The 283,846-nt window shown below is 43.0% G+C and overlaps 4 protein-coding genes, 1 non-coding gene and 3 pseudogenes across 5 annotated transcripts; 4 read left to right on the top strand and 4 right to left on the bottom strand.

The window, feature by feature from the left end:
• Positions 1 to 1,041: 1,041 nt before the first annotated feature.
• Positions 1,042 to 52,065, bottom strand: CHP1 (calcineurin like EF-hand protein 1). Its single transcript, XM_075530906.1, has 7 exons — positions 51,850 to 52,065; positions 41,151 to 41,223; positions 25,461 to 25,541; positions 18,346 to 18,473; positions 7,056 to 7,117; positions 3,146 to 3,268; positions 1,042 to 3,000 (listed from the first exon to the last, which is right to left on the bottom strand). Exons 1-7 carry the CDS (start codon positions 51,914 to 51,916, stop codon positions 2,947 to 2,949), a joined length of 588 nt encoding a protein of 195 aa, XP_075387021.1. The 5' UTR covers positions 51,917 to 52,065; the 3' UTR covers positions 1,042 to 2,946.
• LOC142427071 (small nucleolar RNA SNORA62/SNORA6 family) lies at positions 8,067 to 8,213 on the bottom strand. Its single transcript, XR_012779902.1, has one exon. It is a non-coding gene; the product is annotated as a small nucleolar RNA SNORA62/SNORA6 family (small nucleolar RNA).
• LOC142426099 (large ribosomal subunit protein uL6 pseudogene) lies at positions 9,805 to 11,449 on the top strand (annotated as a pseudogene).
• Positions 52,066 to 52,615: 550 nt separating the features above from the next.
• On the top strand, positions 52,616 to 83,140 carry EXD1 (exonuclease 3'-5' domain containing 1). Its single transcript, XM_075532290.1, is given in 12 exon segments — positions 52,616 to 52,757; positions 55,158 to 55,428; positions 59,137 to 59,205; positions 61,758 to 61,812; positions 62,106 to 62,230; positions 64,096 to 64,154; positions 64,947 to 65,033; positions 68,599 to 68,703; positions 68,841 to 68,921; positions 73,203 to 73,346; positions 74,261 to 74,452; positions 82,307 to 83,140. Coding segments are annotated over 11 exon segments (1,884 nt in total). The 5' UTR covers positions 52,616 to 52,757; positions 55,158 to 55,295.
• A 15,459-nt stretch (positions 83,141 to 98,599) lies between these two features.
• On the bottom strand, positions 98,600 to 99,245 carry LOC142426726 (high mobility group protein B2 pseudogene; annotated as a pseudogene).
• A 23,527-nt stretch (positions 99,246 to 122,772) lies between these two features.
• LOC142425406 (large ribosomal subunit protein eL32-like) lies at positions 122,773 to 123,257 on the top strand. Its single transcript, XM_075530631.1, has one exon. The coding sequence runs from the start codon at positions 122,788 to 122,790 to the stop codon at positions 123,193 to 123,195; it is 408 nt and encodes a 135-aa protein (XP_075386746.1). The 5' UTR covers positions 122,773 to 122,787; the 3' UTR covers positions 123,196 to 123,257.
• Positions 123,258 to 146,085: 22,828 nt separating this feature from the next.
• Positions 146,086 to 279,414, top strand: INO80 (INO80 complex ATPase subunit). The gene is made up of 36 exons (XM_075530736.1): positions 146,086 to 146,598; positions 176,517 to 176,702; positions 176,931 to 177,100; positions 177,186 to 177,253; positions 179,897 to 180,088; positions 182,699 to 182,819; positions 184,153 to 184,367; positions 186,547 to 186,600; positions 188,115 to 188,318; positions 191,777 to 191,972; positions 193,010 to 193,077; positions 193,896 to 194,105; positions 194,583 to 194,663; positions 195,538 to 195,633; positions 206,236 to 206,295; positions 206,729 to 206,871; positions 208,037 to 208,121; positions 208,714 to 208,831; positions 209,960 to 210,045; positions 211,200 to 211,367; positions 211,588 to 211,721; positions 212,801 to 212,868; positions 213,548 to 213,641; positions 214,350 to 214,521; positions 224,751 to 224,891; positions 229,672 to 229,897; positions 233,887 to 234,014; positions 243,042 to 243,136; positions 261,650 to 261,722; positions 269,369 to 269,527; positions 270,125 to 270,227; positions 271,142 to 271,230; positions 274,653 to 274,808; positions 275,044 to 275,203; positions 275,669 to 275,884; positions 277,976 to 279,414. Exons 2-36 carry the CDS (start codon positions 176,560 to 176,562, stop codon positions 278,191 to 278,193), a joined length of 4,710 nt encoding a protein of 1,569 aa, XP_075386851.1. The 5' UTR covers positions 146,086 to 146,598; positions 176,517 to 176,559; the 3' UTR covers positions 278,194 to 279,414.
• Positions 151,418 to 152,348, bottom strand: LOC142425592 (gem-associated protein 8 pseudogene; annotated as a pseudogene).
• Positions 279,415 to 283,846: the final 4,432 nt, after the last annotated feature.

Here is a 283,846-nt window from a genome sequence, read left to right as displayed (position 1 = left end):
GGGTACTTATTTTTTAAAGCCCTGTTGAGAGAGGGATATTGGGCTAACTCCTTTTCACAGTACCTTTTGTGGCTGGACACTATTACACAAACAATGGGGGTTAATTCCCAGGGAAGTTTACAATCATCATCACTGAGAATGTCCGTTACAGGTTTGCCAGAATAACACGTATCTTAGTATAGCATACAGGGGATTGATGTAGCCAAATCATGTTTCTCTGCCTACCAATAGTTCAACAGTCTTGTTCCAGCTGTCTTCTGCTTCCTCAGACACCATGCAGTTTCCGACTTAAGTTCTCAGGTTACACGTGCATCTGAGGTAGAGCCCAGTTCACTCAGTGGCGTTTCCACATCAGATTTCACAGATGTGGTCTCTGGAGCATGCTGTGTGCCTTAAAGATCCAGGACTCAGTGTCCCAGCATTCCATGGCACTTGGCTCAGGTCCCCAGGATGCATCCAGAAGCCAGGGCCAATGTGACCATTTGGTGCATGTCACCAAAACACTCCCTCCCTTGTGTATCCAAAAGCATTTTAGATAATTGTTCCCCCCCAACTGGATGCTGGTGCTCCCTTTGTGTACCTACCAGCATTTGACCCACAGAGTGAGAGAGCGAAGCACCTTTGGGAGAGGCTTACAATCCATGAGCATGGCTGAAAATCTGCCTGACTGAAGAACTGTATCCTGAGTTATTTCTCATCCGGAACTGAAACCTGTCACTGCCCAAGGAAACCTTACAGTCATGAGCAGTTAAGAGCTCTGTGCGCCCATTAAAATGAATTCTGCTCTCCTATAGCGCAGTATAGACCGTGCCCAGGAGAAAGATGACTGGTGTTGGATGGGTGAAAGGTCGGGATGTGGAGGCATGCCCGACCTTTGCCTCTTTTGCATCATCTCTGGGCTGTTGACCTTGCTTCTCCTTCCCCTTGTGGGGTCAGAGGTGGCCAGACTCCTCCGCCATGCCATCTTTTTAGGGAGACAGTGCGATTTCAAAATCAATGAAAGGAATTGAGGTGTCGAGAAAATAGGTTGAGTTGAACAAGTTATTTTTGTTTTAACCACAAGTATTTATTAATGAATTGAATACAATTTTAATGGAACAATAAGGCACAACTGTGGATTAAAATAGTTTGCTATACAGCCAGAGGGGCGGGGGGGGGGCGTGTCACGATCTCTCAGTAATGAAATATGTGCATCAAGAAAAGTCCTTGTCTGACAGACCAGCACGGGCTCCTTCTTCTCATTTATCCAGTTCCTATGTGACATCACCTGGCCAGACCGTTACCTCATGAAGAACTCATCATTTGTTTATGCTCGAGTCACACAGCCTGACTCCCTAGCGCCCCCCCCCCCCCCCAGGTCTTTGCAGTGGTATTCTTCAGTAATTCTCTCCCTAAAGCTGACTGGTGTGCACATCTTAGATCACCTTCCACAGCAAGGAGACAAGCAAGCAATGGCTCAGGGAAAGCCAGCCAAGGGTAGCTAGATAGGTGAATGGACTTATGCAGACAGATGCAGGATGGCAAGAGCCCTATTCCAAGAGGTGTCGACAAAGCGGACTCTGGCAGAGAAGTTGCTGTCTTGCGTAGGGGCCTGTAAAGCCGCCCTCAGCTGCGTTATCAGCGCCGGCCCCATGTTTCCGAGGGTTCTAGTGGTCCGCATGGGGAGCGAGGGAGCCAATGCCACCAGGCAGCTGACGTTAACAACACGTCCAATGCTCTGACCTGTCCTAGGAGCTGACTGTGGCTTCCAGCATCACCGCTTTCCAAGCGTAAAATTCTGAGAAGTTTGTGCAAAACATCAAGACATCGAGGACCAGCTTTACATCTCTTAGACTGGGATAAGTTAGGCACTTCCTTAACATGAATCTTTCTACTTGGAAATTTGAAGTGAAAAACATTCCAGTGCACAAGACACTGAGGCATCAACCCTGCTGCAGAGGTGTGAATACAGGAAGCTTTATAGGGCGTCCGAGGTACCTTGAAAGAGCCATGAGAAAGTCCCCAAGCATCTTGCCACGAACAGCCATTCTGGGGGTGACTGTGGCCCAAACTAAGCAGAAGGTGCAGGCAGGTGGCATATTCTGAAGTCAACACTGCACTAACAAGAGGAGTCCTGGCAATATGTATGCTGAGGATCAGCGACCAGAGGTAGGGTGACCTGAGCACAGCCACTTGGAAGACGGGGCTCTATACCTCTCAGCAAAGGCCACCAGCTTTCAGGAAGAACACGCCCGTCTAGCAGCTCTTTGATGCCCAGCCGAGCGGAGTGCGGGGGGCCATCAGATGGGTCCCATTCTTCAGACAGATATGCTGGTTACTGACAAGTTCCTGGAGAGGTGAGGTCCCAGAGACCCATTTATAAGGAAAGGTAGCTAAAAACTGCCAGGCCACTGAACTACCCTGCCAAGTCAGAGAGTATTTAACAGGTAGAGCGTGAGGTGCCACGTGAACAGAAGGCTTCTGAGGCTTCATAAAAAGCAAGAAGACCGACAGAGCAGGTAAATGGTATGACGGTGACAGAAAAGTAAAAAACAAAGGGCATTTTTTGAAAGAGGAGGAGGAAGGTGCATGCCAGAGCTTAGCTGGAAGGCAGGCAGCATGGCTACCGTCGAAGAACTTTGCTGGCTGGTACTTGGCACGACTCTTCCTCCCATTTTCTCAGACTGGACACACGTGGCATCAGCAGAACATGGGAAGATGCTATTTCTGAATGGAGAACCGATGAACGGATGCTGAAAACAGCCAGGCTGGGACTGTATCACTCTGTAATGCCTTGTCTAACACCAAAGGCAGGTTTAGGTTGATGGGAAGTATCTGGGGGGCATGCAGCAGTAGTACTCTGGGAGAAGGGGAATGATGGGAAGGAGGTGGGGCTGGTGGATGGAAGGATCTCTCAAGTTCCAGTTCTTAAATACTAGAAAGATGGGACAATTTGGTCTCAGTCCTTTAGTGAAGAAATCGGATGCTCATTTTCTGTTCTACGTCCACTTTTTCCAAAACCTGGGGAAGAAAATCCAGTTACAGTTGGGAAGATCACAGTAGTGGATCTCACTCCCAGTCTTAGCCGCCGCCCTCCTTTTGGACTGCCCTCCCTCCCCAACCCTCTTTCCTTATGTGGAGCAGAAGTTAACTTGTTCTGCCTGACCTTGACAAATTCTGTGAAAGATATGGCGCTGTCCCCATCCTGATCGGCCTCCTGGATGGTCCTGTCTGCGATGCTGCCCAGCTGCTCATCTGAAATGTTCACCCCAACCATCATGCGAAGCACCTGCAGGATCAAGAGCCAGGAATTACATAGTCCATTCTCCCCCTTTTTCTTTGATGTCTAAACATGTAACCACTGAACAGTTATCTATTTTTTTGTCTCGACCATGACTTGGGCAAAAATCTCTCATGAGGTTTCTGGTTAGGAAAGCATCGTTTCACGGGGGCGGGGGGAGTCCCTCCTTCATATGTGTGTGTGGGGGAGCAGGGAGACAAGGGGAAGAAAAACAAAGGGGACATGGGAAAGAACACAGAAGTCTGCTTCCCAGACCTCTAGGGCTGCGTACCAGCCTGAACAGCCTCTCATCTTGCTGTGATGAGAGACTTCTTGTTACATGTGAAAAGAGAGCTCCTTATTTACGTCACTTTGGCGGGGGCTTTCTGGAATCCTACCTAATGCAGTCCTGTCAGATGTGGTGCATTAAACCTGCATTTCCTAAAAGTATGGTCTGCCTCAAAAGGATCCTTAATATGCTACACTCTAATCCCCTTCTTAGGAAAGTAACCAATCTCCTTCAAAGAGCTCCGAGAATGGCAACAAAGAGAATTTCACATTGTTTCCTCAAATGGATTCTGAACTTGATCAAGAGACCTCCCGGCCCCACCCCAATCTTGCTGCCTTTTTCCTGTTTGTTTTCCGGAGTGTGGACATGCTTTGAAGATTGTTACATTGAGAAAACATGTGATCCGAGTGATGGGGCTCCCAGATAATAGGAAGGGGGGGGGGTGGGCAGGCTACTTTTCTGACACCTCACATCACAGTCAGCTACCTGTTTTCAAAAGGTAAAGAGCAGGAGCTTTTCTACCGGAAGAAAAGGCCTTCTCACCCACCTATGGAACAGTTTGGTTTCTGTCCACGTCTAATCTTTCTCGCTGTGGTCATTTTGATCCCGTACAGGCACTTCTCAAAGCGAATATACTACTCATCGAGGCTGCTTTCTAGCTCAGCCAAACTACCACCTGGGTTTAAGATGGCTTCAGATGAGTTTTGGGGGGCTTAGATTTTAAAGATGATTTCTGCGAACTAGTTTCAGGGGCTCATTCCCTCCCTATGGCTCCAGAAAGTTTCAAGTCCATGAGAACCTGCAATCTGTCTTCCTTCTGATCGGCATTCTTCTACGAAGTCATTGATAAAAACACATGGTGAGGACAATTGGGGACCAGCTCTTCTGGTTTCAGGACAAAGGAGGCAGTTGTTCTCCACAGAAACTAGGCACACATTCCACATCCTCCTCCAGGAGAACAGAGACCAGTTGCTGTGCCGTGGAAGTCTGTTAGGAGCCTGTAAGATCCCAGCCAATCCACATGCAGTAAGAGGTAGAACACAAGCACCCAAAGTACAAAGGACATCACCAGCCAATGAACTGAGATATCCCATAAACCAGAGCATGAAACCTCTGAACCAAGGTGGAGTTTGTTGTTTAGCAACAAAAACCCAGCTGTTTTGTTGTTGTGATATATTTATCAGGTAGCTTTTATCAATTCAAATTTTTACACACGTACAACTGAGTGATAGCCATTACAATACTTGGTTGTTCTGCCCTGGCCTTGATCCAAGCAATTCTTCATAATGGTTAACCTTTCATCTTCCCCTACCATGGTAACCATCTAATAAAATTTGGTCAATAAACATTTGCCTTTCTTATCTTCATGAAATAATTTTTTTAAAAGAAAAATTACAGGATTCTCTGAAAAGGAAAAATAAATCTTGATTTGCATTAAAACTGTTTTTTTTAAATCCTTGGAAAGTAAAGGTTTTCTTCAAGAGGTAAAAAATGTACACAAGAATATACAAAAATAAAATTAAAAGATGATTTTCAGGTTAAAAATGTACATAAGAAAAGTTCATTAAAAAAAGAAATTAAGAAAAGTTCATTCAAAGGCCCAACTTTAGTGAAAGTATTAAGTCCCCAAGTGGCTGGCCCGCCATCTTCCCTAGCTGTGGGAAACCGGACAATCGGTCCTCCGTCAGCAGCTCCGTCAGGTTGGCTTCTGAGGGGCTTCTTTTTAGAATGACAGGACTCGATTGTGCCTGTGTGTGCAGCTGTGGGGGCTGGGCTATGATGGCTTAAAGATGACCTCCAGTTTGTTGGCAAGGACATGAGGGCCCAGGGGTGACCTGACCCTAACCCCAACCACCAGTCATAGTGTGAATCTCTATCCTCTTGAATTCTCCCTGTCCAGGTGACCACCTCTTGTTGTTCTAGCCTGAAGTTTACTAGTAACCAGGCCTTTTACTGTTGCTTTGTTACCATCTGAATGTGAGGATGTTCATCTCACCAAACCCCCTGCTGCCAAGCTGATTCTGACTCACCTCAATCCTACAGGAGAAAGCAGAACTGCTTCTGGGGTTTCCAAGCCTGGCCACCTGTACAGCAGTAGTCTGTCTCATCTTTTCCAGAAGAGTGGCTGGTGGGCTTGAACAGCCAACATCATGGTTAGCAGACCAATACTTAAGCCACGATATCACCAGGAATCCACGAGAGTTTTTGTATATCCTGTTTATCAGTTAAAGAAAGCTTCCTTTCTTTCTGATTTTCTAAGACTTCTTTTTGAATCATGTGGAGATGATGAATTTCAACGAGTGTTTTTTCTATGGAAAAGACCATTTACTTTTTCTTTAAAAAATCTAGTAATTGGTGAAATACACAGATTTTCTAATGTTAAACCAACCTTGAAGTGCTTGCATGAACCCACCTTGACTATGACATAGTGTGGTGAAATGAAATTGCTGAAATGTGGCTCTTCTACCCATTTATCCATTACTCCCATACACATTCTCTAAGCCACAGAGTAAAGCACACATATACACGAAGAAAAATGATCTGCGGGTAGTTTTATTTTCCCTCCCATCAAGGAATGTAGGAACATTTTGGGTGGCTCTTAAATAGGACCAAGCAATCCTCAACTTGGAAGACTTCTCAAGATAGTGAAGGAGTTTAAATTAACTTCAGGGTGAGTGGAAACCACCATACGTCTTAGGTAGGCCATAAAATAGAGAATTCCCCACATTCCTGGCTGTGGTAGTCTAGGGTCTTCCACGTGTCTTGTCACAGGCATCAAGTTGAAGCCGACTCATGGCAACCCTACAGGACAGGGTAGAAGTGCCCCTGTGGATTTCTGAGACTGTAACTCGTTATGGGAGTAGAAAGCCTCGTCTTTCTCTCCAAGAGTAGCTGGTGGCTTTAAGCTGTTGGCCGTGTGGTTACCACCACACTACTTACCACTACACCACTGGGGCTCCTCTCAGACATATGTTTTTTTAAAAACATTTGTAAAAAGAGACACTTTTCTCAAACCTTTAGAAAGAGTTGGAAGGAGGAGAAAAGCAGGCCAGAGTGATTTAGTATGATGACCCACCAGTCACAGGCAGTAGTGGGCCAGTTGTCCCAGGGAGAAACAGCAAGGTCAGTGTCACCAGCACTTCGGCAGGCCCTTGGCTCTGACATCAAGCTCAAGGACAAAATAAACAGCAGTCCTTTCTTAAGTGTCCCCAGTTTCTTGGTTGTCCATAGATGGTTTAGAAATAACTAAACAATTTGATCTAAACTATATTCTTGCTTTCATCATTAGCACCTAAGAGACAGTTAGCTATTTCTTAAATAATGACATTTTCTATCTGTGAGAAGTCAGGAAGCCATTTCCAGTTTCCAAGTCATCTCTCTGTGCTACGCATGGACAGGCCTCTTCCTTAACACTAGAGAGAGGGTTAAAGGCTCTTTCTGCAGGCGTGAAGAAGCAGGCTGGGCCCAAACACAAGTTACCACACGGCCAGGAGCACTCCTACATACCTGTAACAGCTCGTCCCGGGAAATCTTGTCATCTTTATCCAAATCATAAAGTCGAAAGGCAACTGGTAGGGAAAAACAAGGGTTAGAGAAAAATTTAGTAGTGCTTTGCGCCTTCTAGGGGAACTAAATGCAGAAAGAACATTAGGCAGAAAATTGATAGCTAATTAGTAAAATTTCCAAAAACAACTGCCATTCCTTGTAAGTCCCTCAGGACATTTTACTGTTCATGAAAAGGAGATGCATCACATATTGGATGGCATTTACAATTTAATGAAATAGGGCATTCTTCCAGATTAAAAAAAAAAGACTTGATAAAAAGAGAAAGCTAGACACAGCAAAAACGCAGCCTTTTTGTGCACACCCCTTTCAAGACACGAAGGCCTCCAATGTGCTAGCCAACACACGAGCACAGGTCAAGCTGTGTGACTTTGGAGTCCACACTCAGCTGGTGAATTCTGTAGCTAAGACCTGTGTTCGAATAAATGCTTATATGGCTCCTGAAAGAACTCCAGGAGAGCAATAGGGAATCCGTTCTGATGCCTGGAGCTTAGGGATTTCGTTCATGGAGCTTGCTCTTAGGAGGTTTCCACATCCTCTGATTCAGAAAAATCAGGGATCTTTCATGCCTTGCAGCTTCTGCAGTGCACTGTTGATGAGGATTTGCCCGGCCTTCCAGGTGGAGAGTTCTCTGAGCCATTTGTACATTCATCGCTCAGTAGGGTGCCAGTTTGCAAACATGCCATGCCCTCAATGTGAATGACACACGCCATTAACTTGGCAGCTCCGTGAGACCTCATGGCTTTCTCTGAGTCCTTTAGGAGACGGGAGGGACTTTGGTGCCTTGGGCAGGTGGGGCAGCAAGGCTGGAAAAATTGTTTAAATTATGTGACCGTTATTTCTACAAAGAAAGGGTCATAAATGTGTTTTGGAGACTTTTTCCTGTTTTAATAAACTGCTACAAATCAGGGTAAAAAAAAGAGAAAGTGAAATGTCCTTTTTTTTTTTTTTAATACATGTGGCAGCGAGTACTATCAAACACCAGTCATGGAGGCAAGCTCTACTGCTGTTAGTGAAAATCCTGCCTGGTAATGTAGCACACTTCCAATACTCAGAAGTTCACTGGCCAAGACTGGTCTCCACCCTGAGGAAATATCCTTTTCTTATGCTAGAGTCAAAAACAAAGACAAAAATACAACTTAAGATTCTCCCGAGGTTAGGCCACCTCCCAAAGTCTAGTGAATCCAGTGGGTATCATTCAGCGAGAACCAACAAAAGGAGCCATCCAGGTCACCTGCCAACCAAACATAGAGCATCACTCTGGAAATATGGCCTCTGCAAAGTCATGCCACCTGGGGAGTCCCGAGGCAGCAGAAAACTTCAGTTTCCAACAAAACTGTCAATAAGTGGAAGGTTTTGTGGTCTTACCATCTTCTCTCTAAGAGATGAGCTCTTTATAAACTAGAGTATGTGAGAACACTGCTGTATCTTCTAGAGAGTGGAGTCAAAGGAATAAACATTATTTCGACGTTATCCGTAAGGTCTGCAGTGGCTAAGTCCTCCAATGTGCACCTGCTCTTCTTCCTTCTTAGTCTGTTCTTGGTCTGGAAGCCCTACTGAAACCTGCTCACTCTGGGTGACCCGGCTGGCATGTGAACCGCCAATGACATCGCTTCCAGCATCACACCCACACGCAAGCCTTGGAAGAAGTAAAACCAGAATGCTCCGTAGAAGCAAGGATGTTAAGACTTCATCTCACGGGCTTTGGACAGGTTGTCAGGAGAACCAGTTCCTACAGAAGGCTCGAGCTTGGTAAAGTGGCAGGGCAGCAATGAAGAGGAAGGCCCTAGGAAAGATGGATTGCTACGATGAGCTAAAGCTCAAGAACACTTGTGACAATGGTGCGGGGCTGGAGAGTGTTTCATTCAGTGGTGCATAGGGTGGATATGAGCCAGAAGCAACGGAAGGGCTCATTAACAATAAAAAAGCATTGTTTAGACCACACACACACACACACACACACACACACACACACACACACACACACACACACACACTAGTATACCAGGGGGTACTCTGCACAAAATGGGAACAAGCTCTGCTGGGCGGAGCTTTCATAGTGCACTTCCACCCCCACCCCAGGTGAGCATCAATTAACTCATTCTGAGTTAGTGCACCCAGTGGCATCACCTGGGAAGGTTCTCTCTGGTCACAGTGAATTTTTTTTGTAAAAGCAGTTTCACTACAAACTCGTTTTTTGTGATTGCCAATTTAAGACAATGTAGCTGTGAAATTTTGTGTCCTTCTTGGGAAAAATGCTGCACAACTGTTGTGATGTTGAACACAGCTTACAAGGTCAATGCTATGGGACAACTAAAGTGTATAAGTTATCTTCTTGTTTCAGAAAAGGTGAAATGTCAATCGATGACCAACAAACCTCGGCTATCAACTTCCCAGACAGATGAAAATGTTGACAAAATTTGTGCACTTGTGTGTGAAGACTGATGAGGTATCATGGAAGAGATGGGGGCGTGATCTGGACTATCTTGGAGCTTGATTCAGCAAATATTAATGGATTTGGGAATGAGAAAGGTTGCTCTGACAGTTCCCCTCAGGTTCTCACTGACCGGGAAAAAGTGTGTAACGTGGAAATATGCCATGCTTTGAAAGAACAGCTTCGAAGCCACCCAGAATGTTTTCCCGAGGTCATTACCAGTGACTACACAGTGCTATCCTGTCGACCCCAAAAGCAATGACCCCGAAAGCATCGAGCCAGTGGAAGGTGCCACTGTCACCTCACCCCGAAAAGCTCATCAAGTTAAATCAAAGATCAAGACGATGCTCATTTGTTTTTTTACATGTAGGGGATAGTGCATTTGGAGCTCGTTCCACCGGGTCAGCCTGTTAATCGAGCTTTCTATTTAGAGGTTCTGTATAGATTGTGTAAAGTGTGTGACAAAAAAGGTCTGATTTGTGGCAGATGGGGGACGGGTTTTGTCACCATGAAAATGCACCTGCTGTGCCAGTTTTTTCGCTAGAAAACAGCATGCCTCTCTTGCCCCACATACTTTGCTCACCTGACCTTGCTCCATGTGACATCTTTTTGTTTCTGGGAATGCAGAGGGACATGAAAGGTTAGTGATTTGATGGGGTAGGGCATTCCAGGTAGGGCTATTACTATGCACAAAGGCATGAGAACCTGACAAAAGATCTAGAAGGTCAAAGAGCTCCACCTGCTCAGCTCCTCCCTAAAGGGAAAGTCCAATAGAGACTAGAGTGAACATTTTGGAAAAATCTAATTCACTCCTGGCAGCAGGATGTGGGAGAGGGAGAGTAACTGGTAAAAGCTAACTGTCTCTGGTATCTGTGTGTTTTCTTTAATTTGGTTAGTTAAGTACCTCTCTTTACCAAATTTGAGAATTTAGATGTTCAGAGAGTTTGCATTTCAAGGAAAAAGAGGTAAAGGTCATTAATATTACTAAAGGGTTCCTGGCAGAATTTCATTCTGTCGGATATCGGGTGCTACCAGGTGGCATCAACTAAAGAGCACTTCACCACGGCCAGACAGGAGTACGTGTTTAACACACTGCCAAAATAAACTCCAACACTTTCTCATACTGTGCACTGCTGGGTTTCGGAAACATCATCAACATGTCTTATCTACCATGCAATCTTTAGGATAATTATAGGGTAGAAATCTGTTTCCAAATAACCCATAATTGGTGGTTTCTGAATATTGAAACTAGAGTAAAGTTACATTTCTTTTAGTCAGAAAATTGCAAATGTAAGAACTGCTCAATCTTGAAATTCCAGAGAGATCACCTGGCAGGCCTGCTTAGAAGAAACCTCAGCTCTTTGCCACATTTACTGCGACCAGCCTGTCGACATTCCAGAGAATGTGGGTATTTCCCTGAAGGGGCGCATGGTCATCTTGAAGGGCCCCAGAGGAACCCTGCGGAGGGACCTCAGTCACTTCAGCTTAGAACTCAGCCTCCTTGGGAAAAAGAAGAAGAAGCTTCGAGTTGACAAATGGTGGGGAATATGAAGGAACTGGCTGCAGTCCGCACGATCTGTGGTCATGTACAGAACATGCTCAAGGGTGTGACGCGGGGCTTCCGATACACGATGCGGTCTGTGTGTGCCCACTTCCCCAGCAACGTGGGTATTCAGGAGAATGGGTCTCTTGTTGACATCCGTAACTTCTTGGGTGAAAAATCCATCCGGAGGGTTCGCATGAGGACAGGTGTTGCCTGTTCCGTTTCTCAAGCCCAGAAAGATGAGTTAATTCTTGAAGGAAACGACACTGAGCTTGTATCAAATTCAGCTGCTTTAATTCAGCAAGCCACACAGTGAAAAACAAGGATCTCCGAAAGTTTTGGATGGTATCTTGTTTCTGAAAAAGGAACACTTCAGCAGGGTGATGAGTAGCTCTAGGAGGTGTCCAGCGACAGTCTAGGTGACTCCTTTAGACTTGTCTGTGACGCTGTGCTCCAATCCAATAAAGTTTAATACACAGACCCACTACGTGCACACTGACTACATTCTTCAAACTGTACGACCAGCATTCACTCCCCTTTTCTGAATTGTTCCTCCTCCACTGACATAGACTCATTGTTCCCTAAGGTTCCGAGCCGATCTTCTGAGTTACTGTTACCAAACTGACTCCATATTGTCAGATCTTAAAAGAGCAACATACTCAAGGCAGACTTTTTTTTTTTTTAGCATTTTCCAATACTTAATGTTTTTCAAAAGTAAATATGTATTTATCTACACATATATGTGATAGTGGTTTTACTTTAACTTTGCTTAATCATTTTATTGGGGCTCTTACAGATATTGTAACAATCCATAAATCAATTATATCAAGCAAACTTGTATACATGTTGCCACCATTTTCATAAACATTTTCTCTTTGAGCCTTTTGATATCAGTTCCTCTTTATTCTCTCCCTTCCCTACCTTACCACCCTCGTGAATCCTTATTATACATATACATACATATACATATTTTTCATATCTTACACTGATGTATTCCTTCACCCACATTTCTGTTATATGTTCCCATTGGGGGGGGTCATCATCCAACATTGCTATCAGTTCCTCCTGCCATTCTTTTTTTTTAATCACTTTATTGGGGGCTCGTACAACTCTTATCACAATTCATACATACATCCATTGTGGCAAGCACATTTGTACATTTGTTGCCATCATCATTCTCAAAACATTTGCTTTCTCCTTGAGCCCTTGGAATCAGCTCCTTATTTTTCCCCCTCCCTGCATGCCACCCCCTCCCTCATGAAAGTGATAATTCATAAATTATTATTTTGTCATATCTTACACTATCCGATGTCTCCCTTCACTCACTTTTCTGTTGTCCATCCTCTAGGGAGGGGGTTCTATGTAGATCCTAGTAATCGGTTCCCCCTTTCTAACCCACCTTTCCTCCACCCTCCAGTATTGCCACTCTCACCACTGGTCCTGAAGGGACCATCTGTCCTGGATTCCCTGTGTTTCTGGTTCCTATCTGTACCAGTGTGCATCTTCTGGTCTAGCCAGATTTGTAAGGTAGAATTGGGATCATGATATGGGCGGGGTGGGGAAGCATTTAAGAACTAGAGGAAAGTTGTATGTTTCATTGTTGCTACCCTGCACCCTGGCTGGCTCATCTCCACCCAAGACCCTTCTGTAAGGGTCCAGTAAGGCAGACATTTTTTTCTTTTTGAAACATTTTATTATTAATTGGGAGTTAATACATACATCATCCCATAGTTCTTTGTTTAAAATTCTTCTCGTTCCCCCCTCCACCTGAACCCTTGATAATTTATAAATAATTATTATTTTATCGTATCTTACACCATCTGGAGTCTCCCTCACCCAGTTCTCTGCTGTCCGTCCTCCAGCGAGGAGGTTACATGTAGACCTTGTCATCTGTTTCCCCTTTCTCCCTCACCCTCCCGATATCACCACTCTCACCACTGATCCTGAGGGGTTCATCTGTCCTGGATTCCCTGTATTTCCAGTTCCTATCTGTGCCAGTGTACATCTTCCGGTTTAGCCAGTTATATAAGGTAAAATTGGGATCATGATAGTGGGAGGGAGGAAGCATTTAAGAACTAGAGGAAAATTGTATGTTTCATCATTGCTACACTGCACTCTGACTGGCTCGTCACCTCCCCACAGCCCTTCTACAAGGGGATGTCCAATTTCCCCCAGATGGGCCCTGAGTCCCCACTCTGCACTAGCACTGTTTCACAATGCTATGATTTTTTTTTTTTGATCTTTGATGCCTGATACCTGATCTCTTCAACTCCTTGTCATCTCACAGGCTGGTGTGCATTTTACATGTGGGCTTTGTTGTTTCTCAGTTAGATGGCCCCTTGTTTATCTTCCAGCCTATGGGATCCCAGATTCTATGTATTTTGATAACTGGGCACTATCAACTTTCTTCACTGCATTTGCCTATGTACCTGCTTTGTCTTAAGCGTTCATGTCTGGGTAGGCTCGTGTGCTTTTTACGTGTGGGCTTTGTTGTTTCTTAGCTAGATGGCCACCTGATTGTCTTCAAGACTTTAAGACCCCTGATGCTATATAGCATCATTTGATAGCCGGGCACCATCAGCTTTGTTCACAGCTTTTGTTTATGCACCCACTTTGTCCTCAGTGATCGAGTCGGGACAGGCCAGTGTGCTTCTTCCATGTGGGTTTTGCTGTCTCTCAGCTAGATGGCTGCTTGTTTATCTTCAGGTCTTTAAGACTTCAGGTGTTATATCTTTTGGTAGCTGGGTACTATCAGCTTTCTCCACCACATTTGCTTGTGCACCCATTGTCATCAGTGATCGTGCCAGGCAGGTGAGCATCTCAAATTGCCGAATTGTTAAAACAAAATGTTCTTGTGTTGAGGGAGTACTTGAGCAGGGGCCCACTGTCCATCTGTTTCCTTAATACTAAACCTATAAATATATGTACATAGATCTATTAACCCGAATTATATCAATATATTTACATCTTTATATACCTGTATTTAAATCTCTATGACTACCCTTTGCCTCCTGGTTCTTTCCTCTGTTTCTTTGTACTTTCCTCTTATCCCACTATCATGTTCTGCCTTCATTTGGGTTTTAGGAATTGTTCTCAGTTACATTGCCCTTGATCCAGCGCCAGGGCAGACATTTTTAACTAGCTAAGCTAAACTATTTGGCCCATGTGATAGTTTATTATGCCAGCCTGGCCAATAAACACAGGTGGGATTAATTGAAGGGTGGAGAGATACATGGCTCCATGAGCCTCACCTTTCTTGTCTCTCACTCTTTAATCATTGGACCAGCGGCTTGCCTTCCTTGTTCTGTGCCTCAATTTAAAGGGTACACTACCTGTGGGACGCCTAGCCTGTGGACTTTGTGGCTGTAAGTTGAGGTTCCTTTGAGCCCACACGATTGGAATGTACATCTCTGGAGCTGGGGACTGACAGTTGGTAACAGTTGGTGACCTGCCTTGCTGTTTGCTGCCTGTGTATACATTACCCAGCTCTCTCTACAGAGGAGGAACTAGTGGCCCTCAAGACTTATAATTTGTTATTTAACTGTTTATTTATTGTATTATATATCTACCTATCTGTATATAATTTAACGGTTCATTTCTTGTGTTATATATCTATCTTTATATATATAATTACTAGCAATCTGGTTTTGTCTCTCTACTGAACCCTGTCTAACACAGCCTACTATTCCTTATGGCCCACATCATATGGTACTACCCTGTTTCCCCGAAACAAAAACAGTATCTTATATTAATTTTTGCTCCCAAAGATGCGCTCGGTCTTATTTTCAGGAGATGTCTTATTTTTCCATGAAGAAGAATACGGTACACATTTATTGTTGAACAACAAAAAAGGAAATATATGGCCTGAATACGGTATGGTAGTAGTTGTCATCACAAACCAGCATAATCAGAAAACTGTGAATCTTACATTACCAAGAATTTCTTGTTACTCCTACCCTGCACGACTCACTATCTAATTGTGAGTCAGCCAGCTTGTCCAGGCGGCAGCAGGGCTCTCTGATTAAAAGAGACCTTGCACTTCTGTCTGCTCCAGCTGCGCTGCGGTCAACAGCGAGCTGCTCCAGAGCCCAGAGTTACAGTAGCTTCGGGGGGCCTTATTATTGGGGAGGTCTTATTTTCAGGGGGATGCCATATATTTCAGTGAGAGGCAAAACTGTAAGCAGGTTTTATTTATGGGGGATGTCCTACTTTCAGGGAAACACGGTACTTAAGAAGACTTCAAGGAATATTTCTGATTTAATCTTTAAAGATTATGTGAGGGCAATTGTGGGAAACTAACACTGAGGGAAATATGACAGGAACTACAGTCCCTAACTTAGAATAGAGGGAATCTGGAAAGCTAGTGTTCCACCACAGGAAAGTCACCACTTTGGTAAGTTAAAGTCCAAGTACATTACCCTGCTTTAGATATTATTCTCACAGACTCTCCCCCCCAACAGCTATGTTGTCTTAAAGTGAGCACATGGTTGATTCTGTCTCCCTATAGAAGCAGACATTCTTGTTGTCTCCTCTCACCGCAGAGCCCATCCCCCCCCAATGCCTCCCCCCAATGCAGGTATTGGATTTCCTCACCTGTGAGCTCAGGGACTTTACTGTGGTTACCACCCACCTTCTGATGTATGTACTACTGAATATGTAACTACTGAACATACTGAGATCATGGCTGTCCTGGAGGTGAGCATGTACCATAAAATGTGTCTGACTCCTTTATTTTACTTTCTCTCCTATCTTCTATGACTTTGCTATGATCTTTATATATTATCGCTGTACAGATGCACCTACAGACCCTGCAGTTGTTAGAGACTGGTTTCCTCTGACAGGCACGAGCTCTGGGGTTCACCCAGCCAGCATGGCTCCAAAAGGTCGAGAGTCCAGGAGAATCTGAAGTTCCGTTCCGTTGTGGTAGCAATTGTACATTACTGCTTGATGTGACTGAACCATGGAACTATATGCTATCTGAATTAGCTCCCAATATAATGGTTTTAGAGGGGAAAAAATAGACAAATCCATCTTTCTCTCAAATGTGCCTCTCTGTCTTTGATCCCTCCTCTGAGCTCCTGATCTTGACAATGAGACAGTAACAGATAGTAGGTAAGTCACTGGTGCTGCTGAATGCTGGTCTGACAACTAATTACTGTGTAAACATGAACAAGTTATTTCACTTTTCTGTGCCTTGGCTGTTTTACTGCAACATGGCAATACCAGAATCCATCTCAGAGGGTTGTGAGATATCGCCGAGTTAGCACAGGAGAGGCACTTGGAACCATGGCAGGCAGTAAGTGCGCACTCAGTGCTGGTTACGATCCCCTGCCTGCTCTCACACGGCTCACGCCTTTCTGATAATGCTTCATTCCCACTGGATCTCAGAGCAGGTCAAGAACTCATCGCTACCCAAATGTCTTTACACTAATTATTTCATAACACGGTTTTTCTTGGCTATTCACCCAAGTTCCACTTCACCAATACTCTTCAACATTCAAACGAAATCTCTTTAGATATATTTATTATGGCCCACATCATATGGGATATTAAAAAACAAACAAACCCCCAAACTTAATGCCATTTAAAAGGAACATTAGAATAGGGAAAAAATTTGAAAATTCTGCCAGCATCCTGACCCTATGGGGACATGGGCTTGGCCATCCCAAACCAACACAAGCGTGTGGCCCCATTTGGAAACAGGATCTCTGCGGATATAAGTAAAGATTGACATAAGATCCTACCGGCTTAGGGTGGACCCTAAATCCAATGAGAGCATCTTAGAGACCAAAAAGCACACACACTCATAGGGAAGACAGGGTCCTGAACAGAGACGGTGATGAATTATACTGCCACAAACCAAAGGGCACCGTGGGCCACTAGAAGCTCAAGATGCAAGGAAGAAACTTCTCTGAGACTGTCTAGAGCAGTGGTTCTCAACCTTCCCAATGCCGCGACCCTTTCATATAGTTCCCCATGTTGTGGTGACCCCCCAACCATAAAATTATTTTGTTGCTACTTTATAACAGTAATTTTGCTACTGTGATGAATCAGGCGACCCCTGTGAAAGGGTCGTTCGACCCCAAAGGGGTCATGACCCCCAGGCTGAGAACTGCTGGACAAGAGGGAGCAGGACCTCACTTAAAGCTGGTCATGCAGGAAAACAATTTACACGGTGAAGATACTTCAGTTCAACAGAAGGAAGGAAAAACTGTGTTTACAGAGATGCTCATATGTGGGTCATATGTGGGTCAAGTTGCAACCCCTGGAAGTGTTTAAGCACAAAGAAACTCTTGAGGAACAGGGCCCGTGGGCAAAGGACTCCATGACCGTGGGAAGGCAAGCTGTTGTTCCTTCTCTACAACCACTACCGATGGTTGCCATTTCATCGTCAACAAACCACTGCACTAACAGTCCCTGACAGCCTGAGGCCAACAGAAATCAGACATTTCTTTTAGTCTCACGCTGCCATTTACTGGGCACTCTCAAGGCAAGAGATTGGAACCAAAGCCCAAGGACCTCCAACATCATACACGTGGGATAGTACTCATTTGCTCCTCAGGCACTGTCATTTCATGTTAGTATTTACAGATATCATCACTGCCTCAGCTCCATGCTCTATTTTGTTATATGAACCATAAATCTGTGTGAATATTCTAATTGTATTTCAGTAGCGTAGGCTTCCGTCATAATCCTGTGTATTGTATTTTACAGATAAAAACACTCTGAGAAGGGGTCTATGACGTTCACCACATTCCTAAAGGAGTTCATGACTTGCAAAAACAGGAAGTAGGCTGTGGGGAAAAATTCCGCTAACATACTGGTGTCTCGTTTTGATGGCCTTTAAAGTTTTTTCTAGTCCTGGGATTGGAAAAGCAAGCATATTTTCATACAGCATTTTAACCCAAAAAGTACAGCCAAACAAAATCCACAAACCCACTGTTCCTAGCGATTCTTACAGGGCAGAGTAGACTGACCGAGAGGGTTTCCATGGCGGTAATCTTCAAGGAAGGCAACTGCCACATCTTTCTCCTGCAGAGCAGCTGACCACCTGGTTAGCAGCCAAGCAGTAACCACTCAGTTACCAGCATGCTATTACGGATGCAACTGTTTTCCGGTGTGCCCCTCATTGGATTCCCTCCCTTTACAACTATGCTATCATAAATGTTTGTTCAATGAATGATTGAGTGCATAAGTAAATTATTGGTCAGAAATGAAAAGCAAATATTTCCATTAAGAAGAATTTCATTCCTTACAATGCAGTTTGTTGCTTCGGCTGTTGAGAGGTTCTGGTCCGTTCACGTCTTTGCTCTTCTCGTTATCCTCAATGGGTCGGAAATGAGCCAGAGTTCTCATGAATCCACGGAAGTTTACCTGGTCCTCTCTGGTTAGGAAATACAACAGACAGAAAACTCTTATCAATCAGGGCATACCAACCAGGAAGATCCAAGCCCAAACCAAATTCACTGCCATCGAGTCAATGCCGACTAATAACACCCTATCGTCCAGGACAAAAGAGCCCCTGTGAGCTCAAGTGGAAATGCCTGTCTGCCCGCCCAGTGGCAGCAGCCTGACTGATAACCACTATGCTCCAGGGCTACCTCACTTCTTAGAAATTCACTATATTGGCAACAGCTTTAACCACATCAGCAGAAAGTCCATTTATCAAGGTCTTTTTCCATGTGTCTGGTCCTGTGAGCCTCATCAGAAACCCTGTGGAGCAAAGGTGAGGTGCTAGGCTGCTGAGCAAAGGGAGGCGTTTGAGTCCACCGCTGCTTCATGGGGAAACAATGTGGCAGTGTGCTCCACAAACAGATGGATGTTCTTGCACACCTTAAGGAGCGGTGCTACCCTGTCCTATGGCGTCACTGTGAGTCAGAATCAACTCGACAACAATGAGTTTTAGGAACTCGTGTAGTTTCCAAACCCAAAGCCAATGCTACTGAGTCAATTCTAACTCAGAGCAGGCCTACAGAACAGAGAAGAGTGCCAGGCTTTCTGCATGGGCTGCCAATGAGTCAATTCTGACTTACACAGACCCAACAATCAGGGTCTCTGAGGTTTTTAATCATTTTATTGGGGACTCGTACAATTCTTATCACAATCCAGACATACATACATCCACTGTGTCAAGAACATATGTACATTTGTTGCCATCATCATTCTCAAAAGATTTGCGTTCTACTTGAGCCCTTAATATCTGCTGCTCATTTTCCCCCACCTCCTTCCCCGCTCCCCCCTACCTCATGAACCCTTCATCATTCATTCATAAATTCTTATTTTAAGCACTCCCTCAATGTATGAATACTTTCTTCTATTAAATTGGCACTCTATGATGCTCACCCTCCCGATACAACTGCTGAAGCCAAAGTGGGTGAACAAGTAAATGTGGTGAAGAAGCTGATGGTGCCCAGCTATCAAAAGAGATAGCGTCTGTGGTCTTAAAGGCTTGAAGGTGAACAAGCGGCCATCTAGCTCAGAAGCAACAAAGCCCACATGGAAGAAGCACATCAGCCTGTGCGATCACGAGGTGTGGAAGGGATCAGGTATAAGGCATCATCCAAAAAAAAAAAATACCATAGTGAATGAAGGGGGAAGTGCAGAGTGGAGACCCAAAGCCCATTTGTCGGCCACTGGTGATCCCCTCACAGAGGGGTTTAGGGGAGGAGATGAGTCAGTCAGGGTGCTGCGATGTAGCACTGATGAAGAATACAGCTTTCCCCCAGATCCTGATGCTTCCTCCCCCCAACTACCATGATCCGAATTCTACCTTGCAGGACTGGATAGAGCAGAGATTGTACACTGGTGCATATGGGAGCTGGAGGCACAGGGAATCCAGGGTGGATGATACCTTCAGGACCAGGGGTTTGAGAGGCGATACTGGGAGAGTAGAGGGTGAGTGGGTTAGAAAGGGGGAACCAATTACAAGGATCCATATGTGACCTCCTCCCTGGGGGATGGACAACAGAGAAGAGGGTGAAGGGAGACGCCGGATAGGGCAAGATATGACAAAATAATAATCTATAAATTATCAAGGGCTCATGAGGGAGGGGGGCGTGGGGAGGGAGGGGGAAAAAAAGGACCTGATACAAAGGGCTTAAGTGGAGAGCAAATGCTTTGAAAATTATTAGGGCAAAGAATGTACAAATGTGCTTTATACAATTGATGTATGTATATGTATGGATTGTGGTAAGAGTTGTATGAGCTCCTAATAAAATGTTAAAAAAGAAACTACCAAAAAATACATATATTTATATATATATTATTATTTTGTCATATATTACACTGTCTGACATCTCTCCCCGCTTTCTTCTCTGCTGTCCCTCCCCAGGGAGGAGGCTATATGTAGATTCTTGTAATCAGTTCCCTTTTCTATCCCACATTCTCTCCACCCTCTAGGCATCGCCACTCTCACCACTGGTCGTGAAGGAATCATCTGTCCTGGATTCCCTGTGTTTCCAGTTGCTATCTGTGCCTGTGTACATCCTCTGATCTAGCCAGATTTGTAAGGTAGAATTAGGATCATGATAGTTTGGGAGGGGTGTGGGGAGGGAGTAGTTAAGAACTAGAGGAAAGTTATATGTTTCATCGTTGCTACCCTGCACCCTGCCTGGTTCATCTCCTCCCCACAACTCTTCAGTAAGGGGTGTCTGGTTGGCTACCCTTGGGCTTTGAGTCTCCACTCTGCACTCACCCATATTTTCAATGATAGGATTTTTTTGTTCCTTGATGCTTGATACCTGATCCCTTCGACAGCTCGTGGTCACACAGGCTGGTGTGTTTCTTCCATGTGGGCTTTGTTGTTTCTGAGCTAGATGGCCGCTTGTTTATCTTTCGAGGCTATAAATCTTTATGGAACAGAAAGCCTCATCTTTCTCACAGAACAACCTTGCAGTCAGCAGCCTAACCCACAACTCACTATGCCACCAAGGCGCCTTGAATGAAGGCATGCGGTATGCCCAGCACAGTGGCTAACCACAGGATCAGAGGTTCCCGTCCACCCAGAGCACTTTGGAAGAAAGGCCTGGTGATCTACTGAAAAACTGGCCATTGAAAACCTTGGGGCACAATTCTATTATGACACAGGGACAGAGATACCAGGAACCACAGTTGACTCAGAGCAACAGGGACTGAGCAGGACAGAAAAAGATCTTCAGTTAAACCCCACCTCATCGCAACCTTGTCAGACCATGATTCTTACTCCCATCCCACAAATGATCACACAGACTGAGAGAAGTAACAGGGCTGACCAGAGTCAATTCCTGATTGAGTTTACTTTCATCTCTTTGCCCCAAAAAGGATTTGTGGAAGCCCTAAGATGACACTACCAAGAGAGCCGCGACTCAAGTTCACTGTTTCTGACTCTGCAGACTTCTCAACCACCTCTCCGGTCTCCTTGGCAGTGAACACACACACACATATACTTATATAGTGATATTTTATAGTTATGTAGTAGACTTATTGTGGAATAGTTGGTATCAAATAAAATCGAGTTATAAAAGTAATTTAAAAAATTAAAAAGTAAAAAAAAATAAAAAAAATTAAAAAGTAGGAAGAAAAAGACCACCTCTAGCGCTCCCAATCAGAACCACTTAAATTGAATGAAAAATCTTCTTCCTCTTCTTCCAAAAAGAATCCTCTTCACTATATGTTTTTAAAATGCACTATGTGACATAATTTGTTGTTGCTTTAAGGTGGCCAGGGCAGTTCTACTCTGTCCTATGGGGTCACCATGAGAAGGAATCAACTGGAGGGCAGTGAGGTTTTCTTTGGTGTGCTCCATGGAACAGACGGTGTGCCCATGGAATATACAGGGTACCCCATGGAACAGACGGGGTGCCCATGGACTAGACGGGCTGCCCCATGGACTAGATGGTGTGCCCATGGAATAGACGGTGTGCCCATGGAATAGACGGTGTACCCCATGGAATAGACGGTGTGCCCATGGAATAGACGGTGTGCCCCATGGAATAGACGGTGTGCCCCATGGACTAGATGGTGTGCCCATGGAATAGATGGTGTGCCCATGGACTAGACGGGCTGCCCCATGGACTAGACGGTGTGCCCCATGGACTAGACGGTGTGCCCCATGGAATAGACGGTGTGCCCATGGAATAGACGGTGTACCCCATGGAATAGACGGTGTGCCCATGGAATAGACGGTGTGCCCCATGGAATAGATGGGGTGCCCCATGGAATAGACGGTGTGCTCCATGGAATAGACGGTGTGCCCATGGAATAGACAGGGTGCCCATGGAATAGACGGTATGCCCCATTGAATAGACGGTGTGCCCCATGGAATAGATGGTGTGCCCATGGAATAGACAGGGTGCCCATGGAATAGACGGTATGCCCCATGGAATAGACGGTGTGCCCCATGGAACAGACGGTGTGCCCATGGAATATACAGGGTACCCCATGGAATAGACGGGGTGCCCATAGAATAGACGGGCTGCCCCATGGACTAGACGGTGTGCCCCATGGACTAGACAGTGTGCCCCATGGAATAGACGGTGTGCCCATGGAATAGACGGTGTACCCCATGGAATAGACGGTGTGCCCATGGAATAGACGGTGTGCCCCATGGAATAGACGGTGTGCTCCATGGAATAGATGGTGTGCCCATGGAATAGACAGGGTGCCCATGGAATAGACGGTGTGCCCATGGAATAGATTCTAGGTAGAAATGCAGTTATTAAATGGTAAGTGGACACTTTCGCAAGGTAAGCTTGAAGACCAGATCATGAGCTCATTGTACTCAAAAGAATGACCTTTCTTCTTCAAGGTAGTTCTATTACTAAAGGTGCAGTTCCTGGACAAAAGTATGCGTAAGAGCAGAGGAACCAAGTAATATGGAAAGAGATTTCCATCATACTCCAGAACCAGTAGACTAATTGGTACATAAATCAAGAGAATAATGCCTCTGGATAAATGGGAACTAAATTCCACCTGTAAATAGTGCCGACAGAAACAAAGCCCCAGAAGCAAAGTATGCAAATTGTATTAGCTCAAGTCGCTGAGGTGCAGCTTGGTTAAGACTTAGCAGTGTGGACCTCTGCTACGTCAGGTACATACCTGTGCGGTTCCCTTAGTCGTCATCAGTGGAAAGAACAGCCAGGAGACAGTCAAGTCAGAAACGACGTGGTTTAACTTTACAACACCGCTTTCCAAATATGCAAGCTACTTCAGTAATTATGGCGCCTAAATCCAAACTCACTTCCAGCGAGTCGATTGTGACCCTTGAGGACACAGAAGAACTGCTCCTGTGAGCTTCTGAGACTCTCTTAGCCTTCTTTGGACTGTCACTCTTTACAGGAGTAGAAAGTCTCATCTTTCTCCAGAGGAGTAGCCAGGATGGTGGCTTTGAACTGCTGACCTTGTGGTTAGCAACCCAACGCATAATCCTTTACACTGTCAGGGCTTCGTAAGGGTGACTAAGCAATCCTGGGTGTGTGTGTGTGTGGGGGGGCGGGGTGGCAAGTGATACGACTGGATTTTCAGAAGGATTGGACACAAAGTGGAGTGATGAAAGTTCTCTCTGAACATGTTTCCTGTTAGCTCTGCAAGGGTTGAAGAGAGGAACACACGAAGCTGAAGAAAGCAGCGAGAAGGCACAGCTGACAAACACACCCCAGTTCAGAGAGCAGGGCGGGGTGGGGGGAGGGACTGAGGGAGACCGCCCAAGGACCAGCAGACCCTACACTAAACCTGTCTGCACAGTAAATTCACCCTCTCCCTTTCACTTTCTGACCCTCAAATGTACTGAAACCCAACTTCATCTCGGCTTGCTGTTCCTTTGCCCTCGGTGCAGCTGCGAGTCTCCTCCCCAAGGCATTTTATGTGACGACAAGGACATACCTTTTTGCACTAAAGTCCTCGAGACGCAACAGACCAATTCACATGGAGCAAGGCAGTGATTATTGAGGAGACTTCGTGAAACAAGGTTTATTTACTCAAATCAATAAACATTTACTCAATACTTTCTTATGAGGAAGGCAGTGAGTTAGACAATGAGGCAAAGTCAAAGCCTACTGTTTTGTATCACATAAACCCAAATGAAGGCATAATCTGTTCTGAAAAGGGTTGGTAGGTGTGGTAGGGAGAACTACTCTCGAAAACCCAAGCAGTCCACGGCCATCTGGTAAATTCTGACTCGGGGTTTCCAAGACTGTAAGTCTTTTATCAGTGAAATGACAAAGTGAAATACAAATAATAGATTGGAAAAAAATAGATAATAATAGACTTAATAAAGTACTGCCTGAATGTTAATTTAATGATGTTGATAATTATCCTATGGGTAATAAAAGAATATTCAATTTCTGGAAATACATACTGATATGTTTAGGGATAAAAAGCCACAGTTAAACAACTTACCCTTATATAGTTCAGAAAAAAAATTATAAGAATAAAATTACAGATAAACACACACATGGAACAATATGTGTATAATGTATGTAAATATGGATTTAGACACAGAGAGGGGAAATGTGTGTGCCATTTATATGGGCACTGCACTAGCCAACACATCAGTGAGTTGTATCACACGTGGCCAGTGAGCTCCTGAAACGTGGCCAGTCTGAACTGATATGTGGAAGTCAAAAGACTTCATACAAAAAATAAAACGGAAAGTATCCCAATAATTTAAAAGTAGTAGTTATATATTGAAATGTTTTGGATATACTAGATGAAATAAACTACCATTATACTTGTGCATGAGCTGAGTTTTCCAGCATGTTTTTAGGCAGTTTTTGTGGTAAAATTAGGGTCAGCTAATACTCTAGTACACACAGTACATATGGTCAAAGTGCACTGAACCCATTACTTAAAGTTCGTAATATGGCTATTAAGAAATGCATAATTACACGTGTAATTATCTTTTATACATATACACAAATTGTCTAGCCAGAGCTTGCATTATATGCTCACTGGGTAGTTAAGAGAAACGGAGGAAAAGCACTGTGTGTAGGCAAAAATAATTCAACACATGAGGTAAATGTTAAGATGTAGCAATAAAACATTAGATGCATTTAAGTAAAGATTTACAGATGTTCTTTCTACTCTTTTATTTCAGCGATTTTTCGCTGTTTGACATAATTTCTAAATGAAAGTCTGCAAAAGCCCATTTTTACATCAAATATAAATATGATTGGGCAGAATTTTGAAAATGGGCTGACATGCTGATTTCATATTGAAAACAGAGACGAGGGTAAAATAAATAGGTATTTCAGATACGACAACATCAGAGATGTCCGGATCATGAAGTGGCAATAAGGGTCTGGGATGATATAAGCAATATCCTTACAAAAGTTGAGCAATTAATTCAGGCTGAGACAACCCCAGGAAGGAAGCACAGGAAGGGCCAAGAACTCACCCCTCTGGAAAGAAGGCATTGATGATCCGGTCCCCCAGTGGGTTGATGGCAAGTTCTGGAATTCGCTGGAAATCTTCCCGGCTGCCAAGTCAAGGAGAGAATCACTTGGAGTTAATAGTGACCGAGGGTCCTCTGCATGAACGCCTTTGGTCTGGAACAGGATATGACTTAGCCAGATCATTACCTCCTGGAGTCTACTCCTGTGGCAAATTAAACCAAAGAACTGCAAAGAGAAGCACTTCTACAGCCAACAAGTATTTCTGGAACCAGCTCGGGAGTGGAGAAAGCCAGATTTGACTATGTCACATTTCAGTAACTGCAGCACACAGATTACGTCAACAGACCAGCTAACCAGCAACTCGAAGTCATCCCTGCAACTGATCCTGTGACTGTTACCACTTTATACTTCGTTATTATGCGGAGCATATACAGCAAATGGAAACTATCAGACCGTAATTTAAAATTAGAGGCAAAAGTCCAGGGAAGTCACCATACCCTGCCTTCTTATCTTTGTGGGGCAAATCTTGCCTATTTGGTCTCAGTTAGTTGGCTCTTCCAAGGAGCACATTCTTGACGGTGTTATCATTTAGTTTACAGGCCTGTATTCTGTGACTGAGAGGCGGCCTCCGGTTCCAAATGAGAAAGTTCTATTAGCAAGAGTCTTAAGGCTTCCTCCAGTCTCTTTCAGGTTAGAAAGCCTGGTCCTTCCTACACATTTTTTTTTTAATGACACCACCTGCCGTTGTATCCAAGTTCCCCTCTTCTTCATACAATGTGACCCCACCTGCCCCTATGCCTTGTTTATTCCAGATTATAAAAACCTCCCATTGGAAGCACTCAGGGTCTTGGGAGAATCAGGCTCTGGCCACCCCCTGACCACTGGCTAATAAAAGCTTACTAACTTTAATTAAAGCTGTATGTAGGTTAATTGATCTCGTTCCAGCACAACAGTGATGTCTTGTGTGTTGCTTGGATATTGGAAGCTATGTCACTGGTATTTCAAGTGCCAGCAGCGTTGCCCACAGTGAATAGAATTCAATGGAGCTTCCAGACTAAGAACAGATTACGAAGAAAGACTCAGCTCCCCACTTCGGAGGAAGAAGCCCCTGAACATGGTATGCATCGTCTTCAAAGCATTTTCAAATACTGCCCTTTCTACAATTTTTCATTTGAATTTTGCTCTACATTTTCAATCCATTCTAACTGGGACCGACTACTGTGACCTGGTCAGCGGGGACGCAGTGGTCGCTGGGCACCCTTGAGTTCTGTCTCAGGTTAGAAGCGGCTATGGTGTTTGGAGGAGCCCAGTGCTAGTGGTTATGTGTTGTCTGCTGCCCATCCGTAAGGCAGGCATGTTAAAAACCACCAGCTGCTCAGCAGGAGGAAGATGGGCTTTACAATTCCTGAAATTCGGAAACGCGCAGGGGCATTTTATCTGCCCTAGGAGGTCACTAGGAGTCGGCAAGGCCTCGATGGCAATGAGGTTTGAGTATGGTTCTTGTGGGCCACTGGACCTGGGGACTCACTGCTTCTGCCTCTTCAGTTTTCTTTATCTCTCTTTGCCCGGGCGACAAGAGACCAATAGTTGCTTCTTAAGGTCACTCACAACTTTTAAGACTCTGCATGCTACTCATCAGACGAAAACAAACGAACAAAACATCATGACACGGACTCATCACCATGGAGTGGATACTGACTCCAGCTCTCCTAAGGCCCGGGCAGCACTGCCCCTGCAGGTTTCCAAGGCTAGCTCATTACAGGGGTAGAAAGCCCCATCTTTCGCCAGCAGACGGGCTAACTGTTTTGAACCGCGGCTCTTACTGTTAGGAGCCCATTGTGTCACACCCACCTAAGCAAGGCTCCTCTTACTCATCATACCAGGCGTACGAAACTACCTTTATGAACGTCTTGCCAATTGACCTAGCTGTCCCCCAAGACGACGGGCCTTAGTCTCCAAGTCCAGTTGATCTCCATACTTTCTCCCGCTGAGTCTGGCTTGCTTTCTCCATCCTTTCTACAGGTTACAGTGTAGATGTATTCAACGCTCCAGCAGGACAGGGCAGTGACCCCCTCATGACGTGGGGATTATGCTGGTGAACATCGCTGACAGTTACCATTCGTTACATACACATCGCGTTACTCATCTAGTGCTGCTATGACAGAAATGCCCTAAATGGACTGTTTTCACAAACAGAAATGCATCAGGACAGAAGTTTAGGGCGGCATGCTTGGGCAATGGTTCTCAACCTGTGGGTTGTGACCCCTTTGGGGGGGGGGGTCGAATGACCCTCTCACAGGGGTCACCCGATTCATCACAGTAGCAAAAAGACAGTGATGAAGTAGCAATGAAAATAATGTTATGGTTGGGGGGTCACCGCCACATGAGGGTCTGTATGAAAGGGTCGCGGCAGGAGGAAGCTGGAGAACCGCTGCTCCAGGGAAAGGCTTTCTTCCTGGGCGAAGGGCCTTGTGTCCTTTCAACACCTGCAGCCCGACAGGCCTTGTCTCGGTGTCTGTCTCCCCTGGGTCTCAGAGCAGGGACCCCAGGTTGGAAAGAGGTGCTCCACTCAGGGCTCTTTCATTGGTGCTACTGGGGTCCCTCTCTCTTAGCTTATCCCCATCTTTTTATTGCTTATAAGATGAAAGGTGATCCAGCCCACAGCCAGAGAAACTCCTCTTACTGGATGTGACCTGAATGAAGGCGTGGTGCCCCATCCTAATCCTGCCTGTTTACCCTAAGGAACATAACCTAAGCTTCATTAACATAACCAAATCATGCCTCATTCACTCACACACACCAGATTAATAACCCATTACAAATAGAGGATAATTACATTAGATCATGCCATGATGGGAGATTACATAATCGCTAAATCACATCTATGGTAGTTATATAATCTGGTGTCAATTTTAGACTATTAAGAGTAAAGGGGTGGAGTTTAGCCTGTCAATTAGGTTGCAGCTTGATGACCTCATTTGGAGGCTTGAAGGAGATAAATAGCTCACTGGCGGCCAGACTAATACTCTGCTTCATATTCCTATTGACAAGCCACATGGAACTTGCTGATGGAGCTAGAACCCTGGTGCTGGAGGAGCCACGTGGAGACCCTGCCAGTGCTGAGATGCTTCCACCACCACTGGATCCACAAGACTTTACACCCACTGGCCTGTGATCTTCCTGCATTCGGCGTCATTGCATGTGTTGTGTGAGTCTGAAGAGAAACTTCTAGACTGGTATCAGACACAGGGACTAATATTGGACTTATGGACTTGATCTGAACTGGGCTGGGATGTTTCTCAATATGCAATTACTCTTTTATATAAAAAGCTCTTTCTGATACACACGAGTGTCTCTGGATTTGTTTCGCTAGTCAACAAGTATTAACAGAATGATTTAACCTAGAACATACAGTTGTCCACATCATATCCAGTCAGTGTTTTTTAAATATCAGTGTCATAAATGACAAAGAAAGACAGAAAAACTGTTCTAGATCAAAGGAGATTAAAAGACATATAATTAAATTTAATACATGATCCTGGGCTGGATTATGGACTAGAAAAAGTCATTGCTATAGAGAACATTTGTGGGCCGACAGATTAAATTAGAGTATGGACTGCACATTTTATAGTAGTACTGTTTCAAAACATTTAATTTCTTGAGTTATTAAAATCTTTTATGTTAATAGAATGTCCTTATTTTAGGAAATGCAAGCCAATATAGAGACAAATGGTTTGAAACAATACAAAGCACATGAGTATGAGCACGTGCACATTATAGAAAGAATTCTTCGTCCCATTCTTATAACTTTTGTGTACGTTGGGAAGTATTTCCAGATAAAAAGTTTAAAAAGAATATGAACTTGAACAATTGACCCCTGCCTTCAAGGAGTGTGCTCACAGAGAGATAAGACACTCTCCCGCCGTACAGTGAAGGCTATCGCCGAGAGATGGTCTTGGGATGGTTCCTTGTGTGCGGAGCTCTTTGTCCACACGCTGCTCTTCTGTGGTTAATATTCACTCAGTGCTTCTCTAGTTCAAGGCCATCTCAACGACACCCAGGTATAAACTGACCTAATGTACTGAGCACAAAGCTCTGGCAAGATAACTGCATTCTAATCTTACTTAATTAGGTAGGACAGTTTTTATCATGAGTGAATGAGCCAAAAGAAGTCATGTAGAAGATAAATGGATGACAAAAGAAAATTACTTCTAGTTATTTAATTCAACAAATATGTGCTAAGCTCTTATATAATTTGTTTTAAAATACAAAGTCCACATTGTCAAAATGTAGTGCCTCTTAATTGTTAACAAACAAAAACTACAACCCCTTTTAAATGAGGCCTGAAGCTGATTTCCATTGCATGGCCACATACCTCAGTTTAATGTCTAACAAACGTAAGTGACCTTAGTGGAGAACAGGCACAGTTTAATGTGTGGTCTAGTATTAAGTGGCCCCCCTGCACAGTCTCGGCTTAACTCCTTCAGTCCCAGGAAGGAGTTAGTCTTTGCCGATGTGAACATGGAACTACACCAGCGTGGTTCTCAACGTGCCTAATGCTGCGACCCTTTAAAATACTTCCTCATGTGGTGGTGAGCCCCCCCCAACCATAAAATTATTTTCATTGCTACTTCATAACTGTCATTTTGCTATTGCTTATGAATCAGGCAACCCCTGTGAAAGGTTTGTTTGGCCCCCAAAGGGGTCACGACCCAAAGTTGAGAACTGCTGATCTAAAGCCTGTTGTGTGATGCTATTTAATTCTGCTCCTAGGAATTTAGACTGTATATACAACACAGTAGTCATTAAAGAATGCTGTGGAAGTATTAAAATTAAAACAAGTGCAGAAAAATAAACTTTTAAAGACATTCCCAAGGAGGAGAGGCTTTCTAGATATTCACAGGAGGCTCTGAGGAACTACGGAACTCATCACAGTATCAGTAAGACATTCCTTAACTCTCTAAACCCCTCCTTGAACTCACTGGGCACTGCTTCTATTGTAGAAATCCTGTAGTTGCTGCCTCAGATGATTTATACATACCGAAAAGATGAACATCTCTCAACAGGACACATCCACTGGAGCACACACTCAAGAAAGAAAACAAAGCTTTCTAGCGAGTGGTCCACTGGAGGCAAACCCTCTGGTACAGCACATCAACACTGAGACAGCCATTCCCACTAACAGAACTTTGTTATTCCGACAACCGTCTTCTTCTCGTTGAAAGCAGGCACTCTCCTAGTTGCCTGTTTCAGATGGGCTTCTTTATGAGGCTGCATTGACTTTTGGTCGAGAGTGGCAAACTGGAACACACACAATCCAATCACAGCACCTTTTACACGCTCTACACAGGCACAGAACTCTCGACAGACACGTCTGCCCCGGGAGTATCCGTGAGTGCACTAGCAAAGGAGAGGTTTTTGAGAAGTGTGAAAGTCAGAAAGGACAAGCAGGAGCAGAGGGTGCAGGTGAAGGCTGTTGCCAAGGGGGGTGCCTTTCTGCCCTGCGTCTCAGAGAGGCACACCACGCAGGCTTGCCAGCTAAGGAAAGGAAACCGTAGTCAGTGTAATTAATTAAGGGTTTTTTTTTATGGAATGGACCAGTTGCCCTAATGCTTCCACCGGCCACTCCCAGAATATAAACCATTTGATGCCGGGGTTAAAAATGGAGAGCTGCTATGGACAGAAAGGGGAAGAATTTGCCTGCGAAAGGCTTCGAATCGGTCATATGCTCCCTTCCTAAGGGAAGGTTACCAACTACTGGGCATATATACTTCCATCCTGAGAGCTGTGGAGAAACCAATCACAAATGGACCCCAGTCAGCTTTCTTCAACTTGTTTCAAAAATATGGATGGACTGCGAAGACTCACCAGACATGTGAATAAATTAATAGCACAAAGAGATGAACAGAAATAACAATAATTCCAGGGAATGTATGGATGTGCTTTATACAATTGATGTATGTATATGTATGGATTGTGGTAAGAGTTGTATGAGTCCCTAATAAAATGTAAAAGAAGAAAAGAGAAAAAAATGATTAGGGCAAAGACTGTACAGATGTGCTTTATACAATTGATGTATGTATATGTATGAACTGTGAAAAGAATTGTATGAGCCCCAATAAATTGTTAAAAAAAAATATTTTAAAAAAAAGAAAAGAAAAGAAATAACAATAATTCAGAGAACTGAGGGCTCTGAAACACTGATGAGTAATCCTATAGCCAGTTGAAAAGTTTTCACTCCTGTAAAACAAAACCAAATTATTTTGACAGAGCAGAGGTGAGAAAAAATGAAGTTCTTGGAAATTAAAAATATTATGGCCTGAAAATATTGATCCAAAAGGACTGAAAAAATAGAACAAACAGAAATGCCATAAAGAATAAAGAAAGGACAATGGACAGTGTAAGACATGACAAAATAGTAATAACTGATCAATTATCAAGGGCTTACGGGGGGCGGGGCAGGAGGGAGGGGAAAAAGTGAGGAGCTGATACCAAGGGCTCAAGTAGAAAGCAAATGTTTTGAGAATGATGAGGGCAACACAATGGATCTATGTACGGATTGTGATAAGAGTTGTATGAGCCCCCAATAAAATGATCTAGAAATAAATATATAAATAAAGTTTTTTTTAAAGAAGGGAGGAAATAATAAATGTAGTAACATAAAAAACCTCACCAATTAAAGGATTTTTTTTAGACGATGAAGATTCATTTAGTGCTGAGCAGGAACAATGAAAAATAGACATGTTTCCAGAGAGAAACACATTTATGAAATTTCAGAACACCAAGAGAAGATACCTGAGACTTTCAGAGAGAAAACAAGAGCATCTGAAAGAATAAGAAGCAGGTTGGGATCATGCTTTCACTCATGAAAACTCTTTGTCATGAATGGTACCACTGTCCACTATCTGTAGAGGAGGCGTGTTTCAGGATGCTAAAATCCCCTGTTCTCTGGGGAAAATGAACTTCAAAACTGGTCTCTGAATCAGCACTCTGTGTTTAAGCAGATAAATAAATGGCTGTCCTACTCTGGCCACTCTCCTTAAGAGATAATTTCTTTTTCTTTCTCTTCAAGGACAAGTAACAACACAACCAACAACGCTTATGACCAATAACTTCACTGCAGTTGAACCCTGTAACTGACTTGGCAGCAACAAACAACAAATGTGCCCGCAGTTAACGTCATTAAATATCCACGAAGCGTTTCAGCACAGTATTATCTCACATTATCTCAGGAGGTTGTTCAATGTAGGGGATCCTTTTAAAGTTAAATTTCATCCAAGTGCAACGTACATATGAAAAGGGTACAAAAGCATAATGAACTTTTACTGAGTGAGACTGTAACTTGCCCCCAGAAACCCTCTTTGTGGTCCTCCTACCTGCTCCTTTACCTCAAAGGTAATCAATCACCATTCTGATTTCTAACACCTCAGACTCGATTGGATCAGAAGATAGTTAAACAAGCAAAATCTGGCTCTTATCTTCACCTGACCCATAAAGGACTCCACTGCCTTTTCTGACCGACCAATTCAAACAGCAATGGCTGAAACAATTCACCTCAAATATTACCATCTGAAGGAAGTGAGGAGTGTGAGGCTATAGTACATATTTATATTCTATGCAATATCAGTTGGAAGACATGGTCTATGCGAAAGAAATCCTACAGGTAAACAGCAAGTCAATTGGGCAAATACAGTTTACACAACAGTATTTTTGAATCTTGAGGATTCATAATTTATCCAGCTTATTAAAACTGTGTTGCAATTCAGTATTAAAGGAGCCTTTCTTAACTTTTTGCACAAATTACTTAGTCAATAAACTTTGTTCTTCTTTAAACAAACAAAAAACCTTTTGATAGATTAAGAATGAAACTGGTATTCCAAAAAACATACATTGGGGTGAATCTCAGACACTTCACCAAGACTCCATTTTCCCCAAAGCTTTCCAGTTCTGCTGTCGGTCCTCCTGGGTCTAAGAAGGCCATGGACAGCAGCTGATAGGCATCTTGGAAGAGAATGTGAAATAAAAGTATTTCTTCCAACAACCACTAGGTCCCTCATCAGAAGATGAACCCTGTGTGGAGGCCACTTGTATTCAGAAGTTGAACCCCCTGATAGGTTCTGGTTCTAGAAAAGTCCAGACCGGCCTGGAGCAGAGTTTAACAATAAAGGCTGCAGAGGGCTGAACTGTCAAATTGCTACAGAAGAATGCAAGTTCTCACCAGGTAACCTAGGAGCTTAGGTGGTTCAGTGGCCAAATCTTCGCTTCCATATGGGAAACCGTTCCATTCCTGGCCACGGAATTTTATGTTAACATTGGAAAACAAATCCAATAGTCTAAAGGGGGAGACACTTAGTGTGCTACTATGAGGCTGAACAGGTTTCGACAGAGCTTCCAGAGAAAGACACACACAAACTAGCAAGAAAGACCTGGTGATCTTCTGCAAGTCATCCAGTGAGATCCCTCCAGCTGACAATGGTCCAGTCTGCTGCCAAGCACAGCAGGGCAGTGTTTCCTTTCATCGAGCATGGGGTCACCATGAGTGGATGGTCTATTCAATGGCAGAAGGTCAGGCAGAGGCAGCACAGATGGTGAGAAGTACCAGATTGTGAGCGGACCTGACGAAGTGGGTTACATAAAGTAACGGTGGTTTGCGCGATGGGTGGTAATTTCTTCCAGAACTCAAGGTGACCTGGGACTTTCCTCAGGTTTCACTCTACATTATGATCGAAATAAAATGTGCTGTTAAACCCAGGGCTAAAATAGATAGATAGATAGATAGATAGATAGATAGATAGATAGATAGATAGATAGATAGATAGATAGATAGACAGATAAAACAGGGCTTTATAAAGCTGAGTTAGAAAGTCCGTTAGAGCCAGGTGACTATGAAATAAAAATTAATCCATCACTTCCTACTAGCACCTCCTCCAAGAATATTCAAAAATCAGTACAGAGATCAGTGCACTAAACGAATAGCTTCCAAACCAACATTTACTAGCTTTGCACAGGATGTGAAGTGAGGCTGAAGGGCTGAGTCGATCTTACCTGTCTATTAAGTGGTAGGGTAACCCTGCAACTGATTGGCCAGCTGAAAGGAAATGCTCCCGTGGCAGAAGCTTTCCCATCGCTTTCCAGCAAACCGTGGGATTCACCACCATCATCACCATCACCACCACCACCACCACCACCACCCACACACACACATACACACACACAATCACCTACTTTCCACAAAGGAGAAAAGTGCTGAAACTGAATGTGAATTTTATATATTTACTTAGTGATTAAATCCAATTTATCAGGAAGATTTAATTCCAACTTCAAACGAAGTATTAAACTATTCAAGGGGAATGGGAAAAATCAAGATTTTTAGTCTGGTTATTTTTCAAGTAAAAATTCATACAGTTTGAAAAGTCCTGACTGTGGTTTTGCACGTGATAGACATTTTGCAGTCTCTGACTGCCATGGCTGTGCGGGATAGTCTGGGTCAAGGCCAGCTCTGGGTGACTGCCTTTAACAAATAGGACCCTGTGGATTTACCAGCCTTCTCGAGCTCTTCTGTCGCAGAGGTATGTCCAAAGGCTTAGAATCAGTATCTTTTCTCCCTTATGCTATAGTCCACACCTGGGAAGGTAGCCTTTCAAAGAGGCCCTAAAGCACTTCATGCCAGCCACCAAAGACAAAACAATGTCACCACAAGTCAGTCAAACAAACCTGAGGGGCAGCAACAGTAACAGGTTACTGGGAGCTGGGGTGGAAGGTAGTGGGAAAGAACTGCTTCAGTTGACTCTGGTAAGACTATTGGACATACTCTCTCCCAGAGTTGCTTAATCTCAGTACCGCAGGCATTTAGGAGCGGCTAACTGTCTCTAATGTGTAGGAGAGGTGGGATGTCTTAAGCACTGTCTGTTACTTAGTATAATCCTGCCATCTACCCTCTAGGTGCCAATAGCTTCCCAAGGGTGGCCATCAAAAAAGGCCCCCAGGCATTGCTAAATGGCCCCCAGGTGGCAAATGCCCAACAGGATAAATGAAGTCTTCGACACCTGCCACAGTATGTATGCAGCTGGAAGACATTATGCTAAGTTAAAGATGTCAATCACGAAAGAACAAAGATTGTATGACTTCACCTATATAAAAAGATAACAAATCAAATGTGTAGAGAACAAAGTTTATTACTGGTCAGTAGGTGTGGGAGGGAGGAGGTATGGGGGATTAACAAGGATGAAAGTAACACATTGATTAAGAATAAGCTTGCAGGCCAAATTATTGTAATTGCTGTCAATAAGCTGTACACCTGTGATAAGCTGAATCGACCAAAGTTGTGTTAGATATATTTACAACATTAACAACAACCAGAAAGTAGCTTTGTGTGTGTGTGTGTGTGTGTGTGATAAACTTCATTGGATTTGTTTCTTGATTTGGATGGTTAGGGTAATGATTTCATAGGAAATCTCAGGCAATTGGTCTAATGACATATTTAGTGTGCCATTCTATATCGTAGTCCCATGTGTAGTGTCTGGGGTCTTAAAAGTTGCAAGTGGCTGTACAAGAGACAATTGGTCTTGATTCACATAGAACAACAGAGGAAGAAGGAGAGTCAAGAGGAGGCGGAGGATATAGAATGTGTGACTAATTACTCCATGAGCAACTGGCTCCTCTGCTATGAGGCCAGAACTGAACAAAATTACTGAACATTGTGATCAGAGTTCATAGATCAATTCTGATCAAAGGGGAAAACATACAAGACACAATTTCAAATTCTGATAGAATCCAGGCTTTCTGGAGCCATGGAGGATGGGTGAAACTATTACTTTGAGATAATCATTAAACCTTAATCCATTAACCTTGGATTCAGACTTTTTAACCAAATAATAGTTCAGTTTATCTAATAAAATACATCTTCTTGAGCATGAGGCTTGTAAAAGAACGCTATGGGGTCAAGATGACTTCAATAACTTGAAAGACTCGATAGCCTTATGGGGCAGTGAAGTGAATGGGGGAGGAACCAATCAGGAAAGGAGGGTAGGGATGATTCGTGAACTCTTAAGAATTTAATCAATGTCACTACAATTGTTAGCTCTGTGTGCCAATTTGGCTGAGCCAAAGCTCACAGTGGTTTGTTTAGTGGGTAAGATGGAGTCATCTCCCATGATGAGAGCTGCTGTAAGCAAGCAAAATAATGGAAAGAACGTTTCTTTTGAGACGTGGTCTGCTCCCAATATATGTGAATAGTCTGGAGAAGATTGTTACTTTTAGGTGGGTGTGTCTCTTCCGTTTGGCTTGTCATCTCATCTCTGGTTCTTGGACTTGACCCAGTGACCTGTCATATTGCCTGCCAACCTTAGGAGTCATCCATCTGCAGTCTACCAGTGTACCTGCCAACCTCAGATTCATTTATCACAGCAGCCTCTCATCTGACTTGCTGACTGTGGGTTCATTAGCCTCTACAGCTATGTGAGCCAAAAGGAAGCAGTCTGACATCTGACCCACAGTCTTACAAATTATCAGCTTCTACAACTGTGTGAGCTATTTCTTTGGGATAATTCTTTCTGCGTGTATATACTGTAATAGGTAGGTTTATTGTGCCAATCTACTCAATAAGAATATGTGGGATTAATAAGGGCACAGTTTGATTGGAGGGCAAAGAGATAAATGGCTCAGGGAGCCCTACCCCCCTCTCTCTTACTTTCTGGTAATCAGACCAGTAGGTGGCTGCCTTCGCTAGTTCTCTGCCACAACTTGAGAGCTACACTACCTGTGGGACACCCAACCGGTGGATTGTGTCCCTAGACCTTGAGGTTCCTTCGAGACTTGCTTCGCCATGCTGCTGGTGTACACATCCCTTGAGCTTGGGACTGTGGTAACCTGTCATCTGGTTGATTTTGGTAACCCCACCCCCCCTGCTGTTGGTTCCCTCTGGCTGGACTACTGCATTGCTCTACAGAAGACTTCGCTGTCTGCTTCCTTGACATTGGACCAAGCAGCCCTTATGAGTTGAAGGACTTCCAGTCTATTACCTATTTCACAGAAGTGTGTGGAACTGAGCCCTCTGAACCACTGTGTGGACTAATTAGCTGTTATACTCCTTTGTGCTGTATATATATAAAACCCTAAGTGTCCTGGTTTTATTTCTCTAGAGAACCTTGTCTAACACATACACATACGAGCTTTATTGGTTTTACTTCTCTAGAAAACCCAGCCTAAGACAGTCACTAAATGGTACAAGTTCTGGCCTATGTTGTGCTGTTTACATGTTCAACAACAACAAAAGAAATAAGTGTCCAAAGGCTTAGGAATGATACTCTGAGATTATGAACTGGGTTAAGAAATAAGAGGAGCCTAACTACGTGGACAGCTGCCCCTCCATCCAGAAGAGTTTATTTTAGGGGACAGCACTGAATCTGCAGTTCTGGGAGGGATGCATGTCTGATCAGAGTACACCGAAGCAAATGAAGGGGGAGGAAGAGGGAGTGGAGCATATCCAGGCCCGCCAAGCCTTGAGGACGATATTCCCGCTCAGAGCAGCCAATCCACAGAGAACACATGGCGGGCTCCACTATGAAACTCGACATCCTTCAATAAGCCAAAGCCCTACAGGCGACAACACTGGAGACACAGTGTGGAAATTCTGCCCAATCTGATCCCACCACATTGAGGCAGAACACTAACGGCATGGAACAGAACAGCAAGGGGAGCAGAGCAATGAAGTCCCCAGGGAATACCAAAAATAGACGTTGGGGCCAGGGTTTGGCACCTCAACAGACTGGTCTGGAAAACACTCCTGAAGGCCAACACACAGTCCTTGAACGAACTACAAGCTTTTCTTTCTGGTTGCTGTGATTTGTTTTGTGGTGGTTTTTTTTGGTCATTGGCTTGTTGTTTTGTTTTATTTTGTTGATTGGCTTTGCTCTGTCATGTTTTTGTGAATGTTATTATTTCTGCAGGTCTGTCTAAATAAGATAGGCTGGATGAACAATCTGGAGGAAAAAACAACGGGACAGACAGTTGTGGGGGGGGGGGAAGAAAAGGGGGAGGTGGGAGGAAAAGTAGTGGTGTTAACAAACCCAGGAACAAGGGAATAACAAGTGATCCAAATCGGGAGGGTGTAGGAGGCCTGGTAGGGGGTGATCAAGGATAATGAAACCAAGAGGAATGACCGAAACCCTAATGAAGGCTGAACATGACAGTGGGATAAGAGGAAAGTCAAAGGAAACAGAGGAAAGAACTAGGAGGTAAAGGGCATTTAAAAAGGTCTAAATAAAGGCATGTACATATGCATACATATTTATATATGATGATGGGGAAATAGATCTATGTGCATATATGTATAGATTTAATATTAAGGTAGCAGATGGACATTGGGCCTCCACTCAAGTTCTCCCTCAATGCAAGAACATTTTGTTCTATTAAACTGTCATTCCATGATGCTTCCACACACGATTGCTGAAGACAAAGTGGGTACATAAGAAAATGTGGTAAAGAAAGCTGATGGTACCCAGCTATCAAAAGATATAGCGTCTAGGGTCTTAAAGGCAAACAAGTGGCCATCTAGCTCAGAAGCAACAAAGCCCACACAGAAGAAGCACACCAGCCTACATGATCACAAGGTACTGAAGGGGTCAGTTATCAGGAATTAAAGAACAAAATATCATATCATTGTGTGTTCACACCCTGATACGACCAATGAAGACAAATGGGTGCATTAGCAAATGTGGCAAAGAAAGCTGATGGTGCTCAGCTATCAAAAGATACAGCATCTGGGGTCTTAAAGGCCTGAAGGTAAACAAGCAGCCATCTAGCTCAGAAGCAACAAGGCCCACATGGAAGAAGCACACCAGTCTGTACGATCATGAGGTGTCAAAGGGATCAGGTATCAGGTATCATCAGAACAAAAAATCCTATCATTGTGAATGAGGGAGAGTGTGGAGTGGAGACCAAAAAGCCATCTTTAGGCAACTGGACATCCCCTCAGGGAAGGGTCGCAGGGAGGAGATGAGCCAGTCAGGGTATACTGTAGCAACGGTGAAACATACAACTTTCCTCTCGTTCCTAAATGCTTCCTCCCCCCACCCACTATCATGATCCCAATTCTACCTTACAAATCTGGCCAGAACAGAGGATGTACACTGTACAGACAGGAACTGGAAACACAGAGAATCCAGGGGGGATGATCCCTTCAGAACCAGTGGTGTGAGTGACGATACTGGGAAGGTGGAGGGAGGGTGGGTTGGAAAGGGGAACTGATTACAAGGATCTACATGTGACCTCCTCCCTGGGGGATGGACAACAGAAGAGTGGGTGAAGGGAGACGTCAGAAAGGGCAAGATATGACAAAATAATAATATATAAATTATCAAGGGTTCCAGAGGGAGTGGGGAGGGAGGGGAAAAAAATGAGGAGCTGAAGCCAGCGGCTTCAGTGGAGAGCAAATGTTTCAAGAATGATGAGGGAAATGAATGTATTAACGTGCTTTACAAAATTGATGTATATATGGATTGTGATAAAGTTGTATGAACTCCTAATAAATTAATAAAATAAAAAAAGAAACAAGATGAGCAAGGGCTAAAAATGAAAAATCTTTGGCTACCTGGATTGTTATGAATGAATCTCATAAAGGCCAATGTGAGGGTGGGGGGAATGAGAGGGAAAAAATGAGGAGCTGATACCAAGGGCTCAAATAGAAAGTAAATGTTTAGAAAATAATGATGGCAACATATGTACAAATATAGTTGATCCAACTGCCGTATGGATTGTTGTAAGAGCCCCCAATAAAATGAGCTCTAAAAACACGTGTTTGGGAAAGGCCTGTGGTAAGCAGTAAGCAGAGAGGGTTGAAACGACTCCCAGCCTTGCTTATTAAGTTGCCTTGTGGATCCATGATGCACAATGGACCATTGAAAAAACAGTTCTCTAAGTGATGTGGGATATTTTTGTACAGGTTTTGTTTGTTTTTGTCAGTTTTTAATAAACAAATGTGAGACAAAAGAAAAACAGTTCTCGGGGAGCTGAAACCAAGGGCTCAAGTTGAAAGAAAATGTTTTGAAAATGATGATGGCAACATATGTACAAATGTGTTTGACACAATGGATTGATGTATGGATTGTGGAAAGAGCTATACAAGCCTCCAATAAAATGATCAGAAAAAAAGAAAAGAAAAGATGTTAGGTAGCCAGAACACAGACCAGAGTTTCCACTGAGCATGCTCCAAATTCAGGCTCCAAGCCAGGAGGGGCGGTACACCTGGGTGGGCCCCAATCCAGGCTAGGTGGGTCAGCCAATGAGGTCAACCGGGACCGTTGGCCACACCTCCCAGCAGAAGGCCTCAAAAGGGCAAACTTTGAGATCATCGCCCTCTTTTCCAGCTGCTCCTCTGGGGTCCTCGCGAATGGGCTGTGGTCCTACATGCTGGGCCTCGGTTTCTCTCTCTGGCCTGTGTCCAGTTTACTGTAACGCCTGAAACGGCTTCTGTCCTTTACAAAAAAACCCACTCAGAGCACAAAGCAGACTTCAGCGTGAATTCATTCTCAGGTGAAGCCAAGGACCAAGGTATTTCTCACCCAAGGAATCTAACAAAAACCGTTCTTGCCTTCTGTGTGTTGGATGCCTATGCTGTTTGTTTGGGGGATAAAGGTGGCCATTGAGACATGGCCCGAGCTTCTGTGCAGAAAGTAAAGAGTTGAACTGCCTACCTGAGAGTCCCGTTCTCTCCTTTGTCCAGGCTGGTGAATCGACTGTAGAGGCGGGTGATCTGACTGTGCGAAACTAAAGAACAGAAAATTAGTCCCAGGTGAGGAAGTAGCCCCCCACCCCCTCAAACAGAATTCTAATGGGGCCCTTCAGAAGCAAGGTCCCTTTCTGGCTACAGCCCCCCATGAAATGCTTCAGAGAGATAAAATGGAGCAAAAAAGGGAAGAAAGCTAAAATGGAGGAACAAACCACCTATGTTGGGTCTCTTTCCTGTGATTACACAAGTCCACGCCCTTCCCAGTAAAGAGACTGGTTCCAAGGAAACATGGCCTTCTTGTCCTCACATGCAAAGAGCCTTGGCTTTGTGTTGGGCTAACCACAAGGTCAGCAGTTCGAACCCACCAGCCACTCCGCAGAAGCACGATGAGCCCAAAAGAGAGCCCATTTCAAATATAACTTAGAGGGAGCATTCATTAAGACTTAAAAGCCACAAAGACAGACACACCGTCCAGAGGAGGGAGGCCACCAACACCAAGCAGAATGGCCTCCAAGGGTTCTTGAGATACCAAGCTTGAAAACAGGCAAAAGCGATGATCACCAAAACATGCCTGGGGCGGATCAATACATCAGTGACAGGTGGGACTGCAGAAGGACGAGAGGCCACCATTGAGAAATGTACATCTTCGGAGAGAAGGGCTTACAAGATTGGTCCAGGGCCTTCAGACCAAGGCAGTTAGGGGGGAAATGACAGGGCAGGACTCATGACTCTGAGATTCCTTGTACCACCCCCAGGAGAGTGACCTACATCAAAGAGACACCTGGGCAAGGGCCTGAAAGAAAGACTGCCCCTCCCCGGGGCTGGGCCAGAGAGAGGTGAGGGCAATCTGCTCTCCAAGGCGGTCTGCGGAGGGCAAGCTCATCCACAGCCTTGGCGACTGACTAGAAGGCATGCAGTCAGGCTTAATCCCAGCAGGGACGCCGTAAATGGACTGGGTGCTGTCACCACCATCTTTATCCTTCTGTAAATCAGGGTGCTCAAAATTTAACGTCTAATTCAGGCTTTTTGCCCCATAAAGATTTACAACTTTGGAAACCCAAAGAACCCATTCTTCTGAGCCCTATAGAAAGTCCTTAGGAGTCAGTATCCACCACTGTGGAAATGAGGTTTGGGTTAGTCATCAGCTGTTGCCTGCGAGAGTTAGTTTGCTCCTCATCTTAGATAAAGTCTGTAATCTCAGGCACAAACTGACCAACTAGTTAAAATAGAGCAGTAACTAGAGACAGATAAGACAACTATGAAAAAGGAAAAAAAGGGGGGGCGTAATTTCTGAGAATTGGTTTAATCTCTAGGCAGACTGGGGGGGTCAAAACAACCAAACTCACTGCCATGGAATTTATACCTACTCACAAGGCCAGGGACCCTGTAGGAGTAGAACTGGCTCTGCCAGGTTCCAAGACTGCTGCTGATAGGAATAGAAAGCTCCACATTTCTCCCAAAGAGCCTGTAGTTTTGACCTGCTGACCTTGGAGTTAGCAGCACACTTCACCCCTACTATATCACCAGGACTTCTAGGTTGGAGTTGGGGTGGGGGATTGGCATAGTTATCAAAGAAGAAGAGACAACAGGCAAATAGGGTGGGGCACGTGTGGACTCTGCTTCCCCTCCCTCATTCCCCAAGCTCCTGAGGCAAAACCCTGAAGGCAGCCTTAAAAACAAGGGAACAAAGTCAATAGGGGAAGCAGGAGAAGGGCACAGAAGCTGGGTTCAGCTGGGTGTGGCTGTGAACTCTTCAGCAGTAGGTTTCAACAGGCTAGGCTGGACTCTGTTCAGGTCTAGCTCTCTTCCAAGATCACAGGGCGGAGAAGGTGGCACAAGGACGTTTATCCTTATTGAGGGCAGAAACAGGAGGGATCTAGCTGCTAAGGAAGAAGCTGTGGGCCCTGTCACCAACTAGGTGGGCACGGACATGCGAGAGACTGGTTCAATTTGAGGTTTATTAAAACCAACCCAAACGCACTGAGTCATTGAGTGGATTGAAACTCACAGTAACCCTATAAAGGGTTTCTGAGTGTAAATCTTTAAGGATGCAGATAGCCTCATCTTGTTTTCAAAGGGTGGCTGGAGGGTTTGAACCACCACCCTGCAGTTAGCCCCCACTATGTCATGAGGGCTAACAGCTGATGAAGGTAGAGTGCTTGGGATCATGGGTCTCTATCTATCTAACAGAGGAGAGGCAGAGTCAGGAACGCAGGGCATAGAATGTGTGACTAATTCCTAGTCTACGAACAACTCCCTCGTTGGCTGTGGAACCTGAATTGGAATGGTGCTCAGCTATCGTAGTTGAACATTTTAACCAAAGAATCTATGGGAGACTCTACAGGGGGGAAATTCAGGCGGAGTCTAAAATTCTCCTAGACAGCGGACTTCCTGGAGTCACGAATGTTAGAAGAAGCCCTGAGACTAATGCCCGGAGATAATTTAAAAATGGAAACCAAAAACGTTCCCAAAGTCATCTTAAAATCAAAGACTCATTTAGCTTGACTAGTAAAGAAGGTCTGCCTTGAGCATTATCCTCTGGAGGTCTACGTGCGGGGACCCAAGTGAGGACAACTCCAAGGACAAGATAAGACCCTTTGGGGGCCGAGAGGTTACTTGAATGGGGACAACTCAGAAAAGGAGGGCGAGAACTACCCCGAAAGGGGGCTCATGAGAAGGCCCTGGGCAGAGAGGGAGGAAATGGGGCACAGAACTGAAACCATGAACCAGACCAGGCTTCCTGGTCACCCAGACTGATAGGATCCTGAGGTGATGGTGCTCATCATTCTGATCTGGACCAAAGCACCTCCACATTAGAATAACCAACCACGGAAGCTCAAAAGGGCAGCATTTACCCAAGGGCAAAGTTGAAAGGTTCAGGAGAGATACACTCAAAAGCCATACTCAGGACCACGAGTCCACGCTGACTCACAGGAGCCCTGCAGCACAGATAGAAGTGCCCCTGTGAGTGTCTGAGATACAAGTCTGGATGGAAGCAGAAAGCCCACTCGCTCTCCCGTGGAGTGGCTGCTGGTTTTGAACTGCTGACTTTGCAGTTAATAGCCCTAGGCACAACTACTAAGCAAGCAGGGCTCCTTAGGAAAGATGGAGGGATGTAAACAGGTAGGAAGAGAAGGAGGAACTGAAATAAATGATGGTGCACTGAGGGGGTAGCAAGCGATGAACTGAATCAGCAGCATGTGTTCTGAATTGTTGGGCAAACTATGATCTGCTCTGCATCCCTTCACCTAATTCCCAATCAAGTCAAAACAACACAACAAGGGCGGCGAGAATGGTTATTCACAATTCAAAGGATGTAACCAAGTCACTGAATGGTACGTGTAAAAACTGTTGAATTGGTGTATGTATTATTGTGTATAGTTCAAACCACAAAATAAAATGTGAAAGAAGAAAAAAAGAAATGACAGTGTTTGATGTGTCTGGCACATGGTAAGCACCCCAGGTTGGTTATCACTGTCATCGCTGTGACATCACAGGCCTGAGGGCACAGCTTTACTGCTGTACGGATGAAATCTTCACTTTCCTCTGGACTCTCTGGCAGTCACCCCGATTGCCTTAGGAACCCAGCCAGTTTACCCTGGGGCCTGGCTCTGGTCTCCAGCCTCCAAGGCCATTCTAAAATTCCCTTTAATTTAACAAAAAAATAAGTAAGCAGTTAAAGAATTACTAAGTTTCCCAAAGGGTATTTTGAAAAAAGAAAAACACGTTTATTCACAATCCCAATACTGTTGCCTTCATTTCTTCATCTATCAGTCATTTGCTGTTTGTTTATTTATTTAATCATTTTATTGGGGGCTCCTACAGCTCTTATCACAATCCACCCACCCATGGTGTCAAGCACATTATCAGTCATTTGTATGCCTACATAGTCAGTTGCAATACGGAGCCCCCGTAGCGGAGTGGGTTCAGGGTTGGCCTGCCAAAATCCAGGTGCCCACTTCAAAACCCCACTAGGCTGTCTGCTCCCACAAAGACTGATCATCGCAAAACCCAAAAGGGCAGTTCCACTCTCTCTTATAGGGTCTCTCACTATGAGTTGGAACTGATTCGATGCCAGGGGTTTACAGTTACTAACAGTTTGCTCTGCGCTTATTAATACACAGCTTTTCAATACCGCTTTGGGGATTTTCTAATTATTTTCAATGACTGAGTAATACTCAATCCACTGAGTAATTTCTAGCGTATTATATTTCTGATGACTTTAAAGGAAGACATCACACACACGAAAAGACATCACATCTTCTTAGACTTTTTTTTAACTTGAGAAAATCATCCATGCTCATGATATGGCAAAAATACCCAGAATAGTTTGTTTGACAATGAAATGTTCCCCAAATACCCAGGCCTTTATTGCCCCTGCCAGAGGCAAACGTTCTAACAGTTTCTTATGTCCTTAGGAAAGCTCCTTTGTGACTATGTAAGTGTGTATAGTGATTTACTACGCGAAATGTGATCAACTAGTCCAACTTTTTCTTTTTTTTTGGTGATCCAAATGGGTTTTTATTAAGGAGAGAAGGTGATAGAGAAGAGAAAGAGAAGAGAGAAGAAGAGAAAGAGGGGAGAGAGGGGGTTGGGGGAAAGAAAGGATTGAGAGAGAGAGAGAGAGACCACAGCAAAAGAGGTAGTCCAACTTTTTCAACTAACATGTACCTTACTCTTTTTACTCTAAATTATCATCTGAAATGAGTACTAAAATCTATTATACTAAGATTTTAAGAATTCCCTCAGTGAATATTTGTATATCTCTATTTCAGGAAGAATAAAAACAAAATTTATAATGGCGTTGTTTTTACGTAAAAAGAAAACGTTATGGTTTCATGACTGTAATTTACCAAATCACTACCACTGAGTCGATGTATATCACAGCAACCCTGTAGGACAGGGTAGAACTGCCCAGCCTGTGAACTTCTGAGACTACCTTTGGATGGGCGTCGAAAGCCCCATCTTTCTCTCAGTGAGCGGCTGGTGGTTTTAAACAGCGAACCTTGCAGTCAGCAGCCCAATGTGCAGCCACTGAGCCACCAGGGTCCCGCTCATAATGTACCAGTATATTAAAAAAGAATTGGTAGATAAACAGCCAAACGATGACAAACTGCTATCTTCAGGGCACTGGGATATGTAGAAACCAGAGACAATATGTACAGCCAAATGACAATTTGGGGCAAAATTTATAGTCACATCTGAACCGATGTCCTACATTTAAAAACTAAAACTATGATGATGTTGGTTAGTAAAGGGAGAAAAGGAGAAAGAAAAGAAGGGAAGCAAGCAAGCTCTGAGTTAGTGACAAAACCATAAAGCACGCAGTGTTCAGAACACCCTCATTCCTCTGAAAAACAGCTCTCGGTCACTCACAGCAATTTCTTAGAACTGCCTCAAGTGGAGGAAGGACATGTCTCCAGTGAAACTATTCTCACCCGGAAGTTAGAGCCCTCAAGACAGGTGTTCCTAACCTGAACTCTTCTTAGGAACCTAAAGGGAAGTCTCCGGAGCTGACAGCTATTCTCAGGAATGGCTATATCTTACTCCACTGATGGGCAACTTATTTTATTTTCTTGGAAGATGATTTATGGGACTCTAGAAACTTCCTATTACCACTGCCTCCTACTCAGAGAAACTCCAGCACCAAGGAGGAATGACAGAGGGAAGAATAAAGACAAACAGGAAAAAGTTATCATGGCCAACGTATTAGACTAAAGCGTTTTCCTGGGGGCAGAGGGGTCGGGGAGGAAGAAGTCCTGGTGATGTCCTGGGTTACAAACTGAGCTACTGAACACGAGGGCAGCAGTTTGAACCCGCAACATGCTCTGCGAGAGAAAGAGGAGGCTTCCTTGGGAACCCGTAAGGGCGGTTCTATTCTGCCCTATAGAGTTGCCATGAGTTCAGGTTTTGGGGGAAGGATGGAAGCGTCTCTGCCTGGGAGGCACTGAGTTTCTGTTCAGGGGGATGGAAATCGGGGGTTGGATAGCGGCGATGGATTAATGCCACTGAACTGTATGTGTAGGAACGCTGAGGTGAGCAAAGCTTGGTGAGCTAAGTACCACAATTCTTTTTAAGAAAGGGTCCTTGCCTTTAGTCTATGTCTTGCAGGAAGAACAGATGACAACCCACGTAACTCATACAAACGCAGTCAAATGTAGCTCTAGATACAAGAATGGCAAGTTGAAGGCTGCACTCCAACGATTTTTCCTGAACACACTACACCTCAACATACCCTGGTTTTCCCGTAACATGGAACCACTGTCTTCCAAGAGCCCACTTCTTCTCTTAGGGAATCTATACACTAAAAAGTGCTCATTAGTGTTCTAACTCTTCCATATCATAACATTCTAGGGAGCAGGGGCGCACTCCTGAATCTGACGATCCACAATCGATTTGCCTTCCCAGCACGATCTAAGTTCCTTCTCTTCCAAACAGTGTGTGCTGCTTGCCAGGCACCGAACCTACTTTTGTGCCTTTCTTTTCTTCCCTAAAAATCAGGGAATTTAGCAACTGCTGCTCAAGTCAATTGTCTTTAAAATGAGAGCACCTCTGACTATTGCAGTCTCGGGTCCACCTGCCCCTAGCAATCAGGTGAGCCCTGTTCTTCAACATGTCCAACCACTTGAGAAAGCTGCTGTCGATGAATCACTCTAACTGAGAGACCCTATCAGACAGTCGAAGCGCTCGGTAAGGTTCCCAAAGCTGTGAGTTTTGAGGGAAGCAGACTGCCATCTCTTTCTCCCATGGAGTCCCTGGGTGGGTTTGAAACATGAGGTTAGTGGCCAAGCACTTCACCGCTGCACCATCAGGACTCCTTTAATATACAAGTGGTTCGGCAACAAATGAGCACCACACTTTGAGCTAAAACAAGACAGGGTAAGCTTTATGAATCACATCACTGGAAATCAGCTAGCTAGTGGCTCTTAATGCGAATATCGTGTATTTGCATCTACAGGGAAGAGAAAACATCGGTGTGACACAAAGAGTTGACACTAGTGACAGACCCTTCAGGTGATATGGTAGATGAGGAGCAGGAGGGGCCTTGCATTTTGAGACGGTCTGAAGCTGACCTCCCACTGAAACTCTAGCCCAGGGAAGGGTTCTTAAGCAGGCTTGTGCTTTGTTGAAACAAGCAAGCAAGAAATCCACCCCAGTTCTATCATCACTACACCCTTTCAAACAAACAAAACCTCACCCTTTTGAAAAACAAATTTCCTAAACCTGTTTAACTCCTTCCTCATACCACATAACCTAATAGAAAAAGAATTAATCTGCATTCATCACTACGCAGTTGGCATGAATTGTTTCTCGCAGATTAAGTGGCTACTGAAAAAAAAGTTTCCCACAATTCATAGCTGGGCTATCACTACAGGAACGTGAACTAAGAGTGGAGAATATAGGAACCCTCAAGATATTTATAATCTTCTCCCCTACATACATCTTTTATCTAAATGACCTTTAATTGATGGAAATGTGAAAGTCAAAAAAATTGTAACAAGTATTCTATACCAACACTAAGTGTGTCTTAAGGTGTTCTTTAAAACTGTTAGAAATATCATGATTTCCACTCCTTTAAATTGTTTTATTTCACTTGCAATTAACTTGATCCCAATGGCCGCTGAAAATGGGACAAGCATACAAGCTGCCTCCCCTTCCCATTAAATAGCTCTAAACAGTTTATACAACTAGCTCATGCAAATGGTATTTTCCCAAGTAGATAATTCCTATTTCAAAATAAAAATCACACCTACATGATACTACACATCAGACATAAATTAAGTCTTAAAACTATTCCTATTGTACAGATAATGAAACTGAGGCTCACAAGTCCCTGCCAGACAGGGACTACATTTCAAATACTCACTAGTCATATGTAAATTCTAATCAAAGTAGAATACGGAAAATATGAGGACGCTTCAGAAAGTTCATGGAAAATGGAATTGAAAGATAATGGATTTTTTTTCCACAAAATTTTGTGAAGCCGACTGTGTATGTTTACATCAATTTTAATGAAAAACTTTCACAAAGAAAATAAAGTCGGCTTCCCTCGACTATGCTACTTTTCTTACTGGCAAAAGGAGTAGGGAAACATTTTATGCTTGTTCTCAACTTAAAGCATTCCTGATTGATAGCTCCCCAAAGTCTTAATGGAGTAAGAAATAGAAAAACAGAACATATTCTACCTCCAAGGAGCCCTGGTGACAGGCACAGTAGTATTTATTTATTTAAATGCATGGTTATTTATCTATTTATCTATTTATTTAAAGATCATTTTATTGGGGAGGCTTACAACTCTTGTTACAATCCATACATTGATTGCATCAGGTATGTTTGTACATATGTTGCCTTCATTCATTTATAGACATTTACTTTCTATTGAGCCCTTGGTATCAGCTCCTCATCAGACACAGTAGTTTCAACCACTCAGATGCTAACCAAAAGGTCAGTCATTCAAATCCCCTGGCCACTCGTGGGAGAAAGATGTGGCAGTTTGCTTCTGTGAAAATTCAAGCCTTGAAAAAAAACCTGTGGGCAGCTCTGTTCTTAGAATTGTTATGAGTTAGAATCGATTGCACAGCAGTTGGCCCTACCTCCCACAGAACCTCGGTGGTGCCATTATGGCTAAGACGTGGCTGCTAACTAAAGGTTCAGTAGGTAAAACCTGGAGATCTGTCCGTGAAAAGAGGTACCGCGTAGGAAACCCTCTGGGGCAGTTCTACTTCATCCTTTAGCATTATCCCTACCTCCACGTAGTCACATTATGATAAAATTAGTGGTTTCAGAAACCACTAATGGTGAGGCCACCGACAGGATAAATGGATAGCTCAGGGTAGGGAAGTGGCTCTCGGATGCCATCCAACATCCAATTGTAATCTGGTCATCCATGCATCACAAAGGACTCTCTCTTCCCTGAGTTCTGAAGCCAGGGTGCCACACAATGGCAGCTATTTTACGTCAAGATGCTAATCACAAATCTCTTGTACTAATTTCTCCAACTAAGCTGTGGCATCTTTTATCACCATCTTCAGAGGAGATGTGATTGACCAGTCACTGCAGTCAATACTGTTGCATTAGGCCGTTAGGCTCGATCTTGACACCTGCACTGGCAGTGAATGAAAATCATGCTTGAATCCTTCTGTGGCTACTGGGAAAATAGCTCTTTCAACAGCATTTAGTTCTTACCATCAAAAGGGAACATAACTAGGAGTTCTGTAGTGACCCAGGTTTTTGTCACTTAGCCAAACAGAAATGAGCAAGAATTGGATTACTGCTCCCTTAGCTCTAAGACAAGAAGAGCTTTCTCTTCTCACTACGATTTATACTTCTTTATTTGACTATTTTAAGCAAAGATTCTTTAATCCTGGTGTCACCCCTAATATAAGTTATTGTATGTGTGGCGAGCAGTAATGGCCCCAAAAATGTACTAATATTTGCACCAAAATGTACTAATATTTGCTATATTTCTACTCCTAGAGTTGAAGGAAGTCCTAAGTTGGCTGTTCAGGCATGTGGCCAACTACATACTGCCTATTATAAGTAGCAAGTTACAGTCTGTCATTCATCCTAAATTATGAAAAGGACTGCCTTGGTCCTCTCTAAAGGTCTTTTAAGAAGAGACTAATTGGCCACATGTTAGGGGATGCTGGTAAACCAATCTAACAAGGGGGTGGGCTAGATGACAGCCCTTCCAGGTTCTTGAAAGCTGAACTTGTCAGAAAGCACAGGATGCATTTAATGGCTCCGGTGCTGTGGTTCCAGGACTCGAGTCTCATCTGCATATGGCCTATTGAGTTACTCCATTATCCAAGGCAGGGATCATAAACTCATTAAAAACAACAAGACTTCATAGAGGATTACTGAGAAAGTACTCATCCACTTGCTCCCTAGTTCAAGCGAATGAGGAAGACAGTGGACTGTAAAAAAAATTATCAATCAATTGGGATTTCTGGAGCGCATCCAACTTCAATAGAAACTGTATAAAGTACAACATCAGAGCAGATTATTGATCTATCTGAAATTAGGACCACATCATCCTCAACGTAAGCAGAAAACTAATAGTCGCGGAATCTGTACTTTTTCTCCAAAAGCTTAGACTCGGCAAGATCTCCTATCCTCAGATCCCGTATACTTGTCTCTTGTCCTCATGTCACCAAATCAAGTCTCCCAAACCCTTACTACACGGTCTCGGCTTCTCCGTGTATTTTTCCAGTTTAAGGCGAGAACCTGCTTGTGATTTCCCATAGAAGTGAGTGGTTTGTGATTCTTGCCCAGAGGGCACGGAAACAGATGTGCTTTACAGGATCTATCAAGAGTTCCTGGGATTTGTTTCTCGGGCTTTACCTATAATTCCATAGGCCTCTGTATAGGAGGGCGGTGAACGGAGGGCTTAGATGGGAAGGGGGAGGAGGGAGAAAAGAGGGTGTCACGCCGTACGGGTGACAGATACTCCTGTCTATGAGTGGAGAGGCGGCCCCACAAGAACCAGAGCCCAATCTGGGGAGCTGCAACTGGAAGAACAGGTCCTTCAGCCGTCGGGCCCTCGAAGCTCCAGCGCTGGCGGCCAAACACCTCAGGGACACCCTGTTCAGACCTCGGCGACCACCTCCCTTGAGGTCCGAGGCCAGCCGCCCGCCGCGTTCCCACACCCAGCCCCAACTCACAGCCAGTCTCCTTCTTGATCTCCTCCAGCTCTTCGTCCCGCAACAACGTGGAAGCCCGAGACCCCATCCCCGAGCCGGGAGCTCCTCCGGGAGCAGCGGCGCCCGCAGCGGCAGCGAACGAGGGAGGGAGGGAGGCAGGCTGGGGAGGGAAGGCTAGGGGTCACGGAGGGAGAGGGCAGTGCTACCACGGCGGACCTGGGAGAAAACCCAGCGGGGGTGCGCGGAGGAGGGCGGACCCGCGGCCAGCCAATCAGGAAAGAGGCTGCGCCTTGCGTAAGAGCCGACGTAGGTATTTCCACCCCCAGTCCCAGACTGAATCCACCCGGCGCCCGCGCGGGGGCGGACTCCGAACAGACTCCGCCCCCGGAGCCTCGGCTCCCGCCGGCGTTAAATCGGCAATGCCTTTCGGGCGCGAACGTTTGCAATTAAAAGGGCAACGTCGTGGGCCCGCTGCCCTGCACTAGACTAACCCGCCGCAGACCGCGTAGGGGACTCGGGTCTCAGCGGACTCCCTCCCACCCGTTAGACGGCAGGGCTTGAGAAGCGAAAGGATGCGGGAGGACAAGTGTAGGGTGTAGCCCCGGGGGAAGTGCACCCTGGGAATTGCATTTCTTTTTTTCTCGGCCCGCTCTTCTCGGGACCACGGAGGGCGCTCCAGAACCAGCCCGGGTCCCTCGCGCTGATTGGTTCTGCGGGAAACGGTCGCCCGAGGAAGCCGGGGGTGGGGTGGGGTGGGGAGTGGGGGAGGGGCACTGCGTGCCCTCGGTGGTTTGGGGGCCGCACCCAGTACTTTTCTTCTGTTTGTTTCGAGACTCTCATTTGATAGCAACCGCTGGATGACCTGGTGGCCCCCCACTTTCTTCCTGAACAGCAGCAGTCCCTTGTTATTTTCAGCTCCAGTCTGAAATGTAAGGAACGCGCCGTTTGGCTGAAGTTAGGATTAAGGTTTCTCAAACTTGCTTCGAAAGGAAACCCTAAGGGCAGAAGGAAGTGGATCTAGCGTATGGACCACCATTTATTTGAAATTTCGTATTTTGTCTTAAAAGTGATCTTTGCATTTGAGCCTATGGCGTATTCTTGTTTGTTTTCATTGAATGCGTTTAAAACCGCCTGTTTACTCTAGTTCAGGTGGACCAGGTCTTTTCCTGTGGCTTCAGCTTGATTTGAGATACGGAAGAACCCATTTTTGGCCAGTCACTTCTCACCTAGGTGCTTGATAACTCCGTGTTTTAGCAAATTGCCCGAGGTCAATTTACCGTCCTAGGCTTAAGTTTTTCCTACCTAGGGCTTTGGCGACTTAGTTTCTACCTTTCTTGAGGGCCAAAGTTGAAGTCTCACGCAGTTGTCTTCTGCTTGGTCTGATCTAGACTCACCTAGTGAAGCCTGCCTGTGTTGAATGACGTTTTGAATCTGCCCCTACATAACCCACAGGAGTTTCTTTTTATATTTCAAATATGATAGGGAAAACTTTCTGATGGCCTTTAACATTTGTTTAATTTTTGTGTTTTCTAAGTATTTCACAAACTCTTTTTAGTTACCTTTGAGACTATACGTGATTTTTTTTTCCATTAATGACTGGTTTTTCCGGTTTTTTTTAATCCTTTTATTGGGAGCTCATGTTACTCTTATTACAATCCATACACACATCCAGTGTGCCAAGCCCATTTGTACACTTGTTGCCATCATCGTTCTCAAAACATTTGCTTTCTACTTGAGCCCTTGGTATCAGCTCCTCATTTTTCCCCTCCCCACCACCCTCTGCCTCATGAAGCCTTGATAATTTTAAATTATTATTATTTTGTCATGTCTTACACTGTCTGACAGCTCCCTTCACCCACTTTTCTGTTGTCTGTCCCCCAGGGAGGAGGTTATATGTAGATCCTTGCTATCAGTTCCCTCTTTCCATCCCACCTTCCCTCCACCCTCCCAGTATCGCCACTCTCACCATAGGTCCTGAAGGGATCATCCGTCCTGGATTCCCTGCGTTTCTAGTTTCTATCTGTACCAGTGTACATCCTCTGGTCTAGGTTTCTCCAGTTTTAGGCCCTTCTTGTTTCTGTAAAGATTTCTTCCTTTGCCTTTGGATGAAAGTAAACAAAGACACAGCTTTCTCAAATGCTGGTGGCTTCTGCTTAGCCTAACATTTAGCCTTGTGTTATATTATACGTGTGTACCTTATGTTGTTGGTGCCTTCTTGTTCTCCAGGTCTAATACGTGGCCTTACACAACATCATACACATCCCCCAACCAGGGGCTTCATTCTGGTTCGGGTTTTATTATCTTCTGGCTGTGTGTCTTTGGGCAGGTGTGCTTCAGGTTCATGAGCTGTAAATTAGGTAACGGCTATTGTAAGGATCAAATGAAATTATATTGGTGAAAGCACTTAAGAGACCATAAAGTGTCATAAAAATAAAAGTTGTTTGGCAAACTGCTCTTTAACTTCCCAGCCTTTTCCTAGTTAAATCAGGCCCTAGTTACTTCATCAGTGTTTTTATAAGTTGAACAAATTGCAAAATTCATTTATTGAATGATCCTAATGTGGCAAAGGTAAGCCACTTTTCAGTTTAACCAAGGCATCCAAGAACAGAATTACTTGAAAAGATTCTTAAGAAGGAAGGGGAACAAAAAGATCCTGTACATAATGGTATAGTCTACTATGAATTATAATTATTTTGAGGACATAGGATTTCGTTTGGTTTACTTTGTGCATTTCTATATTTCCATCATCATTTTGACAAGAATCTTCAAGTATGTGGCATGTGGCAGTTGGCTCTCTGCCATTTGTTGATGATGCCCCCACAGGCCATTGAGCTGTGACCAGGGTGGAAGGCAGTGGCTCTAGCAGTGACATCATGGAAGGGACTGATAACATGTAAATGGTGATAGTCCTCAGGCACTTATGGTTCCTTTGGTAGCAATGTCAAACCCTGGATATGTTATTAGTCCAGAAGAGGCTATGCGCCAGCCATTTCTTGGTCAACAATTCACTGTAGTGTGTGTTGGAAAGTATTTTGCCAATGTAAAAAAATTTTTTTCACTTGTTCTGTTTATTTTTTCTAGACTAGTACAAATAGAATAGTTTTAAAAGACACTCTAAATGTTTGACTTGTTTCATTTAGCTAAAAGGAAGATGCCATTATATTTAATTTATAGACAAAGAAGCCAAGCCTGTTGCCCCAAATCTTGCAATATTCCGTTTCCCGTGGGTGAATTAGAATCGGTGCTTACAAGCATCCTTTTCTCATTAACTTTCTAAAATGAGTCATAAAACTAAGTTCACTTACTTTTCTTCTTCTTGTCCCTCACAGGTATGAGGAAAGGGGAAATAATCCCATGCCCTCAAAACCCAAACAAACAAACGTGTAAACATTATAGATCTCTTTAATTTCCATGGGTGCGGCTATTGGAAGAGCATTCTCTGAAGGCCGCTTTTGGAATCGCATGCCATGGACCCCAGCAATGACTACAGTTTCCTCCATCAGAATTTGTGGAGAAGGGTGAAACTCACCTTGCTTTGTGGCGTCTTCGACGGGGTGCTCCAGCACGTGGACCCTAGCAAGATTGTTGTCCTGAAGAGAGGTCGCAGTCTGATTCTCAGTCTTCTACCACGTTTGCTTTCACTAGATTAATGGTCAAGTTTGATGGATGCCTTTGTGCCCCATGCACAACTAGGAAGGAGGCTTCTTTCCTACTTTAGGGAAGGAATGGGTGGGAGGAAGGTTAGAATGTGATTGTCCCCTATTACAGCAACATGCCTGCATATGTTTGTCCTCACTTCTGTTTTCTGGTTGAGAGAATCATTTCAGTAGATACACTTTCCCACCTCCACCCCCAGCTGAAATCTGAACTTGTTAGGGGAGATGTTTTATTGGCATGATCATGTTAAGTTCAAAATTGAAACATAAAATCGACATTTGAGAGGTTAGTGTTACTGGTAAGTTACCAGTAGATTGTTAGTTAAATAGGTGGGCGTGTGTGTGCTAGGGCAGGGCTGGCAGCAAGCTTTTGCAACATTAAATCCTTAAATATTCATACATTGATTGTTTCATACAGAAGGCAGTGGTCTAGGTGTCACTGGTCCAGATAGGAATAATATGGCCCTTGTCTTTAAAACAGTCTGGTGAGGAGATACACCCAGAGACAAGTGTATGTGATACGATATGAAATCCACAGCTCAGGGAAAACCAAGCGTCTGCTAATTTAGATCTGGGAGTGTGGGGGTTGGAAATGACGATATCAGTGCATCTGGGTGAGTAGATCACTGCATGGAAAATAAGGGAAACTTTTAAGGGGATAGTTTTAAATCGGTGGTTCTCGAATAACTTTATTCATGAATCACCTGGGAGCAAGCTTGTTAAAGGCAGAGTTTGCTAGGCCCCACCCCCAGAGTTTCTGATTCCACAGTCTGGGGTGGGATCCAAGAATTTAGAGACCATCTGCTGATGTGCTCGGTCTTCCCTGGGGAGCCACTGCTTCCAGTAGAAGAGCAGCATCTACAAAGACACGTTAGTGAGTTGGTTGCCATCAAATTGATTCCTACTCATGGCCATCCGACGGGTACAGAACAAAACGCCCATAGGGTGTTTGGAAACAAATGGCCAGTCCTTTCTTCTGCAGTACCTCTGGGTGGGTTCAGAACACCAATCTTTCAGGTAGTAATCAAGGGCTTACCAATCTGTGCTACCCAAGCATAGGGACATGAAAACATGGTGCGTTCAGAAAACTGTAAGTCCATTCAGGATGAGGATGTGAGGAAAGATCAAGCTGGAGGAGGCAGAAAGGACGTCTTGAAAGGATGGTCATCTTTTAAAAGAGATGAGGAACAATGTGAGCGATTTGTAAGTGGATTGCTAACAAACGTGATACGATGTCAATTAGGAACCATGTTCCATTTTGGAAACGGAGACCCACCTGCAGTGACTTAAACCAGTTAGGAGTTCATCCTTTTATTACCGAAGAAGCGATTTCCCAACGTCACCAGAGATCCAGAATTCATCTTTCTAGCCCACCATTGAGTTCCATTGATGGCTGGTGGCTTGCTCTACAAACAGAAAAGGAAAGCTGGCAACGAGCCAAAGGATATTTCTCCCAGCTGAGTCGGTCACCTGTCACAGAGGTCCTGGCATCCCAGACCACTACTACCTACAAGGAAGAGGGGAATGCTGCCATCTGGACAATGGTTCTGAGTATGCAACAATCAGTAAATGCCACATGATTGTTATGCAAAGCATTCAGTCCAGATGGAAGATTCTGATATGCTTCTCTCCAGTCTTTAATTACACAGATTTTTATCTAGTTGACATCAAAAGTCTGATATAGCATATGCATTTTTCTTTAGTTCACATGACCACAAGAACTTTCTCATGGTATTTAAATTTTTAATGGATAGACATTTCAAAGCACAAAGCTTAAGAACTCTTCTATTTGGAATTGTGATTTGTTTCCTTAGGGATGGTTCCCAGAAGTGAAATGGCCAGAAGTTATGGACGGTTTAAGTGATTTTGATGCATATTTCCAAATAACTTTTTTTTTCCAAATAACTTTTTATAAAGGGTGTACCTTTTTACTTTTGCTGCTAGTAATTGTGTATGCTCATCACAATGAATAATGGAGCTTAATTTCAAGAAAATGCTAGTGAGTCTCTAAGTTTTGCTATTTTTAGAAGCAAAAGATGAGCTCTTACTTTGAGCTCTTTAAAAGTATTTACAAAGAAGTCAAACAAGTATCTTTATCCGTGATTGTTAGTGTTATGCAGTCTGTGGACAAAGCAGCAGGTACCAACCCCAAGACATGCATCTGGAGGAGGAGTTGGAGCAGAGAGATGGGTGGTGAAGGCAGGGAGGAAAGAGGAACTGTGCAGACAGACAGTGGGGGATGATCAGACTCTTAACTAAGGGTGTAGCAAGTAGTGGAGAAGGTCCAGTCTACTTGGAAGAGGACCTCAGCAACAGAATAGTGAATTAAATAATCAACGATGGAAAATGTGACTTAAAAGGTTAGGTATGCAGTCATGCCATTCATTGATATAAACGAAAAGAAGCACAGGTTTGCTGGTTGGGAGAAGCTAAGAATGTCCATTTTGAAAGCCTTACAGTAGGATGATCCACTAGTTACATGGAAATGTGCTCCAAGGACTAGTTCACACTAGAGAAATAATGGGTGGCCCAACAAATAGGAAGTGGATGTGATCTCTGGAGAAGCGGGGGCAGGAGAGGGCAGAACCCCCAGGAAGCATCAGTATGTAGGGGAGCACAGAGGTGGTGGAGACCTGAAGGAAGCCTGGCCTTGAACCATGAATCTACCTTTTTACCAGCAACATGACCTTCAGCAAGTTATTTAACCTTCCTGAGCCTCAGGCTCCTCCATAAAATAGGGATAATGAAGTACCTAATTAGACTATTGAAGAATTGAATTTGGGCAAATAATTAGCATAGTGCCTGCTTCCGAGAGGGCTTTCAATTTTGTAGGGAAAGGAATGCCCTGCAAGCCTAATTTAAAGGGGAAAACAGGATTGTCAAGAGTTGCATGGGAATTAAGTCTATTTTTTTTCATGCAAATGTGTTAAATCCTTTGGCCTTCATAAGAAGGTTTTCCAAAACATATTGAGGGAGGAACAAATTATTTTGGATTTATGATAGGTGACACAATGGACAACTGCTCTAAGCACTTCCATTTAGAAAAGTGACAGCTGTTGGAGCCGGGACATCTAAGCTTCTGCTCCCCTGAGAGTCCTGCGTTTGGGTCAGGAGTTACCCCTGGTCATTAATATTTTCAAATATCGAAAGTGTAGACTCTAAAAGTGGTCAGCGGCCTTGAATTCGTTTTCTAGAATTCCCAAAGCCAAAGTCCCTACCATCAAGTCAATTCCGACCCCTCAGGGCCCTGCAGGACAGAGTTGAACTCTGGTGGGGTTCAGAGACTAAATCTCTGGACCGGAAAGCCTCATCTTTCTCCTAAGGTGGTGGCTTGACACTGTCACCTTTGGGTTAGCAGCCTGAGTCACAGCCCACCACACTCCTTTCCGGGAAGCGGGAAGAGTCAAAAGAACAAAAAAATAATGCACGGATGGTCCTTCGTTCCAAGGACCTTAGACTCTTTTCCAGAGAAGTATAAATGGTTTCAAGACTTTGGCTTTATAATTGATTACTTGCTCATTATTTTGGGAGGGGAAGCCATTATTTAAGGGCTTTGATAAAGCTCTAATCTGAATACTTTTGAGAGGTATTATATTTCATTGTAGTTTTCAGGAAGTGCTACTTTTTATTAATCAAATGATTTTCTAAACAGTGAGGAATGTGGAGACGGGTCGAAGTATCCCAGGAGTGAAGATGTTTTTTGGGCATGAGATTATGAATGGTGAGCACTTCATATTCCCTGATGTTGCTATTGGGTTTCCAGTAGCAGCAAGCTCATTGGTCTTCCTCATTCCAGTATTTGGAATAAAATGGGGTACTGTCTTGCCTTTCTTTACTGCATGTATACACGCTTAGTTGGTACTTGAGAACTGATGCTCTTTTTCTGTTTTAGCGAGTACTCTATGAGTAGAACTCCTTGCAGAGTTTTCTCATGACGGTGTGACCCTGGAAGGGCCTTAGGACTGGCCGCTGGACACTTGGCTAGTGGGCAGAGTTAGGCATCCAGGAATGGATTGCGCTCGGCAAGTGTGCCTAGTAGTACAGGTTCACAGTCCCTTACCTGAAACTTTGGACAAATGTTTCAGAATCAGGATTGTTCTAGATTTTTTTGGAAAAAATGTGTCACAGGGTGTGTGTGTGTATGAGTACATACGTATTCACATATATTCATAAATTGTATAGATGTAATTTACAACCGCTTACAGAAACCAAATGAAACCCATTGTCCACAAGTTGATTCCAACTCATACTCTGCAGAAGCTTCTGAAATTCACAATCTTTCGAGGGACAGGCAGCCTCATCTTTCTCCCATGTGGAGAATCACCCAAGGTGGAATAAAACATGACTAACATTTCATATCAGGTTTGCCACCATCAGTTATAAAAAACATTTACAATTTTTCCCAGAGCCTTTTGCATTTTAGAATGACAAAGAAGGGTGTATTTAGAATGAGCCTCATGTTGGTGGTAGGAATTCCACAAAAGGTTTATTAGGATCTATGGAGAAATACTTGAACGAGGAAAGAAGCAGCCTTGCTCTTCATTTGTCCCATCAGCAGACACTGAGCAAGACTAGGTCTAAATATTTGCCTAGGACAATAGATATGGCACATCATCTAGTGATTGTGCTTCAGATAAGCCCAATTCAAGGGGAAAGACATTGGAAACATAGTGGTCTTCTGCAATGCTTTTTCCCTGAAAAGTACCTAAATATATTTTGTTTGAATATATTTTAATCTTTTAATTATAAAAGATGCACTATATTTCTATACCCTAAGAAAGAAAAAAAGAACTCCATTAAAATGCCATGTACACCCCCCAAAAATAGTCATGTACATTTTCTTGTAAACCACCATTAATTTCAGAAATGTTTAAAATATACATCTTGAAATGCAATATTTAAAATTCAGTAAAATACAACGTTTTCCTACATTCCTTGGACTCTGAAATTGAAATTTTTTTTCATCTCATTAAACTTTCTTATTTGTTTGTTTCTTTGAGATGTATTTGTTTGTCACTAAAGACTCCAAGGCCAATTCAATTTTACTTTTTTTCTTTTTCTTAAGCCACTCAGACCACTACTTAAGTTTGAGAGATAAAGACTCTGGAGGGCTATTTTATTTGTTTGCTTTGTTTTTAAAGTTGTATTTGCACAGCTGATCTCAAGAAATGAAATCAGCAACAGCAGCCTATTACCCCGTCCAGCTATGTGGCTCTTTATCTTCTTCCACTACTGGCCCCACCCCTCGCCACCTCACCGCCCCATCCCACCCCTCTCCCGGTCCCTCTGCCAGCATCGCAGTCTTGTCTATTGGTGTGTAAACCCTGTGTCCTCTTTGTTTTCCCTTATCACAATGATGTTAATAAATGTTTATCTTTGCAACATTGACTTGCATTTGGTAAGCTATGTTCTCTAGTTTTACCCACTTTTTGCTGTATTTAAGAGAGTTGTCATTGTGTTTTATAGATGCTTAGTATTCCTTAGTATGGACGTATCAGAGTTTATCATTAAACTCTTAATGCAATGGAGCCCTGGTAGTATAATGGTTACGCGCTGGGCTGTTACCTGCATGGTCAGCAGTTCGAAACCACCAGCAGCTCCATGGGAGAAAGGCTGGGCTTTCTACTCCAGTAGGCAGTTACAACCGCAGAAAGCCACCGGGGATCCCTGCGAGTGAACTCTGATTTGATGGCAGTGGGACGGCCTGTGAGAGGGGAAGCCTCGATCTCGGCAGGCTTTCAGAGACACCTCCCCAACACAGAGTGAGCTAAGCTGCATGGGATTGGAAAGGAAAATGTCTTTAGTACTAGTATTCCAAAGGAGGCTTGGGAATACGTTCATAGAAAGGGTTTTAATCCAGCTGAACTACTCAGGTAGCTGTGTATGGTAGTAATATTGGGAATCTTTAGTATTTTGGATAGTCTTTTCTGCTAAGATTATTTATTGCTGGTCAATATTCATTTCTTACCAACATGTCCTTTCCAACGACAATGTAAGGTACCTCTTCAAACTGGGTAGGAGAGAGCAGATGACTAAAATTCCAATCCCGCGCCATCAGGTGCTCTGGCCCACAGTGACCCTACATAGCTTTCCTGAACTGTAAGTCTTTATGGCGCCGGTAGCCTCATGTTCCTCTCCACGAGCCGCTGTTGGATGCGAACACCAATCTCGCAGTCAGCAGGCCAATGCTGACCCAACAGTGCCTTCAGGACAAGGGTGGTTCATTATGGTCAGATGGGAACGCTTTTAAAAGACCACTTGTTTATCTTACAGTGGAGCTACTGGATGAAGTAGAGCAGCGTGCGGTGGGAGAAAAGACACCTGTTAGGTATGATGCCATGCTTGTCTTAATCATGATGGTGCTCAGATAGGCATATTAGGATAGAACGACTTAACTATTCGTGGTTTAATTCCGAACATGGCCCAAAGAAATAGAAATGAGAAGTAAGAGGCAGATACTTTTGTCCATCTTTAAGTAGTATTCTCAAGTCCATTTAAGCAGTAAACTAGTGGGTCATCTATTGAAATGGGGCCTATTCCTTACGGTTTCATGAGGCAAAATCTGTGCGTGGGAGCAACAATAAGGAACGAGTTCATCTGAGTTTTGTTTTATAAAAATAGTGTAAATACAGCAAGAACCAAGACCGAGAAAATGAAAGATGAAGACCAAAAAGTATGTGAGCCTGCTTCTGCCCCTGAGGCACCAACCCCTTCTCTGCTGAATGACTTTAAGTACAACGCTTCAGGTGAGACTGGGTCTCCTTTTCCTGGGCTCTCTTTATAATGGGAGAGAATTCCTAAAAGTTGGCAAAACCTAGACTCAAGGTTCAGCTGAGCCATTGCTTCTAGGCTCTGAATTAAGGGGGAATATGGTTCATGTCTATTCAGTATTGAGTGCTTCTTGTGGACCAGACATGGGAGGTAGAAAGGCTAGCAAAAAGGAGAAGCAATCTCTGCTTAAGTCCAGCTCTGTGCAGGAAAAAGACCTTAAATAAAGTAAATGAGTAAAACATATACTGTTGCCAAATACTGAAAAGGTAGATATCTAAGAGAACAAATGTGTACAGAATGGAGTCTTGGGCAGAAGGCAAGCAGTGTTTTTGCAATTGTACAGGGTTTAGGAGAGACCTCACAGACCGTGACCCTTGAGGGGAAGGATCAAGCTATGTGGAGAGCTGGGGGCACAGTGTTCTGGGCATGCTTGCTACCCTCCAGTTGATTGCGACTCATAGTGACCCTAGAGGACAGAGTGGAAGAGCCCCTGAATTGTCTGAGACTGTACCTCTTTATGGAGTGCCAAGCCTGACCTTCCCTCTGTGGAGCTAGCTGAAAGGTTAGCAGCCCAACACAAACCCCTCTATGCCACCAAGGCTAGGGCAAATACGAAGACCCGAGAGCGGGACGAGCCAGCATCTGGAAGAAACACCAAGGAGCTACCAGTGTAGCTAGAGCAAGAGGAAATGGAGTAGGACAGTGGTTCTCAACCTGGGTGTCGAACGACCCTTTCTTTCACAAGGGTCACCTAAGACTATCAGAAAACATATTTCTGATGGTGTTAGGAGTCTGCCCACATGCAGATATGCCCACATACGAGTACCCGGCGTGAAGACGGTTACCCGTCCTACAACATGCTTCAAGACAAAATTTCATTTATTTGTCATTAGACAAATATTTCACAATATATAATAACATTGTGTTGTGGTTAATCACTATGCTTTAATTATGTTCATTTTGTAGCAATGAAAATACATCCTGCCTACCATATATTTACATTATGATTCATAACAGCAAATTTACAGTGATGTATTGGCAAGGAAAGTAATGTGATGGTTGGGGGTCACCACCACATGAGGAGCTGTGTGAAAGGGTCGCGGCAGGAGGAAGCTGGAGAGCCGCTGCTGTAGGAGATGAGGTGGGGCGAGGGGATCCTGGAGGACTTTGTAGATTGTGTTAAGGCTTAAACTTTGAGAGAAGAGAGTAAAAGGCCATTGTAGAGAGTTTTTGATTTCTCCATCTTTTCATTTTAATGGGTGATTTGTAATTGTGGTTTTAATTTGCATTTCTCAATTGATTAAGGATGCTAAGTGTGTTTTCTGGGGCTTTTTGGCTATCTGATTATCTTTAGTGAAATACTTGTTCACCACTTTGGCCCATTTTTAAAATCACCTTATATTATTCTTTTAGTTCAGTTTTAAGAGTTCTTTTTTTAAAGAGTTCTTTATGTATTGTAGATACATGTCTTTTGTGAGAAAAGTGCTTTGCAAATATTTTCTCCCAGTCTTGTGTTGTTTTGGGTTTTTAAAAATTCTTTTAAAGACTTTTTCATTTTGATAAAGCCCAACCCACCCTCCCCCTCTCTACGGACTGTGCTTTTGACGCGGTGAAGACATTTCCATCACTTGTCTGGCAGTGTGTCATATTGGTGACTTGCGTGTCATTCTGACACCGGAAACCGTGCAGTGTTAACATTAGACATTTAAAATTACAAGGGGGATAAGTAAATAAATAAAATTACAAGGGGACGGGAGTTGATCCATATGACCAAAGCTCGTGGAAAGGCTAATGTATTGCCAAGGAAGATACATACACCTAAAGCCATCTTGTCCTGTAGAGGAAGAGGAGGTAACATACACAGTGATTGATCAGTTCCAGCAGAAGTTTGGTGCTGCGGTAAGTTTTCCCTCCGTCGTTCCCAGGCTTCTTGTAGGTATCATGTGTGTGTCTTATAATTTCTCTCTTATTATATGATCTTTTATATTTTTCCTATTAATTTAGCAAATAGCTGAGTGTTTTAAGTCCTGGGGTAAAACAATAATCAGGACAATGTTCCTATCTTCAAGAAGTTTACATTCTCTCTATATTTAATTTTAATTCATTTTATCAGCAGCTCGTATAACTCATCACAATCCATCCATCCATCCATCCATCCATCCATCCATCCATCCATTCATCCATTGTGTTAAGCACATGTCAGTTTACATTCTAATGCTAGACAGTAAGCAAATCATTAGCAGTCAGTGGTGCTAAGTGGCATGTAAAAGGGAAGTGGAGTGACGAGGAGGTCCTGCTTGCACTTGTTGCATTTGGGGGGTTGGGGAGTGTGTGGAGAGAAGGCCTGTCTGAGATAGTGACCTTGTAGTGGAGGCTTCCGGAAACCACGGGAAGGTGCCATGAGCTTCTCTAGTGAAAGGAGGTGGAATTAGCACACGCAGTGACTCTGAGGCCAGACCCCCAACGAACCTGCAATATTCCTTGACAACATTGAAAATGCCTTGGCTTCCGTCAAGCAGCCTCAAATCGGCAGCCCCTTGGATGCTCATGGAGCATGGAATGGAAATGCAGTCTCCTTTTCTCCTCATTAAAAAGCTAGACCGAGAATTCTTTAGAACCTCTACATTTCTATGCTGATTATTCCCTGCGGACTTCTCTCTCTCAACCTTCCCCGCCCCCCTTTCCCACCAGATACTCCACGTCAAGAAGCAAAGTGTCCTGAGTGTGGCTGTGGAAGGCGCCAATGTGTGTCGTCATGGGAAACTGTGTTGGCTTCAGGCAAGAGATAGAATTACACTTTTGAAATAATTATAGATGCACGGGTAGATTCATCCTTAAATCGTTTATGATAAAGCAGATATATGCAAAGCAGCTGCCATCTGAACCGTTGTAAAGTGTCCTGTTCAGTGACATTGATCACGTCGTCTGCGTTGGAAACGGACAAGACACTACCGTCTTTCGTCACCCTGAGTAGCAGCAAGTCCTGAGCCCCTACGAGAGCAATTCCCATTCGTCCCTCATAACCATGAATATGTCTTTGTCTGTATCCATTTGCCGTTTTAGCTATGCGCTTTAAGTTGTGTCCTAGAGTATTTGGTCTTTTATGTCTCATTGATCTTACTTGGCGTCGTGCTTTCAAGGTTCTGCACGTTGTTATACGACACGTGCAGGAATTTCGTTGCTCTCTGGGCGAAATCATAGTCCCCTGTGTGTGTACGTCAGGTTTCTGGGATGGCTCTCCCTGGTTCTTGCTTCTCGACGCTGGAAGAATTCACGCGGCGGAAGCCGTTTGTAAGTCCGAGTCACTGTTAAGAGGAAAGAGGAAGTTTTGGGTAAACAGGCTCAGAGAGTCCACGCTGTCTCTGGACAGCGCGCAAGGCCAACTGAAAAATGGCCACTTCGGGGGAGCAAAACAACACGTGGAAAATAGCCCCAAAGGGAAGGCCTTGGAACCAGACGAGGGGGTGGCGACTGGTGTGTGTGTGTAGGGGTATAGCTGTTTTTCTAGTAAAAAACCACTGCCATTCAGTTGACTCCCACCTGTAGCAATCTTATCGAACTGAGTAGAAGTGTCCTGGGGACATCTGAGCCTTGTGAAGCTTGATGGGATCAGACAGCTTCCCAAGGAACAGATGATGGTTTGCACCTCTGTGGCTGCAGTGAGGTGGGTGCCTGGCCCACTGCACCTCCGCGGGTGCTGTTGATGATTTGAATGAAACCGCAAAGTTGTGATTGCAGAAAGCAAAAAGGGAAATCACTGCTTTCTTGGTGTCTTTTAGCTTAAGGTAAATTTATACCCGTGGGGGGAAAAAAAGCGTAAATGTTCCTTATGGGTTTTTTTTAATTAAAAAAATTTTTTTGTTCCTTACATTTGTGTGCTTATTTTTACTTTCAAAGTAAGAATCTTATTTTGTCACATTTTTTTCAGCAAAAAAAAAAAAAGCTTTATTGTTTCCACTTGACTTGGGAGAGGGCCCCCAAGTAATTAAAAATTTGCCTCTTGGCTGGAGGAGGATGCTCAGGGGACCGCGGTGGAATTCTTCACAGGCTGCTGGGTTAAGGAAGCTCCCAGCTGCCCATGTTCTTACCCAGTGATGAGCCTTTTGAAGCGACACTCGTCTAGCCAAGTCTGGGGACCAGCGCGGTGGCCAGAGGTTGCTCTGGTTAATGCACACTTTTTTTCCCTCCTCCTTTTTACTGTGAAGTAGGTGACAGTTTACAGAGTGTATCAGTTGATCCGTTTTCCATTCAACAATTCATATTGTCATTGGAGGACGGCTACTTGACTGACTAACTTGACCGACTAACTGGAGATCCATATTTGTACCCACTCCAAAGAAAGGTGACCCAACAGAATGCTCGAATTGTACAACACCATCAGTTGTGCTCGTGTAGAACCTGTCCGCACACAAAGAGCCAGTTGTTGGAAAAGAGCAAGGGAATAGTGTGGTTTGAAATCAGGAGTGGTGTGCGCCGGGGCTGTGCTCTTTCACCATTACTTAGTCAATCTGTATGTTTACCAAATGATCGAAGACCCTGGACTGTCTGAAGAAAAACACAGCTTCAGGATGGGCGGGAAGGCTGGCTAAACGTGAAGAGAACTTGAAGCACTTGCTGACGGTCAAAGATTGCAGCCTTCAGTGTGGATGGCAACTCCATATAAAGGAAGCCCACACCTTCACAAGTGGCACATGAACAGCATGATAAACAGAGATAAGATCGTCATCCAGGGTTTCCTCTTGCGGGGACGCCCAGTCAATGCTCACGGCAGCTGCAGTCAAGAAACCCAACACATCTGCAGCCTACCATGATACCTGTTTAAAGTGCCAGAGAGCAAGGACAGTGTTCCTTTGAGGAATCAAAGGAATGCCTGACCCAAGTCATGGCATTTTCAGTGGTCTCATCGGTATATGAAATTGGACGTTGGCTCTAGAAGACCAAAGAAGAGTTGATATATTTGCGTTATGGGGGCCCGAAGAACAAACACGCCGGTCTTGGAGGAAGCATGGCTAGAATGCTTCATAGAAGCGAGGCTGGTGAGACTTTGGCCATGTTGTCAGGCGAGGCCAGCACTGGAAAAGGACGTCCTGCTTGGTAACATGGAAGCTGAGCGAGAGAGGAAGAGCATCAGTGAGATGGATTGACTCAGCGGCTGCAACAGTGCGTTCCAGCATAGCAATTGTGAGGCTGGCCCAGGACTGGGCGGTGCGTAGTTCTGTTCTCTGTATGCTCTCTGAGTTGCAACCAACTCAGCAACAATAGTCATTGGCCTTAAACTTGAGCCACAGGAGCGAGTTCATTCCCAGACCTGAAGGGTGATGAAGCGCCACTATTTCACGAGTTCCATCCATCTTCATCTGACCACAAGACTGTTTTTTTTCTCTGTGTGTTTTGGAATTTTGTTACACATTTTTCTCTTACTTTCTCCAAGACCTTCTCATGTGAATCCTTTCTGAGTAGTTTGTAGTGGCACCTTGGTACCATCTTGCTCTTCTGGTCTCAAGTGTCTTAGGGACTGGTGTTTGCATGATCCACTGGATTGGCTGACAGAATCATGTGTCTTTGATTTTCATCATGCCTCTGTCCTCTGGACAGGTAGAGACCAATAGCTGCCCTTTAGATGGCTGCTCCTGAGCTTTTCAGAACCCCTGGGCATGCATGCTCACATGTTAGATGCTGCTGAGTCAGTTCCGACTCACAGGTGCTGGTCCTGTCCCGTGCTCACACAGAGGGCCACAGAGATAGAACCTGCAATGTGGAGAGTCACTGGGTTTGGTTCAGGTCTTGCGTAGGACCACGGCAGCTTCCATGAGATCCAGGGTCCCGCTGCACTCATCCTGGGCAGCTTCTGCATGTCCTGGAAGAGGTCAGAGCAGAGTGCTGGTTTGTGTCTCCAAGAGATGCTGGATACTTGTGGGCTTCCCCTTCACCAACTCTTGAAAGAAGTGGCTCTCATCTTCGCAGACCACATAGTTAGGGTTGAAGTAGAAGCCCAGAGAGAGGGGGGTATAAGAAGCCCACAGCAATCAGTTGACTAGGCAATTGATGGCAACTTCCACTTCCGTAGAATCACTCCGACAGATTTGGGCGCTCGTGATTGGTTAACAAGTAGGAAGCAACCATAAACAATGATGGTAGCTGCTCCTGGAACCAAGACGGCTGCACCTGGAGAGGCTGCACCTGGAGAGGCGGTTGGAGGCCGGTGTTGGGGATCCTGAGCCTGTTCCATCAGAGTACTGTTGACCCAAGAGACTAATTTATGGTCTTCCGATCTCGTGCCCCCCCCCCCAGTGCTTAAATATGCTCAATGCTCTAGTACATGTCACTGCCTGGTCTATCGTAGGTGGCCACAAAGAGCCGCGTTTACCTATTTGACATCCTTCTTCTGGGAAGTCGTGCTTTCAACAATGGACTCAAGATGGTATTAGAAGACAAGAGAATTTTGAAGGTGAGTGTGTAAATTGATTCTTCTGCTGGTGAGATTAACAATCAAGTCTGAATTAGTCTGTCTCCATCTTCAAATACTTTGTTATCCATGACTGAGATTGGCATCCTAATTAGTTTTTCCATGTTTGGATTCCTTAGGTTATCCACGATTGTCGTTGGCTTTCTGACTGTCTATCTCACCAGTATGGAATTTTGTTGAATAATGTCTTTGACACCCAGGTACGAGCAAGAAAGCTTATAATTCATACCAGTGTATATTCCTCCCATAGAAAATGGGCCTCCTCAAAGGGCATTTATAGAGATCTAAATAAAGTCATGTACATATGTAAATATACTTATATATGAGGATGAGGAAATAGATCTATGGGCATATATTTATAGGTTTAGTATTAAGGTAGCAGATGGACATTGGGTCTCCACTCATGTACTCCTCAATGCAAGAATACTTTCTTCTATTAAATTGGCATTCCATGATGCTCACCTTCCCGACACAATTGCTGAAGACAAAGCAAGTGAATAAGCAAATGTGGTGAAGAAAGCTGATGGTGCCCGACTATCAAAATATATAGCATCTGGGGTCTTAAAGGCTTGAAGGTAAACAAGCGGCTATCTAGCTCATAAGCAACAAAGCCCACATGGAAGAAGCACACCAGACTATGTGATCACGAGGTGCCGAAGGGATCAATTATTAGGCATCAAAGAACAAAGAATATCATTGTGAATGAGTGGGGGAGTGCGGAGTGGAGATCCAAAGCCCATTTGTAGGTTACTGGACATCCCCTTACAGAAGGGTCTCAGGGAGGAGACGAGCCAGACAGGGTGCAATGTAACAACGATTAAACATACAACTTTCCTCTAGTTCCTAAATGCTTTCTCCCCTTCCCGCTATCCCCACTATCACGATCCCAATTCTACCAAACAAATCTGGCTAGACAAGAGGATGTACACTGGTATAGATAGGAACTTGAAACACAGGGAATCTAGGGCGGATGATCCCTACAGGAACAGTGGGGTGAGTGGAGATACTGGGAGGGTGGAAGGGGAGGGTGGGTTGAAAAGAGGGAACTGATTACAAGGATCTACTTATAACCTCCTCCCTGGAGGACGGACAACAGAAAAATGGGTGAAGGGAGACGTTGGACAGTGCAAGATATGACAAAATAATAATTTGTAAATTATCAAGGGTTCATGAGGGATGGGGGAGCCGGTAAGGAGGGGAAAAACGAGGAGCTGATGCCAGGGGTTTAAGTGGAGAGCAAAGGTTTTGAGAATGATGAAAGCAATGAATGTACAGATGTGCTTTATATAATTGATGTCTGTATGGATTTTGATAAGAGCTGTATGAGCCCCTAATAAAATGATTTTTAAAAAAGGATAAACACCAAGATTTTTTTAAAGATATAAAAAAATTAATAATTTATAAATTATCAAGGGTTCATGAGGGAGGGAGGAGAAAACTGTTTTGAGAGTGATTATGGTAACAAATATACAAATATGCTTGACACAATGGATATATCTATGGATTGTGATAAACGTTGTATGTGCCCCCCCAAATCATTTTTTTAATGAAAACACCTAACCAAAAAAAAAAATGGGCCTCCTATGATGAGTAATTCAATTTTTTTGAATCAAATTTTTAATATCTCTTCTGTCCACTTTTCCTGTAAAATATTTGTACAAGGTGTGTGTGAGAACATTTGGCGAACAGTAAAGGCACAGTGGAAACTTATCTGAATCTCTTTGAGGTGGTCTTTTCCTCATTTTATCCCAGAGTTTGTTAAATAAGAAACAAGGCCCCAGCTTTCAGAAAGGAGAGCAATTTGGGCGTCATTCACAGGTTTTACATGGGAGGCTTGGATAAATAATCACATCTCCTCTGCCTTTAACCACGATATATCAATTAAGACCAGTTAGCCTCTAGCTCAGGGATACATATTCTGGACACATGTCAGAGAATCCTATTCTGGTTCAAAATAGCCTGCAGAGGTGTGCTTTTTTTTTTAAATTAATGTAAGGATCCCAGAGAAATGCCTAGTCGACACTAGCTCTTAGAGCTGATCGGAGATTCCAGTTTGGCGGTAACAGCAATAAAACCGCGAATTTTCATGAACTTCCAGTCTTCTGGGTTGAAGCCAGTTGGAGAAAATCCTGGGAACATGAGCCTGGAGGCTGTGGAGCGCGATGGACTAATACAATGGCTCCTCCTTTTGAGCAGCAGCTCCTTAAAGTTCATTTGCATGTTGCTGTCTGTGGGTAAAGGTTGTTGTTTATAAATCAGCATATAGTGAGGTTTTGCTGTTCCTTTTGTTCACACAGTCAGTGGGAGTCTTCTTTCAGAATCCTCTGCACTTTACAGATTGCGTGTGTGCTTATTCTAAAATGCAAGAGGATTGCTTATGAGTCCCCCGAGGTGCAGGGCATTGCCCAATGAAAACTTTGGTATATATTTCCACATTTTTCTTTTTGTTTACCCACAACACAAGAAGCAAGAACTCAGGAGTTTGCCCATTTCTTTCCTTTCCCGCAGTTAATTAGTTTCCCATTGTTGCTCTGTGCTTTCTCCTCCCCGACAGAGTTACAGTCCAGGGAAACTCACAGAGCCACTTCAACCAGGGCTCAGAGAAGCAGCAGGCAGGAGCGTAAACAATGTACGACTTTTTGCCATTGCTGCATAAGGCCTCTTAAAGCGTTGAAGAGCAAGGATGCTACTTTGTGGACAAAGGTGCACGTGACACAAGCCAGGGGATTTTTCACTCACCTCTGATGCCTGTGAAAATTTGACACTGAATCAGGAAGACCAGAGAAGAATAAATGCATTTGAATTACATTGCTGACAAAGAATTTTTAATATAATTTATTGGGGGCTTTTACAAATCTTAGGTCAATCCATCATTCGACTGTATTAAACACACTTGTACATATGTTGGCATAACATTTCCAAAACATTTTTTTTCTACTGAAGGCCTTGGTACCTGCTCCTCTTTTCTCCCCTCCCTCCCCCACCCTCTCACCCTCCTGAATCCTTGATCAACTATATATGACTGTTGTTATTTCTTGTCTTACACTGTCGGTTGTCTCCCTTCACCCACATGTTTGTTACTCATCCTCCTGGGGGGTGAGCTATATATCCAGCCTTGTGATGGGGTCCCTCTTTCTCCCCCTTACCCCCTGTCTCCACCATCCCCCACAAACTCATGATATCACTACTCCCACTACTATCCCTGAGTGTTTTATCTGTCCTAAATTTCATGTGTCAAGAGCTCTTATGTGTACCAATGTGTGAACTTGGGTCTAGCGGGGTTTGTAAGGTAGAACTGGGTGATGGTAGTAGGGTAGAGAGGGGTGGGGTGGGGAAGAAGTATTCAGGAACTAGAGGAATGATGTGCGTTTAGCCGGTGCTATACTGCACCCTGGTTGAATCGTCCCTCCTTGTAACCCTTCTGTGGGGGGATGTCCAATTACTGACAAAGAATATTGACAATGCCATAGATTGCCAAAAGAACAAACATCTGTCTTGGAAAAATGCTCTTTATAAGCAAGAATGGCAAGACTTGGTCCTAGGTGCTTGGGGCATGTTCTCAGGAGAGCCCAGTCCTTGGAAAAGGACATCCTGCTTAGTAGCTTAGAGGGGCAGTGACAAAGGGGAAGACCCTCGAGCTGGGCGGGGTTGTACACAGAGTCGCTCTGCCACACGCGACAACATTGCTGCCAAAACACAGGACCAGAGATCTAGGGACGTAGAACATTCCAAACATTCTCTCTACAATTCTGAAGAGCAGAAGCCTGGAATCAACTGCACTGGGCTGAAGACAAGGTGGCAGAGCTGGTTTCTTCTGAACATCGTGAAGGGACCCTCCATCTCTTTGAGACCTTTCCAGATCTAGTGGCTCTGTGTATTCCTTGGCTTGTGGTGCTTTTTTCTGTCTCCGAAGCTCAGCATTCCAATTTTTGCGTTTATTATCATACCGCCATCTCCTCTGGCTGCAGTAAGTCTCTCTGCCTCCTCCTTATAAAGACAGTTATGATTGCATATAGTGCGCTCCCAGGTGATCCAAGATAATAAGATCCTTAACTTAATCTTATTTTCAGGTCTTTGGCCAGATAAGGTAGCATTAAGAGGGTTCTAGGGACTATTATTCAACCTATCACACACAGATAAACAAGTATCCCAAATTCCTAATTATATTAGCTTTCTTTACCAAAACTTTTGTCTCTCCCCAAAGAAAGGTACCAAAGAGTAATACAATAGCTATAGACAGGTAAATAAAAGATGTAAAATATAAAATAGAGAAGGATACATTAAAGTTGATTGATATTTTTCTTTTTTAAGAATGACGAATTCACCAGATAACTTGAGATTGTCGGGTGGCATTGTCTGTGGTTTTGTGTGTGTGTGTGTTGGAGGGGGGTTAAGTTGAAAGCTAATTATGCAGTTTCTGCCATGGTGGGTCTCTGTGTATATTCTATGGGCTAGTTTGATTGTCTTTTTCTAATGCACAGGTAGCTGATGTCCTTCAGTTTTCTATGGAAACGGGGGGCTTTCTTCCAAACTGCATCAGTACGTTGCAGGAGAGTTTAATCAGACACCTTAAGGTAGCCCCTAAACATGTCTCTTTTCTAGAACAGAGGCAAAAACTGACTCAGGTGAGTGTTGAAAGATGTCCATTTATGACATTACTTTTTTCCCCACATGTCTGCTCAGTAGGATTACCAACCTATTATGAGCAACTGCCACATATAAATATGAGCAGTGGCAATTTTTCTTTTTATAATAAGCTGCATCTTTTTATAATAAGCTGGAACACTGTGCTTTTATTTATTTATTTTTATTAATAATTTTATTGAGGGGGCTCTTACAAATCTGTCAATCCATCAGTCAATTGTATTAACCACACTTGTACATATGTTGCGATCAGCATTTCTAAAACATTTTCTTTTACTTGAGCCCTTGTTATCCGCTCCTCTTTTTTGCCCTCCCTCCTTTGCCCCCACCCTTATGAATCCTTGATATATGCTATTGTTATTTCGTTTCTTACACTGTCCTTTGTCTCCCTTCACCCACATATCTGTTACTCATCCCCCTGGGGGATGGCTTATATGTTCAACTTTGTGATGAGTTTCGCAGTGGCAAAATTTTAAGTTGTTCCAAATGGAAACAGTGTGCTTGTGGTTCAAATAGATCTGAATCCACATTTGTTGGTTATAAGTTAAAAAATACTCTGAAATAAATTTTCAAATTGGGACGAGGGCTTTTCAGGTGACCTTGGACTAAGAGGACAGAACCCAAATCATCTCAGTTGCTTCTCTCAGAGTAATGTAGACTCTTTTGGTTTTGTTTCTTGTTTTGTTTTGTTTTTTTAGCTACAAAGAGAAACTAGTTAGAATTGTGTTGCATGCAAACTTCAGTTATGACCGTATTAGCTATCATTGACCTACACCCAGGTCTAAAGTTCTGATACACAGAATATCTGTGTGTATGAAAATTTCAGTGTTTTAAGCCAAACAGCAACAATTTAAGGTTCTGCGTACAACTCAGAAAATTGTTTTGGTGCCTCTAGGAAAACCCAGAAGTGTGGTATGCACGACCTCTTTCACCTACTTTGCTGAAGATTTTGGCTCTGGAAACTACCTACCTGCTACCACTTCGCCTGGTGCTCCTAGATGAAATGATGTCCGACCTCACCACCTTGGTGGATGGGTACTTACACACCTACCGAGAAGGATCTGCAGACAGGCTGGCAGGCATGGAGGTTGGTATAATGTTTTATAGATCTTTTTCTGTCTTATTTTTCATGGAGGGTTTGTTAGATTTTTCTGGTGGGAAATATCTTGGTTCTTGGCTTCGCATGAGAAAGAATTCACACCGAAGCCTGGCTTATGATCCAAGTGGGTTTTTATAAAGGACAGAATTTCAGGTTTTACAGTCTCAAAGAGTACACGCTCTTTTGGGGAAGCATGCCACACTGGGGCTCACTGAACAGGGGCGACTTTGTGGGCCTGCTCGCCCACATGTGGTGACCTGAGGCCAGAGAGACCTCAGCAAGGCCCAGGGTCCCAGGGGAGAGGGCAGAAAGCTGGGGTAAAAAAAGGGGGTGGGCCTGCTGGTAAGGTATTTAAATCTAAAGCTGGGGAGGTGTGGTCAAAGGTATTGGTTGACCACATTGGCCTACGTTGGGCCACCCAGGTATACCACTCACCTGGCTGGGGTGGGGGGAGGGCCTGAATTGGAGCACGCCCAGTTAGTCTTTATGGCTGACTAAGGCTTGCCAGATTCTCTTCCAACCTCCTTGATGGGGGCCTTCAGGCATGGCGAGGGACAACCCTGTCCCTATCCTGTCACCTAACAGGGTCAGTGATGTTCCTTTTACACAGTTGTAGCAAATTTCTCTGTTTGACAAAACTTGGTGATAAATATTATTGGAAAGAAAAACTATGGCTTGTGGTTAATCAATACCATTCAAGCAACTTTTTATTCCTATTAAGTTATGTCTCCCAAAATATGTTTGTAAAAGAATGGATATGTGTAAGATTTCATTATCTATTTATTTATTGTCCAATGAAGACTTTATTTATGGAAGGAATGGAAAAATAGGAAAACATTATTAATTTTTTGGCCATTATTATTGTTAGGAAGGTAGGACAATATATGAAAATTACATGGCAGATGTTGGCAGACTAGTACCCACAGAGCAAACCTAGCCCATAGCCTGTGTTGGTATAACTCATGACCTAAGAACAGTTTTTCATTTTTTAAAGTTGCTTGTTTACTAAAAAAGATGTGGATAAGTAAGCAACATCATTATAAATAGAGAAAAATAATTGAAATTATCAGGGATTTTATTCTATTTGGATCGATAACCACTACTACCCTTGGAAACAGCAATTAGGAAATCAATTGACATATTTCAGTAGTAAATCTGGTGCAAAAGACGGATTGAAAGCTCTGAAAGGTACAGATGTGAGCTTGATGGTTAACCTCTGCATCATCCAAGCCATGACTTTGCAGTTGCCCTTTGTGCACGAGAAATCAAGGAAAATGGAAAAAGAAGGCAGTAGAAGAATTGATGCATTTGAATGGTGTTGTTGACAGAGACTATTATTGATTATACCAGGGACTGATAAGGATTAAAAAAAAATCAGTCTTAGAAGAAAGAAAACTGGAATGCTCCTTAGGTGCAGGGATGGTAGAATTTTATCTGGCTTACTTTGAACATGCTATCAAGAAAGACTAATCTCCCAAACTAGAAGCCCCTCCCTGGGGGACGAATAACGCAAAAGTGGGCATGGGGCAATGGAGGACGATGTAAGATATGGGAAAAAATTATCTATAACTTATCAAGTGTTTGTCAGGGAGGGCAGGCCGGGAAGGAGGGAGAAGAAATGGGGAGCTGATATCAGGGGCTCAAGTGAGAAAGAATGCTTTGAAAATGATGATGGCAGCATATGTGCAAATGTGCCTGACACACTGGAGGAACGTATGGATTGTGATGAGACATGTAAGAGCCCAAATAATAGTATTTTTTTAAAAAAATAAAGAAAGACTAATCTCTAGTCAAGGACACCCTGTTTGGAAATTTACTGTAGATTCAATCAAATCTTATGATTATCATCTTCATAAACGCTGGAGAAAGCATTTCACAATATTCTCTGTGTGTTGATCATTAAAGCTCAGATAATTGAATACTTCTCTAATATAACAAATATATCTCAAGCTGGAATACGGTATGGTTCTTCATTAGGAACACCAGATATCATTAGTTGCATTAATGTCAGAAATAAGATCAGGGATAATGGAGAAGCAAGCAGTATTTTCACATTTTTCTGAAGCTCACTGCAGTGCAGTCAAACGAGGCCTTCAGACGAGTTCTTTTGGTTTAGTCATGGCCGATGAAGACGTCAAAACGGATCTGAAGTTTTAAAATTTGGGTGAACCAGAATGGTAATTGGAATGGGGAAAAATAGGATTCAGCACTAGACACTCCATCTCTCGCTTAGAAACAAGGGTAGCACGCACTTTGCATAACAACCAAATCACTGAATCTAGAGTGGGAATCAGGGGTGCCCACTCAAATGTGCTGACCACAGAGCGGGGTGGAGGTGGTGGGGGCATGGGCACGGCGTGGAGTGGGGGTGGGCAGGGTGGTGAGGTCACTGCCTTCAGTCCCAGAAGCAATTCAGTCTCCCAAATCAGGCTCCCTTAGGGCTTGCTTGGCTCCTTCCAGCTCTTCAATTCCTGAGCTTGACCTGTAAACGGTCTGTTTCAGTTACTGTCTGCTTCACTCAGAATGTCAAAGCTGAGGCTTGAAACCCCGAATGAACTGGAAGCTAGAAGCTATAAAAACTGAACAGGAGGAATCAGAACTCTATGACTTACAGATAATACAATCGGAAAGCTGAAGAAAATGACTGAAAAGACGGCAGCAGGTAAAAAGACTTTCTACATAGGAGGTGACCGGGCATAAACAGAACGTGTAACAGTCAGCAGTATTTCTATACCACTATAAAGAGCTGGGAGATACAATGAAGAGAAGAGCCCATTTATAATTGTAATAAAAAGGAGAGGGTGCCATCTGAAATGTGAACCCACCACCTAATTCCCAATAAAAAATCCAGTTAAAAAAGGGGATACTTACCTAGAAATACATATAATAAGAAATATAGAATAAAAATAAATATAAAGACAGGGAAAAACAAATTTTAAAAATAAAAGTAAAATATTACTGAAGACATAAAAAATAAATTTAGATTAATGGGAACACTAAATATTTTAGTTATCAATTATATCTAAATCGATGAATTTAACTATTCTGATATAAGTATTAACTGCATTATTTTGACAGGCTGTAATTACAGTTACAGATTTTTTTTAAATGCAAGAATATTTTGGAAAATTTGGATAATGTATATGGGGGTGTGACAAGTCCTACAGACATTAAAACATAAGAATTCAATCAGTAGAACAGTTTGGGATTGGTGTATGAAAAAGAGCACAGAACCCAGAAACAGATTCAGTATCTATCTGTCAATATGGTTATGATAAAGGTGAGGAAAGGCCTTAGGTTTTAGGAAATTGATTATGGTGCAGAAGGGCAATCAGAATCAGATTCCAACCTTTTTCATTACATTAAAATAAACTTCAGATGCATAAAGAATTTACATAAAAATGGATCCATATAATTATCAGGGAAAATGTAGCATAAAAAAATATCTCATAGTATGGAAGGCTTTTCTATTTAACACAATTCAGAACCCATAGAAGAAGACAGTAATTAATTTGACTTTAAGATTTTTGTATGACATATTGTAAACTATTTAAAAAGTACACAGAAAAATCATTTGTCTCATGTAACTAGAGGACATTTTCTGAATAAATTCTTTATTGGAGATGTTATGAGCTAAGACTGGAAATAACTCAAATATCCAATAATAGTGGTTTTGGTAAATAAATCATAATACACACAACCCTTTAAAAATGCCAATATAACGAAATCTTAAAGTTAAAATTTTACTTAAAGAAATCGAGATACAGAAAGTATGTTACCATTTGTATAAAATATTTTTAGAAAGAGTTATTAAAATACAGAACCAAGAGAAAATTAAAACCTTAAAAATGTAATCCAATAAAAAAATAAGCTTTTAGTAAGGGATTTTTGTGATCATATATATGTGGATTTTTTTCTGGGAGGTTACACAAGAGATTGTTCTTTTGAACAGAACAAGTGACTACTAGATGCTTTAAAATCAGGAAAGATTGTTTCCCTTACATACTTTTTCCATCTGTTTGCTGAGCAAATAATGTGAGAAGCTGGGCTACATGGAGAATGCCGCGTCAGGATTAGAGACGTTTTAGTGACCTTCGATATGCAGTTGCTACAACCTTCCAGGCTGAGTGTGAGGAAGTCTTGAAGCATTGCTGTTGAAAATCAGAGGCTGAAGCCTTTCGTATGGATCACAATTAAAAAATCCTCACATGGGCCAATAGACAACATTATGATGAACAGAAAAAAAGATTGGAGTTGTCAAGGATTTCATTTCCCTTGGCTCCACAGATATTCACAGAAGAGCAGTCAAGATATCAAATGGTGCATAACATCGGCAAATGTGCCATCCAAGAGCTCCTAACAGTGTCAAAGAGGAAAGACGGCACTTTGAGGACTAAGGTGCACCTAAGCCAAGCCGTGGTATTTTCTGTCGTCTAACACGTGTGCGAACGCTGCACTATACACAAGGAAGACCCACGAAGAACTGATGCCTGTGAATTGTGACTTGAGTGATGGACTTCGCCAGTACCACAACTGCTACAACAGACAAACAGAAAGAAGCACAGCCAGAAGTCTCCTTGAAAGCAAAGAAGGCTGGAAGAGATCCATATTTGCTCCCATTCCAAAGAAAGGTTACCCCAAAGAATGACAAAATGATGAACAATACCACTGATATTATATGCAGGTTAAATTTTGCTGAAGATCATTCAACAATGGTTGCAGCACTACATTGACAGGCCAGAGGTTCAAGCCAGATTCAGAAGAGGACATGGAAAAAAGGACGTCATTGCTGACATCATATGGATCTTGGCTGAAAGTAGAGAATACAAGAAAGATATTTACTTGAGTTTTGTTGACCATATCAAGGCATGTTGAGTGTTTGGATCTTAATAAACTCTGAGTAACCTTGAGAAAAATGGGAATTCCAGATTGTGTTCTTGTGGAACTTGTACACGGACCGAGAGGTAATTGTACGAACACAGGAGAATGCTGCGTCATTTAAAATCTGGAAAGGATACATCAGGGTTGTATCCTCTGACCATATGTATTCCATCTGTGTGCTGAGCAAATAACCAGAGATTCTGGATTTATGATGAAGAATGCAGTATCAGGATTGGAGGAATTCTAATTAGCAACCTGCAATATGAGATGATACAACCTCGCTTGCTGAAAATGAGGAGGATTTGAAACACTTGCTGATGAAGATCAAGGATTACAGCCCTCAGTGTGGATTAAACTCAATTTCATGAAGACCAAATCCTCACAACTGGACCGAAAGGTAACATCATGATAAATGGCAAAAAGGTTGAAGTTGTCCACGACTTCAACGTGCTTGGATCCAGTCAGTGTTCATGGGAGGAGCAATCAGGAGATCCACAGACACATTGCATTGGGTCAATCTGTTGCACTCGGCTTCCTTAGAGTATTGGAAAGTGAGGATATCACTTTGAGGATGTAGATGCACCTGACCCAAGCCATGGTATTTTCAATTGCCTCATATGCATGTGAACGTTGGACATTCAAGCCATTGTTGGCTGCAGCAGTGAGCTCAAGCATAGGAACAGTTGTGAGAATGGTGCAGGTCCAGGCAGTGTTTCGTTTCGTTGTGCATGGGATTACTATGGAGCAGAACCTACTCAATGGCCAAAAGAGCAAACCCAAATAATTTCACTTCACCACAGACACTAACCCAAAAGTTGATGTTCGATTCCTAGAGGGGAAAAAGTCCTAGTGACCTACTTGTGAAAATCCAGAAATTGAAAAGCCTTTGGTAGACAGTTCTACCGTGACAGTCGTGGGTCACTGTGAGTCAGGATCAACACGGCAGTGCAGTTTGCAGATGGGGGGCGGGTGCTCCCCTTAAAGAAAAAGAACACAGAATCCAGAGCAGGGTAAAAACAGAATATTTTATTAACTTGCTGAAAAGTCTTCTAAAAATACCTTCTTCACATGATGGCTTGGCTGCAAACTCTCTGGTTCCCTCTTCACATGACGACTTTGTAATATCTCCCGTAGAGTGAACAGAAGGAAATTTGCGTGCTCCCTGCCACACAGTCGACTGAAATCTGCCTTCTACGATGGAGAAGTGGGGTCTCCAGAACATGCAATTAGACAGGCGGGTGCTCTGACTCATTGGAAAGTCATTGACGGATCTGCAGCCTACAGACTCAGGAACTTTGATAAAATCGAGTGTGCACAATTACTATCACTAGAGGAAGATGGATAGTGCGTTGATCATGACACCATTGCATGATCAAAGATACTTCTGACCAAGGAAATGTTCCATTTTTGAGTTGATGTTGATAAAAATGAAATCCTCCCCTTCTGGTCCTTCAGAGTGTTCCTCGGGGACCGGTTGGCTCCATCTCTGTCACACTTAACTCCTTCCTTGAGGAACACCCGCTCCCACAAGGACACACCCACAGCGAAGAGAACCTCTGCTCTGGACCTTCACCTTCTGACTCTGAGTGAGACGGCATGTGGGAAGGAGATTTTGTGTGTTCTTTTTTTCAATATAGTTTAAAAAATTTTTAAAGCAAGCCAAGAAGGCTAGACTCCATCTCACAGACTTTGGGCATGTTCTCAGGAGAGACCAGTCCCTGAAAAGGACATCATGCTTGGTAAATAGAGAGAAAGCCCTCAGTGGGATGGAGGGACACGGTGACTGCAACAATGGCCTCAACATGAACAGCAATTGTGGGGATGGGCTCGGACAGGACAGTGTCTGCATTGTGTTGTTAGTATACATCAGAATCTACGCGAGGGCACGGCAACCACAACAGCAATGACACACAAGGAGCTGCTTTTAGACGATGTACCTGATAGGGCAACTGGGGCTGGATTAGGAGGGAGACTTCTTTGCCAGGGTGTAATCTTCATCTTCTCTCCCTCTTTCTCTCTGCCTCTCTCTCTCACACACATAATCAGGTGGCTTCCTTACCTTTTCCAAATGTTTACATTTCTAAGAAAAAAAATAGGACCACTGTACATAGAAAAAGGAGCCCTAGCGACATAGTAGGTTCACATTGGATAGCTAACCATGAAGTCTGCAGTTCAAAGCCCTCCAGCTACTCCACAGGACAAGGCTTCTTGCTCCTGTGAAGATTTATAGCTTCAGAAACCTAAAGTAGAGAAACCTACTCTGTCCTTCAGGTCGCTCTGAGTCAGAACCGACTTGAGGGCAGTGAGTTTTTTACAGGTAGCGAGCAAACACATCTGCGTTGGAAGAAGCATAGTCAATGCGCCTTAGAAGCAAGGACAGTGAGACCTTTTTCCTCTTTTTCATGTACTTCAGACATATTATGGAGAGGGGGGGCAGTCCCTGGGGAAAGAGCATGCGTGGTGTGGAAGAGGGGCAGTGGAGAAGAGGAAGACCCTCGGGGGCTAGATTGACACAGAGGCTGCAACAATGGGACCAGCAGAGAAAGCCTGTGAGGCTGAGGCAAGATTGGCCAGTGTCTCATGCTGTTGTACAGGGTCTCTGCGTCAGGACAGCCCCTGACAACCACAGATGCGTGCTCCCGTGCTCAACTAAAGACAGGAAAGTTCGTGGTCCGAGTCCACTCAGAGGCACCTAGGACCACAGGCCTGGCAAACTACTTTCCAAGGGGCACATCCTTACACACCTGCCATCACGGTTCCGCTCTGCCCGCTCAGGGGGCACCATGAGTTGCAAGAGACTCCCCGGTCACTACCAACCATGGATGAAGGCACTAGAGGGTGCTCTGGGAACGCATTTGAATAGACCCTTGCTGGTCAGAATCTGTTTCGTCCAAGTGGTTTTAGTTTCCTATATTCAAAGGTTTCATTAATGGTAGACTTGTGTGCATTTTCTCTTCCTAGCCTAGCTGCATGGCGCTGCCAGCGGAGCTGCGGCAACTCCAGGACTTGCAGAAGCAGCGCAGGGAGAATGCTGTGAAAGAGTATCGGGTGGATGCACAGGGGCTTCTGATGAGGTCGGTGCTACAAGCCAAGAAACCAGCGGCAAAGACAGCAGACAAGGAGGGGAAAGCAAGAGGGTTCTTACTTTGCGAAACTTCGAGGGGAGCCAAAGCTCCTGAGTCTCAAGAAGATGTGGATGTGTTGAAACAAAAATCTAAGAATAAACAAACTGAAACAAAGCTGCAACCTTTACCTCCCCTAAAGGGAACAGAAGCCTGCGAGGGCTCTTGCCCTGATTCCAATAGGTCAAAGGACCAGAAAACAGCTCAAAGAGGACCCACTAAGATCCCCAAGCACGAGGCTCAGCCAAGACTCTCTCTGAAGGAGGAGATAGAGCGGTTATTGATGATAGACAACAAAGATTTAACACCCCCCAGGCAAGATGTCTCATTCTCCCCAAGTGACTCCTTTGATCCTTTAAGAAAAACTATGCATCCCACGCTTTCTCCCTGTCCAGCCTTGGAGAAGACTGGTTCCTAGATAAATCCTCCTGTAATTCTGCCTTGGAAAAGCAACCTGTCTTTCAAGCCATCCAATTGGCTCGTTTCCACTGCCATCGGGGTGTTTATTTGGAGCTGCCAGCTCAGGCAAAGTTTCTCATTTAAGTTTGCTCGGGCCTCAGCCACAAGCTTCAGGGGAAAGCATAAGCTCCGGCCTCCCTCCGAGAGGCCTAATACTTCGGTTAGGGTTGGCGGGCATAAGTTATATAACAGAAGAAGCGAAGTTTCTGATTAGGTCGCTATGCAGAAATGTTCCCATAATTTTTGTTTAGAGGAGAATTTTTTTTAGAGGAGAATGTTAAAGAAGGGGAAAAATCTTGGCCTTAGAGTCAGAAAGAATTTTCAATTTTGTTTTTTTGAATTCTTTGACATTTTAATTTTAGGTTGGTTTGAAGAGGTTCTTAAGAACCCTGCCATAAGTCTACAAAAGTTGATGCTTGACACCTGTATCACTCTTTTGAAAAATATTCACTGTATTTCTGAATTGTTGACTAACCATGACCCCCTTATGTCATAGATGAACAACAGTGTTACTATTGGCATCAGTAACTCCGTTTTCATTTCTTGTTCTCATATACGTTTTGACGGTTCTGTCCACTTTGCTAACAAAGCAGAAGCTCTTGGATTCCTTATAAGGTCATCAGGAGTTGGACCTGATTCGATTAATAGCAGCAGCATTACGTACACTTGAAGTTTGATTCCATTCTTTGCTGTACTTGACACACTTTCTTAGGATGACGGGATTCAGATGGTACCGAGCTTTGCTAATTTATAATACGTGCAAGTTACATTGTGTACAATGGCAATAAACTTGTTTCATCAGTAGATTATCTCTCACTTTTCTGGATTGGTGGGAATAAATTGGTAAATGTCTAGACTTCTAGTTCCATAGTAATCAGTAATTTGAAATAGTTCAGGACCTTACTACTTATTATCTTTAGGGAAAACTTCTGGACAATCTTAGTCGATTCTATTCTAAGTGCCATGGAAAGAAGTGTTGTGTCTTCCAAACTCCAGAGTCTAAGTCTAGTCTCAACTAAGCTTAAGGCTGACCTAAGAACCATTGACTCGATCCTGCAGTCGCCTTGTCTCACTCACCCGATCCCTGCTTTAGAAAGCTACTTGGGACCAAGGTTGTTTCCGGTTCAGTTTAGATACATACTGATTCAGCTTAAGCCCTAGTTTAGGCTGGGTTCTCTAAAGGAGAAACCCAGTGAAGTATATATTTTATATATATATTATATATATATATAAAACCCAGTGAAGTATATATTCATAAATTTATGGGGGTGTTCCAGAAAGTTCATGGAAAAATAGAATTAAGAGCTATTGGACCTTTTCCCCAAACCTTTTGAAGCCCCCTCAAATATGTAGAGAGATTTATTTCAATAAAATGGCTCACACAGTGGTAGAGGCTGACATATTGAGGCTTGACCCATGGATCAAGTGTTTGATCAGAGACTTCTCCAGATTAAAAATCTGCAAGGCAGATGGTGGGCTATTGGTCCATGTCTCAAATCAAGTCACAAAGTGTAGGATGATTATATAATATCTTCTAAACCACTAGGAATCATGGCCTACCCAAGTTGATTACCTTAATCATAACAAGCCCTAAATATGGTTTTTCTAGGGATGAAATTTTTTTTGGGGGGGATGAATTCTTGAAATTGAGTTATTTTCTTTGGGAACCATTAAGTTATTGCTATAGCATAATTTATCAAGAAAAAGGAGCATGTAGCATCCTTTTATTTATTTTTTTAAGTGTGTGGTCTTTTTATTAATCATTTTATTGGGGGGGGGCTCTTACAGCTCTTATAACAATCCATAATTCAGTTGTATCAAGTGCACTTGTACATATGTTGCCATCCTCATTTCCAAAACATTGTCTTTCTATGTAACATCTTAAAAAAAAAAAGAATCTTTAAAAAAAAGACTCTACATAGGTTGTGTGACTTAAAAAAGAACATTTTCTGTTATTCAGCACGGGAACCACTAGCCATATTTAAATTTTAAATTAGCTCAATTAGCATAAATGCCCCTCTTTAGTCAGACTCCGGACATTTCTAGGGTTCCCTGGTTCTGCGTGCCTAGTAGCTTCTGTGTTGAAAAGCTCAAAGATGCAAAGTTGCACCTCAGAAAGAACTGTATAGCAGTGAGTTAGGTATTCTAGAGCCACTCTCGACTCCCAGGACTGAATGAGACCTTTGGACCCCTTCCTAGTATTTTCTAAAGGAAATCTTCATGCCTGGTCCATTTTTCTCTAGGTCTTCTTTCTAACCTGGAATGACTACCCAAGTTCCTTTGAGACTGCAGGCGTAGGGAACCTTTTCCTGCCAAGGGCCATTTGGTTATTTATAGCATTTGAGACCCTACTGGCCAAACATTTAATGAATCCCCTTCTAACGTGATGACCGGCGCTGCTTGTCTTTGGCGAGGCGTGTGATGTTAGCTGGGGTCGATGATTTCATGGACCTTCCGTGGCTCACGGCCAGGGCGTTCGGTCCTCATCCCTGATTTAGAAGTTAGGTTCTGCCAAGAAAGAGGGGGCAAATGCCTGTGTGCTTCAACCCTGTGGCTGGTACACTATGGCATTACTCAGACTTCTTTACTCACTCTTGCCTCGAATCTTTCGGGTTCTGTTCCAAGCCCATTTTCTAGTCCGGTTTGTATTCTCTAGTTTCCTAATGGTGGATTCAAAAGCCATCCTGCCTGGTTTCTCTAACTCCTGGGTCGCCAAGTGTCTAGCTTCTTTCCCACTTCTCCCCTTACTCAGCTAACCTTTCTGTACATGACCTGCAATGGGAGACTCTTCCAAGTAATCTGACCCTCGGAGTTTTAGAATTGAGAAACAAGGTTAAATTGTTTCCCTAAATAAAAGCGCAGTGAATTCAGCACGAAGGCTAGAACCAATATTTCTTGGCAGATTGTGGAAACATGGCAATGGCTTTACCTCCTGTCTGCCTGTGGGCTTCAGAAGTCCTAACACGACCCCCCAAATTTTAACACCCTATGATCAAAGAGCCCTGGTTGTACAATGGGTTGAGCATTTGGGCTCCTAACTGAAAGGTTGGCAGTTCGAACCCACAATCTGTTCAAAAGGAGAAAGATGAGGCAGTCTGCTTCCATAAAAATTTACAACCGTGGGGAGCCCCGTGGAGCTGTTCTACACTGTCGTATAGGTGCTGTGAGTTGGCACCCACTCTATGGCGGTGGACTCGGATTTTGGTAGCACTCTAGTATCCGTTTGGACACAAAATAGTAAGTCCTAGCACAAACTGAGAAGAGGCTTGGGGGACCTGGGAGACAATTCGCTCCTCATGTCTTAGCCAAGTACACTTATCAAAAGGACAGTGATTATAAAAGTAATGCCCTATAAATAATTAAGAAAATACCCCTCAATCACTATCACCTCCTTTATACAACTTTGCCTACCAAATGACATTTCTCTATTGTCTCTCTCTCTCATTCACTGTATCCCAAACCAAAACCTGCTGCCATCCACTCAACAGAGCAGGACTGCCTCCTTAGGGTTCCCAAGGTCACAGTCTATGGAAGCCGACTACAGGACTTCATCTTCCTCCCACCAAGCAGCTGATGGGCTCGAACCACTGATCTTTTAGTTAGCAGCCTTGCACTGGACCATCGCACCACAACAGCACCTTGGGAGGTAGGGTCAATTGGAAGAGGAACTTGTAATTAAAGACTTTCCCCCTTCACAAGCGGCCGTCTAGCTCAGAAGCAACACAGTGTGGAAGGGATCAGGTATCAAAGAACAAAAGAAGTCATATCATTGTGAATGAGGGAGAGTGTGGAGTAGGGACCCAAAGCCCATCTGTCGGCAATGGACATCCCCTTACAGAAGGTTTGCGGGGAGGAGATGAGTCAGTCGGGGCAGTGTAGCAATGATGAAACATACAACTTTCCTCTAGTTCTTTAATGCTTCCTCCTCTCCCCCACTATCATGATCCCAATTCTACCTTACAAACCTGGCTAGACCAGAGGATGTACACTGGTACAGATAGGAACTGGAAACATAGGGAATCAAAGACAGATGAACCCCTCAGGACCAGTGGTGAGAGTGGCAATACCGGGAGGGTGGAAAGAGAGAACCAGTTATAGGGATCTACATATAACCTCCTCCCTGGGTGATGAACAACAGAAAAGTGGGTGAAGGGAGACATCGGACAGGGTAAGGCATGATAAAACAGTAATTTATAAATTCTCAAGGGTTCATGAGAGAGGGTGGAGTGGGAGAGAAGGAAAAATGAGGAGCTGATACCAAGGGCTCAAGTAGAAAGCAAATGTTTTGAGAATGATGATGGCAACAAATGTACAAATGTGCTAGACACAATGGATGGATGGATGGATGGATGGATGGATGGATGGATGGATGGATGGATGGATGGATTGATGGATGGATGGATTGTGATAAGGGTTGTATGAGCCCCAATAAAATGATTTTTTTTAAAAGGGAAGTCAAAGACTGGGGTCTATATTTGCAACATACATATTCACATGACAGATTTGTGTTCAGTAGTCTATAGTGAAATCTAACAATGACTCTTTAATAAAATAATCCAATTTTAAAATGAGCAAAAGATTTAAACACTTCACAAAGACAAAGGAAAGCATCAGAATGCCCAATAAGTACATGAAAAAACGTTCAGTATTCATATTTATCAGATAAATTAAAACCAGAACGTGATACCATGACATACATACTCACTATACAAACAAGCAAACCCCTTGTTGTCCATTCAATTCGGAGTCATTTTGACTCCCGAGGACAGAGTAGATCAGCCCTAGAGCATGTCTAAGGCTGTACATGTGTACAGGTGCAGCCTGCCCCGCGGAACAGCTGATGGGTTTGAACTGCCAACCTTATGGTTAGTATCTGAGTGCTTAAGCACTGAGCCACCAGAGCTCCTTATAAACTCACGACAGTATATAAAATGATAGAACCACTTTGGGAATTCTGATGATTCTTATAAATTCTATATACATTAACCATGTTTCTCAGCAATTCAACTCCTAGGTGTATATGGATCAATAAAGTTGTTGTCAATTAGAGCAGCGGTTCTCAACCTGTGGGTCACAACCCCTTTGGGGGTCGAACGACCCTTTCACAGGGGTTGCCCAATTCATAACAGTAACAAAATGACAGTGATGAAGTAGCAACAAAAATCATTTTCTGGTTGGGGGGGTTCACCACAGCATGAGGAACTGCATGAAAGGGTCCCGGCATTAGGCAGGTTGAGAACCGCTCATTTGGAGACTAACAATGTAAATTGTGGCAGGATGCGCAGCAGCTGTAGCTGGGAAAACAATTTGGCAAGTTCCTGAGTTATCATCCCAGGAACCACCCCTACAGATTTATTCCCGGTGTAATAAAAGCATGTGAGGGAGTTTCAAAAAGTGCGTGGAAAAATTCCACTATCCACATAAAATAAAATTCCATTTTCCACACCGAGACGGGGACGCAGATGTTCGTAACTGTAATATTTCCATACAACGAAAGGCTATTTAGCAATAAAGAGGAACAATCTCTGAAACACCCAGCAACATGGAAAAATCACAAAACTTTTTGCTACGCAATTGGAAACAAGAGATACATTATGCATAGTGTATGATTCCATTCTATGAAATTCTACTCAAACTCATCCAAGGGGATGGAAAGCCGAGCTGGGGTGGCCGGGTTTAGGGACACCAGCTGGGATAGACTACAAAAGGGGCACAGGGAAAGCTTCCAAGTGAGGAAGCCTACTCTGTCTTGATTTGGGTGATGGCTACTTGGATGTATACATTTGCCAAAATACACGCTACGTAAAATAGATGATTTTATTGTATATAAATGTTATTGTAATCATACTTGTTAAAAGGAAATATTTGTAAGCCACTGGTTTAGTAGGTGTACGGGGAATAAGTCTTAGAGGTATAACATTATGCCAAATGATTTCAATGAATGTAAGGAACCAATATGTATTGCTATTATAGTCAAATAAAAAATTTCCAATAAATAGCAATACATAAGCAGGGCTATAAAGTAAACAGTACAGAAAAGCTTGTCGTGAAATATTCCTCTGTCCCATCATTTCCTAGCTTTAGTCCCGATACCTAGACTTATAATGACTCCCCAAGACCTTGTAATACTGATTTTCCCCACCAAAAAGCTAGAATGTAAACTGGTAGATATGAAACCATTGATGGAAGGTCCTTCATTGTGATGTAAGCCAGAAGGACCGATAACTTAAACTCAATAACCTCTCCACATTGCAGCAGTATTGTCTCTGATTGATGACAAACGTCCACATTCTGGAGTTCTCTAATTTCCCAAAGTACATTGTTGTTTATAATTTGAAAGCCACCTGATCACTAAAGCCTGGGTGTTTTAAATAATAGGCCTGTAATGCAAACAAATTTTTACGAAAACTTTCCCGAGGAAGAGCCAAAATTCAGCCAGTTCCAGTAATGAAGGAAATGAGAGAGAAAGAAATTCTCCTCGTTATTGTGTAATTTGTTAAAATACCATTCATAGTTTGCTTTTTTCTCTTCCCCTAAAATGAATTTTGTCCTTGATGTTGAAAATATATACAGCAAAACATCGGCCAACTCAACAGTTTCTATAGGTGCAATGTAGTGACATTGAGACTTGAGTTGTGCAAATATTTTCATCTCCTTTCTGAGCTGTTCCTCGCTCACTGACATCAAACTCACCGCCCTCCAAGGCACCTAGTTGAGCTGCCATTTTTTTTTGTTCTCATATGTTCTTAAAACAGCAGACTATTTGAGCCGACATTTTTGTATTTGTCAAGCTAAGCTATTGTTGTTTTTTTTTTAATAAATCTTTTTTGTTGGGCTCATACAACTCTTATCACAATCCATACATATATCAGTTGAGCAAAGCACCCTTATACATTCGTTGCCCTCATCATTCTCAAAATTCGCCTTCCGCTTGGGTTCCTGGAATCAGCTCGGTTTCCTTTTTTCCCCCCCTTCCCCCTCCCTCCCCGGTTCCCCCCTCCCCCTGCTCCCTTAATAGTTTATAAATAATTCTTTTATCTTATCTTACACTGCCTGGCGTCTCCCCTCACCCACCTTCCCATTGCCCATCTCCCAGAGAGGAGGTTACACATAGATCCCCAAGATCGGTTCTCCCTATCTACACCCCCTTCCCTCCCGGTGTCGCCACTCTCACCGCTGGTGTTGAGGGGTTCATCCGTCCTAGATTCCCTAGATTCCAGATCCCTACTGCACCGCTGTACATCCTCTGGTCTAACCAGGTCCGCAAGGTAGAATTGGGGTCATGATAATTGGGAGGGGAGGAAGCGTTCAAGAACTAGAGGAAGGTTTTAAGTTTCATTGTTGCTACACTGAACCCTGAGTGACTCATCTCCTCCCCACAACCCCTCTGCAAGGGATGTCCAGCTGTCTACAGATGGGCATTGGGTCCCCATTGGTTTTAAGAAGGCTTCAGGGGATGTTTTTTGTTTAAGGTTTAAAGACTATTTCAGGGCAATGATTTCAGGAGTTCGTCCATTGTCTATGGCTCCAGAAAGTCTAAAGTCCATGAGAATATGAAATTCTGTCCTCCAAACCCTCCCCTCTTCCCCCCCATAGGATTATTCTATGGAATCATTGCTCAAAAGACCTGGGCACTGACTGACCTGCGCACTGTCCAGTGCTTCTGATCTCATGGTAAAGTAGACCGTTGTTCATGGATGCAATTAGTTTTACGTTCCACATTCTCATGTCTGGCCTCTCCTCCTTCCTCTGTTGCTCTAGACAACAGCGGCTCTCCACCTTCCTGATGCCGTGACCCTCTCACACAGCTCCTCATGTGGTGGTGAACCCCCAACCGTAACATTATTTTAGTTGCTACTTCATCACTGTCATTTTGCTCTGTGATGAATCGGGCGACCCCTGTGAAAGAGTTGTTCAACCCCCAAAGGTTGAGAACCACTGCTCTAGGTGAAAGAAACCAATTGCTGGGCTTTCGATGGGCTCTTAAAAGCTTTTAAGACCCCTGGAGGTAAAACAGAAGCATCGAACACTCTGTTAGGCCAATCAGCTGGGACATAGCATGAAAGCAGGCCCTGAATGTCCAAACCAAGGAAACAAAATCCTCCTTTATTAATTTTGTTATAAACAAATATCGATCACACAACTTTTACCAATGAAACTTTTTACAGGTATACCACTTATTGATGGAAGTTACAACCACCAGCGGTGTAAGGTGACCCTTGATCAATGTGCTATTTCCACCATCATTAACCTGATACCCTTTGGTCTCTGCTACTGTTGTGGTGTCGATTCCTACTCATATTTGCCGGGTTGTTTTTTGGGTCTGTTTATATAAGCGAGGTCATATAATATGGTTGTGCTTAGTAGGTGCCATTAAGCTGGTTCTGATTCATAGTGATCCCATGCACGACAGAAGCAACCCCTCTCTAGTCCTGCGTCCTCCCACCACTGTTGTTATGTTCGAATCCATCTTTGCGGCACCTGTCGCCTTTTCTAACTGACGTGGTTCACTCAGCATGTCTCCGGCTCCATGCTTCACTGTAGCACATACGAAGACTTCGTTTCTCGCAGGCCTGCCTGTGGGTACAGCACCGAAGGACCTGTCCTGATGAACAACTTTATCTGTGCATGTCTCCCCCAAAGTGTACCCAGGTAACTTCCTCAATAAACCTCATCACTGGGAGCACTGTCTGAGGCCTTGGTGGCTGAGTAGTATTCCATTGGATGTGTGTATCGCGTTTTGTTTATCGATACGTGTGGATGGGCACGGAGGGTAAGTACAGTCACCATTGACTACTTGTGAATCCTGCTTCAGTAATTACTGATATCTTTACTATCACGCCTTTGGGGCATATACCTAGAAGTCGAACTCTTGGGTCAGATGATCGTTTTAAGGAGCTGAGCTGCTGAGCACTGTCAGCCACTGGACACATCCCCTGCTCCTCGGGAGAAAGACGAGGCTGTGCGCTCCTGTCGAGAGTGGCAGTCTGTGAAACCCTGTCCCTCACTCCACGACCATTGAGTCCATTGTGACTCAAAGCGACCCTTTAGTACAGAGCAGAACTGTCCCTGTGGGATTCTGAGATACCAGGGTTGTAAGGAGACCTGGGCTATGTGGGTTACGACTTGGCCTGCTCATAAGGTCAGCTGTACAAAACCACCAGCGGGAAGTCCACATTCAGTGTGAGTCAGAACTGACGTAAGAACAGTGGGTTTTTATGGTAACTTATTGTTGTTTGTAGGAATCAACGCACTATTTTCCACCACAGCTGTTTCATTTTGCATTCCTGCCAGTGAGCGATATCCCAAACCAGCCAAGCCCACTGCTGTGTTATCACTTAGGACTCCTATTCACTGTGTAGGGCAGGGTAGAACTTTTTGAGCTTTTTGAGACGGTCAGTCTTTGAGGGAACAGTGGTCTCGTGTTACTGCTGCAGAGCACTTGCTGGGTTTGGACACCAACTTTGCAGCTCCACTCAGTGCTGAACTCACTGGACTCACCGTGATGCCTTAGCAGAGGGTAAGAACTTCAATCCCACATTTGCACCAATGCTTATTATTTCCTGCTTTTTCTCCCCCTCTCATTTCTTTCTTCTTCTCTCTTTTTAAATCTAAGTCACCCAGTGGGAAAGCAATGGTATCTCGTCAAAGCTTTGGTATGTATCTCTCTGATGGGCACAGATGCTGAATGTCTGCTCGTGTGTTTGGCGGCCATTTAAACATCCTCTTTGATGAAGGGTCTATTCAAGTGTTTTTTTAACCCTTTTATGATTAGATTATTTGTAGGTTGTCCAAGTTTTATGTATACTTTGGTTATTGAATTCTTTTTAAACAGCGATTGAAATAAATGTAGAGGTTAGAGGGAAGGAATTCTTCTTTCTGAAGTAAAGTCGTTTGCACTTCAGACATGAAACGTAGGTAATAGTAATGCTACGAGTAGCACATATTCATACTCGCCACTGAAAAGAGAGAACACCGGACCATGCGGCTCCCATCTTACCGTGGTGTTTCCCACAATGGGCTTCATTTGGGGATTTGTTAACAACCAGATGGAGTGCCTTTTTTTTTTAGCTAGGCACTGGACTGGGTGGGGGAACCTGAGATCAGAGAGGCACAGCACTTACTTACTGTCAACTTGGGATCTAGTAGAGACATGGAAAAGCACACAGATACACTGCTATGCGGAAAATTATTTAATATGGCTCCTCTAGCAACAGCCTCTGTCACTCTCATCACATGACCTTCATTCTCCTGATGGGTTGAGTTAAGAAGGTGGAAGAAAGAGACTGATAGGATTATTAGATTCAGCTGTGAGTAATTGATGACACTGTGAAACCAGCCGACTCAGAAGCAGGAGGTGGGGTTCTTCTTACCAGCAAGAGAGAAGTGCCAGGAAAGGAGCATGTCCTTTGGACCCTGAGATTCCAGGGCATTGAAACTCAGTGATCCAGGAAGTAGCTTCGACACCAGAGGAGTAATGGAGAAGCAGCAGGAGAGAACCAGGAGCCAGGGCAGGGGACAGAGCAATAGACTTCCCAGCACACCAAGCAAGTAAAGCCGAGGGCCTGCAGGCAGGAAGCTAGCTTGTGGGATGGGCTACCTTTGGGCACTTGGAGGAGATGGGTTTGCTGACACATGGAGCTGGAGTTGTGTACTGTGGAGTGGAGGCTGAGAGCAAAGTTGTAAGCCCCGTGGATGTTTATTTGCAGCCGGACAAGAGCTTTGTAGCATTGCGCAAGCTGGGCGGAGGTCAAGGCACGTGGCCATGCCAGAGGGAGGTCTACCTGTGAGTACAGCACCGAAGGAACTGTCCTGATGAACAACTTTATCTGTGCATGTCTCCCCCAAAGTGTACCCAGGTAACTTCCTCAATAAACCTCATCACTGGGAGCACTGTCTGAGGTTGTGTGGCCATTGCGATGAACGATCAAACCCAGCCACACACATGGAGCGCCGTGGGAGGGGCAGTGACCTCGGAAACGCTGAAAAGGATGGGAGGTAGAGGCGTGTGTGACCCCTGTCTCATAGCCTTTAGCCTTAGGAGTCGGAGGAGACCAGGTACGGCCTTCATGAGGTTCACACACACACACGTGAGTAAAAAGAGTATTGTTTCCAGCTTCCAAGCTCATACACACATGAGTTTAATTCAAATAAAATGTGCTTAAACTTGTCTCTGCATGAACAGCTGGAGACAAATTCTCTCAGTAATACACTTGTCTTAGTTTAATTTTGATGCTTAATCCGCACCCCTCCCCCCCGCCAAAAAAAACCCACCCCAAAACCTAAAACCTCCAAAATTGGTTTTGGAGGGGATCTGGTGGGCAATTAAAATTCAAGGTCAGCACAGAAGGTTATAAACACTTTTATTGGGATCCCAAAGGGATAATCTTGATAGATTCACTCAGGCAGGAAGATCACGGGCTCTTGTTGGGAGGAAGTTTTCAAACAGTTGAAACTGAATTGGAGAGGAAAAAGGGATTTCCTACAATCATGCACCTGCTCATTCTCCAAGGGTGGCAAGGAGTGGCCTCTGAGAATCTCTGTGGGAAACTCACCCCATCCACCTACAGCCCCAATCTCATCCCTTCAGATTTTTTTGGGTCCCCAAACTCAATGATCACTGGGAAGTCCCTTGATCAGTCTTGGAAGAAGTATGGTCAGAGTGCTCCTTAGCAGCAAAGAGGGGAAGACTTGGTCTACATCCTTTGGACATATTGTCAGTACAGAACAGCCCCTGGAGAAGGACACCAGGTTTTGGCAGGGGAAAAGAGGCAGGTCTTCAATGTGATGGACGGACACCATGGCTGCATCAGTGTGTCAGCATGGGGACAGCTGTGAGGACAGCTCCGGAGAGGTCCGTGCTGCGTTCTCTTAGGCAGCAGGTTGCTATGAGGCAGAACCGTCTCGATGGCGCCTCACAACACACGACAAGAATGCCCAAACTGCTGATTTGACTTGCCATCAATTGAAGAGCATAGAATTTCTTATGGAAGGGTTGCAACGGTTCTCAATCTGTGGGTTGCGACCCTTGGGGGGGGGTGTCAAACGACCCTTTCACAGGAGTCACCCGATTCATAACAGTAGCAAAATGACAGTGATGAAGTAGAAATGAAAATAATTTTCTGGTTGGGGGGGTCACCACCACATGAGGAACTGTATGAAAGGGCCGCGGCATTAGGGAGGTTGAGAACCCCTGGGTCAGAGAGATGGCCACAGCACTTTGCCATCAGAGTGATCAACATGGATGAAGGATATGCTGAGAAACAAAACAATAGCTTCACACTTTTGCCTAATGACAGGTTCTATGGTTTTATATAGATACTTTTTTATCTTTCTCTCTCTTACTCTGTGTGTGTGTGTGTGTGTGTGTGTATAAATGAGTAATTGGTATTAACAGAGCATTAGCAGGAAAGAGTAGTGCAGAGAAAATAGCACTTTCCCCAGAAGGGGTGGGGGGAGAACGACAGGAGTACACTGTTGTAATGGGGAGTGGGGGAGGCTGTGACAGTGAGAAGGAATGCTGAGGAAATGGACAGGATCCATGGAGCTGTTAGGGTTTTTGCTTTTAAGTTTTTTTCATAAGCAAGATAACTGGCTCTGGCTAGTGTAAACAAAGGGGAACTTGATTGGAAAGATTGGCTTACAGAACTGACGGGAAAGCTGGAGATAGGATCAAGGGCAGCTTGGAATTCCAGGCACCAGTAGTTACTCAACTATCTGTCAGCATGAGTTAGGGTCAATATATTTCTTTTCCATATAACTTGACTCATTACTCTGGATTTAAAATCTTGAGAAAGAGTCTCATTAATCTTGTATCACAGACCCACCCATTCAGAGCAGCTTGACTTATTTATTGTCCTGCCAATGGGGAAAGTAATTCACCAAAAGGAATCCAAGTACAGGGCCAAAGGAAGTTGGGGAACTGCTATCAGATAACCACCCAAGGCTTTCTGTGCTCTGTTGGGGAGCGTAGATTTTATCCTACAGGCTAAAGGAAACCACTGAAGAATCATCAACAAAGGGCTGAGATGACCAGGAATGTAAATTATAGATCTTCGTGGCCTAAATTGGAGGATGGATTAAAAGGGAGAAATAATAGTATTGGGGAGACTAGTATATAAACACATAGTTGTTGCCAAAGTTTGAATTTGTCAGGGATAAAGATGGATACAGAAGTTGTAGATCAGAGGGGAAAAAAAACAAAAACCCACCACCACCACCACCGAGTCAATTCTGTATAGAGTTTCTGAGACTACAAATCTTTATAGGAGTAGATGTGGTTACAGACTAATGCCTAGCCCCACGGTGGCAGTAGGTAAATATGAAAGATATTTGAAAAATTGGACAGAATCTTGGCCAATTCCCAGGTTTCTGGTGTGAGCCTTTAGAAGTTGGTACCATTTACAGAGTGTCTTTTGGCCTACTGCAATCCAATCGTAGCAAAACTACCGCAAGCGGTGACTTTAAAGAACAAGAATGTATTGTCTCGGTGTGGGAGAACAGTAGTCAAATCATGACATTGGCTTTAGGGAAGGGTCCTTCCTGGGTGGGGGCCCTGGGCATCCTCTGGTTTGCTTGCCTGCTTGAAGATGTATCTTCACGCATCATCGTTATTGCTTGTGTGTGCTTAAGTCTACTCTGCCCTTTATATAAGACACCGCTCAGAAGGAATCAGGTTTAGGACCCATCCTACACCAATAAGATTGTATGAGCGTAGCAAAAAGGTAGATAGAGCCCATCAAGTAAACTGTGACTCATGGTGACTTTCTATACAGTGTCACCAAATGTTCCCCAGTCCTGTGTCATCCTCATCATCACTGGCCTGTTTGAGTCCATCCTTAGGTCATGGAATCTAGCGCACAGAGAAGCTCCCCCATTCTGGGCCCTTACTTAGCCAAACAGGACGTCCTCCTCTAACATGCCCCAAGCAAGCAAGGTGGATTCATTCTTTATCCAGACTGGTGACTCCTTAGAAGCGAGGATGGTGAGACTTTGGCCTCCATACTTTGGACATGTTATCCTCAGAAAGGACCATTGCTTGGAGAGGAACACTGTACTTGGTAGAGAGTCAGCAACAAAGAGGGAGACTTTCCACCAGGTTGACACCATGGCTGCCACAATGAGCTCACACAGCAATGATGGTGAGGCTGGGGCTCGGTGGGGCAGTGTTTGATTCTGTTGCACACAGACCACTGTGAGTCAAAATCAACACAGTGTCCAACAACACTATTTGAAATTTTGTGACCAACTTATTTCACTAAGCATAGTATTTCCAAAGGCCCTCATGTTATAGCTTGTATTATAGCTTAGGAAAATAAGGTAAATGTTCTTTAAAATTTTTTAAAATATATAATTTTATTGGGGGGGTTCTTACAGCCCTTGTCACAATCCATCCATCCATCCATTGTGTCAAACACATCTGTACATGTTGTCACCATCATTTTCAAAACATATTCTTTCTATTGGAGCCCTTGGTATCAGCTCATTTTTCTTCCTCCCTCCTCCCTCATGAACCCTAGATAGGTGAATTTTTTTTTTTGGTCAAGGTCTATCTTGAAATTTAATGTGCTCTGTGATAGGATAATATCTATGGTAGTACCAGAAAGTCTTGTCACTACAGTGGTGATTTAGATTTACTCACCAAACACTAAAATTAGTAATAAAGAAACTGAAAAATTCTACCAACTACATCAGTCTGAAATCAACCACCCATTTTATCAAGTGTCAATTGGTATTAGTGGCAACTGGAATGAGGACGTTGGAAGCAAATAGTCTTGGTGATAAAAAGAAGTCCAGAGATAGCATGAGAGAGTTTTCAAGACCAATGATTTCTTCATCCCGAATACATTGACTCAGTCTGTGTGTGTAAGAGAGAGTTTTTTACAAAGCATCCCAGCTAACTCCAGATCAAATCCATAAGTCTGATATGAGCCCATATGTCTGACACCAATCTATAACACATGCAGCGAAGCCGAATGCAGGACGCTCACAAGCCAGTGGGTAGAAAGTCTTTGGGTCCAGTGGCGTTGTAAGCTTCTCAGTGCTGGCAGGGGTCTCTCTGCGGCTTCTCCGACTTCCGACGTCTGGTTGCGTCCATGTGGCTTGTCTTCTGCAATGTCTCCAAGGGAGTGACCTTGCCAGTAGAGAGTCTCCAAGGGAGTGACCTTGCCAGTAGAGAGTCTCCAAGGGAGTGACCCAAGCTAGGTGAGTACTCTAGGTGTGACCCGAGCTAGGTGAAGCTACCACCCACATCACACAATGGAACTTGCAGCGCTGAATATTACCCAGAAAATGCTGACTATGAACCAGCTCATCCCAGCCCCTGCTTTTCTCCATAATCACCCCGCTCTGATCGTTATCACTACTTTACTTTCCATTTTTAAAATATATATCACCAAATATCAAATTATATCACCGAAACAAAATAAAACAGCCCAAACCCCCAAATTTCCTGTCGATGCTAATTCCTAGGAGTTTGCTGTGCTACCACACATAGATCAAGAAACGAAACATTCTCGACGCTTTAAGATCTAACCGTGTAGTAGCCCCTCCAAAAAGCTACAATCTGCATTTTTAAAAAGTATTTCCTTTACCAAGAAGCTTAAAGCTGCCCCTTGAATTCTCATGCTGAGCTAAACAACTACCTGAGCACACGCAGACCCTCCATAGATTATTACAGGATAGCCACTTCTTCGTGGTCTCCGTCCTCCTCGCCCTCGGGCTCATTCTTCTCCTTCAGACAGGTGTGCCTGCCAGGGTCCTTCCTTCCGCTCTGCTTTTGCCCTGGGCACGGTTTGCAGCCACATCTTTTTCATCTTTCTCCTGCAGCATGGCTGCTTTCTGTCCAGAGGCTTGTTTATCTTTGGCTCATTGTTCTGACCACGTTTTACCTCCACCCTACCCCCGCTTTTTTTTTTCCAGTATCCCCAGTGGGCAGACCTGGGTGACCTCTGGGCGATGCTCGCAGCACACCAGGAAGAAAGCAGATGGCGGCCTGCTAAGGGCTTGGGGTCTTTTTTTCTTTCCCATCTGATCACCTTTGGGAGGAACGTAATTTTTCATCTCCCTGTCTCTTAGCGTGCTTTGTCGCTTTCTGCCAAATCTTCAAACGTCGACTTTTCCTTTGCAGACATGGCCTGCCATCTCTCGGGACACTTCTTGGAGAACTCGGCCAAGTTGACCGCTGAGTCTGCGTGTTTCCACTCGTGACGCTGGCCCAGGAGAGTTTCTTCTTGTGCCCTTCCCAGCACGTCTGCACCAAGAAGGAAGGCGCACGAGGACACCTTGCCCCACGGCTTGTTGGGGTCTCCTGTGCCCATCGTGAGGCTCGTGGATTCTGGATCTGGTGTGAGCTGAAAAGCAGTTCCTTATTTCCGCGAGGTAGTCAGATCTGGCCGAGGAGGTTCTGCGATAAACCGCAGGGAACTGGTGGTTCATCGCTAACACAATCCTCAGCCCCTGGTGTTGCAGTCTTTCCCTTACTTTTCTGTGTGGTTTATCCCAAGTGGGTCTAGATGCTAGGGTTTAGTTTTAGTTATTTTTCAACTTGATGTGTTTTCTCAGCTTTTCTGCATTTCTCCCTCCATCCCTTCTTGGAATAAGTATTGAAGAAACCAGGGCTTTGGGCTTGCAGGGGTGTCCCCAGTCTGGATCGCACTGATGGTAAGGTACCACACGCCTTCTGTAGTTACCGTTCATTAGCAGCACGATCCAGAGGCTTGGCAGGCTTGATGCTCAATGTGGTGTATTGTTATAGCAGAAGGCTCATAAGGTCAAGCCTTGGCTCTTTTTGCTTTCAGCACCCGTTACGGTGCAATGGCTACAGACTTTCCGTTTATTGGGGTGTGTTAGTCCGGGTGGACTAGAGAAACAATTCCAGGGACACATATATGTGTAAGAGAGAACTTTATATCAGGAAGTAACTATGCTTCAATAAGACATTCCGGCCCAGTTCAGATCAAATCCCCAGTCTGATATTAGCCCATGAATTCCTCTTCAGACTCACCCAGCACGTGCAAGGATGCAAAATTCAGGAAGATCATAGGCCAGTGGGTGCGACTTCCTGTGGACCCAGTGGCAGTGGGATCATCTCAGCACTGGCGCGGGTCCCCATGTGGCTCCTCCCGCTCTCTGAGTGTGGGTCCTTCGCAGCAAGATGAAGCCGGGAGAGAGGAGGGTCTCAGAATCCTCAGGAGAAGGCTACGCCCACAAGCAGGCTTCATCAGGCTCTGACCTGATTGACAGGCTAGACTCCACCCCTTCAGAGCTTGACATGAGATTATGTAAGTACCAGAGGGGGCTTTAAAATAGGGATAGTTTATCGTTTTGCTTTTATTTATTGGCTTATAAGATGCTTCTATCATTTACTGTTTGGTTACTAAGGGCTATAGTTTATATGGGAAAGCAGGTTAAATGCTTGATTCATTTTTACGTATCCATCTTAAAGATATTAAATCATTCTCGATCATTTTCAGAATGTAGCCAATTAGTTGTTTATAATTTTTTTACACCACTAGTAATGACAAGATTTAAGCATATTTGATAATATTCAATCCACTACAATCCTTACCCTCTTTAAACTTCAATTGGTCTATTGGCCACTGGGAAGCTTCTGAGTCTGTAATTTGACTTGGCTCGACATGGCTGTCTTGGTCTCTGAAAACATTCTCCCTATCTGATATTTGAAGATGTTGCAGGCTAATTTTGTACATGTCCTGCCTCAGTCTTAGAATAAGCTATCTCTCCAAGAAGCCGTCCATTCTTTTCATGGGAAATGCCATTCCAAAACCACAACCCGAACTTAGGAGATATCCGTGGCTACTGGCTTGCTCATTGTTCCCAGGTCCTCTTCCAGGGACAGAGTAAGAAAAAAAGAAGAGTGAAAGTAGCAATTTGTGAATTCACATGCTTCCAATTAAAATTCAGAGCTGGAGTGCTTTTTACTTAATCACTTTTACATTTCACAAGAAAAAATCTGGCTCTTAGGAATATAAAGGATGCTGGAAATGGAATATTCTATAAAGACTCAATTACCTTATCTATTTTACATATGAAGGAGTCTCATCATAATACTAGTACTCATGCCACCACCAATTATGATGATCAAAAACAGTTATACATTTTTCTCTTTGTTTTCCCTCCTCTCTACACATTTCACTCAATCTTTTGTTATGTTTCTTGCTGTTGAGAATACACACAGCAAAACACCTATCAATTCAATTGTTTCTACATGTACAATTTTGTGACACCGATTTTATTCTTTGCGTTGTGCAGTTAGTTGTCCTCACCCTCCTGTTCTGACTTGTTCCTCCCACACGAATGGCTGACTTGTTGTTCTTGTTTGGCGCCTTCCGCTCGGCTCTGACCCATGGCAACGCTGTGAATACTGTCGGTCTGGTGCTATCCTCCCAGTGGTTCTCATGCTTGCTCCCATTGCCGCAGCAGCGGTGCCAGGTCCATCTCGTTGAGGCTCCTGCTTTTGTGCCGCTCCTCTACTTGACAGAGCACGATGTCCTCCTCCAGGGACTGGTCTCTCCTGACAACATGTCCAAAATGTGTGAGATGAAATCTCTCCATCCTTGCCTCCAAGGAGCACGCAGCCCCTATTTCTTCCAAGAGAGATGGGTTTGTCCTTTTGGCAGTCCATGGTACTTTCAATGTTCTCCACCAGCACCGCAATTCAAATGCATTGATTCTTCGTCGGTCTTCTGTAGTCAACGACAAACTTTTACATGCATTTGAGGCCATTGAAAATACCATGGCTGTGGCAGGATGGGTGTCCAATGGAAAGGGACCCAGGATCACCATACATGTAGTACCTCAAGGTCCACCCTGCAGTGGCACGATAGGTTGTGATCCGTTGAGCAGGAATCTGTACTTGGAAGAACAGCTCCAGGAAGGTCCTGCTGGCACACTTAGGGTCAACAGAACCCAGTGGAATGAGAGATCAAGCTGTGTAGGACAAAACTCTTGGGCTGCGGCTCCAGGTGGCACTGCACTCCCATAGACTCCTCATAACGACAGAGTCTGGAGCCCTGGGCCATTAAGAAAATGGATGATGATAATATGATAGTAGTGCAATCGACTTATACTGGAGGGGTTGCTGATGACAATGCTGTACGTCTTTGTTGACGTGGGTTTTGGCTTTCCTGCATGCAGCTTGCTTTTTCTCTTTCTTTCATTTGGAGTGTGTGCGAGTTCTGTTTGTTTGGTTGCTGGTTAGCTTATGGCTGCTATTGATGCAGTTGGTCTTTTTTTTTTCTCCCAAGGTTATAAATATTTTTTTATTATTAATCATTTTATTGGGAGCTCTTACGGATATTGTAACAATCCATAATTCAATTAGATCAAGCATAATTGTACAATTGCTGCCACCATCAGTTTCAAAATATTTTCTTTCTTCTTGAGCTCTTTCATATCAGATCCCCATTATCCCCTCCCTTCTCCACCCTTCCCCCCAGGAACCCTTATTGTTATATACTTTACTATTATTATTTGCCATACATTACACCATCCAATGTATCCGTTCATTCACGTACAATTCTGTTATTCATTCTCCTCGAGTTGGGGTTATACATACATCTTTGCTGTCAGTAACCCTTGCCCCCTCTTCTCTGCCCCCCTCAGGGAAGCAATACTCCTGTTACTCTTTCTGAAGGGTTTATCTGCCTCAGATTTCATACATCAAATGATCTTAATGATATAAATGAACATATGCAGGTCTAACAAGATTAATGAGCTAAAACTAAGACCATGACAGTAAAGGGAGGAAATATTAAAGAACTAGAGGACAGTTATGTGTTTCATCAGTGCTATAGCGCACCCTGGATAGAGCATTCCTTCTGGGTGGCCCTTCTCTGAGGGAGTGTCCAGTTATCTCCCAGGTGGGTTTTGAGTCTCCATTTTGTGCTCCTTCATGTCAGTTTAATTGCTTGTTTTTGAATTTCTGATACCTCTTCCCGTTGACATGATCACACAGGCTGGTGTGCTTCTTCCATGAGGGCTTTGTTGCTTCCTTACTAGATGGCTGCTTGTTTAAATTCAAGCTTTTAAGACTCCAGACAGTATATCTTTTAATAGCCAGGCACCATCAGCTTTCTTCACCACATTTGCTTATGTACTCACTTTGTCTTCAGTGATCCGCGTTGGGAAGGTGAGTATCATATATTGGTACATTATTAAAACAAACCATTCTTTTTTTTTTATTAGTACAAACCACTCTTGTACTGAGATAAGATTTAAGTAAAAACCCAAAATCCATCTGCTTCCTTATTGTATTTTCATATTTATATATATAGACAAATACACCTATATTTAGACATACATATCTATATTCACACCTATATATATATTTTTTTACTTTCTTGGGTTTTTTTTCCTATTTGTTTTTTCTTTCTTCCTGCCCCCACTAGCATGTTTACCCATCGTTCAACCCTCAGTAATTCCTCTGGGATACATTTCTTTCTTTTTAAATCATTTTATTGGGGACTCGTACAATTCTTATCACAACCCATATATACATCCATTGTGTCAAGCACCCCTCCCCCTCCCACATGAACCCTTGATAATTTATAAATTATTATTATTTTGTCATAGCTTACTGTCCAATGTTTCCCTTCACCTTTTTCTGTTGTACACCCCCCACAGAGGAGGTTATATGTAGATCCTTGTACTTTGTTCCCCCTTCCTACTCCCCCTTCCCTCCACCCTTCAGGTGTCACCACTCTCACCACTGGTCCTGAAGGGATCATCTGCCTTGGATTCCCTGTGTTTCCAGTTGTTATCTGTACCTATGTACATCCTCTGGTCTAGCCAGATTTGTAAGGTAGAATTGGGATCATGATAGTGGGGGGAGGAAGCATTTAAGAAGTAGGGGAAAGTTGTATGTTTCATCGTTGCTACCCTGCAACTTGACTGGCTGGTCTCTTCCCTGCGACCCTTTAGTAAGGGGTGTCCAGTTGCCTACAGATGAGCTTTGGGTCTCCACTCTGCACTCACCCTCATTTACAATGATATTTGTTCTTTGATGCCTGGTACCTGATCCTCTGGGATACATTTCAATTGATCAAACACAACCTGGAACACTACACTTTCCTCACCATCAATTTTATATCCCCTATCCTGTTGTTATTGGCTCACTGCTCCCCTCCTCCCCTCTCTTTCTTATGGACCCCAAACCCTCTTGGCCCTGTTGCTATCTGCTTGGGATTGCTTATCCCACCTACCTTTTTAAAAATAATAAAATAATTAAAACAAAAAATCAAACAAGAGAAAAAATACCTATATACAGATAACTACCAGACTAACAGGGGTCATAACATAGAGCTGAATTCCTGTCAAAAGGTGATTTTCCCTACCTTCCCAACTGAAAACAAAATGGGTACATAAGCAAATGTGGTGAAGAGAGTAGATGGTGCCGGCTATCAAAAGATATAGCATCTAGGGCCTTAAAGGCTTGAAGTCAAATAAGCATCCATCTAGGAGGGAAGCAATTAAGCCCACATGGTTGAAGTACACCAGCCTGTGTGATCATGAAGTATCAATGAGATCAGGTATCAGGCATCAAAAGATCCAAAACAAACAACTATATCAATGCAAAAGAGGGGCGTTGGAGTGGAGACCCAAAACCCATCTGTAGATAATTGGATATCCCCCAATTATACAGAAGTTCTAAAAGGAAGGGATGATTCAACCAAGATGTAGTATAGCACCGACGAATCACACACTTCATTCCTCTAGTTCCTAAATACTTCCTCCCCACCACTACCATGATCCAGTTCTACCTTACAAATTTGGCTAGACCGGAGAACACATATTGGCACAGATAAGAGCTCTTGACACATAGAATTCCGGAAAGATAAACCCCTCAAGAACAGTAATTGGAGTAGCGATATCATGAGGGTAAGGGGATGATCAGGGAGGGGGAAGGGTGAGAAAGGGGGAACCCATCACAAGTTTGGATATATAGCCCCCGCCAAATGGACAAATAACAGAAATGTGGGTGAAGGGAGACAATAGGCAGTGTAAGATACGAAATAGCAATAACAATATATACTTGATCAAGGATTCATGAGGGTAGGAGGGTGGGGGAGTGAGGGGAAAAAAGAGGAGCTTATACTAAGGGCTCAAGTAGAAAATGTTTTGGAAATGATGATGATGGCAACCTATGCACAAATATGCTTGATACAATTGATGTATGGAATGCTGTAAGAGCTGTAAGAGCCCCCCATAAAATGATTTTTGAAAAGAAAGAAAAGCGAAGGTGAGTTTCCCATTGATCCACGTTGCTATTCCCCTAGTCTAGGATGGAGGGTCTTGTGTCCCCCAGTCCAATTTACACCTCAGACTTTCACCGTGTGAGTAACTTCCAATCAGTTCTGGTGGGGTGCCTCGTGCTGCCTCTCGGATCAGAAGCCCACACTGGGGGTTCCTCAGGGACTTCGTTGGTGGCTTCACTTCCATCACTGGTCTGTCGCCTTCCTCTCCTAGTCTGCCCCCATGAGGGCAGGTCAGACCAGTCGCTCTCCCTGAACTGTCTCTTCAGGGCTGTCCTCTGCAGCGCTGTCCGTCTTGTGTCCGGCTCAAGCCTCCCCGAAGTCATCGGTGGGAACCAGCTGCTCTGCCCTCCTGGATTGGCGTGCCCGTATGAGGTCCACTCCTGTGGAGACACAAACAGTCCTCTCCCCTTGGGTTGGTTAGTTCCTTGACACCCCCCCCCACATTGCCTTCGTTTCCCCCCACACCACCCACCTGTGCGCCTTAAAGGCATAAGGGGGCAGTGCATCACAGGTGCTATCTGCTTCTGTTGTTGATGATGTCTGGATCTTTGGGGTTGGTCTGACTCTTGCCTTAATGCCTGGTCCTCAGCTCAGGAAGTCAGCTGTTTGAAGTGACCTCAGTGGACTGACGTTGTGCTTGGCTAACTTCACTCAGGATAATCTCCTCCAACTCTGTCCACGAGATGAGTGTTTCAGCGTCTTGTCACTATTTTTTTAGAGATGCGTAATATTCCATTGTGTGTATATGCCAGTTTTTGAATCCATTGGTCTATTGTTGGAAAATTAGGCTGCTTCCATTTTTTTGTACTTGTGAACTGAGCAGTGATGAATATTGGGTAGCAGATGACTGGTCGAGGTCTGTTTCTTATTTCTACTGGGTATGTGCCCAGTAGTGGGATTGCTGGGTCATATAGTAACTGGATTTCCATCTGATTCAGGTATCACCAAATCACTTTCCACAGTGGCTGTGTGTGGGGGGAGGTCAGATGCTTACAGACATCCTCCCTGAAGGCAGTCGCTGCCAGACTGCTGTCTCGCCCCACCACAGGGGTAGGCCTGCTCCCTGCTGCTGGAGACAATGGACTATTTCTCCCTGAAGCTTGCAACGTTAGCTTGGTTCCTGTAGGTGGGGTTTACACCCTACTGCTAATGGTTCTTATGGAGATCCAGCTGCCATCCTGACTCTAGGATCCGCCCATCTTGCCACATGTGTACGCCCAATCCCTCCTCTTCCTATTGCGGGGATACCCCTAGTTCACTCCCTCCCATTACTGTATTCCCAATAGCACAGCCCCTTCCTGTGACGTGGGTCCTCACCTGTAATTAGGGTGCTTGCATGTTCCCAGAGAATATAAAAGCCCTGGCTAGCATTAAAGATCTCTCTCTCCCTCCACATGAACCACCAAGCGGGGCTGAGGTGAACATGTTACCATGAATTGTATCTGACTCCATTTATTTCAATATTTCTCTTCTATCTCTCATGCTCTCTATAACTTTACTATAATCTTTACTTATTGTTGTACAATTGCACCTACCGGACCCGTAATGATGTGTTAGGGGCTGGCTTCCCCTGGCATGTGTGTATCTACACAACCACCAGCAGTGAATGAGAGTTCCTATCTCATCACACCCCCTCCAACATTTATTGCTTCCTGTTTTGTTTTATTTTTTAATTGGGCCACCCTTGTGGGGTGTTAGGTGCTATCTCATAGTTGTTTTGATTTGCATTTCCTGGATGATTATGTTTATTGGCCATTCGGGTTTCCTCCTTTGTCAATCGTCTGCTCAACTCTTTGGTCCACCTCCTCAGTGGGCTATTCATTTTTTTCTTTTTGTAAGCTTGCAGGATTCTGTATGTTTTAGTACTAAGCCCATTGTCTGATATGGCATTACTAAATACTTTCTCTTAGTCTGTGGGCTCTCTTGTTACTCTCTTGATGAGGTCTTTCGATGTGCACAGGTGTTTTATCTTTAGAATGTCCCGTTCATCTGTTTTATTTTCCTCTGGGTGTGTAGCCTTCCTAATTTCTGATAGTCCATGTGTTCCCTGCGCTAAGGCTCTTAGCTTTGTCCCAATCCTCTCATTGATAATCCGAATAGTTTGGGGTGTTACCTCAAGGTCTCTGATCCACCTTGAGTTTGTTCTTTTGCATGGAGTGAGGTAAGGGTCTTGTTTCAGTCTTCTGCAGACTGATGCCCAGTTTTTCCAGCACCATTTGTTGAAAAGGACATCTGCTTCCCCTGGTGCTGTAACAGTACCATGCCGTTTGTTTTTTTAAAGATCATTTTATTTGGGCTCTTATAGTACTTATAACATACCTCAATTGTACCCAGCCTATTTGTACATATGTTGCCATCATTATTTTCTAAATATTTACATTCTAGTTGAGCCCTTGGCATCAGCGCTTTTTTCCCTCCCTCCCCCTCCCACCTTGTGACCCCTTGATAAATTATTACTCTCATATTTTACACCAACCACGGTCTCCCTTCCCCCATGGTTTCATCCCCCTCCTCACCCTGCCTTCCCCCTATCTTCCTGTTATCGCTACTCCTTGCCATATTGTTTTGACGACTGTGGCTATATAATGAGTTTTGAAGTCAGGTAATGCAAACCCACCCACTTTGCTCTTGAGTATTTCCTTGCCAATCCTGGGCTTCTTCCCTTTCCATATGAACTTGGTAGTCATTTTTTCCATTTCTTTGAAAAATGGTGTTGGAATTCGTATTGGGATCACATTGAATTTATATAGTACCTTGGGCAGGATTGACATCTTTACTATATTGAGTCCTCTTATTGATGAGCATGGGATATTCCTCCATTTGTGAAAATCCCTTTGGATTTCTTGTAATAATGTTCTATCGTTTTCCTTGTACAGATCCTTTCGTTGTTAGGTATATCCTTATATATTTCCATTTATGCTTGGCTATTGTGAAGGGTACTACTTTCTTTATCTTTATTTTCCTATGATCCCATCAGTGGTATATAGCAATCCAATTGAATTCTGATTATTGATCTCATATCCTGCCACTCTACCATATTTCTCTTTCGTTTCCAGAAATTCTATTGTGGAGTCTTTGGGTTTCTTGATATATAAAATCACATAATTTCTACAATTGGTCTTTTAGGGTTTTGATTTTGTTGTTTTATGACTGCCAAAGTAAATATGCAAACAGCACAGACAAGCAGATGGAGTCTGGACTCCTACTAAACGGTAGGAACAGTTAGATCTGATAATATGGTCCTGCTCGATACTTACCTTCATGAAATGATCACTGAAGATAAGGGTGCTACAGCAAAGAGTGGTGAAGAAAATAGATGTTCCCTGGGTATCAATCAGAATAGTGTCTGGGGTCCTAAAGGCTTGTATTCAAGCAAGCAGCCATCTAAGTGAGGAGTCAACTAAGTCCACACAGAAGAAGTCCACCAGCTGTGTGACCTAAAGATGACATTTATAAAATTCAAATATGGTGAGGGGAAAAGTATCAGAGCTAAAATTATGAACATCCAATTTGTAGAAGGCTATGGAGGACAGTGGGAGCCCAAAACCCATCTACAGAGCAGCTCGTCAGACTGAACCACTAGCAGATCCACTCTAGCCACAGGCAAGAGTGTCAAACAGCCTCATTCTCAGGCAGAGACCATTGTAATCTTGATTATGCTGGTTAGCACTTGATGCTTGGCCAGTTGACCTCCCTATAGGCTGCACCTGAATTTGTTCTGGGTTCAAGTATCTCTTATTTGTTCCACGACAGAAATTTCTTCACTGGATTTTTAATGTTGATGGGGGTCTTTTCTTTCTTACACATTATTTGTATTTTGGTCTCTATATTATTATTATTTTTTACCACCTTATATAGATTTTGTTTTTTATTGTTTCTGTTGGGTTTCCCAGTTTGTGAAGCACAGAAGGAGTGGATGCCCGGTGATAATAACTGAGGCAGGGTTTATAGTGGATGCACGGGTCGGGGCTGGGTGATAGGGAGGCAAAGGAGATTTCAGGGATTAAAAATGGAGGCAGGAGATAGGAGGGAGCACTAGAACCAATTGCGATTGCACAACTCATTTTAAAGGCGATTTAACCATGGGGGAGCATGATATTCTAAAATTGAAGTGATAATGATTGTACAATTCTCCTTGCTGTGGTTGAGTGATTGAGGTATTGAATTGTATATGTAAATTGTGTGCCAATAAAACTTTCCAGGGGAGGACAGAAGAACATCCTGGAGCAAAAAAGAAAGAAAGAAAATACCAGCGCTTGGATAAGGTGCCCCTTAGTCCTAAAAGTAACATCCTTGCTCTTCAGTGCTTAATATTTTGAAGCTCTGCATAAGCTATGTATAAGGCTTTAGTGGTTGCTTCCTCAGCAGTGGGGAGCTCATGCTTGCTTGGTTGTCTGTCCTTATTTCAGAAGCTCCTCTGAAACCTGCCCACTTTGGGTGGTGGCATTTGAAACACCAGTGACAGAGATTCCAGCATCACAGCAACACACAAGCCACCACAGTACGACAAGCTGGAGTGGCATGTTAACTTACTGTCCCTTATGTTGCTGCGATCAACTTGATCCTATTTAGATAATTATTCAAAGAACATAATGCTCAAAGTAGACCTTTCTTTACCAATTAAACTAAACTTCTGTCTGGTTTTAAGAAGACGTCAGGAGGTGGTTTTGGTTTACCCCATTTTAAGAAATGCTTGTATTATATTTAGATCATTATATCACATAACTATCACATAAACCCCAAACCACTCACTGCCACCGAGTTGATGTTGACAAATAGCAACCTTTTAGGAACTAAAGGGTCTAATTGTCTTTGGGTTTCTGAGGCTGTCACTGTTTATGGGAGTGAAAAAAAAACACCCATGTTTCTCTCACAGACAGAGCAGCTGTTGGTTTCAAACTGCAAACCTTGTGGATCACAGGCCAACTCATAACCACTACGCCACCAGGGCTCCTAAAAAGGTCGTTGAGAGCTAATAATAATGATTCCCCCCAAAAAAAGAAAATAATGTTCTAAAATTGATTGTCATGATGATTGCACAACTCTTTTAATATATTAAAACTGTTGGATTATGTGATATGTAAATTATATGTCAATAAAACTTAAATTATTTTAATAAAGAATCTTTTTGTGGTAGTGAGTTTATGTTAGTAGAGGAGATGAAATCAGAAAAGGATAAGAATGCTTGTACAAATATGCTTGACACAAGTGGGTACATAAGCAAATGTGGCGAAGAAAGCAGATGGTGCCTGGCTACCAAAAGAGGTAGCATCTGGGGTCTTGAAGGGTTGAAGAAAAAGAAGCAGCCATCTAGCTCAGAAGCAACAAAGCCCACATGGAAGAAGCACATGAGGTGTTGAAGGGATTAGGTATAAGGCATCAAAGAACAAAAAATGATAACATTGTGAATGAGGGGGAGTGCGTAGTGGAGACCCAAAGTCCATCTGTAGGCAGCTGGACACCCCCTTACAGAAGGATCATAGGGAGGAGACGATCCAGTCGGGGTGCAGTATAGCACTGATGAAACCTACAACTCTCCTCTAATTCTTGAATGCTTCCTTCCCCCCACTATCATGATCCCAATTCTATTTTACAAATCCGGCTAGACCAGATCATGTACACCGGTACAGATAAGAACTGGAAACACAGGAAATCCAGGAAAGATAAACCCCTCAGGACCAATAATGAGAGTAGCGATACCAGGAGGGTAAGGGGAAGGTGGGGTAGAAAGGGGGAACCAATCCCAAGGATCTACATATAGCCCCCTCCCTGGGGGACTGGCAACAGAAAGGTAGGTGAAGGGAGACATCAGACAGTACAAGACATGAAAAAATAATAATTTCTAGGTTTTCGAGGACTCATGAGGAGAGGGGGTGGGGAGGGCGGAAAAAAATGGGGAGCTGATACCAAGGGCTCAGGTGGAAGGAAAATATTTTGAGAATGATGATGGCAACAAACATACAAATGTGCTTGACACGATGGATGTATGCATGGATTGTGATAAGAGTTGTACGAGCCCCCAATAAAATGATTAAAAAAACAAATGCTGGTACAATGTGAAAAATGTGGTCACTGTCATGGAAATGTGTGTGTTTTCTGTTTTCCTAGTTAGATTCTGGGTGATACCGCATAACTTTTGAAGGAGATAAAGGTGTTAAGAGGGCACCAGCAGTGTTTACCACTATCTTCTCTGATTTCTCTCAGAGACAAGCAATTATATTGTATGCCATAGACTGGTATTGGGGTATATTATCTGTACCCTGCCACTCACATGATGCTAGGGAGATATAAGAGAAACCTTGTCTTCAGAGTTGAAGTAGGAATTGGATTAGTTGAATTAAGAGTTGAATTAGGAAATTCACCATAATGCCCTTTAGGGAGCAGGTGTCTTTATGAGTTATTAGCACTGTAGAAAACGAAGTGGCCTTTGGACTGATCCCTGGGATTAAGGGGAGGAAAAACCTGCCAATGAGCAAGTTGGAAACTGAAGCCAGGCAGATGACCAAGAGCTGAATGTGTATTGAAAATCTCACTTGGATAAGAAGAAAGCAGGCCTTGTCACGATGGATACTATGATTCACTGCTGATGTTGAGGAGCAAACAAGGAAAGCAAAGCCTCATCCATCAGGCTTTGCAATCTCATTAGATGATTGCATAGGTTCTCAAAGCTCAGCAACATATCATTGTCATTATTATGAGTCTCATTGACCCCACAGATGCTCAACCAATAATAGGAATTAATAAAGAATGAGGAGAGAAAAAACACGGATTTCATAAAAATGTTTCTGGAAACCACCATCATGCAACTGTGATCTCAACCTTAAATAAAATAACAGCATAAACATTCAAAAGGAGGGGAAATTGTAAGCCCTTAGAGGGTGGAGGAGTCCTGCCTGAAGAGTCACAGGGATGAGTTATCAATAGAGGACCTTGCCAGAGTGACGCGAGCGGTTTTCTGGGGGGTTTTGGATGAAGAATTCCAGGAATAGGAAACGAATCAAACACTAGCTGTTGTAGATCAGGCTATCAGGAAAGCATCTTGCTCTAGCAACTTGTGTAATCTCAATTACGGAATTCATTGGTAGTGATTTCCAGGTGAGTGTGGTAATTGGGAACTTACAAGGAAGATTTAGAGGAGCAAATGAGCCACGGCAGGGAATTTTAAAAAAACATGTTTTATTGTGAAATACACACAGATATTTATGAAAGAAACAAAAATTCCCCGTTTAAAGAAAAGCATAAACTCAACACCCAGTTTAAGAGCTAGGAAACATTGCCAGTCCTTTAAAATCCCACTTTGTTTTCTTATTTGTTTCTACCTCCATCTGTGGATGTGCCGGACCATGCTGGCTGCTGTGGAGCTGGAAGCTATCTCCCTCGGATTTTGAGTATCAGTGGGGTGCCCCGTGGTAGGCAGGCTTCCTTTGCGCTCCAGACTAAGACAGGTGAGAAAGAAAGGCCCATCAACCTATCCTTTGAAATTAGTCAGGGAAACCTCGTAGGTATAGCAAAGTGTCTGACTCGCTTGCTCTGGACAAGTCATCAGGAGGGACCAATTCTTGGAAGAGGACATTATGGCTGATGAGGAAGCACGTCAGAGAGGGCAAGGGAGCCAGACCCTCAGTGAGATGGGTTGGCACACCATAGCACGTCACCAGACTTCAGCATGCCTGCAATGGGGAGGAGGATGCAGAAGGGGGCAGTGTTTTGTTCTCTGCGCGGGGTTGCTGTGAGCCGGGGTTCCCTTGATGGCAGCTACCTATTCTCAGCCATTACAACTCACTTCCACATCCCCGCTTCCTCAGAATGTAGAATAAGCTCGTTCGCAGAATATTTCAGAAGATCTGAAGTCTGTCCTAATCTTATTTTCCAATGCCATTTCCTTCCATGATCCTTAAGCAACATGTATTGCATCTTCTCTAACTTCTCTTCCTTTCCGAAGCGTGCCAGCTAATTCACGTTGTACATAGTGTTTTCCCTTTTTGGAAAGCCACTTAGATCTGGAAAATCCCATCTCATCCTGCAAGACTTAGCTGAAATACCATCTTTTCTCTTCCAGGCAGGATAAACTTCCGTGCTCCCTTAGTCAGCCTGCTCTACGAGCCCTGTCCCCTCCTCTGTCACAATTAGTAGAGCAGGCTCGCTGGGAGTCAGAATGAACTTGCTGGCAGTAAGTATTTTGCGTGTTAGCATATCTGTTTTCTTTGCTCTTCCAGGCACGGGCTATTTCTTGTTTATCATTATAACCTCGGTATCCAACATGATGTGTAGCACACAGAAGGTGCGACATAAATGACTTTGGAATACATGAAGTAACATGAATTACCATCTGCTTGACCTGTTGGCTCTCATCTCCACCCACTGAAATGGTGACTGTGTCAGTCTGAGTAGACCAGAGAAACAAATTCATAGACACTCACGTGTTTATAATAAAGAGCTTTACAGACAGGGGCAATTGGATATTGAGACAACCTCCAGCCCGGTCCACATCAAGTCCATAAGTCCAATATTAGCCCATATATCCCATACCAATCTCTACAGTCCTCGTCAGGCTCATGCAACACATGCAATGACGCCGAATGCAGGAAGATCACAGGCCAGTGGGTGGAGAGTCTTGTGGATCCAGTGGTGGTGTAAGCATCTCAGCGCTGGCAAGGTTCTCCACGTGGTTCCTCCAGTTCAGGGTACTAGCTGTAGCTCCATGTGTCTTGTCAGCCGCAATGTCTCCCAGGAAGTGAGTGTGTGTGCCGTTTCCAGCGTGCTATTTATCTCTAAGTGCCTCCAAATGAGGTCGTCAAGCTGCAACCTGACGCTAAACGCCACTCCTTCACTCTTAAGAGTCACATTGACAACAGATTATGTAACTACCACAGTGACCATATTTATGAGTGAGGATTCAGTGAAAATGTAAAATGGTACAGCTACTCTGGGAAATAGTTTTACAGTTCCTCAAAGACTTAAACAGTGGGCTCATATTATATAGCAACTCCACTGAAAACATATTTCTGAAAACATATTTCTACACATATAAAAATGTGTATAAGAATATGCACATCAGCCTGATTTGTAATAACCCCAGAGTGGAAACAACCCAAATGTCCGTCAAACTGATGAATAGATAAACAAAATATAGTATATGAATATAATAGATTTTTATTCAGCCGGATTAAGGGGTGAAATACTGACACATGCTCCAGCACAGATGAACCTCTAAAACATTAAACTAAAATGAAAGAAACCACCCTCCACTCAGCAATCCTGCATACGGCTCCATTTCTATGAAATGTCCAAGTAATCAGATCCACAGAACAGAAAGGGTATGGGGAGTTCCCAGGGGCTGGGAGAAGTGGGGAAGGAGGATACCTGGCAATGGGTACAGAGTTACTTGCTGAGGTGATGAAAATATGCCAGAACTAGATAACGGCAACGATTGCGCAACCGGAAACCCACTGAATGGTACATTTTGTACATGGTGACTTGTAGGATAAGGGAACTTTCATCTTAATTTAAAAAGACAGAGAGGGTTAAAGGAGATAGCTGAGGCGCTTTCAATGGAAACCGGTCCTCATTTAGCACATCAGGTTAGCAATAAGTAGTAAGCCCTATGCAGATGTCTGAGCCTTTTGGCTGTAGTTCTAGAAAACTGGAAATCAGCTCTAGGGAATTAAACCGAAATTCAGACACCGGTGTTTATCACATAATTATTTTTGTGGTGGCAAAATTTGGAACTAGCCTAGGTATTTGGGAATTGTTCAATAAAATATGGTAGCTATAGATGATGCAGCCATTAAAATGCTTTGAGAATTTTTTCATAATATAGAAAGTGCTCATTCTGCAAGATATTTTAGAAGGCAATAATCAAGCTAGTCTATCTTTTTTTTTAATTGAGAAAAAGTGAATCATTTTTTTCTCAAAAAGAAATTATGGCTAATTTTTTTGTCAACGGTCTTTTTTTTAATTTAAAGATCATTTTATTAGGGCCTTTTACAGCTCTTATAACAATCCATACATCTATTGTATCAAGCACATGTACACATATGTTGCCATCATCATTTTCTAAACATTTGCTTTCTATTTGAACCCTTGGTATCAGCTCCTCTTTTTTCCTTCCCTCCCTTCTCCTCCATCTCGTGATCCCTTGATAAATTATACATTATTATTCTTTTTATATCTTACACTGACCTCTGCCTCCTTTCACCCATGTTTCTGTTGTTCATCCCCCTTGGGGGGTGTTATGTGCCAATCATTGTGATCGGTTTCCCCTTCCTCCTCTCCACTTTCCACCTACCCCCTACCCTCCTGGTATCACTATTTCCATTTCTGTTTCTGAGGGGTTTACCTGACCTGGATTCAGTGTGTCTTGAGCTCTTATCTGTACCAGTGTCCATGCTCTGGTCTAAGCAGAACTGAAAAGTCATGATAGTGGGAGGTGAGGAAGCCTCAAGGAACTGAAGGATAGTTGTGTGTTTCATGGGTGCTATACTGCACCCTGGTTGACTCATCCCTTCCTTGTGGCCCTTCTGTAAGGGGATGTCCTATTGTCTAGAGTTGGGTTTTGGGTCTTTGCTCCGACTCACCTCATTCCCAACAATATGTTTTTTTGTTTGGTTGGTTTTGGTCTTCTGATGCTTATCATCTTATCCTGTCAACACCTTATGATCACAGAGGCTGCTGTGTCTCTTCCATGTCTCTCCTAGACATGACTCTCAAATTCTGCCTTTCAGGAACCGCGAAGACTCTTCCAGGCTGGGTTAGGCGTGTTATTTAGTCCCCTATACATATTACTACCTTTGCACTCACCCTGTTGATGCACTCTTTGTTTCTGTGCATCTTCCTCGCAAACTACTCTTTCAGGGAAGAACCAGGCCTTGCCCGGCTTTTAGTTCTAGCACCTGGTCCATGGTAAAGATCCAATATGTTTGAAGAATAAACCAAGAACTGATCAGCAGATTGTGCAGGATGGCACGCTAGGGAGAGTAGAATGAAATACTACTGGGCACCGAAGAGCGGATTTGAGAGGCAGTCACACTGGGAAGGCACATCAGATGTAGGGGTCAGGTTCTCAAATGAACCACACGGCACACAAGGAAAGCATTATACGAGATGATGCCAGCCAGAAGGGAATGGCTAGAATTTTTACCGGTGAAAGATATTCCTCAAATCAATGCTTCTCAAAGTCTGGCCTCAGCATCCTAGGATCACGGTCACTTTGCATGAACTTCAAATGCAGGTTCTTGAGCCTCCTCTCAAGAGCCGTTCTAAGTTAGAGCTTTTGAGCTAAGGTCCAATTTGCCAGGTGGTACCTTAAAATGTGAGAGCCACTGAACTAGGTGATTCAGTGCCAGAATCAAGCCATTTGTCTATCCTTAAACCACTGCCCTCAAGTTGATTCCAGCTCATAGGGACCCTCTAGATAAGGTGCCTCAGGTCATCAAACTCTCCTGGGAACAGCCTTATCTTTCTCCCTAGGAGCATTTGTAGGTTTGAGGCTTGAATCTCTGATCTTGCATCTAAGCGTTCAACACTTACTCAGCACAGCCAGGCCTTCTTTATCCCTCCCTTCCTCTCTCCTTCCCTCCCTCCCATGACCCATCCAAAATGAAGGCCTACTGCTATGGAGCCCGCCTCAGAGAAACCCTATGGGACAGAGCAGAAAGGCCCACAGGGTTTCTAAGACTGTACGTCTTTAAGGAAGCACATCTTCCTCCTGAGCAGTGAGTGCATTCTAATGGCTGACCTTTCTGTTAGCAGCACTTAGCCCCTGGGTAACCAGGGTTCCTTCCCCACCCAACTGGCCATTCTACTTGTTAATGCTCTTCAAAGGACAGTGAAGACACCAGAGCCACTCCAAAGGAACATGTTCTGCAACTGATTGTGGGGAATGATCGCACAATTCTTTCTGACATGACTGAACTGTTGAATTGTAGGCTGTGGGCTATGTGCCAATAACACTGAAGAAAAGAATCTACCACATCACTGGAAAAAGCTCGCCATAGATGACATTACGTAGAGTTCAATGTTTACATTTGTTGTGGTGTGTTCCCACCCCTACCCCGCCACTCCCAAACCTGGCTATCTGTTGGGGATACCTGAGAAACCTCAGACCTGCCACAACAAACACTGTGGCTCCACTCCCGGGACATCCTGTCCAGTAATGCCACGGCCAATCCCCAGAATGTGCGCAGCTGAAAAGCAGGAGTCAGGCCAGCAGAATATATTTGGGGCATTCCAAATTGTCCACTTTGGATGAGAATGAGGCGGTTCCTTCCCGGGAAATTATAAAAATATTTACATAGCCCTCTAGTTTGTGATATATTTCTACCTATTTGGCACTTAGGTACTCTATGTAACTAATGTGATAAGTCCCATGAGAAACGGGAAGAGAAGAGAATGTAGGGTGCTGGCCAGCAACTAGGAAAGAGGTGGCCATGTGAGTCACAGTAAGTGACACTACAGAGAAGGAGTTTGCAAACTGTGCAAGGGGTCATAGCTCCCGCAGAAATGCTGGAGTCCAAGGGCAGACTGCAGTCCTGAAGGAAATCAGAGGGAGAACCAGGTGCCCAGGCTAGAGGCCTGGCGGGGAAGCAGGAATCTCAAATTACGGTTTCAAGGACATTCGGGAGAACCTGGAGGGTTGAAACTGTTAACGCGCTCAGGTATTATGATAGGTGAGAGGTTTGAGTCTCCCCAGAGGCACTTTGCAAGAAAGCGTACTTCTCGGGCCCCAATCCCCACTATGTGGACAACCACCCTCCTCAGAAGAATGCACTTTAGAGGACAGCACTGGGGCTACAGCTTGCGGAAAGGGGCACATCCGATTAGAGCACACAGGAGAAGTGAAAAGGGATGGAGAGGGAGGGGAGAACCTCTGGTTCACCAAGCCCTGAAGACGATATTACTGCGTGGAGCAGACAATGCACAGAGAGGACCATAGGGCCAGCCCCACCATGAGACACGACGTCTCTCACTAAACCATAGCGCTGCGGGGGACAACACTGGAGACACAGTGCGGGAATTGTGCCCAATCTGACTCCATCATGCTGGGGCAAAACACTAAGGCATGCAACAGAGCAGCACGAGAGCAAAGTGATGCAATCCCCGGGAAGACCAAAAATAGACTTTGGAGGCAGAGGGTGCCACCCCATCAGACTCGACTGGAAAACATTCGTAAAGGCCAACAAAGAGACCTTGAACTATTTATAGGCTTTTCCATTGTTGTCAGTGGCTTTCATTTTGTTATTGTTGTCGTGGCTTTATTGTTTTGTTGGTCTTGACTTCCTTTGTTGTTTCATTTGACTTTTTGTGCTTATTAATGTATGTGTACGTCTATCTAGATAAGATAGGTGGGATAAATAATTCAGAGAGGAGAAGAACAGGACCAATGGTTCCGGGGGGAGATACAGGAGAAGGGGACGTGGGAGAAAAGAGGGGGTAGGAGGAAACCAACCCAGGGACAAGAGAACAAGTACACTAATCTCAATGGAGAGAAGGGCGTAGGATGCCTAGTGGGGCTTAATGAAAGGCAATGTAGCGGCGAGGAATTACTACACCCTAATGAAGGCCGAACATGATGGTGGGACAAGAGGATAGAAAAGGAAATAGAGAAAAGAACCAGGAGGCAAAGGACATTTATACAGGTCTAAACACAGGCATGTACATAAGTAAATATATATATATATATATATATATATATATATATATATATATATATATATATATAATGAGAGGGGGGTGATAGAACTATGTACTCATATCTATATGTTAAGAATTAAGGTGGCAGATGGACATTGGGCCTTGACACAAATACCCCTTCAACACAAAAACACTTGGTTCTAATAACCGGCATTTGGTAGTGTTCACCTTCCTGACACGATTGCTGAAGACAAAATGGGTGCATAAGCAAATGTGGTGAAGAAAGCTGATGGTGCCCAGCTATCAAAAGAGATAGCGTCTGGGGTCTTAAAGGATTGAAGGTAAACAAGTAGCCATCTAGCTCAGAAGCAACAAAGCCCACATGAAAGAAGCACATCAGCCTGTATGATCATGAGGTGTCGATGGGATCAGGTATCAGGAATCTAAGACCCAGAACAAAATCATACCCAATGTGAATGGGGCGGGGCATAGAGTGGAGACCCAATGCCCATCTGTAGACAATTGGACATCCCCTAATAGAGAGGTCACAGGGAAGAGATGAGATAGTCAGGTGCAGTATAGCACCGATGAAACACACAACTTTCCTCTAGTTCTTTGGTGCGTCCTTCACCCCACCATTATGACCTCAATTCTGCCTTACAATCAGATTAGACCAGACATGCACACTGCTACAGATACGAGCCTGCAACACAAGTAATCCAGGATAGATAAGCCCCTCAGGGCCAACTATGAGAGTAGAGATATGAAGAGGATTAGGGGCCAGTTGGGGGAGAAAGGAGGAATTGATCACAAGGATCATTATAGGACCTCCTCTCAGGGGGACGAACAACAGAAAAGTGGGTGAGGGGAGATGGAGGATGATGTAAGATATATGAAAATAACAATCTATAACTTATCAAGGGTTCATGAGGGAGGGTGGGCAGGGGAGGGAGGTGGAAGAAATGAGGAACTGTGGAAAGAGAATGCTTTGAAAATGATAATGGCTGCATATGTACAAATGTGCTTGACACAAGGGAGGAATGTATGGAGTGTGTTAAGAGATGTATGAGCCGCAAATAAAAGTGGTTTTTTTTAAAAAAAGAAAGCATACTTCTGAAAATCCAGGTATTGAAAATCCTAAGAACACAGTTCTGCTTTGATACATATGGGATCAATTCAATTGATTTTAAGACAACTGTTTGTTTTTTACTATTCCCACCATAGCTGATTTCATTATTATTCATTGGGGAAATTCAAGTCAAAATCACAATGTATTGCCACTTCACACACACTAGGATATGAAGAATCAAAAAGCTGGATAATAACAAGTTTTGGTGAAGATGGGGAGAAATCCACTGCTCATATACTGCCCACGGGAATACAGCCAAAAAGCCCAAAACAGCTGTCACTGAGCAGATTCTCACTCATAGCAGCCCATGTAGGGTTTCCAAGGCTGTGTAAATATCTATAGGAACAGACAACCTCATCTTCCTTCCATGGAGCAACTGGTGGGTTTGAACCCCCAACCTTGCAGATAACAGTCCAATGTTTACCAGACAGTGCCACCAGGGTTCTTTATGGGAATGCAAAGGAAATATATACAGATACAGTCACTTTTGGAAGCAGTCTGAGCTCCTCAAGCAATTAATCATAGGATTACCAAATGATCCAGTCATTCCACTGTTAGGTATATACTAAGAGAAATGAAAACATGTCCACATAGGAACTTGTTCATACGTTCAACAAAATTATTTGTAATAGTCAAAAGGAAGATACCACCCATGTGCCCACCAAGTGATAAATGGCCGCCATAGGTGGGCTTTGTGTCTGCCATCTTTCATTTAGCAAAATGTTTTCCAGGGTCAGCCATGGGGTAATATGTTTCATTCTTTTCTTCTTTCTAAATTTTAAAAAAATTAAATAAGGAGAATTCTTTCATGCAGAAAGAGCTTGTACAATCACATATTTGAAAGGAGAAACAATAGGTATTGGACCTGACATAAGGGCGAAGGGCACTACTGGCCTGGAGATCCCGTGGTTCAATTTCCCATCCAACATGAAAGTTTAAAACAATAATGTGCTTGACACAATGGATGGATGGATGGATGGATTGTGATAAGAGCTGTCTGAGCCCCCAATAAAATGATTTTTAAAATAATGCATAGACAAGTTGCACATGACATGTTTAGCTATTGTCTGCCCATTCAAATATCTGGTCTACGTGAAACAACAAAGAGAGGAAAGTCCAAAATGAACAGTAACAAAAGGAAATAAAACCAAACAAAACCCTCTCAAAACCAAACTCAGAACCCCAAACCATTTACTGTGCAAGCTGAAGTTCAAAGCCTCAAGTACAGCATCCCCTTTAACCCATGGAAAGAGTTTGTCCTCCCTGAAGCTTCATAGACATTCCCACTGTGAGGCTTCGTATTTTGCTGAGGATGGCACGTGGGGGACACTGCCGCCATCTGAATGCCTTGTGCCACTCGTTCTTAGAGCCAAGTAACACTTCATGGAATAAATATATAATCGTGGTCAATATATTTTATTTATCCATTAATCAGTTGATGGACATTTGCTTAGATTGCTTCCTCTTTGGGGCCCTTATAAACAATTCGTTTATGAACATTCATTAATTAACTGTATATACTCATAAGCTGAGCTTTTCAGCACATTAAAAAAATCATTTTACTGGGGGCTCCTACAACTCTTATCACCATCCATCCATACATCAATTGTGTAAAGCACATTTGTACATTCGTTGCCCTCATCATTCTCAAAATATTTGCTCTCCACTTAAGCCCCTGGTATCAGCTCCTAATTTTCCCCCCTTCCTCCCTGATCCCCCTCCCTTATGAACACTTGATAATTTATAAATTATTATTTTGTCATATTTTGCCCTGTCTGATGTCTCCCTTCACCCACTTTTCTGTTGTCCATCTCACAGGGAGGAGGTTATATGTAATCCTTGTAATCAGTTCCTTTCCACCTCACCCTCCCTCCACCCTCCAGGTATTGCCACTCTCACCACTGGTCCTGAAGGGATCATCTGTCCTGGATTCCCTGTGTTTCCAATTCCTATATGTACCAGTGTCCATCCTCTGGTCTAGCCAGATTTTTAAGGTAGAATTGGGATCATGATAGTGGGTGGGGAAAAAGCATTTAGGAACTAGAGGAAAGCTGTATGTTTCATCAGTGCTACACTGTACCCTGACTGGCTCGTCTCCTCCCCGAGAACCTTCTATAAGGGGATGTCCAGTTACCTACAGATGGGCTTTGAGTTCCCACTCCGGACTTTCCTTCATTCACAATTATATGATTTTTTGTTTTTTGATGCCTGATACCTGATCCCTTCAACACCTTGTGATCACACAGGCTAGTGTGCTTCTTCCATGTGGGCTTTGTTGCTTCTGAGCTAGATGGCCGCTTGTTTACTTTCAAGCCTTTAAGGCCCCAGGAATAGATAAGAGATAAGAGCTCACAACACACAGAATCCAGGAACAGGAATGGGAGTAGTGATACCAGAAGGGTTGGGGGAAGGTGAAGAGGGGAGGGGAGGAAGAGGGAACCGATTATAACCACATACACACCCATCCAGGAGGATAAATAGCTGTGGGTGAAGGGAGACATCAGTCGGTATAAGATATGAAAATTATAATAATTTATAATTTATCAAGAGATCACCAGGGGCCAGGGGAAGGGGGACGGAGGGAAAAAAGAGGAGTGGATACCAATGGTTCAAATAGAAAGTAAATATTTATAAAATAATGATGGCAACATATATAAAAATATGCTTGATACAATTGATGTATGGATTATTATAAGAACTGTAGAAGTCCCCAATAAAATGATCTTTTAATTTTAAAAAAGATACGGTTAGAAATACTGTATAGCTCTCCCTTCTCTTCTTCGGCGCTGCCTACGGAGGAGGCAGCCATCTCCCACCGGCATCATGGCTGCCCTCAGACCCTTGGTGAAGCCTAAAATTGTAAAAAAGAGGACCAAGAAGTTCATCCGGCACCAGTCCGACTGCTATGTCAAGATTAAGCGCAACTGGCGCAAGCCCAAAGGCATTGACAACAGGGTTCGGAGAAGATTCAAGGGCCAGATCTTGATGCCCAACATTGGTTATGGGAGCAACAAGAAAACCAAGCACATGCTGCCCAGTGGCTTCCGCAAGTTTCTGGTCCACAACGTCAAGGAGCTGGAAGTGCTGCTGATGTGCAACAAGTCGTATTGTGCAGAGATTGCTCACAACGTTTCCTCCAAGAATCGCAAAGCCATTGTAGAAAGAGCAGCCCAGCTGGCCATCAGAGTCACCAATCCCAACGCCAGGCTGCGCAGTGAAGAAAATGAGTAGATGGCCCATTTTCGAGTTTTATTTGTGCTAAATAAAACCATAAATGAAAAAAAAAAAAGAAATACTGTATAAAATTCCAAAATGTGACACCGAGACGTGAAGTGGGCAAATGCCGTTGAACAATAGTGATGGTAGACTTGCTTGCTGCAGGGTCGCCACGAACCTTCAATCTCTACAAAACACGGTATCTGTGAGGTGCAGTGAAATGAAGCGCATGCACATGAGGTTGCTGGACCATTTGACCCTTCCCTCTATTTCTGGTTTGTTTGTTTTCGCAGAAACACTATACTGCTTTCCACAGTGGTTGTACCACGTTTAGATACTTGCATTTTTACCTCATTTCCATGGAGTCAATTCTGACTCATAGTGACCCTATCACACAGGGAAGAATTGCCTCTGTGGACTGCCGAACTGTAATTTTGTGGGCTTATATCGAGAGCTCTTTTTTTTTTGAGTGAGAGTGAGAGAGATAATGAGTGAGAGATAGTGAGTGAGTGAGATAGTGAGTGAGTCCTATTGAGAGCTCTTAAAATGGCTATTACAATCCATATAGCAATTGTATCAGGCATATTTGTACATGTGTTGCTGTCACTCTTTCCTATATAATTACTTTCTATTGAACCTTTAGTATCAGCTCCTCTTTATGGGAGTAGAAAACCTCATCTTTCTCCCTCAGAGTGTCTGGTGGCTTCAAACTGCTGACTTTGAGGTTAGCAGCCCAATGTGTAAGCAGGATGCTCCTCTTTGTGCGTTGTAGTCATTATTCTGGATGCAAATTCCTTATCAGAGACATCATTTGAAAGTACTTTCTCTTGTTTCCTGTTTGTGTGTGTGTGTGTGTTTTACTTTATGATGGTATTATTGCAGCAGAAAGATTTTAATGTTGAGGAAGTTCAGTTTATCTCTCTGTTTTTTTTGGTCACATTTGTTATTTGTATCCTACCTGAGACATCATTCCCTAATTCAAGGACATGGAAATTTACTCCTATGTTCTCTCTTAAGTGTCTTAGTTTCCTAGTACTGAGGCAACACTTTGTGTTAGACAGGGTTCTCTAGAGAAACAAACCCAGGACACTTATGATTTTATATATATTTATATAGATAGATAGATACATCATAAGAAATAAACAGCTACTTAGTCCACAGAGCAGTACAAATGACTCAGTTCAACCCACTTCCCTAAGACAGTTAATACACTGGCAGTCCTTCAACTGACGAGGGCTGCTGGGTACATGTCAAGGAAGGAGACAGCTGAGTCTTCTGTAGAACAATACAGGCAGCCAGGCCACAGGCAGCAAACAGCAGGGCAGGTTGCCAACAGTCAGCCAGATGACTAGTCTGATCATCAGAGCCCAGAATTTTGTTCCCTCAAAGCTATGTATTTGATTTTTTAAAAAACAAAATAACCTTATCACCTTCAAAGTACTCTCCATGACACTTATTACATTTGTCAAATCTAGGATTCCATTCTTGGAAAACGTTTTCAAACTCATCTGTTTGGATGACTGAAAACACCTCCTTCCTTTTTTTCTTCATGACGTCAAATCGCTGTCCTTTCATGTCCCCCTGCATTCCCAGAAACAAAAAGAAGTCTCATGAAGCGAGCTCAAGTGAGTTGGATGCATGGGATGAGAGAGGCATGCTGGGGTTTTTGTTGTGTTGTTTTTTGTAGGGGTTTTTTGTGCCAAAAAATGACACAGTGAGATGGCTATGTGAGTAGGTGCATTGGTGTGGTGGCAAAACCAGTCCCCTATCTGGCACAAATCAAGCCTTTTTTGTGGCACACTGTTATGCAATCTTTTCAGAACCTTTCAATAGAAAGTTTGATTAACAGTCTGACCTGGTGGAACAAACTCCAAATGCTCTAACCCCCTCATATTAAAAAAAGAGTATCATCTTGATCATAGACCTCACTTGACCAGTTTTGGGGCGAGGAGACAAGGGCATCTTCCACTGGTTTGACTGATATTTGCTTTCTGGGCATCAGAATAGCACCATGTCTTGTCACCAGTAATGCCTTTGGGAGAACAAGTCTGGTCACTTTGGAGATGCTCTTTCAAAGCCCATGCATGTTCCAGTCAACACTCTTTTTCCTGGTGAGTCAGAACCGGAGGCACAAATTTCAAAGCGACCCTTCTCATTCCCAAATCTTGCATTAAAATTCGCTGAACTAAAAACAAACAGACAAACAAATAAATAAGTAAATTCGCTGAGCTTAGCTCCAAGATAGTCCAGGTAAGTTCCCCATCTCTTTAATGGTCCGTCATCAATCTTCGAACACAAATGCACTAATTTTGTCTACATTTTTGTCTACATTTTTGAAGTTGACAGATGTCCAGAGCAAGGTTTATCATCCATTGACATTTCACCTTTTTTGGAATGAGAAAACCACTCGGACACTTGAGTTTTTCCCCATAGCGCTGTCCTTGTAAGCTGTGTTCAACATCACAACCGTTTCAGTGGCAATTTTTTTATTAATCATTTTACTGGGGGCTCATACAACTCTTATCACCATCCATACACACATCAATTGTGCAAAGCACATTTGTACATTCGTTACCCTCCGTCATTCTCAAAACATTTGCTCTCCACTTAAGCCCCTGGTATCAGCTCCTCATTTCCCTTTCCCTCCTTGTTTCCCCTCCCTCATGAACCCTTGATCATTTATAAATTATTATTTTTTCATATCTTACACTGTCCGATGTCTCCCTTCACCCACTTTTCTGTTGTCCGTCCCCTAGGGAAGAGGTTATATGTAGATCCTTGTAATCGGTTCCCCCTTTTCACCCCACCCTCCCTCCACCCTCCTGGTATTGCCACTCACACCACTGGTCCTGAAGGGATCATCCATCCTGGATTCCCTGTGTTTGCAGTTCCTGTGTACATCCTCTGGTCCAGCCGAATTTGTGAAGTAGAGTTGGGATCTAGAGGAAAGTTGTATGCTTCATCGTTACTAAACTGCACCCTGACTGGCTCATTTCCTCCCCGAGACTCTTCTGTAAGGGGATGTCCAACAACCCATTTGTCTATGTTGATCTGGTACCCTGAAACCTTGCTGAACTTGTTTATTAGTTGGAATAACTTCTAATGTGTTTTATAGGATTTTCTTTGTATGTATAGGATCATGTCACTGACTCATCGTTAGTCATCACCGAGTCTGTTCCAACTCATGGTGATCCTATGTGTGCCGAGCAGAAATGCTCCCAAGAGTTTTCAAGGTTGTGACCTTGGGAAGCAGATTACCAGATTCCCGCCAAGGCACCACTGGAGGGGCTTGAGCCACCAATCTTACAATAGGCAGTTTTTCCTCTTCCTTTCCAATTTAGATTTCTTTTCTTTATTTTCTTGCCTAACTGCCCAGGTTAAGTTTTATTTTATTTCATTTTTTTAAGGGGAAAATGATACATAGTGTTTTTCAGTACATTCTAGTTGTGACATTGACCACTGGACTCCTAGGGATAAACCTAGTCACCCTTTCCCTGAAGGGAAAGATTTAGAGATTATTAACTTGATAAGATAATAAAGGCAACAAAATATTCCCAGCAGTGGCATTTAACTGAAAAGTCATTTTCATAATAACAGCTTTTAAAAAATGAATTATGACAACTTTTTTATTGTGAATTTTTTTGGTTTATAGAGCAGATGATAGTTTTATACCCAGCCATTCATGCACCTTCTGATTCATCTCATTCCTTGCAATCCCCTTAGTGTGCCATCACTTATTCCACCCTCTCTCTGTGACTCCTGCCTCCCTTCTGCCTTCTTCCGCAACACTCTGAATGTTGCCCGTGGCTAACATGCCTTTTTGATTATTCTGACAGGGAGGTGAGTTCGGCTCTGGACCTGAGTAAGGGCCATAGTCTTGGGCTAGTCTCAATCTGACCAGGAAGTCTGGTCTCTGTAATGACATTTTCCTTCAGCTCTATCTAGGCCCGTCTAAGAAGGGCATCCTTTTCAGAGCAGCTGGTAGTGGGAGTCAGGAACCCTCTACTGTTTCTGTTTTCCGGATCACAGAGACTGATGTTTGTGTGGTCCACCAGTCCATTGGACAGATTATTTCCATTTTCTTCACTCTTTTCTCCTCAGAGGCCTCTCCAAAGGAAGGCCTGGAAAACGGCTTCTAGAAAGTCACAGCCCTGAAAACCTTCCGGAGTAATGTGACTCTGCCTGTGTGGGGTCTCCGTGAGTTTGCTCGCTCAGACAGGCCAGCTTTCTGTCTCCCGCTTTGGGGCTCCTGAAACCTTGCCAGTCGTGATGTCCTGAGGCCCATCTCACTGCTGACAGGTTGCACCACTGGACTCCTCCTGGGTCCTGGCCTGTGACAGTGCCGCATTTTCCTAACTCCTGGAGGTCTCACTGGTACACCTTGGTACAGGACATTCAAGCTGGACTGTAGTGAGATTTCTCCAGACCCTGTGTTTGTACGTAGACTGAAGTTTCTAGACCCAGATGTCTCTTCTCTCCAAGCTGTTTTATTGTGATTTGCATGAAAGTTTACAGGGCAAATTGATTTTCTTTTCTTTTCAGGTTTTATTGGCACTTCATCCACATATCATACAATTCAGTGGTTCAATCATACCAAGAAGCGTTGCACAGCCATTGCTGCAATCAATTTTAGATAATTTTTTCTTCCTTGTACTCACTGTTCTTTGAGTATTTTTTTTAGTTGTGGCAAAAATATACATAACAAAACATTTTCCAATTCACCAACTTTGACATGTATAATTCGGTGCCATTGATTATACTCTTTGTATTATACAACCGTTATTGATAACCTTCTACAAATTGTTCCACCACCATTAAAATATATTCAATGTCCTCCCTAATCAAAAACTTCCTTCTTCATGCATGGTAAACATAGGTCAAATGTGCTTTCTTTTTCTTTTTTTGTAGTTTTCTCTTTCCTCTTCTTTTTTTAAATTTTTTAACAATTTATTAGTGGCTCATACAACTCTTATCACAGTCCATACATATACATACATCAATTATATAAAGCACATCTGTACATTCTTTGCCCTAATCATTTTTTTTCTCCTCTTATCTTTTTTTACATTTTATTAGGGAGTCATACAACTCTTATCACAATCCATACATATACATACATCAATTGTATAAAGCACATCCATACATTCCCTGCCCCAATCATTCTCAAAGCATTTGCTCTCCACTTTTTTTTTGTAGTTTTCTTGATATAATATTCACTCCTGTAGTTAAATCACTTTTTTTAAAAGAGTTGTATTTCACCTTGCCTGCATGATGGCAGAAGACAAAATGAGTACATAAGCAAATGTGGTGAAGAAAGCTGATGGTGCACTGCTATCAAAGGATACAGCGTCTGGGGTCTGAAAGGCTTTAAGTTAAACAAGCAGCCATCTAGCAGGGAAGCAACAAAACCCACATGGAAGAAGCACACCAGCCTGTGTGGCCATAAGTTCTTGACAGAAATAGGTATCAGATGTTCATAAATCAAATTGACATGAAGCAGTGTAGACAAAGTGGAAAACCCAAAACCCAACTCCAAGATAACTCAACTGTCCCTCACAGAAGGGCCACCCAGAAGGGATGCTATGTCCAAGGTGCAGTATCGCACTGAGGAAGCACATAACTATCCTCTAGTTCTTTAATATTTCTCCTCTCACTATTATGGCCTTAGTCTTACCTCACTAATATTGTTAGAGCTGCGCATGCTAATTTGTATAATTAAGACCATTCAATGCATGAACTCTAAGATAGACAAACCCCTCATAAACAGCAAAGGGAGCAACGCTTCCCCGAGGGTACAAGAAGGAGTGCATGTGAAAGGGGGAGCTGATAGCAACGACGACTGCATAACCCCACTCGAGGGGAGCAGATAACAGAATGGAAGATGAATGGCTACATTGGATGGTGTAAGATATGGACCCCCAAATCATACACACACACACACACACACACACACACACACAGATATATATGGTTCATGAGGGTGAGAGGGGATAAAGGAGAGCTAATACCAAAGAATTCAAACGAGAGAAAATGTTTTGAAAATGGCGGTGGCAGCAATGGTCCAACCATGCTTCATCTAATTGAATTATGGATGGCTAAAATATCTGTAAGAACTCCTCATAAAATGATTTAAAATAAATAAATAAGTGTGAACAAATGAAGAGTTGTATATGCATCATCACAAGGAGTTCTAACGCTCCCCCCCACACACACACAGTAAACTGATTTTCCATTCAACAATTCCTGGGCATTTTGATTCGTGACACTGGTGAATCCCCTCAGTGCAATAGCACTCGTCCCACCTGTTCCAGGTGCCCCAGGCTCTTTTTTGGGAGTTGCCTTCTGCCTCTCTCAAAGGTAGCCTCAAGTCCACATTTGCAATTCAGTGGTGGTGGTGGTCTTGCCTGAATCTAATGACTTTGATATTGATTTGGATTTTCTCATTTAACATTTGTTTTTCTGAGTGGCAAAACCATGACTAAAGAAACAAACCAACCATCAATCCTCTCCTTTCATGAACGGGCTCTAATTTCATCTCCCTTGAGAAATCTCTGAAGTCTATTGGCAGTTAAGGATGGCTCCTCTCAGCTCCTAAGTACTTTGTACGTACCTCTTTTTCTCAGATTCCTAAGTAGTTTATACATACCTTCTTTATTGCACTTGACACATTATACTATAATTACTTTTATAATCAGTTTTACTGTGATTATTTGCTCTGAGGCCTCCCACACAGGACTAAATAGTCAGGACTGTGGTTTACATAGAGCACTTAGCTTATTTAAACTTTGCAGCATGAACAGTGCAAAGCTACCGTTAATTTTCATCATAGAAGACAAGAATGTGTTTGTCTGTAAACAAAACAAAACAAAACAAAATGACATCCTGTAACTTCCAGAAGTTTCATAGGTCCTCAAGACAATATAGGTATAATTTATGATTTAATTTTTTTTAAAACAATTTATTGGGGCTCATACAATTCTTATCACAGTTCATACATATACATACATCAATTGTATAAAGCACATCTGTACAGTCTTTGCCCTAATCATTTTTTCTCCTCTTTTCTTTTTTTACATTTTATTAGGGACTCATACAACTCTTATCACAATCCATACATATACATACATCAATTGTATAAAGCACATCCATACATTCCCTGCCCCAATCATTCTCAAGGCATTTGCTCTCCATTTAAGCCCCTTGCATCAGGTCCTCTTTTTTGCCCCCCCTCCCTCCGGTTTAATTTTTTTAATGGTTTAATTTTTAAATGCAATTTCTAAAAATTGTAACTAGTAATAATAGATGCCTTTTGTAAAAAAAATCTAATAAATCAGATGTCTTTAAAGTAATACAAAAGGCCTCTGAAAGTATATTGTCAATTTATACCTTTTTCTTGATATAGTATTCACTTATAGACTGGTATAGTTGTCCCTGTAGCTCCCCCGTCTTGCTTACCAGTGTGCTAAGTATACATGGTATATCAATGAAATCTAGATTCATTTGCTGATGAGCGAGTCAGAGATTCGTGTTACATGTTCATTGACCGGTGGTGGTGGGGCTTTTCAAAGCTGGACGTCCGGTTCCCAGAGGTGTGCCTGCCGCACACCAGGTGTTCAATTGACACATGCTGAACAATGGGTGAATTATGCCTTCTAGCCTGCACCCATTTCCCATCTTTCTGGTCATTAAAAAAAACCTTTTTATACTTGCAAGCGCTTTTGATGTATTCAATAACTTGGCGTTTTGACTTGTCATGCAGAAAGGTTTGGGCCAGGGTGCTAATCGCTGTTGGTGTCATCCCGTGAGGGGTTCAAGTTTCATAGAGCTATGGCAGTACGTGAACGTGGAGTTCTTTTCTTTAACGTGGAGTTCTTGCATGGACTTTTGAAGCCCCCTCGTGCGTATCACCTTGTCCCTTTTTTGGCTTCTGTATTTCATGGCCAGGTTAACAAGGGCTTTCTACTCCAAGATTTAAAAAAACTCCTCTAAGTGTTCTTGTATGGCCTTCCTTTTCCCATTTGGCACATTTTATTTTGGGGCTATCCCTTTACAGGAATTTTCTCCTCTTCAGGCTCTGATCGGAGTTGCCTATCCAAACCGTTGTTTTGATTTAGCCCTTTCTTGAGCACCAGAAGCTCCGTGGACACACGGGAAACCTACCTACCCCAGTGTAAATATATTTTAAAAAAACAAAACAAAAAACCTAGTTGCTGCTGAGCTGACGCTGACTGATGGCCCCTCCTTGTGTCTCGGAGTAAGCTTTCTTTTCTCTATGTGCTTGTGTGATCACAGCTTTATTGCACTAATGGTTAAACTGAGTATTCGCTTAACTAATTAATTATTATTTTTCCCCAGAGAGTCTCAGAAGTAGATTTCCAGGCCTTTCTTTCTAAGTGAGTTCCATCCATCTCATTTTAGTCCCTGACTCTCACTGTTCAACATTTATAACACAGGTGGAAGCTGGAAGGAAGTGATTATGGTGAGAAACTTGACTACCCAGACGAGCATCTTCTGAGCTTGCCCCTGACTGCATTAACGTATGATCTAGTGAAACTCTAACCAGATAACCTTGTCCGTCATTGACATGAACCTTGAAGAATGCGACTCCAGGTCAAAAACAAAGATGAACAGACCTGAGTCCATGATCGGTTTGGGTTCAGTGCCTCAGTGCTGGACACCTCACGCCCTGGACTGATCTCTCACTGACTGAGGCTGACTAATTTCCCCTGAGACATGTTTCAGTCCAGACAAGAAGACAACAAACATCTAAGGACCCTTTGGAGAAAGATGGACATACAATCGGAGGCTTCCTCTCGGGTCAGGTCCCTGTCCTCTGGGAACTCGACGGCAATGTATTTTATGGTGCCAAAGACGGAGTTTGGTAGGACAAAGAGTACTCTGGAAAGTGTAGCTTTGACTAAAATGGGTCAAAGTGTTTCCCTGAGCAGAAAAGGGTAGGGCCTGGCCTTGCCCTTGCTCTGCAAGAGGGAGGAGCCAGGAAAAGAGCTTTCGAACTTGATTGTGGTATTGAGGACACATAAAAACGACCAGAATGCTTCACAGTCATTACAGAATAAGTAATCTGCTCAGAGCCAGCCAGCCAGCTAGCTTCAGTCCTTTCCAAGGAGGGGGCTCTATTTCCCCTGTGACTTGCCTTGAGTATACATGGGGGGGGGGCGGGCATGTACATAGAAACTCCTGTAGCGCCTGCCCAACACTCTGCTGACAGAAGGCAAAGAAGATGGGTGAGCGGTAGAAACTACTTAGAACCCGTGGTGAGGTTTGTCTCTTGTTTTAAAAACAAACAGGGAGCGCTCTTTCTCCTCCGGAGTCTGCTGTGCCTTCCAGTTCTGTCACTGACTGCGCCGGCATGTGCACAAACGGGTTTCTCTCCTTTGTTAGAGCAGACACACAATCTTCCCCAGGCTTTCCGCTCAGGCAGAGAGCAGTGTTGGGTAAGTCACTCTTCATCCTGTCCCCTGTCCGTTCAGGTATGCGCCAGACAAGAGGGAGCATGCGTTTAGATTGGGATAGGCCTGGTATATGTCCTAAAGATCCAGAGCTAGTAGGGACAAGCCGACGGACACTCTCCTGGACAGAATGAATGGACTTTTAGATGTTGGCTAGAGCTAGGCTGGCCTCGGGACCGTATCTTCATTCCTTTCTGTTTGGTTTCCGATGTTGTTTGCGGCGACCTCCCTAACAGCTGTGCTGTGCCAGGGTTCCCTGTACTGCTGGAGTGGGACCCCAGCATGCAGTATATATCAGTTAGAGAAACACAGCGAGGGGTTTTCCTCTTTATAGGATACTCTTTGGATTTCCAGAAGAAGAAAAGATGGTTACAGGGATAACTGGCCTCCGCGGTCTTCACACTGTTCCTCTTCTTATTTTGGTTTCACATCTTTATTGGGACAGCGTTCATTGGCACACAACTCCCTCACTTCAAAAGTGTATGATTTAATTGTTCTTAGTATAGTCACAGCTATGTGCAACTAACACCACAGGCAGCTTTAGAACATTTTCACCAGCCCCAAAATAAATTCCCTACTCTTTGTCTATCACCTCCTACCACTCCAATGGAAAGCAAGAAGATGACGCAGATGGAATTCAGGAGGACACTTATGTCAGGGGGATATGATACATGTTGATACAATTACTGTCAAGGACCTAAATTTTGTTTTACAAGGTGAGTTTACAAGTGATTATTATAACATGAAACACATTATATATAAAAGCAAACTAGGCGGAAAAAAAATCCATTGAGAGACCTCTGATGTATTATAAGCCAAAGGGTATGCTCAATCCGATTTGGAACCCTCCCCAACCTAAATTTTAAAAATAATCCAAATAGGAAATAAATGCATTAAAACTATACATAGAGAGGCGCGAGTGGAGCACATCCTGGCCCAACAGGCTGTGAGGACAATGTTCCCAATTAGAGGAACCAGTCCACAGAGAGGACCACATGGCCGGCCCCACTATGAGACATGATGCCCCTCACTGACCCATAGCCCTACAGGGGACAACACCGGAGACACAGTGTGGGAATTGCACCCGATCTGATCCCGCCACACTGAGGCAAAACACTAGGGGGTGTAATAGAACAGCAAGGGAATGGAGCAGCGAGGTTCCCAGGGAATGCTGAAGATGGACTTTGGGGCCAGGGCGTGGTGCCCCAACAGACTGGACTGGAAAACACTCCTAAAGGTCAACAAACAATCCTTGAACTAACTACAAGCTTTTCTTTCTTGTTGTGTTTTGTTTTTTTGTCATTGGTTTGTTGTTGTTTTGCTGTATATTGTTGGTTGGTTTTGCTCTGTCTTGTTTTTGTGCATGTTATTATCTCCACAGGCCTGTCTAAATAAGATAGTTTGGATGAACAATCTGGAGGAGAAAACAACGGGACCGACAGTTCTGGGGGCACATGGGAGATGGGGAGGTGGGGGGAAAGGTAGTGATGTTAACAAACCCAGGGACAAGGGAACAACAAGTGACCCAAATTGGTGGTGAGGAGGGTGTGGGAGGGCTGGTAGGGCATGATCAAGGCTAATGTAACCAAGAAAAATTGCTGAAACCCTGGTGGGGACTGAACATGATAGTGGGACAGGAGGGAAGTCAAAGGAAATAGAGGAAAGAACTGGGAGACAAAGGGCATTTATAGAGGTCTAGATAAAGACATGTACATATGCAAATATATTTATGTATGAGGATGGGGAAATAGATCTACGTGTATATATTTATAGGTTTAGTATTAAGGTAGCAGAAGAACATTGGGCCTCCATTCAAGTACTCCCTCAATGTAAGGATACTTTCTTCTATTAAATTGGCATTCTATGATGCTTACCTTCCTGACACAACCGCTGAAGACAAAGTGGGTGAATAAGCAAATGGGGTGAAGAAAGCTGATGGTGCCCGGCTATCAAAAGATATAGCGTCTGGGGTCTTAAAGGCTTGAGGGTAAACAAGCAGCCATCTAGCTCAGAAGCAAAGCATCTGGGGTCTTAAAGGCTTGAAGTTAAACAAGCGGTCGTCTAGCTCACAAGCAACTAAGCCCACATGGAAGAAGCACACCATCCTGTGTGATCACGAGGTGTTGAAGGGATCAGGTATCAGGCATCATCAGAACAAAAAATCTTATTATAGTGAATGAGTGGGGGAGTGCAGAGTGGAGACCCAAAGCCTATTTGTAGACCACTGGACATCCCCTTTCTGAAGTGTCTCCCGCGAGGAGATGAGCCAGTCAAGGTGCGATGTAGCAATCATGAAAAATACAAATTTCCTCTAGTTCCCATGCTTCCTCTCCCCTGCCCCCCATCATGATCTGAATTTCTACCTTGCAAGCCTGGCTAGACCATAGGATGTGCACTGGTACAGATAGGAACTGGAAACACAAGTAATCCAGGGTGGATGACCCCTTCAGGACCAGTGGTGTGAGTGGCGATACTGGGAGGGTAGAGGACGGATGGGTTGGAAAAGGTGAACCAATTACAAGGATCTACATGTGACCTCCTTCCTGGGGGACGAACAACAGAAAAGTAGGTGAAAGAAGATGTCGGAGAGGTCAAGATATGACAAAATAAATCATTTATAAGCTATCGAGGGCTCATGAGGGAGTGGGGAGCAGTGAGGGAGGGGAGAAAATGAGGACCTGATGCCAGGGGCTTTTTTTTAGAATGATGAGGGCGAGGAATGTACAAATGTACCTTACACAATTGTTGTATGTATGGATTGTGATAAGAGTTGTATGAGCCCCTAATAAAATGATTTTAAAAAAACTATACATAGAAACATATATAACAGAAATCATCTCAAAAATATATAGATTGAAAACAACTTGGTTCATAAATACATGTGAAGTATAATGTTTTAAAATATATTTTATGGGGTCAGTATACTTTATGGTTTTTGTATATATAAAAACATACAAATATGGATATGTCATGTTCACAGCACATTCTGGATAGTGAGTGGCTACCTGTGGGAGGAGGGAGAGAGAACATGAGATGAAGAGTACACAGAGGCTGCAATTGTATTTCAGTAGTCTATTAATAAAGACCATCAAATGTGACAAGATATTAAGATCTGACAAATCTGTTGGTGGGTACACAAATGTTCATGTTCCCTAAATGATTTTTTATACTTGTAAATGCCTTAATTTGAAAATGAAATAAAGCGGTAATCGGGCCAGAGATTAGAGAAAGACAACCAAGTAAGTACAGCAGCGGAAAGGGATAAAGGCAGACACACCGTGCAAGGACGCAGCCCTCTGCCGCTGAAGAGCTGGGTTTGAGTCTCTCTTCCGTCACCGGGTGAGCTCTGAGAAACCTTTCCGTTAATATTCCTCTTCATAAAATATGGATAAATAGCTTTTATGAAAGGTAAATGTAAGTCGCCTCTAGGGAATTGCAGGTGCTTTTGTAGGTCCTCAAGACAACGTTGGCCCTTGCGTTTAGGGGCTTGTAGAAACAGCTCATACCAACCCGTCCTAACCGAAACAAACCCCACCCCAGGGAGGGAGAGCCATGGCCTGAAATAAGTAAACACCATCTTTTCCTGTAGGAGCTGCCAATGGGAATATTTGCCAGTACCATGGAGGTATGGTAAGGAATGGGGTGCATGGGAGTGCAACTGATGGAAGAAGCAAAGAGACACCTTCATTCAGCCCCTGGACCTGTGTTGCCAGGTCTTTCTCCGTTTCAAGCACAAACAACTAACAGAACTACATCAGTTGGCTAGTTATGGTCCAAGGTCATTGGCCTCTGACCCTTGCTTTGATGCTTCAAATGTGTGTGCTGCCTGCTTCCGACAGAATACATCTGAAGCCCAGAGACCGAGCAGAAGGCCTGTCACCAGCTCCTGGGTGGAGGTCGGGGTGGGGTGCAGGTTTCTTCATCTTCTTGCCGTGTCTGCTACATCTTGGGGAAACGTGAGTTTATCCTTCCAGCTCCTTTTACCCGAGTCCTCCGTGATTTCAAGTCCCCAAACTCTAAACTCAGCTGCCATGGAGTGGATTCGGACTCAGAGAGAGCCTGAAGGTCAGGGTCGAACTGCCCTGTGGGTTTCTGAGCCTGCAGCGGTTTGTGGGAGTAGAAAGCCCCGCCTCTCCTGAGGTGGTTTCAAACAGCTAGCCTAAGGCGTAGCTCCCGATTTCAAGTCAGGCTTTGGAAGTTGAGGAGAGTGTTTCTTAGACTACTTCCTACCTCTGTGTCGTACTTACACATTCCGGAGTTTGTGAAGACCAGAATCAACAATCTTGTGAAACTCATTGGCCGTGGTTGCAAAGAATAGAATCCGGCCCAGAAATACGAAGAAACCCAGAGGACCCACGATTCGAAGATCAGGGGAAGGCGGTGTCTCAAGACTGAGCTCAAATGCAATGGAGAAGTGAAAGGAAGTGAAAAAAACCAACCATTTTTAAAACCCTTTTTAACGTAAAGAATTACAAGTAAAATACAAGTACCGAGCATTTCTGAATATCCTCCACCCAGCTCCTTTTACTGTTCACATCTTGCATCGTGTTGTTAGGGGCCATCGAGGCGGCTGTGACTCATAGCGACCCTGTGTACGACAGAATGAATAGCTTCACTAGTCATCGTAAAAGGAGCAAAACCCAGAAATCGGCACCGGCACAAGACTATTAAGAAAATGCCTTATGCAGAGTGTCCTCATTTTCCATCCGTTGCCTTTACAGGATTCCACATTGTCTCTAAGTTTGTATTCTCGTGAGCGCCCACCAGTCTGCAAAGGCCACAGCTCTTTCCTTTCCTTCAGAACCCTGACGGTTGTTTTGACAAAAGTCCCTCACTTGATGTCTCCTCCTGATTGGAATGAGACTGCATTTTTACAGGAATACCATGGAAAAGATGTCGGATTTCAGTGCAACAGACCAGGGGTTCTCATAGTGATGCTGTGACCTTGATAACTCGGTTGATGTGGTTTAGGGTTCTCACGAGTGATGTTGTTTACCTTGAAAGCTTGGTTGATGTGGTTTAGGCCGAGTTTCACTACCACAAAATAACGCTCTCTCCCTTTGTGCTAACATGAGTCTTAAGGTGGACACTTTGGGGCTTTGCCAATCCTTCCGCCTCCAGTTGTCATGCACTAGTTTCAGCACTCTCCAGTGGGTCTTGCCCGCAACAATGACTACAGCTACTCAGGTTATTTGCCTTGGGATTTGGAGATTCCACTTTCCCTATGCATGTATTATTTGGAATTCTTTTGTAAGAAAGTGCTGGCCTCCCTTTCCCGTTTCTTTACCTAACAGCTATTGGTTTATAGTTTATTGGCACATGAATCGTTGACGGTGGGTGATAAGCCGATGCTGCTTTGGGCAGCTGCAGGTTGGCTCCCGTGTTCTTTGACAAGCTCTTGTCTTTCTTTTAGCACCTCCTTTTTTTCTGGCACTACAGACGTCCTAGGTTCACTGACAGCTGCATTTTCCTTGCCCCAGTCCAGGACTCAGCCACTTCTCTAAGGCACTCTTGGTTCCTTTCACTGAGACTAGTGCTTAAAATCCAGACACTAGGTCTCCTTCTTATGTCTAACGCCTCTCAAGGGATTGCTATTGTTAGGGGCCAGCCAACCCGTTCTTAGTCGTAGCGGCCCTATATGACCGAGTAGAACAGCCCCATAGAGTTTCCCAGGCTGTAATCTTTATGGGTAGGAGAAAGATGAGGGTGTCTGATCCGGGAAAGATTAACAACGCCTCAGAAACCCTGCATAGCATAACCATGAGTCAGAGTAGACTCAATGGCAGTGGGTTTGGACTTTTTGAAGGAATAGATTGCCAGATCTTTCCCCCCAAAAGAGTTTCTGGGGGGTTGAACTACCAACCTTTTAGTTAGCAGTTGAGTGCTCCACTGTTGTGTCAACCTTTTTTTCATGAGATAGAGCTAGGAAATAGATGTATGTAAATTAATCTAGGCATACACTCACCTATGTTTCTGAACCTTTCAGAGTAACCCAGACTGCCATTGAGTCGATGCTGACCTAGCTACCGTATAGAACAGGGTAGAACTGCCCCTGTGGGTTTCCCAGACTGTAACCCTTTATGGCCGTAGAGAGTCTCATCATTTTCCTGCCGAGCAGGGTCTGTCTGTGTCTTTCTTTTGGGGTGAGCTACCCAACAGGCAACCACCCCACCAGAGAAGTGTAGATAAATATGTGCTCAACATAGTAAAGTGGGTTAGAAATTTTGAACCTTCAGTATGTGTTCACAAGGATCGGACAAATAAGTAAATACTTGGTAGACAATGAGCGAGGTTTCCCACTGGAGAAAGAAGTCCTAAGTAAAGAAAGGGCCATAAAAGGAAGTTTGTGGAGCTTCCCTGGAATCAGACATATTAGTATAAGCTCTGATATGCATGAGTTTATTTCAGACAAAAGAAGAATTGATGCCTTTGAATTACCGTTTGGCAAAGAATATTGAATATGCTATAGATTGCCAGAAGGAACAAATCTGTCTTGGAAGAAATCTAACCAGAATGTTCCTTAGAAGTGAGAAAGGGGAAACTTCTCTCATGTACTCTGGGCATGTTATCAGAAGGACCAGACCCTAGAAATGGCCATTCTACCTGGTAAAGCAGAGGAACAGCAGACAGAGAAGCACTCTCCACATGATGGACCTGCCAGGCACAGGGACTGCACGAAGGGCCTCAGGCACAGGAACAAGCACGAGGTGGTGCAGGACTGGCTCGTGTTTCCTTCTTTGCATGTAGGACCACTATGAATCGGGAACCTACTCATTGGTGCTTGCCAGCATCATATTCCCGTTTGGATACATGCCCCTGTCCTCCCCCACATACATCCTGGTTTGGGGTTCTTTTTAAAACACTTTTATTGATATATAATTCACATACCATACAATCCAATGGTTTAACACATTTTCCTCATTCTTGTATCCATTATTATTAGCTCCCCCATCACTCCCAGGCTTAGTTTTGGGGTTCTTTTATTGCTTATTATCTAGTTTAAAAAATCTGTATTTCTAAGTTGACTGAAGAAATTTTCTCCAAAATAAGTTAAATAATATTGTGCAGATTTTGTTTCTTTTAAAAACATCATTTTATTAGGGGCTCGTATAGCTCTTATCACAACCTATACATCTATCCATTGTGTCAAGCACATTGTTGCCATCATTATTTTAAAAACATTTTCTTTCTATCTGAGCCCTTGGTATCAGCTCTATTTTTCCCTCTCTCTCCCTCTCCTTCCCTCCCTCATGGACCCTTGATAATTTATAAGCTTTTTTTCCCTTCATGTCTTACACTGACCAATGTCCCCTTCACCCACTTTTCCATTGTCCCTGGGAGGGGGTTATAGATCAATCATTGTGATCAGTTCCACCTTTCTACTGCACTTTCCCCTTCCCCTCCTGGTATGTCTACTCTCATTAGTGTCTGTATAGATTTTCTAATGTATTTTAAATACTGTTGCTGTTTTTCACTGGCTCAAATTCTTGCAACCTTAACAGAATGAAACCCTGCCCAGCCCAGCACCATACCTGCGACCCTTCTCCTGAGCTGATTGTGGTAGCCACTGTGTCAGTCCATCATGTTGAAAGTCTTCCTCTTTTTTTTGGTCCCCCTCTACATGATGGCCTTTTCCAAAGTCTGCTCCCTTCCAGAGGGAGCCCTGGTGACATAGTGGTTATGTGTTGTGCTGTGATCCATGTCGTTGGTAGTTTGAAACCATGCAAGAGAGAAACACTGGGCTCTCTACTCCCGTAAATGGTTACAGTGCCCAAACCCACAAGGGTTACAATAAGTTAGTGTTGACTCAATGGCCGTGAGCTTGAGGGGTCCTTTCTTTTTTTATTTATTTTTATAAGAGGGGTCCTTTCTGAGATGATAACTTTCAAAGTACATGAAAGTACAAAGTCCCCTTCCTTACTTTTTTTTTTCCAAATTCATGTTTCTTCAAATACATGAATTATTAATATGAAACAAAAAGATTTAATTTAACATTATATTTATCTTATATCACTTTATTTACTTTTTTTAAGTGAAGTGACCTTAATTTTTAGAGTAATAACTAATTCATCCTCATAATAAGGAATATGCCTGTTTATAAAAGTCCTCAAAAAAAAAAGTCCTCTTTTTTAGTGACTGGGGTCTTAAAGGCTTGAAGATAAACAAGCGGCCATCTAGCTCAGAAGCAACAAAGTCCACATGGAAGAACACACCAGCCTGTGTGATCGAGTGGTCCCAAAGGGATCAGTTACCAGGCATCAAAGAACAAAAAATCATATCATTGACTGCACACCTCCATGATAGGATCACTGAAGACAAATGGGTGCATAAGCAAATGTGGTGAAGAAAGCTGATGGTGCCCGGCTATCAAAAGAGATAGTGTCTGGGGTCTTAAAGGCTTGAAGGTGAACAAGCGGCCATCTAGCTCAGAAGCAAAAAAGCCCACATGGAAGAAGCACACCGGCCAGTGCAATCACGAGGTGCCAAGGGACCAGGTATAAGGCATCATGCAAAAAAAAACATGTATGTATGTGTATATATGTGTATATGTGTATATATACCATATTAAATGAAGGGGGAAGTGCAGAGTGGAGACCCAAGGCCCAAGTGTCGGCCAATGGAGATCCCCTCATAGAGGCGTTTAGGAGAGGAGATGGGTTAATTAGGGTGCGAGGTAGTACCGATGAAGAACACAGCTTTCCCCCAGATCCTGGATGCTTCCTCCCCCCAACTACCATGATCCGAATTCTACCTTGCAGGCCTGGATAGGACAGAGGCTGTACACTGGTACATATGAGGGCTAGAGGTACAGGGAATCCAGGGTGGATGATACCTTCAGGACCAAGGGTGTGAGGGACGATGCTGGGAGAGTGGAGGGTGAGTGGGTTGGAAAGGGGGAACTGATTACAAGGATCCACATGTGACCTCTTCCCTGGGAGAGGGACAGCAGAGAAGGGGGGAAGGGAGACTCCGGATAGGGCAAGATATGACAAAATAACGAGGTATAAATTACCAAGGGCACATGAGGGAGGGGGGAAAGGGGAGGGAGGGGAAAAAAAAAGAGGACCTGATGCAAGGGGCTTAAGTGGAGAGCAAATGCCTTGAGAATGATTGGGGCAGGGAATGTATGGATGTGCTTTATACAATTGATGTATGTATATGTATGGATGGTGATAAGAGTTGTATGAGTCCCTAATAAAATGTAAAAAAGAAAAGAGGAGAAAAAATGATTAGAGCAAAGACTGTACAGATGTGCTTTATACAATTGATGTATGTATATGTATGAACTGTGATAAGAATTGTATGAGTGCTAATAAATTGTTAAAATTATTTAAAAAAGTCCTCTTTTTAAAAAAAAAAACAAAAAAAATTTTTATTGGGGGCTCTTACATCTCTTATCACAATCTATACATTCATCCAGTGTTTGTGGAGCACATTTACACACATGGCGCCATCATCATTTTCAAAGCATTCTCTTCCCACTTGAGTCCCTACCCCTTGCTCATTTTCAAGGAGCATTCTGGTTGTACTTCTTCTAATGCAGACTTCTTCCTTCTGGTAATCCATAGCATATTCGATATTCTTTGTCAATACTTTAATTCAAAAGTATCAGTTCTTCATTGGTCTTTCTTTTGTCTAGCGTCTGAATGCATGTGAGATGACTTACAACAGGCACACCTTAGTCTCTTTGCTTTTTAACATTAAAAAAAGTCTTCTCCAGTATATTTGACCAATGCAATACTTACCTGGATTTATTGACTTCTGCTTCCATGTGCATTGACGGCTGGAGCCAAGTAAAATGAAATCCATGACTTCAAACTTTTCTCCATGCTTGGGGGACCCATTTATCATGCTGCTGCTTATTAGTCCAGTTTTGATGATCTTTGTTTTATGTGAACTATTCTGACAGCTATATTCTTTGATCTCATCAGTAATTGCTTCAAGTCATCTTTGCTTTAAGCCAGCTAGACTGTGTTGTTATCGCGAGTTGTTCGTGAGTCTTTCTCCAGTCTTGATAGTGTTTTCCTTCATATAGTCCAGGTTTAAAAAAATCAAATATTTTTAGTACCATAATAAAATTAAATTTTGCATATGGAATGTCAAAAATATGTAAAGTCAAATAAGATTTTGGCTTTTAGAGAATAAAATTGTCGTAATGAACTGTAAAATAATATCTATCTCTAGAAAATATTACATCTGAACTAAAATATGCTGTGGATTCAATTTTATGAATTATTTATCATTTATTACTTGAAGGAAAAACATAAAAATTGTGAACACCTGGCTTGTGTAAGGTTATGAGTGAAAGAGGAAGCCCCAAGTCCATTTGCAGAGTGCACACATGAATTTAACCTCTGATGAATCCTCTCTGAGCAGAGTGTAGGGATACAAACAGCCCTATTTTCAGACAGAGCATTGTAAAGTTGATATGGCAGATGAGTTAGGTCAAAATGTAATGTCATATGATTTGATCTCCAGTTTGACACATTTTAAAGCTGTTTCAATTTTTTTTTAAAAGTGAAGGGGGAGCTGGTGGTATGTGCATTAAGCTCCTGGTAAATCCCCTCTGCCCATGGACTAGCCTTGCTAGCATGCAGAGTGCGTTGGAAGGTGGATTGTTGCAGATGCAGTTGTTAAAATTTAGCACCCTATGATTTGATCTTCCTTATGATCCATTTAGTTTTTAATATTACCTTTCTTTTCTTATTATCTGCTTTCTTTTCTATTGAGATTATAATCTGTTTTGTTAGTTTTAAAAATGTTTTTCTGTGTATGAATCCAAGACAGGTCAATCTACAGAGACAATAATTAGATTAATGGTCTCTTGGGGGTATATAAGGCAGGGGAGGAAATATGGAGCTAATAATGATGAATGTAAGATTGAAGAAAATGTTCTAGAACTTAATGTGTTGACTGTACAACTGTTCTTGGTGTGACTGAACTACTGAATTCTATGATAAGTGAATTATATGCTAATAAAACTGTTGGGGAAAAATGTACGAAGACTTTTAATCAAGAGTGTAAGATTGTGTCAGATATTGGAAGAATGTGGACTTCCTTGTGAAAGCCCTAGGATGAAAATACTGTGTTGCTAAATAAATATATAAACCAGCTTTCAACGATGAAAGAAAATACTGTGTTGCACATGAGAAGTTCTAGGATAGATGCAGTAGTGGCAAAAATGGCCCCCAAAGATGTGCATGGAACCTGTGAGCCTGCTGGGTTGCCTGACAAAAGAGGAATTAAGGTTTCAGGTGAAATTAGACTTGCTAATAGAGTTTCACAATAGAAGGATCATTCTGGAGTATCCTGCTGGATCCAATGCAATTACAAGAATCCAAAGGAAGTAAGCTGCCATTTCGGTCTTTGAAGACAGAGGAAGGGGGGGTAGGAATCAAGGAATGCAGGTGGCCCTGAAGGCACCACAAGGCTGATTCTCTCCTAGAGCCTCTAGGACGGAATGCACCCGCGTCTCCTAGTTGAATTTAGCCCAGTGTGACTTCTGACTTGAAGATAACTGTGTTGTTTTAAGCCATGGTGTTTGTGTCCATCTGTTGCCACAAAAACAGAACCCTAACAGAACAGACAACTTTCACTTAAACTTTAAAGGAGTAATTGGCCTTACATTCTCCTTTTAGGTCCCTGGGTGGTGCAAATGATTTGCCCTGGACTATTAAACTAAAAGTTGATAGTTCAAGCCCACCTAACAGCACCACTGGAGAAGGCGCTGGCAATCTATTTCCATAAAGATTGTAGCTAAGAAAACTGGGGCTGTTCTACTCTGACAGGGCAGTGACTGAATGGGAAGTTCACATAGCATAGTTTTTGGGGGGGTTTAGCCGTTTCAATCTTATTTAAATCTATGTATCCCATTTAGTGTGACTATCCATTTATTTTGCTGCAGAAATACTGTTTTTGATGATGTGGGATGCTGCCTCCACCCATACTGTAGGATTATGCAGTGTATGGTATGGTATACTATGATACACACACACTGAATTACCTAATAATCTGGCCTGAAGGATTTCAGATAAAGGACTGTGGACCTCTACATCTGATAAGTAATTCAGAAAGTAGTGGTCTTGTTTTAATGTGATATGCTTTTGTAAACTGGACAGGTTTTCACTTTGTGTATTAAACAATTTTTAAATAAAAAATATTTTATTCTACTTTTGGCCTATGCTCGACAAATATAAAAGGTGGTCACTACTCAAATGTTATTTTAGTTGGCTTTAGTTTTTTATCTTGGGTGTGTGCAAAGTATGTAAAACCTTATTATGGTCCTGTGTAAGGAGCCCTGGTGGTGCCGAGGTTACACACTTGACCGCTAACAGAGAACAGTCCGTGATTCAAACCTACCAGCTGCTGAGCAGCAGAGTGTGACGTCTGCTTCCAGAAAAATGTGTAGTCTGGGAAGGTTAGGGAGTGTAGTTCTACTCTGTTCTACAAACGATATAGTCGGGAGACATTACTCCCTCCACTTCCTGGTACTGTGGTTTATTCTCTCCCCTTCTTTTAACCACGTTGCCACCTGCTCTTTTCATTATTTAGCTTCTGGGTTGTTTTCTTCAATTACTTTGGCACAAAGGAGCAGCGACGTGTACCTTGCTTTAGATCTTCCTCTTCCTTATATGCAGCGTACTAACTACAACCTTTGTGCTTAGGCAAAATGAAGAAATTAAAGTTTAGTAAGTTTAGCAAAAGAGGAGGCTACTTGGTGACCTTGGCAAAGGCTCTTTTACTTAAGGCCCACTGGGTCAGATTGAAATAAAGGGTGAGACAGGATGGGTTGAGATCAGTTAACCTTACGGAAGTTCCCATTCTTCTTTACAGCAGTTCGTGTGCTAGGAAAGTCTGACCACAGACCTTAGTTGTTTAATTTTAGTAGCAGGGGTTCACACTCTGGTGTGGGGGCAGGCAAGGTCAGTTACTCCCGATTTAGCGAGGTTCTTTGTTGAGTGTGAAGACCGTGAGATTTCTGATAACTGGTGTGTTCCCAAGTCCTTGAATCCCAAGGCCTTCACAATCCCTAGACCTTTCCTCACGGTTGTGGTCCTGAAGCCTAAAAGTCCTCAATTACAGTAGGATTGGCCCAACACAACAGGGACAGCCGTGGCCAGAGAAGTTAGGGAATGGGGAATAAAGTCTCACTAGCAGAGCTTCCTCTCAAGTAATGTTACCAGTAGACGGTAGTCCCTAAAAAACAAGCCAAAGAATCCTCGTTGCTTCTGCCTCCGGGAACAAATATTCCCAGGATTACGGGCCGTTTCGATTGACGTTACTTCCGGATAAAATAACCTTTCTTCGGCAGTTGCAGGCCCGGAGAGCTCTCGCGACAACTGCTCCCGCGAGATCTGCTTGCTCACTCTAGCGTTGACATCCTCCTCCTCCTCCCCGCCGCCTTTCGGCAATCTTCGCCAGTCCCAGCCCCGACCAATCTGCACTCCGATGACATGGATCAGGGTCTCCCCGCGAACCCCGGTCCGCGCGGGGCGTCCGGCGGCAGCAGCGGGGTGCGGGTTGCACAAGGAGGGCGGCCGCGGCACTGCGGGTGGCCACGGACTGGGCGGCGAGCAGCGAGCGTGGGCGGGGCGGGGGTAAAGCCCGCTGAGTAGCGGCTCGATTGTTCTGGCCTGGCTATGGCGCCTCTCCTCCCCCCCGCCATGGCTCCCCGTGTCCCTGCTCCGCTCCTCTCAGTGAGTGAAAGTGGCCGCCGCCGCCGCCGGCCCAGCGCCCGCAGCCGCCTCAGCGCCGCCGCCATCTTGGGGTCCCAGGAGCCGCCGAGGGAGCGAGCTAGGAGCGTCCACGCCCAACGCAGTCACTGCCCTACGGCCCCTGTGAGCGATCCGCGGCTCCACCAGCGGCGGGGCGACCCCCCCCTCCGGACCCCGCCCGCACCCCGCCCCCCCTCCGCCGCCGCCGCGGCGGCGGGGCCCGGCGGCCCGAGGTGAGGCAACTAGACGTGGGCAGGCGAACGGAGTGGGGGGCCGTGTAGGCCCCGTTGCGCCCCTCTCTGTGGGCGACGACTGGGCCGCGTCTTAAAGGGGCCGTCGCCCCCGGCCCTTGAATTTGTTGGTTTCGTAGAGAGGATGGGTGTGGACACTCCCCGCAGGGTTGGGACCTCTGGGACCTAGGCCTTGTCCTTACCCTCTCCTACCTCTAGAGACCCGGGGGTCACGCGGTGACCTCGGCTACCCGTGGAAGCCCGTGGGGCGTCCACACGTGGGGAGTGTGTTAGACCAGGTGCACGTGGGACCCGGTGGGGCGGTGTCGGGCTAACACGTGTGTGGATTTGGGGGTGGGGTGGGGCAGGGCGGGGGCTGATTGGAGTCGCGTGGGAGCGGAGGGAGTTATACCTGTCACTTTAAACAAATGCGATCAGAGAGTTTGATACTGTGTTTAGCATCAATTTATGGGAAGCCAGTTGGGAGTGGTGCACGCTACTGGTTGGGGATGCTGATTCGTGGGGGCAGGCTAACACGTGCACGTATTTAGAGTGTGTAGGTGACAACCCCTGTGGAGTTTTCCTTTTATTTATTTTTTGGCTTTTGCAGGGTGTGTAGGCAAGTGTCATCTTATTTTGACACTCCTCCTTGAGCTTGCTGATGAATACTACTGCTTCCGTAATCACGGAGGGTGGAAGCCCCCTACAGTTTAGCAGGGATAGAGCCCAAGAAGACACTCACTGTTGTAGTTAGCAGCCAACTATTCCCGAATTCTAAATTGACTCACGTGTTGTCGCTGCTTACTTGTTCGTTCCTCGTTGGTAAGGAGACTAAACCCGCAAACCCCACACCGTTGCCGCCTGGGCTATACCACTGGTAGGACTGGAGGAGGGAAATTGGAGGTTGACCTCAGCTGACGCTAAAAGTAACCAGCATTGTATTCCAATGAGTGGCCTTGATGATTTTCCTACTCAAAAGAAATTTTCACTGTGGCTTCCTGATGGTGGCTTAAAAAAAAAATAGCAGGGTTATTGAGATATAGTGCTGATATTCAGAATTTAGGCTTTTCAGGGCTACAACTCTGAGTTTTAGCCTGTTCCTTTGAGTTGTGGTCAACGTAGTCCATCCTCAACCACTAATTTACTTTCTGTTTGTGGATTGGCTAGTTCTGACATATAAATGAAATTATAAAATATTTGTAACTTTGTGGCTGGCTTCTTTTACTTAACGTGATGTTTTTGATGTTCAACATGTTCTAATTTGTATTAGTACTTCATTCCTTTGCTAAATAATATTCTCTGCCAGTTGCGTTTTATACTAGAAAATCCTCAAGTTCTTCTTTCTAGAAAACAATTTTGAGATTGTTCTGTTTGGTAAAAGGAGTGTACTTTGGAGGTTCTAAAATAAATTGTATTCCTAAAGAATTAAATTCCACTAATTTAGTGTACTGTGTTATTATCCTCTGAATTTATTTCAAAAATTGTCTAAAAATCTTAATAGGGAATGACTGTAGGAAGCACAAATGTCATTAGAAAAGCTTAGGACTATTAAAAACATTTTGACTAAACCAAACATGATGAAGCCAAAGTGCAGACCATAAAGTATAGTGTTATATCACTCAGTGGAAGATGCTACTGAGGGAAGGTATCCTAACAGCTCTTCACTGCTGGTTACTTGTGTAGCCACAGAACTTGGGAAGGAGTAGGAAGAGGCTTCCTCCCACAAGAACTGTTCAGAATTATTTAGGGATTTATCATGTCAGCCCACGCGTTCATGTAAAGTATCAATGCTGGTGTGCAGTGAATTTTAGAGTGGTCCCCATGGGATAGGGCAAATAATTAGGAAAACAAATGAAGTTGATGGCAGGTTTTATGGTTTGATATTAATTAAGTATAGCATTTTAATACAGGCTCCCTGGATGGTAAAAATGGTTTGCACGCTAAATCTACTAATTTAAAATTTGGTGATGATAGATCCTCACCCAGCTGTGCCACAGACGAAAGTTGGGGCAAACTGCTTCCATAAAGATTATAGCCAAGAAAACCCTGCTGACCACGTCTGCTGTCTTAGCATGTGGTGTCACCGTGAATTGGTCAGTTTGATGGCATTGGGTTTGGTTTATTTTTCTTGGCATGTAAGAAGAGGTAGGAAGGGCATAGGTGCAAACATTAGTTAAGCACCTTCTGTGAACTAAACTCTGTTCCTTTAGAGGGAATCATTTTAACTCTCACAAAATCCATCTGATAGATATCCCTACTTTACAGATGAGAACACTGAAACCCAAAGAAGCCCACAGATGACAGTCCTTGCACTTTCATAAAAATATTAGAATAATATTTTATGAAGGAGTCTAAACTTATTAAAATCCTTTTTCTGCATTAATTCTGAAATTCATTAATAGAAACATTAGATACACTTGCTGATCATGATACAGTAGGTTTACTTTGGGTTGGGAAGTTGACTGAAGAGCAGCTTAATATCTGTCTTCATGTAGGGGAGATTTCCTTCTGTGTTACAATATCAGAAATAGGACATCGGTGATAGTAAATGTAGTTGACAAATTAGATAAAAATTAATCACGGAGACTCAATGCTACCTATATTTTGTTAGGCACTAAAGGGAAATCCATAAACAATGTGACATGCCTTTATGAACCATCTCACTACCCAAGAATTGATATACAGGGTGGAGGTTCTTTAATTTTTTTGTGTGCACTGGGCCCCATGACAGTCTAGTGAAGCCTGTAAATTTTCTCTCAGGATATGACTTTTCAATGTATAAAATATAGTTAAGCATACATAAAACATATTAGTGATATAAAAATTTTCATTTTTTGTTGAATTAACAAAACTTTGTGGTTGTTTTGCTAAAGTTACCTGGGTTTGAAAGAACTGAATTGAAGGAAAATACTAAATTGTAGGAGTTCTGGTGGTGGTGTGGTTCACGTTGGGCTTTGTAAACACCATGCCACCAGAGCTTACAATTTGTTATAGGTTAGTGAACCTGAAGATGTAAATTTTTCCCATGGACCCTAAGTGAAGAATGCTTACCATAAACATTCAATAAGCAGGAGCTAGACAAAAAATGATGGAGGCAGAGAGACACACTGAGAGGAGTGGAAGAGTTAAAAGCAACAGAGGCAAATTCTGTTAGGTCCACAGTCCTCCAGTAATGGAGATCTACAGGTAGATGCGTGGAGAGACACGCAGGCTGCACTGGGGTGGGAGAGGGAATGGGAGTTTTCCTGTGACTATGTATAGGCTTGACAGGAGGTATTGCTATATCTGTATTTACCTCTGCTGCAAATATATTCGTGAATGTGCTAATGCATACAGAGAGCAAACTGAAGTGAACTTCTTAGATAAAATCAAATACCTTTAGGGAATGAGTCACTGGGCTTTAGGGTTTAGGACCACAGTCTTGGGGAGGCTGGGGTGGTGGTGGAGGACAGCAAGTTCAATTGGCATAACAGCCACAAAGACAATATTCTCCATACGACTTAGGGGAATATAGTGACGGGTCTTCAAGCTCTGAGTGAACATCTAAGGTCTCTCGCTGTCTACAGGAAGGTGAAGCCAAGTAGAGACGCATGGGAACGATGAGAAGAACTAGATGCTACCTTTACCATTACCAACTGCTCTGAAAGGAATCATATTAGTAGGTCTTAGGTATGCGTGGGGAAGAATGGAATAAAACTCAAAATCAGGTTCACTGGAATTCCCAAGATGATGACGGTCCTTAGTTACTTACCCTTCAGGTCTGGAAGTGAACTCACTCCTGGGCCCCAATTATCAGCCGAACAATAGCCAGGTCAACAGGGGAACCAATCACATTAGGTACGAACACCTTCAAATAGCCTGCCATTTGAGATCAAAATGATAGTATTTACCCACGGACATAGTTCAGAATGGTCAGGAAAGAAGTAAGTGGGCTAAGTGATGTTACATTGTGAGCGCTGCAGTCAATGAGATGAAACAAAGTATGTCTGAATGGTGAAAAGAGCTGATCTGCTCTGTGAACCTCCACCCAATTCACAACACAGTTGGAAACAAAACAAAAACCAGCTCTTACTGTAGAGAGACTGGACACATACTAGATCATTTTTATACAGCGTAAACCAACAAAACAAAAACCAGCTCTTACTGTAGAGAGACTGGACACAGCTAGATCATTTTTATACAGCGCAAACCAGTGGCTTTCATAGCAAGAAGTAGGCTTGTTGATGCTTCAGTTCAGATTTGCCACGAACACGTCACTAAGAAGAGCAAATGGCAGTTTACCTAAGGAGAATTCTGGTAGCATGCTGGAAAGACTCTTCATTTGGGACTTCTGTTTTTTGGGGGGTTTGAATCCCAGCTGTACTGTTGGGTAAATTATTGACTTTTTTTTGAATATCAGTTTTTGTCTGTAAAATGGGGAGAGTAATTTCTACTTCTGAGATGAAATGACATCACTCTAAAACATTGGGCATGTAAATAAATGCATATTTTCCTTGAAGAAATAAACATTCCAAAGACTATGAAATACATGTGGTTTTGTTTTGGAAGAAGGGAAATTACTTGTTAGATAGTAAAAAGGACCAGTATCTGAATCAATGTAACTTTCTCGGGATAGTCACCTAAGAGTATGCCCTTTGGGATGGTACTGTTCTTTAAAAAAATCATTTCATTGGGAGGTTTTTTTTTTTTTTTTTGAAGGTGGAAAACTTTAATGGATCAAACACCACCGATAATATAACAAGACCACGATGGACAGGGAGGGGCTGGGGCTCAATCTGCCTCCCAGCCCTGCCACCCCATGGCTCATTCTCTAAGCGCTAAGGGCAGGGTGGCCGGGCCCTGAAGCCGCCTCAAAACTTCAGGGGAATCACTGGCCAATACTTAGGCCTCTTGCGATCACAGAGCTTGTTGAAGCTCAGCTGCACAGCTGCCTCCATGGCCATAATCTTGGTGGCACTATCCCCGTATAGACGTTTCATCTTGGCCTTGCGCCTCTCGTCAGGCCTCCCAGATGGGGGCTCCACCGACCGGTGGTTGGAGAAGTACAGGTCATGGTCGGCGTTCACATACTCGCTGAGACGTTCTTCTTCCAGTTGCTGCAGCCGCCGTCGCTCCTCTTTGTGCCGATCGGTCTGCTCAAAGTACTCGCGCAGCTCCGGGGTGATCTGCATGTTGCTCAGGTCGCACTCAATCTCCTCGTCTGACTCGCTCACCATCTTCCCCTCTAATGTGAAAGCTGCCGTTTCTCTGGTGCAGGTCTGGAACTGAGCGTAGGCACGTGGGTGCTGCCAAGACCCCCAAGGATGCAACTGTGCACCCTGGGGGCTCTGGGGCCCCGAGTGAGGGCCGTAGGAGGACCAAGGACATTCACTTTTCTCAGCAGGATTGCTGTAGTTTAGAGACACAGCAGAGAAGTACCACATGGGATTGGCGTAGGATTCTAGAGCCTTCCTGTAAGCAAGGCGGTGGTTCTGCAGCCAGTCCATTCCTTGGTAATAATGCTGCCAATATCTCTCATAGACCGGATGGAGATACCAGGGGTCAGAGTCCTTCCACGATGGCACATTTGTTTCCAATTGAGGAAGCGTCCCAGCAGGGTATCTCCAATAGGGCTGTCCATACATTTGCCTCAACGGGGCCTGTGCTTTCCATTTCCTGGTCTGCATTCTGGAGCACGGCAGTGAATGATGACTCGTAGGGATGCAGCTTGCAGATTCCGGGCGGTGGGCGATCAAGGACCTAGTTTTCAGTGGGAGGACCTCATTGGGAGCTTTTACAGATATATTATTTCTATTAAAAGAACAAATAAGATGCCTCTGGTCAGCAGGTAGGTCCTGGTTGGCTCAATTGGTTTGTGTTCAATTACTAACCATAAAGGTGGTGATTTGAATCTACCCAGTGACTGCAGACAAATGGCCTGGTAGTTGGCTTCTATAAATCTTACAGGGACGAAACCCCTGGGGAGCATTTGTACTACGCTTAATACATGGGGTCTCCATGAGTCAGAAGTGGCTCCATGGTAATGAGTGTTTTTGCTTGTTTGCTTGTGAAAGCTTATCTGAGTAAGAAATTAATAGGACAAATTGTGTGCACACTGGAAAAATGGCTAATGCGCACCAATAGAGAGAGAACAAAGGCCACTGGGGCAAATGCTCAGTTTATCTTTGATCATGTTGCCGGAGCAGACTGGCGGAAAGACCACCAAGAAGGGTCTGAGAAATAGAGGTTGCATGCAGTTCAGTTAGTCTTAGACTATTAGATAGATTCTAATTGTACTTTACGAAAAACAAAACAAAACACAGGAGTGAATTTTCCAGAAAATGTTAGTTAAAATGAGGCAATGGTGAAACTTTTGTATAAAGATAAAAAATTTGAATCTACAATGGAATGAAGACTGAGATGTACCATGACTAAATTAGGAAAAGCGTGAATGATAATCTTGGAAAGTTAGAATTAGCTTGAAAGGGGAATACTATTTGCAGGATTTGAATAACGAGTAGCTTAGTTATGAAACTCAGTAACCCATAAATGAATAGACCAGAGCAGGCTCACTTTAGATTCCTCAGTTGCAGATGGGGGCAGTCATGGCTCACTGGTAGTATTCTTGCCTCCAGTGTGGTTCGATTCCTGGCCAGTGCAGCGCAAGTGCGGCCACCACATCTTTGTAGGTGAAGACTTACATTAGATGTTGGATCTAATCCCTAGGTAGAGGAAATGGTTACACACTGACTTACAGCACAAAAGGTGGTGGTTCGAACCCACACAAAAGCACTCTGAACACAGGCCTGCCAATCTGCTTCCGGAAAGGTCACAGCCCTGCAAATCCTTTGGACAGTTCTGCACACACATGGGGTTGCCATGAGTTGGAAACAACAATATGCTGCTGAGCAGGTTTCAGTGAGGCTTCTAGACTATGAGGAACGGGAAAAAAGCCTAGTGATCTTCTGAAACTCCACCAATGAAATCCTTATGTGCAGAGAGATCAAGGTACAACAGATCGCTGAGAAGGGGCAGGATCAGGCAGCGTCTCAGGCCCACTGGATGTCAACGATCAGCAACAAGAAAGCTGGAAAGTAGCCCTCCTTCGTTCCCAGCCAGCGTACTGCTTAATAATATGCTCCCGCCGTTCATTTACTCAATAAATATTTATTGAATAGCTACTGAGTGCTTTGTGATCGTCCCAACAACCATTTGTTGAGCATCTCTCTTTTTTGCCCCTTCCTTTGAGCATCTCTCATAATCAAGGGACTGTGGGGCAGAGTAATGAATTAATCCAGTTGCATATGTATGTGAAGAGAGTACAAAGGACAAAGGTAACCACACAGCTATGTAAACTGCCAGAATAGCAGCATGTGCCTCCCATGTTGTTGGGTTTTTTTGTATATAAGAAAGAGATTTATACACAAGAGCAACTGAACATTGAGAAAACATCCCAACCCAGTCCCGACCAAGTCCATAAGTCCGATAGTAGCCATATGTCCGATATCAATCTATGAAGCCCTCTTCAGACTGACGAAACACATGCAATGGCACCGAATGCAGATCACAGGCCAGTGGGTAGAACGTCTGGATCCAGTGTCATGGGAAACATCTCAGTGCTGGCAGGGGTCTCTCTGCGGCTTCTCCGGCTTCCGAGGTCCGGTTGCATCCATGTGGCTTGTCTTCTGCAATGTCTCCCAGGGAGTAGTCACCTCCCATGTTTCTTTGAGGTGCTGATGTGTTACTACTAAGGTTTTTGTTTATTTTAAAAAATTGAATTGAGACTTAATTATTTACATTTGTTTTAAGGCCCTAGTAATCATTTAGCGTTAGCATCTAGTGGCAGTGTAGTGTGGCAGAGCCCCTTCTAGATCCTAGAGAGCCACATGCCCTGGGCTAGAGTTTAGCCTTCCCATTTACTGTTTGGCTCTGGAAAGTTATTTAGCCTCAAATTTTTCATCTACTAAATGAGGATAATAATAGTTTCTACTTAATGATGGAGTAGATTTATTATTTTGAGAAAGAAATCAGTACATGTAAATTACTTATAATGGTACATATATACTGCTCTCAACAGTGTTAGCTGCAATTATAAATGCTACCATATATACTTGTGTATAAGCCGAATTTTTCAGCACATTTTAAACGCAGTTTTGTGGTAAAATTAAGTGCCTCGGCTGATATTTGGGCTGACTTATACTTGAGCATATCGGGTATTTATTTTGATAGTTTAAACAATTTAGATATCAATTTATGAAAGCTTTTTACTGAATAGAAAATTACCTCCTTATTTTAGATGAGATAAAACATCAATAAAGAAAATAGTTATGCTTTAACCTTTTGAAAGCTGGTAAAATATCATGTACTAGTCATTTTAACAACTTTTTAAAGTGTTATAATTCAGTGACTTTACATTCATGTTGTACATCTACTACTATCTTTTTCTAAAATGTTCTCATTAGCCCAAATAGAAATGTAATACCCCCCCCCCCCAAAAAAAAAAGAAATACAATACCCCTTACTAAGTCTCCATTCTTCTTTCCCCCAATCCTTGGTAAGGGCTCACATGTTTTTTGTCAGCATTTGTTCTACATAGTACATGAGTCCATTGCTGTAGAGGTTTTGCCTGCTATATGAAAGTAGATCATTTTCATGAAGCTTATGAAATGTCAAAGAGTATAGAAACAATTACCAATAGTTTATGTGGGGAAGTTTTTTGGGGGGTGGGGGAAACTTTTTGAGCATTCTCAGACCCCCCCAAAATAACCCGCCAAATAACATAAAACTTAAAATAGCACTAATATGTACTCATGGTGTTTCTAGAGACAGTTCGGACTACAGTAGCTTGAGTCCGAGATGCTAAGTGTCCTTCCTGGGACGGACCGGCTTGGTGACGCCGCTCTCCAGCTCATTGTGCGTGAGCTGTTAGTAATTGATAACAGTAGATGCTAATGGGAATATTTTTCTACATAAGCTTATACTTAAAGAGGCTGTGTTTTGTAACATTACACTTTATTTCAGATGCTACAATATTTCTGTCTTAGATGTCACTGTTAATATTAGTAATAGTTTAGTGTTTTGAAATCATTCTCTATCTTAGTAGGCCCGTTTCTGGACCAGGAAAAGAAATAAAACAAACATTATCTGTGAAGGGTCAGCTAGTACATTTTTTAGACTTTATGGACCATCCTTCTCTGTCACAGCTGTATAACTCCTGTCATTGCCCTATGACAGCAGCACAGCCCACTGCCATCCAGTCAGTTCTGACTCATAGTGACCCCTACAGGACCAAGCAGAACTGACCCTTCTAAGACGGCACCTTTATGGGAGCGCATTACCTCATCTTTCTCCCATGGAATGGCTGGTGGGTTTGATGAGCCAGTACTTCATCCTCTGTGCTACCATGGCTCTTTGAAAGCAGCCATCGTCTATACATGAATGAACGAATGGGCCTGTGTTCCAAGAAAACGATTTCTAGACATAATTTTAATTCCACATAAGTGTCATATTTTGCACAAGATTTTTTTTTTGGTATTTTCTCTCAGTCACTTAAAAAATGTTAAAACTGTTATTAGCTTGCAGACTTTAAAATTACACCAGGGAGCTGGAGTTGACTCATCAGCGATAGTGTGTCTACCCTGCTTTAGAGACTTGGTTCCACCAGTTCTTGGTTAGGTGGTCTTGTGCAAATTAACTTCTGAAACTTAATTCCTTCTTTTAATGGGGCTAATAATAGTGTCTTCCTTGAAAGCTGACTTTAGCACCTGACATAGTAATTGTTTAATAAATGCTTTTAATGAGCACTATACGTTATAAGTCAAGAACAATTGTGAGGACGGCGCAAGACTGGGCAGTAATACATAGGGTCTCACTGAGTTGGAACTGACTTGATGACAGCTAGCAGCAACAACATATAATTATGTAGTTGAAGCCTCACGCTCTACAGTGAAGCAGTGATGCCCTGAGAGAATCGCTGCTAGTCGTACAGTATGTCTGTGGCTAGCTCGTGGCTTAAGCAACCTTTTATACCATACAGTGCTCCTTCCACGGAGGTTTGTTTAATTTAGTAAAGTACTGCATGGTAAAACTGTGTGATATTTGAATAATGTATGCATGATATGATGCATTTGTCAAACCTTATAAAACTTTATGGCACCAACAGTGACCCTCAGTGTATGCAGATTAAGAAGATAAGGACTGAGGAGGTTGAGGGACCCCAGGAACGGATGCAGATCATGATGAGAGAATCTAGCAGTATTCCGACTATGTGAAACGACCTCAATGAAAGGACTGGTGGGAAAAGTGCTGACCCACTAACGTTGGAGATAGGTGGAGTGTGTATGATTGAAAGCAAAGAGAACTGCACATAGCACTGTATTCTCATTGACAAAGTTGTTTCCCATGGATTACAAGTTAACATTTTAATATTGCTCTATACAGACACTTCAATTGAATAATGAAGTAAATGGATGGCAGATGGTGGAAACCCGCATTCTCACTGTTGGAGTGAGAATTAACCGATGAGGCAAGGGCTACAATCATCCATGTGTTCTGGATTAAAGGTGGAGATAGTAGGAACTCATTTTTAGCTTAGTGTAAAGAGGTGATGGCATGTAGATATATTTATAAGTCCGTGTAAGTACTTGTGAGTACTTATATAAGTATATGTAAATACACACATATTTTTGTGCCTTGGTGGCATAGTGGTTACACATTGGACTGTGATCTGCCATGTGACAGTTTGAAACCACTATCGATGCTCCATATTTACAGCCTCCGAAAACCAGAGGGGCAGTTCTTCCTTGTCCTTTAGGGTTGCTATGAATAAGCACTGACTCAGTGGCAATGATCTGATCTGCCGACTGACACGTTTCAAAGAAAATGACACCCAGAAACCCACTTAGCGCCCAGATCTCATCTTCTAATACCATTCTCCAATAAAAGAAAATCAGGGTTCCTTAGACAAATGGCTGATTTTAGGATTGGAGCAGGAAATATATGAGTCTGGGGCATCTTGTAGTGCAGAAATTGGAGGAGTACACCTCCCCCTCAAAAAAAGTTTTAAAAAACACGTTTCTGTGGAGATAGCAAGGGAATACAGGAACCAGCTGAAAGAACTCCCAATGACCCAAACTGGAACAATTTGAGAAACAACTAGTATAGTATTTTGATTATAACACAGTGTAAAATGTTTGGGAATTTTACCTCCTTGTTAAAATAATCAACCATTGAAGATCAAAAGGGCAGCCTTTTCCTAAGGACAAAGTTCAGAGGGTTGGGAAAGGAGAAGTGGATACTGGCAATTCAGTGGAGGAAGTGGGCTAAATAACAGTACATTGAGGGCATTACAAGGGATGAGTTAAATCAGAATGTGTATGGAAATTATGAAGAAAGTAAAACTGATCTGCAAACTTTATGTAGATCAAAATAAAAAATATCTGAGCTTATATTGATAAACCTTGACATACTCTGGTGGCACAGCTTTATAACCTAGAAAGCTCTGATTTGCTAGCAGTTGGTCAGATAGACTGGAGTAATTAGATTTGTAATTAGTAATGAGACTGGAGTAATTAAGAATGTGGAACTTTGTTGTCAGGCTTCTTGGATTTGAATCCTGTCTGCTGTTTCTGGCTGTGTGATTTGGGGGCCAGCTTTTTACCCTCTGTTTAGCTGTAAAATGCACAGAAAATAGTGTTAATCTCATGTAAGTGCACATGCTTATCGCTCTCAATAAACTAACTGTATGTGTAGTCTCCTTGTTGCTGTAGTGTATGATCAAATAAAATATGATCGAATTCCAAAGTGAACCTTCACTTGGGATTATTTGTGATGGATGGAATGTGGTCTTTAGGGCCTCCTCCACATGCTTCTCCCCCAGACTTCTTGACTAGAGGAGAGTCTCACATTTACAAGTGTCCTTGAGCACTTGGCTCCTTGTTAATTAACCTCCCCTGCTTGTTCAGATGAGCTGTGCATGCGGTGGGTGAGAGAACCAGAGAAATTATATACAGTATCAGCAGCAGCATCACAGGTCTATGTAAAGAATCTCCAGTTTGGTCAACAGAATTAAAGGACTCGCCCCTAGGGGGACCATCTGAACCTCCATTCTCAGGCTTCCTTTGAGAATGCAGTTCTACACACCTTCTCAGTTATCACTCGAAATGAATGTAAATCTCTAGTATAGGATACTATAAAAGGGAATATTGTCTGTTTTAGGGTATCTATTGCTTAATATCAAAGTTTCCCAAAGTGGGGCATACTGCCTGCTGTGGGTAGCTGGAAGGCTGGAGGAGAGCTGCAAATGCACATCCATACCGCAGTACTTTATCCTGGATCCCGGGCTATAGTTCAAGTTTTTAATGACGGGGGGGGGGGGGGGGGGGAGTCACTGAGTGTTTTTTCTGCAAAGGAGGCACTAGACCAATAAGTTTGGGAGCCTATGCTTTATATTCTCAATAACATTTCTCTCTGTCATGTCTACGTACAAACAAAACAAAAATTCAACTGCTGTCCCATCGTTTCCAACTCAGCACCCCTACCACAAGAGCTACCCTTGGGAGTTTCTGTGGCCGGAGGGCCCTGTGTGCGACAGAGTGAGTGAGACACTGACTGCTCTGCTCAGTCCTGTGCCGTCAGAAACCTCATTTTCAACACAGCAGCTCGCACTCAAACTCAACTGCCACCGAGTCACTTGTGGCTCATAGTCCGATGATGACGTGTAGTGGGTTACACATCGCTCAGCGATTCAAATCCATCAGTTGGTCCAAGGAAGAAAGATGAGGCTTTATCAGAAACCCAGAGGGCTGTTTTACCCTGTCACATAGGGTCACTGTGAACAAAGCACCTGTGAGTTCAATCGGCAGCCCAACTTGTCACCCACGGTACGACGCTAATGAGTCCCCCTACGTGTAACCGGCTATGAGTGTACCTGGAGCTGATGACCACGTTTGCCAGCACTTGCACGCAGTCCTCGTTTCTCACAAGTGACTTCTCAAGCGAGTGTTAGCTTCCCTTCGCAAAGGAGTGAGCTGAGTTTGAGCAAGGTTTTCAGGGTGTAGAATTTCTTTCTTCTACAGAAGTACCTTTTTTCAGGTACCTCACCGTATGAGAAAAGTGTTTATTCCGAATCTGGATATGGAAGTTGTTGAAGTCCTGGTTCTCAGTATGAGGGACATTTAGCTATGTTTTCAGAATTTTTATTGGATAAATGGTTGCCTGCAGGTTGTGTGCTTTAACACCAGAAGGTGCATGGAGTACACTACAGTCTCCAGGATCTCTCGCATTGCCTGGGTTTGATTTCCCTTTGAATTATCATAGGAAAGAGCTAACTGCTACATCTGAAAATTTCCCATCCCCCTTTTGGATATCTTGATTTAGTAATATCTAAACCTTTAATGCTTCCTAAATACAGATTAAACTTGGACTAAAATTTTTTTAGAGCCTAAAGTTTTTATCTGTTGTCTGTGCTATAGAAGTCCCTAAGGCAGTTGTGATAATAAGGGTATTTCTCTTATTTTGATAAGATATATTTGTTCTCATTTAATGTAATAATTTTCTTCTGGGAAGTTGAAATGATTCTTTCCTAAAAGAAAGCAAATACATTGCTAATGATTTTTTTTGTCCCTGACAATATGCCACAGTTTGGGAAATAATACACAAATTTTATTAAGACAGAAAAATGTGAAAGAACTGAGGACAAGCCCTTTTTTATTGCTCACAATATATTTATGAAGTATACCAAAGTATTTTTACTTTGCTGTTTTAGAAATTTGTGAAAGGGCCATCCATTTTAGCCTGGAGTTCCTCGTTCCATTTAAAATGCAGCTGTTATTTTTATCCCTAGAACACTGTGCTTTTGGTCAAAGTTAGGCTTGATATGTCACCGGACTCTTTCCATGCGCCTACTCTGACTATTTTGTTTAGTTGAGCCAGTTGTCTCTAGCTGTCTTTTTCTGACCTGCTTCTGGAGTGCAGGGTCTTTTCCTCTGTGTATTTAGTTTAACATCTGGCATAGAGTTGCCTCTTAGTAAATATTTGAAGATTTGAGTGGAAAGTTTAGGTTCAGTTAGAGAGCCCTGGTGGTGTTGTGGGTTATATGCATTGGACTGGTAACCCACAAGGTCAGTGGAAGCCCAAAGACACAGTTCTATCATATCGGGCAGTTCTAAGTCAGAATGGACTCGATGGCAGTGACTGAGAATGTTGACAGAATGCTCAGTGGTTTACTTAGCTCTAATTTGTCTTAGGGAGGGTGACTAGCTATGTCTTCACAGGAAGGGAGGAGAGAGTTAGTGCTGGTATGGCAGCCAGACACTGGACTGCCTTGGGCAGACCAACTGGGAGGTGTGATCACCCTGCTCCAGTGGCAACTTGTTGTTCAAAGCAGGGTCAGGTGGTAAAAATTGAGGCTTTGGATTCAATTACAATAACTGGAGTTCCAGTTCTAGCTTGGGCAAGTTGTTTAATTTAAAATAGAAGTTAAATAAATAAAACAGTAAGCTGTGGATTGTGTTAGGATTAAATTGTCTAGTGTTATGAAAGCACCGAGGTCAGTAAAACCCTGCCCGCTGGCAGCTGCTGTTGACTCTGACTCAGGTGGGCCAGGCGTGCAGAGTACTGCCACACAGGGTTTCCAAGTACATCTTCAGACTTGCCGTCCAAGGATCCTCTTCTTGGGACCAAATGGCTAACTTTTCTGTGACTTGCCCAGCGCTTGGTCACTTGCGCCTCGCAGGCAGTGACTCTCTTCAGACCGGGGGCTCTTCCCCCCATCATCCCCTCACTAGAGTTTTCACTTCAGCAGAGGTTGACTTAGCCCTTTTTAACGAGAAATATTTTTCATTTCAGCCATTGAGCTTTTTTTTGTTGGTTAGTTAAATTGGCATAATTATTTAGGGGAATAGACAACTTCCTCTTTCTCCTGACATACACATTCTTAATTACACACACACACACACACACACACACACACACACACACCTGCCATTGAGTCGATTCTGACTCATATCAACTGTTGGATAGAGTAGAACTGCTCTTGTGGGCTTCTTGAGACTATAACTCTGTGGGAGTGGAATCCCTTCTTCTCCTGGGGCTGGTGGTTTCTAACCTTGAAGTTATCGGACCCTTGGTGCGACTTACAGCAACACCAGAACTGGAAACACAGGTTGGGATGGGTATGATGTTAAATCAAAACTCCTGGGTTACCCATTGGGCTGCTAACTGCTATATAAGCAGTTCGAAACCACCAGCCACTCCTCCAGAGAAAGATGAGGCTGTAGAGTTAACAGTCTTAAAACTCTTGGGCAGTTCTACCCTGGCCTGCAGGGTCACTGTGAATAGGAATTGACTCTATGGCAGTGCACATACACATTAGAATAGCTAAAAATTATAATACCAGGTGTTGGCAAAGATGAGAAGCAACTAGAACTCTTATTCAAGGGGCCTGCATAAAGTTTGTGGAAAATTGGGATGAAAAGATAATGGAATTTTCCCACATACTTTTTGAAGCCCCTTGTATGTTGGTGATTAAAAACAAAAAACCAAACTTACTGCCATTGAGTTGATTGTGACTCATAGGGATTATAAAACAGTAGAGCCATGGCAAGAATGTTAGTGGTTTCTTACAAAGTTAAACATACACCTCTCCTTTACTCAGCAATTCCATTCCTAAGAATTTATTCAAAAGAAATGAAAGCCTTAAATATTAATCAATAGGTGAATAGATAAGTAAATTGTGATGTATCTATTTATACAATGGAATTTAATTCATCAACAAAAAGGAGTGTATTACTACTATATGCACCAAATTTCATGAATTTTTAAAACATACTGAAAAAAGAATCTAGAGACAAACTAGGACATTTAGTATGGTTTCATTTATATACATTTGTAGACATACAAAATTAATCTCATGATAGAATCAATTGGGGTAACAGAGTGGGACTTGCCTGGGAAGAAACAGGACAACTTCCTGAGGTAATAGAACTGTTCTTGATATATTTTCATGTAGGATTGAGTTATATAGGTATGTACATTTTTCTAAATTGTATATCTTAGATTTGTGCATTTCAGTATTTATAAATTATACCTCAACATAAAACCATCTTTGTTTTTGGACTTCAGTGATTTTCATTGAACATACTGGCAATACCTTGCTTATTCTAACAGAAAATTATTAAAGAAAGAAAAAGTAATAGAGCTTGTACTTAGTTCAAGTCTCAGGGATAAATGCCTTCAGTTGTTTGGTATGTATTTTTCCAGATATTTCCTAGGTGTATAGTGGTCAAAGATGAGGACTCGGGACTCAGATGGTCTGGATTCAAGTCTCATCTTTCTTATTATATTGTATAACTTTGAACCGATTATTTAATATACTTAATACTTAAGCCTTAGGCTTTTTAATCTGTAAATGGGATAATAACTAAGAATTTCTTTAAACAAAGTTACTGAGTGCGCACTGTGTGTTAGTGATACTATGCTATTGCTAGACTTTTAGTAGAACTCTGTCAATATAAGGGATTTTAATTTGTGATTGTTTCTGTTAACACTTTATGTTCCTGTGGCACATTTAACAAGTGATAAACTGATAATGGTACATTATTATTAGCCTCCATATTTTACATTAGGGTTCACTCTTTGTTACACAGCCCCTTTAGTTGTGATAAATGCTTAATGTCGTTTCCACTAATACAGTATCCTACAGAATGTTTCCACTGTGCCCTGTATCCCGCCTACTCATCTCCTTTTCCTCCCCTGACTCCTTGGCAACCATCGATCTTTTCATGGACTGTGGTTGCCTTTTCCAGAGTTTCGTGGAGTTGGAATCATGCAGCAGGCAGCCTATTTAGACAGGGTTCTTTCACTTGGTATGCATTTACTATACCTTTGTTTTCTCAGGCTTGATAGTTCATTTCTCTTTGTCTGAATAACACCCAGTCATAGGGATATGCTACAGTTTATCTCATTACCTACTGATGGACATCTTGGTTGTTTTTGCTATTTGGCAATTATGAATAACGTTGCTGTAAGCATTTGTGTGTATGCTTTTATGTGGAATACGTGTTTACTTCAATTGGTAAATCCCGAGGTGCACAGTTGGTGGACTGAGTGGAAAACCTGGGTTTAGCTTTACAAAAAATGGCCCGACTAGCTTCCAAAGTGGCATTACCATCTTTCATTCCTCCCAACAGTGAATGTTGCTCTCTGCCTCTTCAGCATGTGGTGGAATTATTTTGGATTTTATCCAGAATCAGTTGTATCTCATTGTTGTTTCGATTTGTAGTTTCTGGTCACCATGAGTTGGAATCAACTGGATGATAACTAAAACAATGACATATGATATTAAGCATTTTTTCATATATCTTATTTGGCATCTATAAATATTCTTTGATGAGACGTCCATTCAGATATTTTGCCCATTGTTAAACTGGGTTGTTTTCTTATTGTTGAGTTTTAAGGGGATTTTTTTGTATCTTGATAAAAGTCTTTGAGCAGATAAACTAAAACCTCGGCTGCGGAGTTGACTATAGAGGGTGCCCAACACTGCAGGCTGTTAGGGTTTTTCCTCAGGAGCGGCTGCTAGGTTTGAACCACCAACTTTACAGTTAGCCTAACACCAAACCCACAGTACCACCAGGAGGCCTTTGATCAGCTAGGCGTTGTGCAGTCTCCCAGACTATGGTAATGTCTCTTCATTTTCTTAAACAGTGCTCTTCTCAGAGAAAAACTTTTCCTTGTAATGAAAGTCGGCATATCAATGTAAATTGCAGATGCAAGAATTAACAATATCACCCTCCTTTCATCCATTATAATAAACAATGGTTTATTAGGGAGAGGGTGGCTCCCAGCTTATCAGACCCAACTCTCCCTTTTTATTACAAATGTTTTACAATTTCCTCTCTTCTATGGGAAGTGAAACCTATAAATACTATTAATTAACTGTATCTAAAATAAAATGATAACAATATTTTAAATGTGAATATATGGACATGACCCATGATCTACATTAAAGGAAATACCATATTTTTATGTAAATAACAGCACTAGTTATACTTCCTTTTTGCAACCGAACATCCTCTTTGCAAATTAGTTTACGATACGCACTTTGTGCTTCATATTCCAAAATGCAGTAGTCTTACCCGTGTATCACTATGCAGAATCATTTTGGGAAGTTGTAATTACAGACTGGTAAGTCAGATGGATACCACACAGAATAGAGAGGAAACAGTGTATTAAGATGGAGTGAAAGAGGTAAGCATGTTTGCTCCTAAAGACCTCCTGAGGTGATGAGGATGAGTTGAGGAAGAATTTGTCAAAGAATTGATATGAGGTGGGCTAAAGAGTATTGAGAAATATCAAGTTCTCTGTTGAAGTGTGGAAAAAATCATTTTATTGGGGGCTCATACAACTCTTAACACAATCCATACATACATCCATTATGTCAAGCACGTTTGTACATTTGTTGTCATCATCATTCTCAAAACATTTGCTTTCTACTTGAGCCCTTGGTATCAGCTCCACATTTTTTTCTCTCCCTCCCCGTTCCTCTCCTTCATGAACTCTTGATAATTTATAAATTATTATTGTTTTGTCTTGTCTTACACTGCCCAACATCTCCCTTTACCTACTTTTCTGTTGTCCGTCCCCCAGGGAGGGGATTATATGTAGATCCTTGTAATCGGTTCCCCTTTCTACCCCTCCTTCCCTCCACCCTCCCGGTATCACCACTCTCACCAGTGGTCCTGAGAGGTTCAACTGTCCTGGATTTCCTGTGTTTTCAGTTCTTACCTATACCAGTGTACATCCTCTGGTCTACCTGGATTTGTAAGGTAGCACGGGGATCATGATAGTGGCCGGGGGGTGTGTGTGGAGCATTAAAGAACTGGAGGAAAGTTGTATATTTCATGGTTGCTGCTGTGTAAGAGGATGTCCAGTTGCCTATAGATGGGCTTTGGTTCCCCACTCCGCACTTCCCCTCATTCACAGTGAGCGGCAGCTTTTAGGAGACTAACCAAGGCATCTGGGTCACCAGTTGTAAAAGGCAACTGGAAAGTATTGCACCTTAAAAAATGGTTACTTAGCTCTTCAGATGTCATATAAGACTTCCTCTTGTGGAGCTCCTCATGCTTTGCAACCTCCGCCTTGTAGCTTTGTGGAATTAAAGACTATACCACAGCCAACATTTCAGCCTTCATCATTGGTGATAAGACTGCAAAGATGATTTTGAGGTGAATTAGACTTTGATGATCAGATTTTAAGATACCTGAAGTCCTAACACTTTACTGTGGGTGTGATCTTGTTTGGAAATAAGGCCTTTGGATGTGAAGCCATACCAGAACAGAGTGAGTCTGAATTTTATCAAAGTGATGAAAAAGGACAAGGAGATGCATAGGCAGAGGAAGGTTGATCATGTGAAAAACCGTCAACAAACCAAAGAACACCAGTGATGGCTAGGAGCCACCTGGAGATGGATGGAGGTGTGAAACAGTTTCTCTCTGAGCACCAACAGAAGGAGTTACTTGGCCAGTACCCTGAATGTACTTACTTTCTAGAACTGTGATAATACTGCATTTCTGCTCTACTTGCAGTAGTTTGTTACAGCAGCCTCAGGAAAGACAAGGTCTAGCCTCTTTATTTATTTATTTGAAAATCATTTTATTGGGGGCTCATACAACTCATTGCGATCCATACATACATAAGTTGTGTAAAGCACATTTGTACATTCATTGCCCTCATCATTCTCAAAACATTTGCTTTCCACTTAAGCCCCTGGCTTCAGTTTCTTATTTTCCCCTCCCTCCCCGTTCCCCCTTCCCTTATGAACCCTTGATAATTTATAAATTATTATTTTGTCATATCTTGCACTGTCTGATGTCTCCCTTCACCCACTTTTCTGTTGTCTGTCCCCCAGGGAGGAGGTTATATGTAGATCCTTGAAATCAGTTCCCTCTTTCCGCCCCACTCTCCCTCTTCCCTCCGGGTATCGCTACTCTCACCACTGGTCCTGAAGGGATCATCCATCCTGGATTCCCTGTGTTTCCAGTTTCTATCTGTACCAGTATACATCTAGATTTGTAAGATAGAATTGGGATCATGATAGTGGGGGGAGGGGGAGGAAGCATTTAGGAACTAGAGGAAAGTTGTATGTTTCATCAGTGCTACACTGCACTCTGACTGACTTGTCTCCTCCCCATGACCCTTCCATAAGGGCATGTCCAATTGCCTACAGATGGGCTTTGGATCTCCACCCTGCACTCCCCCTTCATTCACAATGATATGATTTTTTTGTTCTTTGATGCCTGACACCTAGTCCCTTTGACACCTCATGATCGCATAGGCTGGTGTGCTTCTTCCATGTGGGCTTTGTTGCTTCTGAGTAGATGGCCCCTTGTTCACCTTCAAGCCTTGAAGATCCCAGACACTATATATTTTGATAGCCAGGCACCATCAACTTTCTTCACCACGGACTAGTCATTTTATAAGCCAAATAAACAGAACACGAGATCTGTTGTTTTCTAATAAAACCTCAAGAGGGAGCCAAGCAACAGTTGTGTATATTTTGGTTTATATATCCATAATTAGACAGTTCACGTGGTGCACTCTGATTTTAAGGATGGTTGCTGTGTTTTTAGAACCAAATTCCTCAGAAATTTTCAAGAATAGGTGTATGCTAGTTCTCACGTTGAAAAGTAGAACTTACTAGCATCTTTATTTTTAAACATTATCAAGACTGATAATTTACATACTATGATGTAAGTTATCAATTTTGATGTTTTTTCTCAAATATATAACATTATTGCAACTATTACCACAATGCCAGTTTAGAGTGTTTTCAATTTCCCATAAAAGCAAACCAAACTCACTGCCAGGAAGTTGATTCTAGTTTATACTGACCTTGTAAGAGAATAGAACTGCTCCTTAGGGCTTTTCAGACTCTTCATCTATGGGAGCAGACAGCTTCTCTCTTTCCCGGGGAATGGCTAGTGGGTTTGACCCGCTGGTTGCAGCAGTTTGCAGCTCTCAGTGCTCAACCTCCTCGCCGCCTTTAGGTCGTGGATAGAAGTATGTGATCTTCACTTTCACTTAGCACAATATTTTTGAGATTTATTTAGTTTATTTTTATTGCCAGATATTTTTATTGCATAGTATTGCATAGTTTCCCCTTGTTTATTGGCACTTGACTGTTAAGAATAATACTTTTAGCAGAGGGAGGGAAAACGAGCTGATACTACGGGCTCAAGTAGAAAGAAAATGTTTTGAAAATGATGATGGCAACATATGTACAAATATGCTTTACACAATGGATTTATGTATGGGTTATGATAAGAGCCCCCAATAAAATTATTTTAAAAATAAATTGTTGCAATAAACATAGGTATGCATTACAAAAAAGAATAATGCTGTTAGGAACATGTGATTTCATGTCTCTTGGTTGGACAATGAGGAGTGGGCCTAATGGGTTAGATATATGTATATATTCAACTTTTTAGGAAGCAGCTGCCAAATATTTGTCTGAAGTGACTAAAACATTTTACATTTCCACTAGCAATGTTTGAGGCTTTCAATTTCTCCACACTCATCACTTATTTTTGTCCGTCTGATTACGTTATGTGTTGCTTAATGCTGCTTATATGTCGATGACCCCATATGGTTTTGTGTGTGTGTGTTGTGTGTTTGTGTTTTATAAAGGAAAGCAGTTATCATTTTGTATATTATTTTTCCCTAATGATTAAAAAAGCCCCAAACCCAGACACTTGCCAGCCCTGGGTGTGAAATATATGCAAGTGAGGCAGAAGACATGGCTCTCCGCACTGGCTCTCAGGCTTTCTCTGGTAACAGATTGTAGGGAGGGCTTGGAGGACAGGGCTGCTCTTGCTGCTGAGGTAGGGCGGTCGGTGGGGCTTGAACTGGGCACACCCACTCTATCCTCACTTTCTCTCACCGTGCTTCCGTCCCTGCTTCCGTGCTTCCGTCCCTGCCTGCTCAGCTTCCGTGCTTCCGTCCCTGCCTGCTTCCGTCCCTGCCTGCTTCCGTCCCTGCCTGCTTCCGTCCCTGCCTGCTTCCGTGCTTCCGTCCCTGCCTGCTCAGCTGCTGCTGCTGGCCACTGCCAGCACTCTTACCCCTGAGATCTACCAGCAGCAGAAGCAGCAGTGGTAACAAAGATCTTTGGAATCGGGCTTCCAGAAGGTTTCTATATGGTGTTCACACAGTTCAAATCACAGAACATTCTGTTGCACAAAACTTTATATGGACATTAAATGATGCTCACGGTTATAGCCATTTAGTGGGTGTGAAGTGCTATATTGTTGTGGTTTTCATTTGTATTGATGTTGAGCATGTGCATAGAAACCATTCCCATATCTTCTAAGGGGAAGGGTTTTGTTAGTCTCTGGCTCAAATGGGTTACTTGTCTTATCACTGATTTCTAAGAGTTCTCTGTGTATGAACTTTATCGGTTATGTGAATTATAAATATTTTCTCCTAGCCTGTATCCTTTCTCCATTTCCTTAATGATGTCTTTTGAAGTAAAAAGTCTTTATATTAAATTTAATTTTTTAATTCATGAATTTATTTTGTGGATTGTTCTTTTGATGTTATATATAAGAATTGTCTGCCAAACATGAAGATTTTTCTCCTGTGCCTTCTTCTAGAAGTTTCATTGCTTTTACACTTGGGTCGACGATTCATTTTGAGTTGATTTGTGAGATAAATGTTTAAACTCATCTTTTTATATGTATGTGGATATCTGTTTGTCCCAGCAAAATTTGTTGAAACGACTTGTCTCACCCCTCATTGCATTGCCTTGGTGCCTTTGGTGGCCATAAATATAAGTTTTATTTCTAAATTCTCAACTGTTTCACTTATCAATATGACTGTACATGTGCCAATATCACACTATCCTGATTACTGTGATTAGTTCATCTCTCTCTGCATGTGTAGCTATCTGTATTTATATATGTAAGAGCAGGTAAAACAGTATTCCTCCTAGGGTTCCAGTTCATACATGCACAGATAACATTCATCAACATGTCTGCAGTCAGTAGACAGCTGAAGACCAGTTCTCAGTCATACACTAGTCGTAGTCTCTCACAGTATCTTCAAACAAGACACTTCCCTATGGGGAATGATTTAGGGTCAGGGCTGATGTGATTTTTTTTTTTTTTTTTTGGTTTGGGGTTTACCACACCCCAAGCTGTTTTATTAGTATATTTTCACATATACACTTCAATAGCTATATCACATCAAGAAGAGTTGTACAATCATTACCACAGTCAGTTTTAGAAACTTTTCTTCTTACACTCATCGTTATTAGCTTCCTGTTTCTCCCCAACCTCCCCTGCCATTCCCAAGGAACTATTAATCCAGTTACTATCTCTACTTATCCTGAATTTCATGTATAGAAAAAGTATATGAAATTTTTAACAAAACTCATGGGCATCTTCCCAAAGCATTGATGCTTTGCAGAAAATTTATGAGAATGCTGCCTTAAATATAGCACCAGCGTTTCGATAGCTCATGCATATTCAGGGAGTTTGGGAAGACCTCAAGGATTGAGCTGAAACAGGATGTCTGTCACTGGTGAAGTTCAGCGGCTAGTGGAAGAAAACCATAGACGTAGTTGTTAGCGTAGCTGTTAAAGTGGGAATCTCACCTGATGTGGCAGTTTCCGTTTTCAGTGAACATCTTGGCCTCAGCTAGCATGAAGACCAGGTAGCTCAAAGAGCTGATGAAGATCGTTTTATGTAACAAATTGTCACCAGAGAAACAGTGCCCTCTGAGATTCGCTCAGAAGGTTATGTTACCTGTTAGGGGGACTCCAGACAGGGAGCATCTTGATAGCTTTTCTTGAAGGACACACAATCATCATGGGGGCCTATTCCAAAGAAGTTTGCAGAAAACTGAAAACTGCATTGGTTAGAAAGGGGCCAAGTAAGTTGTGCCAAGGGATGTTAGGGAAACCTACCCTATCTGTCCTAAAGCCCTGATCTTGCCCCTTAAGAATTATTTTTGTTCTCATTAGTCAAAGAGCATTTAAGAGGAACACAAGTCTACAGCCATACCACCCTGAATGTGCTGCATCATCGAAAGGAGCGCCATTAGAGTCCTTGAGGATGCCGACAGTGCTATTTTGACATGTGTTAACTGAAAGGTGCATCATTGGGGAAGAGGTAGTTAAGACGGCAACCCCGTCTTCAGCTGTATTATAAGCCTCACTAGAGGATATGCTGAGAAACGTCTTCAGAGTTTGGTATTTTTATTTAGTAAAGATTTCTAAGATTTTGTAGCAATTGATTTTTTTTACGTGTGCTCACATATGTAAGAAGTAGGGAACTGGTGACACTGTGTTCATAAGCACTTGGCTGCAAACCAAAAGATCAGTTTTTATCTCCAGGGGAGAAAAATGTGATTTGCTTTTGTAACAATTGCTGCTTTGGAAACCCGATGGGGCAGGTTTATTCTGTCTCAAAGGGTTGCTATGAGTCAGAATTGACTCGATGGTAATAGTGTTTTATAAAGTAAGTATACATATGAAATATTTTACAATCAAAAAGTATAAGTCATTCAGCTTTTCTTCTTCAAAATTGGTGATCCTGGGCCCTGTTTCCATATAAAATTTAAAATCAGCTTGTCAACTTACACAGGAAAAAAATCCTGCTGGAATATTGATAAAATTTGATGGAATCTATAGATGAACTGGTGGAGAGTTTAAAAACCTTTTAAGTAGTAAGATTATATGAGGAAATGTTTAAAAATGATTTTAAACAGAGGCAACAACTGAAAGATACTAGAGGTTATCTTCTAAAGCTTATCACTTTTTGCATTATGAGCTTTAAAAATTATTACAGTTTATTAAGTGGCACCACTATAAGCCAAGACTACATCTGGTTGTTTAATGTTTTTCTTTCTTTAATTATTATTGACCTCCCATCAGTCTTTAAAGCAGTGGTTCTCAACCTGTAGCTTACGACCCTTTCACAGGGGCGCCCGATTCATAGCAGTAGTAAAATGACAGTTATGAAGTAGCAATGAAAATACCTTTATGGTCGGGGTTCACCACAACAGGAGGAACTGTATGAAAGGGTCCCTGCATGAGGAAGGTGAGACCCACTGCTTTAAAGAGAACAAGGAAGGCAGGTGTTCCATGAAAGACAGTTGGGAGTGTTATATTGGTGGCTTCTCTAGTGAAAATAGTTCTCCCTACTGTCACAGCATCTTCAACCACTGAGTGAAGACAGGGCTCAGGTCAGCCCTCTATTCAGCCCCTTACTTTTGCTCTCCTTGTCCCCCACTTGTCTTAGTCATTTCTAAATCTTACTCATTAGGACATAGTTACAAGGGATTATAAAATACTCTTAGCAGTATTCCTACCATGGTTCACCCAGCCCCATAAACAGCATGTCCACACAAATAATGTGTGCAGAAATATAACAACATTGTGGAGAAATGAGTTCTAGTATAGCGCAGCCATGCATATACTAGACATGCATGTGTGACATTTTGGCTTTGTTCACCCTCATGCAGTAATCTGAAAATGTTACTTTTGCTATTTGCATGGTTATGAAATTACAGATCGAGTTTGGATAGACCTCCTCACTGCCATTGAGTTGACTCTGACTCATAGCGACTGTGGGACAGGGTAGGACTGCCCTTGTGGGTTTCCAAGACTAAATCTTAAGGGGACTAGACAGCCTCTTCTCTTTCCTGCACAGTGGCTGGTGGTTTCAAGCTGTTGTTCTTATGCTCATTAGCCCAACACATAGCCCACTACACCACCAGGGCTTTTGGGATTTGCCCTAGTAATCAGAAAGCAGACAGTTGAAGCTATAGAGTTAGTTTTCTTAATTTAAATTAATAATTATATCCCGCCATTTTTGAGTCAGTTGGAACCTTGAAGACAATCTTTCCATTGAAAGCCACTGAGAGCTAGCAATATGAATTTTTACTCAATCTGTATTGACATAATTAGCATACTTGTCTTAGGTCTCTGGCTAGTAATCGGAGGAGTAAAGAAAAACTGCTCCATGACCTTCTTGTCTCAACAGGTGAATGTGAAAACGTTACCACATCATCTTAAGTGAATCCATTAAGCTGTGTTAGGGTTTGCTTATTTTAGTCTTTATGTTCTGTTAATCTCAGTGACTCGCTGCGAACAAATAAAAAGACTTACTTGTGTACCTTACATTTGAATTTCGTTATCTTTTTACTAGAACCAGCAGTTACTAGTTATATTATGCACACAAATATAAAGCTTAGAACCCTTTAGGATCATTTAGGATTTAAATGCAATTTCTATACCACTAACTTTGAGAAATTTGAGAGGGTGGAGTATCATCCATCTGCAACTGCTGAAAAGAGAAAAAGGAACCACAGAAAATGAACTAGTGAAATTGTGCACACCGTGGACCCAGATACAACGGCCTGAGTTGGAGAACACCTTGATAGAGTGGATTCTTTCTTATTTTCTTTCCAATTCAATCGTTCGATCATGGCAAGAAGAATTGTACAGTCATTAACACAATCAATTTCAGACAACCCCCTCCGCCGCCTTTCCCCAGTGACTAAATCACCTTTATAAGGCTCTGTGTAATCACATTTAGTTCTCGTGCGCCCTCCCTCTCCTGCCTTCCTTGTTTATTCCTGAAATCTCCTCACCCTCTCCATCTCCCACCTTACACACCCTACATTCCCTACAAATCCTGTGTCAGTTATTATCTCTGTGCCACTTCTGGGCTTCGTGAACTGCTGTACCCAACAGAACCAATAAAGAAGAGAAGTGAAGGTCTTCCTGTAGCAGCCTGAGGTGACCTGCCAAAGTGGTTCGCTACTCACTTGACCCAGAAAACCCTACAAAATCCTGCAAATCCAGAGGGTCGAACCTCCAGGTTCACTTCAAGAACACCCGGGAAACTGCCCAGGCCATCAAAGGCATGCACATCCAGAAAGCCACCAAATACTTGAAAGACATCACTTTGCAGAAGCAGTTTATGTGCCCAGGCCAAACAGTGGGGTTGGACCCAGGGTCAGTGGCCCAAAAAGAGTGCTGAATTTTTGGTTCACATGCTTAAAAATGCAGAAAGTCATGCTAAACTTAAGGGTTTAGATGTGTCATCGAGCACATCCAGGTGAACAAAGCCCCCAAGATGCACCACCGGACTTACAGAGCTCTTGGCTAGATCAATCCACACAGGAGCTCCCCCTGCCACATTGAAATGACCCTGACTGAGAAGGAACAAATCGTTCCCAAGCCAGAAGAGGAGGTTGCACTGAAGAAAAAGATTTCCCAGAAGAAACTGAAGAAGCAGAAACTCATGACTGAGGAATAAATTAAGCTTAAATAATAAAAGTGAAAAGAAAAGAAAGTGGTAAGGAAAAAACAGTAGCAATATAAACAATACCACAACAAACAATAAAGAAGACCACCATCACTATCCAGAAAGCCAGAATCAAGCGCGTGCGCACCTTGCCCCTGGAAGGAATTCAGGTTGGGAAGAGTATGATTTCTTGAAGGGAACAAAGTCAGGCTGCCTCTGTTGCAATTCCGATCAAACAAAGCTGGTGGATGACAGAGGAATTGCCGGTTTCAAGGGAGGTTTCACCCAAGTTTCTAAATTCATGAAAAGGAATGGCCTTTCTGTTGGAATGAGACACATTATAGACAACTTCTGCAAAAATGTCCCTAAAGTTTTTTTCTGAGCTCGGTGTCTCTGCATTAGATAGAATTAATTAATACGCATGAGGTTCCAATATCTTCTGACAGTTTGGCCAACTATAGCTGCTTTAGACATGTAAACTAGCCATTACCCATTACAACCACTGAGCACAGAGAAGGCTTCCTTCATTTAGCCTTTGCTTGCTCTTTGAATAAAGTGAAATCAAACCAGATTTTAAAACTGCTTATGCATGTGGTTGTCTATTGTAATTAAAAGGGATGGATGGAGTGTGATGTGAAACTGTGGATAGATATTATTTTCAGGACACAAGAATCATTTTTGTATTCAACAATTTAAAGAACAGGCTTCCCAATAGCTTGCCCCCCCTTTTTTCCTTCTCCCCTGTGTGGATTATCATTTCCTCTTTGCCTTTCTTAACCTCTATCTGCCTTTGAGCCTATTGTTTCCCCTTCCCCTCCTCCTCCTCCTGGTATCCATCAAAATATTTCTTTTGGTATGAACAACCTTTTTCCTGTTTTCTACTCTCCTTTATAATGGTTGCATGCAATATTTATCCTTTTGTGATCAACTAACTCCACTTAGCATAATGTACTCCAGATCCATCCATAGCATAAGGCATCTCACAGTTTCATTGTCATTGTTCAGTGATACATAGTGCTCGGTTGTGTATGTATCAATATGTATCCATTCCTCCACGGACGGGCATTTGGCTGTGTCTGTCGTTTTGCTATTGTGAAGAGCGCTGCAGTGAACGTGGTCTATGTGTGTATCTGTCTGTGCTGACTCTTCTTTCGCATGTACGCTGAGTTACAGGGATTGCTGAGGCACGGGGTATTACTACTACCAGGTGTTGGAGGAAGTGCCATTCTACTTTCTACAGTTGTATAGTTTTACATTCAGAGGGGTTTCTTTTCCTAGAATCTAAACTAGTTTTCAAAGTCACAGTTTTTTACAGAATGTTGAAAAAGCGTTCAAAAGCATATTACTTCAACTGGGCCCCATATAGCAATCGTGCCTCATGGCCTTTCCTGCAAGCTGCACCCCTAGATGCAGTAGTCATCCACCTCTTCTTCAAGACTTCTCTGAGAAGAAAGTGGGATGAGTGGATATGTGTGTGAGTCAGGAGTTTACACCGTGAATGATGGAAGTGGGTGTTTCTGCTTAGGGGAAAACAGCCCCAAATACTATCCACAAAAGCTTCAAGAAGGCTGAGATTGTGTGACAGCAGGGTACGTGACAGTGCTGGTGAGTGATGCTGATGACATCAGTACAGAAGGCATAGGAGAATGTGTGCAGGCGGCTCTGAGCTATTTCAATGATGAGAGTGATGGTGGACTAGACTTTGAAGAGGTCTGTGAGTTGGATGGTGATGCTAATGATAACGAATAAACTAAAATGGCATGTTTTAAAATGAAAGCACATTTTCTTTTACTGACTTTCATTTAATTTCAAAGACATTGTTTACCAACAGTTATGTTTCAGTTTAAGATTTATGAAAGCAATAAAATAGAAAAACATCTTGTTCTTAACAGTAGTTCTTTGTGCATTCATACTTTTTGGCTTCATCATGATTCCTATTTCCAACACTAGCACCCTCAAGTATACTTGGTTTAAGAAAAGACCTACCTTAGCTGAAGTTTCCACTAGATTAGTTTAATCCTGGTCACATTAAATCCATGGGATAGGGAAAAAAGAAGAAATAGAAGTTGAAAATGCTAACAAGCAAACACTGATACAGCTTGCTTATGAAGAGAACATGAAAGGTGTAGTGTTTGCAAAAACATATTGTACATTATTTGCAAAAAATACAGTGTTCATTTGTAAATGTAATACCATACACCACAAGTTTAAATGTAAATAGAGAATGAAAAAGGAAGCATTTATATTTTAAAGATGATGTTGAGCATACGTGCTCCTGTTCCCTGTTAGGTTACAACGGCACACTAGTCCAGACTTGGATAGCTTTTCTTCACAGTTGTGAGTAATTGCTAATTGTGTGGAGAAAGGGAAGTGGTTACAAGTTTTAAGGTAAGGTTTCAAAATAATGTAACCTGCATTTTCATTGCAACACACGACTGTTTATTCTTTCTTATCCTTCTAACTTTGGAGTTTGCATTCGGAGGCATTGCCTTAGCTGAGCTATATCATGTGCTTTCTGTAGACTGTGCTCAGTGTCTTATGTCTAAAAAGTCTAGAGTCTCCTTTCTTCCAGGGCAGAGAACGGGAAAATGACCAGTGTTTCATTTTTCACTATTTATCTTTATTATGCAGCTGTGCAATTGGAGGCCCTTGTGTATGAAGACAGATTTGTTCTATGGCCTCAGAGTTGGATGCCGGGGACGATGGCGGCTGCACTGAGCTGGCAAAGCCCCTCTATCTTCAGTACCTGGAGCGGGCCCTCCGATTGGACCATTTCCTGCGACAAACATCAGCCATCTTCAATAGGAATATTTCTAGGTATGCTACTCCAACTTAGGTTCTTTATCCCATTTCTAAAATGTCATCCCTGTGGATTTTAAAGTGTCTTGTGATTTGGATATTTTATTTTCCTCTGCCTTTCAAATGAAACATAATCAGCTTATTCAAAGTTCGGCTCATTTTCTAGTATTCAGTGCTGCTAACCTTAAATTTAAATACTCTTTTGGGTCAGATGATTGTGGACTCACCAGTCTTTTAACTTTATAGTGATGACAGTGAAGATGGACTGGAGGACAGTAACCCTTTACTGGCCCAGTCTGGGGATTCCTTAATGCAAGTTAAGGAAGAACCTCCAAATTCATTGCTTGGTGAAACTTCTGGTGCAAGCAGTTCTGGAATGTTAAATGCATACTCACTGAATGGAGTTCTACAGTCAGGTCAGTATTGTATGAGGTCCCTCTGAGCTTTTTGTTCTCTGATGTTGTCGTCTTTTTCACTTGTATTCTTTATTTCTTTATACAGATTCAAAATCTGACAAAGGGAATTTATATAACTTCTCTAAGCTGAAGAAAAGCAGAAAGTGGTTAAAGGTAGGATGATTACAATCCAAATAGAGTACTAAATCTTGTCATGGAAGGAAAAGTGACTGACTCATTCTTGTAGATTGATAGAGATATTTCTAGATATACATCTTTTATTTTGGACATGTTCTTGAGAGACTACAGAGAAAATATGGAGGACTCAAAGTCATTTTATTTTATTTTATTATTATTTTTTTAACAATTTATTGGGGCTCATACAATTCTTATCACAGTTCATACATATACATACATCAATTGTATAAAGCACATCTGTACAGTCTTTGCCCTAATCATTTTTTTTCCTCTTTTCTTTTTCTACATTTTATTAGGGACTCATACAACTCTTATCACCATCCATACATATACATACATCAATTGTGTAAAGCACATCCATACATTCCCTGCCCCAATCATTCTCAAGGCATTTGCTCTCCACTTAAGCCCCTTGCATCAGGTCCTCTTTTTTTTTTTCCCCTCCCTCCTCAAAGTCATTTTAACAGACATTTGTTGAGTACAAAGCGCAAGGAAAAGAGAGGACTATAGAAAAATATAGCAGATTAGATTTGTGCCCTCTGAGACTCACCTTTTATTCAAGAATATAAATCTACTTTTTTATGAATCCCCAAATAGTTCATTCATTCAGCAAATGCTATCTGAGCACATCCTGCCATTTAAGTACCATCATTGGGGACATATCAGTAAACAAAGTTCCTGCTTGTTGAGCCTACATTTTAATGTAGTAAGCCTCTCTATACGTAACTGTGGATGGCTTCTCTAAAGAGATCAACCTTCCCGTCCGAAGGAACACTGAGAAGGAAAGCGTAGTCTGTGTTTGGGAGAGAAAGTTGATTGGTGTGGCTGCAATGCCGTGGTGGATGAGGGCAGGTTAGAGAGCCCTAGGGCTTTGTAGGGCTTGTAAAAGAATTTGGATTTTGCGCTAGTTAAATGGTAAGCCATTGGAGTGTTTACAAGCAGGGGAATGGTGTAATCTCTGTACTCTTAGAAATTTAAGGAACCCTGTGGTATAGTGGTTAAGCACTTGGTTGGGAAAAAGACTTAATGTACTTCCATGAAGATTTCAGCCTCAGAAATCCTATGGTGCAGTTCTACTCTGTTCTGTAGAATTGCTATGTGTCAAAATTCACTTGATGGCAATGGGTATGGTTTTGGTGTCTGGTGATCCAATGGTTAAGGGTGTGGATGCAAACCAAAAAGGTTGGTGGTTCAAACGCACTCCATGGGAGAAAAGCTGGTGATTTGTTCCTGTAAAGATTACTGCCTATAAAACCCCATGGGACAGTTATACTCTTTCACATGAGCTAGATCACTGGTAAGTCATTGGAGAGTTTCCCTGCAGGGAAGTGTTATAATCTCTATACTTATATAAGACTGGTGATCAAACAGAATTAAGGATAGATTTCTTTATATTAAAATGAGTTCTTTCTCTATACTGTTCTTTTTTTTTTTCCTATACTGTTCTTGTGAAGATCTTTAAGTAATTTAAAGGTACTATTTGATTATTCTAGGCCCTTTAAAAGGCTCAAGTGTAAAATATTTAATATGTTTCAGTTCAGTGAAGTTTTATAGGCTGTTGGGAATTCAGAAATCTTTACTCTTAGCCATCACATTGAAAAAAGAAAAGGAAAGAGATAATTCATATGCCATAAACTTGATCCTTTAAAATTATATAATCCAGTGGTTTTTAAAACATACACAAAGTTATATAACCATCTCTACTATCTTAATTCCAGAACATTTTTATCACGACCCCCTCCCCCCAAAATAATAAAAAAGTTACCTATTAAGTCACTCCCCATTCTCCTACAACCTCAGCCTCTGGCACTGAAATCACTAACCTTTTCATCTCTATGACTTTGCCATTCATGAAAAGAACATAAATGGAATGATACCATGTGTCACTCTTTGTGTCGTCTTTCACTCAAAGTTCATCCATGTTCTGTTATGTATCCATACTTCATTTTTTATGGGTGAATAATAATCTATTGTATGGATGTGCCACATTATCTTCATTCATTCATCAGCTGGTGAGTATTTGGGTGGTTTCCCTTTAGTCATCATGTTTTCTGTCCTCCCTTATGTCTTATAAATAACCAAAGACCTGCTATCATCGAGAATTCTGGCTCAGGGTGACACTAAGTAGGTTTCTGAGACTGTGAGCTTTATGGAGCAGATAGCCTGGTCTTTCTCCGTTGACACAACTTGTGGATTAGGACTGCTGACTTTGAGGTTAACAGTCCAGTTTGTAACCCATTACAACACCAAAGCCCCATAAACATAGCTTTTTTTTTTGTTTTGCCTTGATACTTAACATTTCATTTGAATAGAATATCTTATGTATATTTTAAATACTTAAAGCCTTATTACTAGAGCCTTGTTGCTATTTACAGTATGCCCCTTTTTTCATGCCCTGTAGTGTATGCACAAGCCACTGTCGCAGACTTTATTCCAACTCGTAGTGATAGGTGTTCATTTGTTCTCAGTTGGGTTGGTAAAGAATAGTAGTGTTGGGGAAACTGGAATGTCTTGCCCTCAGCTGTTTCTGTCATTATTTTGAGGTGGGGGGCAGGAGTTAAGATTATCCAAGGGGTTGTCTCCTAGTAGAACTTACTGGTCCATTTCCTCCATGCTCAGAGCATTCTGCTAAGTGATGAGTCCAGTGAGGCAGATTCTCAGAGTGAGGACAATGAAGAAGAAGAAGAAGATGATGATGACGACGATGACGATGAAGAAGAACTGAATCTCAGCCGAGAAGAACTTCACAACATGCTGCGACTGCACAAATATAAGAAGCTTCACCAGAATAAGTATAGTAAAGACAAGGAGGTGAGACTTTCAGGAGAAGCCTCAGCCCTTCATGCTGGATATTCACACCTCTGGCTTTTAGTCATTAAACATACATTATTTTAACTTTACATCTAGATGGTGATGATTGTTATTGTTTTAATGGCAGCTTTATTATAATTCAACTTATATTTCAAAACATTCAGCTTTTTAAAGTATACAATTCAATGGTTTTTCAATATAGTCAGAGAGATGTACAGCTTTTATCACTAATTCCAAAACATTTTCATCACCCCTAAAAGAAACCTCGTACTCTTAGTCTGTCATTCCTTATTCCCTGCGTCCGGACACACGTCCAACCCTAGGTAATTACCCTCATCTACTTGCTCTAAAACATTCACACATGTGGGCTCATGCACGGTGTGGCCCTTTGGGTCAGTGCGCAGTGTCTTCCAGGTGCACTCACAGCGCAGCACAGTATCTATAGCACTTGACTCGTCCTTATTAGCAAACAGTGGCCATGCTGGATGCACTGTGTCTTACTCTTCTTCACTTGATGGTGTTCCTCCATTTCCACTGTTAGGAACATTTTAGTGTACGCTTTGTATGGGTCCAGTTATTTTATTTCTGTTTGAGTATACACCTCGGAGTCGATTTGTTGGGTCTTCTGGTAACTTTATGTCACGTTGAATAACTGCCAAACTGTTGTTCAAAGTAACTGTACCTTCTGGTTGTTTTTATTATAATTGTGCTTTGGATGTGTTTTTACTCTTCTTATACTAACAATAGAATGCTGGTAGTTTTCACTGAGAACAATTTGAAAGCTGTTACCTAAGCTTTCTGGTTTTTATCCGTATGTCACGTTATTCGGAATGAGCAAAGCATATTTGAAGACCTGGAGACCTTCCAGGTATTACTTAAGGTCTACAGTTACTTTAGAGAGTTTTGAGTAGTATGCTGAAACTAGGAACCTATAGAACAAATAAACAGTAAGCTCTCTGATTCAGATTTAAGGAGTTGCTCTTTAAAATCTAATCCCAAACACTTGGTGCTTGAAGTGTGTGCTCATTTTTTTTAAGTGCAGTAAAAGAATGTATCAAAAATCCTGAATTGTAATTATACAGTTTGGTGAATATTCTTTTAGTTTTGACCTGGGCAGAAGACCTTAAAAAGTGTTCTCTGTAACTCTCTCCTGGTTTTAGCCCTTGGACAACTCATTTGGCTAAATCCAGGAAAGAGATTTAAGAATGGACTACTTAATTTTATTTTAAAGTCACATTTGGGTATTAGTAATAAGTGAGACAAATGTATGTGAATTTGGGGGATCAATTTAAATAAAATAGGTGAATGATTTGCTACCCCCTATCGAGGGTGGAAAGAGAAAAGAGCATGGTGACATGGTGGGCTTTCACTGAAAGGTTAGGCTTCACAGGGCTCCAAACCACCCAGTGGCTGCATGAGAGGAAGCCTTGGTAATCTGCACCTGTCACGATGACCGCCTAGACAACCCATGGAGCAGTTTAACTCCGTCACCTTGGGTCATTCTGCGCCAGCACCCAACAACAACATCATAGGGAAAAGTGTGATTGTTCGTCTATTAGCATTCTGGCAACCCAGGCACTATCAAGCCCTGGCATGGTTATGTCTTTAGCTGCTAATCAAACGATGGGCAGTTTGAACTCTCCAGTCACTCCATGGGAAACAGATGTTCCGTCTGCTTCCCTAAAGATTTCGGTCTTGAAAACCCTATGGACAATTATTCTACTCTGTTCTGTGGGGTTGCTTTGAGCCACGCTCAATTCGATGGCAGTAGGCTTTAGACACTATGCGTAATATCGGTAGAAAAGATCAGATCACTGGGATGGCTGTTGTACTAACAGAATGCCACCTGTGGGTGGCTCTCACAGACAGATGGATTTCTTACAGTTTAGGAGGGCAGGCGTCCGAATTCAGAGCACCAGCTCGAGACCAAGGCCTTTCTCTCTCGGTCAGCCCCTGGGTAGAGTCTTCGTCTCTTTTCAGTGTCTGTTCCTGGATTCTTTTATGATCATTTTGCTTCTGTGCCTTATCAGCACTGTTATAGCTCAAGAATGGTAAGTGTAAGTTTTTATGTTGACATGGCTTCTTTAACATAATAAACCCCCGTTCCCAAATGACATTACATCTACAAGTTTAAGAGTTCGCATTTATAGCATGTTTTTAGGGAACACAATTTGATTCATAACAATCAGTCACTCTTAGATTCAAATATAAAACCAAAAGCCAGAATCAGGAACTTTAGTACCTCGGAGGACCTATTCATAGACATGTGGTTTATTTATTAGTGACGAATTTCCAAAAGAAGGAAAGGCTTTCTGCAGTGAGTTGATCTCTCACATGCATGCCAGGACTGAGTCAACAATTCCAGTGGGAACTGAAAACGCGGTGGCTCTCGTTTGAGTTCCTTCCACGTGCATGGCCACACAACATTTTGCTTGGAAACCAAGGAAATACACTGATAGGCGAAATCCTGATCCATTTTTTTGCCAGAAGCATATTGTGTTTCAGAGCTTGGATTTTTCTGACTCAGCTCTCTGTAGTAACGTTGATGTTCCCTGAAGGCTTTCTGTGGAGCACAGACCCTTCTAAGCGTCTCTGTCTCCCCTGCTTCAGTTGCAGCAGTACCAGTACTACAGTGCAGGCCTGCTCTCTACATATGATCCTTTCTATGAGCAGCAACGGCTCCTACTTGGACCCAAAAAAAAGAAATTCAAGGAGGAAAAGAAACTTAAAGGTGAGCATGTTGACTTGCCTTTTTCACTTTTACTCATGCTGGATCACATATGTCTTGCTGGTGCTTTTAGACTGTGAGCATAATCTGAATAATAGACCTTTTGTTACCTGAAAAGTCCTAGTCTCTCATGTCCAATTAGCAGTGAGTACTATTAACTTTAGTTCATATTTGGTTTATAGCTGTTTTTAGATTTCCAAATCATGAAGACTGTTGATGCCTAACCAAAGATTTAGGGCAATTAAGTCTTTGGAATAAGATTTAATTGTTGCTGTGAGTTGATTTAAAATGAATCTCCTCCTGACAATTCTTTGTAGGGCTTGGTTTCATGTTTGCCAGGAAATGCATGCCTCTTCCTCTCTGGCTTAGCTGTAAGCAGCTGGAAATCCGGAAGGAAATAGGAAGGGAAAGTTGTAAACTGTCGGTATAAGGCAGACCTTATTCCCATGAAAGTCTGAACTCCACTCAGAATGGCTTTCTTCTGCCTTCCTCCCCCAGATCAGCGGTTCTCAACCTGTGGGTCGCAACCCCTTTGGGGGCCGAGCAAATCTTTCACAGGGGTCGCCCGATTTATAACAGTAGCAAAATGACAGTGATGAAGTAGCAAGGAAAATATCTTTATGGTTGGGGGATCACCACCACATGAGGAACGGTATTAAAGGGGCTCGGCATTAGGAAGGTGGAGACCACTGCCCTAGGTCCTTTTTATCTGTTTCATCTCTCTCGTCTTCTCATCCACCACCACCAGTGCCATCAAGTTGAGTGGACTGAAAGCAGCACCATGGGGCAGAGTAGGGCTGCTCCGAAGGGTTTCTGAGTATTTAATCTTGATGAAAGTCAGCTGCCATATCTGGCTATTGGGTTTGAGCTTCTGACCTTGCGGGGTAGCAGCCAAGTGCTACCCAAGTCGTCTTACTCATCTTTCACAACCTTCTCCAGGATCAATATAATCAAATACTTTATTTTGGAGAGTTTTAATGTCATATAATTTAGTCCAATTTTTCTCTTCTCTTAGTCTCTTTAGGCACCTTCCAATGCCACCAAACAGTTACAAGAGTCTGTCTTTGTGGCATTACCAGATTCCATGTTTCTTTCACCTTGTTGTGTTCAAAAGACATTCAGTTTGCAGGTTTTATTCTTTATTTCGCTTTTTTGTTAGCCAAGTGAGTATCCAGTTTTCTTTTCCGTGGTAGTGAGATCTTTTTCTTGGAATATTCTTGGGCCTGAGCAGATGAAAGGATAAACTCTCACTCTGTGCTGGAATGAGGAAAACCCATTGTTTTGTGGGAAATAATGCAACCTTGTAAGCATCTGGTGTTTTGGGGTTTTTTTGTAGCTAAGTTTAAAAAAGTGAAGAAAAAACGGCGAAGAGATGAAGAACTTTCCTCTGAGGAATCCCCTCATCTCCACCACCATCAGACCAAAGTCTTTGCCAAGTTCTCTCATGATGCACCTCCCCCTGGCACCAAGAAGAAACATTTATCCATTGAACAGCTTAATGCTCGTCGCAGGAAGGTTTGGCTCAGCATTGTGAAAAAGGAACTCCCGAAGGTGAGTGCAGGGGAGAACGTTTGCCTCCCAGTGAAGACAGGAGCCTCAGTAAGTTGTAGCAACATTGCCGATGGGAAATTAGTCTGCTGGAATTAAGAGAATGTAGAATAGTATTTTCTCTAACTAGCTGTTTTTCTAGAACTGAGTCAGAATTCACAAGACACTTAGGGCTAGTTGTGTAATGTGCCTTTGGCAGAAAAATGGAGGGAAAGACCTTTGAGAAAGAAAAACCATGTTCTGGTGTACAGCAGTGTCATTTTGTTTGCAAATCATTTAAAATGAAAAGGAGTTGATAACTTTCTTGGAGAATATACACACATTTGGATGTTTCTAATAATCACAATTAGATTGAAGTGAATGAATGGAAGGAAATGTGATGTGTTCAATTAGTTTTATAGCACTTTATTTTGATGGTTCAAGGCTGAACGTTGCAACAATAGTACAACTGTGAATACATTGCTCAGTATAAATTTGAAAATAAAGTACAGTCCTAGTAGAAATATAAATAAGCTGTTTTATGGTGTTAGAAATATTGATACTAAACCTTTTGAGGCTTCCTCTCAGCTTGAGGGGGGAACACAAATCCTTAATGGTTTGTATTTTGCTTCATTTGCTGTATCATTCTCCTTATGCCGCCGTGTCTTATCTTTGCTGTTGTGTGTTGTCTGACTTACCGTGACTGCAGGACAGAGTAGAACTACCCCATCGGGAACAGATCCCCGGGTCATTTCTGCTTAGGTGTGACTGAGAGGTTCAGAGCAGTGATCAGCAGTGGAGTGCTTAACCAGTGCACCACCAGATCATAAGTGTACAGAAGTTTACAGCCGCAGGAAGCTCCGCGGAGCAGTCCTGCTTTCTCTCAGGTGATCATGGTGTTCAGGTTGAGTTGACAGCAGTGAGTTGGGTTAGTTCCGATCCTTTGGTAACATTGTACTTCTCCACTATAAGATTGTCATTTACCCCATAGTCGTTAATAAGGGGTTGTGGAGACATTTTTCTTTCTTTATGAACATTCACGATGAAAAAGTTATTGGAAAACTCGTAGTAGCTGGTGTAGAGGCTTTTGATGACAAGGAATAAATATTCAGCTAGAATATTTGAGAATCTTGTCTTTAAAATGGCAATAGCTAGGTGAAGGGAGACATCAGACAGTGTAAGACATGAAAAAATAATCATTTATAAATTATCAAAGGTCCATGGGGGGGTGTTGGGGGAGGAAGGGGGAAAATGAGCTGACACCAAGGGCTCAAGTAGAAAGAAAATGTTTTGAAAATGATGATGGCAACAGATGTACAGATGTGCTTGACACAATGGATGGATGTATGGATTGTGATAAGAGCTGTAAGAGCCCCAATAAATTTTTTTTTTAACGGCAATAGCTGCTTAAGCGTCTGCAACAGTAAGTTACTGAAACTGACTTAAGAAAACTCTTAAGCAGGTATGGAAATGATGTGAAAGCGTAATAGTTATGACAGTCAGACCCTGTGTATAGTTTTGAATCTATTATTTCTTCAGAATTAGGAGAGGATGGAATAGCCAGAAAGCCACTTAACTCTGCTTTCTGTTTTCTCTTATGTCAAATGGATCATCTCAGAAAATTCATTTATTTTTATTGAGCTTTATTTTGGTGTTTTTTTTTTTTAAGTTAAAGACACAATGATTTGGAAACAGAGTTGCAGACTACTGAATCAATCTGCTGTCGGACATTTGTGTGGAAGAGGAGACACACGTGTGTGTGGCAGGAATTGAGTAGTAGTGGCGGCGGCGGCAGGTCTGCCCTGAATGCGAGGGAGCGCTGGAATCACAAATGAGGAGGCTAGGCTGTGGCCCTCCTAAGGATGCTGGGGGCCTGCTAGGTCAGCTGCGGTGCAGATTGGCTTGGAAAGCTGTGTATTTTAATCAGGTGGAGCCAGGGTCTGGGTGTGTGGTTACATTTTCCTGGTCTGTTATAAACTTAAGTTCTTCACAAAGGTCTACAGAGGACCCCTAAGACAAGCACAACACTAGCCCATTCTCCCTAATACTGCTTTCGCAGTTTTCTGTATGGTGCGGACACACGTAGGTGTGGCTTAAAGGTGTTTGGCTTGACATCTTCTAACTCTCTAGGAATTGAATACATACAAGTTTTACATAATCTTATAAGTGGATTCTAATAACATATTATTTTTGAAAATTTTAGGCCAACAAGCAGAAAGCATCCGCTCATAACCTGTTTCTCACCAATAGCCGAAAGGTAAAATCATAGTTTCATATTTTCTGTTTTCTGTTTTGCTGGTATCTATTGATGAATGCAGCAGTGCCTGAGAGAATGTCTAAATTTTCTTAATCCATTTCATAAATTAAATCATTCTTCCTCAGATTTCTGGTATATGAACCTTTTGGATAATATAGATCATTCTAAATGTGTCTTTTTCTTTTGTTATAACTCTTGAGAGAGAGCGGAATCTGCCTGAATTTCACTCTCTTCATCTAAAGTGATGCTTCTTAATACTGTGGCAGAGAGAGAAACGATACAGCTTCTTTTGAGAGCAGCTCTGAGGGTCAGATGAGAGTCTGCTACAGTTGTGTTTTCTGGGTTAACCACTCAACCAGTCTCCGATTCCTATAAAATGGGGATAATAATAATACCAACTTAATACAGTTTTTAAAAATATATTAATATACAGTGAGCTGAGAATGGTATCCAGCATAGAAGCCATGAGAGCTGTTATTCTTAATGTGTGTGGTATGTTTTGTAACCTTCCAGCACATACCGGGTGCTTCTAAGTCAAAGATTGTGCTTTTTTTTTTTTTAATCATTTTATTAGGGGCTCATACAACTCTTATCACAATCCATACATATACATACATCAATTGTGCAAAGCACATTTGTACATTCATTATCCTCATCATTCTCAAAACATTTGCTCTCCACCTAAGCCCCTGGCATCAGCTTCTCATTTTTTCCTCTCCCTCCCCGCTTCCCCCTCTCTCGTGAACCCTTGATAATTTATACATTATTATTTTGTCGTTTCTTGATTTGTCTGACGTCTCCCTTCACCCACTTTTCTGTTGTCTGTCCTCCAGGGAGGAGGTCACATGTAGATGCTTGTAATCGTTTCCCCCTTTCCAACCCACCCTCCCTCAACCCTTCCAGTATCGCCACTCTCACCACTGGTCCTGAAAGGATTATCCGCCCCGGATTGCCCGTGTTTCCAGTTCCTATCTGTACCAGTGTGCATCCTCTGGTCTAGCCAGATTTGTAAGGTAGAATTGGGATTGGGGAGGAGAAAGCATTTAGGAACTAGAGGAAAGTGGTATGTTTCATCGTTGCTATATTGCACCCTGACTGGCTCATCCCCTCCCTGAGACCCTTCCTTAAGGGGATGTCCAGAGGCCTACAAATGGGCTTTGGATCTCCACTCCACTCTCCCACCTCTGTGCTATTTTCCCCCCCAGATCAAAAGCCGCTTTTATTTATTTATTTATTTATTAGCAGTTTTATTGACATAATTCACAATTCAGTAGATAACAGAGATAACACATACACTTGAGCCTTTGTTTGATCTGAGGTCATATGCCTGTGGAGTTCTTATCCTTTTTGCTATCTCGGGTGTGTGGTAGCGGCAGTAGTCAGCGGTCGGGGCCAGAGAGAGACCTGGCCAGAGGAGGGTTTGGGTATTCAACAGTGAGAGTTGTGGTTCGGATCCAAGAAGGGGTGCAGACACTGGCTCCTCCCTGTTATGAGAATATCGTTGTCTTTTGCAGCTGGCCCACCAGTGTATGAAGGAGGTGCGTCGTGCTGCTCTGCAGGCGCAGAAGAACTGTAAGGAGACCTTGCCTCGGGCCCGCCGCCTCACCAAGGAAATGCTTCTGTACTGGAAGAAGTATGAGAAGGTAGAGAAGGAGCACCGGAAGCGCGCAGAGAAGGAAGCTTTGGAGCAGCGCAAGTTGGATGAGGAAATGCGGGAGGTAGGGCAAAATCATACGTTTTTGGAAGACTTTAAAAGCCTTATCAAGAAATAGGTTTGCACTTTATGGATTTCGTAAGACTAACAATTGAAAGTCAGGGTTTTTTGGTTTTGCTTTTATAAGACTCGATTCTAGGGTAGGGACTATTGTCCAATATGCCAATTTTATTTTTATGGTTCAGTAAGGTCCTCTTCTTTACAATCTTCACCTTTCATTTCTGTACTGACCTTCCCTCTTCTGTCCAGCCTTATTTTGGCATGTTTCTGAAGGAACATCCACAATCCAAGGAGAAAGAGAAGGGATCAACAAAACAGGTGCTGCCCGTCCTGTTGATTTGTTGTCAGTTCCTGGCAGCACATTACATGTAGGGCCAGCTAAGGATCCAAACTCACTGCCAGCAAATCAATTCTGGCTCTTACAGACACACGGGACAGAGTAGAACTGCTCCTGTGGGTTTCCGAGACTTGAAATCTTTCCAGAAGTTGGCAGCTTCAGCTTTCTCTTGTGGAGTGGCTGGTGGATTGGAACTGCAGACCTTGTGGTTAGCAACTCGGTGCTTAGTCCATTACTTCACCAGGACCCCTCCAGCTAGGATAGTGGATTTCAAACCCAGGTTTCTCCTCCCTCATCTTTCCTACTCTCCTATTTTACCGTACAGCCAGCCATTATGATTGCTTAACCAAATGTTGGGTGGTGTCAGCTGTGTGTGTATCGAAGCAGGAAGAGAGAATTAAGAGGGAAAAGGGGTGTTGCTATTGGCAAATTGGTTGGGATAAATGGAGGAAAAACTGAAATTTGGAGAAGGAAATTAGGGATTAGAAGTTTGTTTGTTTTTTTTCAGTGAAACTGGAGTCTGTTCAGAGCTCTCTTGATCTTTTTTCTTTCTTTACTCCTTTGAGGATGTTGTCTAGTTCATGAAGGTCCTCTGGGTAGTCTGCATCTTTGCGTGCAGTTTAAATATATTACAGAGCAAATAGTTGATGCTGTTGAGAATGCATGCTGAGTCTAGATGCATTTGAGAATTAACTCTCTTGAGCTTGAGCTTGGCTTATGATCTAGCTTTGTAAGGCATTCTCTCAAGTACATTGATAACTGCCTGTTGGGAGTTACAACTGTGATTTTGTTGACTTGGGTAACTCCCTGACTTTGGGAATGTAACTTTTTGTTGTTTTGAAATAAAACTATTTTTGATGGGTTTTATTTCCTTAATTTACTTTATGTGCACACATGCTTAAAAGTGAAAAGACACTTTTTTATTGTTTAGGTTTAGAAAGGTTTTGTTCACAGCATTTTAATTTTGGAACATTTCAATATTTTAAAATTCCTTCATTTCCTCTCAAATGGGTTTTTAGAAATAATTCATAATCTGGCTTAAATGTTACAAAATTACAGAGAAGGAATGAATTTAGGTAGCATACTGTTTTTTTAGATTCTTTTAAAAAATTTATTTAATCCTTTTATTAGGGGCTCCTACAACTCTTATCACAATCCATACATACATCAATCGTGTAAAGCACATTTGCACATTCATTGCCCTCATCATTCTCAAAACATTTGCTCTCCACGTAAGCCCCTGGCATCAGCTCCTCATTTTCCTCCTGCTCTCCCTGCTCCCCCTCCCAGGTAGCATACTTTTATAGAGTACACTCTGGGGACTTTTGCTTCGTTATGTTCCTTATTGTTTATTTTGTGGAGGTGGTTTAAGGTTAAATCAAATGTTTTTCATATGAATTTTATGTGCTTAATGAATTTTACTGAGAGTTATATAAAATGATCACTGTTGAATTTGATATTTACAGTGTATCAAGGAGCCCGGTGCTCTTGGGAAAGCCAGTCAGCTGGTCTGTGGGAGAAAGCTGAGGCTTTCTGCCCTGTATGCTGTCGGAGTTGACACATTGCAGTGGCAGTGGGTTTGACTGATCCTGTAGTACAGTCTTTGAGATTGTTTGCTTACTCGTTGTTTATATGCTGAGGAATGCTTTCATTTATTTACCCAATGCTGGTTTTCCTTCATTGGTATTTCAGAGTTATTTTGAATTTGTTTCCCCTGTTTAGAAAAGGAGTTGTGTTTAGCTTCTTTTTATCTTTATCACAGGTGAGCCATACGTTGTGTAGGTTGTTCATGGGCTTGCTTTCTTCCTTTAACTGACCTCTTTTTCTTGAAAACCTCCTGAATTGACTTTTGAAATATTGTATGCCGCCTACTCTCTTATTGAGTTGTAGTGTTAGAGAAGAGTATTTGTAATTAAGCAGTGTCCACGTACCCAGCACCTAGCTTGTGAAACCAGATGTGCTTCGTTTGTGTCTCCGCTGTAGTACAGCAAAGAGAAATAAGGCCTTTCGAGAAGCTTGGTGGGCATAGTGAGCCTTGGTGATACCGTGGGTTTCGCTGGGCTGTTAGCTGCAAAGTCAGCCGTGCAAGTCCCCCACTGCTCCCTGGGGGAACGGGAAAGCTTGCAGCTTTGGAAAAGACTTATGGTCTCGGAACAATTCTACTCTGTCCTGTAAGGTCCCGATCAGTCAGAATCGACTCCACAGCAGTGGGTTTGAGTAAATAAAAGATTCCTTGTTGCATGAACACACTGGTTTTCATTAGACTTCAAATGAAGGTTATTGCCTGCTTTTAGTAGTACTGAAAATAGTTATTCATTAGGACTCTTTACTTGTCTATAGGAAGGAGCCTTGGTGTCCTAATGGGTTTTGGGGTGAGCTGGTAAGCCAGAAGGTTGATGGGTCAAACTCACCAGCTGAAGCTGTCTGCTCTGGTAAAGATTAAGTCTTAGAAATGCAAAAGGGCAGCCTATTCTATCCTGTAGGTCTCTATTAATTGGAATTGCTTTGAAGGTAGTGGTTTTGGATTTTTTAGTTTCTTAGGTTTAAAGGTAAGGGATTTGTAAAGAAATTGTATGCAAACTATATAAGGGGAAGGTTTCAAAAATGTTGTGGAAATAATTTCTCCACAAACTTTTTCATATAGGTTTATTGCATTGTGTTGACTATTTCTTGGTCATAATTGCTAATTAGGCTCTTTTTCCTTTTTAACTTGTTTTGGTTATCGAGTGCTGCTGTAACAGAAGTACTAAAAAATGGCTTTAATTTTTATGTCTGTTGATGAGGGAATAGAATTATTTTATTACAGTAGAAGGTTAGAAGTGTGAATTCAGGGGTATGAGCTCTAAGAAAATCTTTCTCTGTTGGCTTTAGAGAAAGGTCCTTGTCTCTCTGAGCTTCTATTCCTGAACCATATCCATGTGACTTCACATCTCTCTTCCCCTATCTCTGCTTCCTTAATGTACTCCTCTTATATTTTTTAAAAGATTGACTCAAGCCATCCTGTACTAGTCCTGTTTCATTGATATTATAAGAGGTAACATATTCCCATATGGGACATAGAGGTCAGAATTTCAACACTTTCTGAGGGGAGGACATAATTCGTAACAACTGTTTTTGTCCTTTAGGCCAAGAGACAACAGCGAAAACTGAACTTCTTAATCACGCAGACAGAGTTGTATGCCCATTTCATGAGTCGCAAACGAGACATGGGTCACGATGGAATCCAAGAAGAAATCCTCAGAAAACTGGAGGACAGTTCTTCTCAGAGACAGATCGACATTGGTGGGGGTGTGGTAGTAAATATCACACAAGAAGATTATGGTGAGGCCTGGCTCAAGAACTAGAGGAATTGGTACCCGCCCAATTTTCATATCTGAGGTTCAATCAGAGGATCCCTGGAGGCGCCCTGGGTTAGGAATTGGGCTGCTCACCCAAGGTTGGCAGTTTGAACCCACCAGCTGCTCCACAGGAGAAAGATGTAGCTGTCTGTACCTGTAAAGATTTACAGTGTTAGAAACCCTACGTAGGGTCGCTGTGGGTCTGAATTGATTTGATGGCAATTAGTTTGGTGGGTATTTTAACTTTTTTTTTAACGATTAATATATGTTATTAACTCATACAATTTTAATTTTTATTGCTTAGGCAATAAATCAGAGGAGGGATTATTATATTGAAATGGGGAGTGTGTATGTATGTACAACAACTATCTAAAATCAATTTTATTAGAGAACTTAGGATATGGTTATATAATCTTGTAAATTAGGGGACATTTTAACAGTTTTTACTTTGCTTATAGAAATAAAATGTATTGAATTGGAAAAGTTATGGGAACATATGCCAGCAGAGAGAATAATTTCTCATATAAAAAAGATTCTTGGTGATTCAAGCATGAGGAAAAGTATTCAGTCTGGGTATTTTTGTGGCCGCAAATGAAGGGGTAAAGTTTGAGAGGAGGTTCACCGGGAGTAGTGGCCAAGAAGATGTTCAGTTAGGAATAAAAGAGGAAGGTGGATACTTGATAGTTTCCCCCAGCATCAAGACATTAAAATGTGAATCCTCCTTCTCTTTTGTGCTGACTGATCACATTGCTTAAAAACATAAAACAAAACCCATGACTAGGAACAAGTAGAGCTAAGTTCCTGTGTGATTTTTGTGAATTGGCTTTAGCTCTTGGAGAACAACGGCAGCCCTCTGCCTTTGTTGCTCTTCCAGCTCTTAACTCTTGTCAGTAAAAGAAGTGGAGCCTTTCCCCAACCCTAGTGACTCAACGGAGCAGTAGAATAAGGGACTCAGGGGTCTTCATATGAACTCCTTCTTTGGAGGCGATCATCTGATAATATACAAGTTTTCCTTTGCAGATAGTAATCATTTTAAGACCCAGGCCCTGAAGAATGCTGAAAATGCCTACCATATTCATCAAGCTCGGGTGAGTCTTAAAGATAAACTGCAATTGACCCTGAAAACACCTACAGCCTTTGTACTTACAGGACCACCTTCCCTTAGTGTTTTCATTTCCAGTTAAGGCACTGGCATATATGTGTGTACATGAGTGAGTGGAGGCTTTGGATTTACTTGTCTCAGCTTTAGCAGTGTGATGAGTGGAGGCCAGGACAGTGTGCCTAGATTTTTGCCCTCTTGAGTCATTGTGGGTAGTAACTCATATATAAATGTATTGTGGTGGGTTGTGAAAAAGAGAGTCATCGTGTCTCAAGAGACTGCTAAATTAGACCTCTCTCTCTCTTTCTCTCTCTCTCTCTCTCTCTCTCTCTCACATACACACACACACACATTTTAGTAATAATTTGCTCTCTGCTACTTGTGATACAGTGATGAATATTGAAATGAGAAATAAACTTTGCAGTTAAGTTGAATTGAGTAAAGAAAACACAATTTACTAAACTGATGTACCTTTGACAGTGTTCAAATCAAGGATAGACACAAATGTGACCTTTGCCCCCTTTTCTAACCAATCAGATCTTTAGCAAATCCCTTGATGAAGCAGTTATGTTGTAATGCAGATTAGTATAAATCCATCGACAAAATTACATTCCGATGTCTTTATGATTATCATGTTAACTAAATTAGTAATATGCTGTAATGTAATTTTATATATGAAACCATCTTATATGCTGTTGGAGTATGCAGTCGTAATTTTATCCTCGTTGTTTTTCTAACACGGGGTATAGATGCTGGCACTGGAAATTTTATTTACATTTAGGACTTTTTTCTTCTAATATTTTCCAGACAAGGTCATTTGATGAAGATGCAAAAGAAAGCCGCGCAGCTGCTCTGCGGGCAGCCGACACGTCTGGGACTGGGTTTGGGGAGAGCTACAGCTTGGCAAACCCGTCGATCCGGGCCGGGGAGGACATTCCACAGCCCACGGTTTTTAATGGCAAGCTAAAGGGCTATCAGCTGAAAGGCATGAACTGGTTGGCTAATCTCTATGAACAGGTGAATAGCTGACCTTGTCTTTCCACTCTCCCTCGAGGGTTAGCTGTTCCTAAAGTGTTGGCTCAGTGTAATTATGGAATGAGCGTGGCACCGGGTTTTAATGTTTAGCCCTCTTTTAAAGCTCTATTCTTTGACGAGAGACAGAAAGATGTCTTTATGTATAACCTGGAAAGTGCTTCTGTCATGTAGTTTGGTGTGTTCTTAGTAAACCTGATTGTTTGCTTTGTGCCTGAGTTTCGTTAGCTAAAGAACCTGCTTCTTACGGCTCTCAGTTGGCCTGCTGTGCTCTTTTAAGGGTCCCGGGTTTAGGTGTGGCATTGGCAGCAGGAATCATCACAGCAGTGTGCACTAGTGCTGAGCTAGGCCTCTGTCAACGTTTGCTTAAATAAACCTGTCATTTGCTTGGTCTTCTTGGCGGTGGGGCGCGCACTGTGTGACGGAATGCACACGGCGTTGACACATGTGTTTTTCCTCCAGGGTATTAATGGCATCCTTGCTGATGAAATGGGCCTTGGCAAGACAGTACAAAGCATTGCTCTCCTGGCCCATCTGGCTGAGGTGGGTAGAGGCAATTTTTCCATCTTCCTCTCTCTAGATCCTGTAGCCATGTTGTACTAATATTTGTATACTTGTCTTATTATTCAGCCATTCACTGATTAGTGAGTATCACCCCCTTGTAAGGCACTGAGCTAGGCTCGGTAAGATACCAAGACAATAAGATTGGTCTTTGCCCTTAAGGCCTTTACTGAAGGAGTATAGCATAACCTATGGTTTTCCACAGGCCAGCATAGCTTTGGATCACGTGTGGTTTTAATTCCCTTCCCTGATGGAGAACCACCAGTTGAAGAGGGAGAACATTGTAGTTAGTTCAGAAGACTTGATTTCACTTCTCAACTTTACCCTTCCTAACAATGTAAACGTACGCGAATCGCCTAACCTCTTTTCCACTATTTGTCTCTAACTCTCTGAGGTGCAGTGCCACCTTATGTGCAGTGGGAGTGATAGCCACCTTGTAGGAATTTTGTGAGAATTAAGTGAGATACTATGTGTAAAAGTACTTTGGGAAAAAATAAAAGGTAAGCTCTTCTATCACATTAAAAAAAATAAAGTATTTAGGAAAAAGTGAAAGCTCTAAACCAATTGTATAATAAAAATTGTTAGGATAATCTAGTATGGGGAAATAACACCTGTAAGTCATTATGTTATCAGTGCTTTTGCAAAGGATAGAAATTCGGACTTGAAGGAGGCCCTGGGAGGAGAACTAGGACTTGAAGGAGGTCCGGGGAGGAGAAGTTGTTCGGTTGTTTTTCCCTCAAATTGTATGCAAGCAACTCTATTCCTATTCTTAACTGCTTGTTTTAAACCAATTATAGTTTTGAATGAGACATTTTCAGCTTTCTGTGGTTCACTGATCCCTCTTTTTTTGTTGCAGAGAGAGAACATTTGGGGACCTTTCTTAATAATTTCTCCTGCTTCTACACTTAACAATTGGCACCAAGAGTTTACTAGATTTGTTCCTAAATTTAAGGTAAAAATAAATCCAACAAAAAGTTATATGTTGCTCAACTTCCTGATTCTTCCGCTTGTCTTACTGACTTACCTAATTGCTTCCACTAGTTTTTACTTTTTGTTTCCAAAACATTGCATACATTTCCTATAAAGGTTACTATTAGGAGCAAAAAGAGAGCACAGTGCAGGTGGGAGAACCACAGGTCAGTGTGAGTGACTGGCTGCAGTAGGCCGTATAAATTGCTGCTCCTGGTCTGACTGTCAGAACAGAAAATGATCTCTTGTTGATTTAGCAGGTTTTGGCAAATCATGAAATCGGGTCAGTTATCCTTTAAATTTATGGTGTTGTGCTTCCTGCCCTCCCAAGTATATTCATCAATGATCTCTCCTCTATTCTTCTCCAAAGCCAGATTTTTGCTCTCAGTTCAGGTTATAATGTCTAAGGTAGATAAATGTGAAATGTGGTTTAATTATTTCAGGTGCTAACAATTGAGGTAGAATGTAAATTGAGGTAGAATTGAAGTAAGGAAATGGACAACATTTGGATAGGGGCTTCCTGTGGATAGTTGGATGAAAAAAGGAGTGGATGGGTTTGTTGCTTTCATATAAAAAGGGGAATAAGTTACATATGTGTTATAGTAATACGTTTCATAGATTTTTATGGGGGCTATGTATCGAGGAATGTTGACATCATCTCTGAGATTTGGGGTCTCTGTAACATTCATATGTTCCGTATGGGACATCTGGGATATCCTACAGGGATACCTTTGTGGCTGACTTGGAAATTTAAAGACTGTTTACAAGGCACATTGAAGCTTGTCACTTTTAGCTTGAGTGACTTTCGACTTCCAAGAAGAAAGACTATTATTTAAGCCAGTTATTGATTATATTCTCTTGAGTATGATGACCATATATATGGCATATAGAGTCACTATGTTTTATTTTCCTTCTAAAGAAGATATGTGTATATGTTTATTTTTGTACCACATGTAATAAAATGTTCAGTACATATTGAACAATCAAATTGAAATCTTAAAAATTTCCAAACCACTTTCAGCTCCTCTGCCTGCCAGTAGATGGCACTGTGATGCTACTTAAGTCTTGGCACCTTTTTAACCGCGGCCGGCAGCCTGAAGCCCTGCTTTCTAGTTGTACGTTAGATCTCCTTTTGGTGCGCCGGTGAAGGGGCAGTACACTGTGGCATGTCGGCCAATTTCAGCAATCGCTGTTTTCACAGCCCCTGAGCTAAGATCGCTTTTTATTAATATTTTATTGATTTTTTGGAGGGTATTGGTGGTAGTGAAAATTTATACAGCAAGTTAGGTTTCTGTTTGACAAATTCACCCAAATTGGTGATGTTATTGTTCCCCTGCCAGTGCTCCAGCTCCCCTCCCTCAGAACTCTCATCTTTGCTTTTAAGGCTTGGCAACCTTTGGGCTCATGCTAGTGTTTTTTTAAGTGGGGCATTGATCTTACTTGTAATGTCTTTTCTTTTGTGTGCCCCTCTGCTATTTTGCTAAAATACGCATTTGGAAAGGCTCTGTTTTCAGATAAAAGAGTGTCTTGGGGAGATAACATCAGGGAGGCCTTGGTTCTCTACCGTTCTAGTTTGCCTTGTTTTTGTTGTTTTTCAATAAAACTTTGATTTCTGGTCTATATTTTTCAGCCATTCTATCCAGGACCAACTATTGTGAGTCAGATCAGAATGGTCTGTAGTAGAAGTTAGGCACCATCTACTTCTCCTGGTCTTTGTGCTGAAGTAGAAAGCCTCATCGTTCTACCGAGGTGGTTTTGAACTAACTTTGCAGTTAACAGGCCAACACTTACCATATACTCGAATATAAGCCAGCCCGAGTATAAGCCGAGGTACCTAATTATTACCTGGGAAACCAGAAAAACTGATTGACTCGAATATAAGCCTAGGGTGGAAAATGCAGTAGCTATTGGTGAGTTTCAATAATCAAAACAAATGAAAATAAAATTACTAAAAATTGAGACATCAGTGGGGTAATGTATTTAAATATTTATTTTAAATAAAAAACATAAACAAAAGGACAAGTCATTTAACATTAGTAAACCAGCACAGTAAGTGGAAAGTAGGTTAAAAAAAACCATAAGGTATCAACAATGATACCTTTTTTTAGAGTGATTGAGTTAGTGAGTGAGAGTCAGTGAGTGAGAGAGAGTGAATCAGTGAGTGAGTGAGTCAGTGGGTGAGAGAATGAGTGAGTTAGAGAGTGAATGAGTGTTAGTGAGAGAGAGAGTGAGTGAGAAAGCGAGAGTGAGTTAGAGAGTGAGAGGGTGAGTGAGAGTTAGAGAATGAGAGTGAATGAGTTAGTGAGTGAGATAGTGAGTGAGTGAATGAGTGCGTGAGAGTGAGTGAGAGACTGAGAGAGAGTCAGTGAGTGAGAGAGTGAGTCAGTGAGTGAGTGAGTGAGTGAGAAAGTGAGAGTCCAACAATGATACCTTAAGAGCACTATTCCCTGAGTTAATCAGCAACCAAGCTAAAATGTAAAGAGTTAAAATCCTTCAAAACTGGATTCCTCATCATCATCCATATCCCAATGTAGAGCTTCAGCTGGTGTGAGGTCATCATAGACGCTGTCCTCACTGAGATCGCCGTCATCACCATCACTGCTGTCATTTTCATACAAAGCGCAGTCTTCACTGCCATCCATAGCATTACTAATACTACATTTCTGGAAGGCACGTCGCACCATGTCTTCTGGAATGTCTTCCCATGCATCTCAACCCCACTTTGCTATTAACTCTCTGTCAGGCTTCATGAGATTTCCTCCTTTTGTTACTCGGGCTTGACCAGATGACATCCATTCATGCCACATCATTCGCACACGGTCTTTCAAAGATACACGTCATAGGACGGCTCTGATTGGTTAGATGTGAGTAAACAAACATTCAAAGCCCTGCAGTGTCAGCGGGGCTTTGAATGGACAGCGGAGAAATCGCAATCACCCGCTAGATGACGGGTGCTTATCCCATTACCTGGGGGCGGGGGGTGCCCAGCGAGATGTTACACCTTACTGGGGTACCACTGACCCGAATATAAGCCGAAACCCAGTTTTTCAGCACATGTTTTGTGCTGAAAAACTCAGCTTATACACGAGTATATATGGGAAGCACGAGGCCATCAGGGCTTCTTACGTATCCATAGGTATGTGTAAATATAAATATATGGGTGCAGGCACATATATTCACTCTACACACAAATATGGATACTCATATGTAATCAAACACCTTCCAACAACTGGTTTATGGATTTCAAATCATGGTACTACTGCCTCGGGGGTCAACTCAGTCAAAAATCATGATCCACATCCTATGAAATGAGTCACATCTGGGGACTTAAAAGCTTGAGTGGCCATCTAAGATACAACTATGAATCTCTACGAACCAGGAGTAAAAGGTAACCCAAAGCACAAAGAAGAAACAAGTCTACATGAGCCACAGCCTCTTCTACCTTGAGACCAGGAGAACTAGATGATTGATGCCTGTTACTAGCTTCTGAAATCCCCAGGGGCAGTTCTACCCTGTCCTATAGGCTCACTATGAGTCAGCATCAACTTGACACTAGTGGGTGATGGATACTTCTAAGGAACCCTGATGGCAGGTACTGTCTTAGGTGTTAGGTTGCTAACTACGAGGTGGGTGTTTCAACCCCCCTAGCCAATTCAAGGATAAAATGAGGCAGGCTGCTTCCATAAGATTTACAGTCTTGGAAGCCTTGTCTAGGGTTTCTATGGACCAAAAAGGAGCTGTGGTGGCATAGTTGGTTTTGCATTGGTCTGTTAACCACAAGGTCAGCAGTTTGAAACCCCCAGCTGCTCCACAGGAGAAAGTGGCAGTGAATTTGGAGTTTGGGTTTTTATGGGCCAGAGTCAACTCAGTGGCAATGAGTTTGGCCTTTTCTGGTTATACGTACTTTTATCTGTTCTCACCTATGTATGTACTTGTGCCTACCCATAGATCAGTTCACCGATCGCCTGTGTGCCCATAGATCAGTTCACCGATCGCCTGTGTGTCCATAGATCAGTTCACCGATCGCCTGTGTGTCCATAGATCAGTTCACCGATCGCCTGTGTGTCCATAGATCAGTTCACCGATCGCCTGTGTGTCCATAGATCAGTTCACCGATCGCCTGTGTGTCCATAGATCAGTTCACCGATCGCCTGTGTGTCCAAGTGCTCAGTTTCATGTTGGTTATGCTATGCTGGCTATGAGTTCCTGTTACAGTTTTAAATGGTTGGTAAAGAGATAAAAATAATATTTCAAGACACATGGTTTATGAAATTCAAATTCATATATTGCTACATAATGTATTATTTATGATTTCTTTCACACTACAACTGCAGAATTGAGTAGCAACAGACCATATGGCCTATGAAGCCTAAAATATTTACTCTCTGGCCACTTAAAGGAAAAGTTTGCTAGCCCAATTGATCCATCGTTACTGCCATTTCTTTAAATCAAACAAAGCCCATTGCCGGGGAGTCATTTCTCACTCATGGTGACCTTCATGTGTCACAGGTAGAACTGCTTTACGGGATTTCTTGGCTGTAATCTTTCCAGAAACAGATCTCCAGCCTTTTTTCTTTAGGTGCCCTAGATGGGTTCATGTCGTCGACCTGTAGGTTAACCACTGATTGCAAACGTTGCACCATCTAAGTACCTCTTCTTCCTTTAGATTTTCAGAAATATACTCACTTTCCTATGGAACCTAGTTAAAACTAGTCTCTGTTCAGGTTTATAGTTCACTTCCATTCATAATGTTCTTACGTTAATCTATGTCTGTGATAACGACAGTCTGAAAGTTCGTTTGGCAAGTCCTCTGAGTAGCATTCTTGCTACAGTTCTAGGGTCAGTGCCTCTAACTGCTCCTATTTCCCATGACATTTCTCCTATGGTTTATTTTTATAGTTAATGTACCATTTTTCATTCCTGAAATTATTATTCTGCCCTCTTATTTTTGTTGATCTTGTTAAAGGGATTATCAATTTAATCTGCTTTTGGAAAAGCAGACAGCTTTCTTGATGCTTTTTTACATGTTTTCTACTCCGTTTTTCCTCTTTATTTTTCCTTTGCATGGTCCTTAATTTTTTTTCTTTTTATTGTATTTCAGTGGAGCTCAAGTCTAATCTGATTTATAACTTTAATTTTTTCATTTTTTTTAAGTTTCATTGGGACGTAATCTACATATCAGGCAATTCAGTAGTCGGATCATATCAATAAGAGTTGTACAATCATTACACAACTTTTTCTTAAACAGCACCGGGATAAGTAAAAAAATATCACTACAAAATAATAGAAACTTTTATTAAACAAAAATATCAAAATCTGAATCTATTATTTCTGAACAAAACTCCATCTAAGTCATCTCTAGCATTCTGAAGGCATTTGGTTAGCTTGTTTCTCTAACCCTTCTCCAAAGAATTTTGCATTCTTTGATATATACCACATCAAAACTTCCTTTTAAGTATTCTTTGAGCATAAGAAATATAAAGGGGTAAGAGCACCATTAGCGTGGATGAGGTAAGGTTTCCCAATGAAATTTCCATTGCTACTCTTAAAGAACGAGTAGGTACATTGCCATGGTAATATATATATATATACACACACACACACACACACACACCCCTACATACATACGTACATACATATATACGTACATATATTTTTAGTACAACTTTACTGACCCTTTTTTTTAAACTAATGAAGCTTCATATTTTCTTAAAACATCTTACTAAAAGGCCTTTATGGTTGTCCTTTAAGAAAATCAGTCAAGACTGCCCCTTTGGGATCCTAAGATCAGTACCATCACCTTCTGAGCTGACTTCTCTGCCTTGAATTTAACTGGTCCAGTAGGTCCTCTTGGAAGCCATTGTTTTGATTGGACCATTTTGTTTGAAGGCATGTTAATGAGACTATGACAGCATATTATTGAGCGGATGTGACTAAAGCCATTCACTGATTGCATAGACATGTTAAAACCTACTTTGCAATAGACTTGAGGCATCGTACCCAGTAGCCGTTCTTTTCGACACATAAACACACACACAAATTTTGTGATTTGGGGGGTGGTTTGCATATCAGATCACTTTTAATTAATACCTTATCAAATTTCCTTGTAGCTTGCCTTCTCCCTGCTTTCCCTCCCCCCCATTTCCCTTTAGTAGGGTTTTATCCTCTTCATCCGAATTAATACCTTTCCACCCTCTAGCCCAGCAGTTCTCAACCTGTGGGTCCAGATCCCTCTGGGGGTCGAACAACCAACCCTTTCACAGGGGGCGCCCAATTCATAACAGTAGCAAAATGACAGTTATGAAGTAGCAGCGAAAATCATTTTAAGGTTGGGGATGATCACCACATGAGGAGCTCTGTTAAAGGGTCACAGCATTAGGAAGGTTGAGAACCACTGCTCTAGTCCACTACTTCCCCTTCCCTCCCTTCTCCTCCTGTCCCTAGTAACCATCACAGCCTTCTGCTTTTAGTATGAAAACCTTTTTTTAAATTTTTTTACAACAGTCTCATACAATATTTGCCTTTTTGTGCTTGGCTGCGCTCAGCATAATGCCCTCCAAACCCGTGCATGCCATGAAATGTTTCCGTTTCATCGTTTTCTTTAGCGCCGCATAGTTCCAAGGGGGTGCCTTCCCCTGCAACAAGAAGGAAAACAGGAGAAAGCTCTCTGGGTAGAGCTTTCACAGTACTCGTTTTCCCACGAGGTGAGCAAGAATGGAATCACAGATTTGACAAATGGAGAGTACTTAGCAGGTGATAATCATTGTTTTGGAAAAAAAAGATTTAAATACATAGCTTTGGAAAATTCCGAGGTTTTTTTTCTTTTGATGGGAGTACCCTCTTGTATTCCATTGTATTTATGCATTCTTCCATTGATCGCAAGAAACTGGGAATAACCTAAATGCCTGTCAGTGCATAGTGCTACTCTCAAAATGTGTGTGCACCTTTTTGTGCTATATGCCTATAGGAGATACATAGAGGTCTGTTTCTCATACTGCCAAGCGGCGTGGTTACCGCCTCAGAGGGCATTTGTTTTCCCAGTTGTTTGAGGAAATACCACACTGCTTTCCAGAGTGGTTGTCTCACCAACAGGGTACGAGGGTTTCAGTGTGTCCGTACCACTCTAGCATTGATTGTTTTCTGCATTTTGAACTTTCCTGTCAATTGTGGTGTGAAGTGTAATCTCATCAGTGGCGTACTTTGCAGCTCTCAGATGGCTAGTGATCACAAGTATTCATGTTTGTTGGCTGCCTACATCTTTAACAAACTGTTCATGTCCTCTGTCTATTTCTGTTTTTCTTTTATCAGCAAACGGGCTCCTTTTTATTTGGGGGGTGGCAGTGGAAGTTAGAGTAGACATGGATGCTTTTTCCTTTGCGGGCTGGGGGTGTGGAAGAAACCTGGATTGTCTTCAGCTCCTGAGCCACCGTATTGTGGGAGAGGTGCTCAGGACTCCTATCAGGGTGCTAGTTTTTCCTGGAGGACATTGGGGTACAGGCGCGCAGCCCACACCATGCGGGGGGCTCTTTGCTCCGGTGCGGCAACTTTCCGGAGCGGCTAGATAGGAAGAAAAAATTTCAATGGAGTTATTTATCTTTTTCTTGTTAAGGTGTGGGAGTTTTCTGTAGACTTTCTAGATTAGTCTGCTGTTGGATATGTCATTGCCAGAGTTTTCCCCAGTCTGTGGGTCGTCCTTTATCCCTTTGGTAGTCTTGATGTTCTTGAGTGGCTTGTTGTTAAGGTCCCAGTGAACTGTTCTGTCTTTTGCTGCATGGTTTTCCATTCTATTTGGTAGTGTATTTATGCATGTATCAAGGCCCCTAAGTTTGCCCCTCTTTTTTCATTGGTGATCTTTAGTTCTAGGGTTTACATTCGGTCTTTGGATTCGTAGTTGTGTATAAAGTGTTTCGCGTACTCTTCTGCGAATGGAACTCTCGTTACGTGAGCGCCATTTGTCGAGGAACCTCTCCACCCCATTCCGTAAGTTGTGTCAGTCATTAGTTTAGGTGGGTGGATGAGTTTAGTTCTGGGTCATTCATTCAGTTCCATTGGTCTATGTAGCACTCCTTGTACCTGTTCCATGCTGTTTTGACTACTATGGCTGTGGAGTTGGTTTTAAGGTTGGAAGTGAGAGACCTGCTACTTTATTCTGCTTCTTTAGTGTACTTTCACTGGGTCTCTTTCCATATAAAGTTGGTGATTATTTTTTCCATCTCTTTAAAGATTGATGGTGGGATCTAGATTAGAATTCTATTTGTAGATTGCTTTAAGTACTATTGACCATTTCCGTGTTGTGTTCCTATCCATGAACAGGAAGCATCCCCCCCATTAATGTACTCTGTTTTGGATCTTATAATGTTTTGTAATTTTATTTATGCAAGTCTTTGGTTTATCTGGTTAATTTTATTCAGTGTTTAACCTTTGTGGTGGCTATTGTGAATGGATTGTTCTGTCACCCCAGTAACTGTGGGAACTGAGGATTGTTCAGTGCCTCCGACCACAGTCACCTCTGTGCTGTCGCGGACTTGACTGATCCACTCCTTCCAGATTCACGCAGCCCTGGAGGTGTACAGTGGGAGGTACAGACTGCCTGATGGGTGCACCCGGGTGTGCCCCGGTCATACCTTTGCTGGCTATGAGGCAATGGGGGGCTTGTGAAGGGGTCCCACTTTTCTCTCCGCCAGGTGCTTGAGACTGCCCTTCCCTATGGGCAGACTTGTTCAGCTCACGACCAGCGAGCAGATCATTCACTCTTTTACTTGATGCCTGTATGTATGGGTTCCGTTCTTCATTCTGGCAGTGTTTGGCTTACTTAGCATTTTCCCCACTGTCTGTTTTTATCCTGTCTTGTTTGTATAGTTTGTCTCTCTAGGCAGCTGTCTTGCTGGAATCTCTTATGTCATACTTTCATTATCTTTTGGTTTAAAATAATTCTTTTCATTAAAAATATATAGCTTCAATCCCTATGACAGAAAAATGTGTGTTATTTTAATCCTTTGAAATTTATTGTGCTTTTATGGCCCAGTGGGTGGCAATTTTTGTGAAATTCTTGTGAGTGTTTGGAAACTGTATTCTATAGTTGAGTGTGATATGCTATATGAAGGGACTTCAAAAATGATGTGTAAACATTGGATAAAAAGAAAATGGTGGAATTCTTCCATGTATTTTCTAAACCCCTTTGTATATTATTCTCTGATATCAAATAAATAAATTAGTTTTCTTTTGGTAAGTTGTTACATAATATATTTCCCTTCCTTTTACTTTCTTTAATGTGTATTTTTTTTCATTTGTCATATTTGTGCTTACTTTAATTGTAAAGATTCATGTTAGTTTAAATCTGCTGCTTTGCCATTTGCTTTCTCTTTATTTTACCTGTTCAATTTTCCTTTTTCTCTTCCTTGTATTCTTTAGTACTTGTTATATTTATTATTCTAGTCCCCATCCACCTCCTTTAGCTTGTTAGTTATATGTTATCTAACTCTTCTTTAGTAGATAGCACGTAGATTAGAACATACATCCTGGACTTTAAAATTAATAATGTAATTTTACTACTACTTTCAAGATGATACAAGGACCTTAACTTTAATACCCATTGTCATTGGGTTGATTCCCACCCATACCAACCCTCTGTAGGGTTTTTGAGACTGTACATTTAGCTGCACCCTCCTACTGTAGACTATATACTATTATTTTTGTGTGTGATTTTAAATATATAAACCCCATATTACTTGCATAATCATAATTTTTATTGATCTTCCTTCCTGCATATTTGAGGTTCTGTTTGAGATTGTTTTCCTTTTGTTCAGAGAACACCTTTCTTTGTATTTCCTTTAGCATGTGTGAGCTGGTGATGGTTTATTTCACCTTCATTTCTAAAGGATGTTTTTGCTGGGTATGAACTCCTAGCCTGACAGTTTTCTACCACTTTGAAGATAGCATTCTATTGGCTTTTTGTTTTAAAAAAGTAATGTCATTGCAGTGGCTGCAGTTGTCTGCTTACTTGACTGGGGTTGGAAGTTCTTCCAAGATGACTAGATCACATATGTTGGCAGGAGCTCCTCACTATATGGTTCTTTCCATAGGCTGCTTGGTATCCTCATGACATGGCAAGTAATGGCTAAGCCAAGAAGAAATGCTGGTGCCTTTTACAACCCTGTTTTTGAAGTCACATTACATAAATTTTACCAGATCCCTCCTCGAAGTTTCATTTTGCTATGTATTTCTAAAAATTCTGCTAAGAGTCTTAGTCTCTCAACTAGAACTTTTGAAAGAGACATCTTCATGGGGAGAAATGTACTAAATTTATACTTATCTCACTTGGCTTTCTTATTTTATTCTGGAAGTTAGCTTCATAATTCTTCACTTTCTGAGTAGCTCTCAGGCCCTCAAACAGGTTAGCATCTTGCGTTTATGTGTGTTATTTGGTCACCAAAGTGATTGGTTAAACCACGTATACCACCATTGACAAAAGAAGAATGCCTATATTTGTTGTATTAAGTTTTAAGAAATTATTCTGAATATTATACTGTGATGATACTTTCAAGATATTAGTAGAAAATAACCTGTATGTTGGCTTTTCCCCCAGGTGCTCCCATATTGGGGAAATCCTCATGATAGAAAAGTCATCAGGAGGTTTTGGAGTCAGGTAATTTTTAACTAAAAAGCAAACTCGTATCAACTCTCTTCCATTAAGTCCAACACTCATTCATATATGTCATTATTGTTTCTCAAGTTTCAGTAATTTCTAACGTGTTACTGAGTAAGAGCACTTTGTATTTTCCCCTTCTGATACTGTACTGTTCTTTGTTACTGGCCATTTGCTAAACTTGAAGTTCAGAATTAAGTTTCTTTCATACAATGAGAACTAGTTTTTAGCATAGTTTATGATAAGAGTACAATTTTTAAGGGCTGTTAGGGTTTAATTTACTGCATAGCTCCTTGCCAAGTATGAGAAACACATATTTAGAGCTATCTTAAATTCCTCCTTAAAAAATATAGGCTATTAAAAAGGAAATATAGGCTATAACTCTGCCTTATTATAAATTAACAGGACTCTTTTTTCCCTTTTATATTTGCAGAAGACTCTCTATACTCAGGACGCCCCCTTCCACGTGGTTATCACTAGCTACCAACTGGTGGTTCAGGATGTGAAGTATTTCCAGCGGGTTAAATGGCAGTACATGGTCCTGGATGAGGCCCAGGCACTAAAGAGTAGTTCCAGGTAACATGAAAAATAATAGTAACCAAACTCCATAGATCCTCCCCCACCCCACCGCCTCACACAGATGGGGGCTAAATGATCAAATCATTCATATAAATCAGGGATGCCACACTGTTGGCCTGTAGCCCCCACAGTAATTTTATGTGGCCCATGATGTGCTGACATAAAATTAAAGTAGAAAAAATTGTTATGAAGAAAATAGCACTTAGGGGAGATCAAGACAATACCGAATACACAATTCCCTCATTACATTTATTTCAGAGACACGCCTGATATGAATGAAAGGGCTTCAGATGGTTTATGGAAAATACCACTGTCTTTTAATTCCAATTCCGATAAATTCCATTTCCAATAACTCCAATATGTTCTACAAGAGCTTCTTGAAGCCCTCTTTTACATATGAATTTATTTATATAGGCTGCCTCATTTCCTGGATGATTGTTAGATCTCTTAAGAATCCTTTGGTTAGAAGTTATATTTTTAAAATAAAGCATGTTTAATATACCATATATACTCGAATATAAGCCCACCCGAATATCTGCTAAGGCACCTAATTTTACCACAAAAAATGCATTATATCCAGTATAAAACTGAGTATATCCAGTATTCTAAGACGTTTATGGTTTAATTGTGAATAATAAGTGAGTGCCTCGCTTGAAATAACTTCAGAATTATTTGGGGCCAATTTGGTTGACATAAACCACTTAGGTTGAAGCTAGTTATCTGCAGTAGAAAACTTCAGTTCCAGAGAATACCATCCTTCCCGTGAACATCAACAATCTAAGGAAGTACCCTGAGATAGCCAAGAGAAAATATAGAAATACCATCAAGTAGTCAGAAAGGGTTCCACTCTACTTGAGGGATGTTGTTTTTCTAAACCCCAGTACCATGTTTTCAGTGTGTTATTGTTATTAGCTGTTGATTTAATTCTGACTAATGATTATACTGTATGTTTTCAGTGTAGAAGGGTCCAGTTTTCCTCTTTCTTATGCACATACCACGTTTGGATAGTATCTTCTGTATAAAATGAAGTACTTGATTCTGAGTCACTGTTACTATTTATTAAGGCATATATGTATCTTTTAAATATTGGTTTTCAGCAGGGTAATTAAAGAAAGAAAGATTTACTGCTGACTTACAATTTCTAACTCATTTTATTGGACAGTGTTCGTTGGAAGATCCTCTTGCAGTTCCAATGTCGAAATCGGCTTTTGCTAACTGGGACACCCATTCAGAACACCATGGCAGAGGTATGCGCTAGTCAGGGCCCTAGGGTTTTTTTGTAGCCAAGAGTTCTTCATGTATGCCCCGCTGGGGAGCCTACTGCTCTATACAAAGTACAATCCCCACAACATGGTCTGCTTTAAGTAGTCTTTTTTGTTTGTTTGTTTTTAGTAGTCTTGTTGACATCAGTTTTGCTTTTTCATTCTGTAGTGTAATGGTCATGCCTTATTTTATTCTTTGAAATAATTCTTAACTAATAAACAGTAACCACATCAAGAAAGACTACCCATTAATTGCATAGATGTTTTTATACTAGAGTTGAAACGTAGTATTTAATATTTAGAGTAACTTTTGTTTTTGTAAAGTTAATTGATCATTTTGAATAGAAGTCAACGAGTTTTTTCTCCAAAGGGCCAGATAATAAATACTTTAGGTTGTGTGGGCCATCTGGTCACTGGTTTAGATATGTGATTGTGCCATGATATTGTGAGTGCAACTATAGGCAATATAGCTGCGCGTGCCTTTGTGCAGACAGACGTGCCTGCATTTTCTCCCCTCGTTCTCGTACACTGCCTTCTGGTGACCCACACAGCTGTCTCATTTTTTGTTTATTTCCAGCTCTGGGCTCTGTTACATTTCATTATGCCAACATTATTTGATTCACATGAGGAATTTAATGAATGGTTTTCCAAGGACATTGAGAGCCATGCCGAAAATAAATCTGCCATTGATGAGAGTGAGTACTGTTAAAATACGCTTTTATTTTTTTCCTGCCTATCAATGTGGCAACTAGAGAATTGTACAGTTTCCTCTCTGGGAAGACTGTCTCCCAGTATTCAAAGAAGAGCCCTGGTGGTGCAGTAATGCCAGGTTATGCTGCTGACCAGAACACAGGCCAGTGGTTCACATCCACCAGCCGCTCGGTGGGAGAATGAGGTGAGAGATTACAGCTGTGGAAGCTGGGGCCAGTTGTGTTCTGGCCTCCTGGGATGCTATGAGGTGGAATTGGTGCTACTGCAATAGTTTGAGTTTGTTCTGTTTTGTTTTTTTCTGTATTGAGAGTATCCAGGAAAGATATATGTTCCCTTATAAAATAATTGTATGTGCTTTGTATGATCAGTCGGGTCAAAAGAGAACCAGTGTAAATGATGCTGATCCTTTCGTGAGTGTTTAATGAAGGCAGAATAGACTGAGTTCAGGGATACTGCATGTGGCCTGATCTCAAAATTCATATCACAATTATATTTTCCTAAGATAGTATTGTTCTTGTGTTGACAACAAAATATTATAAGGATAACTTTCCTCCCGGGTTTATTTCTATTATGAGCTTTTGTTAAACCCTGTTTATCAATAATTTTAAACTTTTTAGATTATACCTGACTGATTTTAAGAGAATTCTGAGGTGTTTAGTATATAGACATGAAGTCATATCTGTTCACTATTAGAAAAATCCTTAAATAATTTCTTATACTACATGTTGTTAATCTGTTGACATCCTTTGAACACTGATTTCTGGGAAATACTGGAATGTGAAAATCTTACTCTTGACAACATTTACTTGAAAGACTCTTAAAAGAATTGAGATGAAAATACAGTGATCTTTGTTGATTATCATTGAATAAATAAGAGCCAAAAATGCTTTTCCTCCTTTAAGATGCAATGAAAAATTCAAGTTCCTTAAATTCCTCTGACTTGGAGATAAAAGATTAAGTTCCAGTCTTCTTTCAGAGAATATTGAGTCAAGAGTTGTTTGAAGAGCTTAGTGAGAGATGAACGTTATATTTTAAAAAATTTTTTTTCATTATATTTGTTTTTTATGTTAAATCAATATGATATATTATTTGGGGGCTTCCTGGAATTTCAGATCAACTCTCCCGCTTACATATGATCCTGAAGCCATTTATGCTAAGGAGAATCAAAAAAGATGTGGAAAATGAATTATCTGACAAGGTAAGGAAAGATGACCTTATGAATTTAAACCTTGATAAACGTCAATTTAGGGCACCCTGTAGGGAATTCCTTCAGTTATATTTACTTGAAGGGAGACCTGTAAAGCTCTTGAGAACTTGGATAGATCAAAAGACTTAAAATGAGTCACAAATTAAGGCAAGTTTTCCTTCTTGTTTTAAACTTTTGTAATAGAGAATTTGATACATTGTGAAAATAGAGAAGGTAGTATAATTAACCTCATTCCACATTCCATTATTCAACTTCAACAATGATCAACTCATGACCATTCCCTACACCCCTCTTGATTATTCTGAAGCAAATCCCAGATGTCATATTATTTCCCTTATAAATATTTTCACATGTATCTGTAAATACTTGTGGGGTTTGTTTTTTATTTTAAATACGTGGCCACAATATCAGTAACACCCTATTTTAAAAAGAACAATTCCATTTTATCACATCTGGTTAATGCTCAGATTTTCCATATTCTTTGTGTGTCTTTTTCTCTTTTAAAATGATAAATTTGTCAACAGGATCCACGCAAGGTCCACATGTAGCATCTGGGAGTTATGTCTCCTAAGTGTCTTTTAAATCCTCCTTGTTTCTTCTGTAAATCTTAGTTACATTGTCGTGGAGTTGTCTGACATATCTATTTCTTGTATTTCTGCTGAAAATCAGATTTAGAAGTTTAATGTACACAGGTCATAGCACTTTTAAAATACAAATCCAATGTCTTTGGTTTATAAAGGTTGTGTTGAGACTTGAATGTGTTGAGGCCAGGTGCAGATGTGAGAGAATGTTGGCTATTAAAGAGATGTGAGCATTTTGAACTGAGAGGAGATAAGATAAATGGTCAGATGATCCAGTTGTAAGCTTCATCGTGGTTTATTGAAAAACAATTGAAATTTGATGTTACATTTACTTTAAAAAAAAGGAAAGAATATAGAAAAGCTTCCTACAGAGAACATGTGAAATGATAGGAGAAGAAAGTCAAGGAAAGAATATTTTTGTATAATTATTCATATTACATATAGAGAAATGGAGTTTAGACAGGTGTATTATTTTCTGGTCTACGTGTATTTTCAACTTTAAGCTGATACTGCATTTTCTTAAAAACTATGTTTCCAAGTGTAAATCTTTTTGTTGATCATTAGATTGAAATCTTAATGTACTGCCAACTGACTAGCCGACAAAAGCTGCTCTATCAGGCACTGAAGAACAAAATTTCCATTGAGGACTTATTGCAGTCTTCCATGGGCTCTACTCAGCAAGCACAGACTACCACCAGCAGCCTCATGAATCTGGTCATGCAGTTTAGAAAGGTAAGAGTTTAGATTACCTAACTGTATGAACTCACTTCAAGGATTAGCATTAGTGCCAGCTATGTGAAGAACGTTGGGGCTCCCTTGTGAACATCCGAGAAACAATGCTGGTAAAAAGATGAGAATGGGGACATACACAATCACAAAGGATTTGCCACCTCTCATCGCTTCATAGAGAATGTTTCCACATGAAAATGCTCTTACCCTTACTTGTCCGTAGGTATGTAACCACCCAGAGTTATTTGAACGGCAGGAAACGTGGTCCCCATTTCATATTTCCCTAAAGCCATACCAGATTTCAAAGTTTATCTACCGTCACGGACAGATCAGGGTCTTCAATCATTCACGAGATAGGTGAGTGCATCTGTTTATCTGTACTATCTGTTGACCATAAGTGCTTTTGTCATTTGGTGTTGTATGGCTTACCAGATACATTTAGTGAAGGGGTCTTTTTTAGGAAACAGAGATGGAACAACTGTTTGTTGAGAGCCCTTGTGATCGGAATTTGTATGCTGTTAAGAGTTAACTAGATGGTCAACTTCCAGTTGCCATCTTTTCTGACTTAGGAAGGTGCAACTGTATGCAAATATGTGTACGCGTCAGAAAAGAATGGCAGCTGCCCCTGCGCCAGTGCTGAACTTGGTTCCTGGTGCATAACCAAGGACCTAGTTGTTTGTGCCTGGGTATATAGCATTTGTGAAAAACTAGTATTTTGCCCATATTTATCATCGAGTGGTTCATTTTGCCCCTGAAATGGCATTTGTGAGAGAATTAAATGACTTTCGAATCAAGCTTCATCTGAAGCATTGACCTACTTCAGAGGTAGCAGTACAGTAATGGTGGAGTGGTTGTGAAAGGTGGTCATATGTTAAAGACCACTTCCATTCAGACCCATTCCTTATGGGTCTACTCTGTTCCTCAGAGTTAGGTTGGTCCCAACTTCTGGAATTTTGTGACAGGCTCCCAGGGGATTCTTAAGGCATGCTCGTGTTTTAAGACAATTAGAAAACTCCTTCCTCTTTGAAAACAGTACCATAAAAATAGTCATCAACAATATTTAACCGACGGAAGCAGAAATTGGCCTGTTTCTTGGGTTTAATTTTAAGAGTTGTTTGTGCTAGGGGAAAGTCAATCGAAGCTGCAGTGCATCTCACGTAATAGAATGTGATCATTTACAGTGCTGGCATTGTAATGCTTTGAAGTAAATTGAGACTACTTTGAACTTGCATTATTTCTTTATACCTATTAATTATTAGTACTTATTAATTGTTTATGTCATAATTTTTGCCTGGCCACTTGGCAACACCTACTTTAAAAGCTGAATGAGTTAAAGCACGTTACAATCTAAAATATTCTCCTCAGTTTGGAATGCCCAGTCTTGTTAACTTTGCAATGTTTATCATTTAATTTATTTGGTTGGGTTTATTTTGCAGGTGGTTAAGGGTTCTCCTTTCTCCATTTGCACCAGACTATATCCAGCGGTCTCTCTTCCACAGAAAAGGTAGGTGTCTTGATCTTTGGGAAATAAGGTGTGTCAAGGATTTACCAGGATGCGTCTGTTTCCTCGATGATTGAGTTGGAACGAGTTGTGATTTGTGTGCATGCTAGCTAGCCCTGCATTTATAAAATGTTAATCTCACTAAAAGTAAATTAGCAGTCTTCATCTGTAAACTGTTCTTTGCGGCTATAACTGGAACAATAGAAGATGATTTTACATTGATCGTCCACATCTATAGTTTACACCTGCCCCTTCTTAAAGTGTCATACCCCTGAATCATGACAAAGAGAATCTAAAACACTATTATTAGCTACTGGAACGATAGTTCCCTCTTCCTTTCCCTCCATAAAATGAGCTACTGAGCTTGCAGCACTGTCAGAGGATTGGGACCGAAGGTTTAGGTCTTTCACCTCTGTCCATCTGGGGTTTCATCTCTACCGGCTTGTTACAGAGAGAAGGCAATCAACTAATGAACCGAAAGCCCTAAAGATAATTGGTAAACCAACTCTATTCTGGCCTATCTGCCATCCCTCTACTGCCTGTGTAAAGCAACAATGTAAAATTAACTTCTATCCTAGTGGCTAGGTTGGATTCCGGAGAATATAAATGTTTTGATTGTTTTTGGGAAAATGTTGCAGTTCAGGCTTTGAGTATTATCTTTTGGTTTGGTTTGATATTCCAGGTGTTAATGAAGAAAGCTGTTTTTCTTTCCTTCGGTTTATTGATGTATCTCCAGCAGAAATGGCAAACCTTATGCTTCAGGGACTTTTGGCCAGGTGAGTTGCCTTATTATTTGATGAGAAAAAATGTAACAACAAAGGTTGAATGGTATGAAGTTAAATATTCAGTATTAATAGCTTATAATTTTAGAGACTATCTTCTGTTAAGATAGAAATTAATTTATAAGAGAAAATTTATAATTTTAGAAATCACTTAATAATTGCATGATGTTTTAATATTAAAATAAATAAAACTATTTGTACCCCTCATCCATATTCCACCAGTTCTTTAAGTCCTGTAGTTTCTAGTTAGCCTTTTTCATTTTTACTGCCTTCCATGGGATAAATGGGCTCAGTGGTGATTGCAGCATAGACTTCTTTAAGCATTGTTCTGGACAGCTTAATTCTGTTCTTATACTTGGGCAGAATGGTTTTTATTCACATTATTACTTTGTATTTATAGTAAAGAGTGGCCTCAGTAGGAAAACCTATCTCCCTAATAGAAGGAGAGGTGCTTTAGCAAGATGTTAGTTTTCCTCCATAGTGACCCAAGTCGCATACCATAGCAATCAATCAATGCTTGTCAATGACAGAAACAATGGAACAAAATAAGAAACAGCTTTCTCTGAAAGTAAGATGATCGGCTGTTTCTAAAATTCTCAGGGTCATGTTAATGACAAAGCTGGGAAGGTTCCTCACTGCTATGAACGACCCTCAAACCTCTGTGGAGCACTGAATAAGCATGTCTGATGTGGTTTGTTTCAGATGGTTAGCTCTTTTCCTGTCTCTGAAAGCCTCCTACAGGCTCCATCAACTGCGCTCCTGGGGAGACCCAGAATGGGAGAGCCAGCAGAGATATCTGAGAAACAAGGATTTCCTTCTTGGGATTAATTTTCCGCTCTCCTTTCCCAACCTTTGCAGTTGCCCTTTGTTAAAGGTAAGCAATTATTTCATCGTGATACACAGTGCCATCAAGTCAGTTATGACTCCTCGTGACCCTCTCTAGGGCTTCCAGGGCTGTCCATCTTCATAGGAACAGACAACCTCTTCTTTCTCTTGGAAAGTAACTGATGAGTTTTAACCACTGACCTTGGTTAATCCACAGTGTCAGCAGGGCTCCTTTAGTATCAATATAAGTAGAAGAGAGTAAATAATAGCCTGATCAAGCCAGAAAGATCCCAGAGAAGTAGATGCAGTGCTTTCAGCTATGGCTTATGTATATGTAACTTATACACCAGTGTGCCCAGAAGTGTGTGGCTTGATAAGTTTATACCTGTATAACAGCTACCTCTCGCAAGATAGAGAACATTTACGTGTATTTAATGTCACTCGACTGTCCGTAAGGAATCCTGGTGGCACAGGAGGTAAAGCCTTGGCTGCTGACCAGAAACGATCAGCAGTTCGACCCCACCAGCTGTTCCTCGGGAGAAAGGGTAGCAGTTGGCTTTTGGAGAAAGCCTATTAGGCTGCTTCACTCTGTCCTTTAGGGTTGCTATGAGTTATAGTTGACTGGATAGCAATGAGTTAAGCTGTGTGTACATGTGAAGACTGCTGAAAGAGCAGATACTGTGTTGCTTATATGTTTGCCATAATTAAGATGAAAATAAATATACATCTCCAGTCTCCTATTTAATACCTCTAATTAAGAACAAAGGTAATTATTATCTGTTTTTGCCTCATTTTGAACTTCATATAAATGGAATTATCCAACGTGTTTTATTATGTCTGATCTGCATCCACGTTGCATATATCAATAGTTAAGCTTGTCTTTTGGTTGATGGAAGCACTAATTTCTCTGAGGTTGACATCTAGTAGAAGCGTTACATTATCAAGTACATGTGTATGTATCCTTTTAGTAGCTACTAGTCAAACATTTTTCTAATGTAATGTATAAGACTTGTGGTGAGTCTACGTTTTGTTCAACACTCGGTGTTACCAGTCTTTCTAATTACGGCTATTTTTTATGGCGTTGTAGTGGCATCTCACTGTGGTTTCAAATTGTAGAACATGGAAAATCCTGACATTGAGTGTTTTCTCAACAGTTGTTGCCTTTTGCCGAGTAAGTAGGGTGAGAGTGATAAGAAATGAGGTAAGAGACTGACTCCATGGCAGTGAGTTTGGAGTTTAAAAAAATAGAAATTAAGTAAGAGATACAGGTATAGGTGCGGGGCCTCCTAGATTGTTGTAGCGTCTGGTTTTCATCCTGAATGAGGCAGGAACACGGGCAGCATTTTGAGAAGAGCCGTGGCACTTAGTCTATCCTTTCAGTTAGACGGAGTTTGCAAGCTGGAATGTCTTCTGACTGGTAACTGTTACTCGCCTCTTCTGCAATAAAAGCCCGCAGTTTAATGATGTTCTTCTAACAGTGTGGTGTGTTTGCTTGTACTCTGGAGATAGGATCAATAATAAGCAATGCCGAGACGGCTTCAGGAAATAATGCCAGTGGCAGCAGCTTAAGTTTCTACTGTGGAACTTTTTCTCCTGCATCTGCTTGGAATGCTAATCCATCTGATGAAAAGTTGCTTAATGGCCTTTAAACAGATTCCTTTTCTTAACCTCTAAATTTACTAATAGATCTTGCTCCTATTATTTAATGGTTACTATTGTCTGCTAGTTGTTTTGAAACAGAAAAGCATCATTATCCCAAGTACCAGGGGTCTCCAAAAATTTTATGGAAAAATAGAATTGAAGATTGTAGCATCTTTTCATTTATTGAAATCCTCTTGCATTTGCTATGCCTGCCTTATTTTACACGTAGAGATAGGCATCGTTTTTAACTTGTATTTGTCTCTATTTGTGAAAATAGTGGTATGTTCAGAATACCTGCTGAGTGAGATCCTCATATATACAGTTAATGAATTACCTAAAAAATTCAGAACTGAACAATATGCTATATTGGAAATGGGTAGTAAAATCTGAAAGTATTCTTTTTGTTTTGTTTTAACATTTTATTAGGGACTCATACAACTCTTATCACAATCCATACACACATCAATTGTGTAAAGCACATCTGTACATTCTTTGCCCTCATCATTTTCAAAGCATTTGCTCTCCACTTTGCATCAGGTCCTCTTTTTGCCCCTCCTTCCCTGCTTCCTCCTCCCTCATGAGCCCTTGTTTGTTTTTAAAAAATATGTAGATATCCAACTGACCTACTCTGCTTATTGTCATTGTTACTATAAGCTAGTTTCACTTTGGTCATGAGATAGGTTTCTGTATATGTGATTCTGTTTCTGGACTTAATCCACTCCTTTGGCTCATTTGTGTGTTCTTGAGTCCATAGCAAACCAAAAAAAGCAAACTCACTGCCATCAAGTCAGTGTCATTTCAGAGAGACCCTATCAGACAAGGTAAAACTGCCCCTGTGAGTTTCCAATACTTTAAATTTTTACGGGAGTAAAAGGCCCAGTCGTTCTTCCATGGGGCAACTACTGATTTCAAACTGCTGACCTTGCAGTCAACAGCCCAGCCAGTCCCTGGAAAAGGAATGCAAAGAAGAGGCAGCCCCTCAACAAAATGGATCGACAGTGCGGAAACAATGGGTTTGAGCATAGGAATCTGTACTATTTCACAGTCATAAGCACAGTCTCCTATACGAAGTCTTTTTTATCTGGTAGTACAAGCCCTCCAACATAATTTTCCTTTAATGTTTTCTGACAACATGAACTGCCTAAGCTCTTTGCAATTTTCTATAAATTCTATAATCCACTTAAAAGATTTGTGCTATTCTCATATGCTCTTTAGCAATCTAGGTAGTATAGGCTATTGATCCCCAAATACTTTTTGATCATGTGTACCTCTCATTAAAAGATTATGAATCTTTGATGAATTATAACACCTGTATATAAAGTAGCTTTAAGAACTTTATGGACAGCTTTCATTATTTTTAAATTCCTTTTTCCATAAACATTTTAAAGCTGTTACATTAAAAATTATACATATGACACCCTGGAAAAGGCAAAATTATAGAGACACTAACAGCAGCGACAATTCAGGGAAAGACTATGAGGAGGAACAGGTGATGCCTGGGATCTTTAGGGCAGTGAAGACCACTCTGGATCATTGCTGTCAAGCTCGCAGGTAGGGTGCTGTTATTGAAAGCGCCACTGGTGCCGTAAGGTCTGCTTCCAAAGTAGCTTACTTACGTACCTGACAAATGCTGACGGAATTTTGGTAGAAGGTCTTGGTTCCTTACTAGTTGAATTTTTCCATAGAGTTGCTTGAGTGTCTTCCTGGCTTTATTTTCTCATAGTGAGTTGATCCAAGAAAGGAAAGGAGGAAGCCACAATTCCAAGGAAGAAAAGACCATGTCGTCTATTTCTGTCAAGATTATAGCTAAGATATCCTATCAGGCAATTCTATTCTGTCGTCAGTAAGGTCACAGTGAGTCATTTGGAGCCTGCTTGTTATAGTGCTCAATAACAATAAAAGCTCCCCACCCTCTTGGGTGGCTGGGGGAAATACCAAGGAGTTTGTGGGCCTGTCTTAAAACCACCACATTACATGGTGCCGTTCCATTAGCTACTTAATTACATTGTAAAGAATACTTTAATAGTCTCTTCTGAAGTTTGACTTAGCCCATACATGGCACCGTGAGAATCCTTAGACTGGAAATGATTTTGCAGCCTCTCCCTCCGTCAGCGTGGCTGTTTCTGTAAGTGTTACTGACTTCCGCAGAATGCACTACGGTTTGATATTAAATACAATAGAATGCTGGCGTGTGATCTTCAAAAGGGAATCCGTGCTCCTCTGGTGAGCAACATCTGCTTCACGGAAAATTGTGTTCTGATCTACATATTACATCTTTCTTTTAAATCATTTTATTGGGGCTCGTACAACTCTTATCACAATCCATACATACATCCATTCTGTCAAGCACATTTGTACATTTGTTGCCATCATCATTCTCCAAACATTTGCTTTCTACTTGAGCCCTTGGTATCAGCTCCTCATTTTCCGCCCTCCTTCCTTTCCCCACCCCATCACAAAGCCTTGATAATTTATAAATTATTATTTGGTCATATCTTTGAATAAATAAATTGTCATATATTCATATGTGGAATATTAATCATCTGTAAAGATAAATGAAGTTCTGAAACATGATATGGCATAGATTAACAAAGAAAGCATTTTGCTAAATACAATAATTCAGACACAGACAAATATTGGGTACCATTTACAAAAAGAGGAAGCATCTCCTTTGGGCATGTATAAGGAGACAAAGGTATCCCCGGTGATGGAATGAGTTAGTACCCCTTGGGTTGCTAACTGTAACATCAACCACCAACCGCTTCAAGAGAAAGAGGAGGCGTTCTGCTCCTGTAAAGACTTAGTCTAGAAACCCACAGGGACATTCTACTCTGTCCTGTCAGGTCACTAGGAGTTAAAATCAACTCCATAGCAGTGAGATTGGTTTGGAGGCAGGGGCCAGATAGGAATTATTTCTGAGGAACATTGGATTTTTGTTTGGATGCTGTACTTAATGTCACTTAAAAAATGGTTTACATGGCAAGTTTTTTGTTGGATATATATTAAGTATTGTTCCAGTAGCCAGTATTTCTAAATACAATTTATTCTTATTTCTCTTTGGAGACAAGTAATGAGTATTGGCTTCCTGATCGCCACAAGCAATCTCAGATCACATACTGTTAGCTTGCTGTTGTTAGGCGTCATTGAGTCTGTTCCAGCCCACACAGCAGAGCGAAACACTGTCCAGCCCTGTGCCATCCTCACAGTTGTTCCTGGGCTTGAGGCAAGTGTTGTGGCCACAGTGACCATCCACCCCTTTGATGGCCTTCCTCCTTCTCGCTGCCCCTCTTCTTTACCAAACATGATGTCCTTCTCCAGGGACTGCTCTCCCCTACAACATGCCCAAAGTCTTGCCACCCTTGCCTCTAAGGAGCGCCCCAGCTGTACCTCTTCTGTGATCAATCGGTTTGTCCTTTTAGCAGTCCATAGCACTTTCACAATTCTTCGCCAGCACCCCAATCCTAATGCATCCACTCTTCTCCAGTCTTTATTCGTGTCCAACTTTGACATGCATGTGAGGCAATTGGAAAATACCATGGCTTGGGTCAGGCACACCTTAATCCTCAACTTAACGTACTTGCTTTCCAGTACTCTAATGAGGTTCTTGTGCAGCAGTCCGGAGTGAGAAGTTCTTTTGTTCCCCATAGTAACTGTAAAACCTTGTTCTCACTCTGCAGTAAATGTCACATTTGAATTCTTTGTTACAGACTAAAGTAGACTTAGGACACAGAGCAATTGACACTTTAGGACTGTTTCAGTTAAAAGTTTAGGATTTTAAAAATATCTCTCAATGAGAATGAGTTCTGATAATTTCTTCATCTTATGATTCTTGAGTAACAAAAGCCAACATGGTTCCTTATGGTCCACTTAATTTTATTATATTTCAACCTGCTTTATTCTGACTAATTTTAGGAGTGAATATGTATATATATCTAACTCAGGACTTTCATTAATTAATTCTCACCCACCACCACCTTGTGCTCACCACTTTCCCCAATGATGTTCTTAAGCAGAGGTCTTTCTTAGACTATTTTGCAGTAGGTAAGGAGTGTGAGTCTCACACATAGGACCTGTAATCTTTTGTTGTTCTTGAGAGGAATAAAGAAAAAAAACAGAACCTGTGGTTTCATATACCATTTGATTAATTTTTTTTTCAGGACACAACACTAGAATATATCCAAATAAATGTCGCAATAAAATGATAGTTGGCAGAAACAGGGTACCAGTATTGATTCCATCCCCTGTCTTAGGCCCAGTGAGGCTGTTGTCATGGCAATGGTCTACTTTGGCTTTGGCATGATGCATAATGAAAGCTTTATAGGCTCAGATTTAGCAACTTAAAATACACAGAGAATATTTTGAATAATCTTAAACATTAAGGGTTTTTGTTTTTAGGTAGCATATGGTTAAGCTTTAAGCATTATTATCTGCTCACTGGCTGTGGATGAAGACTCCCCGAACAGGAGGTTTTGGAAAACTCTTCTGCTGGATGTCACTTTTCAGCTCCAGTCGCTGTATCTGTCGTCTTTTCCCGGGGAAAGCTCGGGGAAGCCATTGTGTTTGGAGGTTTTCTGTATTTCATTTTCCACCTTTTGGTGAGGTGACTTAAATGTCTGTTACATAGAATTCATGTAGCCTAACATTTGATCTCTAAATACCACTCCCCTTCATTTGAAGTGAGACCTTTATATCTGTTTGACAGTAAAAAATACTGTCATTTTATTGGAGGCTCTTACAGCTCTTATCACAATCCATACATCAATTGTATCAAGCACCTTTGTATATATGTTGACTTCATCATTTAAAAAATATTTTCTATCTGTTTGAGCCCTTGGTAGCAGCTCCTTTTCCCCCCTCACTCTCCCACCCTCCCATTCTTATGGACCCCTGATAAATTATAAATTATTATTATTTTCATATCTTACACCCCCCACTATCTCCCTGCATCCACTTTATTGTTGTTCGCCCTCCTGGGCCGGGGTGGGGGGTGGGATTGTGTGCATCATTGTAGTTGGCCCCCCGTTTCTCCCCACACACCTTCCCCGTTGACATGTTTTTTTAAGAATGGAGGCAGAAAATTAGTTTCTAAGTAATGAAAACCTAATATTAACATAAGTATTCTTTTCAATGTTCAATAAGACATGGAAAACAAAGCATGGACCCTGTGTCTGTGGGAGAAACATGGGTGTGTTTTCTGTGCTACTTTGTGGCAAGGAGTGTGCAGCTGTGAGGCCTATCGTCCTGGCCCACTTACTTTCACGGCAGACCTTTCCCTGGTGCCAAAAGACTCTTCACAAAAAAGCCAACTTCGCTACGATGTGCACATTGTGGTGTTGGCAGCAAGATGCACACAGCTGCCAGTGCCTACAGGGTATTGAGACATTTAAGAGCATGAGAAAGGGACAGCAGAATAGCAGAAGCTGTGACCGCATTATTACCAAGTCACATCACCCGTAGTGTAACATTCTGTTTCTCTTTTCCTAATTTGTTTTTGGCCAAAATAAACCAAAGGCGCAATGAACTCTTTTCTCTTCCTCCACCCCCTAGCATCCTACACAATGGATTGTAAAGATATCCTTTATGTTCTTTTCTCTCAAACATTAAAATTATATGGCTCTAGCAATGGCTCACAGTTCATTTTATTATATAAAGTTACATTTCCAAGAACCATCTGTACTAAGGAAGATTTTATGGAGCCAATGTTAGTTTTAAAAAATGAGAAAAGTGCTTATTGGATAAAATGTTTTGGGAGTAGTAAGGGTTTCTCTAAAGCTCAGGCAGCATGTTGAGCATTTTAAACTGGTGATTTTTATTATTTATTTTTAATCGAAAGTTAGAAAGCTACAAATCATCTTAACTTCTAATGAGAATACAGTCTTAATCTTGCTCATATACAGCAAGTAAATTTGTTCAAGTTTAGAAATTACCTCTGGAAATCGAATTGTTACTAAGCAAAGGTGTCATAAATATACAGTGAGTACTGTACTCCTTTTTAGTGATGAGTGCAACACTGAAGACTAGGATGGATGGAAGTGTTCCTTTCTTTCATCTTCTCTCCTATTCTTGGGACGAGTTTTGCCATTTTGGAACAGTTAAGGGTCTTGAGCAGTCAGAGCTTGTGTCGGCTACTGTAGCTGCGGCCTCCGCCTCCACCCGAGGAATGCTCTGGAGTGCAGTGGGCGCCCCAGCTCAGTGAGCAGCACTGCTCAGATCTGGGGCATCCTTCTCTACCCGCCCAGGAGAACTAGGAGGAGCCACTACTGATATCAGAAATATACTTTTGGGAAATGAAAAATTTAGCTAAAATTTTTGTCTTCATCTGTAGTTCAACAATCGGAATTGTGGGGGGAATGTGAAGAGCAGGCTTACACCAGCCTAATAGTCTTCATGATGATGTTCGTAGTCGGCGTCCAGATGACAATGGGCGTAAACATAGATAGACTGATGAACTTTAAGTAGACGCCAGCCAGCCAGTATAAAGATGAGAACATAAATACTGCTGAGAAGCTCTGAAGGCAAATTATTTTCTGGGTCACAGGGGTTTTAGCATCAGGCATATCAAAGGTGCGTGGGCCCCGCATTGTAGTAATGTTGTAAAGACTCTTGTATTGTAAGATGAGCTGATACCAGCATTCAAGCAGAACAAAAATGTCTTGAGAATGATGATGGCAACAAATGTGCTTGACATTATGGGTGCATATATGGATTGTGATAAGTCGTACAAACCCCCAGTAAAAAAATTTATTTTTTTGAAAATTAAATAAAAATAAAAATAATTAAAAAAAAGAAGTTGGTGAAAACAAAGCCCAACTATCCTGGAAAAACAATTAAAGGCATTCCATTTGTTCATGACCATTACTTAGAAGATGGTGATTGCCCTATGGAAACAGATAATATATGTGTGTGTGTGTGTGTGTGTGTGTGTGTATATATATATATGTGTGTGTGTATATCTATCTATCTTACTAGACAATTCAAGATGCCTTGAAAACCCCTGGAAAGCTTGCTAGTCTGTGTGGAACAATATAATACACTGAGCCAAGAGTTCTTAAAAATTGGTACTAGAAACTTTGAGTACCAGAATTATAGCTTATGCTCCTCCAGAAGGTCCTGCATATGTTTTGATCCTGGTTTGTTTTCTTGATCATATGTAGACGGCATTGTGAGTCATTTTCCCCCATAAGGTTGTTTGTACATGCATCAATCTTTTTTATGTGAGAAGCCAATAAAGCAAATAAGTAATCAAGAATGGAGATCCAAAGATAAAATCAGGGAACATATGAAAGGGAAACAATACACTGAGGTAAAATCTTTTAACATTGCACTAAAGAGGGAATATCTGGATCTCATATATAGAAATGTTCTGATCCCACTGAAGAGTTCTTTGAAAGTGAATATTACATATTTAAAATATTGTGTGTGAACTGGAAATGCAATCTTTAACATTGACTGTGAGGTCTGTTAAGATACATTTTTGGAAAAAATTTAGATACAGAAATATATGTTTGACGAATTTATGTTTTAAAATATTGTTTAAATCGTAGAACTAAAGATTTTATGTTCTCTTCCTGGTCGCTTATACTGATGTCACCAAATAAACAGAACAGTCACCTTGCTAAAAGCTATACTGCACTGTATTGGTACATACACATAATGTCAAAGGAATTTTGTTAAGGAGAATTGAAGAATAAAATGTTACTGGTCATTTTTAACTCAAGGCATGAGTTTGCATCTGTAATAAAACATAACTGAGGCAAACTTTCACTCACACACACATTTATAATTGGCAATAACTTTTTCATAAAAAGATAGAGTTTCTGGTGACTGGTGCTCCAGGAGCAGCAGACACGACCAAGCTCAGGAACCACACCACATACAGCCAATCCTGAAAATGGCACCAAGAGACCCCGACCACAATGTTATGAATCTCTTATGGGGGTGGACCCCAAGTTCCAGAGGAACATGTGCTCTTCCAAGAAGCACAAAAGAGCCTGAGGAAAGCACAAACCAACAATGCCAACGCCATGCATGCTCATGCGCAGGTTATTGAGGCTCTTGTGAAGTCCAAGGGGGTCAAGGCTAAGATCCGAAGGGGCGCTAACCACAAACGCAGTCGACCGGTCTACACTGCCCACCCCAGCTTGGCAAGTGGGCTCAGGTACATATTACCAAGGGTCTGCGGCTCTGCCGACCCAAGGCGCAAAGTAAGGCTGACATTCCAGCTTAAGCTGCCAAGGGTACCCAGGCTCCCGCAAAGTAGCGTTCTCCACCTGAGGACAGGAGGGACTGGTCTGACCCCTGGGCTGCCATTTGCACGGGCTGGTGTCCTCCTGTACTATTTGTACAAATAAACTTAAGGCGAGGAAAAAAAAAAGTAGAGATGACACTTGCTTCAAATACATTAATAAAAACATGTTTATTGGCATAAATATATACAAACATGTCTATATCCTTGACCGTATTATATACATGCTTGGTTCTCATGACTGTTTTTTTTATTAGAAATCATGGTATTTGCGTGTTTGCAAATATAAGGGATTAAGCCTTTAAGTCAGCTGTTTACTATGTCGCCTTTTTCTCACTTAGCTTTCACCACATGTAGTTGTTGTTGGCACTAACTTGTGTTTTTGTTTGTAGTCTCTTGTTTTCAGCAGCCACTGTCAAGCAGTGAGTGGCTTCTCAGACCAGGTCATCCACCAGCGGAGATCAGCTACCTCCTCACTTCGTTGCTGCCTGCTCACTGAGCTGCCATCATTTTTGTGTGTGGCCAGTCCACGAGTAAGTGCCATAGGAGGGAGGAGACAATATTCAAATAGATATATTTGAAGAAATGAACCAATTTTCAAGGGATACGTTTCTTAAACAGAACTGTGTTAACTTGTCTGGGTCTTTAAAAAAATGTATTGCAAAGGGAGACCAGACCATCCAGTGTCTTATCTTTCCCAAGGTAGCTCTTGCTCCCTTTGATTGTGTGGGTTCAAGACGTGTTATATGCTGCGTAGGAGTGGTTCCTTTCCCTGACCACATTGCTCCTGTATAGGTCCTTTCCTCTAGTCAGGGCTTCAAAACAACGATGGGGACAGGCCATCTGCCCAACAGCCCAGTGAGGGGCAGTAGAATCTCCGAAGAGAAGGGGGATCACTTGTCACCTGCATTGAGGTTTTTGAGTGTCTTTCGTAAGAGGGCCCCAGCCTGGGGGAGAGATTTGATCTGGCCTATCACCTCCGTACAGTCTCGAAATAAGAAAAGGAGACGTGACACTCGACATCAAGAAGTTTTCGAGCCCGATACTTTCACTCTCTCCAAAGCAGGGCTGCCTAGACGGTGGTTCGCGTGCTATGTCCTACCTAGGCAGCACCTGTTGCCTCGTTGTCTTCCCCATTTCGCTGTTTGCCCTTATTCGCCCATCAAGAGGAGTTTCTCGTGCAGTTGCAGCTTTGAACAGCTGCCGGGCCCTCCCGGAGCCCCTGGTCAAACTGTGCTCCAGTGATTGCTTGACAGCAGTGCTGCCAAGCCCCCCTTGGCACTATGGCGCTTGCTTGCCGCTTCCTCCTGCTCGGCTCCTGGCCTTGTTGATCAGAGCCCAACAAAAGCACTCTTCTTGCATTCATAAAGAACTATCAGCGGGCGGGGGGTGGGGGGGACAGAATAGCGGTGTGGTCAGACCGGTTAAAACAAAGAACATCGGACCTCCGAGGGCAACTCTCCCTTAGCCAGAAGACTCTTAGAGGCTGACCTTTCTCACCCTCTTGTTTCTCCACTAACCGTACCCTAGCAGTTCTATTTTGAAAAGGAAGAGTCTTCTGGATCTTTTTTCAGTTAAATGTTCTATTATTCTTCACATCAGGTACATTCTTGCCTTATTATCAGAGGACAGAATTTGGGAGAGGATCTAAAAAAGATGTTATATAGGAACGGGATAATAAGTAATGAGTCCCGTTAACTTCTACCTGTCTAGAATGTTCCTGCTAATCCTGTGCTATATGAACGTGATTCCTTTGTCACCATCAACTGTGTTTGCTTTATATTGGCTAACAAGGTGTATGTCCTATTCTTCCAAAGCATTCTTGGTTCAAAAGCTTACCTTGATGCGTACCAACACTCTTTTTCTTAGAAGTAAGTACTTCCATAGAGGACAGCCTTGAAGCTTCTTTACATGTTTGATTTTATTCTCTTGACCTTGATCTGATCTATATATGCAGAGAGACCTAATACGGCTGGATCGCTCTGAGTCAGGAATGTCAATGTGTGTTTACTACTTATATCTATTTGTTTTATAAAGCCATTAAACAATGAGCTACTTAAGACTGTAATTGCATTGGTGAACATAAAAATTTGTCATTGTACCCAGCCAGCACTTCAGCTCTCAGGAACAACACTCTCCCAACAGACTCGCACGCCCACCCTCCAATGTACCGCTTTGTCGCTGTTTTTCCAGGAGCGCGAGCTTTGCGCTGCTGTTGGCTTAAGGAGCAATACACTGTAGTCTGGGGAAGACTGTAATAACCACTAACTGTGCAGAGAGAGTTTTATCATTTGGCTAGAGGACGGTGCCCTAGCACCCACCTTTCCTATTCAGCCCCTCTCTGAAAATGGGGCTAACTACCCCGGGTTTCTGAAGACAGGAGGAAGGGATTTTAAAATGTCACACACAGCCAGTCAGCCATGTCATGCAGTGAATTCATCGTCTTCCCTTCATTTCCGACTTAACCTAGGTTAGGGAGAGCGAAAGTGCTTACCTTTGAAGCCTCAATATTGGACTAGAGTTGAGGCAGTGAGTTTCCCTGGCATATGCGGTGAACATTCACATTCCTTCAGGAAGAACTGTGTCATTAAGGAATTATAGGAGCTATTTTCTTACTAGCTGAGGAAATCATTCTCTAAGGGTTAATAAACTAAAGCCCTGCGAATTCATCCGACCAGAAAACTAAAGTGCTTGCAGAGCGCAGTTACGCTTCCTCGAGCTGGGGCAGGAGTTCACATGTCCTCCGGAGGACGCGCTGAATTAAATTCCCGCGGAGGCAGCCCGGGAAGGTTTACCGGGCTAATGAAGCGAGCAGTGGGGGTTGGCTCACGGAGCCTGAGGGAGCGTGTAGTTGCGTTTGTGGGGAGGAAGAACGCTGTCATGCTTTTCTCTGCCCCTGCTCTTGAGCAGTGAAGGCCTCTGCAGGTGGAGAGCAGGTACAGGCTGTTGAGGAGAATGCTGGCTCGGAAAGCAAGTTCTCATCTAGTTCACGCACCCCTTTCACTGTTTGTGCACTTACTCCTTGGCGCTCTGGGATTCTTCTCTTTACCAAAGAAGCTCATCAAAACATTTAAAAGGTTTTTTTCACCAAGAAATGTGCCTTGGAAGCTTCCCGGTACTCAATCCTGGACTTGGAAAGGTATCACGGCAACATGAACATTGAAAAGTGGGTGACAGATTGTGTTTGGAAACCCTTTTTGCTTTGTTTTTGCTTATTTTAAGCCGTCAGGATGCCTCCAAGAGTCACAAGAAGGCCATTCTTGTTGGGTCACTTTCTGCCCCCTTCCCCATGCTGTTCTTAGCTTTTCGTTACGGATTTTGAGACTGTGGATCCAGTGTTTATGCCTATGAGCAATTTCAATAAAAGTACGCTTTTCTTCAAAGATTTATAATCCTGATACATCACAGGAGGGATCTTCAAGTGTGAAGTTGGTCAGCCTGTTTCTCTTTAGAAAAGAAGTTTATTCAGTACATCTAAGCGAGCGTGCTCTCTGAACTGACTATATTTCACTAACTCCTGGCCACCCCCACTTCTATAACCGTTGCTGTGGAAGAGTAGCCGATGTGGAATGTGAGGTTCAGGACTGACATCCAAGGCGGGGTGGGGGGTGGGGTGGTGTCTGGCCTGGCCCAGCATCTCCAGAGCAGCTGCCAGGATTTTCAACCACAGCAGAAGAGCCCCAGTTTGTATTTCAGTCGACTTAGCGTTTCAGTGGAGAAACTACGAAGAGGATAAACTTTGGTGGAAAGGGTACAGGTTGTTTGAGGTTACTTAACCCTGTGACATAACAGGTAACATGTTGGTTTGCTAACTACAAGGCCAGCAGTTCAAACCCACCAGTCGTTCTGCAAGATTTACAGCCATGAATCTTTACAGCGCCTGTAAAGATTTACAACCCCAGAAACCTAAAGGGGCAATTCTACCCTGCCCTGTAGAGTCCCTATGAGTTGTTGACTGTATGGCAGGGGTGTTTTGTTGAGGATTGAGTCTGGGAGCTCCGGGAGCCATTTGCTGTAATCATATGTAGTTTAGCATCTGGACCGTAGGTGGCACTGCTCTTTAGCAAACCCATCCTGTTCAGGCTCAGCAAAGTTGGTTAAGTAGTGTTTGTTCTAATGAGGGCGGAATTGATGCTGTTCTTCTCTTGCTATCTGCTTGTCCCCAGCAGACTCCAGGGACAGTTTATCACCCTCAGGACAGTAGCTCTCCTGGGATGGCTCGAGGTCTTGGATTATTTGTTTAAAATACAGACCCATTGGCCTTTTCTTAGGTCTTCTGAATCAAAATCTTTACTTTTAATCAACTCCCAATGAGGTTATTATACATACAAAAACTTGAGAACCTACATAAAAATAGAGACGTGAATGTCATGAAAGAAGGGGCCTAACTCGTGAGAAATCATGTAACTACCTGAATAGAAGTTGTGCCACTAGTGTGCTGTTTCCTTTCCCTTGGCCTTGCTCCTCATATCTGGTTTGTCCTTATCCCATGGCCTAATTCCGAGGTTCTCTGAGCAGTTTACCACTTCTATTGGGCTTTTAGCTTTTTTTTTTTTTTTTGGGTCAACCTGGGCTTGGCAGATAAATCGCAGCCTCCAAGTTTTAACAAAAGGTAGCCTTGTCGCCTTCAGCAGGCTCCTTGTGGAGTGATTTCATAGCCATCTGCACACACACAGCTACGTATTAGAGTAGACATCGCCCAGAAGCCGGAGAAGGAGACCGCTGTGCCGCCACGTTGGCAGGAGCCTCTCCTGCACTGTGGGCTGGGAAGGCAGGTGCACACTTGAGTGTCCTTGCTGCACCTCATGGTGAGCGACGCTTTGTGTGTGGCCTTTGCCTCTGTCAAGTGCTACCCCCCCCCACCGCCCCTCCCCATGCTCCGAGTCAAAGAAAGCTCTTGATCTTTCCTCCCATTCGCTCTGCCATTCTGCTCAAAGAAGGACACCCCTGTGTGTGGCCAGCAGAGCTCTGCCAAAGCACTGTCCAGTAGCGAAGACACTGGCAAGTAGGACGATTTGTTAGATCTCTAGCTACACACACATAGAGTAAACTCATTCCTGACTTGGTTTCCCAGCTTAGCTGGAAATGAGCTCTCCGGAACCATGGTTTGTTCGCATGTTCGTGTTCTGCAAGGTGGCCTTTTACTTGTGAAGGCTCACTCTATCCCCTCTCGAGGCTTGCTCACTCTGTTTGTAATGGACGTTAAAACCACGAGCTTTAGAATTGTCTTTGTGCATCTGATTTGAGTTGAACTTATCACCGAGCTTGGTGTGGCAAATTGTGGAAGGGCCACTCATGGATCTTTCCCTGTAGGTCACCGCAGTGCCCATGGATTCGTACTGCAATGACCCGAGTGCGGAGTGTGAGCAGCGCGTGCTGAAGGAAGGCGGGAGTCTGGTGGCCAAGCAGTGTTTGTTGAATGGGGCCCCGGAACTGGCTGCAGACTGGCTAAATCGACGCTCCCAGTTCTTCCCAGAGCCAGGTGGAGGACTGTGGGGCATCCGGCCTCAGAATGGCTGGTCTTTCATCAGGATTCCAGGTGAGTTCTCTGTCTGCTTGGAGTACGTTCCCAACTTTGGCAAGGAAAGAGCCAGTGTGGCATTGTATGCAGTGATTTCAGGTGTTTGGAGTCCAGAGCTTGTGAGATTTTCCCTTTCTTCTCTGCCCCCTTCCATTCTTCCCTCAGTCTCTTAATAGGTGATTTATGATGCATGAAGAGAGAAATGTCTTCTAGATTTGTGCTTAAATGCTCTGCTTTACTGAGTTCACAGTTGAGAGAGGAACACCACTGTTTAAAAGAAAAAGAAGTGGGGGCTGGGCCTCCAAGGAAGGCTTTAGCCCGGTTGAGTAAATAAGCGTTGTCTTGTGCCACAGGCAGGGGAATGAATGAGGATGCCCTCATCCCCCCATTGAAGGCCTGTTTAAGTAGCGTAAACAGTGTCCCTCACAAAACACTAGAGATCTGATTGATAATAAAAGGAAAAACAGTGTGTTTTGTGCCAAAATGCTAGCAGATTCCCAGACCCCCTGGGGCCAAGGCCCAGGGCTGGAAGGAAACTGGGTTTTCGTCTGTTCATTAGTGAGACTGCTTTAAGGAAACGGAGCAGAAATGGTTTATAGGCTTATGTTCTTTGCTTGCACCTGCTGACAAACTTGGACAACACTGATCATTTTTGTTATCCAAACCCTGCTACCTAGATTAACCTTGTTGGCACACAGTAGAATAAGCACTCAAGGGGGGAGAGTTTGCTATTTTAAAGAAGACTGGATTCCAGAGTTTGCACTCTAGTGCCTCCATTTGTTGTTAACTTGTGAAGGGCTGAGGGCGCTCCGGGTCAGCCCTCTAGTGGCCTTGGGAGTAGTCTGAACTGGAAACACCTTTTGGGTAAATCACGATGATAATGTATGGGACCACACAGCTGACCTGGGACACGAGAAGCAGTGCATTAAGCCTATTGGCTGAGCATTAGGGGTAATCCTAGGTATAGACTGAATGTTAGTGGAATTAGAGAGTCCGCACCCAGACCTCAGAGCCCAGGCAAGACGTGACCTCCAGTCTTTTTAAACAGCTGGATAGCACCTTGTTTCTTAGTCCCCTCGTCTTCATTCCGGCGCGTCGTTCCCAGTGCAGGAGTAGCAGACTTAGTGCTGGCGCTGTGGGAATCTCTTGTGGCCTTTCCTGTTCTTTGAAAGAAAAATGGACCTTGTTTAAATAGCAGGAAGCGTCTGAGTTCTTTTTGCATCGATAAAAAGCACCAGCCTGACTGGCTGTTTACTGTGAGAACCAACCATCTCCTGGCTGAGCCCATTGTGCTCGGGAGACTGGCTGGGGCAGGGTGGGGGAGCATCACTGAAACCTGAGTTTTATCTCTCCTTCCTCAGGACTTTCACATTTTCTGTTTCCCAGGGAAGTGAGTGCTGGTTCTTTGACATTCCTTGAGGCTCTGACCATAGCTTCCTGGACTGACCACCTTGAATGAGCTGACGTTTTGCTACAAGAATGTACTGTCCTTTCAAAAGTTTCCATCATCACTGCAGGAAAGGGGAGATATTGAATCTTCCCTAATTTTATATCTGTGGGCTGCATGTGTTTTATGTTTGAACTAACTGGATCTTACGTGGTGGTCACTAAGAACCTGTATCTAACTAAACGTGAATACTGTCGGGCTGTGTGGACTCTTAGCAAACGTCGGTGAAGTTTGTTCACGATTTGACATGTTTCGAACTGTTTTCGAGGTGGGACTGGGTACACTTGACTTGGCAGAAATGGCCTGATTTCTGGGGAGTTGTGTTCCGCTGGCTCCACGCCCCGCTTTGCACCAGGTGGTGCCCTTGTCCAGTGCAACTTGGAAGCTCTTGAAAAAGTGGGTAATGAATGCCAGGTGCAGAAAACACAGCCATTCAGAGAAGCTTATTTGCTTAAGTATTTTAGGCTATTGCTGACGGCCGTTTCTTCTTAAGCCTTTCCTGCAGGAATTATTAGGGTAAGAGCAGCCCAAAGAAGCCAAGCCCATTTTCTTTCACCTCCCCCATCTCCACAAAACCAGTCAATAATAGCTGTCACTTCGTGCTGGCTCAGGGGCATCAGAGCTCCAGCCTCATACGTTGCATGACTGTCTCCATCCCTGCGCCTTCCTAACCCTGAGCTTCAGGCCGGTTCATTGTGGCATCTTAAACGTGGGAGACAAACGGCAAGACCACTGAATCATGATTTTGAGATAATTGAAGAGAATTCGGGTTTGTGTATGATTGAATATTTGTCCTTAATGTCTGAGTGAAGAGACAAAAGGAAGCAAACTGAAGAAATCCGATGAGCTCAGCCTGCCCATTTTCATTCAATGATTGGAAAAAAGCAGGAGCTTTTACCAACTAGCTCTGCTTTTCAGGAGAAAAGAAAACTCTGTGGAAAGTTAATTGGTAGTTCTGCCGAAGATGTTTTGAAGCTATCTCAGGGAATCCAATGTGAGGAGAAGAGTCATTGGGACAAAAAGGAAGCCTTGAGCTTGTTATGGAATCGTTGCTGCCGGGCCAGACTTGGAATTGATACAAAGCTCCCTAGTCCGGTGCCAGGCAGCGAGCTTAGCAGTCAGTTCTGTCCCAGCTGCAGTCATTCGATTGTGTTGGTAAGGAGACCAACAGAAAGAAGAGCATTTCAATAATGCAAACAAAGAAGCTGAACAGAGGTGTGTGCCACCACATCGAGGAAAGGGGGCAGCGGGAGAGATGTGCCTGGCAGGGTTCCGACGGTGGGAAAGGGCCGGCCGCGGTGCAGAGGCGTCAACATCCAGGACCTAGGGCTTTAGAGCAAAAACAGTGGCTGATGATTTGTGATGGTGCTGTCAGCACATCCGCTCCTGTTCAGTTTACACAGTCATTGCACACTTGGCAAAGAGTGGCGAGCTCAGTGAGGCCAGCTGACCGCGGAGAACTCTTAGGTTGCACTCAACAGTCAGCCTCTGCAACTCTGAAGAAGAGCCATGAATCAAACCCAGAAACCGAGGGCAGGCATTGGGATCTTCTTTCGTAATATCTCTGTCCTCCCCGTGTGTGCCCCAAAGCCCCTTCCACATGTACTCAAAAGCCACAGCCCCTGAAGCCCATCTTGTCCCCTATTAATGGCAACAATTGTTTATGGACCCAGTCTGCAAACAGGAAACTCTATTTCCTGAAATATGATGGGAGTTGAATGATACTGAGTGGGTAGGAGATGGGAGTTTGTGAGTTAAGTGTTCTTTAGAGATCTCTGGCCGAAGTACTTTTTTTTTTTTTTTTCAGTTAAGAGGAAGGAGAAAGCACAAGCTAGTGAGTGAAAGCAGTTGGGCTTTTGTTTTGTTTTTTAGTAGCTTGGTTTTACAGAAACCCAGAGTCAGTCTTTCTGAAAAGCTAAACAAGCCGTGGTTTCTTTGTGGAATTATAACTCCCAACAGTGACATTTGCCAGCTAACCTTCTCGGAATCATCCCATAGAGGCGATACTGGTTTATTTTTAAAAACAGAAAAGTGAAGTGGGTGTGGTGAGTTTCGTGCACTTGTTGGTGTTGAAGTGGCTACAAGGCAGGGCTGCACAGTGCAGCCCTGGTTTCTATATTCTCATGCTTTCGGGGATCAACCTCTGAAGCACAGAACTAGCAGAAGAATCAATCCAGAGAAAATAAAGTTTTCGGGTCACTGCGAGCAGAGGCAATGTGGACATCGGTCTCACAGTGAAATGAGCTTGCCAGTGGGCCGGGATGCCCTGGTGAGGCTGCAGAGCAGGAAAGCTCCCCAGTGCCTCAGCAGCAGGTGGCGGCAGGGAACTGTCAATTGGAAAGGACCTTATACCTCCTCTTTCAGGATTCTTCTTCGCAGAGCACTGCTAGACACTTGGCTCTAGCGGTGCTTTGTGTTTCTTCCTGTGGCGCCCTCTCTCGTTCTCATGGTGACAAGCATCCTGGTTGTAGGGATCTGGGCTGCATACATACAGCTCTGCAGTCAGTGATTGTGCTGCTTCAATTAAATAGTTTCCCCCTCACCCTTTTCTTCTCCCCAGGCAAGGAGAGCCTCATCACTGACAGTGGAAAGCTGTATGCCCTTGATGTCCTGCTGACTCGGCTCAAATCTCAAGGACATAGGGTCCTTATCTACTCCCAGATGACCAGGATGATAGACCTGCTGGAGGTAGGAGAGAGGGACTTTGGGGACCTAGTACAGCTGACATCAAAAGTACAGGACTCATATCTGAGGAACCCTGCTGGCATAGTGGTTGCTCGTTGGGCTGCTAACAGCAGGGCCAGTCGTTTGAAAACCGCCAGCCGCCACCCTTTCTATAGAAGAAAGGTGAGACAAGAGTCACCGTCTCAGAGACCCACCCAGGTGGTTCTGCTCTGTTCTGTAGGGGCCTTGTGAGGAGAAGTCGGGGATCCATGTAATGTCAGCCCTGCCTACTGGAACCCCAAACTCCTGTGGTCTTGTAGTCTGTACAGGGAACAGAAGCCATTCTGGCAGATGTAGGAAGATGCAGAAGACTTCTGCCTCCTATGCCAGTTAATTAGAAATGAATTCCCCAAGGTAAAAAGTGGCTAAGTGTCTAGGACTCGTCTCAAAAAGTCCGCTGAAATCCTGTGTGCGAAACAGAAATGTTGGGGTTGGTTTTCTAAGTCAAAAACCAAAGTGCGTGTGGTGGTTCTCGACATCCAAGAACGTTAAAAATGTTGGTGCTTGGCTTCCTCCCCAGCAGATTCTTAGGTTTGAAGAGTGAAGCCCTGAGCCTCAAGATATTTAAGTCACCTTTGAAGTGATTCTAACACAACTAACCTTGGCTAGTGGTAAAAGATGCATCTGTGTCTCGCTGTACAAATCAACTTTGGGTCCTTTGCTTGAGTCGATGTTTGCGGCACTGCCTGCTCTTTTGCCCGAGGTATCTCAGGGGTATCCGGTCGATTCTGATTCAGAGCACCCTTGCAGGACAGGGTAGAGCTGCCCCCTCTGGGCTCCCGAGACCCTCTCACTCTTTACGGGAGTAGAGTCCCCTCTGTCTCCTGCAGTGTCTGAGTGTAGTGCTGCTTATTTGACAGAGAGGAGGCCATGGATATAGAAACTGAACAGTGAGATGGAGGCCCAACCCCGAACTCGCCGCCATTGGTTACCAGAAAGCCCACTGTGGAAAGAGATGCTGGAGCACTCGGGTGGCAAGAGTATCTAAATATTTTCATGTTTATCTGTAGGTTTTACTTACATGAGGGAGCTTCAGAAGGTTCATGGAAAAACGATGCTATCTTTTCGTTATTTTTCCACGAATTTTTTGAGTGTCTCGGACTTCCCTGTCTAACCCTGTCACTGCACTGAGTGAGAGGTAATCATGCAATGGAGTAGCAGGAATAAGAGGAAAGAGACCATATCAATCAGTGCAAAGGGATGGAAGGTAGAAAGAGGGGAGGGTGTTTAGGCTTTGTTTTGAAAGTCAAGGCTGGCTTGCTAAATTTTTCAATGAGTTTATTATTTGGAATAATAAACTCAGTGTTTATTTGGAATAATAAACTCAGTGTATCTGAACTGAGTGAGTCTTCTTTGAATTGTCTGGCCACTTCTTTTTAGGGAAGACAAAACAAATGGTGTTTGAGGTCAATTTATCAGTAGCCTTGGGTTTCATACAAACAATGTTTAGTCCTTTAAATGCTGTTGACAGGCCAAACCTGGTTTACATGATAAGTAGACCACCTATTTCTAAATGATGGGAAAATGCTCATAAGTGTCGAAGTTATTCAAAGAACAGTGATTAAACCATTGTGTTTGATGTGACTCTCAACTGTATTAAAGTCCCGAGTGTACTAACCCAAAATAAAGGGACTGTCTAGATCTTTATGTTCTGTTCAAATAAAATTATGCCAACAACCAAAACAATATGAGTAACTTTGCTGAGCTCGGGGAAAATAGGTGAAGTAGTCATCTTCAGCTGCGAAGGTCTATAGAAGTACCAGTGTGCTGGGATCTGTAAGGCCGGCAGTCTTCCCTTCCAAGGCTGTGTCAGTGTGTTGTAGAGTCCGAAAGCCTGTGAGTGTGGAAGGAAAGTTAAGAGGGACGTGAGGAAGGGACCAGAAAGTACGCTGTGTTAGAGGAAGGTGAGTTGTTCTTCTGCATACTTGTTGAAATAGTACAACAATAAGTCACTCGGGGTATGGTGAGTTTTGTCCAGACGAGTGCCATAGGCCCTGCTCACTCGGGGTCACTTCCCTCCGTTTGTAATACAGCTGCTGCTTTGGTGGGGAATAGACTCAGCACGGGGTGAAGCCTGTGGCTGCTGACCAGAAAGTCGACAGAAGAAAGTTGTAGCAGTCTGCTTCCCTAAAGATTTACAGCCTTGAAAACCTTATTCTTGAGTGGCTTTACTCTGTCCTATCGGGTCACTTAGGGTCCCTGTGACACTGAGGGTTAGGCATTGGGCTGCTAAGCGCAAGGTCATTTGTCAGAAACACCAGCCACTCCACGGGAGAAAGGCGAGGCCTTCCACTCCCAGGAAGAGTCCCCGTCCCAGAAACTGACAGGGGCACTTCCACCTTGTCCCGTAGCCTTGTATGAGTTGGAGTCAATAGCAGTGAGTTTGGCTGAACTGGGTGGGTAGGATTTGCAAGCAAGGCAACTTAAAAATCTTTTGAATGTAGTTGCTTCTCTCCAAGAGGAATTCTAACTTAAGGAAACCCAAATTCTAAGCATTTCACATCTGCTGACATTCCTTAGCCGTGTGTATAACATGCATCTAGGATACAAAACTAGAAAATGCTGCGACTATTTGTTTTCCTGAAAAACTAGAATGAAGCTAGTTGTCTGATGTATTTAATGCTCTTTTCGCTTTCAACATTGTTTCCTTAAAATTTAATTTTGTTTGAATATCATTCACTCAAACCACATTCTCTATCCAAAAAATGAGTCCTCAAATTTTATTTTGTGGGTGTGGAATGTATTGTGGCTCTTGGTGTGGTGCAAAATTAGATTGAGATATCTCCGGTTCTGTACCTTTCACAGAATATGAGTTTCCCAGTCACTTTCATAATGGGAGTCAACGTTCTTTGGAGCCATGCTTCAGCTGTAAAGAATGCTCTGTTGTGTGAATCCTAAGGATCGTTTTCTTTGTTCTGTGCTGTGACTTCAGTCATGTCTGTGAAGCTATGGCTGATCTCTTAAGTGTTATGCTCCAGTCTACTTTGTATCTGTGGGTCATGGCATAGTTCCTGTGCAGTTGGGGTGCTGGTGTCCGGCTGGATGGCAGATAGAACTTTTCCTACCACCACAATTAATCAAAAGTATTCTGATCCACATTTACGTTCCCCTCCTCCTGCACTCCTCACCCCCAATATTGTAAGTCACAGCAAGCGTGTAACGCGTTATGGATGACTTATGTATCTCTAGGATTTCTCTCTGGGCTCGTTTATGTTGCATCAAGCATCTGAGTCTGTAGTTTAGGGTGATGAGCTTGTCGGTATTTCCTGTGCACTACAAAGTACTTGGGAAAGTCCAGCCAAGTAATGCGATATGTGGTATGATTGTTAAGTAGTGAGTCCAGATAAATCTTGAACTTAAACCAATGTATTAAAATAGTGCAACACAGAATTAAATCCAGAGAACCATAGCTAATTAGGACGTTTGAGGCACTGGCTTGTTTAAGTTGCCCACTCAGCCATCCAAGTACAGTACCTCACTGGAGAAGTATTCATCCTGAATAGACCTTCTATCATCTATGAGCTGGCTTCTCCTAAATTTCAGATTACCTTTAGGAGCTATGGTTCTCAATGTACGGGAGACTGGATGCTCTAAAACTGACTGCCCTGTGGAAGGAAAAGCAAATTTGTGTCATTGTTAACTGAGATTTTCGCTATATGTTAAGAATGGTAGAAGAAAATGTGCCAGCTTGTAATCATACTACTTATATTTAGTCTCTTTAATGCAACTTTTTCATGCCAACTGTGAGCAAAGCATTATGCTGAACGAATGTAAATACTCGCTATATGTGATCTTTGACTTCAGGGAATGTGTCTTATATAGGAGACGTACATCTACATATGTAAACTGTCAAGTGAACCCTGATCCTAGCAACAAAAATGATCCTAGCAACATAAAAACAGAACCAAAAATAGCGAGAAGGAATATGTTTCTTTTTGAGTCACCATAGGTTCACAGACTTATTTGGCCTACCACTTTCTTTTCAGGTGAAAAAAAAAAATTAGTGCCCCCCTGGCAGCTAAAACCGTTTGGACTATAGCCCATAATCCAGGATAAACTGTAGGTATCTGCCTTGACAGCTCCCCAGGATTGTTTCAGCACCCCCAGGACACGGCGTTATCCACTCTGGGAAATAGTAGTCTAGGCAGTGCCGTCTGAACTGGACTGAAATAGAATTGTAGCCATCAGCAAAAAGGGGATTCCAGGCTAAGGAGCCAGATATAAAAAGGTACCAGATAGAAAGTTGTAAGCCACGTGGGGCGAAGTCCATTGTGACTGGAATATGTGATATCGGAAAGGAAACGACCCCGAGGCAGATGGTGGTGAGTCTGTGCATGCCTGTGGTCCCTGTGGAGGAGCAGGGCTGCGCTGCTGCTCTCGCAAAGTGAGTACAATAGATGTCCCGGGAGCCTGGACTTTTGCTGATGATAAATCCCAAAGATGGCAGAAAGCACTTCCAGGGAAAAAAGGTGGCACCAGGTTTTTCAGGTCTGTAGATCATACTGATTTCTTCTCCCAAATCGTTAGACGAAAACGAAATTGGATTAAAAGGAATCAAAAGTAGCTTTGAAATAGAGATGTACCACAATGGAAAGTTGGTGATGGGAATAGATAAACCTTTGCCCTTTTTCCCCAACTTTTTATCCTTTCTGTCTTTAATTTTTTCCCTGCTTTTTCTTTAAATTGTATTTATTTGTTATTTAGACTACACATAGGAAAATACACACCAACTCAACCATTTGTATATGTTCAATTTAGTGTAAGTGCCCAATTTTTTAATGATGTTGGGTAGAGGTTATATACTAGTGGACCGTGTTATGACCCTTAGGAGTAGCAGGGCTCCCCTTACCTTTTCCCTTAGTCATTGGTGAGCTTCTCTGCCATGTGGGGAGTCAGAGCATTAAGCCAAGGACTTTGGTTGGTTTGGTTTGGTTTCTACCATATCTGACCTTGGTCACTTTGGGCACCTTACAAGTCATGAAATGTGATCAAGTTAGCATCTGCCTTACAAGCTGTTGTGAGGATTAGGTAAGCTAAGCCCAAAACTAAACCTATTGAGACTCATGGCCACACTGTAATGACAAAGAACTTCCCCAGGGGGGTTCTAGGGCTGTGACCCTTCTTTCTCCTCTGGAGTGCTGGTGAGTTGGTTAGAACCATTGACTTTGCAGTTAGCAACTGAGCATCTCACCATTGGCCACCTTGAATAAATTAAACCAGCTAATATGTATTAGAAATGCTCAGTGCTAATTGAGTATCATCATCATCACCATCACCACTACGACTTCATCACTGCTCCTTTGGGAATATTTGATTTGATTTCATGGGTTTTACATAGAAGGCATTTACCTTCTATCTTGGGATATGCTGACCCTTCTGTTTGCACGCCACTGCTTAAACCAGTCTTAGTGGATGTGATTCAGAGCTCACCTGCCTTCTCAGGTTATGTTGTCTTTTATAGAAGTGTTCGATATAAGATGCTGCTTTTCTTTTAAGTTTCAATGCTTTAAAAATGCATAAGAATACATTCTACATCAGTATTTCTTGGCTTAAATTTGCTTTTAAATCACACATTGTTAAAAGTGCAAATTCTGACTCACTAAGAATTGCCCTCAATTCTGCATGTTTAGCAAACTCCCCAGTGTTGTCAGTGCTGCTTATCTGAAGGCCACACTGACCAGGTCCTCAGGGACTTGACTCTGCCTTCCTCTTACAGCAGTCGTTCTCAGCTGCCAATAGAGGAGTATCTATTAGAATTATTGTTGGAGATTTTTTTAAAATAACAAAATAAGCCAGTTGAGGTCCTGGCCCAGACCCACAGAGTGAGAATTCCTGGGTTATGTTTTTGGGGGAGGTTTTAAAATCCTGGTTGAGAGTCACTACTCAGTAACAAAGGGGTGTCTTATCCATGACCATTTGACTTTTTCAGTAACTTTTCAAAAAAAATGGTGTATACCTCCAGACCTCCCAAATGCCAGCTCACTGTCATCAAGTCAGTTCCGACTCACAGTGGCCCAGTAGGACAGAGTGCATCTGTGAATTCTGACACACAATGAGGTTCCATAAAAGTGCAGCTAGCCTCATCTTTCTTCTATGGAGCGGCTGGTAGATTTGAACCCCTGACCTTGTACGTCGCATTATTAGGGCTCCAACAACAATCTTCAAATATGAGAGTAATTCTAGAGAATTTGGGAATGGTTGTACCGTATTTTAAAATATGTAGTTGAAAAATTAAGCAAGGAGCCCCTTATTAATCAGAACTCAGCTGCTAGCTTTGAAAAGAATAATGTAACTTTCTTAAAATAGATCTTAGAAAACCTTTGGGTATAGAAATTGGTGTTGTCAGTTATTTTAACATTTTGGGAGTTTGGTGAAGGCTTACAGAGTAGATTATTGGTTTTGTACTTAATAATTCATACACAATTTATTCATTGTTTTGTTTTTCAAATACAGACTTTTAACATAAGAGTTCAAAAGTACTGTGAATACTGTAAAATCACTTGATTTATTTTAGGCTGAAAGGGAAGACTGAAGGATGGAAGTGGGTGCAGGTTTTGAAACTAAGTAAAAAAAGATGAGGGATTTCTTTCCAAATGAACTTTTTGAGCAACCTGGAGTTTTAGAGAGACTTCTAGATAACTTTGGTATAGCAAGGATGTGATAATAAGTAAAATATTGAATTGCTCTTTAATTCTTGTCATTTAGGTGTTTTTCTGTACATACGGATGTAGACTTTTCTCTAATCAGCTTTCCTGTGTTTTTGCGTGATCTCTTTATTTACTGTTTCGGGGCTATTTAATGAGTCAGGATCTAAACTCTTTTAAACCTCCTGAAATCCTACTACTCCCTTGGGTGGAAAGGCTAAGGATTTGAGCAGTAAACAGAAAAGCTTCACTTTTGGTCCCTCGGTAACTGCTTTTCTGCCATCAGAGTTGGCTTGAGTGCGGTCTAGGATTAGCAATCCCTAGTATTGTGCCGAGGAGCCCTTGTGGTGTGGTACCATTCCACAGCCCACTGAAGAGGAGTGTGAGTTCCACTCGCGTGGTGCTCTGCCGGGGACAGGGGTAGCAGTCTGCTTCCCTTGGAAGCCCTCTGGGGAAATTCTGCTCGCTCTCTGGGAGCTGGAACCGACTCCACATCAGTGGGTTGGGTTTGATGATGTTGTACTGATATTGATATATAATCGATGTGTTCTGCAAGGATTGTAAGAAGATTCATTCATCAGTGCTGTCATGAGGTTAGATGTTCTTTTAAATACAAGAGTGCCTGTGCAAGAAACCCACCTTTGCACGAAAATTCAAATCATTAATTTCTCTGTAAGCCTTCTTGGTATGTTCTAGTTATTTTGTTCCAGATGGGAGCATTTCCCCATTAGATTAGCTACCACGGTAATTCTGGTTGTCAGTTTTGGCTTCTGGTGCTCCCACATGTGTCACACTAGACCTGTGGCCCACTGAATTCTCAGTACTGCTTTATGGAAGTAGGCTTCCAGGCCCTTCCCCCTCCCACCTGTCAGGAGCTAAGCTTAGCACCGCATCCCCCAGAGACTCCCAGCGATAGCTAAGCCTCAAGAGGTCATCGTCACACTATCAGTTTTTACCTTCTCACCCAGAACCCCTCTACTCTTCTGTTGTTACATTGGACAGCTGTTCCACTAAATGTGACCTTGAAACCAGCTTGACAAAAGTAATACTTTCCATCCTCTTGGTTATGAAAACACTTCAACAAAACAAAAACAAACAAACAAGCAAAACCCACTTAAACACCCTGAAACAAACAAATCAAGGGGGGATTCAAACACAACCATGATGTGTGTGCCTCTGTGAATTTGTCTGCTTGTCAGCCAGCTTCACTGCGCGTGTACTGTAGCCAGAGACTGCTGCCAATCCCTTAGCAAGCGCTTGGAGCCCACCCACTCTCAGAATCGGCTGCCGCATACAGCGCACCACCATACCAAGCTGCAGCAGCAAGCTTGTCTGGGGAAAGGCCGAATAGGCAGAAGAGCTCTGTATGAGAACATTGCAATAAAAGGAGGGAGCCGTTGACCAGACTAAACACAAACGTTTCTCAAATGTAGAAAGAATCAGTCCCTTTCAGTAGGAAAAAAAAAATTTTTTTAGAACCAAAATAACGGTTTCATGGTGTTTCTTATAAACAGACAGCTGTGTTGAGCTTTTGACAATATTTCTTTTAGCAATGGGTCTTTTTGTCACTTAATCAGTTTAATCAGGGCTAAAGAAAAGGAAGTAAGTGCTCATTTGGACAATATCTGTAAAAGGAATTGCAACTTCTAAAAATAGAGGGTCCTCTCTATTGTATCTCTTCAAAAATTTTTTTCTCCATTCAATTTTTTTAAGCTTGCTACTGTGCATTGGGTGAAGGTGTCCAAAACAGATGATCAGTTTTACAGTCAGTGAATCATGCACATGCTTTTTCATCTCATTTATTATGATTCCTTCATCACCCATCCCACCTCCTCTCAAATCTCCAATCCTCCTCTTCTAATCCTTGTGAATTTTGTCTTTGGGGAAATGCTGCCTCTTGATCCCAAATGGTCAATTATTCCAGAGTGCACACATCGATAGTGTTGTTATTCCCTTGTCTGTTGTTTGGCTGAAACTGGAGCCACAGGGGTGGTGGGGCTCTTCAGGCTGCCCTCCGTTGTAATACACTGGCAATAAACTCATTTGTGAATGGAATTCTCTGCGCGGATGTGTTTCAAATCTGTGTGTCACGAAACACTGGCCACTTCAACATTCTTTGCATGTATAAGTTAGCGACGCTAATTTTGTTCCTATTATTCAACCATAACCATGTCTGCTTCCATAAATGACTGTACATTGGCTGTAATGTTGTCCCCACTTTGAGATTTAACAATCCAGCCGAGTGTGAGATGAGGTAGTGAGTGGGCAGGTGCCTGTAGCGTGCTAACGCAGTAATCTGTAGCTCATGCCTAGTAAATGTGTTCCATGTTTTTATTCTGGTTGGCAGGAATATATGGTTTACAGGAAGCACACCTACATGAGGCTTGATGGTTCATCCAAGATCTCAGAGCGGCGGGACATGGTTGCTGATTTCCAGAACAGGTAACTTGAATGGAACTTATGGATATTTTCCTTGCGTGCTTCAGGTGGTAACTTTAAAAGAAGTGCTGCCCTATCCCCGATGGTCAAACAGTCCCTGGTAGAATTTCTACCGCTTTGGGGGTGGTTTAATCTGTTTATAGTGATTCAAAGGAGTGCCTAGTTCAATAACAGTCAAATGAAGGATTTCTGAGTAAGACCCAAGATTCCATTTCAGTGGAAAATATGGTTTTAGGAAAAAGGTTTTTAAGATTCTATTCCTAAATGTTAAAACAGTGGTTATCCCTGGGTATTGGAGCTGATTTTGAGGGTCTTCTATTGTTTTGTTTTTAATACGTATTAATTTTGTATCCTTTGAGAAAAATGCGTTTTCTTTCCCTCCACTCCCTTGAGCATTGCAGTAGAAGCCCCGCGGGTCTGGCATCAGTAGTGTGAGCCTTTTCAACTGCCGCACTCGCTCAGAGCACCTCTCCCACCTGATGGTGCTCCTGGGAAATCCCAAATACTGCCTGCCTGATGCTGCCGCTTGACCGAGCCGTAATTACCCTCAGTGCAGTCAGCAGAGTCGGGCTTCTGCTCTCTGCAAGTGGAAAGCCAAGTTTTGCTAATGACGGGTCTGTAGTTATCTTTCTTAGACCTGGAGAACTGAGGGATCGGATGGAGTACATCCTGATGCGGCGTCCATTGAAGAACCAATTTTTATTTCTGGCTTTTAATTCTTGGGAAAATGATTAATCACATACCTATTTGTGTTTAGGTTACAGTTTTTAATGTCTGTAAGTGTGGTAAGATACACATAAAAGTTTTCTATTTTAATCATTTTTTAAACATTTTATTAGGGGCTCATACAACTCTTATCACAATCCATACATATATATACATCAATTGTATAAAGCACATCCGTACATTCTTTGCCCTAACATTTTCAAAGCATTTGCTCTCCACTTAAGCCCTTTGCATCAGGTCCTCTCTTTTTTTTTCCCTTCCCTCCCCGCTCCCGCCTCCCTCATGAGCCCTTGATAATCCACAGATTGTTATTTTGTCATATCTTGCCCTATCCGGAGTCTCCCTTCCCCCCCTTCTCTGCCGTCCATCTCCCAGGGAGGAGGTCACATGTGGATCCTTGAAATCAGTTCCCCCTTTCCAACCCTCTACTCTCCCAGCATCGCCCCTCACACCCCTGGTCCTGAAGGTATCATCCACCCTGAATTCCCTGTGCCTCCAGCTCCCATATGCACCAGTGTACAACCTCTGCCCTATCCAGTCCTGCAAGGTAGAATTCGGATCATGGTAGTTGGGGGGAGGAAGCATCCAGGATCTGGGGGAAAGCTGTGTTCTTCATCGGTACTACATCGCACCCTGACTGACCCATCTCCTCTCCTAAACACCTCTATAAGGGGATCTCCATTGGCCGACACTTGGGCCTCGGGTCTCCACTCTGCACTTCCCCCTTCATTCACTATGTGTGTGTGTGTGTGTGTATTCCCTTTTTTTTTTTGCATGATGCCTTATACCTGGTCCCTTGGCACCTCGTGATCTCACCGGCTGGTGTGCTTCTTCCATGTGGGCTTTGTTGCTTCTGAGCTAGATGGCCGCTTGTTCACCTTCAAGCCTTTAAGACCCCAGACACTATCTTTCGATAGCCGGGCACCATCAGCTTTCTTCGCCACATTTGCTTATGCACCCGTTTCTCTTCGGCGATTGTATCATGGAGGTGTGCAGCCAATGATATGATTTTTTTGTTCTTTGATGCCTGATAACTGATCCCTTCGGGACCACGCAATCACACAGGTTAGTGTGTTCTTCCATGTGGGCTTTGTTGCTTCTGAGCTAGATGGCCGCTTGTTTATCTTCAAGCCTTTAAGACCCCAGTCACTATCTCTTTTGATAGCCGGGTACCATCAGCTTTCTTCACCACATTTACTTGTTCACCCACTTTGGCTTCAGCAGTTGTGTCATGAGAGTGAGCATCATAGAGTGCAAATTTAATAAAAGAAAGTATTCATGCATTGAGGGAGTGAATGACAGAGGCCCAACATCCTTCCACCACCTTAATACTAAACTATAAATATAGACACATAGATCTATTTCCCCATCCTCATATATATATTTGCATGTACATGTCTTTGTCTAGACCTCCATAAATGCCCCTTGACTCCCAGCTCCTTCCTCCATCTCCCTTGACTTTCCTCCTGTCCCACTACTATGCTCTGTCCCCACCTGGGCTACAGCTATACCTCTTTACATAATCTTACACTTGATCATTCCCCATCAGGCCTGCCACTCCTCCCTCACTACCATTTTGGCTCCCATGTTGTTCCCTTGTCCCTGTGTTTGTTAACACTACTTCCTTACCCCCCACCCCAAGTCCCCCCAGAACTGTCGGTCCCATTGTTTTTCCTCCAGATAGTTCATCCAGCCTGTCCTATTCAGACAGACCTGTGGAGACACTAACATGCACGAAAACAAGACAGAGGAAAACAAAGCAACAGTATACAACCAGACAACAAAACAACAAAAACAAACCACTGACAAAGAATAAAACAAAGCATTTCACAAAAGAAAAGCTTATAGTTAGTTCAAGGATCGTTTGCTGGCCCTTAGGAGTGTTTTCCAGTCCAGTCTGTTGGGGCACCACGCTCTGGCCCCAAAGTCCACTTTCAGCATTCCCTGGGGACCTTGCCACTCCATTCCCTTGCTGTTCCGCTGCTCCCCCCCAGTGCTTTGCCTTGGTGTGGTGGGATCAGGTCAGGTGCAGTTCCCACACTGTGTCTCCGATGCTGTCCCCTGTATCGCCCTTAGTCACTGAGGGGCACCATGTCTCATAGTAGGGCCAGCCATGTTTTTCTCTCTGTGGACTGGTTGCTCTACTCAGGAACATCATCCTCACGGCCTGGTGGGCCAGGCTGTGTTCCACTCTCTCCTCCTGCCCCTTCCATCTGCTCCCGTGTGCTCTGATCAAATATGTCCATCTCCTGGAGCTGCAGAGTCAATGTCGTCCTTTGAAACAAATTTTTTGGGGGGAGGGGTGGGAATCTACTTAATTTTTGGTGCTGGGGCCAGCCTCCCAGACCTCTCCACTGGTTCCCTACTCCACGCCGGGATATTGCATTCACACCTTGCGGCACTGGGTTGAAGTCTGGTCCCGCTTTCCCTGTGGAGATATAAACAATACCCTCCCCTTGGGTGGATTAATGCCCCATGACCCCACTCCCCTTTTTCTTCCTTATATTCATCCTTTTATCTTCCTTTCCCCACGGAAAATGATATGTTATATTATGGAATCATACTGGACTGTATAAGTAAAATTTCTCTTCCCTGAATCTGTAAACTTAGTTCTCATCTAAGAATAAAATCATCCTACTTCTTCATAAGGTATTTAAGTCATTAGGATAAACCTGCCCTAACTTCTTAGATGCCTTCATGCATTCTTCTTCAGGTATATCCACATTGTTTAAGATAGAAAATCTGTTAGAAAGAACTTCATACACTCTCCTCCTTCTCTTATACAATAAGGAGCATTCATGGAGTGGTGAATTCAAGGATTTCAGCTGCAAACCAGAAAGTCAGCAGTTAGAAACCACCAGCCACTCCATAAAGATTTCTTACTCATTTTTGAGTCGATTCTGACTCATAATGACCCTCCAGGACCGCATAGAACTGCCTCTGGGGGGTTCCTGCGGCTGTCGCTCTTTTTGGGAGTGTCTTTCTCCCACAGAGAGAGCAGCTAATGGTTTCAAACTGCTAGCCTGTGTTAGCAGCCTCGTGTCTAACCACTGTACCACCAGGCCCCTTCATAAAGATTGACAGCCTCAGAAGCCCACAGAGGCAGTTCTGCTCTGTCCTTCCTATAGGATCACTATGAGTCGAGATCAACTCACTGGCAGTGAGTTTGTTTTTTGGTTGGTTGGTTGTTTTGGTGTGGTCTTGTTTTTGGTTTTTCATGCAAGATTAAAGTACAAAGGAATTACCCCCGCAAAAAAAAAAAAGAGCAATGGAAAAAATTCTACCTGCTAGGTGAGCATTGAGCAACTCTCTAAGTTAGTGCACCCAGTGGTGTTGCCTGGGAAAGTTCTCTCTGGTCACAGAGAATTTTTTAATAAAAGCAGTTTCACTTGAACTTCTTTTTGTGTGTGATAACCAATTTAAGAGAACAGCATGAGGCTGTGAAATTATGTTTCCTACCTGGGAAAAATGCTGCAGAATCTGTTGTGATATTGAATACAGCTTACTAGGACAGCCCTAAGAGAAAAACTTAACCCTATAATGCTTGAATTTTTAATTTCATTATGAAAATTTTTTGTTTTTATTCTTTCATAGTTAACAATATATAACAACCAAAATATATTTAAAAATATAAAATTTGCAATGTTTTTTTTAAATGTAACCAAATTATTACATTCATCCATGAATTTATAATACAAGAATTTAAAAATGTACCTTCAATTTCTATATTTTTCATCTTATTTTATTATTAAATAAAAACAACTAAAACTTATTTTATTTGTTAAATATAATACAAAATTTGTTTATAATTTTAGTGTGAAAGTGAACAAAACAATTTTTTTCTTTTGTGATACGAAGATGAACTTTGCATTTGCTGCAGAAAAATACTGGTGCACTCTTGCAGTTGACGTTTTTGCATCTTCCTCTGTTTGTGACCTCAGGGTAAAGGTGAAGACCAGCCAAACAGTATCTCTTCCAGGGATACTTTGGTGGCAGGACCGCTTCTCTTTTTGTCAGCAAACTCAACACCAGTACAGCTAGTAGAAGGTCTGCCTCTTTCTGTTGGTCTACTACTTTTTCCTTCAAGGAGAAGAGCTTCGGCGTTGCTCATTTTGAACTCTTACAGACTTTGGATTTTTTTGGGGGGGGTGTAACTAACGGCTCTCACAGTCTCTACGATAAAGTAGCCAAGAGTTCACAATAGTCACATCTATAAAATGAAAAAATAATTTGTGATAATATTTTTTCGATCTGATATGAATTTGATAGCAAGTCTATCAAATCAAGCAGTGTACCCCAAAATTGCTCAAGTTCCTAGCTATTCAGTGCAAGACATTTATTGGGATTTTGCTGGATTGCATAAAGATTTGATTGGTCAACAATATGAGTAATGATATCCTTCAAGAAAAAATGTCTAAAATATTCAACAGGACGTTTTACTACCCCAGAAGAATCTATTTGTCCTCACCATTCAGGTATAGGTCTAGCTGTACTGTCTCTAGACATGTGCCGCCAAAGAGAAATTATTCCATTTCTTGATGTAGATGACTTTGAACTTGTAGTTATTGGAATTGATTCTTCAATGTCAACAACTGAAGTTTCTAACTCATCTTCACTAGTATTATCATTACTAACTACGAGGTCTTCTCATTCATCCAAATCAGAGTAATTGGGCATATATTCACTTCCTATCATGGGAAATAATGAATATTGTTATCAAAATAGTTTGAATAGAAACATAAGTAAAATTTTATATTGTAAAATCCAATTTTTAAAGTGTAATGCACATTTTATTTACCAATTTCATCCATATTAGCATCTAGTTCCTTGTCTGAGTCTGTACCACTTCTATCTAGGACATAAATTTTCCATAAAACAAATCACAATCCATGCTGTGGTAATTTTTGACACCATCGATTCAAAAGACAAAAGTAATGAGTTTGTTACATTTTGTAAAAACAGAAATATATAATTTTTATGAGTGCTACACCTTTGACATAAAAACTACAGTTTTATGAATATATACAAAAATATCAGCACTAAAACTTCACTAGATTGAAAATTATCATTAAATGCACTGAACGCCAACGACCCACTTAACCTCATACGCACAATCGGTCAACACGTGCCTCTAGCTCAAGCAGTTTGCCACTAAAGTGTGTGACTAGCGGTGTGCATTTGTACTAGTAACATGCGGCGATTTCCTCGACATTGTCGTTGGCTCCAAAAGCTTTATCATTCTTGTACCAGACGCGTTTTAATTAAGTGCTATGAAAACGTCGTGCTCGGCGTTATAGGGTTAAGTGTACGAGTGGTTTTCTCGTTTCAAAAAAGGTAAAATCTCAATTGATCGATTTTCTGAACCAACGAAAATGTCTACTCATAGTGTGTTTGGAGTTAGTTCCATCAGGTCAGACTGTTAATCAAGCTTTCTGTTTAGGTTCTGAAAATATTGTGGAACAGTGTGACAAAAAAACCCTGATTTATGGCAGACGGGCACCTGGTTTTGCCCGCAGGACAATGCACCTGTTTACCCAACTATCTCAGTGTGCCAGTTTTTGGCCAAAAGTAACATGCTCTCTTGGCTCATGCTCCTGACTCACCTGACCTCCCTCCATGACACTTCTTTTTGTTTCCACGCATAAAGAGGGCCATGAAAGGACATCAATTTTATAAGGTAGAAGAGGTAAAGAAAAAAAGCGAGGGATGCACTCTCAGCTATCCAAACATGAGTTTGAAAACTGTTTCCGAGAATGGGAATCACAGATTTGACAAGAGTGTGATGGAGAATGCTTTGAAGGTGATAAGGTTGTTTTGTAAAAAAATAATTAAATACATAGCTTTGAAAAAATAATTTTGGCTTTTTGGGGGGGTACCACCTTGTACACTAATGTTTGCTTTTTGTTGGTGATGTTTACAGCTTCCCTTTTAGTGTCTCTTGCTTGTGCCTGGTCTTCAACAATATTTTCTTTCTTTTTTTTTAACGATATTTTCTAATATGTCTAGAATCAGAATGTACAGTTCCACAATTCAATCTTTGCTTCCTAGCGTATATCTGAAAGATAGTTTAATACTCGAGCATTGTCTAAATATGTTCTAAGAACTGCCCTGTGGTGAATAGAGGCAGCATAACTGTGCAGAGTAACTGAACACTGGTCGAAAGAGAGAACTGAATATGAAGTTGGACCCTCATGTGTTTTGAAAATGAAAATATAATTTTTAACATATACAGAATTTATAAAAATTGTTTCCGTTTTTATTAGTGCCCTGCCAGTTCCCTTTCATTGCAACATTGGCTTTTACTTGTGTCCTGTCTGTTTGCCATCTGTGGTTGCCAAACTGGTCAACTGGTGCCCCGGTTTTGTTGTTGAGAGATTTATATCATCCCTACTCAGATTAATAATTAGCAAATATTTTCTTTAAATCTGTGGGTTGCTTGTATAGTGCTTTTAATTTTAATAAATCCTTTGTATGTGTGTTTGGTGTCAAAGAATAGAAACCATTGTTAAACATTAAGTCTCAACACATTACCCATACATTTTCTCTTAAGAGTTTTATTATATTGCCATCTAGCTCAGAATCATCAAAGCCCACATGGAAGAAGCACACCAGCCTGTGTGACCACGAGGTGTAGAAGGGACCAGGTATCAGACATCAAAGAACAAAAAAACATGTCAGTGGGTGTCCACCTCACCCAGATCATTGAAGACAAATGGGTACATAAGCAAAAGTGGTGAAGAAAGCTGATGGTGCCCGGCTATCAAAAGATATAGTATCTGGGGTCTTAAAGGTTTGAAGATAAACAAGTGGCCATCTAGCTCAGAAGCAACAAAGCTCACATGGAAGAACACCAGCCTGTGTGACCACGAGGTGTCGAAGGGATCAGGTATCAGGCATCAAAGAACAAAAAAATCATATCATTGTCAATATGGGTGAGTGCAGAGTGGAGACCCAAAGCCCATCTGTAGGCAATTGGACACCCCCTTATTGAAGGGTCACGGGGAAGAGACGAGCCAGTTAGGGTGCAGGGTATCAGCAGTGAAACATACAACTGTACTTCTGAACTCTTCCTCCCAACTACTACCATGATCCCAATTCTACCTCACAAATCTGGCTAGACCAGAGGATATACACTGGTACAGCTAGGAACTGGAAACAGGGAATCCAGGGCGGATGATCCCTTCAGGACCAATGGTGAGAGTGGCAATACTTGGAGGGTAGAGGGAATGTGGGGTGGAAAGGGGGAACCGATTACAAGGATCTACATATAGCCCCCTCCCTGGGGGATGGACAACAGGAAAGTGGGTGAAGGGAGACGTCGGATGGTGTAAGCTATAACAAAATCATTTATAAATTATCAAGGGTTCATGAGGGAGGTGGAGTGGGGAGGCAGGGGGGAAAGTGAGGAGCTGATATTAAGAGCTCAAGTAGAAAGCAAATGTTTTGAGAATGATGATGCCAACAAATGTACAAATGTGTTTGACACAACGGATGTATGTGTGGATTGTGATAAGACTTGTATGAGCCCCCAATAAAATTATTTTTAAAAGAAGAGTTTTATTATATCTAGATCCTTAATGTATTTGAATTGATTTTCATATGTAGTGTAAGATATTGGTCCAGTTCAATGGATGAAATCCAGTTGTCCCAGGACCATTTATTGAAAATCATTCTATTTCTCCATTGAGTAGACCTATTAGCACCCTGGTTAAAAATCTGTTTACCATCTATGCGGTTTTTATGTCCATATGTATGCCACATAGGCATACCAGTGCCACACTGTACGCCAGACTGGTCCACGGTTGCCCTGGTTTTGTTGTTGATTTGTTAAGCACATGCTAGGTTATTGGGTTAGACAGGTGTCTGTTTCCAGTTCTTTAGGGTAATATACCTAGGAGTATAGCTCTGTGTTAAATTTTAAAATCATCAAGTGTGAGTCTATCAATTTTGTCCTTTTTCAAGATTGCTTTAGTTATAAGGAGCCCCTGAAATTCTACAAATATTTGAGGATTGATTTTCCTATCTTTACCCCCCCAAAAGCCATTGGAATTTTGATAGGGATACTATTGAATATATATCACTTTAGGTGCTACTGTTATCTTAACAATATTATGTTTTTCAGTCCATGAACCATAGATATCTTTCCATCTGTTTAGGTTGTTGATTTTTTTTAAAAAGCACTTTTTTTTAGTACATAAATCTTTTGTTTCCTTGGTTAAATTGGTTCGTTTTTAAAATTGTTTTGATTCTTTTGTAAATGGTATTATTTTCTTAATTTCCTTTTCAGATTGTTCATTGTTAGTATATAGAAATGCAACTGATTTGTGTTTTGTTTTTGTATCTTAAAACCTTCATTTAAAGTGTGTATGTGTGTTTTCAGGGTTTTCAATATGTACAAGATCATGTCATCCATGAACAGATAATTTTTATTACATCATTCTGATTTGGGTACTTATGAATTTTTTCCTTGCCTAATTATGCTAAAACTTTGCTGAATAAGAGTGACTGAATAAGTAGGCACCCTGTCTTCATTCTCGTCCTCAAGGAAAAGCTTCCAGCCTTTTGCTGATGAATACTATGTTAGCTGTGGGGTTTTCGTAGTTACTTTTATCATGTCAGGAAGTTCCCTTCTGGTCGTAATTTACTGAGTGTTTTCACCAGGAAAGTGTGTTGTACTTTGTCAAATGCTTTTCCTGCATCGATGGAGATGATCCATGTAGATTTTTCATTTGCCTTATTCTATCACTGTAAAATGTTGAATGGGTTGTTTTTGCTTGCTTTGGTTTTATGGATTGTATTATCCTTACCTCCTTTTTTTTATTTTATTTTTTTATCCTTACCTTCTGGGGATAAATCTTCATGGCCGTAATGTATAATCTTTTTAATATGCTGCTCAATTTGCTTTGCTATTGTTTTACTAAGGATTTTTGCATCTATATTTATAAGGGATGTTGGCCTTTAGCATTCTTTTCTTATAATACAATTTTGGCTTAGTATTAGGATAATGTTGGCCTAATGGTATGATTTTAAGAAGTAGTCAGGTTTGCGGGGATGGATTTTTTTAGAAGGATTTGGTATTAATTTTTCTTCTAATATTTGGTAAAATTCACCAGTGAAACCATCTGACCCTTGTTTTTTATTTGTTTTGATTTTGGATTTATTTGGTTTTTATGTGTTAAGATGGTTTTGATTACGGAAGTTGATTTTAATACTGATTCAATCTCCTTACCTGTTCTTGGTCTTTCAGATTATCTGTTTCTTAGCAGTTAGTGTATTTCTAGGAATCTGTTCATTTCATCCAAGTTGTCTAACTTGTTGATGTGTACTTATTTGTAGTATTATATTATAATCCTTTTTATTTCTATAAAGTTGGTAGTAATAGCCCTTGTTTCATTTCTGATTTCAGGAATTGAACATTCTCTTTTTTTCTTGGTCAGTCTAAGATTTTAGTTGACTTGTTGATCCTTTCTAACTACCTACTTTTGGTTTGTTAATATTTTCTATTTCTCTATTCTCTTATGTGTTTATCTCTGCCCCGGTGTTTATTTTCTTCCATCTGCTGGCTTTGAACTTAACTTGCCCTTTTTCTAGTTCCACAAGGTGTGCCCATCACTTGTTAACATCAAGTTGCTTCTGCAGCATAGTGACTGTAAAACCACTACATCTTTTCCCTCTAGCTTGTGGATTCTACCTGGCCACCTTTTGGTTAATAGTCAACTGATTAGACTCCTGCATCACCATGGCTCCTTTTCTTAAGATGTATGGTTAATTTACTAATTTGAGATCGTTCTTTTTTTAAATACAGACATTTACAAGTGGAAGCTTCTTAACATTTGCTCTCACTATCCCTATAACTTTTATGTTCATTTGCATTTGTCTCAAGGTGTATTGCAACCGCCCTGTTGATTGATAGCTTCGTTGACTCATTGGTTTCTTAAGAATGTGTGATCTAATTTCACGTACTTGGACTTTTCTGGGCTTTCCTCTGGTAATGATTTCCAGTTTCATTACAGTGTGATTGGGAAAGATGCTGATATGATTTCAGTCTTTTTTTATGTAGAATATTTCAATCTTAAAATATTAAGACTTCTTTCTGGCTTACCATGTAATCTGTTCTGGAAAATGATCCTTGTGCGCTCAGAAGAAAGAAGATTTTAAAAAGGGAAAAAAAAGAATGTATGTTCTTACATTGTTGGGTTGCATGTTCTATATTTGTGCACGACATCATAGGTTTTCAGTGCGCAGGTCTTCTCTTATTAATCTTCTGATTATTATGCCCATTATTGAATATTGAAATATGTAACTAACTATGCTTATAGAATTGTCAGTTTTTCCTTTTTCGGTAAAAACTCACCAACATCAGTGTATTATCTTGAATTTTTAAATGCCACACCATGCCTTGTGAAATCCCGACGTCAAGAGCTATTGCTTGCCGGGCGGTGATCTTTTAGTCTTTCACCACCAGCTGCTAGACTTGAGGCACCTTTCCTCATTCACCAAAGTTGGTGGTCTCTCTTTCTTGAACTTCACAACATGAATAAATAAAGAGTGCTGCTTTATGTGGGGCTATGTTCCCATAACTGTGATGCAAAGCTTCGATAATTTGGGAGGTGACCTCTTGAGTCTTAAGTTTATATATATATATATATATATTAATCATTTTATTGGGAGCTCGTACAGTGCTTCTTACAATCCATACATGCATCCATTGTGTCCAGGACTTTTGCACATTTGTTGCCATCATCATTCTCAAAACATTTGCTTTGTACTTGAGCTCTTGGTATCAGCTCCTCATGTTTTCCCCTCCCTCCTCACTACCCCCTCCCTCATGAACCCTTGATGATTTATACATTATTATAAATGTATTATAAATTATAAGTGTCATATTTTACACTGCCTGGCGTCTCCCTTCACCAGCTTTTCTATTGTCTGTCCCCCAGAGAGGAGGTTATATGTAGATCCTTATAATCGGTTCCCCCTTTCTACCCCACCTTTGCTCCACAGTATCGCCACTCTCACCACTGGTCCTGAGGGGTTTACTTGTCCTGGATTCCCTGTGTTTCCACTTCCTGTCTGTACCAGTGTACACCCTATGGTCTAGTCAGATTTGTAAGGTAGAGTTGGGATCATGATAGTGGCAGAGGGGAGGGGGAAGGAAGCATTTAAGAATTAGAGGAAAGTTGTATGTTTCATTGTTGCTACGCTGCACCCTAACTGGCTCATCTCCTTCCTGTGGCCCTTCTGTAAGGGGGTGTCCAGTTGCCCATGGATGGGCTTTGAGTCCCCAGTCTGTACTCCCCCTCACAGTTATATGATTTTTTTGTTCTTTGATGCCTGATACCTGATCCTATTGACACCTCGTGATCACACAGGCTGATGTGCTCCTTCCATGTGGACTTTGTTGCTTGTGAGTTAGATGGCCACATGTTTACCTTCAAGCCTTTAAGACCCCAGATGCTATTATCTTTTGATAGCCGGGCACCATCAGCTTTCTTCACCACATTTGCTTATGCACCCATTTGTCTTCAGTGATCCTATAGGGAAGGTGAGCACACAATGATATGATTTTTCCTTCTTTGATGCCTAAAACCCGATCCTTTCAACACTTTGTGGTCACACAGGTTGGTGTGTTTCTTCCATGTGGGCTTTGTTGCTTCTGCGCCAGATGGCCGCTTGTTTACCTTCAAGCCTTTAAGACCCCAGACGCTAAAATTTTTATATTAGCTCTGACTCAAAAATAATCCCCACTTACCTTTGTGTTCCTTTCTCCTCTTTGCTTCCCCTCTCCTACCCCATAACTTAGCTACCAAAAGGATCACTCCAGTCATCAGACCTTTCAGTTAGAAACTGAGTGCTTAAACATTGCACCCAATGTTCCTTTAAAAAGATCTTAGTGATTTTTTTTTAATGATCGACAGTATAGATTAGTGGTTCTCAACCTTCCTAATGCTGCAACCCTTTTAATACAGTTCATGTTGTGGTGACCACCCCCCCAACCATAAAATTATTTTCATTGCTACTTCATAACAGTAATTTTGCTACTGTTATAAATCAGGCAACCCCTGTGAAAGGGTCATTTAATACCCCAAAGGGGTCATGACCCACAGGTTGAGAACTGCTGGGACTGACTATCACATATGTTTAGTATAATTGGATATTGGTCATCAATATTGTACTTCAGAGTTTTTGCATATAATCAGATTGTTCAGATGTCTGCGCCCACCAGTCTGTTGACTTATAATGACGTGGACTTCTGAGCTGTCGCATACAGTTGTTTCCCAGTGGATCGTTTCCTAGAAAACTGAGATTTAGTGCTGGCTATATTTTTCTTTTGGGGAGGAATATATTTTTCGTGAAGAAACTTAATAGATACAGATATGTGTCTTAACCTCTAAAATCACTTCATTCCCTTGTCCAACAGAGCTGCGCCAGTTACGTCCAGTTGGGCACAGTAGTTTTGAAGAGTTTCGCTCCAAAGGAAGAATGTTTTCATTCAATTCTACCATCTCTACTTAGTAAATATCTTATTTTGCATATCCTCTACTGTGAATTTTTCATTGAACTTTCAAACCCTAGAAGTGAGAATCGCTTGGGAAGCGGCAAGCTTATTGAGTCCGCTATTGAGTAGCCGTCATTGTAGTTCCTTGTGTCCAATATTCGAATGAAAAAGCACTAACGTCTCTTTCTGATCCCTACCTACATTCACACCTGGATGCTTCGATGGGGTTTAGGTAAGTCAGGTTGGGGTTGTGACTATAGTAACATCCTGTGCAGTGTTTGTGGCTAGAACCTGAACTCTGCCTGTTCTAACCTGAAGCTTGCTGGACCTTCTCACCCTGTGAGGCAACTTCTCAACTGATAAATTACAGAATCCTCAGTAGCCCAATGTAGAGAAAAAGACAGGTGTTTTGGAAAACTATAAGGCATGCTTTGCCAAATATTTTTATTCTTAATGGAAAACCATCTAAAGAAAAGCTGTAGTTTCAACTGGAAAGCCCGGTGGCTCAAAGGTCAGCCAGGGTAAACAAGAGCTCCTATAAAAAGCCATTTACATTCCCTTCGTGCAGGGTTTCTTTATAAGGGATCCTTCCAGGAAAGACTCTGGCTGAGACTAAAGACTGTTTGGCCAGGATGTCCTGACTGGACAACAGTCAGAGCACGTGACCTGCATGATCCATTCACAAGGTCTTTAGTCTGTTGTCCCTTGGCTTTGGCCTTCCTATCTCCTCTTTGCTTCCCTTCTACTCCACGACTTAACCAAAAGGATCCCTCCAATCATCAGAAAACTCAGGGCATCGTGTTTCTTTGGAACATCGGCGGGAAGCTGGCTGCCGTGTGGATCTTTCTTTCTGGTGCTTTTTCATTCCTTCAGCAAGCCTGTGCCGAAGATGATCTGGGTGTAGTGGTACAGAGGGGTTTCAGTGGGGTCATTGATTAAAGAGAAGTGAGCGCAGGGTAGATCCTTGCTGCTGCCTTCGTAGACCACCCCTCAAGAAGCCTGTGAGGCCGCGCCTCCAGAGGCCCTGGTTGATATTCCTGTTCAGCCCTCTGGAGGGCTCTCATACCGTCGTGTTTCCTCGAAGATTTTCTTTCCTGCCTCTCAGAGAGCCCTCTGAACACTAGTTTATATTAGCAATAAGAAATGCATTAAGTACAAGGGAACATCTCAAAAGTTGATTTATTTGTGGTTTTAAAAATAAGTAATCTTTGAGTCTACAATGGAAACTACTGAATTCCTTCACTTCAAAGTCCAAGATTGTGAGGTAGCGGGGAAAATGAGGCGCGGATACCAAGGGCTCAAGTAGAAAGCAAATGTTTTGAGGATGATGGCAACAACTGTACAGATGTGCTTGACACAATGGATGGCTGGATGGATTGTGATAAGAGTTGAACAAGCCCCCAATAAAATGATTTTTTAAAAATCCAAGATTGCGATAAATGTTTCGAGCACAGTATGATAAAATCGCATTGACTTGAGCTAAATACCCTCCATCTCACAGAGCACAAAGATAATCATCAAAAGACATCTTCTACATGCATAGTTAATATCCAGAAATAGTGCCACCATTGTATTCCTAAATTATTCCACCCAGTTCTTGTTTTTAACGTTGATTTCTCTTCCTAGTGTTTTGGCTGTGTGATGCGTGTGATTGCCATATCAGGGCCTTCCCTCACGAACACTCCAGGCTGTGGAGAAGCTTCGTTCCTTGCACTTTTCTGTGTGTCCACCTGCCCCTCATCCTTAGCCACCCGGGGCTAGGCTCCAAGCCTCCTCGGGAAGTACCAAAAAAGTTCTAGCTGTTGTGTGTAAGTCCTCATCAGACCCCAGTGCCGGCAGGTGGCTCTGATCCTCCACCTCTGTCCTCACCAAGGCAGGGGAGGAAGGCACATGAGGGGATAGTGGTCTTCGTGGCGCCGGCGTGAGCATTCATCTGTAGAGACTAGTATGCCCTAAAAAATGAAAGTGTACTAAAACTACATGTTCTCCTGTGAGCTTGTTAAGTACCAAGCTTTGGTTTAAATCACCCTGTGTCTGTGGGCTGGAGGCCTGGTGACATAGTAGTTTGGGCTGCTAGCCACAAAGACAGCAGTTCTAAACCACCAATCACTCCTTGATAGAGGAGATTCTCTACTCATAAAAAGTTGCCGTTTTTGAAACCCACAGGGGCCACTTCCACCCTGCCCTAAAGGGTTGCTATGAGTTGGAAGTTACTTGTGTTGGTGAGTTTGGATTTAGACGTCTGTGGAAACATGCACTTGTAAATTGGCAGATGCCTTCCAACTTTCTAATTTGCCGTAGATGATTTCATAGTTAACGCTGACATGGTTAAATAAGTAAAGTTAGTAGATACTGTACTCCATATTGTGGAAATACAGAGCCTTTACATTCATGACCTACAAGAGGCCTCCAGACATGCTCTTTTATTCAAGCCTGCTCTGTGAAAGTTGTGTTTCAATGAATACACAGAGTAAGCAGTTTCTACTAAGGCCAACCCAGGTTAGCGATTAATCTAGATACTTCAGAAAAGTCCCTTCCCTGAGATTCATGTTGTTGACGTTTCACCCCTGTACTGTATCTTCATTTTATAGTCCGGAGGCAGACCTGCAGCCCAGTGACTTCCCTGAGAAAGAGCAGCATCAGGAATGAGCGCAGTTTCTGAGCAGATACCAAGTGTTTGCTAGGGAAATTGTACTGTGGGAACCGTGGACCTGGTTTTTCTGGAGTTGTCCCTGCCCTCGGCTTTCGGTGCTGTTGTGGCTTTCTGTTGACAGCCTGAGTGAGACGTGCCTAGAGTACTTCTTCTCTGCAGGCTGCTCCTCCCCTCCCCTGTAACATCCTGCTTCCTATCAGCACATGCTATTCTCACTTTCTGAATGGGCTTTCCCAAGATAGGGTACTTGGAAGCATTTCTCTCCCTCCCTTGCCTGTTTTTCCACCCCCTGGATAATGAACTGCCACACGCCAATTTTAAGCTACGTGTTGGAATTTATTTGATTTTAAAGGAACTTACCTTCAATGTGTGTGCTTTGTTTTAAAAAAAATACTAGAACCTACCAAGTGAAATTCATTTTACATAATGACTTCTTGACCATATCCCATATCTGAAACAAATTTCACAAAGTAGTACTTATCTTTGTGGCCTGTGGTATATTACAATGTTTCCTAATCTGTTCCGTTTCTTTCTTTGGTTTATTTTTATTGTATTTTATGATTTTATTTCTTTGGTTTGATTTCTAATGTGGCCCAGATCCACCAAACTGATTTCATGACTAGTGACGGCTAGGGCCTGCATTTTGAGTAACACTGGCCTGCATGAATTTCCAGCTGCATCCCTCGCAGTGGTCAGGAAGAAAAGGATTAGCAGGGTAATTTAAAGGACTGTGACGCTTGCTCAACTGTAAAATGTAGTCCACTCCTCGTTAAAATGTTCTGGAGACCAATCTAAATGGCAGGTTCATGAATATGAAAGATAATTTTCTTGAAAGTTAATCTTAAGGCATGTTTCTGTTTTCTACAAAAACTCAGTTAAAACTGAACCCCTGGACAAAGCCCACGGGGAAAAAGCACATCAGCTTGTGATCACAAGGGGTTGACAACAATCGGGTATCAGCCATCACGAGACCCAAAACAATCAATCGTATCAATGAGAGAGGTCAGAGTGGAGACTCAAACCCATCTGTAGACAATTAGACATCGCCTCACAAGAAAGAGACGAGCCAGCCATGGTGCAGTATAGTACTGACGAAATGCAAAGTATTCCTTTAATTCAGGGGTCCTCGAACTACGGCCCACGGGCCACATGCGACCCGCCGAGTATTTTTGCCCCATTTTGTTTTTTACTTCAAAATAAGATATGTGCAATGTGCATAGGAATTTGTTCATAGTTTTTTTTTTAAACTACAGTCTGGCCCTCCAATGGCTCTGAGTGACAGTGAACTGGCCCCCTGTTTAAAAAGTTTGAGGACCCCTGCTTCAAGTTCTTTAATGCCCTCCTTCCCCCCCCCCCACTATCATGACCCCAGTTCTACCTTACAAATTGGACTAGACTGGAGCAGGTACACTAATAGCGGTAGGAGCTCTTGAAATATGGAACCCAGGACAGATAAACCCCTCAGGAGCAATAACGGGAGTAGCAGTGCCATGAGGGTAGGGGCAGGTGGGGGGAGGAGAAAAGGGGAACTTGTCACAATGATCAATGTGTAACACACACACACACACCCAGGGGGGCGAACAGCAGAAATGTGGGTGAAGGGAAACAGCAGACTGTATACGATATGAAAATAATAATTTATAGCTTATCAAGGAGTCACAAGGGTGGGGGACAGAGGAAGGGAAAAAAGAGGAGCTAATACGAAGAAAATGTTTTGAAAATGATGATGGCAACATATGTACAAATGTGATTGATAATGAAGTATGGGTTGTTATAATAGCTGTAAAAAGCCCCAGTGAAATTATTTATAAAAAATAAAAAGGTATAACACCCCCTAAAAAATCGAAGCCTTTAGTTGTATATATTTATATAAATAAATTTTACTGACCAAAGGCTATTATTTGTGATCTTTTATAGACCTTATTTCTAGAAGATACTCATTAGCTATTTGCTGCCTGAATCAGTGTTATTGACACCTGCTGGTTTATTTGTAATTTTAAGTTTTTGTAAAAGGATGTTGGCTGTAAAGGGAAACTGCGTAAACTGTATTTAATTATTTCTATGTTTAAAGACTTGACATTCATCAAAAAGTACTTTAAATTAGTACCTGTTTCAATGGATTGATCCCAATTCAGCTTAATACGTAGAAGGCATAGCCTGATTCTTAATCCTAACCCTGAGTCATTTTTCTGTGACTCACCTTCTTCATCAAGAAAGGATTTTGGATAAGTAAATATCATTAGTTTCCAGACTATTGAAAACATGGTTCTTGGGGAAAAAACATTGAAATGCTGATGTATTCTGTCCCCTTTGTATAGTTTAGCAGTTGTGTAACTTGTTAAAAATGAAATTATTAACACAGGTCTCTACTTCCACAGTGATGTGTTTTTTTCTGTCACTGTATGCTATATGGTTATTATAGTATCAGATTAGTAAGATATTTGCGGGTTTGCCTACAAGTTGAAAGAAAGTTACCATCATTTCATGTTGGCTCCAGGGCGCCATTGTACACTGTATCCAGGAAACGCCAGGCCAGGCCAGCGTGGCTCCTAAAGCTCTTCCTGGGTTGTGTATCTGGAGAGCTTCTCTCTAGACCCGTAGCCTTTTGGTCTCTCACCATATTCCTCCCTTCCCACAGGAATGACATCTTTGTGTTTCTGCTGAGCACCCGAGCGGGAGGACTGGGTATCAATCTCACTGCTGCAGACACAGTAAGTACCGCCCTGGCCCTGGGCTTTCCCATAGAATAGGCCGTTCATTTGTGTTTCCCTTTGCTTAGTGTCCAAAACCTAGAGTAGCTACAGTACTTTGACAAACTTTCGCTCTCCTTTTAGACTTGTCTGTCCATTCTCTTTGACTTGCGTTTCTTGTCCGCTCAGTAACTGCAGCCGAATGCCTGCTGTGTGCTCGGCACTCTAGCTGCATCGCGCGGCAGCACACGCAGGGGTGCTTCAGGGCTTTCACACGTTGTTCCACGGTAGGGGGCACTCGCGCGTTTCCAGCCGAAACTTTACAGAGCGGTAGAAGAACAATAGTATTGGTCATTTCAAAAATAAAATTATTCGCCCTTTCCTACCTAATCCCCATGGGAAAATACTCCCTCTCTGGCTGTTGTGAAGCACAGAGTGTCCCACACATGAGGCACACATGTGTCCCCACACATGAGGCACCTGGAGTATTGAGATGCAAGCCTGAGGAGGTTTGATGAGATGCCAGTGACAGAGCTGGAGCCAGACTGCATGTTGCCCAGTCTCTACGTCTGGCTGTAGCCGTCCTTTTTAATAGCTGCTAGGCATTAGCATTGCCTGCCCTCAAGAAGTAGAAACCAACTGTGTCAGCACTAAATAAGAGAACTCCAGGACTCAGCTGTCCTTTCCACGGCATCTAAAATCTGCCACTCGTTCAGGCAGGGCTCGGGGTCTGAGGTCTGCCGGAGCCTCCCTGGGTAGGTGCTGTGTCCAGCATGCACGTGAGCCCCTCGTTAACAGCCATCAGTTTGTGGGCGGACTCAGGTGGGTATTGCTCTTGTGGGTTCTCTTAGGTCGAGGCTCGCTTGTTGCCATATCAGATGGCATAAGCTTGTCTTTCTCCTTGTTCCACTTGTTTTTCTGCCTTCTGTACTATTTAAGCATCCCATACATCCCCAACTTGCTCAGATTCGCACCATGAGGACAGATCCATCACTTTTTCCTAGCAGATCTTTTTATCTCTAATCTCAGCCCCCAGCCCCATTACCTGTTCATGCCAAACCCATTCTCTGTGCTGCTACTTGATTAATTTGTTTTGACCCCTTTCACAGGGGTCGCCCGATTCATAACAGTAGCAAAATGACAGTGATGAAGTAGAAACAAAAATAATTGTGTGATTCGGGCGGGGGGGGGGGGGCACCATGAGGAACTGCATTAGGAAGGTTGAGAACCACTGGTTTAGACTCTACTGTATTGATTATTGTCACTCCTTTGCTTAAGACTCTTCTCCGTCATCGGCAAAATACGGTATAACATACAAGGAAGGCTCTTCTGTATGACATACGAGGCGCTTCATTTGGGGCCATTATCTACCAATCCTACCTAATTGCTAGACACTTCTCTTGCCAAAACTTACGTTCCAAATGTAACGGTCACATTGTAGTTTGAAGATACCCTGCTTTATTCCACCGTTGTGTAAACTCCTCCTCAGAACAGTATACCTCCTGTGAGCCTCCTCTTTGAAAACACTGACCATTCCCGTTACTCACAGTTAGCCAGCTATACTGTAGTTCATCATTTTCCATACTAGACTTTGAGCTCGTCAGTGGAAGGAAGTGCATGGCCTCAGTGCTAACGCCTGGAACCGTTCACTTACTCAGCAGATGCTTAATGACTACCCACCAGGCACGGAACAGGCACTGTGTTAACCACCAGGAATTCCACTTTTGCCACATGCGGCAAGATACAATTCTAATTTTGTTCTCATCATTTCTAGAAATTACATTCCTGACAGGGAGATAGAAGAAGAGTTTTTTAAAATCCTAGTAAATCGTATGAATGCTGTGAAAAATCTATAACAGGTAAAGAGTGATAGGATGATCAGGGTTGCTGTTTTATTTGACCTGGCAAGACCTCTCTATTAAGGTGACACTTGAAGAAAGTGAGGAAACAAACTCAAAACAGCTCTCTGGACGAGCAGGTGTGTGTGCGAGTCCTGCGGGGAGAGGTGCTCAGTGGGTGAGCCTAGAGTCAGTGCAGTAGAGTGAGCCGGTACTACACAAGCAGGCTGTGGTACAGACTTTGGGGTGAGGGCCCATTGGAAGCATGTGAGCAGAGAAGTATGGTGATCTGGCATGGATTTAATGCAAGAAGAGAAAGGTAGAGTCAACGGGCGGTGACTTGCGGCAGCAGAGACGGTGAGAGGAAGGAGTCTCGGCATGTCCGTAGTCGGTGAAGTTCACTGCTGGCTGCCTTGAATGTGGAGCACGCAGGAGGCATCCAGGAGGAGCCTGTGTGTTCGACCTGGGCGCCTGGAATGGACATGGCAATAAGGGTCACTCAAGTTAGGATTCCACTTGAGGCTTCAGATTCTGACCTTGAGATAAAAATCGGGGCTGCAGGTGATACTTTGCAATCCATTAGCTTCTGGGTGGTCGCTAGGGCCCTGAGGAGGATGCACTACTGTTCTCTGGAGGCTTCATTCGGGAGCCGAGAAGATACCCAGGCTAGTGTGAGTTCCAGAATCCAAAATAATTTACATGTCATTTGAGGTGGAAGGTTCACTTGTAAATTAGGAGCGCCCTGTATATTTTGCAATAGGACAGAAATATTGGAAGATATACTAAGTTATACTTTGTCTGAATTCACATTTTAGGCTCTGTGTGTGAGTGAGCATGCATTCTAAAATTTGAGAAGCAAAGCTTGCCTCGCATTTTTTACTGGGGAGCCGTCTAAATTGTCAGACCTGGCTCAATGTCTTGTGACCGATCTACAGTGTGTAGGTAGTTGCACATGTGTAAACGTGTTCGTGCACGGTGGGAGTCTCTGGCTTACCGTGTTAGTGAAACTGGTTGTATCACATGATGGATGGCAGCTGTCCCTAACTGCCCATGTCTTCTCTTGTTAGGGTTTTCTTCCTGAAGTTTAGGATGGCTTTGTGCTTGTGTCCGTGTACTGAGGGCTTGCTCTAAGTCGCACCCCTTGTTCTTGTTTCTGGCTCGGACATGTTTTAGAGGTGTGCCTGTAAGCGAGAGCATGTGGTACTTTGTGTTCCTTACTTGGTGTCGTTCCACAAGCCCTTTGCCCCACGAGACAGCCCGGGGCAGCTTTCAGCTCTCCAGGGACTGAGCTGCCACCCATTCTCCTGGGCGAAGGAGCTCCACCCTCCAAGTGGGCGTTGAACTTGTTCCGTGGCTCTGCTCCAAATGTTCCTATTTCCCATTTCATTCCCTTATTCCCTGAAACAACTTAGCATTGATCAGTGTAGCAGATCCCCTCCGCCCATCACATTCCCTGCTCCCACACTTAGCTCGCTGTTTACAACTTCACCAACATGCTATTAATATACTTCCCCTTAGTCATTGCTGGGCCACGCTTTGTGGATTGATTCACTTTGATCTTTCCTCCTTACTCAGTTGTTATAGCCTTCTAATAGTTATTTGTCGCTTGTTTTTCTCTAGATTGTCTCTCTCAGCTCTGTAAACCTGATTAGCAAATCAGTGTCGTCTGTCCCACTGTGAGAAGCCTGTCACCCCAGCACTGCCCTAGTTCCTCTTGGTGTTGTTCAGGCAGTATCCATTCACCTGATGCTGATGTTCACTTCTCACACTCTTATTCTCGGTTTTAACCTTTGATTTTTGTGTTTCATATTTTTCTCTGCATAAGTATTTTTCCTAAATAGACGCCCACTTAATTCTCTCTTACTCACAAATTATCTTGCTTCTTTTAATCCATTGGAAGGATAAATAGCCACTGTTTGTTTTCTTTTGTTTGTTTTGAAGTTAAAACTGTAAGCCCATCTCCTTGAGTTTTAATCTTTTTTAAAAAATATTTTATTAGGGGCTCATACAACTCTTATCACAATCCATACATCTTATTGTTCATGAGCTTTTAAAAAAAAAAAACCACCCAGGTTGAATCAGATCTGGTTGCTACTGAGAGTGTCAGGAAATAGTAGTAAGGAAGCATCTATGAAGTGATTCATAATATTGGACTCTTTATGAATTCACACTGAGCCACTGGCACAGGCTTGCACAGGTCCCCACTACTATCTCCTGGTATGAGGTGTGGTGGACAGACAAGTGGTCTGCACACCCCCGTGTCCAGCTGGAGGTCTCCTTTCAATGAACTCTGCCCTCGCGGTCTTTGTCCTCCCAGGAAGTTTAAACTGGACTGACTAGGGTTTTTCTTGCCCTATTGAAACACCAAAATGTTCTGTGATGGGGTTTGCTTGCTGTCTCACTCACAGCACAGGTTTTCTCTCTCCCTCCCCCTCTCTCGTCCATGTGGCAGGGAGTCTGCCGGGAGCCTAGTCAGTGTTAGACACGGAGGGCTTTTACAGCAGCATCTTACCTACTGCGTCACTGGAAAAATCAGTGCTCTTATCAGTGCAATACCCAGGGGGATGATGGATGATGGTTGTTTTGTTGTTGTTGTTGTTCCCTTGGTGTTTGTTTTTCTGCCCTTTGTTTAGTTTGTTTTCATTGTTGTTGTGGGTTTTGGTGTTTGTCATAACGTGAGCGCCAGAGTAAAGCAGAGTCGTTCCTAACCCACGGACAAGCCCATGGACTCTGGGCTCCGCTGCCCTCTAGCCCCGAGGTAAGCACAGGTAGTCTTACAACACGGCCCTGCCCAATACTTGCCTTCATTTCAAGCAGATGGTGCCCAGCGATCAATTGGAATAGGGCCTGGGGTCTTAAAGGCTTTTATTCAAACACGCAACCTTCTAAGTGAAGATTCACCTAAATCCACACGGAAGAAGCACACCAGCCTGTGTAATTTAGAGATGACAATAAGAAAATCCAGCTTTGAAGAAGGGAAAAGTTTCCGACCTTAAATTGAGAACACCCAGTTTGAAGACAACTGTGGAGGACAGTGGGCGCCCCAAACCCATTTGCAGACTTTCTAGTCAGGTTAAGCCTTGACAAGGGACTCCGATTTACTGTGAGAGATTATTGTAGACGTCATTGTGATGGGTCGAACCACGCTGTGATAGTTGATCAGGTGACCTTCCCTCTTGACCCAACCTAAATTTGCCCTAGGCTCAAGTATTTCTTGCCTATTTCACCACAGAAATTTCCTCTCTGGCCTTTCAAATATTGGTGGTGGTCTTTTCTTGCTTACACATAATTCTTGTATTTTTCCTTTATCTTACTGTTATTAGTTTTTCTTCATGCTGTTTTGTTTTTGCTTTTCATTGTTTCCGGTGAAACAAAGGAGTGGGGGGTGCAGAGACAACAACATGAGATGGTTTATTGGGGTGTGGGAAGGGTGAGGGGGGCTGGGGAGCTGACAATGAATGCTGGAGGCAAGGAGGAAGCTTTAGAACTGATTGTGATGATGTATATAAGCCTCTTTTGAAAAGCCATTTAACCATGAAAATATATATGGGAATACTATATCAAGAAGACTACTAAAAAAGAAAACAGAAAGAAACCAAGCTTGACCAGTGGTTTCCCTGGGGAAGGAGGAAGAGTTTTTGCTTCGGGGCATTAAGTTTACGTGAATGCTGGTGGGGTCATTTGGAAAGGGTATGAGTAATGGTTGTCCAACACAAAGAGTACAGTCAGCGGCAGGGGATCATGCATGTAGAGGTTGTTGGATTGGAGAATGTTCTGTTGTGTGTGTTTTTGCCACAATCAAATAACAATGATTAGATGAATAACAGCAAGTACAGGAAGAATTGAATTGTTCTTGAAGAATGTGGTGGTAATTGTACAAGTCTTCTTGATAAGAGTGACTTCTTGAAGTGGATGTAGTGCTAATAAAACTTTTTTAAAAGGAAAAGGAAATTGAGGGACTTAGGACTCCTAGAAAACAATGGTGAAAGTGGCTCCTGAGAGAGAGAGAGAGGGAGAGAGAATGGCTATTCTTCTTAGGAGGAGCAGGAGCACTGAAAATGCTGATGCCTTTTGTTCATCTTCACCCAAAGCCTCTCTTCTTCCGAGACTAGCTAGCCTGTTTGCACAATGAGAAAGTCCTTGGAGTTGGTGTTAAGCAATAGGGGAACAAACATTGTAGAGAAAAAGTGGAAAGAGAGTAATCTATCTTCAGTTTACAGTTTTAGATTCTGTATAGTTTTAATCAGTTTTCTTTAGAATTATTGTATCAACTGGTATTTGTTGACCTCTGCTTTGTACTGGATGGTAACATCTGTCCTCTAATAAGACTGCATGGGAAGATTGAAAGGTAGTCCATCTGAAATGATTGGCACCCTTCAGTGATGGAACAGAGACTTTGGGACAGGGGTAAGCAGTGCACGATGCTGTTGTCAGTGCAGATGTGGGAGGGAAGTGGGCCAGACCTCAGCGCAACCACCCACTGTGATGTGAGGCCAGGCTCTTCCTTACTCCTCAGAGAAGGAGCACGGCGTGTTGGAGAACCTGGTGAGAGATGCGTGCACGCCAGTGCTAGGCACATAGTGCTCAGCAGCTTTTAGCCATTATTACTTTTAATAAAAATGTAGGAAAAGAGCACATAATTACAGGCCTATCTGGAAATGGTGAAGCTTGAACTGAACCTTAAAGAACCAATAGAGAAGAGAGCAGGAATTCTAAGTCAAAGAAGCAGCTTGGAGGAAAAAAAGAGGTACAAACAGATGTGATGGAAATGGGAAATACTAAAGAGAGCTATCTGCTTCCAAAGGGAGCCTACGTGTTTGAAAAAGTTGGCCAGGTGGAGTAGGACCCAACTGCCTAGGGCAGTGGGAGCTTAATGTGCTACAGCAGACCTGGCAGAGAAGTGAGTGGCGGGCCAGTTTGACTATGGTGGTGCGCAGGGCAAACTGGAGAAGAAAGAGGTGGAGAATGCGATCAGTGAGCCTACGAGACTTAACACCGGGTTGATGACCCAGATGCAGTGGGGAGGAACTGTACAGGTGGTTGGATTCATTCCTAATGAAGCATTGGCTGAAGTCAATGACTTGGTTGAATATCAAGGAGAACATTTAAGAGATGAACTGGGTTTTTTATTATTTTTGGTTTTGATTTTTCAGTAGGTCTGCTGTAGTGGAAACAAGCTCAAAAGCTAAGGACACAGAAGTCTGTTGGTCTTGGGTGACATGGAGCTGCGGGTGGGGGTCTTTGTGTATGTGTGGTGGTAGCGGTTTGCTAGTTATTCAGCAAGCTGGAAGCAGCTTCCAGGAGCAACCCTGTAAACATTGCTTCCCTGGAATTCATGGGGCAGGAAGCGGTCCGGTTGGTGGGAGTCTGTCTCCCTGAGCATATTCGGAAAGCCATACCTGTGTTACCAAGCTAGTCGGGCCCATTGCTTACTTGGACCTTGGGTCTCAGGTAGCCTCTCTGACTCCTGGGCCTCATTTTCCTTGTCTGGAAAGTAGGAGTTGGTGTAGTACCTAAACCATGGGGTGACTATGAAAGTTTAAATTGGTTTGTACAGGTAAAGCACTTAAACAACACCTGGAAAATTATCAACATAACTTTTTAAAAACAAACACCCTTCCAAACAAAAAACAGGAGCATGTCTTTTTGTCTATCGCAAGTGAAGGAGAGAAAAGCTTAGTCTTATGAGTTATTATCATCTCCATCTTATAATAGAAAGAAATCTAACCTCAGACTCTTATTACAAACTGGTGAGTGGCTGGGCTGCTCTCAGAGTCCCTGGCCCTTCCCAGAGAGTGCTTCAGTCTTGCGGTATTCTTATCTGTGCAGGTGATTTTCTATGATAGTGACTGGAACCCCACTGTGGACCAGCAGGCCATGGACAGGGCCCATCGCTTGGGGCAGACAAAGCAGGTTACTGTGTACCGACTCATCTGCAAAGGCACCATTGAAGAGCGCATCCTGCAGAGGGCCAAGGAGAAGAGCGAGGTGAGCACAGGGCAAAGGAATGAATATATACCGAAAACAGAAAGTTCAATCACCTTGACTCAATGAAGGTTTTTCACCTTTCATTGATGGTGAAGGAGCTAGGATTTCTGAGGATTCAGGAATACAGTAAGATTAGGTACGGTAGCAAGTACAGCTGCCACCAGAATGGAGTCCTGTCCCCAAGACTCAGCTGTTGTTCATGTGCAGACTTCAACACCTGCACAGGTTTGACTTCATGTTTTGACATAGTCTTTCAAACAAGAAAGAATGGCACTTGGGCTTGCATCTTGATAGCCTCAACTTGACCGCCCTCTGCAGTGTATACCAAGTTTATGAGTTTCCAAAGAAAGTGCTCTCTTTTGGTGTTCTTATTTTATTTCTGTTCTGATTCCGTTTGTTGGAGAAGCCAGCAACCCTAAGTGTGGAAGTCCCCATTGTTCTTTCTGTTGAGTGGACAATCGGAATGAGCTAGTCAGATTAAACAAGAATAGGAAAACCAGAGGCCTTAGCTGAGTCACAGATTGTTTGTTTGTTGCTGGATGTTCACCACGTAGGGATAAATGCTTGGAAGTGATCTTTTGATCTGCTTTGGTTCAGATTCAGCGGATGGTGATTTCTGGCGGGAACTTCAAACCTGATACCTTGAAACCCAAAGAGGTGGTTAGTCTTCTGCTGGATGATGAAGAGTTGGAGAAGAAATGTACGTACTCTGATCTTCATCCTCTCGCCCCTGTAAAAGATGTCGCTCACACGTCTGAAAATAGAAGTGGGGCTTTGTATTTGTGTGCCAAGAGTAGGCACAGCCAGACTTAATTTGGGGAGAAACTTTTTCTATTAGTATTTCATATTAAAATTGAAACAAGGGTTTAGTAGTAAAAGGTTTGTGTAGTAAAAGGCAAAATTCACATGTATTTCAAAACCAAATATGACAGCCAATAAAATGTCAACTTGCCTTAGAAAGTCTTCCTGTCCCTCAACTCCCCAGCAGCTGTCCATTTCCTCTGTCCTGCTACTGAGAAATGTTTCTCTGGGGGTACCCTGCTCCAACACATAGAGTCTCTGTACATTTTTGGCCATTTGAGAACACATTTCAAACAAAACGGGGAGCCTTCCAAAGATTTCCTCAGCCAAGTTCATGGTTCTCGTCTTCTAAAAGCCTGTGGTATCTCTACAGCCACTTTTGGTCTGCTTCATGTAGAGGTGTGGAAAGTCTGGGCAGAAAAGGGGTTCAGGGAGGCAAGGAAAGGCCCTTACTCATTAAACTGAACCCCACAAGCTGTCCAGGAGCCAATAGGCCGGTTCTTCCTCCAAGGAAGAAAGCCAAGTTGTCTGCCTGAGACAGCAAGAAGCTGCACTTGGCACGTCCACAGCAGAAGATCGGGCTGCCTGTGGTTCAGGGTACAACTCGGATTAAATGATGGCTTCATGAATATAAAGGGCAGGTTTCAAGAAGCCGTAAGCAGTGGATCCAGCTAACAAAAGCGTGTTAAGTCCGTTTTCTTTCTAAGAACTTCGTTCTGTTGTGCGGCTTCCTGCAAGTGCCAGGGGAAACATGCCCGGAAGGCTGGCTGGTGCCGGCAGGAGGCTTCAGCTCTGACTTGCTTTTCTTGGTAGTGCGACTGCGACAGGAAGAGAAGCGGCAGCAGGAGGAAACCAATCGAGTCAAAGAGCGCAAGCGCAAGCGGGAGAAGTACGCAGAAAAGGTATGGACGGGGCAGCGCTTCCAGACCAGGTGCCAGCTGATAGGGCTACTCAGATCTGTTAGAGCTCTGGCTCTGACTCCTTTTTTTAAATAAATCACTTTATTGGGGACTCTTACAGCTCTTGTAACAACCCTTATGTCAATGGATTGTATATTTCCTTTCTACTTGGGCCCTCGGTATCAGCTTCCCTCCAACACCACCCCACCCCCTGCTCTGAATCTTTGTGATTAGCAACAATAATGTCCAGTCGGCATTTGATCAGGAAAAGTGTCCCAAGAGTCCTGTAGCCCTGAGAGACGTGCATCCCACACAGACCCACCCTGTCTTCATAGTTGAACTCTGAAAATCATTTGGGCCATTCAGTGTAAGGCTAAATACAGGTATGGTGACTGCAAGGTCAACAGTTCAAAACCAGCAGCAGCTCCTCAGGAGAAAGACGAGGCGTTCTCCTGCAAAGAGTCAGAGCCTTGGAGAAACGCACAGGGGCACGTGTACCCTGTCCCCGGGGTCACCAGGAATCAGCATCACAGGATTGTAGAAAGAGCCCAAGAGTTTATTGAAGCCAGGCCTTCCACCATAACTCAACCTGTGTGCCAATCAGAGTTTTATATCACTGGAAAAATAAATCCTTGGCCAATGTTTCCCTCCACTTTTCTTCAGTGCATGTACATGCCAAGAATATAGGCTCTTTTGTCTCCCTTCTGATTTTTCTTGCTTCAGCCTAGTAAGCCAGATACATAGTAGGGTGTGATTTCCCTACTTTTTTTTTTTTTTCTTACTCCTTCTACCAAAGCATTACACCAGTCATTCTTATCCCTGGTCTTACTGGCATTTAAACTGAAGGGAAACCTTTGATCGTGATACACTCTTGTCCAACAGGTTCTCCGTCTTCCATGTCACAGACTGTTGCTGTTGCCCCATTTTCCTGTTTCCCAGAAAGCGCGCCCTAGTACTTTCTGCTGGGTTTGGCTTCTCATCTTCACCAGCCCTGGTTGGGCACTACTCTTTTTGTTTGTTTCTGGGTTTTTTCATCGTTTTATTAGGGGCTTATACAACTCACCACGATCCATACATACACCATTTGTGTAGAGCACATTTGTACATTCATTGCCCTCATCAGTCTCAAAACATTTGCTCTCCACTTAAGTCCCTGGAATCAGCTCCTCATTTTTCCTCTCCCTCATGTGCCCTTGATAATTTATAAATTATTATTTTGTGATATCTCGCCCTGTCTGACATCTCCCTTCACCCACTTTTCTGCTGTCCGTCCCCCAGGGAGGTTATATGTAATCGGTTCCCCCTTTCCAACCCACCCTCCCTCCAACCTCCCAGTATCGCCACTCACACCACTGGTCCTGAAGGGATCATCTGTCCTAGATTCCCTGTGTTTCCAGTTCCTATCTGTACCAGTGTACATCCTCTGGTCTAGTCAGACTTGTAAGGTAGAATTGGGATCATGATAGTGTGAGGTGGGAGGGAAGGAAGCATTTAGGAACTAGAGGAAAGTTGTATATTTCATCGTTGCTACATTGCACCCTGACTGGCTCGTCTCCTCCCTGAGACCCTTCTGTAAGGGGATGTCCAGTGGCCTACAAATGGACTTTGGGTCTCCACTCTGTACTTCACAATATGATTTTTTTTTCTGATACCCGATCCCTTCGGCACCTCATGATCACACAGGCTGGTGTGCTTCTTCACGTGGGCTGTGTTGCTTCTGAGCTAGATGAGCCCTAGTCTTGAACAAGGTAGCCACCCGCGCTTCACGCATCTCCGTCCCACTGCCATGTACCCTTGTATGTGACCCATTTCTTTGGCCTGTTGGTTTGCCTAAAGCAGAATTGTCATGCCACTGCCTAAAACATTTTACTTTAAGTGGAGGTCATCTTCCTGATATCCACGCTTAACCTCAAACCAAACCAAACTCACTGCCATCGAGTCGATGCTGGCTGAGAGCGACCCTGTGGGGCAGGGTAGAAGTGATCATGTGAATTTCTGAGGCTGTAACTCTTTACGGGAGGAGAAAGCCCGTTTTTCTCCCGAGAAGTAACCTTTCGGATCACAGCCAAACATCTAGCCACTACCCCTCAGGGCTGCACTTAGGACTGCGCAGCATAGGAAACGGCTTTAACGTTTGGAGACAATGTCAAACGAAAGCTGGTGTTCCCATGTAGCACGTTGGAGGAGTCCCAGAGTCTACATTTGATGAGCTGTAAGGTAGGTACACAGTAAAACTCGGCCATCACGTCAATTCCAACTCATAGCAACCCTCTAGGACAGCGCACCCTGCCCACGTGGGTTCCGAGAAGTAGTAAAGAGCCTCCTCTTTCTCCTGCCTGGGGGCCTGCTATGACCCGCTGCCCCCAGGGCTCCTTCTAGTACAATGTGGGCGTGTCAGGTGCACAAAGCACGATCCCGTCGGAAGTGTGGGCACAAGCACAGTTGGTGTAGAGTACCCAAGCTCACTTTGTGGCTCCAGATTTCTAGTCAGTGACAAAGCCTTACGGAAGAGAGCTGAGCACTCACCCCTTCAGAGTTGAAAACCTGTGACTCAGACAACCCTTTGTCCATTGGATACGAAGCTACCGGTTGTTTCATGGGGGCGTTTCTAAAGAGAAGACCATTCAGATAAATGTGAATAAAGTATATGAAAAGCACGGCCTTGCCTTTCTGAGTGTGCCTGCCTGACTGCGGTGCTAGGCTGCTGTTTGGGCACTGGCTTCTAGGCTGCCTTACCTTTAGATTCATATTAAGCCACTTCTTTCCTTCCTCCCTAAGGAGCCCTGGTAAGTGCCAGGCTGCTAACCACAAGGCTGACAGTTCAAATCCACCAGCACTTCCCAGAATAAAGAGACTGGCTGCCATCTATAAAGATGTACAGCCTCAGAAACCTTGTCGCTCGCTGTGAGTTGGAATCCACTCAAGGGCAATGCCTCTTTTAGATGTCCTCCTTCCATGTGAGCTAACTCAAAATTAACAAATCAACAGATGTTCATAGAAAATAAAATCCTTTAGGGGGGGTGCAAGGAAAGGGGGACTCAATCACAAGGATCAACCTAGAATCCCCTCCCAGGGGGACGAATAATGGAAAAGTGGGTGAGTGGCAACGGAGGACAATGAAAGATACGGAAAAAATATATCTTATCAAAGGTTCCTAGGGGAGGGAAGGAGAAGAAATGGGGAGCTGATATCAGGGGCTCAGGTGAGAAGAGAATGTTTTGAAAATGATGATGGCGGCATATGTGCAAATGTGCTTGGCACACTGGAGGAACGTATGGATTGTGATGAGATGTGAGAGCCCCCAGTATAAGTCTGGTTTTTTGGGGTTTGTTTTTTTTTTTAATAAATTCTGTAATCCTTTCATCCCACCCCAGTCTTCTTGGTCCTTATGCATTTTCCATGTGTCCTGATTTGTGCATTTCCAGAAGAAAAAGGAAGACGAATTGGATGGAAAAAGGCGAAAGGAAGGCACGAACCTGGTCATCCCATTCGTCCCCTCGGCTGATAACTCCAACCTCTCTGCAGACGGGGACGACTCCTTCGTTAGCGTGGACTCGGCCATGCCCAGCCCTTTCAGTGAGGTGAGGCCCGAGTGCCCCTCCTCAGGGAAGGCCTTGAAATCCAGGAGGAGGAAAGTAGGCAAGGACAGGCTGGGCTTCTGTGTAGATCTGTCAGCGGCATATAGGGAAGTAGAGGGAGGCGCAAGACCTGGGAGGCGCGTTCTCAGCCGCAGCAGGGGCCTCGGGCAGTGCCTGCAGTGGGTGTTGGCGGCACCGTGAACTGGTAGTGATCACGCGTGCGCCATGCCTCCTCTAGATCTCCATCAGCAGTGAGCTGCACACTGGCTCCATCCCCCCCGATGAGAGCAGCAGCGACATGCTGGTCATTGTGGATGACCCGGCCTCCTCAGCCCCGCAGTCCCGAGCCACCAACTCTCCCGCTTCCGTTACGGGCTCCGTGTCAGACACCGTGAACGGTGAGTGACACTGCTGCTGAGCGGGCGGTGAGGGCGTGGTGGCGTCTTTGCAGAAGAGCGCATGGTGCACGGGACCGTGAGCGCGGTGGCCCTGCTGAGTGAAAGGGGCGACAGGTTGTCGTCCACGGTCCGTCCCGTGTTGCTCTTGTTAATTACCGTTGGCTCTGGGGCGTCTGCTCCGTGTGCGAGGCCAGGCTAGCTGCTGCCTCCGAGCGATCTCGGGAGAGGCTGGCTCTGCGTGGGCCGGAGGGCAGGTGACAGCAGGCCTTTCAGTGAGGCGGGCTGACGTGCCAGCCTGTTTGTAGCTGTTGGACTTCACAGTAACTGGGTCGCCCACCCGTGAAATGAGGTGTCCGCCTCCCTGGAGTCCACACGCCCTGAGAGCCAGCCTGCCTGCCAAGGCACGCTGAGCTCACCGTGCGGAGAGCTTTCATTTTTCTCCTCTTTGCCCATTTGTACCCACAGGAATTTCCATTCAGGAAATGCCAGCTGCAGGACGGGGCCACTCAGCTCGCAGCCGAGGCCGCCCCAAAGGCTCCGGAAGCGCCGCCAAAGGAGCAGGGAAGGGCCGGAGCCGGAAGTCCACCGCAGGCAGCGCTGCTGCCATGGCGGGCGCCAAAGCAGGGGCTGCAGCCGCCTCAGCAGCTGCCTACGCTGCCTACGGATACAACGTGTCAAAAGGTGCGCAGGCCCAGCGGGCCAAGACTCCACTCCGCCAGGGAGAGGGGGAATACCACCCCCGGTGCCCACCCTCAGGCCGGCTTCTACTGCCCAGGACCCAGGTTGAGGCCTGTGTCTGACCCCTGGACGGTCTTGTCTCTCCTCTTGCCCTTCGTGACCTGGTCCACCATCTCCGCTGCATGGAGGGTGACTGAACAGGCGTGACCTGGACTCTCGGGCTGTGCTACTGTCCGCATCCAGACTGTCCCGGCTTTGAGAACTGATGAGCTGAGAGCCGCTTCGCAGGCCTCTGAGGCAGCGTGGCTCACATTTCTAGGTGGAGTGCTTGTGAGTGCTGTCGAGTCAGGCGTGACTCATGGCAGCCCTGTGCACAGCCCGGGCCATGCTCCCAGTCAGCCCTTGCTGTGTTTGGCGCCCAGGTGTCAGGCTTTCCCAAGCCTGGTGTCTTTTTCCAGGGCCTCGTCTCCTGGAAGCACACAGGATGTGAGATAAAGTCTTGCCAGCCTCACTTCTAAGGAGCTCCCAGACTATCCTCCTCCAGGACAGATATGCAACCCATGCTGCGTGTGATGTGATTTACCCATCACTAATTCTTTGGTGTTCGTTATTCGTGGTCTAGCTTGCACTTTGATGGGAGACCCTGGGAAAACCATGGCTTGGATCAGAAGCACCTTCCTCCGAAGAGTGACATCTTTGCTGCTTTAACATTGTGCATAGGGCGGGTGTGTCAGACTTGCCCGGTGCATTGCATCATTTGGGTTTTGGACTGCTCCTTGTATAGATCCAAGTGAAACTACACGCTTGACCACGTCAGTATTTTGTCAAGTTTACCGTGGTCTGGTCTGTTGGGTCACTTGTGGGACCTTGGCTCACTTTCTATGGTGTTGTCATCCATACTGACGGCTGCAGCAAGGTTGTGTCAGGCATGTACGTAGCGCACGAACCGCTCCTTTGGGAAAGGCCTTAGGTGGGGCTGTAGATCAATAGCAAGAAGTTGGCCAGGCTGTGGCCCAAAGAGCTGAGAAGGCCAGCGCTGTCCCAGCAGGCCAGGTGAAGGAGAGTGGTCGCAGTGGTGTGTGGGCTTTTGAGAGTGGCAAGGGAGATTGGTGTCAGCTCACCGGTGGGTCTTTTACCTGGTGAAACATGGGGGCAGATTGAGCCATTGGGATGGTTGTAAGAAGGGAACGGGTCCGTGAGTAGGCAGTGCTTGCCCTATAGAAAAGGGTCAGTCAGCGTCAGCTCACCGCTCCTCTGTGACTGAGACCCTGTCTGCACTTAGTCCTTCAGCAAGTAGACATGTGGAGGCCAGCCCAGTGTTGTTTAGCTTTCTGCGAGCTCATTGCATTCTTGTGAAATCAGTCATGCCAGTTTGTCAAGGTGGCTGTGACGGGCTCTCACCCGTGGGTGGGACAAAACGTGGCAGCTGCGCGTTGCATGTGGAAACCTGGGCTGAGGGACGGAGGAGCCGGTGGCAGGGTGTCCCACGGACCCAGCCACTGGTTGGTAGCTGCGCCTGGAGAAAGGGCGGGGCAGATGCAAGGAGGGACAGTGGCCGTGAGAAGTGACACCAGCACCCATGAAGCAAGCAGTGGGGTCCCAGTCCATGCCTGTGGGTTTGGCTGCAGGTGACAAGGAATTTCCTGTTGCAGCAGAGCCATCACCCTCAATGGCGGGGTTCAACTCAGTCTCCAGGTGCAGTGACAAGGCTTAGAGAGCGGGGTGCCTTCCCCCAACACAGGACAGCATTAGCACAGGCCCAGGCTTGAGAGTGGGACGCCTAGCGCCCGTTGGCCATCACTCACCAACCAGGCCTGGAAACTATCTTCAGAAATGAGGAGGAAGCAGCTTTTCACAGTGGTGTCCCAAGAAAAAGAAAAAATTGCGCATGAGAGTCAGGTCAGTCGCAGCTCCACCTCTGCAGATGCTCTTGGGGATACTTTGCCCTTAAACTCCATGGGGACAAGGCAGTGGGTCAGGGCTGAGCACTGAGAACACAGTGACAGCAAGAACCAGCTCAACTCGCATGCTGGGAAGATGTTGGCAGGACCTGCAGACAGCTGCTAACACGTGTCTTGTCTCATTCCCCCCCAGGAATCTCCGCCAGCAGCCCTCTGCAGACATCCCTTGTTCGGACGGCTGGTCTGGCTGACTTTGGACCTTCAAGCGCCTCTTCTCCCTTGAGCTCCCCTTTAAGCAAAGGGAACAATGTCCCTGGGACTCCCAAGAGCCTCCACCTGACCAGCAGCCTGACCACGGATTCCCTGGTCCGGAGACCGAGCAAAGGCTCCAACCCCCCTGGAGGGCGGTAACCCCCTGGGTCCTCTGGCTTCCTTCAACCAAACCAGGGCCTAGAATCCTCGCCCGCAGAGTGGTTAGAGGACTTGCCCAGTGCAACATAGGACATCCCAAGTCAGAGGGCAGAGATGGCCAGGTGCAGCCAGGAGGGCCAGGCAGGTGGCAGGTATGAGCACTTTCCTCACCTGTGTCTCAGACAAGCTCGGGCATTGCCAGAAAGAAGAAGGGGCGGGAACCAACCCCAACACATCTCAGCTGAACTTGACCCTCTTGCCTGGGAAGGGCCTGGTGGCGGCCCTTTGAGATGCTCGGGCACGCCACCCCAGCCCCATGCCACTCGGGCTTGGCCATGTCCCTTACCAAGGTTCTGGGAGTGCTGCTCTGAAGAACGGCCCGAGGGCTGCTAGGGGAGGCCATCACATCCTGGCGCCATGCTCTCTGGCCACCTCGCCAGGCCTCCTCGGCCAGGGCATCATCACAGAAGCGCAGCGAGTGTGAGAAGGTGGTGGCTTGTCAGGAAGACAGAGGCTGGAGGACCTGGTTCCCAGCCCCTCCTCCCCAGACCTGCGTGGTTCACATCAGAGAACCTTCAGGTCCCACCAGCAACAGTAGCAGCCAGTCCTGAGACCAGGAGCCACCTCATTCATCAGGACGTCCTCACTGCCCCCTGCAGGCTCCTCCTCACTCTTCCCGAATGCACAGTCTCCCTACCCCCACCCCCTGCCCTTCAGCCCCTGCTTGGCTGTATGCACTGTCTGTATTGCACTGAGAAAGGAAGGGGCCGCAGGAGTGAGGGGGAGAGAGGGCGAGCTCGGCCCCGACCCTCCACCCGAGCTCTCCCACCTCCGGGAGGCAGAGGCCGGTGGTCCCAGGGGAGGTGTCTCCACCTGCCCCCAGTCTAATGGGCCCCCTGGTGGAGCAGGTGCTTCTGGGTGGGCCAGCCTCTAATTTGCACACCTGAAAATCGCGGAACTGAATTTAGATAGATTGATTTTTAAAACCTTTTTGGAGTAAGAGGTGTGGGGGAATCACTTAATTTAAATCATTAAGATTCTCCTGCCCAGACCCAGACTCCTGTGTACAGATGCTGTTTAGAGGGAATCAGAAAAACGCCAAGCCTTTTTTCTCTTTGAATGTGCTGTCTATTTTTATAACTGAACTTGTACATATGTATAAAGAGAGACACATCTTTCTTTTACTAACTGGAGAAAAATCTTAAATAAAATGGAGTGAGATAATTTTATGTAAATCGGCGTGTTGTGTGGTCCTTGCAGCGCCTCTTGTTGCGAATGGGGGCAGTGTTCCTGTGACCAGGTGTTAGTGGGGCAGCAGTGTGCCTCCGACAGGCTTCACCGAGCAGAGCAGTGAGTGGGAGGAGGCCTGGTCAAGAGCCAGTCCTGCAGGGCCAGCCAGCCCCTCAGGTGTGAATCGGGGTCAGGACTCTAGGACGTCAGTGTGGACCGCTTGGCCCGGTCCACCCTCGAGCAGAATCCCACAGCAGTCATCAGAACCCCAGTTCCCCCGCTGTGGGCAGTCGGGACGTCTCCAGCTCCACAACTGTGACTTGTGTGCACACGCTTCTGTCCAACCAGAAGGCAGCCCGTCTTGAGGGCCAGTACTTTGAGTCCAACTGACTGCAGTGCTAGTGTCCCGTGACGGGGACGCAGAGGAGGCGATGCCCTGAGGAGTCGGGAAAACAAACAGTGGCATGTGTTGGGGGATTCCAGAGACGCCCAGGTTCACAAACTTGGCTCCCGGAACTGCAAGGAAGAGCACGCTAGTGCTCGCTGGAGCTCCAGCACTGATCGGTTCTTGCGTCAGCTTTGAGCAGAGCTCACGCTGTTCCCAAGTGTGCCGGTCAGCTGTGTGGCTTTGCTAACCGGGGCTCGCCCTGCACGTCACACCGGTCAGGGCAGCACGGGCAGCCTTGCTTCCATCTGTGGACCTCTGGCCAGCACTAGCAAATAGGTGGGCGGGTGTCTTATTTTGCTGGTGAACTTGACTGAGGTCTCCTGAGGCCTGACCCAGAAAAACCCCTATCAGTTTCCCAACCACTGTGGCTACAGGTCAGCAGACCCCATCGGATGTGACCTCGGCATGGCCCGCAGTGACGCCACTGCTGACTCTGCCAGGGTCAGCCGGCAGTGGCCTCCTCTAGGGCGCTGGCAGCTCGAGACCCTGGCACAATCCAGCGCAGATGTGAACGACCTGGTGCCCGCTCCTAACAAGTGTGTGCAGTTTCTTCCAGAGCCTCAGGTCTCATTGTTGCTGGGCCTGGACACTACCCTGCCATTCTCCCTTCATGTTAGCAGCTCAGTCCTGAGCAAAACGCAAGCCAAGCGAGTCACACGGTGGGCTGTGCCCAGCTCCCAAGTCCAGGAGCCCCTTACCTGCCCGGCCCCAAGTCAGAGCAGACCCTGAAAGTAACAAGCTCATTAACATCGGGAGCCCAGTCCCCAAGTTAGGACTCAAGTCCAAGTGGCCTACTTTTAGAAGACTGGCCAGTGTCTCATGGAGAACCACCTCTGATGCAGAACATGGAGTAAGAAGCAGGAAGGTGCCCTAGCAAGCCAGAGCCCCGGCCGCCCACCGAGAGCACCGTGAGGACAGACCCTTCAGCCATTCCCAGTCACACTCGCCAGGCGTCTTTAGAAAGGGCCCTGACAATTCCAGCTCTCGATGGGGCTGCTGTCCCAGTGTCCCTGCCTGGGCTGTGTTGACCCACCGGGACTCCTCAGAGGCCCATCCCTCCACTTGCTTGGGTCTGTCTGGTCCTGAAGGGTTGGGTTGGGCAAGGGAGGTGGTGCCCGCTCGGCTGTGAGCTGGGTGTCCTTGGCCATCCAAGCCTTGGTGTCTGCAGAAGAAATAGGCACATGGAGCCTCACTGCTGGCCCTCCGTGTCCACCACACCAGACCACCTGGTCATGAGAGCAACTGTCAAGTGTCCTTATACTGTGCAAGAGGATGTCGAAAAACTCAAGGAGAAATGGGATAGAAAAGCAATGGAATAGTTTCATGAACTTTTTGAAGCCCCATCAAACAGTGGAGAGTATTAGACTTGTTAGTGGACTTCCGCTGTCTAGGGGCCCTGGTGGTACAGTGGTTATGCATCGGGCCGCTAAACGCAAGTTCACCCCAAAGCAAAGCCAACTGGCAACTATGCTTGTTACCCCCAAAGAGTTCTGGGAAGAAAAAAGAGAAGCACTTGAAACTTGGCAGCCATTCCTAAAGCATTCTTGTGCAAATTAATCGCCTTGGGATCTTGTTAAAATGCAGATCATGTTTCTGGGAGTCATGGGTGAGTTTCTGGGAAACGCTAGTAGGTGATACCTCCTTAGGCCTTGGACCGACTCTGTCCAGTACCTTCCAGCCGGCTAGTCAGATGAATGGCCACCCCAGCCAGCAAACCCTGTCCAGGGAACCCAACTTTTTTTTTTTTTACATTTTATTAGGGTCTCATACAACTCTTACCACAATCCATACATATACATATATCAATTTTATAAAGCACATCCGTACATTCTTTGCCCTCATCATTTTCAAAGCATTTGCTCTCCACTTAAGCCCTTTGCATCAGGTCCTCTTTTTTTTTTCCCCTCCCTCCCCGCTCCCCCCTCCCTCATGAGCCCTTGATAATTTATAGATTGTTATTTTGTCATATCTTGCCCTATCCGGAGTCTCCCTTCCCCCCATTCTCTGCCGTCCGTCTCCCAGGGAGGTCACATGTGGATCCTTGTAATCGGTTCCCCCTTTCCAACCTACTCACCCTCTACTCTCCCAGTATCGCCCCTCACATCTCTGGTCCTGAAGGTATCATCTGACCTGGATTCCCTGTGCCTCCAGCTCCTATCTGCACCAGTGTACAACCTCTGCCCTATCCAGTCCTGCAAGGTAGAATTCGGATCATGGTAGTTGGGGGGAGGAAGCATCCAGGATCTGGGGGAAAGCTGTGTTCTTCATCGGTACTACCTCGCACCCTGACTGACCCATCTCCTCTCCTAAAACCCTCTATGAGGGGATCTCCAGTGGTCGACACTTGGACCTTGGGTCTCCACTCTGCACTTCCCCCTTCATTCACTATGGTATATATATATATATATATATATATATATATATATATATATATATATATATATATATATATATATATATATATATTGCATGATGCCTTATACCTGATCCCTTTGGCACGTCGTGATCGCACCAGCTGGTGTGCTTCTTCCATGTGGGCTTTATTGCTTCTGAGCTAGATGGCCGCTTGTTCACCTTCAAGCCTTTAAGACCCCAGACACTATCTCTTTTGATAGCCGGGCACCATCAGCTTTCTTCGCCACATTTGCATATGCACCCGTTTGTCTTCGGCGATCGTATCATGGAGCTGTGCAGCCAATGATATGATTTTTTTTTGTTCTTTGATGCCTGATAACTGATCCCTTCGGGACCACGTGATCACACAGGCTGGTGTGTTCTTCCATGTGGGCTTTGTTGCTTCTGAGCTAGATGGCCGTTTGTTTATCTTCAAGCCTTTAAGACCCCAGACGCTATCTCTTTTGATAGCCGGGCACCATCAGCTTTCTTCACCACATTTGCTTGTTCACCCGCTTTGGCTTCAGCAGTTGTGTCAGGAGAGTGAGCATCATAGAGTACAAATTTAATAAAAGAAAGTATTCATGCATTGAGGCAGTGCTTGAGTAGAGGCCCAAGGTCCTTCCGCCACCTTAATACTAAATCTATAAATATAGACACATAGATCTATTTCCCCATCCTCATATATATATTTGCATGTACATGTCTTTGTCTAGACCTCTATAAATGCCCTTTGACTCCTAGCTCTTTCCTCCATCTCCCTTGACTTTCCTCCTGCCCCACTATCATGCTCCGTCCCCACCTGGGTTACAGCTATACCTCTTCTTTACGTAACATTACCCTTGATCATTCCCTACCAGGCCTGCCACTCCCCCCCTCACTACCATATTGGGTCCCATGTTGTTCCCTTGTCCCTGTGTTTGTTAATACCACTTCCTTACCTCCCTCACCTCCCCCTATCCCAAGTCCCCCCAGAACTGTTGGTCCCGTTGTTTTTCCTCCAGACAGTTCATCCAGCCTGTCTTATTTAGACAGACCTGTGGAGACAATAGCATGCACGAAAACAAGACAGAGGAAAACAAAGCAACAGTATACAACCAGGCAGCAAAACAACAACAAACCACTGACAAAGAACAAAACAAAACACATCAAGAAAGAAAAGTTTGTAGTTAGTTCAGGGATCGTTTGTTGGCCCTTCCAGGCAACCCAACTTTATCTCCCATATTATGAAACTTAACCCACTGGTGGCATAGTGCTTACACATGGTCAGCAGTTCGAAACCACCGGCAGCTCCTTGGGTGGGGAAGATGAGGCTTTCTATTCAGGCAAAGAGTTCCAATCCCAAGAAACCCACAGGAGCCGTTCTCCCATGTCCTAGAGCAGTGGTTCTCAGACTCCCTAATGCCGTGACCCTTTAATACGTTCCTCCGGTTGTGACCCCCAACCATGAAATTATTTTCATTCCTACTTCACTATAATTTTCCTACTGTTAGGAATCGTCATGTGAATATCTGATAAGCAGGATGTATGTTCATTGTTACAAATTGAACATTCAAGCTTAGTAATTCATCACAAAAACAA

The sequence above is a fragment of the Tenrec ecaudatus genome, chromosome 14, assembly GCF_050624435.1.
Source record: "Tenrec ecaudatus isolate mTenEca1 chromosome 14, mTenEca1.hap1, whole genome shotgun sequence".
Classification (NCBI taxonomy): Eukaryota; Metazoa; Chordata; class Mammalia; order Afrosoricida; family Tenrecidae; genus Tenrec; species Tenrec ecaudatus.
This window is presented reverse-complemented; position numbering and strand designations above follow the sequence as displayed.

Excerpts from the sequence above, each read along its gene's own strand:
- CHP1 (XM_075530906.1), bottom strand. The coding sequence starts at position 51,916 with ATGGGGTCTCGGGCTTCCACGTTGTTGCGGGACGAAGAGCTGGAGGAG. Across the intron at positions 41,224-51,849 it reads GATCAAGAAGGAGACTGGCT|TTTCGCACAGTCAGATCACC; the intron begins GTGAGTTGGGGC and ends TCTGTTCTTTAG. Across the intron at positions 18,474-25,460 it reads AATGCCTTCTTTCCAGAGGG|AGAGGACCAGGTAAACTTCC; the intron begins GTGAGTTCTTGG and ends TTTCCTAACCAG.
- LOC142425406 (XM_075530631.1), top strand. The coding sequence starts at position 122,788 with ATGGCTGCCCTCAGACCCTTGGTGAAGCCTAAAATTGTAAAAAAGAGG.
- INO80 (XM_075530736.1), top strand. The coding sequence starts at position 176,560 with ATGGCCTCAGAGTTGGATGCCGGGGACGATGGCGGCTGCACTGAGCTG. Across the intron at positions 186,601-188,114 it reads TTCTCACCAATAGCCGAAAG|CTGGCCCACCAGTGTATGAA; the intron begins GTAAAATCATAG and ends TGTCTTTTGCAG. Across the intron at positions 270,228-271,141 it reads TGAAGAGTTGGAGAAGAAAT|TGCGACTGCGACAGGAAGAG; the intron begins GTACGTACTCTG and ends TTTTCTTGGTAG.